This window comes from Panthera leo, chromosome B3 (genome assembly GCF_018350215.1).
Source record: "Panthera leo isolate Ple1 chromosome B3, P.leo_Ple1_pat1.1, whole genome shotgun sequence".
Classification (NCBI taxonomy): Eukaryota; Metazoa; Chordata; class Mammalia; order Carnivora; family Felidae; genus Panthera; species Panthera leo.
This window is the reverse complement of record NC_056684.1, coordinates 46,002,305-46,259,622: the sequence shown is the minus strand read 5'-3', so window position 1 is coordinate 46,259,622 and position 257,318 is coordinate 46,002,305. Positions and strand designations below refer to the sequence as shown.

Sequence of the window (257,318 nt, the reverse complement as noted above, 5' to 3'; positions counted from 1 at the left end):
TGCCCACCGTTATTTACATGTCCATCATGTGCAGAAGAAATGAAAACAAAACACTAAAATTGATTGCCTCTGAGAAGGAGAACAGTGGGTAAGGAAGAGTGGGGACAAAGGTTTTTTCATTCTAGGCCCTTCCATACTCTTCTTTTTAAACACATGCACGCTCTACAAAAACAAATGTTTCTGATGTTCTATAAGGTGCATATAAATCCCTTGCTTTAAAAAGAAAAACTGGAAGGATAGTTTCTCCTATCCTCATCAAATAAATGATGAACAATATTTACTGAATAGGTATTCTAAGAACTGCAAGATTCTTAAACTACTCAGATTCAACCTTGTTCAGTTTTATTCTGCCTCCTAAGAATTCAATTAAAAAATGTGATTGTGTGTATGAAAAATGCTTCCTAAGTTATAAATGTTTTATAACTCACTATACATTATCCACTGCAACTGTCCTACGTTGTGCCCAGCACTGTATTAAGCTGTGCAGAGGCCACAAAAGGACCAGAAAATAAGTTTTCTGCCAGCAAGAAATTAACAGTCTAGGTGAAGAGACCAGATGATACCCACAAACCAATTATAGTACATTACGCTAGACTGTACGGGTCTGTGCAGACAGTACTCTTTGCTCATTGCAGCCTCATCAGGACCCCACATACAATAAGACCTTGATAAATATGCATTGATGGAGGGATGGATCAATTACCTGGCAGCCTATAACTCAGAGCCTGGTCACAGTACCAATTGTGAGTGCTAGAGGCATCTGAGAAGCAGCGATCAGGGGAGTTGGTTGTACTCAGCCAGGCACCCAGGCTGGGCTTTATTTCCAACCAGGATATGACAAAAAGAAAAGACTCAGAGATGGGAAGGAGGTCAAACCAGGGAAGTGGTAAGAGGGCTATAAGATCTCCCAGAGCACCCACCTTCTGCCCTTGCAGCAGGCATCTGGCCAGACAGGAAGCAGGGCTGGGGAGGAGTGGACAGGATGGGCTGGCAAGGGACAGGAAGCACTTGGAGCACCAGGGAGGAAGGGAGGGGACAAATCCCACCACATAGCAGACCACAGGAAAGCCCCAATCATGGGCACTTCTGGCCTTCCCCACAGAAGAATCCTGCCTTTTCCTCCATACTGAAATTGGCAGCAGAAACAAAGGTGAATTGGACATTCTCCCACTCACCAGGATATTAGTGCCTCTTACAGGGGGACAAACACCAGTGACATAAATAATCAAGGGCCTTGAAGCATCCCGAATGACAGCAAGCCAGGACTCTGAGATGGAAGTAGGCACACCGGAGTTCCTATCCTGATTCCAGGCCCAAGATCCTAAGGTAAGTTAACCTTTGTACACCTCAGTTTTGTTACCTGAGACTAGTCCCTGCCTCACAGGTTGTGAGGATGAAATAAGGTCCCCCCCGTAAAGCTCTCAGAGGACTCCTTGAGCCTTAGTATTGTTGGAGAGAGCCACAGCTGTGGGACCTGGGAGGTGCGGAGGAGGTGCTGGGGACTTGAAAATGAGCAGAATTTAGACCAGCAGAGATGGGGGAGCCAGGGCATCCCAGGTGAGGGCAAGAATCAAGCCCCAGCACAGGAAACTAGGGTGTGGGGTAGCCGTGAAGTTTTCCCTTTGACTGGCTGTGGGGAGGGGAGCAAGGGAACTACCTCTGGAAGGGCAGACGGGGTATTCTGGGGATACTGGCATGTCCAGAGCAAGAAACCAGACCTTGTTCTGGAGTCAATTGGGAGCTGTGAAGTGTTTGAACAGGGTGACCAGTTGAGCAGTGGGAGGTGGGATAGGAGGCGGATGAGGTGGACTAGTGCAGGGAGGTCATGGGGCCCAGGCACAGCTCTTGGAGAGGGGTGGGAATGTGGCTGCCTTTCAAATAGATCAACTCTGACACATTCTGGGAAGGACCTAGGGTGGAGATAGAATTCTAATTCTTAGGACTCTATCTCTTTCACAACTGCCTTCAAAGGGAGAAGGCTGGGTGACAAGGGAGGAGATAAAGGGCCACGTTAATGATTGGAGAGGCCATATGGTGTAGGAAAACATCGATACACCTCGTCTAATCATTCACAAAGAAAGTGGCTGCAAGAGAGGAGTGAGAAATGAACAGCTCTGCAGCCTGACCAGCGAGCTGTAGTCCAGATGTGGTCTGGCCTTGGGCGACATGAAAAATGGATTGCTTCCTCAATCTCCCTGAAATGTCTTTATGGTCCCATTGCCCTATTAGGACTACCCTTTCCCTCAATTGCCCAGACCTCATGGCCACACCCAAATACACTATGTTTCCATGTGAGGGTGTGGTGTAGACATCTGAAAGCCCACAGTGCTACTCCCCACCTATGGCACTTCGGACAGATGACTTATATTGGTCCCTTGAGACCTCTGTAGTAAATTGAGATGCAGATGAATCCTTCAGCAGTGGACTTAACTACTTGGAACCTCAGTCTCAGAAATCTGTTGAAACTCTGACCTCAACTGACTGCTGAGTGTACCTTGAGAGAGTTCATGTGTTTCCCTTTCAAGTTGACCCTAAGTCCACAGATGTTGTTTGCTCTTAATACGAAGATATGTCCCAATCTGTGAGAACATCTGAATTTGCGATAAACTTAGAGTCAGGTGCCAGGGTACATGTTACAGAGACTTGTAGGTGTTCTAAGCCCAAATTTTTTTTTCTGAAGAAATTATGTGAAGTATTGACACTGGTGAAACATTTCCAAAATGCAACCCGATTCAGTACATCTTCCTGAAGAGAAATGGCAGGAAAACCGAAGGCTACACAAGAAGGCAGTAATCCAAATGCAGAAAAAATTAAAATGTCATATGATTTTAAGCAACTGATATATTGAAAGAAAAGAAAGACCATTTGACCTTGACTTTATGGTGACTCTTTCCCCTTTGAGTAGCTCACAGGTCCTGACATTGGATCCGTAGAGAGGACCATGTGATCCCAGCATATTGTCCCTCCCTGTGGTGGGAAATAATGAACTGATGGTAATAACACAAGTGCATTTTTTATGGGTTATAACTTTTTAAATCAACCATAGAGAAAGCCTTTATTACAAGTGAAGAACTGAACGGAGAGCTTGTGAATGTTAACAACATTAAAAATGAAAGTGTCACTGTCAAAGGGGCTCCAGATTAATTCAGTGGGTTGGCTTGCATCCTCTAGAAAAGTCAAATTACTGAGGAGGAATCCAAAGCAATCACATCAACATGAAATGCCCAAATCCTACATTTGGTAAATTTGGCAGATTTGTTATTCATCAAACTGCATTTTAGAGAATTGGGCTGCTTCTTACAGAAGGTAGGAGATGAAAGACGAAGAGTGACCTTACCTTTCAGAGAGGGAAGTAAATTACTGACTGAAGATGAATAGAACAAAAAAATAGAGGTTCAAGAATAATATTTAAAGTTAAAAATATCAGCAATTGAGGAATTTTTAGGAAATAATTATCAAACCTCAGGAAAAGAAGAGGTAGGGGAATTACAGAATCATGTGACCTAAATCCTCATCGTATTTTCATAACAAGGAGTCAAAAGACTGTTGTAAAGCTGAGGAAATTAAGAAACAGTGGTATAAGCTTGTTGTTCTGGGGGGCCTTGATTTCAGCTCAGGTCAAGACCTCACAGTTCATGGGATGGAGCCCTGTGTCGGGCTCTGCACTGAGACTGCAGAGCCTGCTTGGGATTCTCTCTGTTCCTCTTTCTCTGCCCCTCCCATGCTTGTGGTGTCTCTCAAAATAAATAAATAAACTTAAAAAAAATAAGCTTATTGTTTTGAATTATGGAATAAACCACAGAAGAATGAAAAAGAGAAACAGGAGAACAGGACTATGTTTGGGGCACATAAACCAGGAGAGAATTGCTTTGCATTGCAAGCTTTCTTTTGCTATTTTGTTTTTTACCAGGTACATCAATGTGTCAATAATATGTTTAGGGTGTGTGCGTGTGTGTGTGTGTGTGTGTGTGTGTGTCTGTGTGTGTCCCTTATAGGCAAGGACCATGACATAGCCATCTTTTTTTTTTCCTAGGTCTACCCTTGTAATTGGCACAATAGCAATAAATTAATAACAATAATAGGAAAACCATCTGTTAGTTAAGTGCCTACCATGCCCAGAGGCTGAGCCAAGTGCTTCACAAATATATTGTTATTCCTTACACAGCCCTGCAAGATAAACATTCTGTCCATCCAATGAGGAAGTGGATGTAAAGGAGTTCAAGAAGAAGAAGAAGAAGAAGAAGAAGAAGAAGAAGAAGAAAAAGAAAGAAAGAAAGAAAGAAAGAAAGAAAGAAAGAAAGAAAGAAAGAAATATAAGAAAAAAGAAAACAGAAACAGAATTGTCCAAGGAAACACAACTGATTAATGACAGGATTTGAGCCCAGGTCCTGAAATCTAGCAGGATTTAAAACTAAGTCTGACTATCTCTAAGACCTGGGGATTTTGTTTGTTTGTTCTTTTTAAAACTAAACCACCATTTGAATGAATAATTGTGAATAAATGATGGTGAATAAGTCAATGCATATGAAACTTAAAATGATGTCATTTATGTAGTTCCATGCCTCAAGAATATTCTATCAAGTATCACTATCTAGGTCCAAAAAGCTTTAGACTCATAAACTTACTATGCCTGAAATAACTGGAAGAGAGTATTGTAAAGTCATAAATAAGGCCTGGTAGAAGCCAGAGGGAAAATTTAGATTCTTAAAGTAAGTGGCGAGATTTTGTCCAGTAATGGAACAAATTGAAGTAATCCAGGCTGAAAGAACACTGGGTAGTAAATATACATTGAATCAACCTCAACACTTACAGCTTTCTGGACTAAAATATTATTTTCATGCAGATTTAAATGGCTTAGGCATTAGGGCTTACTGCAAAATTAGTTTAAGTGGCTATGTCTTTGAGCCCAAACAAGGTCATACAGATGCAAGAGTGTGTTCAGCCTTAGAAGAAAGAAACAGAATGTCCTCATATGGGTATCTACAAATTATATTCTGATATACTGGATTAAGATACACATTATAGCACATGCATAAAAATAGGAAACATAAAAGGATGAACTGAATACTGCATATAAACACAAGTTCTACTTTTTCTTCTTACTCCCCAATTGGTAGTCTTATACAACCCCAGCTACAGTCCACTCAAAAGAATACTGGTATATGGGGTGGATTATCATATACTGAGCAAGAAATGATGGAGAATAAATGGTCTACAGGAGGAAATAAAAGTATTATAATTAGAGTCAACATTTATCAAGAACTTACCCTGTACTAGGCACTGTTCTAAGCAGTTTGTATTAACTCATGGAATCCTTATAACAACCCTACGGGCAGGTTGTATGGTTAATCTCCATTTCACAAGAGACGAGACTGAGGCACTGAAAGATTAAATAATTTACCTGAGGTCACACAGCTAGTGAGTGTTGGAACTAAAAGGCCTTTTTAAAATAAAACACTTGATTTTGGAATAATGTTTGATTTACAGAAAAATTGCAAAGATAGCACAAAGAACTCCCGTATACCTGTCAAACAGCCTCCCCATGGTTAACATCTCATCTCACCATGGTGTACTGGCACACTAAGAAACCAACATTAGTACATTACTATTAACTAAACTCCAGGTTTATTTGGATTTCAACAGTGTTCTCACTAATGTTCTCTTTCTGTTCCAGGATCAAATTTGGATATCTCGTTGAATCTAACTGTCCTGTCTCCTAAGCCTCCTCTGGTCTTTGACAGTTTCTTAGTCTTTCTTTGTTGTTGTTGTTGTTGTTGTTGTTGTTGTTTTTAATGGCATTAACATCTATGGGAATATCAGACAGGTATTTTGTAGGATGTCTCTCAATTTGGGTTTGTTTGATGTTTTTCTTATGATTGGCCTGGAGTTATGAGCTTTTGGAAAGAAGACCACAAAAATGAAGTGTACTTCTCATTATATTATGTCAGGGGACACAGGATATCAACATGACATCACCACTGATGCTACCTTTCATCACGTGATTAAGTTGGTGTTTGCCAGTTTTTTCTCCGGGTAAAGTTACCATTTTTCCCATTCTATACTCTGTACTTTGGAAACAAGTCAATAAGCCTAACCTACCTTGGGGAGGGGGAGGAGATTAAGCTCCACATTCTAGAGTGAGGAGTATCTACATCTACATATATTATTTGGAATTCTGTAAGGAAATTCTGTCCCTTCTCCCTTATTTATGTATTCATTCATTCATTCATTCATTCATTCATTCATTTACAATAATATGGATGCATATGCCTCTATTTTATAGTTGGGGTTATACTGCAGTACTATGTTAATTGTTTTGTTGTTTAAATTATTTCAGTGTTAGCCATTGGGTACTCTTTCAGGCTGGCTCCTGTGTCTCTTTGACATAGCCCCCATCAGTGTAGTTGGGTTTATTATTTGTTTTGCTCTAGCTCTTTCTTATTCTCTGGTGCTACAAGATACTCAAAACTCATCTTGTATATTTCTTGCCCTAATCCTAGAATTAGTCATTTCTCCAAAGAGCCCTGGTTCCTTTCATTGGAAAATAATATTAGAAATCAAGATCTGGGTGCTAGGTGCTCATTGCTACCAGGGCATCATTGCTTCTAGGTCCTGTCAGGGAACAGAGCAAGGAAATACACATATGTATATACACATCTCAACAATTGTTCCTGTGTCTGTCCGTCTATCATCTATCTACCTACCTACCTACCTACTTACCTACCTACCTATCTAAACATGAGTTCATATTGATGGCTTTAAACTCTAATTCAGTACCACAGAGTTTGTTTTAGCTTCTTTTTTGATTACCTGTAACTTCCTTCCCTGACAATGAGAAACCAGGCTCCCACCATCTGCCACCCATTACTTATTTGTTAAACCCTGGTCTACAATAAAGCAGTTTCAGAACTGTTAGCCTGTACCCTGTGAGAAACAACTTTACTAAGTGGAATACAGTGTTTTTGTGCACTTTCTTTGCCTTTAGCTCGACAGTTTCTGGTTAAAATAACTTTTTCCAGAATTACTTAGTTCAGCTTCTTTGGTCCCCACCCACTTCAGTGCTATTATATCATCATTTTGCATCAGTCAGGGTTCTGTCAGAGATATTGAGTCACAGTAGGATATGGAGATGGCTACACATATGGTGCTCCTTTGCTTGTAGGTGACTATCTCCTCTCTGAATCTGCACATCATCATCCTTCTATACGTGTCCGTGTGTCTAAATTTCCCCCTTTAAAAAGACACAGTCATATTGGATTAGGGCCCACCCTAGAACCTCATCTTAACTTAATCATCAGCAAAGATCCGATTTCCAAGGAAGATCACAATAACAGGTACAGGGGTGACAACTCCAACATCTTTGGGGAAGGGGGGGCACAATTCAACCCATAACTCTAGGCACGTCTGAAATCCACAGGGCAGACCATCAGAAGGGCAGGCTGGAAACTCTCAGGCAGAGACTGAGCTGCTAACCACAGGCAGAATCTTCACCTCTGCTCTGAGATCCTTCAGCTGATTGAATGAGGCTCATCCAGATTATCTAGGATAATCATCTTCCTCATTTAAAGTAAACTTATTATGGACTTTAATCACATCTACAGAACACCTCTGCAACCAAATCTAGCTTAGGTGTTTGATTGAATAAGTAGGAACTGTAGCAAAGCCAAACTGACCATCCCACATTGTGACGTGTTTATATTCATTTGCCATAGTCTGCATTCCACAGGATGCCTCCTGAGGTCAGAGAATATCCAAACCAAACCCAGAAACTGCTGTAACTATGAACCCAAGTGGGATTACATTTTATACCTCTCACTACTTTATACATGTTTAAACAGAAAGGGACTAGTTTTTTTTTTTTTTAATTATTTTTTAATTATCTTAGAGTGAGAGAGAGAGAGAGAGAGAGCAAGTGGGGGAGAGGGGCAGAGGGAGAGAGAATCCCAAGCAAGCTCCATACTCAGCGCAGAGCCGGGCATGGGGCTCAGTTCCATGACTCTGAGATCATGACCTGAGTAGAAATCAAGAGTCAGACGCTCAACCAACTGAGCCATCCAGGCATCCTGGGGCTTTTTTTTTTTTTAAAGGGTTACAAGATCGTTTCCCTAAAATAGTAGCAAAGCCAGGAGCAGATTCTTGGGGCAGCAGAAGGAGCTTCCAAATGCACAGTTGCCCACCTGCAGCCCTCACCAGCTCACTTGGAGCTCTGACGTGCAGGTTGGAGGCCGACATCAAGACACAGGTAACATTTTCAGGAAAGAATGAGCAATTTCACAACCCTGGAAATCAGTTCAGTCTACTCCAAGTTGCCCACACAACCTACTCCACCCCCCAACAGATGAGACCCAACGCTTTACCCCCGACAAGTTCCACGGCTACTTCTCAAAGGCCACTGTGAACAATAGTGACCCAAATGGACCCCTGACACCCTTGGGCATCTTTGGGAAATCCTCTCTTTCTTTCTAGCCAGAATCTCAGATCCGTGTGAGAAGGGCAGAATCAAACTTTACCCTCCCCTGCTGAAGGAGGTAGCCTGGAGTCAAGGGTGTTACAATGTGAGGCTAATTACTGTAGCCTTTTAATATTCTCTTCTCTGAGGCCCTCCCGGGAAGGATAAAATAAAACTCTGCATAATAATAGGTGAAATGAATGATGGACTGGGAACCTTCAGTAGCTGTGTGACCTTGGACAAAGCAGTTGACCCAGACTGGCTATCTCATTAACACAAAGGGAAAGAGAGTGAGAGAAAAGGCCCCTTCTCCTTGCCAGGGCAAGGAGGATCAGGCTGGAGCCAGGGCATGTCAGAGAGAACACTCCTCTGTAAAATAGACCCAGGGAGGCAGTGCTGCCTTGTGGGAGACACGGTGCCTAGTTCCTCGCCTGGGGTCTTCTGTTATATCGCCCCACAATTTTTGTCCAATTGACAGTCTCAGTTGTATTTGCCCAACAGCTTTTGTTTTGTTTTGTTTTCATCACGCACTGTATCATATACACGGAAGGATATAAAAAAGCTTCTGTACAGTTTGGAAAGTAATAATAACATAACACCAGTGTATTCACCATTCAGGAAAAGAAATAGAATCTTACCAAACCTGAAAATCCTCATGTGCCACCTCCAGGTCACTTTTTCCTCCTTTCTCCCACCCAGCCAGCTAAACTTCCTAGCCTGATTTTTGTGCTAACAGCCTCTCCTGCCTTTTCTTATCACCTAGAAATGTGACCTCTAAAAATTAATTTTGTTTTTGACATTTATATCAAGAGTCCAGACTGTTACGAGTTAAACTGTGATTTGCTCCTTGTGTTTGGTTTTATGTTTTTAAGACTCCTTCATGTTGCGGCCCCTGGGTGCCTCAGTTAAGTGTCCGACTCATGATTTCAGCTCAGGTCATGATCTCACGTGAGATCGAGCCCCTGCATCCAGCTCCACACTGACAGGGTGGAGCCTGCTTGGGATTCTTTCTCTGCCCCTTCTGCACATGCTCTCTCTCTCTCTCTCTCTCTCTCTCTCTCAGAATAAATAAATAAACTTAAGACAAAAACAAAAAAACTCAGAGGAGCCAAGGTGGCAGAACAGCATGTGTCTCCCGTGCATAAAATACAGCCAGACCAACACTAAACCATCCTGCCCACCTAGAAAACTGATCTGAGGATTAACACAACAATCTGCACAAACTGAACCACAGAATTCAGCAGGTGTGCGGCGCGGAGAGGTGAAGTGGGGGAGACAGAAGCTGCAGGGGGAAGGGGAGCCACGTTTGCATGTGGAGAGAGGACAGAGACGGGGTGGGGGTGGGGAGAATACGGGAAAAGCACCCCCTTCCCCAAAAAGCAGCTGGAGAGAAAGTGGAGAAGTGGAAACAGCCGCAGGGACTGAACTAAAAAGGGAGAAAGGAGAGGGTTTAAATTCCATTAAGACTATCAACAGGGGAAGCGCGGAGTCTGAAACTCCGCAGCTCAATACCTGGTGGTGCTCTGGTGGGAAGGGCGAATCCCCGGGAGCAGAGTGAGGTCCGGAGGTCTTCAGGCCACATGGAGAGAGGCGGTTCCCCTCCTGGGAGAACACCTGGTAGAAGCTGTGTGGGTCCCCCAAAGGCAAGGCCCCAATGGACCTGGGAGAACCACCACATTCGCTGGTACTGGAACAAGGTCGTTAAGGGTGAAGCCTGGTGCCAGATGTGTGTTGTGATTTTCCATAGTCCCTGAGGCGCTGCTGCTACACTATCTCGCGAACTTTTTCTGGGGCGGGCTGGCACCTGGCCTCACTCTCTGGGCATCGGCAGCAGCAGGGTCCAGCAAGCGTTGCTGGCACCCCGCCATTGCTCGCCGAGACCCTCCTGCAGACGGGCGGAACAGGTCAAAGCCACAGTCCCTCACAAGCAAGGGGTCAGGAAAAACAGCCGCATCTGAGACCAAACTCAGGAGGGAGGTGCTGCCTGGGGCTTGGTCACGGACTGTGTAAAAGCGGGGAATGGATGGAAGCCGAAGACGAAGGACGGGTGCGCGATTGCTGATCGGGGAGAACAGCTCTGACACTAGAGGTTGGGTAGTCGGGTGACGCCATTTTTGCCGCTCCCGCGCATGCGCATACGCACCTACAAGCGCCAGAACAATCCATCCCAGTAAGCTAAGCAGCGCCATCTAGTGGAGAATGGAGCCATTACACTAAGCCCCGCCCAGCTGGGCCAACCTCGCTCTTCGGGAACACAAGTCTCTCCGCCTGCTTAGTTTATGGACTATAAAGCGCTTCCTAATTTGACTTCTAGGGGAAAACGAAGTCATTTCACTCGTATTTCAGTCTGTTCGCTGGTCCATCTATTCAATTTTCTTTCTTTTTTCTTTTTTCTCTTCTTTGTTTCTTTTCTCTTTCTTGAATACAGAAAGAGAAAAAATTCATTTTTACGTTCAATTTTTATGCAAAACATTTTTCTTTAATTTTTTTCTACCATATTTTCTACTGTTGTGTAAATTTTTTCAAATTCTATTTTACTTCCATCATTTCATTTTAGTCTGCTTCAGGGTATTCATTTTTTCAAATTTTCAAACGATTTCCTTTCTTTTTCTTTCCCCTCTTTTCTCTAATCTATCAAGCCCCTTTCAACACCCAGACCAAAACACACCCAGGATCTAGCATCATTTGTTCCAATTTTTGTGTGTGTGTGTGTGTGTTTGTTTTTAATTTTTTAATTTTAGTATTTTTAATTTTAAATTTTTTATTTTAACTTTTTTAATTTTAATTTTTTTAACCTCATTAATTCCTCTTCTCCCTTCAAAATGACAAAACGAAGGAATTCACCCCAAAATAAACAGTACGAAGAAACGACAGCCAGGGACTTAACCAACACAGATACAAGCAAAGTGTCTGAACCAGACTTTAGAATCACGATAATAAGAGTACTAGCTGGAGTCAAAAATAGATTTTAATCCCTTTCTGTGGAGATAAGGGCGGCAAGGATGGATGAGGCAGAACAGAGAATCAGCGATATAGAGGACAAACTTATAGAGAATAATGAAGCAGAAAAAAAGAGGGAGATTAAGGCAAAAGAGCACAATTTAAGAATTAGAGAAATCAGTGACTCTTTAAAAAGGAACAACATCAGGGGGCACCTGGGGGCTCAGTTAGTTAAGCGGCCGACTTCAGCTCAGTTCATGATCTCACAGTTTGTGAGTTCGAGCCTCGCAGCGGGCTCTGTGCTAACAGCTTGGAGCCTGGAGCTTGCTTCGGATTCTGCATCTCCCTCCCTCTCTGTTCCTTCCCTGCTCTCACTCTGTCTCTCTCTCAAAAATAAAGATTTAAAAAAAAATTTTTTTTAAAAAGGAACAACATCAGAATTATAGGGGTCCCAGAAGAGGAGGAGGGAGAAATAGGGATAGAAGGGTTATGTGAGTAAATCATAGCAGAAAACTTTCCTAACCTGGGGAAATACACAGACATCAAAATCCAGGAAGCACAGAGGACTCCCATTAGATCCAACCAAAACCGACCATCAACAAGGCATATCATAGTCAAATTCACAAAATACTCAAGCAAGGAAGGAATCATAAAAGCAGCAAGGGAAAAAAAGTCCTTAACCTATAAGGGATGATAGATCAGGTTTGCAGCAGACCTATCCAGAGAAACTTGGCAGGCCAGAAAGGAGTGGCAGGATACATTCAATTTGCTGAATCAGAAAAATATGCAGCCAAGAATTCTTTATCCAGAAAGGCTGTCATCCAAAATAGAAGAAGAGATAAAAAGTTTCCCAGACAAACAAAAATTAAAGGAGTTTGTGACCACTAAACCAGCCCTGGAAGAAATTTTAAAGGGGACTCTCTGAGGGGAGAAAAGATGAAAAAAAAAAAAACCCAAATAAATAAAGACCAAAAGCAACAAAGACTAGAAAGGACCAGAGAGCCCTACCAGAAACTCCAGCTCTACAAGCAACATGATGGCAATAAATTCATATCTTTCACTACTCACTCTAAACGTCATTGGACTAAATGCTCCAATCAAAAGACATAGGGTAGCATAATGGATAAGAAAACAAGATCCATCTATATGCTATTTACAAGAGACTGATTTTAGACATAAAGACAGCTTCAGGTTGAAAGTAAGGGGATGGAGAACCATCTACCAAACTAATGGTCAACAAATGAAAGCCGGAGTAGCCATACTTATATCAGACAATCTAGACTTTAAAATAAAGACTGTAACAAGAGATTAAGAAGGGCATTATATCATAATTAAGGGGTCTATCCATCAAGAAGACCTAACAATTGTAAACATTTATGTGCCAAATGTGGATGCACCCAAATATATAAATCAATTAATCACAAACATAAAGAAACTCATTGATAGTAATACCATAATAGTAGGGGACTTAAACACCCCACTCACAGCAATGGACAGATTATCTAATCAAAAAATCAACTAGGAAACAATGGCTTTGAATGACACACTGGACCAGATGGACTTAACAGATACATTCAGAACATTTCATCCTAAAGCAGCGGAATATACATTCTTCTCCAGTGCACATGGAACATTCTCCAGAATAGACCACATACTCAAACACAAATCAGCTCTCAACAGGTACAAAAAGATCAAGATCATACCATGCATATTTTCAGACCACAACACTATGAAACTCGAAATCAACCGCAAGAAAAAATTTGGAAAGGTAACAAATACTTGGAGACTAAAGAACATCCTACTAAAGAATGAATGGGCTAACCAAGAAGTTAAAGAGGAAGTTAAAAAGTTCATGGAAGCCAATAAAAATGATAACACCACAATCCAAAATCTCTGGGACACAGGAAAGGCGGTCATAAGAGGAAAGTATATAGTAATCCAGGCCTTCCTAAAGAAGGAAGAAAGATCTCAGGTACACAACCTAACCTTATGCCTTAAAGAGCTGGAAAAAGAACAGAAATAAAACCCCAAAACAGCAGACAGGAAATAATAAAGATTAGAGCTGAAATTAATGCTATCAAAACCAAAAAAAAACAGTAGAACAGATCAATGAAACCAGAAGCTGGTTCTTTGAAAGAATTAACAAAATTGATAAACCACTAGCCAGTTTGATCAAAAAGAAAAAGGAAAGGACCCAAATAAATAAAATCAGAATGAGAGAGGAGAGATCACAACCAACACAGCAGAAATAAAAACAATAATAAGAGAATATTATGAGCAATTATATGCCACTAAAATGGGCAATCTGGAAGAAATGGACAAATTCCTAGAAACATATACACTACCAAAACTGAAACAGGAAGAAATAGAAAATTTGAACAGACCCATAACCAGTAAAGAAATCAAATTAGTAATCAAAAATCTGCCAAAAAAAACCACAAGAGTCCAGGGCCAGATGGCTTTCCAGAGGAATTCTACCAAACATTTAAGGAAGAGTTAACACCTATTCTCTTGAAGCTGTTCCAAAAAGAAGAAATGTAAGGAAAAGTTCCAAACTCTTTCTATGAAGCCAGCATTACCTTGATTCCAAAACCAGACAGAGACCCCACTAAAAAGGAGAACTATAGACCAATTTCCCTGATGAATATGGATGCAAAAATCCTCAACAAGATACTAGCCAACCAGATCCATGAATAATTCTTCTTCCACGAAGAATTATTCACCACAACCAAGTGGGATTTATAACTGGGATACAGGGCTGGTTCAATATCCACAGAACAATCAATGTGATGCATTACATCAATAAAGAAAGAGAAAAGAACCACATGATCCTCTCAATAGATGTAGAGAAAGCATTTGACAAAATACAGGACCCTTTCTCCATAAAAACTCTCAAGAAAGTAGGGATAGAAGGATCATACCTCAAGATCATAAAAGCCATGTATGAAAGACCCAACGCTAATATCATCCTCAATGGGGAAAAACTGAAAGCTTTTATCCTAAGGTCAGGAACAAGAAAGGGATGTCCACTCTATGTTATCCAACATAGTATTGGAAGTCTTAGCCTCTGCAATCAGACAACACAAAGAAATAAAAGTCATCCAAATCGGCCAGGAGGAGGTCAAACTTTCACTCTTCGCAGACGACATGGTACTCTATATGGAAAGCCCAAAAGATTCCACCAAAAAACTGTTAGAACTGATCCATGAATTCAGCAAAGTGGCAGGATATAAAATCAATGCACAAAAATCAGTTGCATTCCTATACACCAACAACGAAGCAACAGAAAGAGAAATTAAGGAATCGATCCCATTAATAATTGCACCAAAACCCATAAAATATCTAGGAATAAATCTAACCAAAGAGGTGAAAAGTCTACACACTGAAAACTACAGAAAGCTTATTAAAGAAATGGAAGAAGACACAAAAATGGGAAAAGATTTCATGCTCCTGGATAGGAAGAACAAATATTGTTAAAATGTCGATATTACCCAAAGCAATCTACATACTCAATGCAATCCCTATCAAACTAACACCAGCATTCTTCACAGAGCTAGAACAAATAATCCTATAATTTGTGTGGAACCATAAAAGACCCCGAACAGCCAAAGCAATCTTGAAAAAGAAAACCAAAGCAGGAGACATCACAATCCCAGACTTCAAGATGTATTACAAAGTTGTAATCATCAAGAAAAAGTGGTTTTGGCACAAAAACACTCAGATCAATGGAACAGAATAGAGAACCCAGAAATGGGCCCACAAACGTATGGCCAAGTAATCTTTGACTAAGCAGGAAAGAACATACAATGGAATAAAGACAGTCTCTTCAGCAAGTGGTGCTGGAAAACTGGACAGCGACATGCAGAAGAATGAACCTAGATCACTTTCTTACACCATACACAAAAATAAAATGGACGAAAGACCTCATGTAAGATGGGAAGCCATCAAAATCCTCAAGGAGAAAGCAGGCTAAAACCTCTTTGACCTTGGCCACAGCAACTTCTTACTCAACACGTCTCTGAAGGCAAGGGAAACAAAAGGAAAAATGAACTATGGGGACCTCATCAAAATAAAAATCTTCTGCACAGCGAAGGAAACAATCAGCAAAACTAAAAGGCAACTGATGGAATGGGAGAAGATACTTGTAAATAACATATCACATAAAGGGTTAGTATCCAAAATCTATAGAGAACTTATCAAACTCAACACCTAAAAAACAAATAATCCAGTGAAGAAATGGGCAAAAGACATGAATGGACACTTCTCCAAAGAAGACATTCAGATGGCCAACCAACACATGAAAAAAAAGGTACACATCACTCATCGTCAGGGAAATACAAATCAAAACCACCATGAGATACCACCTTACACCTGTCAGAATTAACATTAACAACTAACATTAACAACTCAGGCAACAACAGATGTTGGCGACGATGCAGAGAAAGAGGATCTCTTTTGCATTGCTGGTAGGAATGCAAGCTGGTGCAGCCACTCTGGAAAACAGTATGGAGGTTCCTCAAAAAATTAAAAATAGAACTATCCTACAACCCAGTAATTGCACTACTAGGTATTTATCCAAGGGATACAGGTATGCTGTTTCGAAGGGACACATGCACCCCCATGTTTATAGCAGCACTATCAACAATAGCCAAAGTATGGAAAGAGCCCAAATGTCCATGGATGGATGGATGAATGGATAAAGATGTGGTATATATATATATACACACACACACACACATATACATATATATACATATACATATATACATATACATATACATATATATGTGTGTATATACACACACACACACACACACACACACACACACACACACACAATGGAGTATTACTTGACAATCAAAAAGAATGAAATCTTGCCATGTGCAACTACGTGGATGGAACTGGAGGGTATTATGCTAAGCGAAATTAGTCAGAGAAAGACAAATATCATATGGCTTCACTCATATGAGGACTTTAAGACACAGAACAGTTGAACATAAGGGAAGGGAAGCAAAAATAATATAAAAACAAAGAGGGGGACAAAACATAAGAGACTCTTGAATATGGAGAACAAACAGAGGGTTACTGGGAGGGTTGTGGGAGGGGGGATGGGCTAAATGGGTAAGGGGCATTAAGGAATCTACTCCTGAAATGGCTGTTGCACTATATACTAACTAATTTGGATGTAAATTAAAAAAATAAAATTAAAAAAAATAAAACTCCTTCATGTTACTGAAGGCAGCTGTGTGGGGTTTGATGAAGTTTTGGGGTGATGGTGGGTGGTCCAGAGCCAACAACCAAGAAAGAATTCTTGAAGACATCTTTGCTGCAAAAAGGTGATTTTATTAAAACATAGGGACAGGACCCATTGGGCAGGAATAGCTGCACTGGGGTTGTGACAGGTAACTCATTACATACCCTCAGGGTGGGAGGGGGTCAGGGATAAAGCAAGTCTCTAAGGTATTTTGAAAGCAAGGTTTCCAGGACTTTGAGAGGCTAGCTGTTAGTAGGGAAATGCCACTTATTACCATTTAATAAAACCTCAGTCATGAGACCCTTCAGATGTATATTGGGGGGCCATAAGCTTGGAGTATGGTTGCCAGCATATATCTTGGGGCAGTTAAGATAAAGGAAGTAGACTTACAGGATCCTCCAGATGGGGATAAGGTTAAGCTAAGGTTCTCTTTTTCCCCTAGAAAAGTGTCATCATTGAGGCAGCTGAGCTCCTAGAGGGAGGTCACTCTGCCTGTGACTTGTCAATGGGTTTTGGGCAGTGAGGGAATTTAATTTTTCATTTGCCTTAGTTTCCCACATTACCATGGCAAGCACTTAAACCCCTTTCCTTTGTTCTTGGGTAGCCAGGAATGTCCGAGGAATATCACACATAATCCACCTGGGCCAGGGGGAGGGGTACCAGTCTGTAATTTGCCCTCAGTTTGTCCCATGCTCCCTCATCAGGGTTCATTCATTTTCATGGCTGTGTGGTATTTCTTCATGCACTGAATCACATCTGCCACAGTTCATTCATTCTACTGTGGATGAGCATTCACGTTGTTTCGAGTTTGGAGCCATTAAGAACAATGCAGCTGTGAAGGTTCTTGCACGTGGCTCCTGCACATGCATGTGATAGTTTCTTCAGACGGGAGTCAGCCTTACTGGGTCATATTCCTTAACACCACACTGTTTTTCAAAGTGGTTGTACCAACTTAGACTCCCACTAGCAGCTCGTGTGATTTCCTCAGCTCCCCTCTACAACACTGTAAATTATCAACCTTGCTGTTTTTGCTAATTTGGTGGTATAAAATGGTTTTACACTGTAGTTTTAATGCATAATTCCCTCATTAATAATGAGATTGGGCATCTTTTCATGCGAGTATGAGTCAGATGTGTATTCCCCTTCTATCAAATGCCTGTTCGTGTCTTGCCCACTGTTCTACTGATTTATTTGTTTTCTTCTTATTGCTTCATGAAAGTTGGTGTATATTCTGGAAGGCTTTTATAGTTATAGATTGCAAATCTCTCTCCCCATTTGTGCTATTTGTATCATCTGTTTACTGTCTTAAAGTTGTCTTCTGGAAAGAAAAAAGTTCTTAGGTTGAACATAGCTGAATTTGCAATGATTTATCAGAAGCTTTGATCTGTAGTACGCATAGTCCCACCACCTGCTGTTGCTTCTTCAACATTGTCTTGACCACCCTGGGACTTTTGATCTTCTATACAAATTTAAGAATCTGCCAGTTATGTTCTATCAAACAATTTAAAAACACAAACTCCTACTGGAATTTCACTAAATCTATAGATCACAAAAGGAGAAATTTACATCTTTATAATATTGCTTTCCTATTCAAAATGTAAGCTTGGTGTATGCCATGGTTTTAGGACTAATTTAAAGTTTTTCAGTAAAATTTTAGAGTTTTATCTATAAAGACTTACATCTCTTTTATAAATGTCCTACTAAGTGCTTCCTATTTTTTGTTGCTAATGTAAATAGTTTCTTTTAAAATTATATATTTCTAACTAATTGCCTCTGCTATATAGAAATGCAACTGATTTCTATATTAATTTTATGTGCAGTCATCTGTCTAAACTCTTAACCCTAATAATAAAGATACAGATTGTCTTGGACTTTCTAGATCTGAAAACAGTTTTTTTCTTCCTTTCCAATTCTTATACTTTTCGTTTATTTTCCTTGTTTTACTGTCCTAGCTATGACCTCAAATACATTGTTGAATAGGAATATAGGAAGTGGGCATTTCGATCTTATCCTTTGAATTTAAACTTTTGACTATTAATGATATTTGTTGTAGGTTTTTAAGAGGTCCTTTTTCAGATGAACAAATATCTGTTCTATTCCTCGTTTGCTTTAATTGCATTCCAGAAGTTTCAAAACAATATTTTCATCATATTCACTTTATGTATTTTTAAATTTCCATTATGATATTTCCTTTGATCTGTGAGTTGTTAAAGCATGTTTTCCATTTCCAAATGTAAGGGTTTTTTTTGCATTATAATTTTTGTTACTGATTTCCAGCTTAATTACATTTGAAATTTATTCATAGAAAATTCCATTTATGCTTAAAAAGAAGTAATAATCTCCAACTGCGGAGTGCAATGTTCTCTATATTCCCCCTTTATCAAGCTTATTAATGTAGTCTTTAAATCTTCTATATCCTTAATGATATTTATCTGCTGAATCTATGAGCCACTGACAGAGATGTGTAAATTCTCCTACTAGCACAATGGATTGGTCTAGCTTCCCTTGTAGTGCTGTCATTTGCTTTATGTATTTTGAGCATAAATAGATAGAAAATGATAGACAGATAGATAGATAGATAGACAGATAGTCTTACAAGTTTGAAATTGTTTCACGTGTTTGGGATATTAAGCATTTTACCACAATGCAGTGACCTCTTTATCACTCATAAAACTATTTACCTTAAAATCTGTTTGTTTTTTTTTTCTGGGGGCGCCTAGGTGGCTCAGCCAGTTAAGCATCTGACTTCAGCTCAGTTCATGATCTCATGGCCTGTGAGTTCGAGCCCTGTGCCAGACTCTGTGCTGACAGCTGGGAGCCTGGAGCCTGCTTCAGATACTGTGTCTCTCTCTCTGCCCCCACCCCCTACTTGCATTCTGTCTCTCCCTCTCTCTCTCAAAAAATAAAAATAAATATGTTTTTTTCTGATACTATATTTTCCAGCTTTCTTTTAATTAGTATTTGCCTATTGTATCTTTCTCACTCTTTTAACTTCCAATATTTCTACATACTTATGTTTGAAATGTGTCTCATGTAAGTAGCATATGCTAGATTATATTTTTTTATCCAGGCTATCAATTTTTGTCTGTTTCCACCCCCCCCCCCAAGTTTTTATTTAAATTCAAGCTAATATATAATGTAGTATTGGTTTCAGGAGTAGAATTCAGTGATTCATAGCTCACATATTACAACCAGGGCTCATCACATATGCCCTCCTTAATACCCATCACCCATCTAACACATCCTACACCCACCTCCCTCTGTCAACCCTCAGTTTGTTTTCTATCGTTAAGAGTCTTTTATGGTTTGTTTCCCTCTCTTTCTCTTTTTTTTCTTTCCCCTATGTTTATCTGTTTTGCATCTTAAATTCCACATATGAGTGAAATCATATGGTATTTGTCTTTCTCTGACTGACTTATTTTGCTTAGCATAGTACTCCCTAACTCCATCCACATTGTTGAAAATGGCAAGATGTCTTTCCTTTTGATGGCTGAGTAATATTCCATTGTATATGTGTACCACATCTGCTTTATCCATCCATTAGTTGATGGATGCTTGAACTCTTCCATAATTTGGCTATTGTTGATTCAATTTTTGTCTTTTAACTGAGGAGTTTAGTCCTGTTATATTTATCATAATTACTAATATATTTGAATTTATTTCTACAACCCTACTATGTGTTTTACATTTGTCTAACTTTTTCTGTTTTCCCACCTCCCTTCCTTGCAAATTAATTGAGGTTTTTTTTATTTATTCACTTGTATTTCATTGTTTTTCCCCTTCTTTGGCTTCTGTTTGTTTGGAAGTGACATTGTCCACATCTTTTCTTCTTGTGATTGCCCTAAAATTTTTAAGATGCTTTTTTAATAATTCTAAAATTAATATCTTTAACCTCCTCCTGAAAAATTCATGGTCTTTAAGTTTTTTTTTTAAATTCCAGTTATTCCCCCACTCAGTCCAAAATTTATTTGTCTGATATCTTACTTCCCTATGTTTTTCTCCTGGAAATTTGATATTATTATCATTTTATATAGTTAAGGTTTATTTAGATTTAAGGTTTATTCATGCTTGTCCACATACTATTCCTTCTCGTATCACACTTTCTCCCTCTTGGATCATTTTCTCCCACCTATATTGTGTAGAATTTCATTTAGTGGAGATGTTCTGGTGGTAAATATTTGTTTTATTTTTTTTATGCTAAACATCTTTACTTTGCCCTCATTTTTAAAAAATCATTTGGCCAGACATAGAATTTTTGTTACCAGCTATTTTTTGTCAGCACATTATGCCTTTTGGCTTCCATTATAGTGAAAAGAATCAGAAATAACACTAATTGCCATGATTTTGTAGAAGACCCATCTTTCCTCTCTGGCTGCTTTCAACATCACCTCTTTTTCTTTATTCTGTAGTTAATATGTCTAGGAGTGTGTTTCCTTTTATTCATCCTCATTTGGATTTGTTGAAAATTAATGTCTTCCAAGAGTTCTCGAAAATTCTCAGCCATCATCTGTTGGAATGAAATCCTCTCCCCATATCTGACAGAGACATCTCATTTGGTTCTCTCTCTCTTTTTATCACTTTTGCCTTTTCTTAATATTGCTTCACTTCTCAAATTTATATCCATGATAATGTCATTGCATCCATCTTCATTATTTCTCTCCAACTGTATCTAATCTTCTGGTTATTCCATCGTTTGAGGTTTTAATTTCAATTATTAATTTTTCATATTCGGGAGTTCTATTTGGTTGGTTCTTTTTCAAATCTACTTGCTCCCTGCTCGATTTTTCAAGATTCATTTACCTCCCAGAGTTCTTGGTTTCAGTCTGTGTGGGAACTGAGAGAATTTCTTATTTCCATGTCAGCTCAGAGATACATTTGTAAAGATTAAAAAAAAACAACAACTCTATCCAGCATTTCAGTTGTTTTGGATGGGAAAAGTGTTCTGGCTACCTAATCCACTCTATTGCTGGAAACAGAAATGATCAAGCTATTTTATTTTTAGCCAAAGCTAATTTCCAGATCACTCTGCACCTGTAAACCTAAAACAATCTGTATGAATCCTCCTTCCTTTTTTAGCTAAAAAGAATTTCCAAAGATGATAACCAATAAACTTCAGTTAGAGGAAAACATACCAGTCTATCTGTCCCAGAGGCTCCCAGAATGACATTTCTAACTCGCATTTGAAACCATCATGTCAAATGTACTAATAAATTATTATTAGCTAGTTCATCAGAGTAAGGCTTATTATTGTTTGCCAAACATACGCGAATTATATGTATTATAATTTTGCCACCACCTTCTGAGGTAGTTATTATTACTAGCTCCATTTTACAGATGAGAAACTGAGGAGAGAAATGGTTACATATTTTGCCCAAAGAACATGGTGGAAGTGGGAAGCAGTTGGGCTCCAGAGTGCATACTTACTCTCAGCTTCCATGCTCTGCTATCTCTGTTAGAAGATGAGCAATCAGTGGATAACTAGCTGCCTGAGAAATATGGCCCATATTGGCTTGTTCAGGAGAAATTATCCCTCTAACACCACGGTTCTTAACCTGCACAGCCCATCAGAAGCACCCAGAGAGTGTGTTCAAAATACACTTGGCACCTCCCAAGCAGAGACTCTAACTGAGTTGGTTGGGGTGGGGCCGCATGCCAGGTCTCCCCCGCAGTTCCGTGGACCCCCTTCTTGATCAGAACCACTCCTCTGTGGGTTTTCCAGGGCTTCACCCCTTGTTCCCATGTTAGAATGCTTTACCAGGTTTCAGCTTCCCGGAAACATGGACGTTGGGCAAGAAAGAGAGCTGTCATCTCCCCAGTCACCATCTGTCCTTGAGCAATTCCCTCCCCCAGATCTGAGCCTCAGCTTCTTCCGGGGTAAATGAGAGACTGTTTTCGGGCTAACATTTAAGGTTCTCAGTCACTGAATAAGCCCTGTCTCTTTTGGATGAGCACTGTGTAGCAGGAGGTCAGGGCTCGGAGAAGGGCAGTTCTGGCTTAAATTAGGCCTGGGGATTATTGATGGATTTCATATATCCATTGCTCCGTATGCATGGATGTTTGGGAGTGAGAGTCCCCACTGGATGCTGCCACCTAGGTGATCCTGAATGATTTCTAGCACAGAAGACCCTTGGTGAAAGCCCGTGCTCTCTCCTCGCTAGTTAAGTGCTAGAAAAGCACCAAGTACAATTTAACTGGGGAAGAGTCACTAAGGGACAAAGTCCTAAAAAAAGATGGGGAGGCCCAGACTGAGAATGCCGCCCACCGCCACAGACACACACACACACACACACACACACACACACCCTTCTGTCAAGGCTGCTGAACCATCTGGTCAGAAAGAAGCTGCTTTTAAGGAATTTGGCTTTGTTGGGCCTGCATATAAAATTCCAACACAGATGTTCCTTGGCAACCAAGCACCTGACTTCTCTGGACCGACATGGCCACAACTCTCCCTCTCTGGCTGCTTCTGGCCCCAAGTTAGTCCTTCCATTCTGTGCCTCTGGCCTGAGCCCTCCTAACTGTGCTATATCTCTCCCCAAAGGCAACCAAATATTTCCCCACAGGGTTGAGCCGACATGTCCTCCTCCCCAATGCTCCCCACCCTGTGCTCTATAGGATTTAATGTCTCTGCTTTGTCCACTCACAGTACTCCCAACCCCAGAAGTCCAGGAGAAGTCCCTCCATGTGTAGTTAGACATGTGAAGGTTATATGCTGAGATTTCTGAGGACCCCAAGCAGCCATGGGTGTTGATTCATAACTCAGCCTCACTCATTTGGGTGGAACTGCCCTGAGAGATGACCTGGCTTCCTTGCCAGCCCCCAGCCTGTCTCTGGATCACCACCTAAGCCTGGTCCTATCTCCTAGACACCCTTGGCCTCCTGTAGTTGCCTCTGAAAATCCCAGGTGAGATGTCAGACAGGTCATCAGTTCCTAAGGAGAGGGGTTAGGCCTCCATTCTGCTTCCCTCACAGAGGTTGCTTAGAAAGGCCACTTGGCAGGGGGTTGACAGAGAGCGTGGTGGCAGGAATGGAGGCCCTGGGGCCCCGGTTCTGTATCAAATAAGGTAATGTGTTTAGTGAGTTACCTGGAGTACAGGAGGGGCTCACTATACACCAACTATTATTAGAGCGCCAAGCAGGTGGCAGATCTTCCAGATACCATTTGAAGAACTCTGCGTATATTCCTTCAGGGAATAAACCCTAATAAATAACCACAAACCCTAATAGATTTCCTTCAGGGTATTACTATTTTCATGATGTTATAGCTGAAAACACAGAAGTTCAGAGAAGTTAATTAATTTGTCCAATGTCAAACAGCTAGCAGCAGTCTGGATTCAGATGCAAAAGAGTCCAACTCCAAAATCTGGACACACTATTCTAGGCTGTCTTAACTCCCCTACAAAATGGCAAGCTTCTCAATGCATTTGTTTCTCTTTTTTTCTAAGTTTATTTATTTATTTTGAGAGAGAGAGTGCACACAGAAGGGGCAGAGAGAGAGGGAAAGAGAGAGAATCCCAAGCAGGCTCCGTGCTGTCAGCGCAGAATGCAACACGGGCCTCAATCCCACAGACCATGAGATCATGACCGAGCCGAGATCAAGAGTCAGACGCGTAACCAGCTGAGCCACCCAGGCGCCCCTGTCCTAGGTTATTTTGATTTTAAGGAAGATAGCCGGGAGGAAAGTCTCTCTGGGAGCAATGCCATGGAGTGATGAAGGAGGCAGACTCTCATGACGTATCCGTCAGGGTTCTCCAAAGAAACAGAGCCAGTAGAGGCAGGAGTTGATGCTGCAGTCTTGAGGCAGAATTTCTTCTGCAGGAAATTTCAGCTTTTGCTTTTAAGGTCTTCAACTGATTGGATGAGGCCTACCCACGTTATTGAGAGGAATCCTCTTAACTTAAAATCAACTGATTGTAGATGTTAACTACATCTACAAAATGTCTTCACGGCAAAACTTTGATTAGTATTTGATTAAATAATGGGTAGTATAGCCTCGCCAAGTTGCCGTAAAACTAATCATCACACATGCATATCCAGGAACAGGAACTTCCTATCATGGCCTCATGAAGCCAGAACAAAGAACTGTTCTGGATCTAACTAGTACCCAGAAATTAATGCGATTCAGCCACTTCTTCCCAATCTCTTCTACTCCCAAATGGCACATTCTTTTTGTATGTTCAGTTCAGATTTCTAAGAGAGTAAACATATTGATTCAGGACATTTTTTTCCCCAGGCCATGTTAAGGCCAGTGTGAGGATTGGTTGTCCTGGAGTCAGGTGATCTCCCCATGGCCCAGTGACTCTTTGACCCTGTGCACATGCCAGCAAGGGGTCTGTCTCAGAGGAGGGAGGAGGGCTGTGAGCCAAGGAGCTTCAGCTCAGTGAGAATGTGGAGCACAGCAGGACCCCTGAATACACACCTACACCACGCCCTTCTACCTTCACAGCACCAACCCCTTGTATCCTAATCACACACATCCCTGCACACCACTCACCTCTCCCAGCAAAGAGACAACCAAAGGTGCTTGTCCAGGAGGCAGTGTGTGCAGTGGCCGTGTTGGGTGAGTCTCAACATTATTTCTCAGCATCAAGTCCACAACCCCCTGATGAGACTCACTCCTTCCATGTTCCCTCTGCAACCTTTTCTGGGGGTTATTCCTTACCCTTTTGCAAATGAAAGGCACGTGGTGAACGTGACCACTGCCAGCATACTTAATAACTATGATGGAAGGAAAACAGAACATTCTTAAGTTGCAATAACTGAAGTAATGACATCCACCTTAAAAACAAAAAAGCAGAGGGGCTCCTGGGTGGCTCAGTCAGTTGAACGTTTGACTCTTCATTTCTGCTCAGGTCATGATCTCAGATTTGTCAGACTGAGACCCATCTCGGACTCTGTGCTGACTGCACAGAGGCTGCTTAAGATTTTTTTGTCTCCCTCTCTCTCTGCCCCTCCCCTGCTTTCTCTCTCTCTCTCTCTCTCTCTCTCTCTCTTTCAAAATAAATAAACAGAGGAGAATATGGTATAATTACCCAATTTTCAGATACTTTGGCAGGGAGGGGAAAATAACCCTGAAAAAATGGAAGGTACCATGCCCTTAATTCTAGACTTTGTCCCAAGGCTGTAACTAACGTTCCCTTCCTTGCTTCATCCATGTGGCCTTTGCTTTTTGTTCAATGGAGCTGTCTAACTTTTGCTATCAGAAAGTCTTTTGGCTGCAAATAATAGAAAATCCAACTAATAGTGGCTTAAATAAATAGGGATTTGTTTCTTTCATATAACAAGATGCAGAAAGCAACTTCTAGTGTTGGCTTAGCAATAATGTCAGGAATCTAGGGGCCACATCTCCGTTCCGCTGTCACTCTGCCTCCTGATCTCAAGATGCCACTGTGGGGTCCTGGCCACGTTCAAGGCGGGACGACTAGAAAGGGATTGACACCGGCTGCATCTTGACTTTTTGTCAGCAAAGCCAAAGCTTTTCTAGGAGCATCCAGCAGGGCGCTCCTTCTGTCTTCTTGGCCAGAACTCCATCACAAGACCACTCATAGCAACACTCGAGGCTATGAAACCAAATATCTAGCAAAGATATGAGAGAAAGAAATGTCATAACAGACTTAAAGCAAATATGATTTTTTGACTGGGTCATGGCAGATTACCTTCCTCCAAACAAAATGAGCAAGAAAGAGGTAGGAAAATGGCTGTGTAGTTGGTGCATTTGCTTACATGACATAGTCACAGTGTTCTGCTACCTTTTATAGTCCCCTCTACCCTATTTGACAGTAACAGCTTCCCTGGATAATCAACATCAAGCTCCTTTGCCAGTGTCCTGTAGCCCCAGCATTTATGAAACCCCCAGTGGCAGACCTAGTTCCATAGGGTTTTTATCATGATCCTCAGTGGAAGTATCTCTCCCATGGGTAGTGAAACTTCCAAGACCAGTAGAGTCCAGCTGCAGTGGTAAAAATGCATCCTCAGGTTTAAGCATGAGTGGATCCCCACCTCCACCTAGAGACTCCTGGCTCTTTGTTCCTGGCTGTGGGTGGAAATGGAGCCATATGAAGGAACTTAAAATTGTTAATGAATTCAGAGTTGCTTTTTCTCATTGTATCTTTTCTCAACCACTCATTACCAGACAAGAATGATAGGAATGTCTGTGAAATGGTTTTGACTTTCAAAAGGGTTCCTTATGCTTGAAGGAAGACAGAGGCCCACTGGTCCAGTGGGAAGATGTCCAGGAGTTAGGAGCATTTTGTGCTAAGTCTGGGTCTGCAGCTACCTGCCCAGCTGTGCTTCCTTGGAGAGACCATCTCCCCTGCCAGGACCTCAGTGGCATGCCCTGTAAGATCAGCAGGATGGACTAGATAATGACAAAAGTCCCTTCCAGCTTGCAACATCTTCTACTAATTTATTAGGATTAGGATTAATATATTACGATTTTCAATTTATTAGGAAATTTACTAGGATTATAAATTAGGATCTATTAATATATCTTGCAATTCTAAAGTCTTATGAGCCTATTACTTCTAGGGTTGAACTTCCTTGCTGTTCTCAGTTTGCCTTCATTTCAGAAGATAGACATCTTCTCATTTCCCCTGAAGGAAATGGGCTTTCTCTCTAGATTCACCATCTAGAGTTACTGCCACAGCATGTAGGAGGACTCCCAGTGGTCATTGGCTATACTGTATTATTCACAACTTCTATTTTCAACAATAAGAAAAAAGAAAAGAAGGAAGGAGTTCAGTTCAAAAACTATTACATCCCCTGAAAGAAAAATAAAACAAATTGAAACTGTCTGGATATTATTGGGGCCTTTCACCTTCTAGGCTAATTGGCAATGCATCAAAAGTAACACAAGGTTCCAACAGAATTCATTAATGCCAAAGTTCATTTATTCACACTTGGTACAGAAATGACGGTGTACCAGGGTGAAATAAATCTTCATTTAAAAAATAAATGTCAAGGAAGTTTGAAGAGTTTTTGAAAATTGTTTGAGTTTTGGGGTGCCTGGGTGGCTCAGTCCAGGAAGCATCTGATTCTTTATTTTGGCTTAGGTCACGATCTCATGGTATGTGAGTTCGAGCCCTGAATCGGGCTCTGCCCTGACAGCATGGAGCTTGCTTGGGATTCTCTTTCTCTCTCTCTCTCTCTCTCTCTCTCTCTCCCCCCGCTCCCCTCCCCTACTCACTCACTCTCTCACTCTCACTCTCAAAAAAAAAAAAAAATTAAAAAACACATTAAAAAGCTTAATTAAAATTAAAATTGTTTAAGTTTTTATGCCTTTTTTTCTTACCCATAAATAATTATGTTGTGTGTTATGGGGCACACGGAGCCAGGAATCAGTTATCAAAAACCATTGGCTACAGTAACTGTGTGATCTTAACCAAGTCCTTTTAAATTCTTTAGCTTCAAAAGAGAAATGATAATAATTAACACTAAAGGCTTTGGTGAGCATCAAATCATACCAGAAGCAATACAGTAATATATACCAAAGTCTTTGTAAGCTATAAAATGACATAATTAAAAATAAAGATACCTGTGAGCTAATGTGGAGATGATTTTAAAATAATGGAAAATATATAATTTGTGATTAATAATTTTGTTTGATGTTGAAAAGATCTTCTACATCTGAGATTTTTTTTAGGTATATTTGCCCAAATTCAAAGCAGCTGAACTCCTATAGATACACATACACACATGCACACTCTCTTCTTTAGTAGGATTTTAGAAATTTATTTTCATTTATTCAGAAAAAAAGAAAAACAAAACATTTCCAATACCCTAAATGTGGTTATTGTTTTATAGATGTATACATGTCAAACCGTATCAAATTGCACACTTCAAATGCATACAATTTATTACATATCAATTATATCTTAATAAGATATTAAGATATATTTATATTAAAATAATATTATTTTATAAATAATATTTCATATTTTAATGTTTTATTTTAGAAATATATAAATATATTATTATAAAATTATGTTTTATGTTTTATAAATATATAAATGTTTGTATTTATACATACAAAAATATTTATATTTTATAAATAATAAAAATATTAATTCTAAAAGGTCATTTAACATGGAAGATTATATTCTGGGTGACTCACTCTTCTGGCTTCCTTGTCCTGCATTTTCCTTCATTCCTGGAAATGTCCCGGGAGAAAACAGCACACATTCCTAGCATTAAGCTACTTCCAGTTGGAGTTAACACTTCAAGACTTCCTACCACCTCTGGCAGTCAGGAGGCAGAAACTGAAGACCAGGACTCTGGAAGAAATCTCTGTCCCTGGCAGGAGCCAAGCTTTAAGGTAGCAGGTGGGGGTAAAACCAGCCACTGCCCCTTCCCGGCATTCCACACCCAACTGCCTGGCTTATCTTTCTCTGGAATTCAGCACTGAAGGGCAAGCTCATCAGCTCATTCCCCAGGGAAATAAATGGAAGAGGAGGGAGAGAGAGACAAAGAGACAGACAGACAGACAGACAGACAGAGGAAGAGGAAGAATGACCAGGCCTGAGGTTTGAGTCCAATGCAAAAGCAAGGAAAGTATGGTTGCCTTGAGACAACTAGCCCCCCAGCATCCTTCCCCTTCCCCTAATGTGTGCCTGCAGAACACATTTAGGGGAGGCCACACATGAGAACAGATTCTACTGAAGTCATTTCACCCAACACAGAGACTTCTTTTCTTTTCTTTTCCCTTTTCTTTTCTTTTCTTTTCTTTTCTTTTCTTTTCTTTTCTTTTCTCTTCTCTTCTCTTTTCCTTTGAGAGAGAGGGAGCAAGTGAGCGAGGGCAAGACAGAGAGGGAGAGAGAGGGAGAGAGAGAAGCTCACCCAAAGTGGGGCTCAAACTCATGAACCATGAGATCATGACCTGAGACGAAGTCAGATGCTTAACCGACTGAGCCACCCAGGTGCTCCAACCCAACACAGATTTCTAAACAGAGAGACCATTTTAGGTTTAATACAGGGACAGAAGAGAGATAGGACATTTGCAAAATGACAGAAGTTTCGACAGAGATGCTAAAGAGAAAGCTACTCTGCCCAAATTGAGTCCTTTCCTACCAGCAGCAGTTAGTGATTTATTCCTTTGCTTTAAGGTTTTGACTTTTATACAAAGTAAATTCTCTCAGAAGTGCACTGCTCAGATAATATTTTTATTCTCAGAGGGGTTTGATGAGGGTCAGAAAGCCCTAGCAGAGGTTCTCAGGATTGCTTGCTGGTTGAAATTACCTTATTAGGTTATTAAACTACTGATATCCATCTCTCACCTCCACAGATTCTGATTTCATTGGCTTGCGCTTGAGTAGAGGGATTTTTTTAAGTCCCCCAAATGATTTTAATGTGCAACCAAGGTTGAACACCACCTCTCTTGGGCAGTGTACCCACACACCTGGCTGATAATCAGATCCCCTAGGAGCCTGGTGAACATACAGTTGTGTGGACCCTCCGCAGAGCTTCTGCCTCGGAATCTCAGGTAGTTTATGCCACAGCCATCCACTGGTGCTAGTGCTAAGACCTCCAAGGAAGTACCCACATCCACTGCCACCCACTCTCCCTCCACCTACAGGGTAAGGCCAAAGCAGTGCTTCTCAACTGTCCATACTGATTACCTGATGATCTTATCAAAATGCAGATTCTGGGGCACCTGGGTGGTTCAGTCGGTTAAACCTCCGACTTTGACTCAGGTCATGATATAGCTCAAGAGTTCAAGCCCTGCATCAGGCTCTGTGTTGACAGCTCAGAGCCTGGAGGCTGCTTCGGATTCTGTCTCCCTCTCTCTCTGCCCCTCTCCTGCTCTCTCCCTCTCTCTTTCTCTGTCCCTCAAAAATAAATAAACATCAGGGTGCCTGGGTGGCTCAGTCTGTTAAGTGTCTGACTTTGCCTCAGGTCATGATCTCACGGTTCGGTTCGTGGGTTTGAGCCCCAGGTGGGGCTCTGTGGTGACAGCTCAGAGCCTGGAGTCTGCTTCTGATTCTGTGTCTCCCTCTCTCTCTGCCCCTCTCCTGCTCTCTCCCTCTCTCTTTCTCTGTCCCTCAAAAATAAATAAACATCAGGGTGCCTGGGTGGCTCAGTCTGTTAAGTGTCTGACTTTGCCTCAGGTCGTGATCTCACGGTTCGGTTCGTGGGTTTGAGCCCCAGGTGGGGCTCTGTGGTGACAGCTCAGAGCCTGGAGTCTGCTTCTGATTCTGTGTCTCCCACTCTCTCTGCCCCTCTCCTGCGTTCTCTCTCTCTCTCTCTCTTTCTCTCTCTCTCAAAAACAAATAAACATTAAAAAAATTGTAATAAAAATGCAGATTCTGATTCATAAGGAAGGAGTCTGGGACTCTGCATTTCTTCTTAATTTTCTTTTAATGTTTGTTTATTTTTGAGAGAGAGACAGAGACAGAGTGTGAGCTGGAGAGGGGCAGAGAGACACAGAATCCAAAGCAGGCTCCAGGCTCTGAGCTGTCAGCACACAGTCCGATGCAGGGCTTGAACTCACAGACCACAAGATCATGATGTGAGCCAAAGTCGGCTACTTAACTCACTACCCACCCAGGCACCCCATGAGACTCTGCATTTCTAACTAGCTCCCCCCTGATGCCCAAGCTGCTGGTCTGCGGACCCTATTTTAAGGAGCAAGGGCCTACAGCAATGTTTTTCAACCCTGGCTACGAGCTGAAAATACTGATGTCTGATGCAATTGGCCTGGGGTTCAGCCATACTGGGATTGCTTTTAAGGTGCTCCAGGCGATTCTTAGGTGCAACCAAGGTTGAGAACCACAAATAAGCAAAACCAGAAAACTATGTTAAAAGTACACCTGCTGTAGGATTTTGTGATGCTTTATTTTATGAGAGGACAAAAATGTTAAAATAATAGTATGTGTGATTTCTCTGTAGACAACGGATGTTGAGAAAGAGCTTTTTGTTTGCTGAAGAGAGGGCACAAATGCAGAAGCTGATAGTGGAAAGCGAACTCTTTCTACCTAAGAAAGCGCACAGATCTCTGAGGGAAAATGACACACTGAGAGAGATAAAAAGCAGCAGCTGGAGGATGGAACTTGGGTAAGAGGAAGAAATGTCTATAGAGAAATTTAAGACCCTTTCACTGTGCATAGGGCCGTGTAACCTCCTCCCTCAGTGTCCAGGAACCTTCAACAAAGATCTAGTCCAAATCATATTCAGACTCCCCATCTGTGGTGGATTTTGTTTGTCTTTTTTTACCTGAGTCACTGTACCTAGCAGGGTTCTCCTAACAATCCTATTATTGCCTTTAGAGAAGGTGAACGATATGCCCCACGTCTCGTGACAGCCAGGCAGAGCCAGAGCTAAAACCTGAGTGTGGCAGAGGGAATCAACCAGACAGCCCAGGATCTGACCTGCCAGGGAGAGACTGAGGCCTGGTCTTGACTTGCATGGGAAGGGACAAGGCCTCCAGGAAGAGAAAATAAGGAGCTGGATGGAGAGATGAGGCTTTTGCTGAAGGCGGGAAGGCGGCCGGCTCAGCACCAACCTGCCACTCAGACCCCACTCCAGGCCTGAACCCCAGAGAAAGACAGGGGCGGGGGAGAGGACTCAGGAAGTGAGAAGCGTAAGGGCTTCTACAGGCATCTCTCTGAAGAGCTGGGGGCCCAAGATAGCCTCAAGAACCAAATAACAGGGAAACACAGAGGTAGGCCAGGGGTTCTTCTGCTTTAGCAGGAAACATGGCTTCAGGAACTCTATGGAAGACAGCATTCAGTCAACAAAACATTTATTTGGCTCCTACTGTGTGCCCAGTGTTGAGGCTTCCATAATGAGCAATTCTAGTGCTAGCATGAAGATGTTCCTCCAAAGATGTAAAGCTCACCAGATGCTTGTGCCCAGTTCACTGAGGGCAGAGGTGCCCTTTCCGTATGTTTTTCTGCCTACCCCACACATCTTGAACATTGCTCATTTCTCCAGTGAAAAATTATTTCTTTTTTGGGGGGGAAGGGCAGAGAGAGACAGAGGCAGAGACAGAGACAGAGACAGAGAGAGAGAGAATCTTAAGCAGGCTCTACACTCAGTGCAAAGCCCAATACGGGCCTCTATCTCACGACCCTGAGATCATGACCTGAGCCGAAATCAAGAGTTGGACGCTTAACCGACAGAGCCACCCAGGCTCCCCTAAAGGAATAATTCTCACATTGGGGGTGGGGGGTGGAGTGTTGAGATTCCCCTCCAGAATCTGAAGAAGGCTGTGGAATGTATCTCTGGGAGAAAAGAGACGTTTTGCGCAAGCACACAAAACACTGCCTAAGATTCCAGTTCCCGGCCCCCCTGAATCCCCATCACAGACCTGCTAGGATTCGTGAGACCTGAATTGAGCATGCCCAACCTGGAGGAAAGGGTGGACAGCACACTCTTCGGGGTACCCTTTGTACCCATTCTTGCAACTGGGCTCTAGAGAAAAATGAGGCAGCCATGAATTTAAGGTCATGTTTTCAACTCATCATGACTTCTCTGGCCCATCTAACTCCTGCAGTTGAAACCCCCACCTCCTCAGTTTACCTCACTTCAGGTGGTTTTGAAGAGGCATCATCTTAAATAACCCACCTGAGACCGAAATGACTAATAGCCCCAAACCCATCCGGGGATATTTCCACTTCAAAAAGTGGCTGTGTTTACCCATATGGTGACATGTCAGAATAAGTGACAAAGGAAAATAATTCCAGAAGGACAAAAGAAGGAAAATTAAAAAATGAGCGCCTAATACACGTCAGGCACCTCACATATTCATCTGATTTTCCCAGTGTTGTTGTCCACTCTTTGCCAAGAAGGAAGCTGATGCCCAAAAGACAAAATAACTTGATTCCATAGAGCAGGGTTCTCAACGTGTGTGCACGTTGGAATCACCTGGGGAGCTTCAAAGACACTGGGTCCCACCCCAGAGATTGTAGCCTTGGCTTTGGTATTTTTAAAAGATGCTCTGAGGATTCAACTATGCAGACAGTTTGGGAGCCACTGTCAGAGACTAGATGGTGGAGATGTTAATTGTCCCAGTTTTTTCTTACTTCAGGGCATATATTCTGCTAGATACATCCACACAGTCACCCAAGTTGTATAAATTTTGAACTAGTTTTGTATCAGTTGTTACCTAGCTGTCGACTCAAGCCCCTCTCGTCCACCATTACCCCCATCCTTGCTCTGCCTTCCTGGTACTCTCTGCGCTTGTTTGGAGTTGGAAAGCTCTGCGAGGAATGTTGTCAAATATCTTGGAGATCATCCCTGGCAGTTTCCGTGCTATATATGTGAGTAAGGTCAGAAATAAAATTTGGGGTAGTTTTCTGGGCATTAGTTGCACAAAGCTGAAAATCCCTACCCCACCTGTTTACCATATTGACACTAACTGGAAATACCAACAGCAAATCCGGACCTTTGCTCAGTTTTTGCAAGAAACAGCTCAGGGCTCTGAAGTCAAAACATGTTTTGTTCTCAAATGTACCAGATCCATTGTCAGGTGGTCTCCTCGAGTTGTCCAGAAAATAAGAGATACTAAGAAAGAAAAAAGGCTCAGGAAATGATCTCAGACTTCCCAGCTGACTACACTTTCCTGTAATACAAACAGCAGGCCAGGCAAATATGAGGTTTGAGCAAGAAATTCCTGTCTTTTGGGGCAAAGAGCAGGCGAGTACAGCTTTCCATCATTAACCAGGGTAAACCACATTAAGTGGGACAGTCAGGCAGCAGGCAAAAACAAGCTGGAAGCATCCGGCCTCTATTTATCTGGTCAGAGACAGTAAATACAGAAAATGAAAACAATACATGTCACAATTAGTTCAATTCCTTTCATAATTAACTGAAGAAGAACATAAGTAGTGATAAAGATCTTTATCTTACATCTCTCTGTGCACCCCCACTTTAGTGCCTGTAATAAGTGTGCCCTTCTTTTTTCATTTAACAAACATCAGTAGAGTGGCCACTATCTGCCAGGACCTCTGCTAGGAGATAGTGTGGAGTGTAAGCCTGAGTAAGACATGATATTGGCTCTCAGGAACCCACAATCCAGCAGAAAGACACACAAATTATTATAATGTGCTCTGAGAAAAACTAGTAACCAATGTTCATGCAAGGTGCATGGGAGCTGAGAGCAAGGAGTGATTATTTTGGCTGCTGGGTTAGGAAAGAACTCATGGGGATGCCATATCTGACATGATACTACAGACGAATGGGTCCAGTTGATTCCTACTGTTTATTCCAACCCTCTCTTCAGATTTTATAAAAGAAGAGAGACAGACACACTGGGAGCAGTCCCGGATCAAGCATGAATAAAGCCCAGAACAAAGGTTGAAAACATCTTATGCATCGCTGAGGCCCCTAAGAGTGGCCTGTTAATATCTGCTGGATCTTGAAAAATGTCAGACTAAGGTACAACTTGGAGATTATGTCATGACATTTAATTGCCTTTAAGTAAGAAAATGACATATCCTTTCACTATGAATCATGGCTTTCCCAGAAGCCTCTGATTCCCTGAAATTTCCTTTGGGGCTCCTCACATGAAGTAACGAGCACCATTTTTGATCATGTTTGTCTTGTCGTTCCAGTAAGGAAAACTGGGCTTAATCTTTCACATTGAAGATTTGGTTGGGCTTCATTTCTTCACTTCCTCGCCTGCTGCTTCTTTTTATGGGCTGGCTTGGAGTGGTGACTTAAAATAAAATTTAAGAAGAAACTCCTGAAATTCCTAAACAGAGGCTTTCGGGAAAACTCGACAACGCCTTGGAAGTATAAATGGAGTCACTGAACGCTAAAGAAAAGCCTTCTTTCAACGCCCACTGTCTGGAAGCTGAAGGCATGTCAGGGCAGGGGAGGAGAGAAATTTATTCCAAAAGTAAATCTGAAAGCAAAAGATTTGAGCAAAATGAGCCAAAATGACCCCTCTCATTCCCATCCAACAATCACTGCAGGTAGGGGCTTTTCCCATAAACATGGTTGGTATGTTCATCATTGTATTTACTGAGCATCTATACAACTCAGGAACTGGAGGTGAGGAATTGGAATTATAGGGTGAACGACAATGCTCTCAAAGGATTATATACTTTAATTACACAAACGTACAGTGATTTTATTTTTTAAAAATCTTGAACAAATAGAGCATGGTGCTGAGTGTGGAAGTGGCCAGTCTCAGCCTCTAGCCTAGAATCAACACTTTTTTCATTATCTTATGGCATTTTTTCTTGCAAAATCTATATAGTTACAATCATTTTGAATACATAATTTGAAGGGGTTTTTAAAGTTTATTTTATTTATTTTAAGAGCGAGAGAGAGAGAGCGCAAAAGGATGTGCATGAGCAGGGGAGAGGCAGAGAGAGAACCCTAAGCAGGCTCTGCACTAAGCATTGAGCCCAATGTGGGGCTCGATCTCATGAACCATAAGATCATGATCTGAACCAAGATCAAGAGTGGGACACTTAACCAACTGAGCCATTCAGGCATCCCTAGAGTGTTTTCTTAGGTTTATATGAAAAAAAACATGTCCCCTATCATGAAAACATCCAAGACAATATCATTTTTAAGTAATTTCCTGGTATTACATTGCATGGGTGTACTATAATTCATACAACTTCCACGGTTGGGCATTTAGGTTGCTTTGGCAAAAATAAATAACACAGTGATTAACATCTGTGCCCATACATCTTTGTCTGCATTTCTGATTATTTCTCTAAAAGATTCCCAGAAAAGGAATTACTAAGTAAAGATTATGAATATTTAAGGCTTCTTCAAGCCCATTGCCAAATTGCTTTCCTGTACATAGGGAGCCATGCTTTTCTCCCCACACACTCACCAGCCTTGAGTTGTGCCATAGTCCTAACCTTGCATGATGCAGCAAGGGGCAAATAGTATTTTATTGTTGTGACTTGCATTTCTGTGATTACCAGTAAAGCTGAATGTTTTCCCATATATTTGTAAGCTGCTTTTATTTCCTTATCTGTGAACTGTCTGTTCACACTATCTACCTACTTTCTTATATTAATGTTTTGGTGTTTTTCTTATCAAAGTAAAAACTGTTTAAAGACTGAGGCTATTAACTCCTTTTCTACCACATTTGTAATAAATACTTATTTTTAGTTGGCTTTTAATTATTTTGTGTTTTTTTTTAAACTTGCACTTACCATATATCCTAGTCCAATTCATTTCCTTCGCATTCTCATCAATTTTCCTATGCCTAGTAACTCAGGGTGGTGTATTCTAGAGAGGCCACCATGTGAGCGATAGCCTGGACTCTGGAGAAAGATGATAAGGCCAGGAAAGAGGGGCTGGAAGAACAGGGCTCTGCTGGGGAGAAGGTAGGATATACAGCTAAATGTATGAGGAGGAAATAAACAGGTAAGATGAAGCAAAGGGAAAATGAAGGTGGGAACATAAACAGAGCCAAGAATGAAGCCTATTCAGAAATGCATGCCAAGTTCCACACTCTTGTTATGGGTTGGCTCTCTCAACCTTTTAGCATCGAAGAGTGAAAAGGTGTGAAAAGGCTGTGGTCAGTCAGAGAAACACCGTGGGAAAGAGTTGAGGTACGTATGGAAGGAACCAGAAAACAGAGAGGGAAAAAAGGCAGAGTGCCCATGATAGATGTTTACTAAAGCTCAGTCACCTTCAGACGAGGGTGCTGTGATATTATAGACTCAGTGTGTGAAACACAACAACTTCACCATCTCTCGATGGTGACGTATTAGGTTGGCCACAGAGAAGTGCTAAGATTGATAACATCTGACATTTATACAAAGTCTGGGAGACTTACTGCAGAGTGAAACATATACCTCTGCAAATGGCACTGAGCTCTCCAGAAACCAAGGTGCCAAGACTACCAGGGTGGGAAGCATGAAGATCACCACAGCCTACAAGCGTGGGCGCAACATGGACTGAGAGCTGTTGGATCAAACACAGATGGCACCGTAGCATGGAGCTTCCTCTCTACACTGGGAAAAGCATTGCTTGGATTTTTCAGGTTCAAGTAATGGCGTACTAGGTAATTTAGACCAACCTCCCATCAAAGATAATTTAATGGAGGACAGCGAAATGATCTATGCAAAAACCCGACAGAATACAAATGGTTGTAGGACACAAAATAAATATGCAAAAGTCAATTTTGTCTCTATATACACTAGTCACAATCAGAAATTGCAATTATTAGACAAAACAGACTTTAAGTGGAAAAACTCCCACAGAAGACGAAGAAGGACATTATGTAATGATCAAAGACTCAATCCACCAGTAAGCTCTAACAACTATAAGTATATATGCACCCCAGATCAGATTATCTAAATATACAAAACAAACGTTAACAGGACTGAAGGGTGAACTAGAAAATGATAACAGTAAGACTTTTCAATACTCCATTTTCAATAATGACAAATCAACCAGACAGAGTATCAACAAAGAACGGACTTAAAGAATATCATAGGCAAAATGGACTAAACAGAAATATACAGAATGTTCAACCCATCAGTAGCAGAATATATATTCTTTTCAAGCACATAAGGAATATTCTCCAGAAGAAATCACAGGTCACAAAACAAGTCTTAACAAATTTAAGAAGTTGAAATCTTATAAAGTATCTCCTCTGACCACAAAAGAAATTGCAATTAAAAACCAGTACCATTTACAACAGCATCAAAAAATGAAATAGGAGTAAATCTGAAAAAATGATGTGAAAGATCCAAACACTGAAAGCTATAAAATAGTACTGAAATAAATGGAAGAAGACCTAAACAAATAGAGAAATAGATCTAGTTCATGGATTGGAAAGTTCAATATTGTTAAGAAGTCAGTTTTCCTCAAACTGTTGTACAGATTCAAAACTATCCCAATAAAAATCCTAGATGGCAATTTTAAAGAAATTAATAAGCTGGTTCAAAAAAAACCTTGAATAACTAAAACAAATCTGAAAGAGAACAAAGTTGAATGGCTAATGCTACCTAGTTTCAAAAATTATTACAAAGCTATAGCAATCCAAACAATTTGGTATTTACATAAAGACAGACAGACAGATCACTGGAACAGAAGAGGATTCAGAGATAAACCTGCATATATGCAGACAACTAATTTTTAACAAAGTCTCAAAGGCAACATAGTCCAGAAACAATAGCTTTTTCAACAAATCACAGTGAGATACCACTTCACACCCAACAAGACGGCTTCTAACAAAAACATTTTAAAAATTAAAAAAATAATAATAATAAGCATTGGTGAGGATGTGGAGAAATTGGAACTTTGTGCATTGTTGGTGGAAATACAAAATGGTGTAGTTGCTATGTAAAACAATATGACTTTCCCTCAAAAAATGAACAATAGAACTACCATTTGATTCAGCAAGTCCAGTTATGGGTCTAGACCCAAAAGAATTGCAATCAGGATCTCAAGGAGTTATTTGTACACCCATGTTCACAGCAGCATTACTCACAATACCCAAGAGGCAGAAGTCACTCAACTGTCCATCAACAGATGAATGGATAAACAAAATGTGGCCTATACATAGAATATTATTCAGCTTTAAAAAGGAAAGCAGGGGCGCCTGGGTGGCTCAGTCGGTTAAGCGTCCGACTTCAGCTCAGGTCACGATCTCGCGGTCCGTGAGTTTGAGCCCCGCGTCGGGCTCTGGGCTGACAGCTCAGAGACTGGAGCCTGTTTCAGATTCTGTGTCTCCTTCTCTCTCTGCCCCTCCCCCGTTCATGCTCTGTCTCTCTCTGTCTCAAAAATAAATAAAACGTTAAAAAAAAAATTTGTTTTTTAAATAAAAAGGAAAGAAATTCTGGGAACGCCTGGATGGTTTAGTCGGTTAACCATCTGACTCTTGATTCTAGCTCAGGTCTTGACCTCAGGGTCATGAGTTCAAGCCCTAAGTTGGGTTCCATACTGGGCGTGAAACCTACTGAAAAAAAAAAAAAAAAAAGGAAGGAGATTCTGACGTATGCCACCCAAGATTCACATGGGTGAATCTTGAGGACATTACAGTAAGTGAAAGAAGCTAGTCACCAAGAAAAAATATTATATAGTTCCACTTATGGAGGTAACTAGAAGAGTCAATAGTGGGTTGGGGAAGAGGATGAGATTCCACTTTGGATATCTGAGTTTGAGATGCCTGCAAAGTTCAAGTGTCAAATTTGCTTTGGCAGTTGAAAATATAGATCTGAAGCTAACAAGAGTCTTTCAAAGCTAGAGATACATCAAAGTATCTTTTTAAATAATAGGCGTGACTGAAAAACTGGAGTGGGTGGGGGGGAGGCAATTGTTTTGAGAAAAGAAATGAGCCCTGAGGGGTTGTTGGTAAGTTGAAGTCCGGAAGAGAGAAGGGAGTACCACCCCATTTTATAAATGAGGAAGAGGAGAAGGTTTGGAGAAGAGTAGGCAGCTTGCCCCAAATCACACAAGTCAGGAAGGGGCACGGCCTGGATTTGGACTTGTTATCCACCCTTGGCCACTATCCTCCTCCCACCATAAAACAAAACAAAACAAAACACACCCAAGCAGGAGAGCGCGCCTTGCCAACAGCTGCCTCCTGGGGTGAGGCCCCCTTGCCAGCTGAGACCTGGTGTCCTCGCCTGCAAAATGGAGAAAATATGACCTCTCTTTCCTAGTGCACAGGGCTGTGGCGAGAGCCAGGTGAATCACAGATACAGACAACTGTCAACAGTGAAATGTTCGGTGGGGCTACAGCCTCTGTGCACTGGTCTCTGAACAAGGGAAGACCCTCCTCACAGCTGTCCTGCAGTAACCTTAAAGGCAGAGGTCAGAATCTTCCCACGAATCTAGACGAATAGCCGCCCAGTTAATGAGTTCGACCTCAGACCCACTGCCTCATGTTTACCTTTCTCTGGGAACCGTCAGACCCAGCCCGGTTCCCAGGCTCTGCCAGACCTGTTCTATGCCAAGCTGGGGCCACCCGATCCCCAGCTACGGGCCCAGCCCCCTCTCTGCAGACTGGCCCTGACCAAATGCCCAGTGCAGGAAATTGAACGCTTATCCTGTTCTAACACTTTGAGACTAGAAACTGCCTTGTTTTTGGCAGGGCCCCACCTCAGTGCCAGGACTGGAACCTGGGTAAAGGCAGGAGTCTGCAGGCGGATGGTGCTGTCTAGCTAGGACTCCTGAGAAACCTGAGGCTAAGAACTGCTGGCCACTGGCCCCTGCCCACTGCCCACTTTGTGGCCTCAGGCTCATGGCCTGCTTGGACCATACCCTCGTCTTAGAGTCACAAACATACTGGCTGCTGTGTGTGTGTGCCGCTCACCAGGCTACCCATTCTTTCAGCAGCCTCCATGGGGCCCCCACCCTTTACCCAGCATCCCCATCCACCAGTGCCTATCCCCTTCGTGGCCTCCATGGCCTTTTTTTTCCTGTACCCCTCACCCCCAAATGTGCATGTTTCCCAAGATTTTGTCCCGATGTAAATTTTCTTCTCTGGATTTATTGTCCTTTGACAATCTTACCTACTCCTGGGGTTTTAACTAGCACCCCCAAGTGGAAGAGGCCCAAGGATATAAAAGTCATTTTCAAATTAGAATGACCAGAGCCCAAGCCTGATTGATGGGGGAGGAAGAAAAAGGGTGAGAGTCAAGGGGGAGGCTGGGTCCCAAGAAGGATGGCGCTTCACCGTAGCAGTGGAGGGAAAAAGCCAGGTCCCTGTGTTCTCTGAATCCTCCAGGCCTGGCACAGTTCCAGGCATAGATGGGTACAGAGTGTCTGCTAGATGGATGAATGAATGAATGAACAAGTTGGTGCTTCCCTCTCTGGGTCCTAGTGCATTTTCTGGGGCCAACCTTGCTCTGGATAGGAGGCATACACAAAGCCAGGAGAGGAAGTAAGGAGGCAGCCAAGTAGAGAGAGGAAACATTAGTCCCTATGATATCTGCCCAGGAAAAGGAGACCAAGAGAGAAATAGAATGGGCACCCAGCACCCCAGCGCTTACTGTCTCCCTACAAAACTTGGGTCCCGCAGGCTTTTGTTTTCTCTGAACCACACCATTGCTGGGGTTACTGGCAGGCCCTGTGTTGATTAAGCCCCGACTGCTTTTATCTTGTTGAATTCTCCCAAAGACCTTCTGAGGTAGGTACTATTATTTTCTCCACTTTACAGATGAGAATATAGAGGCAGGAGGTCCAGTAACCTGACTGAGATCCCACAGCTTACAAAAGTAACAGACCTGGGATTTTTTTTTTTTTTCTTTTTACTGCAATGGTGCTATTTCATCTTTAAAATACCAGCAATTTGTCCACATGCTCGGCTTTGCTAGGATGTGTTATTTTCAGACCCAGCAATGAACTACAGCATGGTAGAAGTGGAAAAGCCTTTGAGATGAATTAGTCCAGGCCAGAGCTGGGGAGAAAGGGGGAGGAGGGCTGAGCATACAGGCTGCGCATCCTCCCCTCCCTCTTCCTTCAGCTCCTAAAATAAAACAGAACAAAAGCCTGGAAAGTTACCGGATTCGAGAATTCAGCATCTCCCTCCTAACTCCCTGTGATTTTATTATTCAGGATAGCAAGTAGGACCTACTTCCCAGAGCAAGATAGAAGCTACGATGTCTCTGCTGGTGGATGTGACTTTGAAAGTGCAAAAGGGCAGGAGCGGCTGGGTCCCTGCTTCCAGGGGAGGGCCTCCTGCTAGAGCCCTCTCCGGGATGCTGGGAAGCTGCAGACAGCAAATCCAGGGCCTGAGGCCTTCCCAGGATCGGCTCCCCAGGAAGTCAGCCCTGTCCTTCCACAAGCCCTCCCCTCCCCTCTGCATCCCTAATTGGCGTCTTCTGGTGACTTCATTTTTCACTCTTGGCTAAAATGGGCCTCTGATGATTTATTCTATCCTAGGTGTTGACAAGCTCAAGAAGTTGTGCGGGGCCTGCTGCCAGGCACTGGTGGTGACAAAGCGTGACTCACCACTCCCAGGTCAGCGGTGGGGGGGGGGGGGGGGGGGTAGGAGGCAGGGGAGCCAGCTGACAGCGCTCCCTGCATCCATGGATCGCTGGGCCTCTGCCCTCTTGCGAGGCAGCTCCACTCCTGGATGGGAAACAGACACCCCAGAACCCTGTGACGGAGACGGGACTGGCAGCCCACAGGTCTGTCACATCCCAAGGCTGCTTCTCTGTGTTGTTTCCCACCCCCAGTGCCAAATGCTAAACTGCCTTTCAGAGAGAGCTCTAACAGAGAAGTATCAGCCAGCCCCTTCCTTGAGTCCCCTCAATCACATGTTCACAGAACATGAGCAGTGGGGAGGGGGGAGCCAAAGACTTAAAGGTCATTTAACTCAATCTTTTTATTTTGTGAGAAAGAATTTGTGGCCCAAAGGGGCACCTGGGTGGCTCAGTCTGATAGGCATCTGATTCTTGATTTCACTCATGTCATGATCTCAGTTTCATGAGTTCGAGCCCCACGTTGGGCTCTGTGCTGACTCTGCAGAGCCTGCTTGGGATTCTCTCTCTCTGCCCCTCCCCAGATGGCACTCTCTCTGTCTCTCTCAAAATAAATAAATGAATTTAAAAAAATTATTAAAAAAAAAAAGAATTTGAGGCCTTGACTTTGAGAGGTCAAGCAATTTGACCAAGGTCACAAAGTGAGTTCAAGGTGGAGCTAGGACTAGAACCCGGGTGTTTGTTCCAGCCTTGTGCTCTCTTGTCAACCAAGATGTTAGGAGAATGTCACCAGCGCTCCTTGGGGGAAAGGAGGCTGGCTCTCCTCCAGGAAAAGGGGCAAGAAGCACTTGCCCAAGGCGAGATGAGCTGGCTGGACTTCGGCTTTTCCCTCTGATCCTCTCTGATGGGCTCTGTGCTTTCCTGGCTTATGGGGAACCCAGAGTCCTTGGTGCTCTGGGCTGAGCATCCCCTCTCCCAGGGATGACGCTTCGCTCACAGGAACGTGCCAACGGCGGGTGATCCACAGACTGTTCCTTGGCTTAGCCAAGAGCAAGTTGCCCTCGTAAGACTCTGTTGCATCAGGCTGCTAAATGACCTCACTTCTCTTTTTCTGTCTACTGACCTTTTCTGGGCAAACAGTTTGTGAGTTCAGGGGAGACTTAAATTCATGGAGCCAGTAAATGAAAAGGGGCCACACAATTCCTCTGGTCTGTGCCAGCTACACTCAATCCAGGGACCGCCTCCACAACACCCCAGGCCGACACTACCCTCAGCTTGAACACTTCTCAGGACGAACCATTCTGCCGTCCTCACTCCCGGCTCCTCTGTGGCTGGGCAGACCCAAGTGATAGAGATGACTCTCTAGTCCTGCCTGGACTCAGCCACACTGTGATGTCCCTTAGGTTGATACGAACAGAGTGAGTGTTTACCCTTCTTGGACTACAGCTTGTGTCTGTGCTCATGACTTATAGGGATGAGCCCAAACAGATAGAACCGTTCTTGGTCCTCTAAGCCTCAGTGTCTGTTTGGTGGGCTAGATAGGGTTCTCACTGCCCATCTGATCTCCAGGAATAAAAAAAGAAAGAAAGAAAGAAAGAGAAAAATAAAAAGAAAGCTTGCCCCCCTCCCCTAGAGAAACTGAATGTAAGAAGAAAAGATAAATGCCAAACTTGTCCATTTGCATCTTGCTAGCAATTCTGCTGGAAAGTCTGACTCAGGAGGAGGTTGGCCCCACCCAGGGTAAGATGCCAGTCATCTGTTCTCTGAAATTAACCTCCTTCTTCCTCTTTCCCTCACAGTTGAAGAAGACCATGAAAAGTATTATTATTGTTCTAACTTCCTTATTCCATTCCTTTTAGAAACCACATTAGAGTTTCATCCAGTGAAAAAACTCAATTATTATATACCAGGCAGGATTCCAGGGGATATACTAGTGAATGAAGCAAAGTTCCTGACCCCCATGAAACTTACTACTCCAGCAGACAAGGCAAGATAGTGATAGTTAAACACTGTAACATTATAAACATTGTAACAGGGGTTAACATGCACTACAAAGGAAGACAAAGCAACATAAAGGCAAGAGGTGATGTTATTTTGGGTAAGAGGGTGGGGGCAGGCCTGGGAGGTGATGTTGGAGCAGAGGCTGGAGTGGAGGAAGGGATCCCTCCTTGGGAATATCTGGGGGAACTGTTCTAAGATGAAAAAACTGTAAGAACCAAAATAAACCCCAGATCAGTGTACAACTGGGATCAACTAGAATGGGTTCCAACTAAGGTTTCATAGGTGGAAATCATTTATTTGCAAGCCACATTTTGCCAATAGCTGAAAAATTAAACATGACATGACTTGCACTTAGAAGCCTCTAGTATTCATGACCCGATTTCCGGCAGGTGGGACCGTCAGTATCTGAGTGAAGTGATCAAACAGTCTTACCTCTGTGGAAAGCTCTATCACATACCATCTTTTTAAATAACACAACAACCCCACAAAGTAGATATTATAATTGGCAACAGTGTCACAGATGGGGAAACTGAGGCTCTGCGCAGTAAAGTATCACACGCATGGCAGAACCAAGACTAACAATCTGGTGTCTTGACTCCAGTCCCGACCCAGGCCATCAGTATGTAGAAGGGCCCCATTTCTAAAGGAACCTAACCTGTTTCACTGAAACACGAAGTATGGAGAAAAGTTTAAGAACATCTGGGCTTGTAAATTTAACTTCAAATCAGCACAAGAACTGATATCGGAGATCAATATCTCTGTGGCGGTGTGGCTGTGCACCACCACTCGGCTCTCCTTCAAGATGACCTGCCAAGGAGAGCAGAGTTCCTGATGGCCCCCGTGAATGTCCTGTGGACCTGGAAGTGTCAAGGCCACCCTCCTCCCAGCTGCTCCCAGCCATTGGCTGAGCATGGCGTGGGATTCAGGGCAGGCCCATCCTGCTTGCCTCACGTCGCCTCCAAAGGCAGCTTTTGAGCTCTGGGACTACTGCTGGACTGCCTGAGCCCCTGTCAGAAATGGACTGCATACTGGGGGCACCTGGGCGGCTCAGTCGGTTGAGCGACAGACTTCGGCTCAGGTCATGATCTCACAGTTCGTGAGTTCGAGCCCCGCGTCGGGCTCTGTGCTGACAGCTCAGAGCCTGGGGCCTGCTTCGGATTCTGTGTATCCCTCACTCTCTATTCCTCCCCCACTCATGTTCTCTCTCTCTCTCTCTCTCTCTCTCTCTCTCTTTCAAAAACAAAAATTTAAAAAAACATTTAAAAATTAAAAAAAAAAAGATGGCAGACTGAAAATCTACCTAATTCTTCCTTCCCTCTTTCCTCTCACAGTGCCAGACCTGCATTACAGTATGCAGGCTCCCTCATCATCTCCTGAGAACACCCTCTCCTCCCTCATAGACATTTCTCCCGGTAAACCCACTGCCTGCCCAAGCTCATCACCCGCTATCTGCTACCCAGAGGATCCACACTGACATCATTTCTAATCTCAATAGCTTTATTTTACCTCTTTATAAAAGGACTGTATTATTAGTTCATTTTATCTTTGTCTTTCTGAACCTAAAAACACATAAGAGAAAAAAAGTATTTTGTCAACTACCAGTGTCAGACTTTTGGCCTCATTAATGGTCCATTTTCACCAAAATGTAAGGGGGAATTCTGGAATTTTACTGGTGTTAACTGAGGTGAGGTTTTGGCCTGAGTTCCACCAACAGCCTTTTACCTTAGCAGCCTCCAATCTGCTTGCACAGGTCCTGCCGAAGAACATTTCACTGCTTTGTTTCCAGGCTGTGAACTCCAGCTCAGAGCTAATATGGGCTGTCAGTGCATATTCCAAAGTATCTAAGTGGTTACAGGCGGTCACAGGAATCGCTGTAGGCAGACACAGGGGTCTGAACCAGCACTGTCCAAAGGAAATACAATGTGAGCCACATATGTAATTTCCATTTTCTAGTAGTCACATTTGAAAGGAGAAAGAAACAAGTAAAATTAATTATAATAATATGTTTTGTTTAACCCGGGTGCATCTAAATTATTACCATATCAACCTGGAATCGTACTTAAACATTATTGATGAGATAATTTATATTTTTGCCACACTAGGTCTTTAGATGAGGCACATTTCAAGTGCTCAATAGACACCATATACAGCTGGTGGCTCCCATACCGTATGGTGCAGGTCTAAGAACTTTTGATTCTGAGAAAGAATATTTGAATTTGGAGAAGCTGACAGCTCTTTTCTTAGTGTTCCTCTAAACCACTTATAGATCCCCAGCCCACTGAGGAATTTTCAAATCATCACCCAAGGGGATTTTTATTCAGAACTTTTTTTGTTGTTGGCTAGGAAATAGAAAATATTCATTCTGATGTAAAATATAAAATGAGACGGATTGAGTTCTTAGGCATATATAAGATATCAGCTCCCACAATTATTTTAAATAAATCTTTGTAGCTGGAGAATCCAGAGTGCAAACGTTAAGAAGCTATTTCCTTTTCCCAAAAGTGTCTGAGTCTAGCAGCTTTCAAAGGTCCCATTCTGTGACTGATTTCTTTGGCCTCATCCCCAAAGTAGCCACCTCTTGCCCACCCCCCACAATGTACACCCCCAGCACAGACCACCAATCATACTGTTACTATTACAAGAAACACCGATACCTCAATTTTTTAAGCCAGAATCATACATTTAAAAGCCACTCCAGGGGCGTCTGGGTAGCTCAGTCGGTTGAGCACTCGACTCTTGATTTCGGCTGAGGTCATGATCCCAGGGTCATTCGATCAAGCCCCACATCAGGCTCTGGGCTGAGCATAGAGCCTGCTTCAGATTCTCTCTCTCCCTCTCTCTCTGCCCCTTCCCCACCTGCGTGTGCTCTCTCTCTCTCTCTCTCTCTCTCAAATTAAAAAAAATTAAAAGCTACTTTACATGAGGCAAGTATTTGTGTCGTCATTTGCTGACTTATTTTTCAACTGTATATTTTTCTCTCCATTTTACTGTTTGAAGAAATCAAGTTTCAGAAAGTTAAGTAACTTGCCTGATGCCACATTGCTAATCATTCTACAACCCTTTAAAAGTTGGCACTGGGAGACTGACATCCTGAACCAATTTACAATGTTGACGGTGTTGTAAATTGGTTCAATCTTTTCTGAGATTAACTTGGCAATGTTTAACAAGTTGTAAAATGGTCCATGCCTTTTTATACAATGAAGTTGGAATTTACTCTAAGGTAATACATAAAATATATATGGACACCCACATCAGCTTGTGCAGAGAGATTTATGACAGAAAACCTATGTAATTAAAAAAAAATTTTTAGATATCCCCATTTGATATTCATTTAGCAAACATTTCTTGTCTACCATGGGCCAAGCACATGCCAAGGATTCCAGCAGTGGGGAAAAAAAAAAAAGGACAACCATGATCCCTGTTTTGATGGAGAAGCTTATACATAAAGATCATAGGGGTATAAAAGAATGGATAATGAGAGCCACATACATGATTTTAAGTTGTCTAGTAGCCATATTAAAAAGGTAAAAAGAAACAGGAGAAATTATTCTTAAAATTTTTTTTTTTAACGTTTATTTATTTTTGAGACAGAGAGAGACAGAGCATGAACGGGGGAGGGGCAGAGAGAGAGGGAGACACAGAATCGGAAGCTGGCTCCAGGCTCTGAGCCATCAGCCCAGAGCCTGACGTGGGGCTCGAACTCACGGACCACGAGATCGTGACCTGAGCTGAAGTCGGACGCTTAACCGACTGAGCCACCCAGGCGCCCCAGGAGAAATTATTCTTAATAATATATTTTATTTACCTCAATGTATCCAAAATATTATTCCAACATGCAATCAACACAAGAAACTAATAAGATATTTTGCATTCTTTTTTCATACTGTCTCCAAAATCCAGTGCGTATTTTATACCTCTAGCACATCTCTGAACAACAAATTTTCTTCAGAATTACTAGATTTGTATTTAGATGTCATAAAACTCACCATTAAAAAATTAGATTCACACAACCAAGGTGTTCCAAACGTACTTAAAGATTCCCAATAATTCAGTTGAATATCAAAAATAATTTTCTGTTAATATTTGTATCCATATCGACCAAGAGAGTTCAATTTTTAGAAGGAATGATTTGACTTCTGAGCAAAAGCATGACCACTTTCAAAACAATTTTTGCCCAAGTTAGGTAAATTCAGTACTTCTTGGGTTGGCTCAGTCTTACTGACACAAATTCAAAAGGATATTATATAAACTGAAAAGCAACTCTAAGTTTATCAAAAGCAACAAAGTGTTCTTCAAGTTTTTCTTGCAATATTTTCAGCCAAACTGTATAACACTGTTGATTATGACTGAAATCTTCTGCAATTGATTCACATTAGAAAAAAAATTAATAAAATTGTTCTCATTGATTTGTATTATAAAAAGTTTCAGTTTCAATACAGGTTCTTGTGCCTATCTTGCCAGGTCACAAATAAACTTTTTCTTTACTTGGAACTTCAAATTTACCTTGTCCTTTTGCAGTGTAATATCAGCGAGAAAACAAATCACACTGCCATTTTGTCTTTGTTTATTGACCACTTGGCAACTATTTCTTTTGTTTCAAGGGGGAAAAAATGAACTTACTAGTGCAGTAAATCTTTGTAAAATTTTCCCACAATTCAAACAATCAGTAATGGCAAAGAGCATTGAATTCATTACATCCATTGTCTTCTTTTTTTTTTTTTCAACAGCTCTGTAAACTGGGGGTGATTCATAGCATTTCTATGTGTATACTGAACAGTCTTAACAATTTCATCCACAACACCTTTCTTAGAGTCTCCTTCAGAAAACGGAGTTCAAATATTGCCAGAAAATATCACATAGAGTGGGATGAAGCAATCAGAAAAAGTCTCTCATTTCAAAATTCCAATAAATCTGGATATTTAAAGCGATATACCTAGATCACAGTACATCGTGATAGAAACGACTTTCAGTAAGTTCTTAAAAGATAGAATATAACATCCTACTATAACAACAATGTTAACAGAATAATATTTTATACCGCTGAAACTTTTGAGTTAAATTAGATTCATTTAAATTAGATTAATAATTCCATCCCTCAGTCACTTTGTCCACATTTCAAGGGTCAGGTAGCAACAGGTGACTGGTATTGGACAGGGAAGAAGCTAGTGGAAGACAGGAAGAGACTCCAGATCACCGGACTTCTTCAGAGCTGCCTGGGGTTGCCTTGAGGCTCCATGAGTTTGGAGGAGAGAGACAAAGCCCTGGGTGGGCTCCCAGGCAATCCCTTCACTTCAACCAAGATGGCTACCCTTCCACTTATTTTATTTACTGAATCTTCACATTAAGATTTGGTTGGGAAAAGGGTCTCAGTGTTTTTCATCAAGACTTTGGACACTTTGGTCCTCTACTTCCTTGCTTCTCAAAGTGGTGGATCTAGCGTTGGCATCCCCGGAGAGCTGGGGGGATATGCATGTTCTCAGGCCCCACTCCAGATGATACACGTGCACATTACAGTTTAAGAAGCAGTGGGCTACATGGTTTTTTCAGCCCCATGATCTCCTTTCCCTGTGAATCACACACACACACACACACACACACACACACACACACACACACACACAGGCATGCATGCACGCGCAGTGTGTTTTAATGAGGAATTTGCCCATCATGAAACCATAGCCAAACTGTAGCATTTTAGACACAATCACAGGTCAGGGAATATAGCCCTTAGCACCTCCTTTCCCCAGCTGTGACCTGTGTGGAGCTCCTGGATTCTGAGTGACTGTCCCAGCACTTCTATCCCACCCCAGATGTTGCTGTCCCTGATGGAGCCCCCAGGAGCACTGTTACTGTAGAAGACACTTCACTGATATGGTGGAGAAGATATGCTTAGTAGTGAACGAACTCTGGAGCCGAACTGAGTGGATTTAAATCCCAAATTCTATCACTCTCTAGCTCTGCAACCTTGGGAAAGTGTCCTTGGATGATGATGATGATGTGTCAACGTAGGTTCATCAGTTGCAACAAAAGTATCACTCTGGTGGGGGATGGTGACGGTGGGGGAGGCTATACATGTGGGTGGGGGGGTGGGGAGGACATGAGAAATCTCTGTAACTTCCTCTTAATTTTACTGTGAACCTAAATTTGCTTGAAAAAAAAACCCGTCTTTTTCTAAAAAGCCATTCAAGTACTCATTTGGTGGTGGACACTGTGATAAGCCCCCAGATGAGAATAGAAGCTGGAATTGACATCTGCTCCCAGTTCCGTGGTTGAAGTTATAAAGATGATGGCGAGAAGGCCCTTGTGTTGGACTGTCACTATTTGGAGGATGAGGTTGGACAAGACGAAGAGAACAAGAGTGACATTTTCTCCATCGGGGAAGTGAGGTTTCAGTCCATTGGAGAATTGGAATGGAAGAACATGTATTAAATACTCAACACAGATTCTCTGGACTGGGCCTTGTATGATCGCCTAACGGATTTCCTTGTGGACCAAGGGGTGGAGGACACTTTTTCAGATGAGCTCAGCATGGCCCTGGGTCACCAGGAGAACAAAGCTTTTCTCAGAGACCTCAAAGGTTTTGTCAAGAGCTAGTAGAACAGACAAGATGCTGACTAAGTTGATTTTAAGGCATGCTTTGGCCAATGAACAAAACCTACTCTGAAGCCAGACACGTGTGCTTTGAAATGGTTTTCATCCTAATATCATAGAAAATAATTCAAATTCGTTTCGGTTGCCTTCCTATTTACTATTCCTTTGTTTCTTCTCTGCAAATCCATTATTTTCAGAAATTTGTGTAACATAGTGATAGACAATAAAATTGGTTTACCCACCCCCTCCAAAAAAAGAGAAAGGAACGAAGGACTTCCCTCGGCTGTGGAGGACAACACTCCATGGTCAGCAGCTCGGGAACTGCCTCAGCTGAATGAAGAGTCACTTCCCCAAGGTCATCTGGCATTTATGATTGATACAGAGATAGAAATACCCAGCTCTCCTGTCTCAACTCAGGACTGTTCTGAAGGATCATCCATCTTTAGAACTGCCCGCAGGGCCACTGTCGCAGCTTCTCTTGAGACTCCATCACAGCCAGACTACGTACTCTGCCGAATCAACTCCCTTACCAAGGACATCCCTGGTAAACATCCCACATGCTGAGCTCTCAGAGTCTGCTTTCTGGGGAACCCAGAAATGAGCTGTCCATTTTCAAAGAAAGGAAGTCACACACACAGTATTCATTCAGAGTTTCAAACTTACAGACATGTAAGTTAACTTCATGACATAAAGTTCCTTTGATTTTGGCTAGTTTCCCTATTTGATACCTCCCACAGATGAGAACCTACTCATTTATACTTCTATATTTATAGAGAGGTGTATATGTTTATTAGATGATAATTATACCTTCCCCGGGATAGTGTTGCTCATCATTACTATAAAAGAAAGTTGAAAGAAGTAGATAATTCACCAGAACTCTTTTTAGTTTTTGTCAATTATTAAGTGAAAAACGGGTGATCACCTTGTTCTTTTAATTGGCATTGCCCCAACCAGTGAGGTTGAGAACATCTGCAGGTGTTTATTAGGCAGGTAAATTCCTCTCCTGTGAATTGTCTATTCATACACTTTTGCCCATTTTTCTTTTTGTTTCGCTTGTGTTTTCCATAATAATTGGTAATACACTGTTGGATATATGTTGCTTTCTTGGCTTTCTTGAATGGTGGCTTTCATCACTTATTAATGTGTTGGTTTGGGGAGGGTTATTTTTGTTTTGGTTTTAAAAGCCCATATATACAGAAGTAGTATATAATAAACGAAATAACTATCTTAGTCCATTCCTGCTGCTATAACAAAAATAGCTTATAAACAACAGAAATGTATTTCTCACAGTTCTAGAGACTAAGAAGTCCAAGATCAGGGCACCCACAGACTCAGTGTCTGCTGAGGGCCTGCTTCCTTGTTCCTAGATGACTATCTTTTTGCTGTGTCCTCACATGGTCAAAGTAGCAAAGGATCTTTCTGGGGTCCCTTATATAAGGCACAAATTCCATTCATAAGAGCTTTGCCCTCATGACTTGAGTACCTCCCAAATGCCTCATATCCAAGTACCATCACACTGAGGATTAGGTTCCAATATATGAAATTGGTGGGATAGGGTGCACAAACATTCTGTCTATAGCAGCAATAATCACTTAAAATTTCTCCACTTAAAGAAATTACTTTGAAATTTTTCATTTTTTCTTGAAATTTTTCCATGCCCAGTTTTCAAAGTGAAATAATATATTAAACTTCATATGTAGTTTTGAATTTTTTTCATCTAATATAACCCAACCATTTCCCCAGGTCATTAAAGCCTTAATAAACATCATTTAAACTGCTGTCTAATAGTTTATCAAATGGATAAATCGTCATTTGGTGTAATCCCTTCAGAAATGTTAGACGTGTGGATCATTTCCAATTCCTCACTACAAATAATACTGTGATGAGCCTATGCAGAAGTATCTGTTTGTATTTCATATTACCTCTTTAAATACATTCTCTAGATTGGAAGTGAGTTAAAAATAAAAGCATGTAAGGGCTCTTGTTATATATCTCAGTTCGTTTTTGAGGGGTCATTTGCAAACCAATATTTTACTGCAGAGAAATACTGCAATGAAAACATTACATTCAAACTTAGCCCAAGAATTGGAGGCCCCAGCCTTCAATCGCATTTGATCAAGCAAATGTATCTTACACCTTCTACTTACGAGCAACTGTTTTAGGCACTAGAGGGATGCCAATAATGTTGAGCAGGATCCTGACTGCTGTCAAAGAGCAAAGAGTCTGAGAGAAAAATGAGCAATACTTGATTAACCATAACACAAGAAAGCATGAAACAAATCTTCAACAAAATGGTAAGTCAGTGCAGGTGGGGGATATGGTGAAACAGTGAGGACAGGAAGATAAGTTGTTATATTATGGTCTCATAAACACCCTTGAGGACACTGGGACCTTCATAGATTCAATACTGGAAGTACATGAATGCCCAGTCTAGGATTTGGAATGTGGACTCAGGATTTTGCATAATGACATAGCTAATGATTTTTACAGCTTTGCTTTTATGATCTGCTATTGGTCAACACTATGACTTTCTTGAAACCAGGTTACTGGCATTCAGCCTCCATGTTTTTCCTAGAGAGTTACATCCTCCAGAAGCCCACTCTGCACTGTGGGCTTAAAGACTGCAGGGTGTCTTCAAAGCAAAGACCACTTGTATTCCTGGATGGTTCGGTATATGTGCTGCTCAGCCCTGGGAGGCCCCGATAGGTGGAGATAGACCTGATGGCTCCCAGCAGAGTGTGCCTTCTCTACTGCTCTGAAGCTGACAGGACCCCACACACCATATCTCAACCTGAATGACCTAAAGGCAACATGGTGGATGGCCATGGAGGTAGAGTTCTGAATTTGACCTTTGCTTTTCTCACTTAGCAACCCTCTGACCTGGACAACCAATTTAAACCCCTCATCTTTCTTTCCTCAACCATAAAACAGAGCCAAGAGTGGTCATGAAAAGACAGAAAGATAATGGATGTGAGAGCACTTAAAAAGAGGAAACTGTCTTTGAAATATCAGCATTTATTATGTTTTGCGAAATCTAAACAAAAGATTTTCTAGTCCCTCTTCTCTGAACAAATGTTGATGTCCACGGAGATGGAGAGCCAGGAGCTGTAGTTCACTGATTTATTCTTTGTTAATTGTTAAAAGGCATGCCTTAAAGCAATGTGACAGAAGAACTCTTTTACTGGCTTTGCTATATCACTAGAGACTCAGACTTTGGCTAGCTGAGAACACATTTTTGTGTGCACGTAGGGTTTTGAAAGTTAAGAGGGGAGTCTCATAGAGGGTTAAGTGAGAAAGTTTCTTTAGGGCCTACAGGCTGATTTCAGGATCTACCCCATAACCATGCAGACTCTGCACCATCGGGACTTACCTTCCACTCCATCATGTATGAAGGGGCCCCTTGGGAAGCAGATTGTAACATGATGGGGGAGATTTAGCCAATCTCCTGGACAAGAGAAGCTCAAAGGATTTTCTAGCAGGGATTTTCAGAGAAGCACCTCCACTCTGTGAGCTTATGAGGAAACCTGCAGAATCGTTGTGTATCCCACTTTTGTTGGGTGGAGAAAATATACAACTTCTTTAAGAGCCTACCCACAAAGCGAAGGAAACATTACCCTGAGTGGTGTAGTTAGACACACAGAGAGGCCAACTCAAAGGGGCTATACCTTCATTCAGAGATGCTCAGGAGACAGACAGAAGTGACCAGACCATGCTCCCCAATATATCTACCCATCCCCTCGACAGCCAGCCATGTAACAGCCCCTGGAGAGCAGGACTAAGGCATCCCTCCGCACTCAGCCCCCAATTTCCATCTTCACTGACACGCGGACATGGACAGAGTCCAGGCAGAAAAGGAACTGGCCTTCTGCTGGCCACCCTTCTGCTTTCCCAGACTGCCTTCAAGGACCCTCTTCTGTCCCTGAAACGTCCCAAAGCGCCTCCCTCTCCAGGTGAAACCCAGGCCCTCACGACTGATGTCTCCCATGGCCTCTCCCCAGCCACTGGGCAAGGTCACCCCATTTTCCTCTGCTTCAGGCTTCCATCTCATCACTGTTCCCTAAGGATCCCCTTTCTACTCTCTGCTCTGAGATCCCCATGCAGGCCTGTGCTTGAAAGAGGGTCCAGAAAATCCCCAGGACACTCTAAATATAACTCAGCTCCTGTCCTATGAATTCTCAGCTCCAGGCAGAAACATGTGGAGCCTTGCCTCAGCTCCCCAACCTGGAGAAGTGGTATTTTTAGAGGCATTGCTGATGGGAGAGAGTCAGCCCAAGTGAAAGGGCAGGTCTGCTGAATAGAAACATCTCTTAGAAGAGAATAGTAATCCTAAGAGTAAGAGCTATCATCTTCTGAGACACTTTCCTGTTTCCGTGTGTGCTCATAGCCACCTTCTGGACTCCTCAGCATCACTCAGTGAAGAAGACGAGCAGGTGTACTGGCTCTGATTTACAGGCGAGGAATTGTAAAGGTGAGAGCAGGTACCTTAGCGACTACAGCAGAACCTCAGACTTGGGGGTTGTTGATATTGGAGCCCCTCCAGCTTTGGTAATGGAGATAGAGCACAGGGGAGCAGGGAGGCCAGTGGTGTACCCCTGGTCTCTGGCAACCAACCGCCCTGCCCGGCAGCACCTACTCCCCCGGTCAGCAGCAAGGAGCCTGGGCCCAGCCAGCCAAGACCTACCAGCAGTGGAGCATGCTGCCCTGGGGAGAGGGAGTTGGGCCTGGTGTCCCGACGACAGCCTCCTGTCAAAGCCTGGTTGCGACTGTCAAGCAGCAGCCACAGATGCTAAGCTGCCAGAGCTATAAACCTCCATCATCACGTGAAACAGGAAAACCACACTCCAGACTGGGCTTAACAGTCCATGGCTGATTCTATCACAAGACAAACTCCACAGCACATCCTCCCATCGCACTCCCCACGGCTCCCCTGTGGCACCCTCAGGGGTGGGTTTGGCTGCGTGCGGGTTGTTCTTTCTTCCAACAAGTGGGCATAACCTGGTCTGGAAGGCATCTTCTGCCAAGAGCAGACACGGTTCAAGGGCCTGAGGCTGAAAGGGGTCCCAGAAGTTGTGTCCCCTACCAGGGGCAGGCTCCTGGTCCCAGTGCTGGGCAGTCTTTCTCCTGAGATGGGGGACCCAGGGAGGGTCCCCCCTCCAGCTCCCCACCTCGTGCAACCCTCCACCCCCTCCAGGCAGTTGGAGGTGGCTCTGAGGCTGCCCCAGCCTGTGTGGACACGGAGGTGATTTCTTCTCCACCACACATGAGCCAGAATATGAGGATCCACTTTTCAGGGTCATGTTGCTGTTTCTCCTGCTCTTTCTACCTCCAAAGCTCTGTTCCTTCCCTTAAGAACTCACTTCTCCTACCAGGAAGAAAAAGGTAGGTATTCATCAAAGAAGAAGTCCCCTGAGATGTTAAGGACTCACAAATATTAGGTGCTTTTGCAAACATTGGCTCATCTAAGCATTGGAGAGCCCTGAGGAATAAATGGAAAGGCTGGTATTTGTTGTATTGGTATTAGTAATAGTGTTAGTATCATTCTTCTTATGCCTGCTGCTATTGTCGTTCATATTAGCATTTGTATTTATATTAGAAGTTGTATTCATATTGTTATTCATATTCCTATTGGTACCCATATTGGTATAAGTATCAGTATTAGTATTTTCCAAGGAAGAATGGTGGGTGCACAAACAGCTAGAAAGCCCAGTGCTGTCACACACATCTTGCCTTCTATTCTCCATAAACACCAGAGATTGCCTTTGGCAATAATGACAAGTATAAAGGCTCTTGAGTTCTGGGACAGGAATGGGGTGGCTGTGGTCCTTCCAGGGCTCTGAGCAAAGAGAAATTACACAAGTAAAGTCTTAAGCATGCCCCCACCCCAATACTACAAATGAGGGCAGTGCTATAGCAAGGCAGTGGGAAATTATGCTGGAAACGAGGACAAGAGGGCAAATTCTGATATTATGATGACATTATAGGTAATGATAAGGGATTTGTCCTACTACAAAAATATGGCACCAGTGAGGTGCCAAAGGCTCTCCTAAGTTCCAAGACCCAGAGTTAGAACTCCTTCCCTATCCAACACACCAAATACAACTCACACACACACACACACACACACACACACATCCCATATCACATGCACCCCCAACATGCATACACCCCAATACTCACCCTCCAACACACCACACACATACCCCCAACACACCACACACACACACACCCCACACATACACACATCACATGCACCCCACATACTCACCCTCACATACACACCACACACATACATACCACACACACCACACCCATCACACACACATATCACACATACATACTATATACTCACCACACCACACCACATACACACACACACACACATACACACACACACCATACACTCTGCACAGAGCCTCTGACTGTCCCCATGTCCATACGTGGCTCTGTTGCTTTGAAAACCCTCACAGAGCACAGTCAAGCTTGTTACTCTAGCTAGAGTAAGTTTGAGGCTTGTTCCACAGATGTCAGCCCCAGGGTGACTGGTGATAGCTGTTATTCACAGACAGTCTACACCATCTCAGCACTTCTTTGTGACAGGTAACCAAAGCACCAGTAGGCCTGCTCTTTCTGGTAGCATCCAGCCTGTGGTCACACCCTGAGATACAGAGGCTTTTGTGGGGAACAGGGCTCAAGGTGCCTCAGTTACCTTCTGTCTCAAATGTCCTTCCAGAAAAGGCCAGCACCTCACATCCTATACTTCCTTCATCTCACGTCCTGCTGTGGGAGGACACAGTACGATACAGCACATCTCTGGGACTTTCCACCACAGGAAGCCAATACAAAGCCATGGGTTTCCTCTTATCATGTTATTTCATGACATAAAAGAAAGCACCCACCTGGAGAGCTAGAGTCTGAAAAATATGCACATTCCCTTACATTAGCATCCCTTTGATGTATAGGGACAGCAGAGGGAGGCACACTAAACTAGACTATCGGCACTGTATCCTTCCCTGTTCATCTATTACCTTCCCTCCCACTTTAGGGGCAGCGAGCCTCATATGTGCCTGGAAACCAGGTAAATGTCTGGGCCAGTGAAATGCACAACTTCCTGAAGCACACTGACAGTCAGTCAGACATCAGAGTTAAACCTTTAACTTCCCAAATGCAAGCTTCTTATACTTTCATTTCTCACCACTGGAAAGAATTCTAAACCATTCCAACTGAAAAATACCAGAGAGCTCATCTAACTTCATCGTTCCACAGATGAGGAAATTTAGGGAGGATCCATTTCTCCAGGTGTGATCCTCTGACCAGCTGCACCAGAATCACCTGGGGGCATATCCCTTAGGTCCTTCCCCAGATTTGCTGAATTAAGATTTGCAGTAGAAAAGTCTAGGAACCTGCCTTTTAAGCAGACTCTTTAGGAAATCACATACCTGAGAATGTTCTAGATGTGCAGCTGGTTGATACAGCTCAGGCCATAACAGCAACAACAATAATAGTAACTACAATATTGAGGAGTGGTAAATCAGGGGGAGCCTCAGAGATTCATCTCATCTCCACTTTGGAGCTTAGCAAGCGCTGGCTCAGCAGTCTGAGCAAACCAAGAGAGAACTCTGTCCCCAGTCACAGAACTCCCAACGTTCCCCATTTCCAACAAGCCTATTTCCTCAACCAGGAAGCCCACTGATCCATAAGTGTCCCTTACTCTTCTGTCCTGTAATGAGGCAAGGTCATCCTCCTGGAGCTCTTTCCATGGTATTAACAGTCCTGCCAGGTCCAGCCCAAATATGCCTCTCATATTATTGATTCCATAAACATCTATTGAAGGAGCTCTGTGCCACACACATTTGCTAGGTACCAACAATATGATGATGAAAAAAAATGAGTATGGCAACCAAACGTGGGTCTCTACAGAGAATAGGCTAAGAACTACTCCTCTATCCTTCATTTAGAGATTAGGTGGGAAAAGCCTTCAGATTTGGGTTGAGGAATTCCTTCTTTCCAGACAGAAGGCAGAAAAGAAGAGCTTCCTTCCAGGGTGGCTCTGAAGGGGACACCAAAGAACATGCCCTTAAAATGGCCCCAAAATGTACCTCTTGACCTTCTGTGCCACATCAGTCTCACACAGGAAATTGCATAGAAAACAGCTGCCAGTTTGGAAGTTCAACTGTGCCCACTTATCTGCACCTGCCAGCCATGAAGCAGCCATCTTGTGACATAATCTCTTTCCACACGTTTTCCCCAGAGTTCAGGGCAGGTCCACTGGGACTATGCACTTGCATCAAGCCGTCAGCCTTAGGCAACTTCATAATAACGCGCGCACACACACACACACACACACACCTTGATGACCCAGAGCTCGTTGCTGCTGTGCTGATGCAGCAAGGGCTCCTGCATAGTCCTCCAGTGTTCCTTCTCCCCCAGCCCAGTTGGGTAAGTTAGGTTTCTTTCCAGAGTGACTCCTCTGGGAGTGTGCCCTGATGAGTGGGCTCTGTCAACGCCCTTCTCTAGGGTCTAGATTCCTAACCCCAAGCTGCTGATTGGGGCCTGCTCCCCAGGTGACTCTGGCCCCAGCTGACTGCTCTGGCTAGTAAAATGATATCAAGGGTTGACTCCAAAGTCAGATAGGCCTGAACTACAATCCCAAATCCACCATTTCCTAGCTGTGTTACCCTTAGTATTTCCTTAATCTCCCTAAGCCTCAATTTCCACATCTGTAACAGAAAAATAAGACCTCCCTCTCAGGTTGTATTGTGGGCTAGAAACGACCTTCATGAACACCCAGCACATTTCTGTAGCAGGTGCCCAGCACATGATAGCTATTGCTACCATTGTCTGTGTGCCCTTGGACAAATAACCTATGTCCCCCAAAGGACCCATTCATTCAGCCAAATACTTGTTGAGCACCTACTCTGTGCCAGACACTGGAAATACACTGTGAACAGGACAAAATCCCTGTCCTCATGGAACTTAAATTCATAATAATATAGAGGGTCTGTATTCATTTGCTAGGGCTGCTGTGACAAAGGTCCACAAACTGGACAGCTTTTAAAAATTTTTTTTTTCAACGTTTTTTATTTATTTTTGGGACAGAGAGAGACAGAGCATGAACGGGGGAGGGGCAGAGAGAGAGGGAGACACAGAATCGGAAACAGGCTCCAGGCTCCGAGCCATCAGCCCAGAGCCTGACGTGGGGCTCGAACTCACGGACCGCGAGATCGTGACCTGGCTGAAGTCGGACGCTTAACCGACTGCGCCACCCAGGCGCCCCTGGACAGCTTTAACAATAGCAATTTCTTATCTCACTTTTCTGAAGGCCAGAAGTCCAAAATCAAGTTTGTCGGCAGAATTGGTTCCTCAAGGACTGTTCCACCCTCTCTGCCCCCTTCTGGTGGTGTTCTGGTCTGATTTCTATCTCCATCTTCACACAGTGCTTTCCGTGTGTGTGTGTGTGTGTGTGTGTGTGTGTGTGTGTGTTCTGTCTTCTCCAGTCATTTTGGATTAGGCCTGCCCTAATGACCTCTATTTCAACCTGATTACCTCTATAAAGACTCTGTTTCCAAATAAGGTCACATTCTGAGGTCCTGTGGGTGAGGACTTGAGTGTATCTTTCTGGGGGGTGGGATGCATTTCAACCCATAACAGTGTGCCTTTCTATCCACTCACTCAGCCTCATTTTATTTCTTTTTAAAAAATGTTTTTAAACACTTATTCATTTTTCAGAGACAGAGAGAGAGAGAGCATGAGCGGGTAAGGGGCAGAGAGAGGGAGGGAGACACAGAATCTGAATCAGGCTCCAGGCTCTGAGCTGTAAACACAGGGGCCTGACGTGTGGCTCAAACTCACAAACCATGAGATCATGGCCTGAGCTAAAGTCGGACACTTAACCGACTGAGCCACCCAGGCACCCCTGATTTCTGAATTAAGATGATTCTGCACAGGCCTCCTTCCAATCCAGTTTAGTCTGGAATCAGGTGTATCCAGAATGTTCAGTGCTCTTAAAGGCTATCTCCCAGAACCATCTCTGACTCCTTTCTGCTCTCAAGGAGGTAAAAGACCTAGACATTGACCTTCCCCTGACTCGAAAGAGGGACTGCATGGTGCCCCAGCCAGAGTCCAGGTCATAGGGTAGTAACCCTGGATCCCTCCCTCAGGCCTCTGACTCCAGCCACCTGTCCAACAAACACACATGTGATGTGAGCACCCTTGCCACAGGCCTTAGGTTTGCAGGCTGCACATAGCACATAGAGTTCCTGCTTTGCACATAGTCATCTCATATAAATGGAGGAAGCATCTCTTTGTGAAATTGCCTATCTCCTGCAGCTTAAGCTGGAAGAATGTTTACTTATTTGGCCCCAGGGAATCATAAACATCTTGCAGCATATGTTAACAGTTACTCCATAACACCATTCATTCTTAGTATCTGAAATTACGAAGTGATCCCCCTCCCCCCCAGGATTTACCTCCAGTTGTTAACAGACTGACGGGATCAGTTCTCCTTGTTTCAGACCTCAGAGGGACAATGTTATTGGTTCTGGTTTGTCCCCTTCAAAAAAACATCCTCTCTTGATGTGAAAAAACAGAGGCACCAGCCACCAGTAACAAGCCTCATCACAAAACTTCTATAAATGCCCATATAGAAGAACTGTCACCGATTATAAGAGATTTAGTGAAGCTATGGTTCCTGAATTCCAGTGAATGAGCCTGGGTGAACCTGAGATTTGAATATGGGACATCTGGAGCACCCCTCCACACCCCTACTGCCTACTAGAAATCAGAATTTAGTAGTAAAAGGAAAGAATCTGCATTTTTAAAGAACTCAAAGGAGGTGGTGAAAAACAGCCAGGTTTGAAAAGAGCCTGTTACAGGACAAGACAACACTCCTGTACCCATGCCCCTTCCCCCACCGCTGCTCTCTGGGCCCCTTCCAAATGCTCTCCGCCCCAGCCCTCCTGGGAACCTACCCAGGGACCCTTCTACCCCAGGTCTGCCTACCCCTGGCATAACCACTGCACTGCCCCTTGATCTGCCTCCCGCTCCGCCACCACCATCAGGTCAGTCACCTCTCTCTAGGACCCCCCAGCACTCCGTGCTCCCCTCCACAGTACCACTCACCACACTCACTTCGTTCGTCTGTCTCCCCAGCTTGGCCATGAACGCATGGAGAACATGCCTTTCTTCCTGACCCCAGCCCAGCCCCTGTCTCATCACATCCTTGCTACCTGCCTGAATGACAAACTGAACTCTCCTAGGGCCCTCTATGACCACAGCACAGTGGGCAAGCTCCTTCTGTCCTGCCCTCTCTTTCTGTGTGTCTGTCTCTGTCGTTGGTGTGTGCCGTGTCTCCCCCTGTGCACCTGAACTCTCAGCACTGGCCCAGGGCTGTCACTCAGAATGCCCTCATACTGCTGTGAACTGGTCTTTTTTGCTCTATCCATCTATTTGTAGCCCCCAAGCATCTAGCACCGTGTTTGGCATCTAGCAGATCCCTGTAGCGATTTGTGGATAGTTAGCTGGTGGAGACACAGGATGGTACAGAGGAAAGAAGTCAGTTATGCAGAAGACCTAGATTCCGGTATCATCTTCACACCCGCAGAGTGAATTTACTGCACAATTCAGAGCTCATTCATCGACACCTGTAGCTCTTGGCTTCCTTATTTGTAACCCCTTCTGTGATGAGGGAAAATTAGACAGGGTGAGGGAACAGTCTCAGAGCCGTGATGAGATACGGTTCCCTAAGTCCGTGGGTGGAGATGTGTGGTGAGTTAGAATACAACCTAGCTGCAGTGGCATGGTCCCGGGGGGACAGGGGGAAGCACCCCCAGGCCCTGGAGAAGGAAGAGGCAGGACTCCTCACCTCAGGCAACAATCTGGCCATAGGGGCTGAAACCAAAAGCCAGTCACCCTCAGGGAGTCTCAGTCATGCCAAGGAATTGCCATCATCAAATCCATGACCATTGGCCCTTCTGTCCAGCAGCAGAATGTTGGCTGAGGCACCCAAGTCAGCCTCCAGGAGCCAGAAATGAGTCCACCACACCTCTGCCCAGGACACTAAACTGCCAGATACGAAGTGTACAATGCAGGCCTGCCTCCAGGCCTCATGGCTCCAGGGGTGTTGAGGTCTTTCACCACATCCTACGTGGTAGCAAGGCATCACCTGTTTCCAGGAGAAGAGGCTGCTAGCTGACAGCTCAGAGGAAACCACGGCCTGGCAGACGCTGGGGATAGACACTTTGAGATGAACCAGCCCTGCACAAACTGCACAGGGCACGGTGACACTCCTCTCCTAGGAAGCAAGGCTGTCTGAGGGAAGCTCCCCAAGGTGCCCCTACCAGACCTAGCTGGGATCCTTGGAAGGACACCCCTGCTTTTCCGCCCCAGGATCAAACAGGTGAGCACACTGGGGGCTTCATGAAGCATCCATATCCTACAGCCCCTCTCTGGACATGTGCAGTGTTAACTTCTGCCACTAGTGCCGTCCCCCCCTTATTCTTTGTCTACCCTTCCTTGGGACTGTGGGAGAAAAGCTGGCTCCAGGTTTGGCTAAGTAAGTGGCTACCTCTTTGCTGGGATTTCATTCAATTGTCCAGCATACACGGAGCATCATAGGCTGTGCCCGCCTCCATGCCTAGAGTGCCCACTGACCCCTGCCCTGACCTGAGGACTTGGGAATTTCACAGTTAGAAGAGACCCCTTGTTAGGAGGCCAATGTGATATCTCTGGGGGCACCTGAGTGGTTCAGTTGGTTAGGTGTCTGACTTCAGCTCAGGTCATGATTTCACGGTTCGTGGGCTTAAGCCCCACATGGAGCTCTTTGCTGCCAATACAGAGCCCACTTCGGATCCTCTGTCTCCCACCCCCAGCCCCCCGCTCCTCCCCTCCTTGTTCTTGTTCTCTCTCTCTCTCAAAAATAAAGGAACATTTTTAAAAAACCTTTTTTTTAAGTAGTCATTTGTCAAAATACTTTCAAAAAATTGTATCTGTGGATGAGAAGGCACTGGATGGTCTTTATTTGACACTTACACCTCACTTAAATTATCTGCACTTTTCCAGAGTCAGTTTTCATTTGCAAAAGGAAAGAAAGCAAAAAACTCCTCCTTCCCCTTCAAGACCTGGGTCAAGTGTGTCCTCCATAGAGGTTAGTTTTGTCCCAGAAAGAAAACAGCATCTTCACTTCTCATAGCTTGTTTACATTGTGCAAGTTCTGTTTCCTGTGCTGTCTCCACAACAGTCTTGACAGTTAAGCATGGAAAGCAAGCCTCATTTCCCCCCTCAACAACTGAAAAAACAAAACAAAACAAAACAAAAAAAACCTTAAAGCGTGTATCATGTTTAAAAGAATCTGACACTTTTCATTTTTATTTTTAGCTGAAAGGTTTAAGGGAATTTTAAGTTTATAAATAGTTGTGGCATGTTTAAGAGAACTTGACTTACTATAATTATATGTTTACTGGATACAAGAGTAATTTAAAATTCTTAAGAGAATTTTGCTAATTAATATTGTACGTATACCCTCCCAGACATTTGAAGTGTCTGAAAAGTAAACATATTAAATCTATACATGTTGGTTGAAGATGTTTAAGGGAATATCATTCATTAAGTTTATAAACGGGACTAATTTTCATCTTTGCCCATGAGTTACTAGAAAATCAGTGAGTAAATGAAAGTTATTCACAATTTTTTTTACAAGAATCATTAGATGTAGAAATAAAGATATTTAAGAGTTGGCTTTAAAAGCATAAGGAAAATGAGCCTTTCACATCGGAACTGGGATGTCTAAACAGGCATTTCACATACTCCCCAAGTCTAGCTGCTTAGCTCCCCATTGTCCCCATCTCAATCAACGCCAGCTCTATTCTTCCAGTCACACTGGCCAAAAAAATCCTAAGTCTTCCTTGATTCTTCTGTTTCACTCACACCAATCCAAGAGAAAATCCTAATGCTTTTACCTTCAAAAGGCAGATCCAACAATGTCTTAGGGCCTCCCTGCTACATCCTGGCTCAAGTAGTTGTCTTTGCCTTCCTGGGTTACTGCAATCACCTCTCCCCCACCACCTGGTCCCCTCTAACCTATTCTCAACTAGCAGCTAGGGAGATCCTGTTAAAACAAAGTCAGGTCATGTTTCTCCTCCACTCAAAACCTCTGAGTGAAAGCCAGAGTCTCCACCATGGTCCACGGGGCCAGTACAAATGGGCTCCCTTTCCCCCATGACCACACCTCACCATGGGTTCCTGTTGCTCATCCAACTCCACCCTCATCCACCTCTGTGCCTTGACTCTAGCTATTCTTATGCCCTGAAGACTCTTCCTTAGATGTCAACATGGCTTCCTCTGGGCTAGGCAGAATAATGGCCCCCCAAAATGTCCATGTCCTAATTCTTGGAAACTATGAACATGTTGGGTACATGGCAAAGGGGAATTCAAGAAACATATGGAATTTGTGTTAGGGATTGAACTGTGTCTCCCCCAAATTCCCATATTTTAGCCCTGACCCCCAGTACCTCAGACTATGACTGTGTTTGGAGATGCTGCCTTTAAAGAAGTCATATGAGGTAATTGAAGGGTAGACTCTAACCCAATATGACGGGTATAGAGAAGACCATGTGAAAACATAGGGAGAAGACAGTCTCAGTGATAGGTATTACTGCCCTCAAGCTGCTTAATCTAATGGAAGGGAGAGATGCCAAGACACAATGATCAAATGTAAGAAGAGGTCTCACAGAGATTCACAGGCACAGAATGGTGTGGTGATTAAGAACACAGGCTCCAGTGTGAACTACTCACGTTCAAATCCTGCTTCCACGTCTCTCTAGCCACATAACCTTGCACACATTGATGTGCCTCATTTCCTCCACTAAACTGGAGAAAAGGAGAGCACAGACTTTATAAGGCTCTTGTGAGGATAAAAATGAGGCAATGCCTGAAAGGGGCTTGAATAGCACTAAGCACATGGAAAGCTCACTAGTTATTCAGTTCTTTGAGTTATTAGACAATGGAAGCACAAAGAAGGAAATGACTAAAATAGACCAACTCCACCCAAAGGGACCTGCAATGGCTTCTCAGAAGAGGAATATAAGGTGAATCCCTTTCCAGGAAAGGAAGGGGTTGAGCATTCCAAGTACAGGGAGTGAATATCCAAGTGCCCTGAGGGTGATAGGGAACCAGGGAAATTTTCTAAGCAAGAGAAGGACATACACAGATGCATGCTTCAGACGAGAATGGAATGGAAGGGTGAGAGTCTGAAAGCCAGGAGGAGAGTTATGATGCTATCAGTCACTCTGAGCGGAAATGAGAGGGGGCCTGGAAGAAGGAAGAAGGAAAGAGAGGAAGAAATGGTTTCAGAGGTAGGATTTCTGACATATGTGGTGAAGGGAAGGGGAGGACCAGAAAAGAAAGAACATGTTTATCTTTAGAAGCCTCAGAGCTCCTTTCAGCCCTCCTTCTCCAGGGCTAACCAGGATCTCACTGAGCAGCCTCTGGCCCTTTGGCTGGTAAAGACATAAAGTTAACTCTCCCCTAGGAGAAGGGACTTCCAGAGAGAATGAGCAGATTTCGGGAGGTCTCTGGAAGTGAGCCCTGGAGCCAAGAGAGAAAACAAAATCTACCCCAAACACAGAGAGAAGGTGATAGGAAGTTCTGGAAAGCCAAGACATCACCTCAATGCCATGATGTGAGATCCAGAGTCTTTCTCTGGACACTTGCTCAGGGTTGGTTAGCACGTGTCAGATATGAATGAAATTCGGTGCTGGAGCAGAGGAAGAAAATAACTAATGACTTTTTTACTTCTTTTAACATTTTTTTAATGTTTATTTATTTTTCAGAGAGAGACAGAGCTTGAGTGGAGGAGGGGCAGAAAGAGAGGGAGACACAGAATCTGAAGCAGGCTCCAGGCTCTGAGCTGTCAGCACAGAGCCTGACGTGGGCCTCGAACTCATGAACTGTGAGATCATGACCTGAGTCGAAGTCAGGTGCTCAACCGACTGAGCCACTCAGGCGCCCCAATAACTAATAACTTTTAAGAAAAAAAGATGGATATCCCCCAGCCCTATCCCTTGACATTTGCTCTTAGCTCCTCAACAAACAGGGCTGCAGGGCACAAATAATCAGGGTACCTGGAGTCGGGAGCTTTATTCACCCATGTTTCTTCCTAGCGGAAGTCATTCCACTGACTCTAACACTCGAAGGGAATTTCTCCGGTGGCTCCAAAGACCCATCACTCAGTCACATTATGCATGGTAGGGTGTTGTTGTTGTTTGTTTTGTAAATCTGGGTAGCAACAAAGCCCCAAATATTAAACATGAAACCTTCAGATCTATATTTCCCTGTTGTTGTCACTGCTACTGCTGTTTATCGTCACCAAATACACAAATCCCACACATCTGAACATTGTTCCTGCAAGTATAACTTCAGAATTCAAATGAGGTTTCCATCTAGAATTTTCTTTTGTTCTTGAGATGCAAGGTCTGAGAGTCCTGAGACCAAGAGAAATAAAGATGTTGAGTTTTATGCAAAGATTGTGACTGCCCGGCCACTGTAAAGAATCAGGATGTGGCTGGCAGTGGCTGCTCCTCTCTGGGTGGCAGCGGAGACAGGGGACCCTGGCCACCCCGAGGAACCAACTGTTCCTTTCCTGCTACAAATCTCAGCAACTGTTTTTTCCTCAAATTTTCCATGCTCCCTGCCTTCTGGGTCTTCTCCTTCCTGCGGATAGCTTTAAAGCAAACCAAAGCAAAACAAAACTAAAAAACAAAACGCAAAAGCACTAGAGGTTTATACAGTCTGAAGAAGGGATGGAGATCTATAATCTCCCAGTCCCAAGCTGAGCTCTGGTGAAGGATCAGTCCACTTCACTGTTGTTTCTCTCTGCCATTTGGTGATGCTTTTGAACAAACATGGTCCCAGAACTTAGAGGGCAAGCCTCCAGTGCCCAGAGCTGAGCTCAGCCAGGGAGGCTGTGGCTCAGGTTCCTAGGTCACACCCTGAATGCTCAGTAATTTCTGCCCTATGCACACGCATGTTCCAAGGAGCCTATTTCCCAGCCCCCTATGCCAGAGATTCTCACTACTCTTCTCACCTTCACTGTCTGCTTTCTGTGCCGAAGGAATCATACTTCTTTTCTTTCAAAGGGCTTCATCACTCTCTTTCCCCAAAGAGGTTATCCCCAAATAGAGCCACCACACTGAATCTTAAAAATGGGTTATCACATTAGTTTCAAGGAGTTTATCTTAGTCTTCTTGGGCTGACTTAATAAAAAACCATAGACTGGGGGGGGGGGGGGGGGGGCGGGGCGGGCTTTAAATAATATGCTTTCATTTCTCACAGTTCTAGAGGCTGGGAAGTCCAAGATCAAGGTGTTGGCAGAGTCACTTCTTGGTGAGGACCCACTTCCTGGTTTGCAGACAGCCACCTTCTTGCTGTGTGTTCACATAGAGGGAGAGAGCTCTGTTCTCTCTTCCTCTTCTTGTAAAGACACTAATCCTATCATGGGGACCCCACCCCCATGGCCTCACCTAAACGTAATTACCTCCCAAAGGCTCCTTCTCCAAATACCACCACATGTGGGGTTAGGGCTTCAACATATGGGTTTCAGTAGAGACACAAATATTCAATCCACAACAAGATCTGAAGTCTAAAAAGTCTGGTTGTCTATTTCCCCTTAGGGAGGGAGCTCCTTTAAAGCTAAAAGGTTTGTTTTCCTCTAAAGTTGACATGACTGATTTGCAGAGACATCCCTCTATGGAACAAATTCATGGGAAACACACATAACACAAGTTGAATTTTCAACAGGATGAACTGCTGCACATCTTGATAAGCTATATAGTGATATGGCACATGGGCCTCACTTTTCCCATTATCTACGCAGATGACTGTCTCCATTCATGGTAGAGTATATGTAGTGGAGGATCCTGTGAAGAGGAAAATACATGTAAACTCTACTAATGTTTTCAGAGAGGTTGAATCCCAATGTTGAAAGGGATTTTGATATCACTCTATTCACCCCCCACTGAATACTTTAATTCCCTCTATGTCTCTGACTGGTTATTCAGTTTATAATAAATACCCCCAGTGCTAGAAAACTCACTGCTTTCTAGGTACATTCTTGCTTCCTTGCTTGTTTATTTGCTTGCTTGCTTCTGAAAATACACACACATTTTTGGCAAGTTGTAAGTATAGTGCAGCAGACAAAAGCCTGGGCTTTGGTGTTAAACAGACCTAAAATTCCCAGCTCTGCTATTTCTGTCTAGTTTTAGAGAACTGTTTGAACATTTTTGAGCTTTAATGCCGTCATCTACTAAGAAGAGAAGAAATGCAATAATGCCTACTTCCTGGATTCTTACGTGAATGTATTACACAACAAAGTGCTCGGGATAGAGTAGGTTAATTAATGTTAGTTTCTCCCTTACTTGCTAATCACCTTCCCTTTTAGCCCTCCATTTATATCCTGCAATACAGATATCTTGACTGATGGTTTAGATTATACAGAAACACTATAGCCAAAATACCATTGATAAAAGCATCACAAAAACACCATAAAGGAGTCATTATGTTGAAAAGGGGGACCCTTGCCTGGCAAGCAGACTCATAAATCCATGATGATAAGTAATGTCCTCACTTGATTATGAATTGTTCAAGGGCACGGATTTGTCTTATATGCCCTATAGAATCTACCACAGGTCCTTATGTGTGGTAGACACTCAATCAATGTTTCTAAATTGAATTTTGTTGTATTTTTATAAATTTTATTTCAGAGATTTGTATAGATTAATGCAAAATATAAATAATATTTGGATGTCTGTTATTTTGGGGGACATCTGTTTTGGGAAGCTATTGCATTAATAACGAGGCATTAATTATAATCAAACTTCCATAAAATTTAGCTATTTTTATTATATACATGACTGACTTAAGTTTCTTTTTTAGGCGACTAGAACATTTGAAAAGTTTCTTGCCAATTACCCCTACATTCCCAGTGTCTAGGTGCCTGACAGTATTTCATGGGTAGATAGATAGATGGATCTGTGGATTCCTGAGTTTCTACTCTATTTTGAGTATATTTGTTGAAAAACATAATAAAAGTAGAATTTAGGATTATACTTAAAAGTCTGGTATACGCATTATTTACTTAACTTTAAATATTCACATAGTAATTTAAATTTTAATATTGTATTCTGTCTGGCTTATTGAATTATTATGTAAGATATGGTCAGAATATAAGCTACTCCAAAATCACAGAGATAAGTCACTCTCTGTGAATGAATTTGGTATAAATCAACAAATAATGAGCTTAATCACTACAGAAATAACCCTTCCCAAAAGATAATTTGTAAATGTGTTGCCGTTACCAACTTAACAATAATCAACATACAATCAAGCTGATTAAAATGTGACTTTATAGACTTCATTAGAGAGAAAGATAATGTCAGATGAAGAGATGTGGTCAGTAATCAGTCTTCTTGAGTAGCTCTCAACACTGTATTTTTTTTTTTAATTTTACTTTTGAGAGAAAGAGCGAGAGAGAGAGAGAGAGAGAGAGAGAGAGAGAGAGAGACAAAGCCCAAGCGGGGGTGGGGCAGAGAGAGCGGGAGACATAAGATCTGAAGCAGGCTCTAGGCTCTGAGCTGTCGGCACAGAGCCCAACACGGAGCTCAAACTCACGAACCGAGAGATCATGACCTGAGCTGAAGTCGGATGCTTAACTGAGTCACCCAGGCACCCCTCAACACTCTGTATTATATTCTTATATCTGTGCATGCACCCCATGAAACCATAAAATCCAAGAAAGCAAGCAGGCCCTTTGTTTTTCACTATAAAAACTCCCAGCTCCTACCATAGGGCCTGGCACACGGGGCACAGTGGGGTTTCTAAGAGAGCCTAGATGGTCCCCTCTTGTCTTCTCTAGACTCTAAACCACTTGGAAATATCCCACTCAGTAATCAGTACACCAGCTTTCTTAATGATAGAACTGGAAACCCCAAACAGTTCTTACTATTTCCTCCTGCAGTGAGATCCTGGAGTACAGAGACTTTGGTCCCCAGGACAGACCCTCATTGTACAGAAGAGGCAGTGAGGCTGGGCGTGTGAAACATATCATTGTTGCCTTCAGGGAATCAAGGCCACTTACTGTTAAAATTGTGGAGGCTAATAAGCTAGCCTGTAACTGTTTCACGGATGCTGGCAAGAAGATATGAAACTCCTGGATCAGAGACAAAGAACTTTATTACAGCAAATGTAACAACCAGAGTATCAGCATGATAGTCATATCAGTTTCACATGCCCTCCTCCCAGGTCCCATGGAGACAGTGTAGGTGGCCCTAGATGGACCCTGGACATGCAGAATTGTGTTACAGGAGAGGAAGTTGCAGGTTGGGTGATCACCACTTTTATAACAAGGGAAGACAGGCCTGTTCTTTGTCTTTTTTGTCCAGGGAAAGAAATTACCTCCTTTCTCAAGGTTGCTCATGGCAAAGGCAACCCTGAGCAATGGCCTGGGTGAAGAGTAGTCAGACTATTGCATTCATGGCGCACCCTGGAAGAACATGTAGAGATTGTCAGGATTCCCAGGAGATTGCCTCTACCAGCACCAGTTAAACGAGGTCCCCATTCCCATGGAAGAAGAAGAGGGTGAGGAGAATAGACAAGTGCTATTCCAATACTTCTTTCTTCTGAGAAATAGAGATACAGCCCCCTCATGGGGCACTTCCCAGCTTTTGCTCACTTAACTCATTGGGTTTAACAAGCAGGTCAACAGGCTTGTGAATGCCTCTCTTTGGGGAGGAGAACAGTAGTTTATCAGGTAATAATGCTCCCACATTTACTAAGATATATCCAAATCTACTATTGTCTTTTCATACTAACCTTTTGGGGCAAGTTACAGGCAGTTCAAATGTTGCCCACTATGATGGTTAGTTTTATGTCAGTTGGGCTAAGCTATAGTACCCACTTATTTACTCAAACACTAATCTAGGTGTTGCTGTGAAGGTATTGACAAATGTGGCTGACATCCACTATCAGTTGAGTTTAAGCAAAGACAATTGCCCCCGAGAATGTGGGTGGGCCTCATCCAATCAGTCGAAAGGCCTTAAAAATGAAACTGAAAATTCTCTGAGGAAGAAGAAGTTTTCTTGCAAGACTGCAACATTACCTTCGCCAAGAGTTTCCAGCCTGTCAGGCTGCCCTAGAAGTTTCAGAGCTGGAGCCCCCAGTTACGTGAGAAAATTCCTTGAAATATATCCTCCCGGTTCTGTTTCTCTGGAGAACCTTGACTGATAAACCCATATATCAGAAATATATATCAGAAAAAGATAGGAATTATGTGAACCTACAGTTCTGCTGCATCCTTGCTCACCACACAGCCTTGCCATTGCTTTCTCAGGGCCACAAGTCTCTTGATACCAGACAGGGCCTAGACCTCAATAGTCCTGCTAGTGTGACATAATAAAATAGCATCTTGGCTATACTGTCCATATTTTCTAAACCAAAATATCAGATCACATGGCCTGACAGAGATAAGTGTACTTATAGGGAAAACTGGAGAGAATATTTGAAACCGGGTCTGTTCCAAAAAATCTGGGACATACATTTGATGTATTTATATATCATACAGGTTTGCTTTACCTCCGCCAGTCCCCCTGGTCCAGATAAATGCTAAATAAACCCCACAGAACCCAGCTTCTGGACATTGCAAGACTGAGGATCCCCAATTATTCAACAAATATCCACTGAGTACATAACAGATCAGGCACCATCTTGGCATTTCAGATAAAAGACAGAAGTTACCTATCCTCACTAATAGCTCCCTGCTGGGACAAATGGGCAAGTGAGGAGGCTAGTACGAAACAAAAGCACTGACAAAGCCAAATCCATGGTACCCCCCTCAAGGCTGAACCACTTCACCCCAGAGGCCCCCACAAGAGGGCCCCCTTCTGTGCCATTTCATCCCTTTTTAAGTTCAACAAAGACTGTCTGTAATGTCCAAACTAACTAAACTCATCTCTCTGTAGCCCAAGGTCATCTCAGGGGTCCATGTTTGTGACTCTCAGTCATCTGAGAAGAAATCACAGGGACAAGGCCTAGCCTGGTGATAGCCATCCACCATGAGCTTAGCCCTTTGCTCTGCTCAGGTGGCCCTCGTGGTCAGCGATGACTGTCCTGAGCCTCTGGGTCCAAGGCCTCCTTCCTCACATGCAGCATTTGAGAAAGACTAGACTAAGAAATGTTAATTCCTATATCCTCCCCTCCTAGACAGTCCCCACCCCGCTGGCTCATAGCTTTGGAATGTAGGAAACTGCTTTCCCAGAGCCTGGGGCCATGCCTGGTCCAGTCTCAGGGCTCAGTGCCCCATGTTGAAGGGAGGGAGGGAAGAAGGGGACAAAGGACTGAAAGAGACATTATAAATGAGAAAATCCAGTGGCAAAGTAAAAAAAGCACTAGCCTGCTGAGGGAGATTTCCACACTGCCAGCTCTTAACTTTTAGTGTGCCTTTGGGGAAATGACTAAACCTGTCTGACTCTCAGCTTCCTCATCTGTAACAGCCAGATACTAAAAGAGCCTACCTCACAGAGGTAGAGTGAGAGGTCTATAGGCCCTCAGCAGTGTCTGTCAGACAATTAACACTCTGTATATGTTAATATTACTATTATAATTATTCTATCACCGCTCCTGACCTGCAATTCCTCACCTATAAAATGAAGGCTTAAACCACATGACCCCCAACTCCCTTCAAGTACAACAGTCCTGTGACTTGGTAAGGCAGAAACCAACTCTTTTAATTTTTTAAAATATTTTATTTATTTTTGAGAGAGTGCAAAGGGGGGAGGGACAAAGAGAGAGGGGGATAGAGGATCTGAAGCAATCTCTGCGCTTACAGCAGTGAGCCCGACGTGGGGCTTAAGCTCACGAACCATGAGATCATGACCTGAGCGGAAATCGGATGCTCAACCCACTGAGCCACCCAGGTGCCCCAGAAATCAGCTCTTTTTACATAACCTCCACATATGAAAACAGACGAGGAGAGCAGAGGTGTCAGAGCCCAACTTTGAATTCTCCCCGCAAGCGCGCAGGCCAGCCTCCAGCATCCACTTCAGGACCACACTATTGCTAAACCCAGCTGAGAGCTTGCCCTCCCTGGGTCCCCCCTCCCCAGTTTGACTTGTGTCTTGCCTCTTGTTGCAAAGCTAAGCTAATATTAAATCTTACTGTTCAGCACACACCGCATTGCTATTGATTATCACATTGTGTCTTGCACTAGCTTTAATGCATTATATATTCAGCCATGCACAGCTTGCTAAAACCGGCAAACAGCCACATCTCAACTCCCCACAGGCCTTAGAATGTCTTCAGGACTGTAAATTTCTTAGAGAACTGAACAAAATTTTCATTGAACAACTGACAGCTTTCACTGGGCAACTGACATTGAACAACTAAGGAAAGGAACCTCAAAAGCTCTGTCTGCAAAGAATATAAATTACTAATGATCAATTTCAATGACTCCCGGTGCATGAATCATTTCAGTAATAAAACTGTTTGGGGAAAGACTGAAGGGTTGTGTCTCTTAATCTTACACTCCCAGAATTCTGTTATTAAATGTGTCCAGGGCAACAATGGGTTGTGGATTCATTTGAAGAATCACCTAATTCCTCAAAACGATCAGGACTCAAGTGGAATTTACAAGTGGACTTGGAAGATTTGTTGCTCAGTAGAGCTAGGCAGTAGAGCAGAGACATATAGGCAATTTTTCACTCATTAAGGAATCTTCCAATATTTGAAATGTGATAACTCCTTAAGAATTACCCTTGTCTGGGACAATCAGGGTAGAGCATTGTGTTTTTCTTACTTCATGTTCCACATGACTTGCCTTCTCCAGTGAAAGACATCTTCCACTTTTTCTCATAAAGGTTTCTTCGATTTCTCTCTCCTCCTCCCCAAAAAGAAAATCACAAATTTAAGTAAAAATTAAATCGCAGTGTGTTTCACAAGCTAGTAGTTAATTGTCCCCATATGGACTCCTGACTGTCGGCGCTGAGTCCTAAATAGACACTGAGGTCCTTGGCAGCAGAAACCCTGGCAGAGGCACTTCCGGAGTTCTCCCGCATTCCTAGAACAGTGGCTCTCAACCAGGACAGTTTTGCTGCCCCAGAAGACATTTGGCTGTGTCTGGACACATTTTGATTGTCACAACTGGGCTGTGGTAGATGCTACTGGTATTAAGTGGGTAGAGGTCAGGACGCTGCTAAACATCCAATGCACAGGGTAGCCCCTGCAACAAAGAGTTATCCTGCCTGAATTAGTCAGTGTTCTCCAGAGAAAAAGAACCAATAAATATATAACTTATACTTATTTATACGATATATAATTTATTTTTATTTATACTTTATTATCACATATTTGTAATAATATAATTATATTTATTATATATACGCATATATATGAGGAGAGACTTATTATAAAGAATTGGCTTATTATAAAAACTGGCTCATGATCTTACAGAGGATGGCAAGTCCAAAATCTGCAGAGCTCATGTCCTAGTTCAAGTCTAAAAGCCAGCAGACTGCTATACAACTTGGAAAATCTGATTGATGTTCCAGTTCTAAGACCATCATGCAAGATAATTCTCTTACTCAGGGAAGGGTAAGCCTTTTGTGCTCTTCAGTCCTTCAACTGATTGGATGAGGCCCACCCATATTAGGGAGAGCAATCTGCTTTACTCACAGTTCTCCAATTTAAATATTAATCACATCCAGAAACACCCTCACAGAGACACCCAGAATAATGTTTGACCAAGTATCTGGGCACCCCATGGCCCAGTCAGGTTGACACATAAAAGTAACCATCACAACACCCAAGATGTCATAGTGCTGTGGTTGGGAAATCCTGATCCAGAATCATTCTAGCCACATAATAAATGTTTAAAAATGTTAATTGGTGGAATACAACTGGCTTGTGTTCACTTAAGACAAAGGAGAAGTCAAAGTGGGGGGAAAAGGGTCAAAGTAGTCAGGGGAGATCATGGAGGAGATGGGCTAAATAGAAACTCATAAGTATGAGTAGAACTTGGGTGGACAGGAAGAGAACAGGAGACATCCCATAATGAGAGAAGTGGCATAAGTGTGGCACATACAAGGGGTCTCAGAGGAAAAGACCCCATTGGTTAAAACTCTAAAGGAACACTTGAGACCATGAAGATCTTAGTAGAACAGAACCCAATATCAAATTTGAATAAATGATGTGGCTTTGTTTGTAAAACAACTGAAATTATGTGTTTTGAAGAGGAGAGGAGGAAACAATTTACCTTTAGTGCTATTTATATAAATAGAACCGCTAATTTATATTAGCACATTTTATAGATGAAGGAACTGAGACACAGAGACAGTAACCTTAAAGTTTGGGAGTTTTTGCTCTTCAATACCGTAAATTTACTTCCTTGTGTCTTTTGACTTGAGTTGGTTATTATGAGATATAGTGCCATTAATGCACAGTATCAGTGGGGTTTACAGCATAGGCTCTGGAGCCAGAGCATGTGGGCTCAGACTGGCTCCACCACTTAGCTTGTGACCTTGGGCAAGGGGCCAAACTTGTGAATATTAAATTAGTTCATAAATGTAAAGCAGGCAGCACCGGGGCAAACACATACAAAATGCTCAATCATGTTGGCTGTTTTTATTATCATCATTCTTTTTACTGATGATTCCTTAACTCCAGCCTGCAAGAGTCCACTGGATTCCCACACTAAGAAGCAGCATCAAATCGCCTGGTGGTGGCAAAACTGAGGGGCATGAGCAAGTCCCTTTCAGGACTTTCCCAACCTTTTCCCGCAGGATACTCTCATAAATTGCTCAAAACTAAGTGAATTCAGAGGCAGTCTTTGAGCTGAAAACATTTCCCCTGTAGCCTCCTTACTAAGCCTGCAGTTTGGACAAGCAAGCAGTAAAACCAGCATATGCAGGCCACTGCTTTGAGTAGCCAGCTGAGGAATGATGCCCCCTAGAAGAGTGTGTGTGTGTGTGTGTGTGTGTGTGTGTGTGTGTGTGTGTGTGTGTTTCGTGGGGAGCGGAGAGGAGGGGAAGAAAAAGGAGATCGCATTAGGACAAGCTAGAATTTCTAAGAATACAGCATCAGGCTACAACAGACAGCCCTTACACATCCCCAGTAATCAGCCCCTTTACATGCAACTTTTGTGTCAAATAAAAAAATTTTTAAAAAACTTGTGGGAGGAGGGGACATTTCCCATCAAAGTTACCATCCTAGTTTTTAATGGCTCGTCAAATAGAGAAGGACCCAGAGGAGAGCCAGCAAGCTGGTGTGGGGGCCAGAGCCTGTGCCAGTGAAAAGGACTGAGCAGATTGAGCCTAGAGAGGAGACACTAATGGCACTATGCTGGCTGTCTTCAAGTAGCTGAAGGGCCAATGGTGCAGGTGGGAATGAAATATGTGTAGGAGCCAAGGTGCAAGGGGCAGGTCTCAGTACAATATACTGAATGCCTTTCTACTCATTAGAATAGTCTAAAAATGCAATAGCAGTGAGCTCACTGTCATTGAGTTATACAAGCAGAGGTTGGATGATCATTTTGGGGGGCAACGGTAATGATTTCATACCCTAAAGTGACTTCCAGTTACGTAGTTCTGAAATCTAAAAATTACATTGCCTTTTTGGATGAGATCTAGATACTGCGTAGTTTCCTTGACTTCTTCCTTGAGCTTAACTCTTTAGTGATCAAAAATTGTCCATGCCTCCAAGGCCACCTCTTGATGACTGTCCCTGATTACCTGCAACACTGCTAAGAAGGCTTCCAAGGCTGTGTAATGTGATAGGTAATGTCTGCTAAAGGCCAAGAAAAGGAGCAAAAAAAAAAAAAAAAAATCCCATTTTTCACTACTATTGTATATGCAGCAGCTATAATATATAATACAGATAATATTTTTAAAATATTTAAAAATCTGATTTTCCTTCTCAGTAAGGAAAAGCTTTCCCTTTCCACATTTCCTTTTCATCACGGTGGTTAGGATATGAAGTTTATTGCCTCAGGGAAGGAGCAGTAGTATGGATCCACCTAGAACCGAGTCCACGGGTAGGAAAGGAGATGTGACATAGAGCAATTTCCAACAGACAGAATGGAAAGTAGAGCTTTACCTGGGAGGACGTAGAGAATTCTGGAGAGATGAGCCTGGGAAGAAGTAGCTACCTGACACCCCATTCCCACCCCATCTCTGAGCCTTAGCGCATGGCAGGGGGTGGGGTAGGTAAAAACTGAAGGGAAAGAAGGAAAAGCTGAACTGAGAGCAAGATTCACTGCATTTCCATTTGGAATTCTAGCAGAGACCACCTCATGTTGCACCTGAGCCACCATAGGGTGGCCATGGCTGGTCCGAATGACAACGTGGGATGCTCAAGAAGAGAGAGGACTCAGTGCCCCTGAATGTCTCCACTTCCATGTGGTGTGGAGGTGCCCAGAAGTTCTCACCTGTGCATAGTAAGGGACAGAGTTGAGAGCAAGGGACCCACGTTGGGTGGCCATTGTGAGAGAGGCCAAGTGACCAGATGCAGAATGTGGCTGGTGCTCAGGGCATCTCTGTAGCCAGTGAGGTCTGATGTGGGTCGAATCAATGAGAGGGGATGACCAAGCACTGAAGGTGCCAAGATGGCAAACCCCAAGTTATACTGCCATGATGTGTCAGTAGCAGATGCACAAGGACAGACACCAGGGCTAGAAAGAGTCCAGGTGGAGGTCAGTGGAAGCTGACAGAGAAGTACAGAGCTCAGACCAGAAGCCTCTCTCTCTAGGATGTGAAGATGGAGAAACTTCTCTTGTTCAAAGGCAGTGTGGAATGGGGAAGGAAGGGGACATCCTCTGAAAGCTGACAGTGGCCCTGAACTTCAAATTGACTAATTGCTCCAAAGGCCCTTTAAACCCAGGAAAGTCATGGTGTAAGGCATGGCTGACAGGGAACGGCTTTTTCCAACTCTGAACGGGACCATTTCAACATTTGCATGATCTCCCTCACATGCTGCACACCATGGGTGCATGCGCAGTCAACTGCAAGAATCTGGTGTTGCAGGAGGGTGAGGGAGACACGGGTCCTTGTCTTACAGAATCAACGAATGAATCTCGCAGACAGCAGAGAGCGAGCAAAGTGATAGAGTTTATTGAGGGAAAGTACAAAGCTCTCAAGAGTGAGAGGGGTCCCTACTGGGTTGCCGCTGAAGAATTTTGTCCCCGACTTTTTACTAGGACTTATCAGAAAGTCTGTGAGACTCCATGCATGGCACCTAGCCTGGGGGGTCAGGAATACCTTCATCCTTTTTTCCCCCCAAACCCTGACGCTTCTTCAGCCTCCCACTTGCAGCTACAGCCTGCCTTCCCGAGGCTCTCTTGTCTCTCCCTGCCTAATTTAACCTTTTCCCTATTCACTGGCAGGAGCTGCCAGTGCACAAGATCTGGAACAGAAAGAAATGAAAGTATGAGGTGTGCAGAGGCCACAGTAATGTGGCAAGGAGAAAGAGAAGGAGAAATCCATCTGAAAGATAACACTGGCAGGACTGAATGTTGCTCACCGAACAGGCATTCTGCATCCCCCCCTGCTCCAAGCATGGCCTGGAGACCACCCAGAGCTTGCCAGAAATCCAGAACAGCAGGCCACACCCTAGACCTATTGCACCTATTCTTTTTCTTTTTCTTTTTCCAGCTTTATTGAGATATAATTGACATATAGTTTTGTGTAAAGTTTAATGTGTACAGTGCGATGACTTAATGAATGTATATATTATTTACCATAACGTATACATACATATATATATATATCTATGGGTGTACCACAGTAGGGTTAGTTAACATCATTCACCTCCCATAATTATCATTTCATTGTTGTTATGATGAAAACATTTAAGGTTTGTTCTCCTAGCAACTTTCAAGAAGACAATACAGTGTTGTTAACTACAGTCATCAAGTTGTACATTAGCTCCCCAAACTTATCCCTCTTATAACTGGAAGTTTTTGCCATTTGCCTAACATCTCCCCATCTTCCCCACACCCCCCCCCCATCCCCTGGCAGCCACCATCTACTCTCTGTGTCTATAAGCTCGGCTTTTTTTACATTCCTCATTTAAGTTAGAGCCTGCAATATTTGTCTTTCTCCGTTTCTACTGATCTTCCTATGAACTCAGGTGATTGGTGAGCACATTCCAGTTTGAGAGGTATTGTGTTACATGATTTAACACGATCAATTCAATACAACAATTCCATGAGTTAAAGAGTATTCTCCCCATTTTGCAAATGAGCAAACTGAGACCCAGCCAAGTTCACATATCCAGTAAGTGCTAGAACCAAGATACCCACACAAGCAATCTGACTCCAGGACCCGCCCTCTTCTCTATTACCAAAAGCATAGGCTCATCCAACGATTGGTTCCTGGTCGAATGTGCATGTACCATGTGTTGATACCTGCCTGGAACATTTGGAATGATCTGTGGACCTACAGCAGTGATGAGATTTCCTTGTCCAATGTGTTTTCCAAAGTAAAACACCAAATATTCATGATTCAAACCATGTCCAAGATTCTGCGTGATCAAGAGCACCCAGTATTTTAAGCTTTAGGGCAATTCATAGCTATCATGTCTAAATTGTTCTGCTTGTTCTAAATTTGCCCTGCATGTGTACCTTTCAAGAATAGTTCTTTTAGCTGATAACCCCCATTTTCAAATGCAAATGTGTTTTGAAATGTATCCGTTCAATCACTTCTCCCTCAAAATCATACTACCGCTGAATTACTCCAAAGGAATCCATAGTGAAGCACGGAACATTTTCAAGCTTAATCCTGTGGTGCTTTTCATCTAAAAAGGTGACTAACAGCTTGCATAAGCTTATAACCAGACTTAAAGCTTAAAATCCCTGTGGAGTTTGCAAAGGGCATCGAGACAGCAAGCCAAACCTGGGAACCACAAAATGTCTTTGCATGCTGACTTACCTACCCGTCAGTCACGAAACCGGTCTGAATTAAAATTGCTGTTACTCATTTCAGTACCGCAACCTGTATTTTCCTGACAGTGAATTGAAAAAGGATTCCCTCTGTTAAGAAAAATAAGAAACAGCTCCTATCTAACAAATGTTAATTAGGTCATGCAATGTGGTGAAAAGCGATTTGAAGCGTGAGGAAACCCATGCACCACTACCTGACATCAAGTGGGTAATTATAAACATATGTTTGAAGAAATGAATCAAATCCAGTCTCAGGTCTGGAGCTCACTAGCTCTTTGAACTTAGGGAACTCACTCTGCTCTCCAGGTTCATTTTCCTTGGCCTCAACGATTTCCTAAGATTCCTTCTAGCTCCACAGTCTCAAATTTTAAATCAGACCTTAATTATGTGCTAAGTAAAGTATAATATATTTCATTTGAAGGATGGCATACTGACAAAGATAGTTAAGAAGATGACAAGGCAGCATGGAAAGTACTCATTACATAACATGGAATACAAAATGTTGTTTATACTTTCTAAAGCTATAAGGAAGATTCTGTGCACATTTGGGCAGAAGCTGGAAGGAGAGGGAACAAAGAAAACAGAGTGAGATCATGGGTGGGTGAAGTTTCCTTGTAGTTGGATTTCCACTAATTTGCTGTTTAAAAGTCATACGTTTAGGGAAGCATATCTTGATGTTCTTTGGAAGAACTATTTGCCTGGTAGTTTGCTGTCATTTATTTTCCCAGCTTCTGAGTCGATGGTAGCCAGGCTGATCTCTCTGCTATTCATGGACTGCATCAGGGGAGCTCAATATTGTTTCCAAAGTGGTCACATGCCTGTGTGCGTAGCCAGGCCTCCATCCTCTGAACCCAAACCAATAATCACAAACTCTGCACTTGTGTTTCCCTCCACTGCTGGCTGGGAGGCAACAGGTATGGAACATAATGGTCCAGTAGGAGAACCTCAGGTGGGAAGAGAGCTCAAGGTTTGCTCTGTCCTTCCTCTGAGGTAGCCCATGTGGAGTGTCTGCCTGATTCACAAAGAAGCCTTTCACTGCCTACCCTTGATCCACAACCAAGGGCTGCAGCAGCCATGTTGGACAATACGTCTCTGCTCCCTCCCATGGCAACATCAATAGGTCCATCTGAGTGCCTGACCTGAGATGGCCAAGCAGACCCTCTTAGCCAGAAATCTGAAGTTGGGATGAAAAAGGGTCAGTCTCTCAACATGGATAAATCCAAAACGTGTAAGCATGGGTGCTGTGGGATAGACATTTCTGATCACCCATGTAGACGGTAAAAGCAAAGTTCATATCAGGAGCAGGATGGCTCTGTGCTCTCTGGTCCAGCCCCGCCCCCAGGGATGCCACAGCCTGCCCCTGGGTTCTGGGAAACAGCCTAAATTCTTAAATAAAGTCCCCTTTCAGGTTAGGCTAAGGCAAGTTGGTTTCTGTTACTTGCAATCCATCATGTATTAATACAGTTTATCTATGGGAACCTCCCAGGATCCCATACAAGTGCTTGTGTGACCTGACCCTGCCTGGAGCCCCACCCGGTCACCCACTGGTGTCCCAGCCAAACCGGGCCTCAGCTGGTAGTGCCACACAATGGGTCTTGCTGGGCTTTGCTGCTGCTCTGCCTGAAATGTTCACCAGCCTGCTGAGCTCTGTCCCCAGCCTGAAGGCATCAGCAGGTAAAAAAGCCTGGCTGCAGGGGTCTGCTTACCTCCTCCCTTTACTTCAGCCTTGCATATGATTAAAGCACTCAGAAAGAGTGCTGCCTGGGATGCCAGGAACTTCTCTTTCTAATCCCTGCTAGCCAGAACAGACTTTGAGTGTTCAGAGAGCAGATCATCCCGGGGAAGCTAAGGGAGGCTCACTGCTGCAGCCTGAGACACTGCTGCTCTCATTCGGGTTTGCTGCATTCTTTATTTATAAGGATCCTGGGCATCCAGGTTAAAAGTTGGCAGTACCCAGCATCCCCACACTTAATGAGGAATCAACAGCCTGGTGAAAAACTTGGTGCATGGAGCTTCTCCGAACTTGCCTGAGGAGAGGGACACCTTGCCTCCCAAAAGACGTTCCGAAGAGCAGCAGATGTACACAGTTTAATCCTACCTATTTGAAAGGCACAACAATGACTTAACATTATGTAGTACATAACACAGTGCCTCACAAAAGTCGTCTAACCCAGGTGGTATTATCAGCCCTAGTTAGCAGATAAGGAAACTGGTTAGGCAACTTGCTGAGGTTACACAGGGACAAAGGGGGCCCCCAGGTGCAAAGCTAGTGGCTTGGCCCCAGCCACTGTCCCCTAGCCAGGGGTTCTCAGGGCATGCTCCCTGGACCAGCAATAGCAGCATCTCTTAGGGGGTCCTGGTTAGAAACACAAGTTCTTGGGCCCCCACCCAGACCGACTAAATCACAGACTTTGGTGTCAGGGCCTGGCTGGCAATCTGGGTGTTAACAAGCCCTCCCCAGGGGATTATGATGCATGTGCTGGACCCTCACTGTTCAATGTGGGTCTCAGTCCAGCTGCATCAGCATCTCTGGAGAGTTAAATAAAAATGCAGACCCTCAGGCCCTGCCCCAGACCCAGCGAGTCACAATCTGCATTTTTGACATTTTCCGGTGACTTGTTTACACATTAGAGTTTAAAAATTAAAAAGCAATGCTAGGGGCACGTGGGTGGCTCAGTCAGTTAAGCACCCAATTCTTGATTTCGAACCAGGTCATGATCTCAACGGTTTGTGGGATCGAGCCCCAAGGTGAGCTCTGTGCTGACAGCATGGAGCCTGCTTGGGATTCTCTCCCCCTCTCTCTCTGTACCTCCCCTGTTTTGCTCATGCTTGCTCGCTCTCTGTCTCTGTCTCTCAAAACAAATAAATAAACTTAAAATAAAATAAGCAAATAAATAAAGAAATAGCACTGCTCTCCACTGTGAGAATCAAGCAGTTGACCCTTAATACAGTATCAGAGCTCTTAGTCCCAGGGCACATGCTGTTTTCTAAGTAAATGAATCATAGCTCCATTTTTCTTACCAGGGATTGGTTTCAAAAGAGGCATGTGAGCATAATTCTAACCAACAAGACAGGAGAAATTAACATAAATGTTTCCTTGGTATAAAAAAAGAAATACATGGGGCCACCTCAACTCATTAGGATGGCTACTATCAACAAGAAGGGAAGGAAAGGGAAGGGAAGGGAAAGGAAGGGAAGGGAAGGGAAGGGAAGGGAAGGGAAGGGAAGGGAAGGGAAGGAGAAGGAAGGAGGGAAGGAAGGAAGGAAGGAGGGAAGGAAGGAAGGAAAGAAGGAAGGAAGGAAGGGAGGGAAGGAAGGAAGGAGGGAGGGAGAGAGGGAGGGTGGGAGGGAAGAAAACAAGTATTGGCAAGGATGTGGAGAAATTGGAACACATTGCACTGTTGATCGGAATGCAAAATGGCACTAGGGAGAAAAGTTTGGCAGTTCCTCAGAAAATTAAAAGTAGAGTTTTCAGGTGACCCAGTAATTCCACTTGTGGATTAGAGCCAAAAGAATTGAAAGCAAGGTCTCCAAGAGAGATTTGTACACCCATGTTCATAGTAGCATTATTCACAATGGCTAAAAGGTGGAAGCAGCCCAAGTATCCAACAACAGTGAATAGATAAACGAAATGTGGTATATACATAGAATGGAACATTATTTAGCCTTATAAAAGAAGGAGATTCTACCACATGCTAAAGCATGGATAAAACTTTAGGACATTATGGTACGTGAAATAAGCCAGTCTCAAAAAAACAAATAATGTATGATTTCACTTATGTGAGGTACCTACAGGAGTCCAATTCATAGAGACAGAAAGTAGAAGGGTGGATGCCAGAACCTGGGGCGAAGGGGGAGTGCGGAGTTGTTGGTTCATGGACATAGAGTTTCAGTTTTGCAACATGAAAAGAGGTAAGGAGGCCTGTTGCACAACAGTGTGCATAAACTTCACATTACCAAACTGGACACTTAAAAAAAGCTAAGATGACAAGTTTTATGAGATATATATTTTACCAAAGTTAAAAATAATTTTTGGGGGCACCTGGGTGGCTCAGTCGGTTGAGTGTCCGACTTCAGCTCAGGTCATGATCTCACAGACGGTGAGTTCGAGCCCCGCATCGGGCTGTCTGCTGTCAGTACAGAACCCGCTTCAGATCCTCTGTTCCCCTCTCCCTTTGCCCCTTCCCCTGCTCACATTCTCAAAAATCAACAAACGTAAAAAAGTGTTTTTTTAATAATAATTTTTTTAAAAAGAGACACAAAGAAGAGAATATCATTTTTTTCTGCCTCGGGATTTTATCGTGTCCTCATATAGTAACTGGAATAGCTGCCAAAATTTGGGGACCCTTTGTGGAGAGGAAAAAAGATGAGAAAAATACAAATCTTTGCTGATGCCTTTGAGTCACTGCATTAACAAGCCCTGGATCAGCCATATCTCCAGGATTCGTATAATGTAAAATATTTTTAATTACTTATGCTACTTTGAGGTTTCTGTTAGTTACAGCCAAAAGCATCTTTACAGATACCAGGCTCTAAGTACCCAACAAGAGGCAAGAAGCCAGTATGGCTCACGAAGATGAAAAGGCCTGGCTTTGAAGCTTTCAATTTTGCTGCCACAGCAGTGAAATTGTCTGGCAGTGATTATATAGAGAAAGTCTCCATGTCCTACTTGCTCATAATTTTTTTTTTTTTTTAGTTCTCAGATATTGCTGTGCAATATATGCTTTTACAAGGAATCACTAAATTACGCTAACTGCTTGGATGGCTATCATTTCATGCAATACAATGCAGCTGATAAAACGATGCTGAAGGCGAATGCTTATTAACATGAAAAGCACCTTATCAGTGTACTAAGTGGGGGTAAATGCAAGTCACAAAGTGGTATGATTCAGTTTCTTATGTATCAGCTCCAACTACTTATAGATAAGTAGGCAGGCAGATAGATGAATGGATATGAATACACAAATCTATGTGAAGACAGAATAAGAAAGCAAACCAGATACTTACACCGATTATACCTTGGAGTCAGGCACTATATGCTTTGTTTTATTCTTTTCCATATATATTTTTCTAAATTTTCTTCGGTAAACCTCCCTCTTTTCTGATAATGAAAACATAAGTCTTTTTAAAATCTTATGGAATAATTTGATTCACTTTGCTTCCACAGACATGATTTTTCTCAAAGACCTGAGTATTTAATTTCCTACACATCTAACTTTTTGTTTTAACCCTTTAGAGAGGACATCACCATAACATATGACATAGATCCTGAAATGGTGCCTACTGATCACAACTAACGATGCTGATGACACGGGCTTATTATATTATACCCATCATTACACAGTGGTGACCTCAGGCCATATTCAAGGGTGTGGCACACCTTGTCCCTCTCTGAACCACCCCAGTTTGCTGTGGCTTTAGTTCTTGGATCTGCTTTGAATAGTTTCAGTGTCTTCAGGCATTCCACATTATTTGTCCATGTGTCTGTCTGTTTCACACCCTCTTTTCCCCACTACTCCGCAGTCTCCCATATACCGAATCTTTGGAAACCTGATGAACTCTATGGTTATCACTGAGTGTCAAGGAGAAGTAAATATTTTCTGTGTGAAACTTCAAAAAAAAAAAAAAAAGAAGCTTTTTTTTTAGAAGAGAGGCCCAAGAACTTTGGTGTGAGGAAGGCTATGCCATTTGGCTGCACACAGCCTTTGCTGGCTCGCCTCCTGGCTCCTGCATGATTCAAAATTGGCAAAGATGCTGGAGACCAGAGTTCTGCATAAATGAAGTGGGAGTGTTTCTGATAACTAAAAGCTACTCGATTAAGAAATAGCATGACTCTGGATCTCTGGACACGTCTCTCCTAAAGAAGGCGGCTGCAGATGGCAGGAACAGAGCCAACTGGGGTCCCTTCTACCCCCATCAAAGTGAGGTTATTTAGGTTCACCACCTGGTTATTAGATTCGCCAGATGGCAAGCCTGAGTAACTGCTCGGAAAGAGAGTAACCAGCCAATCCATTACCCGAGCACACCCGATACTGTTGATTTAACATGTGATGCACATACTAGTACATAATACGGGTAATGAGGCATCACAGAGCCATCATAGAGGCAGCCATCTGGGCTTGTGTGGGACAGCCCTGTGCACAGCGGCCATGGGAAAAACCCGACTGGGTTTGCTGAGGCAGGGACCAGGGGGAGGTGGAGCTGGGGGAGGCAGGAAGTGGGGCGTGTGCCCACACGTCTGCTGTCCACAGTATTCGAATATTTTGCTCCCATCGCTGACACATTGCTGACTCCTGCCCAGTTCTGAGAATTGTCTGGTTCTCAGGTTTTCCATGTTGTTATTTTCCACTGCAATGAAAAAGCATATTTACACCAATGAGGGGGAAATGGAACCGTGACTAGAGGTGGATTTGAACCCTTTGACAGTCCTAGTCCAACTCTGATGGTTACTGAGAGTAGGGGTGGGGACAGTGTCTTTGGCTCTCCTCTAGAACAGGCTCGTGGAGGAAATCTTCCTCTGTCCCCCCCATAGTCCCACTGGGGCTGCCACACAGAGGGCCTAAGAACCACAGAGAAGAAGGCCCAGAAAGAAACCCAGGTGAATCGGGCCATGCCCACATTTGTCCCTGGAAGCTGCATGGAGACAGTGGGATTCCTTGTCACAGTTCCTATCCCCCCATGTCTTCCCCTCATCCCCCCACAGTGCCCACCACGGCACCGCCCAGATCAAGCAGTCAGCTCAGTTATTTATTCAGCAAACACTTACTAGTTGCTGGGCACTTGGAGACACCGTGTAAAAGGCTCCCAGAATCTCTGTATTGTTTCTTACCATTACATACAAATCTACAATTACCTCCAAGTAAAAAGGTGTCATTAAAAATTAAATTAGAAAAGCTTGAATATGCCTGATAGAGAGCGACCAAGCAGAAACAAGTGAAGACGACCCAGAAATGTTGTGAGAGAGACGGAGCCAGGGCCAAGCATCTGACCGACTGCTACATGGAAGAGGGCACAAATGTGTGCTGAGGGTCTCAGAGGGCAGTGGGACAGGGAGGGCAAGTCAAGGCGGAGGATGAGACCTCATGTTGGAGGACACCAGGACACGGGAGAAAGCAGAGGGACCCGGCAGGGGTGCGGCACCCTGAGGCAGGGAGCCCCTTTCCTGGCAGGGCTCTGGCAGACCGTGGGCAGCTATTCGTTAGGCACCTTCTAGGTTTCTTCCCAGCTCTAGGAATGTATGAGATGCTGACCTATTTTCAAAACCAATTTTCCTCACTGGCTCATTTTTTGTTCCAACTGACCTGTGACTGTAAATAAGGCAGCCGGTGTCTGTAATCCAGCTCTTCAGAAGCTGAGCACTTTCCACGACTGAACTTCTGAGCCATCAGGTGGGGTGGAAAATGCTCTTGTGACCCACTCTAAGGGACTGTCACCCTCCCTGCTGTCATCTAAGGAATGTCCTCCTCGAGGCCATCCCCATAGCCTCCATCATTCCCGCAGGGGAGGAGAGTGGCTGTGAGAGCCTAGAAAAGTCCTCACCCATGCTTTGTATCAAACATACAGGAATAAACCCAAATGCCAAGGGGAATTCAACATCCATCACATTTTTATCGTATTGTCTATGCTATTGTCATGCTCATTTCAGATCCTCGAAAATGCACAATAACCCCATGAGGCCACAAGTGCGGGGGTCTCACAGAAAGAGTAAAAGTAAGAGATAGAGCAGGCCTCACACCCCCAGCTTCTGACTCTGGTGTGCATGCTTTATACTCAACCCCACCGTTCCCAGCCTATGGTTTTGCCTTCTTAGTATCAAGATGTTCTTTGCCTCTTCTGATCTCGGCTTTGCTCTCTCATCATTGACCCCCATGCGCCCTCATCCTATTTCATCAGTGTTATACCATCTATGTCTCAGCACTTCAAAGTTATGTTCAGCTTCTCTGTGACTCTCCAAGTTGCCCAGACTGTAGTGTCTCCAGTCTCGCTAGCCTGATGCATTTTAGCCCCTGAGCACCGGATCTTCTCCTCTGTCTCACTCCAATATGGGGAGAAACCTGAAACAAATCTTTCTTAGATGCCAATCTGTTGGTTCTTGGTGGTGTTTCCGCATGTTTCACAGCCACTGTGGCAAGACCAAAACCCAGGATGGCTTAGCCTCAGAGAGTCAGCAGCAAGCAACAGTCCCAGGACTACAGCAAGGAGAGGCCAGCTGAGTGGTTGGTGAGACCCAGCAGTGAATATATGAACTAAGAACCATGGATGAGGAGTTAGGAAGGTGGACAACCTTATAGGGGGCCAACCTGAGAAAGCAAATAGTATCTCGGTTTGTCTGAAATAAGGAAGCTTTTAAAGGGCCAGGTATGGCTGTCTCTTTTTGCTCCACAATGTCTTAAAGGCACCACCTGTCACCTGCTGGCTGACTGATTCAGCAGCCTGGGAGTTCACAGGGGGCCGGCCTGCCTTGGACACAACCCTGTTGATTGGAGCCAAAGCACCTCACACAACAGTCTTAGGTCAAAGCCAACAGATATCTTCACACCCTAACTCATAGAGAAAGTCAGGATGGGAGAATAATAATTGACTGTATCCCTCATCAAAACAAATGCCTCATCATGGCATATTTAGTGTTTCCACTAATACATGGAAAACAAAAGTTGAATTCTTTCTCAGCTGCAAAGCCTAGTACATCACTGCCAAGAAGGAAGCATTTAATAAAATCCTTCTTTTTTAGGTGTTCTATGGAGCCCAACCTCCAAGCTCACAGTGCAATGAAAATAACCCATGCACAGCACATCGACCCAACAAATATTTATTGAGCATACCTACTATATGCCAGGCACCAAGCTAGGCTCTGACAGTTTTTCAGAGCTGCCCTTTAATGTGCACATATACAATCAAGTCTGACCTGCATAAAACTAAGTGACATGGGTGTTATCCCCATTTAGCAGATGAGTAAACTGAGGTTCACCAAGTTTAAATTTTTTTTAAGTTTATTAATTTTTGAGAGAGAGAGAGTGAGCAGGGGAGGCGAAGAGAGAAAGAGGGAGACACAGAATACAAAGTAGGCTCCAGGCTCTGAGCCTTCAGCACAGAGTCTGACAACGGGGGGGGGGGGGGGGGGGGGGGGGGCTTGAGCCCACGAACAGTGAGATCATGACCCGAACAAAAGTTGGACGCTTAACCGACTTAGCCACCCAGGCACCCCTGAGGCTCATCAAGTTTAGATGAATGGTCCAAGGTCATAGGACTAGTGCTTAATATATAGCATAGATACATGGCCATATAAACTTTTACTCACTGGGAAAGAATCTCAGGGAATACTCATCCTTCATGCCCCTGGATGCCTATGGACCCTTTCCTACCTGTGCCTCCTTTCCACCCTACCATTTTTAGGCTTGTCACCTCGTGTCTATAAGATGGCTGCTTCAACTCTAGTTTCATGTCCTTGCAGGAGTTTATCCAAAGGAAGATCCAGGTCATATGACCACCCAGCAGCAAGGGTAGCTGGGAAGGCAAGAATCTGGTATTTGTAACCTTAAGGGTGGGGGGGGGGGGCAGGTGCACAAGGAGGAAAGTTGGAAATGGCTATTGGATAGCCATCTCTGCTGCAGGTAACTTTCTGATTCCTAATTAGGGCCAGCACTGAAAACTAATTCTTCCTGAGTCGAAATATGGATTTCTTGACACTACCTATAGGTTGCTTTATTAGTTTTCTATGGCTGTGTTATAGCTTAATGCAGCTTAACTCCTGGCAGCTTAAGACAATACCCATTTATTTTCTCAGAGTTCTATAAGCCAGAAATCAGGGAAGGCTTGAGTGGGTTCTCTGCTTAGACACTTGCAAGGCTAAAATCAAGGTGTTAGCGGCCCGAGCTCTCATCCGGGACTCTGGGGAAAAATTCACTTCCAAGATCATTCAGATTTTTGGTAGATTTCAGGTTTTTGCAGCTGTAAGACTGAGGTCTCTGTGGCCTTGCTGACCGTCCGCCAGGATCACTTTCAAGTCCAAAGGCCATTCTCCACCCTAGAGCGAGGCCCCCTCCATCTTCAATGCCAGCAATGGTGCACTGACTCCTTCTCATACTTTTATCTCTCTGACTTTCCCTTCTGCCACCAACTGAAGAAAACTCCCTGCTTTTAAAAGAATTAAATTAGAGGGATGCTGGGTGGATCAGTCGGTTAAGCATCCTACTCTTGGTTTCAGCCCAGGTCATGATGTCACGGTTTTGTGACTTCAAGTCCTGCATAGGGCTCTGCACTGACAGCACAGAGTCTGCTTACTTGGGATTCTCTCTCTCCTTCCCTCTCTGCCCCTCCCCTGCTAGTGCACTCTGTCTCTAATAAATAAACTTATAAATAAATAAATAAATAAATAAATAAATAAATAAATAAATAAATGACTTAAATTAGAGTATGCCCACACAGATAATCTGCATTTTGCCATAATCACAGGAATTAACACCAGAGGATGAAGATCGTGGGAGCCATCTTAAAATTCTGTCCACCTCAGTTGCCATTAAAAAAAAAAAAAAATCATGGGGCGCCTGGGTGGCGCAGTCGGTTAAGCATCCGACTTCAGCCAGGTCACGATCTCGCGGTCCGTGAGTTCGAGCCCCGCGTCAGGCTCTGGGCTGATGGCTCAGAGCCTGGAGCCTGTTTCCGATTCTGTGTCTCCCTCTCTCTCTGCCCCTCCCCCGTTCATGCTCTGTCTCTCTCTGTCCCAAAAATAAAAATAAAAAATGTTGAAAAAAAATTAAAAAAAAAAAAAATCAGGATTTATTCTTATAGTTCAAGGTAGGGTCACCCTTCCCTGATTCACAACAAGAGAAGGAGGACTTCCAATCAAAACAGGGACTCTGCAAGCAAAAAATTAAAGGAAAGAATGGCTGTTGGGTAGACAACCAAGGGTGTCTGTGATCAACTTTTTTTCTGTGAAACTGTGATATTAACCCTAACTTAGTTACGCAGTGGAATCCCACCTAGCTGGTAGACATTTTTTTGAATGAGAACATGGTATATAAATGAGAACATGTCCACTGACCAGGACATGTATTCCTGCTTCCCTTAACTTTCCTCCCTCCCTCACTCCCCTCCTCATCCTGTACCTTGTCCTTAGCCTGAAATGTGCCCCCCCACACAGACTCATGAAGAATGCTGGCCAACAGGGAATTTTAAAGGGTTTTCTTATAAAAGCATTTAATGTGGCTAGATTTCTCATGTTGATTTTTTACTGGTTTGCATATATCAGGCAAAAGGGAAGGAAAAGGGTTTACAGGAAGAGGAGGCCCATCTCTCAGAGCTTACACAGAGCAGACCTAGCAGTGCCCACGGTGTTTCTAATGAGCCCTGCTGGCTTTTCCAAGTCTTTCCAAAGAGAAATCACCCAACCTCTCCTCTTCAGAGATGCCTCATTACCAGCTCTTTCAATGCATTGTTTTCTGTTTCACTGCCTTAAACTTGACTCAGACCACCCATGTTTTTTATTTCAATTAGTTTTCCCTGCTTTATGACATCTGTTTGGATTTCATCTTTTTTTTTTCTTTCTCCTTCACAAAAAAGTCTAAAATCCCAAGTCAGATGTCTCCAAAGAGCTTATGCGTGTTTGCACAAAACACGTGAAGATCCTTAAGAACTACAAATTATCAACAGGAACAGCTCAATTCCTTTCAGAATTCTTTACTTTCATGGAGGCTGTGTTTACCTTTTATTTTAAGTGCTTTCAAGCCCATTCTCTTGAAGTACCTTGCCTTACCATGAGCCCCATTTGTTTGTTCTTGTTGCCTCCTTCATTCAGGAGAACCATCAATCAGTTTCTGAAACAAGGCAGCCTCTGTGCAGAATCAAAAGCCACCACATCACAGCTGATGGCAAGAGAATGCAGTGGGCATTGTTATTTGTACACAGGCCTTCATCCCTTTGAGAAGTACCTCTGTTTGAAATGAATGAGGCAGACAAGAGTGCTGGCTTCAAAAGCAACTATCCTCCTCTGGGCTTTTCTTGTTGAAAGTCCTGAGCAGCACAGTTACTAGAAAGTAAAGAGAATAAAAGGCAAATCTGAGGCAGGCTACAGGTTTCCTACACAAGAGACGCACACCTGGTCTCAGCCAGGCTGTGCGGCCAGACATCTGCCTTTACTTCGTACAGTTGGGTTTGCAAGGTTAATGTCAAAGAGGCTGTTTATTTTCTCCCAGTGATTATGAATAAAAAATACATAAATTTCCTTCACCAAAAGCCTCACCCAGAAGTATGACAGGCTTCTCTCTTTCCTGGTGCCCCTTAAGGGTATCAGTGCTGGTAGGAGCAGAGCTGCAGGAACTACTGTTGCCATGGTGATGACTTCTGGACCAAGGGATTGGCTGATCCTTGGCCCAGCTCTTCCACCCAGCTATCACCTCCTCTGCATCAAGAGGCCTCCTTACTCCTTGATCCATTCTTCATTTGGCTGGAATGTTGGAGAGCACAGTTTTCCAAGGCACTTCATGACCCTTCTGTAGATTCTTGATGACCCTGATGTTGATTTGGACCTAAAGTCTTGGGATAGTGGAAAAGTTAAAACAATATTCAGGGCTCATATAGATGATCATCCTAATAATCGGCTTGAGAATCATCACGGTGATCTCTCAATTGCATAGAGTTTGCAATGACTGCTTGAAAGTTCAGAGCAAATATCTGGCCCATGACCAGGACGTGAAATGAACAGCACAATGTGTATTTGACATGACACCTCATTCATGAATTCACCTTATTTTTCCCATCCTTATCTGCCATGTCTGAATTTTCTTTTTAAGAAGTCTTATATTGTTTGCATCCTTAAAAAGTGTCTTAAATTCATTTGAAGCAAGGCTAACTATAAAGAAAGTATAAGTATATCCCTCAGAAATCCAATGAATTCTTGCTATTAGGATGGAAGGAAAAAGTGCAAAGGCTTTTCTGGCCAGGAAGGGGACGTTGCATAGTGCAAAACATCTAGACCATATTCTGTGTAAAATCAAATGGGATCATTTAATTTTTTATTCATTTTTGAGAAACGGAGAGAGACAGAGCACAAGTGGGGGAGGAGCAGAGAGAAAGGGAGACACAGAATCCGAAGCAGGCTCCAGGCTCCGAGCTGTCAGCACAAAGTCTGACGCACAGCTCAAACTCACAAACCAGGAGACCATGACCCGAGCCAAAGTCAGAGGCACCCAAATGCCCCTCAAATGGGATTACTTAAATGAATGTTTTCTGTTGAAGAAAAGAAAATGTACACTTGGTGTTTGCTTTGGCAGCGCATATGTTAAAACTAGAACAATACAGAGAAGATCGGCATGGTCTCTGCTCAAGGATGACACACAAATTCATAAAGTGCTCCGTATTTCTAGATACTGGTCAAAGGGTACAAATTCCCAGCTATAAGAGAAATGAGATCTGGGGGTCTAATGCACAGGCTGGTGACTATAATTAACAATACTCTGTTATATATTTGGAAGTTATTAGCAGAGTAGTTCTTAACACACACACACACACACACACACACAAATCATAATATGCAAAGGAATGAAGATGTTAACTAACTTTATGGTGGTAATCATTCTGCAATATATACATGTGTCTAATCATCACATTGTATGCCTTAAACTTACATATGTTATATGTCACTAATATCTCAGTAAAGCTAAGAAGAAAAAATTGCCTCAATGCAGAGAAAATATACGCACACACACCGGTATATGGATGATTGGACTCAAGAAAACTAGAATCTCTATTTTTTAATTTTTTTAAATGTTTTATTTATTTTTGGGAGCGAGACAGAGTGTGAATGGGGGAGGAGCAGAGAGAGGGGACACAGGATCAGAAGCAGGCTCCAGGCTCTGAGCTGTCAGCACAGAGCCCAACGCAGGGCTTGAACCCATGAACCACGAGATCATGACCCGAGCTGAAGCTGGCCGCTTAATTGACCTAACCACCCAGGCGCCCCACTGGAATTTCTGGCACAAAGGAGGGATAAGGACATGACACTTCTAATCTCAGGGAGCCCCCTAAACAACTAGGGACCTGCTACATCAAGTCACTTACACAAGATTTTGGTCAGTCCCTTTAAAAGCCTGGGGTGGGTCGTGTGGACACATCACACCATCAGGGAGGTGCTTAGGGGGTTCGAGAAATCCAAGTTTTTGCACACATTAAAAGCTTTACAAATACCTGCTGAGTAAATGGAAAAGATAAGTAAAGCAAAACAAAACACCCACAACAGCAGAAGCAAACAAAGAACTGAAAACCATTTTGCCTACATGCTAAGTAAGTTCGCAGATAACATTCAAATGAACTCAGGTAGAAATGATTGAGCAGCACCCACAAAAGGAGGTGTGATCCACAGCTCTGGTTCTCTTAATCCTCTCAACACACTTTGAGGGAGATGTTTTTATTTCCACTCTTTTTCAGAAGAGGTTAAGTAAGGTTAACTAATTTGTGCAAGACCACATAACTAGTAGGTGAAAGAACCAGGATTTCAGCCCAGAGCTGTCTGATTCTAAAAGCAGACTATTCCTTCAGTTCACGCCTATATTTTCTTTTCAAGCTTTTCTTGTGTCAAGAGCACAAATCTGAGGCCACATCCCAGTGGCACTGAATCAGAATCTCTGGAGGACTTGGAAACATACATTTAACAAAGAGACAAGATGATTATTATTATGGGGCACCTGGGTGGCTCAGTTGGTTAAGCATCCGACTTCAGCCCAGGTCATGATCTCATGGTTCATGAGCTCGAGCCCCTCATCGGGCTCTGTGCTGACAGCTCAGAGCCTGGAGCCTTCTTTGGATTCTGTCTCCCTCTCTCTCTCTCTCTCTCTGCCCCCCCCCCCCATACTTTGCCCCCCCCCTCTCAAAAATAAATAAAACTTTAAAAAAAAAAAAACATGATTATTATTATCACAGAAGTTTAAGAAAACAGCTCTATGCATCAGGTGGGAAATGAACTCATGTCTGTTTCCCTTTTACTGATCAAACAGAAGCCATCGGAGATTTGAAGCTCATACGACAAAAATAAATCACGTCATTCTATAGCTTATCAGATTATAATATTACAGGATATTTGTTTCTCAGTTTGGTAATTATGCATTGTCTGACTGAAGGTTATCTGGGTCCCAAAACACAGAGACCATCCTCTTAAGTTAAAAATAGACATTAGTGGAAACCTCAGACTTTTTTTTAGCTTTCCTCTTTGGTCTTTCAGAGCAGAAGAGAGAATTCGTTTTCAGTTCCTAGCAGCTTTAACCTATGCAGAGGTTCCAGCTGTACAGGAGCTGAAGGACGGCTGGAAGGAGAACCCCAGGCTGAGAGTCAGTCCTCTTGTCTGGTTGCCCACCAGATGTCTTTCATTGGATGAAAAGTTCCATGATCCAGGAAGTAGAAAACCATCATGGCTTGGTTTGCTTTTCTTAGTTTCAGTTTTTCCATGCTTGATGAGAAGAGCAGAGGCCAACTACGTCTGCAGCTCCAATCCCTATCATGGAAGCAAACGACGTCTTTGTACAACCTAAATACTTAATGAATTAAATGGAAAGCAAGACAATGATTCCTGACAGGGCTAAATGTAAGTCTAGCTGTGAAACTCCACAGCGCAGCCAGAAGTAGAGACGGACAAGTTGAACTGAAACCTGACCACTGCTTCTCAGCAATTTTACTGTAAGTTATTCCTGTTATCTCAGAGAGAAATTTGAGACAGAGCTAGAGAAAAGTATGAAACTGATTTCCCTCATGTTGAGCACAGATTGTTGTTTTAGAAATTTGTTTTATACACTATTGCCAAGGAACTTGCTTTGAATGAAATTTCCGGGCATGGTATCTATAATAGCAAATAACGACAGTTACATTTTACAAATACTAGTTTAATATGTTTCTATTCTGATCTCATTTAATCTTTGCAACAACTTGATAAGGTTTATACTCTTAATTAACACGATTTTACAGATAAGGAAAGAAAACTGGTAGCTTCCTCACAGAGTTTTTAAGTAACTTGCAGAAAGTCCTCAGCTTGTAACCAAGAGCCCATCTCGTATCACTATACTAACTGCATCCCCAAGGAGGCCATATACATAGGCCGTTAATGTCTCAAAAGACAAATTCCCATACTGGATGAAAATATAAGACCCAACAATATGTTTGTTGCTTAATGACAGGTTTCTGTAATGAACCAATGCAGAAAACCAAAAAATAAAAAAGTTTTATTGAGGAACCTCATGCAACAAAAGGGAAACAGCTGGTCAAGGTGGTATCATATAAAAGAGATTTTGAAACCAAAAAAGGTGGAGGGAGGGTGCAAAGAGGCTCCAGATTATAAGGAAAAATATAAAAACAACAGTGAAGACATGGCTTACCAAAGTTAGAAATGCAAAAACAAATGGAATAAATCAAAAGCAAACTACTGTCATGGGAGGTATGAATTCATGATCAGGCTAAGACAAAAATTAGACAGTCTCAAAAATTAAATAGAAAAATTTCAATAGACAAAAATTTAGAAGTCATTGGAGCTGTGACAAAAATAGATATAAATTTGAAGACTATATATAAATATATATAAATTTGAAGACTATCTGTATAAATATAGAGGCTAAGAATGCTATACACTTGGTATGTTGGAACCAATAAACATATATTGAACTTAGTAACAACATAAACTCTACATTTTTCTCAAGGTATAGGGCATTGGTATATATATGCTAACTCTTAGATAAGATCCCAAAAATGAATCCAGAGGAAAGTTACATACTTTCTCACCACAGTGTAATAAAGCTAAATGCTAATAAGTAAAAAAAAAAAAAAAAAAAAAGAAAGGAGACTTGGACAAAATAATGATCTAATCTATAGCCTCGGAAGTAGAGCATCCAAGGGTTTAGACCTTAACTCCATACCTTACTGCTGTGTGACTTAGGCAATTTATTGAACCTCTCTGAACCTAAAAATGTGGCTCTACTTTGCAAAGATGCTGTGAATTTTATCTATAAAGTACATACAATAATATAATACTAAGGCTTAAAGGAAGGTAAAACCATATGTCATACAAGTATGATGCCATATTTTTAATGTACTCATATTTTATTTAACTAGAAAAAAAGCTGAAAATTTTTGCTCATTAAAAGCCAAAGTCTAGAAAACATACATCTAATTACCAATAGTGCTCATCTCTATGACCTGCGATTTCTGATTTTTGTTATTTTGCTTTATTTTTTTACCGTAAATATATAGTTAGTGCACAATAAAAAAATAATAAATATGAAAATAAATATATACTTCTTTAAAACATAGTATAATAAGAAAATAAATATTAATATATTGAGTGCCCTATAGGTGGGGGTTTCTGTAAACATGTGGCCATTTCAGTTGTTGTTAGTCATCATAATTACTGTAAATTCTGAAATGCTCTCTTTCTCTCTGTGTAGATAGATACACACACATATGTACACAGTGTATTTACAATGTATAATAAAATACACACCAATTTAAATTAATTTTAAATTTAAATATAAATTATAAATTTAAATTTAAATTACATAAATGTATTTATCTAAATATAAATATGTATTCTATATATATATACATACTATACCATTACATATAGTACTAAAGTATATAGTATTATCTATACTAAAGTACTATGTATTATACTATAGTATATATATAGTATACACATTTATATTTAGATAAATAAATTATATATAAATATATACATATATATTTATGCATATAAATATATGCTATGTATAATACTCTATACCTCTATAGCATATAGAGTGTTATATATAGTATATAATATATAGGATTGTATATAGTATTACTTATATAGTATATATAGTATCACATACATAAAAACAATATTGGGAAAACTAATAATTTGAATATGGGCTATAGAATCAGATAACTATATTGTTATCAATATGAAACTTCACAATTTTCTTAACTGTTAAATTTCCTAATTTTTATAAGAGAAAATGTCTGTCTTGGGAAATATATACTGAAATATTTCAGTCTGTATGTATGTACATCTTCAACTTATTCTCAAATGGTTCTGGGGGAAAATTCATATAGAGAAAGAAAATGAGTAATAAAGCAATCTGGGAAAATGTAAACAAACAAAATATAAACAAATGGTGAATCTGGGTAAAAGATGAACCGGGATTCTTCATACTAGTCTTTTAACATTTCTGTAAATTTAAAATAATATAAAAATAAAAATTTACAACAACAAAAAACAAATTAATAACAACTTCTAACAACAGCAGCAAAAATTCTCCTCAGCAACAGGGTGAAGTAGGAAATTAAGAGCATGATATTAACTTCAGGAATATTATAAAATCGAAAATACCACCTGTCAAAAGTCAGGGGAGTACAAACAATCAGGGCCCAGAGGGAAAGACAGAGATGCATTTTAGAAATATGAAATAAGTGGACAAAGCATGTGATTTCAAATCTTATAAAAAGAAGAGAGTCAACATAAGGAAAAATAGGAAGAAATTAATAAAGATGTAGAACAAAAATAAATAAGCTGAAAAAAAAATCAGTGGAAATAATAAATAAATTTAACTGTTCACTCTCTTGAAAAGATTATAAGATAAATCAAAATGCTTGGAAATATAATAAATAAAAGAAAGGTATGAATCAACAAAATTAAATATAAGCAATTGATATAAGGGATTTTAAACTATAAATGATTGCAATGCACAGTTTATGATAATTCAAAATGTGCAGCCAAATGGACAATACAAAATATAAAATCAGCAAAAGAAGATGTAGAAAACCTGAAAATAATGGTGAAGGAGGAAGAACTCAAGAAACTCATTAGAAATGTAACCTAAACAACTTCAGTGAACAGTATTTCTGTGTATTCAAGAAACAGATTTTGCCACATTATGTAATCAGTTCCAAATCATGGAGAAACAAAGCCCAGTACTCAATGCATCCTAAGAGATAAGTATCATCCTCACCCACAAATCCGTGAAAAATACCACACGTGTGCACACACACACAAATGCAGTCTTAGGATGGCAAACGTACACAAGTGCCAATCTTAGTAAAACTGGTCTGAACAGACTACAACCAAGTTCAGGCATACAGTAGATTTTCCAAAAATAGTTGTTGGCTAAGTGAACAAATAAATATACAGGTATATGAATGAAGAACTTAATGCAGTCAATTAGCAAAGTCCACTGAGGCAAGAATGCCTTGTGCAAAGCATACATTTGCTAACTTATGAATCACCTCATCCACATCAGACTCAACAAGCATTGGCAGAAAAATCACTTTTCACTGAGCTTAGAGAGTGCAGCTGTGACAAGAAGAGTGTGATAATCAATAAAGGTAAATTCTAGGAATGCCAAGAGATCACAACAAATCACAGATACCTTTGGTAAAGGGATCGCTTTTTTGTTGTTGCTGAAACTTAAAAGGAAAAAAATGAAGAAATGGAGATGCTACGGATGGGAGGGTCCTCAAATATTCCACTTTGTCATAAGGATTATTTTGAGCTAAAGACACTCGAAAAACGGCTGATTCATAAAGGGCATTCTAATCTCCCCTTTTTCCTAAACCAGGAGATAAGGATTCCCATGTGAAAGATGCCCTCCCTGTACCAGGGGGCAAGAACCGTTCTTCAGTAGAGAATAAAAGCTAAAAGAAATCTGTACCAACAAACCTTGTTAAAAGGCTTCTTATCTTCTGTTAGCTTCCCTACATAATTCAGTTACTCGTCCACATTGCCTGCTTTTGTTTAACCCCATATAAAAGCACGTGGGTTTTGCCATGTCTTTGGGTCTTCATTTCCTTTTGAGGGTTTCTGTGTCCTGTAAAATCATACAAATCTGTATACTATTCTTCTGTTAGTCTGTCTTCAGTGGGTTTAATCCTCAGGCCCAACCAAAAAACCCTCAGAGAGTAAAGATAAATTTCCCTCCTCTACAGAATATTCCTGAAGGAGAAGACTGATGGATCTGACTACATGAAAATTTAAAACTGTTCAACAAAATAACACCCCAGGCAATGTGAAAAGACATAATGCAGATTGGGAGGAGATGTTTGCAACACATATAACCACAAAGAATTAACATCAGTAAGAAAAACACTAATGAACTAATAGAAAGATGGGCAAAAGGTCTGAAAAAGCAATCTATAGCACAAGAAATCTAAAAGACAAATGATACAAGTAAAAAGATTCTCAAGCTTGTTTTACCGGTAATCAGAAAGATGAAAAATGAAGGGTGTCTGGGTGGCTCGGTCAGTTAAGCGTCTGACTCTTGACTTTGGCTCAGGTCATGATCCCATGGTTTGTGGGTCTGAGACCTGCATTGGGCTCTGTGCTGACAGCTCAAGGCCTGGAGCTTGCTTGCTTCATATTCTGTGTCTCCCTCTCTCTCTGCCCTTCCCCCTCTTGTGCTCTGTCTCTCTCTCTTTCTGTCAAAAATAATCATTTAAAAAAATTTTCTTTAAAAGAAAGATGAAAAATGAGATACCATCTTACATCCACCAAACTGGTGAAAATTAAAGAGTCTGGCACTATCAAGTGCTGATGATGACAAGGAAAAATTAGATAAACATTCACATTTTGATGATTATGTGCTTATTGGTATAACCATTTTGGGGAATAAATGGTCAACATCTAACAACACTGAAGAGAGCCATATCTTACAAACCCAGAGATTTCACTTCTAGGAGTAAACTGTAGAAACATTGCACTTGTGGACAATGCAAGTCCATTGCAGCATTGTTTGTAACAGCAAAAAACACACAAACAAAAAAGTAAACCAGACAAATATCCATCAACAGAACCAACAAATTGTGATATACAATGAGACCACTTATAGCAGTTTTATCAATAGAGGTCAATCTCAAAAATATAATGCTGGATTAAAAGCCAAGTGCAGATAAATAAGTAGAGTGTAAAAATTTGTAAACACACAAAATAATGCTATATATTTGAACAGCTACATACATATGTTGCAAACATATACATAAAGGAGAACCATCAGCACCAGAGTTCAGATGTGGTTGCCTCTGAGCAGGGGAAAATGAGATTGGGTTTGGGAGGAGGTACACAGGTATTCAATTTCATAACAAAAATAAGAAGCATATATGTTTGGTTTTGATGGATCTGGGTAGCAGGGTGGAATTCACAAATATTCATTATACTGTGTTTGAAATCATTGTTAAATGAGCTGCCCAGTTTTAAAAACACATAAAAAATACAAAAGTATATAAGCTAGTATATAAAATATATAAACATCATTAATAGGTAATTCACAAAGAAAATATCCAATAAAAATGGGAGTGGTGGGAAATCCAACTTTAACTCACTAATTAACAAAATTTAAATATACACATACCATTTTGGCTTATCAATGGAACATGAAATTGCAAAAATGTGAATAGCTAATGTTAACAAGGGGGAAAGGTGGGTAGGAGGAGAGACCACATCCATTCACTCTGCTGATGGAAACTTAAATTTGGCAGTATATGTGAAAAAAGCAAAAAATTAAAAACTTAAATACACACACACACACACACACACACACATTTATAACCTTTGCCTCAGAAATTCTACTTTAAGAAACTTAAGAGCATAGGAAGTGATCAGAAATGTGGGCCAAGATTTATGCTTAGGTATCTTTATTGCAGCATTGTTCATCATAGTGATGTCTTAAAAAAAAAAAATAGAAAATTGAGGTCATTATGATACACATGTAACTGTTTCAAATAATATTTTATTTTATTATTTTTCAATGTTTACTTATTTATTTTGAAAGAGACTGAGATAGCACAAGCAAGGAAGGGACAGAGACAGAGGGAGAGAGAGAACTGCAAGCAGGCTCCACACTGTCAGCACAGAGCCCGATGTGGGGCTTGACCCCATTAATCATGAAATCATGACCTGAGCCAAAACCAAGAGTTGATGCTTAACCCACTGAGCCACCCAGGCGCCTCCAAATAATATTTTAAAAGAATATCTAATGCTGCTGAAATATGTCATTAATATGTTACGACAGGTTATAAAAGCATTTGTACAGTATGTTTGTTTGCAATTGTATTTTTAAAAACAGATAAATTTGGAGGTATCCAAATCACAATGTCAACAGTGGTTATCTCTGGATGGTGAAATTTCATTATGTTTTTCTTTTTGCTCTTCATTTTCTTTTCAATAACAAATATTTAATGATTTTACAATAGAAAAAGTTATTTAAAATAAAACATTCACCAAAATAAGCTTTGGTAGGCTAAAGATTCCAATATAAAATCTAACTATGGAAGAATTTGCAAAAAGTTTTGAAAAAAACGTGTTTATCACCTCTCTGGGGGAATTTTAACTTTCTCAGCTTTGAAACAATTTTAATGATTGCACTATAAAAATTAGCATTACTAAAGATTTTTGAAGAGGGAAAATATTTCTATCAAACATTACAAAGAATTAAGATCTATCACAATTAGCTAATTCAAATTGTAAAATCAATGTCAATTTGCAAAAGACAAATAGGTAAAAGACAGGACCATTCCCATAAGGGAAATACAATTAGTAGAGAAACAGAGGGGGAAAATGTTAATTCTCTCTAGAAATCAAAGAAATGTAAATGAAAGCAGTCTAAAGATGACAGTTTACATATTCTAAAAGAACCAAAAAAAAAAAAAAAGTTGAATGCTAATATCCACTGCTGGTGAAGCTGCCCAGAAATTGACTCATAGATTCATTTACAACTATATCATTCCTACACTTTAGGCAGAAATGTTACCACTCAGAATTTATTCTTAAGAAATACTTTGGCAAAAGCAGGAAGGTCCCTCTTCATCTACTTGACTACTAAATGTTGGAACTTCCAGGACTCAGCCCTTTGGCACCTTCTCTCTTCCATCCATGTGCATGCACAGTTTGGAGGAGCTCATCCATACATGCACCAAGACCTCTGTCTTCAAAGTTCTCCAGGGGGACAACAGACCAGTGCAGAGATTTTCCTGGGGATGGGTGAAGAGAAATGGATGGATCTTGAGGGCAGTTCAAGGACTCTGAATTCAGTCAAAGAGGCAATAAAGACAAGAGGGGCCAGCAAAGAGAGTCAGAGAGATGCCTAAAGCAATTTTCATCATAGTATTAATCACTTAGGTTAATAACCTAACATTCCAGGCTTTATCCACTAGGGAGTACCAGTGAGGTCATCAGTAATTTCCTAATTGCACTAGCCCTCAGCTCACCTGTAGGCCACAAGATTTCAGCTGCCCTTGAACCCCACCTCCATAAACCCCTTGAACACTCCCTCTAGAGCCCTACCATGCTAGCAGCCAGAATTTTCCCTCTGCTCGTGGCCCCCCAGGACTATGTGGCAACAAGGTGCATCCTACCTGGAGGTCAGGAAGCAGACCCGCTTGAACCCCACGTCTCACATCATATCTTGGTTCCACAAACATACTTATTTACTTGGTGTCCCAGTCTGGGGTCTCCACTTCATGTGAGTCCTTTTACAGCTTAAGGATGTTTGGACGTTTACCATCTTTCATAATCATGACCTCATGAGGTCACCAGTTTCATTATCTCCACTGTTCAGAGGTCATGACTGACCCAAGGCAGAGCTGGGCTCAAGTCCTGATATTTTGCCATTGGTCCATGTCTCTCTCCATGGCACCAAGTTTGGCCAAGACTGAGTCCTGCTACTCAATTAACAGCCTACCATTTCCTTTTTTGTTTATACACTGTCTGTGAAAAAATGGACAAGGTGAGTTACTTTTCTATCAAGAGCTAAGACAAGCAGGTTTGCTGCAGAGATGATATGACAGCAAAAAGAAAGAGTCCCCAGAGGCAAGGAGCCTTGTGTAAATCTGACTGTGTTGTCGGCCCAGCTCCAAGATCCCAATTACACACCAGCTGACCTCTGAGATCTAATCTCCGCTGTTTCCTAAGGCATCAGGACAATTCGCTATCCCAGGAGTTCTCGGAACCATCAGATTAGGAGTAAAATTGTGGAGTAAAAAATGGCTCTCTCCAGGGTAGCACTCCAGGCCCGTAAATTTAAAGGAAGCCTAGACACAGCAATATTTTCCTCCTCCTATCCCTGAACTTTGCCTAGAGCTAAAACTCCTTCCCCAACCTGGCTCACTCGGAATAAATACTTGCTACTCTCCTGCAGAATGCAGGCTGCTAAGGGGAGGGAGGGCAGGTGTCACACCTGTGGGGTTCACCTGAATGAACTGACGGTTTCTCAAGGTATAAGAAATGGGGCTGATGGAACCCTGAGACATTCAGAAATTCCTCTTTGGAGTTGAAGAGATGCCCCCTCCGCCAGACTCAAAGGGAAAAAACAAACTTCTCAAAGGCAGATTTGCACCAACTGGCCTGGGCAGGACCATATAGACAATCTTCTCTGGTGCTTACTATGCGCTGCCCCCAGGGGTGCCTAGATTCTCCAGCCCATGGACATGTCTCCTAGGGTCTGAGGAGTCCAACCAGGGATAGATTCACCACCAAGCTCCTAGACCTGACTCAAGAAAACCACCTCTCCAGGCCTTGGGGTACTATCCCCTGTAAGGAGGGCCCTTCCCAGTCTAGAGACTGTTTTCTCTGGCCACTAACTTGAGAAAAGAAACCACGTTTTCAAATTTAAATTCAGGGTAGCTGGTTCAAGACGGGCAATGGGAATTACTCAAAAAACAACAACAAAAAAGCAAATATTGGACAGAGGAGGCTTTATTTTTTAAATAGAAGGGAATACATCACATCACAATTTACACAGTTAATTTCAAAATCAAGAACAGGAAACAGATGCATCTATACTTTTTTTCAAAAACACTGTAACTAGTTCTCCTATTCTTTATTATAGATGGAGGGGGGTGGAGAGAAAGGGAAGGAACATGTAAGTGTAGGAAAAATAAAAAGCACAGTGAAAAATTGTAATCAATAAAAATAATAATAGCAGACACGTGTTGTGCTGGGCACTGTGCTAAGCACAGTTTATGGTTCTCATTTATTCCTCCCCCAAACCCTTGAGGTAAATAATAGTACTACCCCTGAGTTAGAGTAGGGAACTGAGATTTTAAATAATTTTCCCACTAATCGAGCCATGAAGGGAGAGGGCAGCATAGAGATCCAGCTGTCTGTTTTCACAAAGCCTCCTCTCAAGAGACAAAGATACAGAGACAGCCTTTCCTCTGGAAGGAAACTTATCCTGCTATCTTTAGAATTCTGTAGCTAAATACTTCCCTTTATCATTTCTCAACAATAGGAGTTACAGGGTAAATTTTGTGCTTCAATGGAAAACGATGCATTGTCTAACCACTGCACAGCCTTCCTGAGTTATCTGATTCGAGTCTTCATTGCCCTTGAGGCATTTTACAATGCTGTACATCACAGATAACTAATAGCAATGCAAAATGCAAATCCTGCCCTGTCCTGTGTGGATGTCCGATTGACTTTCCTCCTGCAATGGGAGAAGCTAAATGTGCGTCCATTAGCACATTTCAACATTCTTGTATCCATATATATTTGGGGGAGGGGGGGTTGGCTTCTTCTTTGAACTAGTTATAGAAACACCCTTACCAGCTTCCTCATTAACAAGTTAAATAAAATATTTACCATATGTTCATTTTTAATATCTGAATGAGAGCCATGATTTTATCTTTTAAAAAAAAAAATCCGTCTTAACAGAATTATCAAAGCTTGTCAAAGCATCCCATGCCTTTCTGGAGGACCCTAGGCATGATCTAACCCAAATGGTTTCAAGAGCACCTGGGTAACCGGCAATGCTGTATAAATAAGGTCATTCGTAGCATAGACTTGCCCTAACAATTTCCATCAAACACTGTTCTGTCCATGGCAAAGCTTCATGGGGAAGAACCCCAGTCCCCTTGTTTTCCCTGGACTTTTTTTTTTTACTGTTGATTGGGGAACATTCTTCTGTATATAAATTATATAATTCCATCACACCATCCATTGCTTTTATCCTGAGCTAGTCTTATGGGCTATTTCAGGGCTCTCTCCATGAAATAGCTGAGAAAGCGTTTGAGAACACTTGTTTTGAAAATAATAATCTAATAAACACACAATCTATGTCTTTATCGGCCGTTCAAGAGCACACAGCACAATCCCAATTTTTTTTGACCTTAGATACACTAGGATGTCACCCTTGGCAAACCTGCCTTTGGTTGGGTTTTGGAGTTAGACAATTGTAATTGAAATCCCATTCCACCACTTACTAGAATGTGGATTTGGGCAACTCAGTAACTTCCTTAACCCTCAGTTTTCTTCGCTGGACAAAGAGGAATAATCACACCTGTGTCATAGGATTATTTCTGAGGTTTCAATGAGTTACATGGCCAGCCTGGCACCTTTGGGAATTGGTCCCTGAGCTGTTAACCCCTGACTTCGAGGCCTGTCTACCAGTCAATGACTAACTGCATCATCAAGACACCATATGTGGTGGAAAAATGGTGAGTCATTGGTAGCCCTTGAAGCAGATCACTGGGAACTGCTCGTCATTTTTTGCAGCCAAAGACTTCATTTGCTAATGAAGCTTTTGTGAGATGAGTGTGTGACATAGTATATAGACCCGCTGCTGCAGAGAGGTTTGGGCTTCTCAATCTGAGATACTTCAGCCCTGCCTGATGCCCAGGATGGTGTCAGTGCCACTGGGTATCCCATATTCAGAAGCACGGGGACCCAGCATGCTGACACCCCACCTTCCCAACCTGTGTCTTTGGTCTGCTTTAATCAGTTACTCAGTTTGTGACTTCGTTGGTCTCCCTGAGGAACCGAACATCATCACTCATCACCAAGCCCAACCAACAAGCCAAGCAGCTAGAGGAGGCAGGCAGAGTCTAGTCTATACCCTCCCTCTTTCCCACAGAGGAGAAAACCCTTGGCCAATTTTAAGGAGCCAGCAAAGTTCCATGCCTATCTGGTTGTTCTAAACCAACTTAAATCTTTATTTCCTTTTGCTTCCAAGCAATCAGAGAAATAAAAAGATTTTCCATTCTACTGAAACTACTAAAGTCGTAAGAGGCATTACTGATTCCAGAGTATCTGGTGACCAAAAACAAAACAAAACAAAAAGACTATTCTGGTTTTGGGGTTTTGGTTTGTTTGTTTGTTTGTTTGTTTGTTTAACTGTTCCACAAACCACAACTGTAGTTCGGACAGGGAGAGTAAATGGACCAGCACAGAGCAGGAAACAAAAATAAGTGCAGAAAGAGCTCAATTCTTTGCTGACCAGCTACCTTGATCTTCACTTTAGACTGGAACTGAGAGAGCAATAGAGGTTACAGGGACCTAAAAGTCCTCACATCCGATGTGCATCAATTAGACACGTGACCTTGGACAAGGAATCTGAAAACCTCCGTTTTCTCACCTGTAAAATGGGGGAAATAACTCCTACCTCATTTGTTACAAAAGTCAAATGAGCTTTGACTCTGCCAACACCTGTCAGAGGTGCCTTCCACGTGATAATGTTTGATCTCATGATTCCATTTGACAGAGGAGAAAACTGAGCCTGAGAGAAATTACATAATTTGCCCAGGGTTACAAACCTAGTCTGAGGCAGAGCCAATGCAAAGTTTATCTGCAAAATTTCATCAATAAAGGGATGATGATCTTGATGAATAAATATCTGCTTGAACTTCTTAAAACACTTTGTTCTTTTGAATAGTCTAAAAGCTTACCTGCAAACTTGTTTTCACCTTTCATTTGTCTCCTGATCTTAGAAAAACTTTTAAAAAAGATATGGAAAGGTTAAACTCCAGGCCAACCCCATTCCAAAGGAGGATGTGTTCCAAGCCTTCTTGTTTTCATCATAGTCCCACATGGTACAAAAATGTCTACAGACTGATCGGTGGCCCAATAAAAGCTGGGTCACTTTCCCGATGGCAGCCTGTCCCCAAGAAGGAGTGAGAGGTGTCCTTTTCCAATGACATGACCCTAAAAGTGTCATAAATTGCATCTTGGGAGCAGAGTACGGTTCAGACATAGGGAAGAAAGCCCCATGCAGTTGTGAGGAAAGCCAGACACACAGGGCTTAAGGACTAGTGGCTGTTAAGAAAACTGATCCTGGACTCAGATGGCCCTCATTTCCCCTCTCTCTGCCTTTTACTGGTAAGATATGGTTTTGTCCCAGTTCTTAATCTCTTAAATCTCAACCATAAACCAAGGAAAATAATAGTACCATTCCAAAAGTTATTGTTTCAATTACTCTTTTCTGAGAATTCCAACCTGAGGCTGCCCTTCCTCCCTATCCCCAGTTTCTGAAGATGAAAGCAAGAAAACCTGATTCTGAATATAAAACTCTGTTTCTTTCATAAGTGAACTTCACCACAATCCCCTGGCTTCTCCCCACCAGGGACTTGCTCTCTTTATCTCTGTAAATTATTTATTTCTTTTCTTCTGATTAACTTTCTTATCACCATTACACTAAAAGAAAAGGTTACAGTCAGGTCATCAAATGCCAGTCTCTTGAAATGTCTATTTCTTCAAGAAGCTTTTCAAATTAAAAGAGAGCAAGAATTGGGCAATTTTTAAGAATCTAATTATAAAGCCATTATTATTTTAGACGGAGGATTATAGACAGTGCTGATAACTCTGCTGGAGACTCCAGCCTCCATGGGATCAGGCCTACCCCCTTCTCAGTTCATGGGAAATGAAAAGTCCCCCTAAAACCACTGGACTTTCTTGAACGTGCAAATGACTAAAGACCCCACTAATGGATCTAGTGACTCTGCCACTGTATTAATGGAGTCAACCACGTTACAGTCAGGTCATTAAGGCCTGGGAGCCTGTCTATCCCTCTACCTCAGAGTCTTCACCCCTTTTCAATGGAGCACCTTTATCAGTTTTAAAAAAACCTTGAGCACTCCCCCCCCTCAAAATATATGGGTATGTATATGCTTACAAATTATATAGCACCAATATATCACATAGTGCCATATACTAATTACATAGTATGAAGGTATATCAAATATTATATATAGCTCTTGGAGCCAAGATGGCGGAACAGCATGGAAGTTTTTTGTGTGTCTCCCGTCCATGAAATACAGCCGGACCAACACTAAACCATCTTGCCCACCTAGAAAACTGATCTGAGGATTAACACAACAATCTGCACAACCTGAACCACAGAATTCAGCAGGTGTGCGGCGCGGAGAGGTGAAGTGGGGGAGACAGAAGCTGCAGGGGGAAGGGGAGCCACGTTTGCATGTGGAGAGAGGACAGAGACGGGGTGGGGAGTGGGGAGAATACGGGAAAAGCACCCCCTTCCCCAAAAAGCAGCTGAAGAGAAAGTGGAAAAGTGGAAACAGCCGCAGGGACTGAACTAAAAAGGGAGAAAGGAGAGGGTTTAAATTCCATTAAGACTATCAACAGGGGAAGCGCGGAGTCTGAAACTCCGCAGCTCAATACCTGGTGGTGCTCTGGTGGGAAGGGCGAATCCCCGGGAGCAGAGTGAGGTCCGGAGGTCTTCAGGCCACATGGAGAGAGGCGGTTCCCCTCCTGGGAGAACACCTGGTAGAAGCTGTGTGGGTCCCCCAAAGGCAAGGCCCCAATGGACCTGGGAGAACCACCACATTCGCTGGTACTGGAACAAGGTCGTTAAGGGTGAAGCCTGGTGCCAGATGTGTGTTGTGATTTTCCATAGTCCCTGAGGCGCTGCTGCTACACTATCTCGCGAACTTTTTCTGGGGCGGGCTGGCACCTGGCCTCACTCTCTGGGCATCGGCAGCAGCAGGGTCCAGCAAGCGTTGCTGGCACCCCGCCATTGCTCGCCGAGACCCTCCTGCAGACGGGCGGAACAGGTCAAAGCCACAGTCCCTCACAAGCAAGGGGTCAGGAAAAACAGCCTCATCTGAGACCAAACTCAGGTGGGAGGTGCTGCCTGGGGCTTGGTCACGGACTGTGTAAAAGCAGGGAGTGGATGGAAGCCGAAGACAAGGACGGGTGCGCGATTGCTGATCGGGGAGAACAGCTCTGACACTAGAGGTTGGGTAGTCGGGTGACGCCATTTTTGCCGCTCCCGCGCATGCGCATACGCACCTACAAGCGCCATAACAATCCATCCCAGTAAGCTAAGCAGCGCCATCTAGTGGAGAATGGAGCCATTACACTAAGCCCCGCCCAGCTGGGCCAACCTCGCTCTTCGGGAACACAAGTCTCTCCGCCTGCTTAGTTTATGGACTATAAAGCGCTTCCTAATTTGACTTCTAGGGGAAAACGAAGTCATTTCACTCGTATTTCAGTCTGTTCGCTGGTCCATCTATTCAATTTTCTTTCTTTTTTCTTTTTTCTCTTCTTTGTTTCTTTTCTCTTTCTTAAATACAGAAAGAGAAAAAATTCATTTTTACTTTCAATTTTTATGCAAAATATTTTTCTTTAATTTTTTTCTACTATATTTTCTACCTTTGTGTAAATTGTTTCAAATTCTATTTTACTTCCATCATTTCATTTTAGTCTACTTCAGGGTATTCATTTTTTCAAATTTTCAAGTGATTTCCTTTTTTTTCTTTCCCCTTTTTTCTCTAATCTATCAAGCCCCTTTCAACACCCAGACTAAAACACACCTAGGATCTAGCATTATTTATTCTAACTTTTGTGTGTGTGTTTGTTTTTAATTTTTTAATTTAAATTTTTTTAATTTTAATTTTTTAACCTCATTAATTCCTCTTCTCCCTTCAAAATGACAAAATGAAAGAATTCACCCCAAAAGAAAGAGCAGAAACAAACGACAGCCAGGGACTTAACCAACACAGATACAAGCAAGATGTCTGAACCAGAATTTAGAATCACGATAATAAGAATACTAGCTGGAGTCGAAAATAGATTAGAATCCCTTCCTCCAGAGATAAAAGAAGTAAAAGCTAGTCAGGATGAAATAAAAAATGCTATAACTGAGCTGCAACCTCGAGTGGAGGCTAGGGCGGCAAGGATGGATGAGGCAGAACAGAGAATCAGCGATATACAGGACAAACTTATGGAGAATAATGAAGCAGAAAAAAAGAGGGAGATTAAGGCAAAAGAGCACAATTTAAGAATAAGAGAAATCAGTGACTCATTAAAAAGGAACATCAGAATCATAGAGGTCCCAGAAGAGGAAGGGAGAGAAAAAGAAGTAGAAGGGTTATGTGAGCAAATCATAGCAGAAAAGTTTCCTAACCTGGGGAAAGACACAGACATCAAAATCCAGGAAACACAGAGGACTCCCATTAGATTCAACAAAAACCGACCGTCAACAAGGCATATCATAGTCAAATTCACAAAATACTCAGGCAAGGAGAGAATCATGAAAGCAGCAAGGGAAAAAAAATCCTTAACCTACAAGGGAAGATAGGTTTGCAGCAGACCTATCCACAGAAACTTGGCAGGCCAGAAAGGAGTGGCAGGATATATTCAATGTGCTGAATCAGAAAAATATGCAGCCAAGAATTCTTTATCCAGCAAGGCTGTCGTTCAAAATAGAAAGAGAGATAAAACGTTTCCCAGACATAAAAAAATACACACACACACACACACACACACACACACACACACACACACACACACAATTTTCCAAGGTAGTATTTTACTCCATCCATGCTGCTGTAATAGGTTATCATAGACCGGGTGAACAACAGAAATTTATAAACAAAAGAAATTTATTTCTCACTGTTCTGGAGGCTAGAAAGTCCAAGATCAAGGGACCAGCAGATGTGGGGTCTGGTGAGATCCTCACAGATGGCCATGTTCTCACTATAACCTCACAGGAGCAAAGGAGCAAAGAATTGGGGTGCCTGGTGGCTCAGTTGGTTAAGCGTCTGACTTCGGCTCAGGTCACAATCTCATGGTTTGTGAGTCCAAGCCCCGCATCCAGCTCTGTGCTAACAGCTTGGAGCCTGGAGCCTGCTTTAGATTCTATGTCTCCCTCTCTTTCTGCCCCTCCCTGGCTCACACTCTGTCTCTCTCTCCCCAAAATAAATAAACATTAAAAATTTTTTTTTTAAAGAAGCAAGGAATCTGTGTGCAGTCTTTTTTACAAGGACACTCCCCCCACTCATGAGGGCTCTGCCCTCAGGACCTTATCACCTCCCAAAGACCACATCTCTAATACCATCACTTTGGGGGCTATGCTTTAACATATGAATTTTAGAGAGGCATCCAGCCTCTAGCAGAAAATATAAAAACATCTTTAGAGCCTATTCTGTTCTTCCTGTGCCCTGATAGACCTCACAGAAGCCAGTTAGAGGCAATGGTTCAAACTTCGTGGAGAACTTGTTTTTCGAATGAAAGCTCTCCAGGCCTCAGTCCTAGAAGCTTTAATTGGATTGTTCTTGGGCTGTCCCCAAACCTGTCCACTCCCTGAGATCTCAGGCTGACTCTGATTCCAGTGCTCAGATTTTGAAATTACTGGCCCAGACCCTCTCTTTGGCCACCCTTTTCATTTTATCACTATGGTCCTACTGTTATCTACCTCCTGGAGACCCTCTTGTTTCCCTATGTAAATTAAAACAATCAAACAATAATAATAACTGCCATTTATTATTTCCTGCTTGCCAGGATTGCTTTATCTCTTTCCATTATGCCCTTTAACCTGATCAGGTAGATATCAGTAGTCCTTGTACAGATGGAAGAAAAAAACTAAAGCTCAGAATACTCAGGTCTTGCCCCAGGTTACCCAGTTAGGAAGTGGTAGGCCAAGGATTTGAACCTAGACCTGTCTGATTCCAAAGCCCGGGCTCTTGACCACTGAGTATGCTGTCTCCAGAATAAGTGACTGCATTTACTGAACCTCTACTATGAACCAGGCACTGGGCTCTGCACTTCACATGCACATCTCTAATACTCATGACGTATCTGCTTTTGTACAGAGATGATTCTCAGGCCGCAAATTCTAATATACACGAAATGTCTTTACTTTCTGTAAGCCATCTGAATTACTGACTCCAAACTCCTGTTTTTCAAGCCCTCCCGGATTTCTTCTTTCCACCCCACCCCCACCCCCGGTGTGCCATAGTTCTGGATCAGACACAGCAATACCTAGACCTGGGGGTGGGGGTGCCGCCTGGTTCTCTGTCACCCCCCCCCCCAGGTGGCCATGGAGGGGCCTGTCCTCCCCATCTTCCATGACCTGTTAGTGCTGGAGGCTCACTGCTCTCCTACTTCCCGCCAGGCACAGGGGCATCCTTTTGCCCATCTGCCAGCACCACATAGCCATATCCCCCTTGGGTTCTTACCAACTTCCAGCAGGGTTTCTGGGAAGCCAGGGACGGTCTCCTGTGCCCTCAGACCTACAATCTTTTCATCTCCACTGACCTGAGAAGCCCAAGAGACTTTCTTTCTGATGATGGGAAGGTGGGGTGCTCCTGCTTCCTTTAAAATATGTTTAGCCTTGGGGTGCCTGGGTGGCTCAGTCAGTTAAGCGACCGACTCTTGATTTTGGCTCAGGTCATGATCTCACCATAGTGAGATTGAGCCCCATGTTGGGCTCCACACTGGGTGTGGGGCCTGTTTGGGATTTTCTCTCTCTCCCTCCCTCTCTCTCTGTCCCTCCTCCGCTCATGTGCATGCTCTCTTTCTCAAAATAAATAAATAAACGTGAAAACAAAACAAAACATGTTTAGCCCTTTGCTTGTCTTTCTTGGTTACAATTCATTTGTCCTAGGTCCTAAGTTTGGGGATGACAGAGGATTTGTAGAATTCTCTCTGGTTTGCCCTTCTTAAGTGGAAGCGAGAACAAGGGGGAGATGTTGGGAGAAAAATCATATTAAGTTAGTATTTCAAAGTATTTTCTCTGGCTTATGCTATCCCATTTTACAGGTGAGGAGATGGAACTCATTAAGGTTAAGTAACATTTTGCTCGGCTAATAGATAGTAGACCCAGCATCCTCAGGCTCTGGAAATCTGATTCTCTGTGAAGTCCTCCTCTCTTCCCTGCCAGGAGTCTCCCCGGCAAGCTTCAAGGAAACACAGAAGAGCTTGTGCATTAAAACCACCACACAAGGGTGATGGGTTAGGAAGGCAGAGCTTGGGCAGACAGGTGCTGTCTGTATAGCACCCCTGAAAGGGAACAGGCATCTTTCCTCCTATCCCAACCGAAGAGAGCCTCGCAAAATGAGTTGGCATGTGATGATCGTAGGGAGATTTTGGTGAAGCAGGGACTTACAAGGGCCAGAACTTTGAAAGCCTCTTCCCATGTAGAAAGTGGTAAGAGAGTTTACTCTGCAGACATTTGGGAGGGAAGCGTCTTGGATATTTCGAAGCCACTTGGATACACTGGTATCTTGATGAGTTAATTTGCAGAGCTGACGCCCAACTTACCTAACTGCCTACTCAACATTTCCAGTTGAATGTCTGAGAGGCATCTCAGACTCCACAGGGTCAAAGCTGATTGCCTAATCTTCCCCCACCAAGCCTGTTCCATTCACAGCCTTCCCCACCTCAGCTGATATCAACCCCATTGTCCACTTGCTCAAGCCAAAGTCCTTGAAGTCATCCTCAGCACCTCTCTTTGCCTTACAGCCCACATTCCAGTAGTCAGGAAACTCTGTTGCACCCACCTTCCAAATATACCCAACACCATCCAACCACTCCTCAATTCCGCTCTTACCATGCTGAACCAAGCCACCATCACTTCTCACTGGATCACTGCAATAGCCTCCTCACACATCTTCCCAACGTGCACCCTTGCTCATTTATAATCTGTCCCTGGCCTTGCAAACCAGAATGATCTTTTAAAGATATAATGCAAATCATGTGACTCTTCTCCTCAGGATGGTTTCCTATGTCTCAGATCATGAAAGTCAAAGTCTTTATAAGGGTATCTCCTTGATCATTGGCTTCTTTGTTGTTCCTGGAACAGACCAGGCATGCTCCTACCTCAGGGCCTTTGCATTGGGTGCTCTGGCTGTCTGAAGCTCTCTTTCCCAATATGTCCACAGAGGCAACTCACTGAAACCCTCGTTTAAAGTTCAACTTCCCAACAAGGCTCATCCTGACCATTTAAAATCACTACCTCCCCCCACCTCCTGAATTCTGCTATACTTTCCCTTTTTCCATAGCTTATTACACTCTACAATCTACATAAATCTCTTGTTTACTATGTTTATTTTCTATCATCTGATTCCTCCTCCCCCCAGTGGTATATAAGCTTCACAAAGACTGGAATCTTGGTCTGTTTTGTTTACTTGTATGTCCCAAGAGCCTAAAACAGTGCCTGGAACATAGTAGGTATGCAGGGGGAGAAAAGTTGGAATAAATAAAGTTGAAATAAAACTAGAGACCCAAGGAATATCATAAGAGTCATACACAGTAACATTTCCCCTGCCTGACTTCTCAGTCCTCTACACAAGGGAACATTAGTTAGCACAGAGGAGAGTTTCTTCTGGGGTCACCTCCCAATGGGGCCCCCTCAAAGGCATTCAGTCCCACATCTTTGCTTCTGTGTCATCCTCTTCTTACACTGAGGTTAGAGCTTTCCTGTCCCCTTCAGCTATAGAAACGTTTACCCCACCAACTCTTTGACTTGAGGCACCAGCCATTTTGCTAAATTCAACAGAAAATGGGCCCTCCAGCTGCTCTCCACCTGGCAGAGCCCTTCTCTTTTTCTTTGTGCTTAGTCTGCAATTTGAAATACCATTGCCATGAACCAGCATCCCCTCTATCAGAGGGAGAGCTAGGCAACCGTGTGGGAGCCACCGACCCCTGACCTTTGACAGAATTTCCAAACACAACACATTAACCTAAATTGATTAATTTGGAACTATGACCTTGGCCCAAGAAGGTAAGAATACAAGACAAGATATTTGATTCTCCAAATGTATCGGAATTTTTAAAAAGCTTTTGTAAATCAACTTTTTTTCTATTAGATATAGTTAGATCTGGGCTTGCAAGGGGGTAGCAAGCGAGGTGGACACTGGGTAACACGGTTAAATGTTAATTATTAATCAGCAGGCTTCCCTGACAAAGTATCAATAGGCGATCTCGTCTTTTTAACTTCAGGAATTAGCAAGAAGACCTTGGACCCCGGATGAAACAGGAGAAATGGAAAGTCCCCTGTGTGTCTCTATTTTCTTGGTTTTGTGCGTCTTTATCCAATCAAGTGCCCATGGACAAAGCCTGGGACTAGGTAAGAGCCTGCCTTTTCTGTGGAAATGGGCATGGATTTTTCTTTCTTAAATGTCTGTCACAAAGAACATTTGTGAGACAAATTCACTGAGTGTTCTTGACGGTGTGGGACAGAACTTGATTCTATTAGTGGCATCACGGGTCACAGGGACATGTTGCCGTTCGTGCAGGACTGAAATTTTAGGAGATCTCTCTGGGAATAGAAGTCTAAAAGCACTTGCGGCTTGCACTGAATTCTCTCCCTCATGTCTGATTCAGAACCCGTCATGCCAAGACTTGGGTCTTGGGAGAATGATCTGAAAGAGTTTGGGATGTTCCCGAGAGTTAATTTGGCATCTAATTTGTGGTTGGGGAGTGCAGCTTGCAATGAAATGCTCCGTTTTGCTGAGGTTGCCTGATTGCTGGCTGTCTGAGAAGAGAGGAATTTGTAGAGTCCTGTTTCCGGTCAGGTCTAAAGAAGAGATAGCGTTGCATATTTTCTAGACTTCATGTTTTTCTGCCACAGTTTTACTCTGAGACAGAGAAATCCAACAGCAGTCACACTTGTTTCATTTATAAATTCATAAACTTGATTGATGGCCAAAGGTAGATCCAATTGCTTGACCAGGTAGGTGGATTCCAGGTTCCTGGCTAAACAGTATATTGGATCAATAAATGATGGATATGAAGGACACTGAACAGTTTGGCCAAATTAGGTATTTGGGATTTTTGTGTGTGTGCTGATTACTGGTCAGGAGCTACTCACTCTGAGGAAGAGACTTAGATTTTTCTTTCCTCAAAGACTATCTTTGGAAGGAGCTCCAAAAACCTTGAGAATCAGGAATTTAGTAACCAGGAATATACCTGAAATTTCCAGAATCTTTTGTTTCCCCTATAAGAAAAAAGGCCGTTGATTATTTTATTATTATTTTGTATCCTACATCAATACTAATTGGTAGTATTATTACCATTTCCTGAGCATTTTCTGTGCCAAGCACTATGCTGATTATTTTGTATTCATCATCTCATGTGTAAAGCCATGTCCAAACATGACAATAATGATTTAGAGCCAGCCAGGCAAAATTGCTGATGATTTTCATTCCCTGGGTTGACAGGGATTTTGCTAAAGGGCCTGTCCTGACCTTTGGCCCAGAATGTTGTTTTTGTTTGTTTATTTTCCGTAGATCTAGAAAAGTGACTGTATCATAACTGCTCAATGAATTTTCATAGTCGGAACCTGCATCCCAGAAGCCTCCCTTGTGTACCCCTTGAGCTTTAACATAGAGTATTTTGCCTCTGGGGGAACTTTTCATTAATGGAACCATAGAGCATGTGCACTTTTGCCTCTGGCTTTTTCACTCAACACTATCCTGGTGAGATTCATCCGGGGCACGTGTATGTGGCGGTGACTCGTTCATTCTGGTAGCAGCAGCATTCCTTTGGGTAAACATACCTCCCTTTGTTCTTCCATTGCGTTGTTATTGGCCCAGACTATATTCTAGTGGAGACTTGGAGGTTGGAAGGCATGACTGCCAAGGAGGAGGCTGAAGGGCAGGACGGCCTCCCCCAGGCTGCTGGGCATCCAGATTGCCTTCACCAGCTCTTGCGTCGCTCAGCTGCTGCTTTCCCGGGGCCTGGTTTGTCCAAAAGCTGAGGGAAACAGCCATGATTAGCAGCAGGGTTCTTCCGGGAAAGGGAGCAGAGTCAGGAGGCCTCCTGTTCCTTTGGGAGTAGAATCTCTGGGAAGAATTCTTCCTGAAAGGAGTGAGACAGACAGATCTTGTGTGGATGAAGCTGGTGGGTCACCTCCAAGGCATTGGCTGGAAGCAAGCACCCACAGTGGAGGCCTTGTCAGACAAGTACCTAGACTGGTGGCTCTCAACCAGAGGCAAAATTATCCTCCACAATGTCCAAAGACATCTTTGGTTGTCAGAGTTGAAGAGAGAGGGCTATTGGCATGTAGTGGGCAAAGGCCAGGGATGCTGCTAAATAAACATTCTACCATGCACATGACAGGTCCCACAACAGGTTATCCAGGGCAAAGTGTCCAGAGTGGTTGAGAGTTGAGAAACCCTGGTCTATACCAAACTCCCACTGTCACTAGTCATGGGCCAGGAAGTACTCCCCCGAGGACCCTTCCTCCTTAGCCCCACCCCTCCCAGCCTGCCTCTTTTTGTTTTTATTAATGACATTACTAATGGACCCACCAAGGTACTGTGTATCCAGTATGTGCCAGATGCTACCCCATCCTCACCATGTGGTAGAGTGAGCCAGCACATAGGCGGCTTGCAGGGGTCCCATGGCTGTTCAGAGCAGAGCAGGGAGAAGCACCTAGAGCTCAATCTGACTGAGCCTACAGGCCTTTCTTTCTGTTGTCCTCATTCTCAATGATTTGACAGCCAGAGGCCCTTCAAAACCAAAACTGCTCAGTTCCCACCCAGAAAGACAGATTGGGACAGCTGTTCCAATCTGTCAGCACCAAGGGGAACCAGGTATGGGTAGCCTCCTGACGCCCCCGGGACACGGACCTACCATCACTGTCATCCCCAGTCCTCACTGCCTGACCCCCAGACCCACCACACTGATGTTGCCATGAGAGCTAATAGTGCTCTCAAATGGAGGATCCTGCCTCTAGACCCCAGCAGCCCCCACCTTCCAGGTGTCCACCACCACTGCCTCCAGGGGCCTGCTCCTCCCTCCAGTCTCAGCCACAACTTCCAAATACCAGAAGCAGCTGAAGCCCATCTGTTCAGTGGCTCGTTCGCTTAACCCTGTGGCACAAGCATCTGCCATATACAAGGCAGTGCATGAATGCCGCAGTTCTCAAACTTCCTGGTCTCAGGGCATCATGACATCCTGAAAAATGCCTTAGGGGTCCAGAGAGCTTTTTTTTTATATGGAATACAGCTATCAGTATTTGCCATATTGGAGACCAAAACAGAGACATTTCTTAAAATGTTAATGTCGTTAAAAATAACGGCGAGCCAATCCCGTATCAATACATATCATATTATGACAAATACCTTGTAGTTTGCAAACAAGGACGATAAAAAGGGAGTGACATTGATTTACAAGAAATGTTGCATATTTCTTTAATGTCTGGCTTCAGAGGAGAGGACTGGATTCTATCACCGGTTTTTGTATTCAGTGCATTGTGGTGTATTGTTTTGTTTGGAGTACGTGAAGACAATTAGCCTCACCTATCAGCCATCCCCCTGGCCTCAGCCCACACACAGAACCACTGCGTTCCTGCCATGGACACTGCGTCCCACCGTGCCCCGCCAGCCACTGTCCCGAACTCCCACCTCGAGCTGTCAAATCAGGGGTAGGCTGGGGGTGGGAGGTGGGAGCCATGTGCCCTGGAAGTCCACACTCAGAAGGTCATCCTTCATAGGGACGGTCATGACAATAGCAGAACCTGCTGAAAGTTGGTCCGTCTTTCATTATCACAATTCTAAATAATGTCAGTGGTAAAAAATAAACCTCCTACCCCCCAAAATAGTTTTTTGGTCAAAGTTGCAAATAACTTCTATGGTTACTGTTGAGTTTTATATATATGTTACCTTCAAAGGATCACACTTTTGTATTACTTATCCTTTAGTTAATATTAAGTTCTCCATCGACGTTCATTTTGAGCGCTCCCAGTTACACGGTTGGCGCCTGACCTTCACGCATTCAGTGACGCGCTCACTGCAGGAGGAAGTGTATCACGGTTTCAAATCCCCCCAACTTGCTTTGATCATCTCATGCCTCCAGCCCCTCTGGGACTTATTGCATATTCCTACATCTACACAGCAAATTCAGAATAAAATATGATAGCAGAGTGATTGTAAAAGCCAAGAAACAAAACCTCAAAACTTCAATTCTCTTACCCTAGGTGACCATTTAGTGTTTCTGTGTTTACAATTTAAAACAGTAAAACAGGGGCACCTGCGTAGCTCTGGGTTAAGCATCTGACTTCAGCTCTGGTCATGATCTTGTAGTTCGCGGGTTCACGCTCAGCCTCGGGCTCTACACTGACAGCACAAAGTCTGCTTCAGATTCTCCATCCCCCTCTCTCTCTGCCCCTAAGCTCCTCTATCTCCCAATCTCTCTCTCTCTCTCTCAAAAAAAAAAAAAATAAACATTTAAAAAATCAAAATAAAACAGTAAGACACATATTACAGTGAACTGTGAGGTGTAATACAGTTGGCCCTTGAACACCATATGAGTTAGGGGCACCAACACCCTGTGCAGTCGAAAACCCACATACAATGGGGTACCTGGGTGGCTCAGTCAGTCAAGCATACAACTTTGGCTCAGGTCATGATCTCTAGGTTTGTGGGCTCAAGCCCCACATCAGGCTCTGTGCTGACAGCTCAGAGCCTGGAGCCTGCTTTGGATTCTGTGTCTCCCTCTCTCTCTCTGCCCCTCCCCTGCTAGAGCACTCTCTCTCTCTCTCAGAAATAAACATTTAAAAAAAATTTTTTTAAAGAAAATCCACATACGATTTTTGACTGCCCCAAAACTTAACTACTAACAGCCTACTGTTGACCAGAAGCCTTACCAATAACATAAACAGTCAATTAACACATATTTTGCATGTCATATATATATTACATACCATATTCTTACAATAAAGTAAGCTAGTGAAAAGAAAAAAACGTTACTAAGAAAATAAGGAAGAGAAAATAAATTTACAATACTGTCATGTATTTATGGGGGAAAAAAATCTATGTACATTTGCACCCACATAGTTCAAACCTCTGTTGTTCAAAAGTCAACCATATTTTGTTTGGTAAGTAAAAATTTTAGTTCTTACAGGGAATACTTTTAATGCATTTGATTATCTTTAAAGTGGCAATATACTCTTCCTCCTAAATTGTTCATTGCTCTAAAACAAAGAACAAATCAAGAAAATAGCAATTCCTGATTTTTGAAATATTCCTGAAAATAATTTTGTCTTACAAAGCAGAGGTATATTAAAATGATCTGTTCTGGGTATCAGATACATGAAGTATCTGAGTCTAATAAAGGAGATAAGATGTGTATATAACATTTTCTCACAAGAACATGGAATGTGCTGAGTACCAGCAGAGAGGAGTACAATAGATTGAATGCTTGTATTCCCCCCATATTTGTGTTGAAATCCTAACCCCAATGTGATGGTATTATGTGTGGCCTCTGTTCATAAGGGTGGAGGCCTCTGAATGGGATTAGCACCCTTATAAAAGGGATTCCAGAGAGCTTGCTCTTTTTCCAACATATGAGGAAACGAGGAAGCAGACTCTCGCCAGAACCTGACCGTGCTGGCACCCAGATCTCATACTTGCAGCCTCCAGAACTGTGGGATACAAGTTTCTGTTGGTTACAAGCCACCCAGTCTATGGCAGTTTGTTAGAGAAGCCCAAACTGATGACGACAAGGGGCAGGTAGAGATACAGAAGACACACACTTCCATGTGTAGGGCAAGGGAAAGCTCTGGGGAGACCCGCAGCACTTGAGCAGGGTCTTGCAGGGGGGAATCTAGACCAAAGAAAAGGAGGTTTTCCTTGTGCATAAGCAAAGGTACAGAGCCAATAAAGTCCATGTGTTTTTCAAGCCCAAACACCTCCCCAAAACAGGCCTTGTGGGATGAAGAAAAAAAAAAGCAAACTGTAGGTAGGAGTTGACCGCAGCATCGGGTCACAACTGCCGACAACTGGAAACAACCAGAATGCCTAACAATATACCATCCAGCTAGCACCAAATCCATCTTTAAACAAGCATTGCCTCAAATACCTACTACAGTACTAAAAGTTCCAGGAACTTTGGGGGATAATAAAGATGGAATGCACAAATATAAGGCTTAATGCTGGCCCTTGGGTGCTCATAGTACAACATGAGGGATCTTAACCTGGCATGATGTTTCTGAGAGTCTGGAGGTCTCCTCAGATGGCACCCAAGGCCATGTCTATGTGCCCTTTGAGTTGGGGAGAGAGGTCATAACTGACAGATTATCAAAGGGAACTGTGACCTCCAAAAAGTTAAACAACAACTGGTCTTGAGGCTTTTAAAAACAAGTACAAGGAGGGGGCGCCTGGGTGGCTCAGTCTGTTAAACGTTCGATTGTTGGTTTCAGCTCAGGCCATGATCTCACAGTTTCGTGAGTTCGAGCCCTGCATTGGTCTCAGTGCTAACAGTGCAGAGTCTGCTTGGGATTCTCTCTGTCTCCCTCTCTCTCTGCCTCTCCCCGACTCATGCTCTCTCTGCCTCTCTCAAAATAAATAAACAAACTTAAAAAAGTAAAAAAAAAAAAATAAGTACGAGGAAATTCTGTAGGCAATAAAGTGGAGGAAAAAACAGGATTGAATAATGTACATATTAATCACAACTGAAAAAACTATATACATGCATATTGCCAGTGATTTGAAGTGTATTTAAAGATATATATATATATAAAGAATTTAAGGCTATTAAGTGTTTTTAAATTATTTATAAGTAAAAGAAAAAAATTTAAAAAATCCTGGGGGTGCCTGGGTGGCTCATTCGGTTGAGCACCCAACTCTTGATTTTGGCTGAAGTCATGACCTCATGGTTTATGAAATCAAACCCTACATCGGACTCTGCGGCTGGTGGTTCGGGGCCTGCTTGGGATTCTCAATCTCTCTCTCTCTCTGACCTCTGCAGGCTCTCTCTCTCAGAATAAATAAATAAATAAACATTGTTTTTTAATCCTGATTATCTGCAGTTAGATTGGTCTTGGATTTGTTGTCCCAAGAGGGCCACTGGGAAAAGCCACACCTTGTATGATGCCTTCAGACATGCCACCTCCACTATCATAGGCTCAGGCCCAGAATTATTCCCCCTCAGTGGGATGTACAAATCCCTGACAGGCCTCAACAATTGCAGGGAAGGTCATTGTGAGTAATGTTGCAGGTGATATCCAGAGATGGAGCTCGTTCATTGGGAGTGTCCAGGGAACAGGAATCCACAGGCCAGCCACTAGCATGCCAGTGAGACTCTATCTTCTCTCTGCTAAAGGGCAGATCCTATCCACTGCCAGATGTCCTGGCCCAGCCCCTCGAGCCCTCCTGAGGGTAACACATCCAGAGAGGACAAGCATGAGGTAAAAGGACAGCAGCCTGTCTTCCATGCTGCTTGCCTTTCACAGGGGACCCAGGACCTGAGTCCTTATTCTTTAATTCTGGGTCAGGTGAATGGTACATTTTCAAAAAGAAACTGATTATTGAAGGAAGTGGGCCTGGGAACAGACTCTAGCACTTGAATAACCAAATGAGTAATCCAGCCAAAGCCAACTGGCCAGTACAGAGATCCCTGCGGCAACCTCCTCCCGCTTTGTTTCCCCCCACCAGCTGCCACAGTGCTGAGTCCTCACAGGCAGGTCATCAGGGAGGGGACAGGAGGGCGGGGGCTGGTCTACACACAAGACTGAGCAGTCCCGGTTACACTGCCCATGGGAACGGGGCCACGCTGACCTCAGCCTGGGGTGTCCCTCACCTCCACAGGATCCATGCTGGGCAGAGGGCACAGCCATTTGCACAGCCAGGAAGGAGGGTAGTTATGCTAGGTTTCCCAGGATGGTGTCCATTTTAGAGAGGGACCCTTTCAGCTGGGGATTGAGGTCCAGCCCCCTAGGGAAAGGGGCTGGCCAGGGCCAGGCAGGACACCTGGATCCCTGACAAGCAGGCTAGGGGTCGTGGCTGGACTTCAGCCTCAGTGTGGAAACCAGAATAATGGGAGGGAGCCCAACCAGTGCTACAGGGAGGGGAGCTCACACTCAGGCACCAACCTAGGGCAAGGAGACAAACTCCAGTGGCTCCTCCACACTGAAAGATCGGGGGTGCCAGCCACGCTTGTGAAGAGCAGGTGCAATTCATAGACGCAGCCACAAAGTAGCACAGTGAAGACCTAACTGTTTCAGGGTTTCAGGAGGGGATTTCAGGTTTGGGAGAATCCGAGTTTCTGGATGACTCTGGAAAACTCAGGGCTGTTGGCTAACCTCCCTTTCCTCTCTGTTTAGGACTCTATTTCCAGAAACATTGGTAGTTTTGATCTTCCCACAATGGTGCTTTAGGGGGAGGGGTGGGGAGGAGTGAGGAGAAAATCAAGTGCCTCAAAGGGGAGGCCTCCTCGTCTGTCCAGAGCATTTTCACCTCCACATCCACAAGTTCACCAGGGCTCTGGTGAACTACCTGTGGCACTATTTCATGAAGAGTTGTGTGGCCATTAAGAATATTTCTGATGAGGGGCGCCTGGGTGGCTCGGTCGGTTGAATGTCCAACACTTGATTTCAACTCAGGTCATGATCTCAGGGTCATGGGATAGAGCCCGTGTCAGGCTCCATGTTGGAGCCTGCTTGGGATTCTCTCTTTCTCTTTCTTTCTCTCCGTCTTTCTCTCTCTCCCCTTCTGCCTCTTTCCAATGTTCACACTCTCTCTTGCTCTCTAAAAAAAATAAAAATGGTTCCGATGAAGATACAGAAGTGGCAACACTGAATAGTATTTACAGTATTCGTATTAAGCAGGGAAAAGTCAGTATACCTAGTTGTGTGTGTCCTGTGATTACAACACTAAAAATATGTGTGTGTGAGGAAAAGAATGCTACTAGAAAATGTACAAGAATGTTTATACTTCAGTTGAATTTATACCTAAATTTTTGTTTCTTCCAAATTTTTTACAATGTTATAGTGTGTGTATATATATGTAGTACATTTACTGTAATGACTGGAATAATTTTAAAAATAAATTTATAGCAAAATGATAAAATGGATTTGACCAGATTGGTTTAGTGGTTTAGAATCTTATTAAATTTATTTATTTATTTATTTATTTATTTATTTATTTATTTAAATCTCTTTATTTAAATAAATTTAAATTTATTAAACAAGTAAATCTTATTAAAATAAGATTTCTGGACCCCCATCTGCAGTTTCTAATTCGGTGGGGACTGGGGCAGACCCAAGAATTTGCATTTCTAACATATTTCCAAGTGCTTTTGCTGGTCTGAGACAATGTCTGGGGAACCACTAGTAAAACAAAAAAAGCTAGTCAATGGGAAAACAAGACTTGAACCCAAGTGTCCTGACTTTCAGACTCAGGGCTCTTCCTACAGAAATAACGCAGGCCTCTGGGGCAAACCTGGCTTCTTTTCCAAGTTTTCTGGTAGGGAAGGGGGTGGGATCAACATTGATTGATCCTGGATTTTGACCTCCCTCAGGGGTAGCGATAGCCCAAATAATACCCCTCAGGGGTAGCGATAGCGAAGCCTCATGATATTCATCCAATTTATTCCTCTGAAATAAAATATGGGCATGTCAAAAAGAAAGTGATTCTTGAAGAAAAATCCCCAGCTGATACTTACTTGTAATTAGTGGGAAAATACTAGTTGCAATAGCTAATTAACCATACACAGTGAACCCCTCCTTGGCAGGCCTGAAAATAGGATCAAGAACATTCTTTTCAGATGAGCCGGGCATTTCCCAAAGCTGGGCAGAGCTGTGGATTCTCAGTTGACTAGGGCTGGCCTTTCTGATTGCGAAAAACTTTCCGGTGACAAATGTTCCAGCTTCCTTGTCCTCAGAGAATCCAAAATAGTGAAAACAACATAATTGCTTTATACTGAAACAATAACAAGATCAACAGCAGCACGTTATAACACTTATTAACCACCTACTGTGTGCCAGGCCCCACTGTCAGTACAAAACTGCATCCCTGAAGTTACAAAAATGAAAAAGCATGTTTCATTTCATCAAGGAGGTTTCCAACTGACGGGGTCTCTGGCTCCCTGTGTGTGTGTGTGTGTGTGTGTGTGTGTGTGTGTAAAGATTGGGAGAAACATAATTTCAGTACAATGTGATAAGTACACAAATAACATTATGTATAAAACACCACAAGGCCATGAGGCAGGAGAGGTTGGCTGGGAACATAGAGGAAGGGGTATTTGGGTTGAGTTTTGAAGGAAAAGATGTGGAAGGATGTTGTAAGCAGAAGAAAAAGCATAAAGCAATCTTGGAGACTTGAAAAATGATAATGAAATTGGGAATCCTTGAGGTCCTTGGCTGTGGCTGGGGTAGGAGGGGGGCAGGAAGGGGGCACGTAAAAGAAATGGCCAGAGGTGAGGACATCCAAGACCATGCTAAGGAGTTTGGTCCTTACCCTGGAGCACTAGGGCCACCAATGAAGCTGGTGTTTGAAAAAAGAGAAATAAGGCTGCAGGCTGCTTTTTTTTTTTTTTTTTTTTTGGTGAGTGGATGGTTTTATCCCTCAGCCTGAGACCGTGGCCTCTCTGTGGTGGAAGCAATGGTATCCTGAGGAAAAGACAGGGGTGGGCTCAGAAGCCACTAGCTCTGCTACATCACCTGACAGGCACCCACAAACACTCAGATCTTCCTCCCAGGCAGGCCCCAGCCTCAGGCAAGTGTCTTTGAAGTTTTTGTGTTAAGTGCCATTCCTAAGTGGGAGGAATTTACACCAATGAAATGAGACGGAACACATAATAGAAGCTTGGATAGGAATCTTCCGTGTAAAAAGTACTGTATTCTAAGTCCGGAAAGAGAGTCATTCGGAAATTCCACGTTGTACTAGCTTATAGACCCATAGCAGTTTCAACTTGAAAAACTCATTCCCCACCCACATGATACTGCTTGCTTCTTACAACATCTCTATAAAGAATGTTTCCTGGGCAGGTATCAGTATGCCCAATTTAGAGATGTAAAAGTTCACCAACCAGAGACCATCAGGAGCACACTTGAAGTCAAATGAAAGGCTTATTTACCTTACTGCAGCAAGAAAGAACACACCCAGAGAAACCCTGGGGTATCCCAATGTGAGATGTCGAGGGGGGCTTCTTAGAAGGTTGGGATTTGCTGGCTGAAACCAAGAAGTGGGGGATGCAGGGGGAATTCTGGATTGAAGTCTGTCAAAGGGATAGTGGGCAACTCAATGACCACGCATCTTCATAATTTAATAATCAATTAGTTATTGTGAACTCACTATTGCACAATTCAGTCAAGAATGATCTAGGCAGGAAGGTGAAGGTGGGGCTAGTGATCGAAATGCTACAAGAGCAACATTCAGTGCTGTTAGTCCAAAGAGGGGAACGTGTAGTCACGTTTTCAGTTTCAACGTGGCCTCCTCTCTGTCTTGCTGCAAACACAGACATAGAAAGTCCTGGCGGCACTTTGTATCTATTCTGTGGGCCTTTGGGCAGCACTTTGTATCTATTCTATGTTCAGTTCGGAACTTCAGGATCTGGCTGCCCACAGGGCTGGTTTTTGGTGCTGTTGTGTTTTGTTCTCGCGTTCTCATGCCCCAAGAAACCGAGGAATGTTCCACTGCACCAGCTGCACAGACCCTTTGGGTGGCTGCGTCCACCCTCTGTGCCTCTGACTTCCCGTGAGTGTCATGCAGGGTCCCTTCCAGCACTGACACCCTGGGTGTCACCAGGACTCATCGAGAGGTAGCTGCAGTGCCCTGAGACCTTCGATGTCTGCCTCATCTGATGTCAGCCATTTAAAGGTTAATGGGAGAGAAAACTATGAAAGCCAAGTTCTGTCCACTTTAAACATGAGACATTGCCCCCTGCCTTAACCCTAGTGTGACTCAATTGCCTGGAGCGAATCAAAGATTCCCAAACACCGGGAGGACAAAGGCACAATTCTGTAAGAACAATCCAAACAGTAAATGACCGTCAGACCATTTCTTTCCCAATGTGTTTCCTACAGGGTCAGACATGCATGTGGGCTTGCCTGAAGGGCAAGGGGCAGGAGAAGCCTCCCAAGGCCCCTGGGAGTCTCACTGATGCACATTTCTGGTAGTCCCAGCGTCCCCCACAGAGCCCAAATGGGTATCTTGGCCTTCAGAAGTACCCTACTATAGATGTGAGTGCCATGAGAGCCTGGGACACATGCCAAGCCTCTCTGGGCCTGACCACTTCTGACCAAAAGCTTACCCTCCCCACACTATGAGTGACAGCCCCCTCCTCAGAGGCCCAGGAGGAAACTGTGTCTGGACAAAGTCCTGGTCCCTCTTATCTCAGCTTTTCTTTCACAGCTCCTGGTTCCCCAAAGTCAAGCTCACAAACCAGGTGCAACCACAAACCCAGGCAGCCCGAAGAAAGGAGAGGCCCCATGATTCCAAGACTGAAAATTCTGGGCCAATTTAAGGTAACCAAGGGTACTTTTAAAAAGCTAACATGTTTTTACTCACCCAAGAATCCTCTATGTACAGAACTGCTTTCACAAACTGAGCTGGACTCTCCAAGACCTCTCTGAGGCTTGGTGATACCACAAGAACATCTGAGAAATCTCTGTTCACAAGATGCTCCCTGCTGCCTATAACATGGGCCTTGCCATTATTCCATGACCAGGTCCTCTTGGCGTGTAACTGTTCATGCCCTGGCCTCCCCCCTCATGCCACACAGAGAGGCTCCTGTCCCTGAGATTCACGATAAGGATGGGTGATGTTGAATAGGAAAGATCTGGAGGAAAGACTCATGAGGGGGGGTGGGGGGTCAGCCTGTCCGCTTGCCCCAGAAAATACCCCGAATGACCCATTCAAGCAGAGAAGTCCATACTCAAAGGATGATGTCTGGGGCATGGATTTATTCCCAGATTTAGCCACATGCCGGCTCTGTGCCTGGCCTGTGCTAGGACTCCCACAAAGTCAACATTTGTCCAGTCCACTAGTGCTGTAGCTGCCACGACAAAGGGCTCAAACCACAGAAATTTCTTTTCTCACAGTTCTGGAGGTTAGAAGTCTGAGATCAAGGTGTTAGCAGAGTTGGCTCCTTCTGAGGCTTCTCTCCTTGGTTGGTACTTGCCTGTCCCTTCTTTATCTTCACGTAGTCTCCCTCTGTGCATGTCTGTCCTAATCTTCTTTTTTATAAATCATGTGGAATTAGGGCCCATGCTGGTGACCTCAATGAACCTTAATTACCTCTTTAAAGACCTTGTCTCCAAAGACGGTCACATTGGGACACACGCAGAGGGTTAGGACTTTGACATATGAATTTGGGGAAGGGTGGGGGACACAATTGAGCCCAGAACATCCAGCCAGCACTTTCAAGACCCTGCTCTGACCTGGGCCCCGAGCCAGGCACTGGGGACACTGTAGACATGTCACTGTTCTATTTGAGCTTCAGCAACCCCCGGGGGCTTCAGGGTTATAAAAAGAGGTTTATAAATATACATGAGATTGAAAAGTGAGTAGTAAGTCTGCATGCTCTGAATCAGGCCCAAACAGGGGAGCCTTTGCTGTGGGGGTGCAGGAAGCCGTGGCCCAGCTGAGAGGCCCAGGAGCCAGCTGGCAGCTGGCGGGGGGAGGGGGCGCAGCCTCTTTCAACAGCATGATTAAGACTTTCTGGCAGCACGAGCAATAACTGGCAGGAAACCAAGAAGGAGCCATTTATCTGGCTCATATTGCGGGTAAGTGATAAAACTTACCCTCTGGCGTGGTGCCTGAAAGACCCATCATCTTTGCTGGAGTGTGCTCAATGTGAGCCCGTACAATGGCTCTCTCTGGCTTTGAGAGGCCGTTTTCCCACACAAGCTGTCTTCAGCCAGGCTGTTTCCTAGACTGGTCCTGGCCTCAGCCAAGGAGAAAGGACCTAAGGTCAGCTGCCATTTTGTCCTGGGTGCCTGCCTCCCTTGGTCTTCACCCCCTGCAGACCCAAAGGAAAAGTGGATGGTCGACCACCCAGGGACGAGCCTCGTCTTCCTATCTGGGCACTGGCCCCTGGTAGAGGCAGAAAACAAACCATCCACTCCTGAGGGAGACTCTGGGTAACAAAAGAGAACTGGATTTGGAGTCTAAGAGCCTGGGTCTCGGTCCCAACTACGTCACTTACCAGCAGGTGGCCTTGGGCAAATCACCGTGGTCTCTAGGCCTCTGCTAGTGAGCAGGGGTGATTGTTACAGACCCCATAGGGTTGTTGGGAGGATGGAATGGGGTCACATGGGGAAAGCACTTCACAACTATGTATTGTGAGCCATAAACAAATATTTGTAAGCATCTACCATTTACTAAGTCATCTGACCATTATAATACTCACCTGATTCATGCACTACCCCCAACATTTTTCCCACTTTTTAAAAAAAGTTTTTTTTAACGTTTATTTTTGAGAGACAGAGAGAGACAGAGCACGAGCAGGAGAGAACAGAGAGAGAGGGGGACACAAAATCTAAAGATGGCTCCAGGCTCCAAGCTATCAGCACAGAGCCCGATGTGGGGCTCAAACTTATGAACCATGAGATCATGACCTGAGCCAAAGTCAGACGCTTAACCTACTGAGCTACCCAGGCGCCCCTCTCTCCCACTTTTTATTAAAAAAGCATTCAAGTACAGAAAAAGTTGAAAAGATAGTACAATGAGTTACTGTATTCCCTCCAGATAGGTTCAATAATTGTTAACATTTTAGTATATTTGCTTTATCTCTCTCTATATGTATATTTATATGTGTGTATGGATTGCAGAACCATTTAATTCTCTCTCTCTCTCTATATATATATATGTGTGTGTGTGTGTATGAATATATGTATCTTATCCCTCTCTCTCTCTCATATATATATATATATATATATATATATATATATACACTCTCTATCTATATATATATACATATATGTGCATGTGTGTGTGAATACATGTATCTTATCCCTCTCTCTCTCATATATATATATATATATATATATATATATATATATATATATATGTATATATATATATATATATATATGCCAACTCTTCCATGGCACTTGGCTCACCGCTCTTTCATTATCTGCCAACATATCTCTCTTTCCACCACACTATGAGCCCCTCAAGGCAGAGTCAAGTCTTAGTCACCACTGTATCCCCAGGACCCACACAGGCTTGGCATGGAGTAGGCTCATGGCAAATGACCATTGAGTATATGCCTCCCCATCAAGGGGCTAAGTAACATACATTTAAAAAAGATTTTTTTTTTTTTGGGGCGCCTGGGTGGCGCAGTCGGTTAAGCGTCCGACTTCAGCCAGGTCACGATCTCACGGTCCGTGAGTTCGAGCCCCGCGTCGGGCTCTGGGCTGATGGCTCAGAGCCTGGAGCCTGTTTCCGATTCTGTGTCTCCCTCTCTCTCTGTCCCTCCCCCATTCATGCTCTGTCTCTCTCTGTCCCAAAAATAAAAAAAAAAAAATAAACGTTGATAAAAAAGATTTTTTTTTAATGTTTATTCACTTTGAGAGAGAGAGAGAGACAGAGTGTGAGTGGGCGAGGGGCAGAGGGAGAAGGAGACATAGAATCTGAAGTAGGCTCCAGGCTCTGAACTGTCAGGGCAGAGCCCAAAGTGGGATGCGAACCCATGAACCATGAGATCATGACCTGAGCTGAAATCGGATGCTCAATCGACTGAGCCGCCCAGGCACCCCCATCTTTTTTAAATCAATGAGTTTTAAGTCATTTCATTCAGCAAGTTCCACATCCCTGCTGGAGATAATGGAAAACATCCCAGAGGTACAGGAAAACCACCTCAGATCCTGCCCTACTTCCCCAGCTAAAAACACAGGGACTCTGAAGTCATTCGGGGCTCTTGATTAGAAGCTGCAGTCAACATCTATGACAGAGCTATCGATTGGCAGGGAAGGAATGATCCCCAGACCATAGCCTACTCTGAAAAGTACACACATAGGGACACATGGAAGCTGGCTCTGCTCCCATTATGGATCTTATAGAAGTGATTATTCTAAGTCCTTTGGGTTTCCACAGAACCAGGAAACTGCTTTCAGGCTAGTGAGAATGGGGAGAGGGCATGCACATCACGCGTGTGTCGTCTTCTTGCCTGTAAATTTCCCACAATGTTGGCTACCTTAATGGGAGTTTAAGCTTCCCCCAGCTTCAGATGTTGCTCTCTAAAGCAAAGCTTCTCAAACTTTAATGTGCATACGAATCATCTGGGGAGCTTACTAAAATGAATGTTGTGTTTCAGTACACCTGGGATAGGCTCCAAGATCTTGCATTTCTAATAAGCGTCCAGGTCATGCCAGTGCAGCTGGTCCCCAAACCACACTTTGAGAAGGAAAGTTTTAAAGAACATAAAATAGCTCCTCATTTACTCAGTGATTTAGTATTTAGCACCTACAACTCAATATAAGGCAGCGTGCTTGCACTGGAGGCACAGGGAAATGAGAAGAAATATAAAGACAAATAAGACATAATTCTTCACCTCAGATCAGCTGGATATGCCTAATTACTCTGTCTAGCATTTTGCTTCAGTTGGCTTAATTCTTACAACAATCTATAACCTATAAATTGTGTGTTGTTATTCTCCTTTCACACGTGAAGAACCCGGAGGACATACAGCCTAATTGCTTTGTCCAAACGAGGAAAAGGATGCAAGGAGATTTGAACTGAGCTCTACTTGACTCCAAGGCCTGTGTCTTTCCCCCACTCAACCTTCTGACAGCTGGTCTTGAACTTCTCATCGAGTCCTCAGACTTGATGGTAGGCGGGCAGGGAGAGCCCTGCTACAGCAGACTGGCAGTAGCCCTGAGAGAGAGAATGGGGGCAGTATGGGACAGGGGGTCCTGAATAACGACCAGCGGGGGGCAGGGATTAGAACCCAGCAGTTTGCTCTCGAGTCTTCTACCTCTTCTAGGTAATACATTGTCCTAACGTGGTGGATCGGACACCCCCACTGGCAAAATTTTAGCCATGAATTATGGCATGAGCTTTGTCACCAAATGGCTGTGTGACTTTGGATAAATCACTGCCCTCACCTGGACTCAGAATTGGGTGCTCTGTAGGTTCTTTCCTCTCTGACAAAAGTCATCTGGCTTCACTTTTTGTTATGTTCCCACTTGAGGTTCCCTCAGCCCCAACCTGTTAGCTCAGGACCAGGAGTTTCTGGAGCTAACCCTGCAGTCTTCTTCCTCTTCTCCTTCCTAATCTCACACATGTTACCAAGTGCATACCTTGCCCCGGACCCTGTGCCCAGGGCTGGGGAGGCAAAGGCAATAGGATACACTCCCTCCCTCAAAGAGGAGACCCAAATTAGACCTCAGACATGGAGCAGAATGGCCTCCCTCAGGCCCCCGGCATGCAGTGCAGAGCATCTAACTCAGCAAGGGTGGGCAACTGCCCCGAACACCAAGGCTTCCCCAGGATAGTCCACTTTATCCCCCAGCAACCCCCTGAGGTGAGTGCTATTATCATCCCCATTTTAAAGAGAAGGAAAAGGAGACTTACAGAAGTCACGTGACTGGCCCAGAGTCACACACTTAGTAGGGATTAAGTAAACTGATGTGCACAAAAACTCTTTCCAGAGCATCCGGCAAGTAGTAAATGAATGGGAACTAAAATGCCTCTTGTAAATGGCAGAGCAGGGAGTAGAAGCCAGTTATCCTTCTCAGACACGCCACAAACGGGCAAGTTAGAGCAACAACTTCCCTTGAGAACAAAAACCAGGGTCCTCACTGGCCACGTGTGGTGATAAAATTGCTGGAAAGGCAAAAGAACCCTTGAGAAAGAGCCTGAGAGGCTCCGGAGCACACGGGAGGGGGCGCTGCATGCACCATGGAGGTGGCAGCGGTCAGGCACGCTGGGGAGGCTGTGGCGGGCAGAGGCAGCCCCAGGGCCCTTTGTCCTTCCTAGATGGCTGCTCAGCCCAGCCCAGCTGCTCCACGTTTCGGCTGTCACGCTCCCCATCTGGGTAATGGAGTGTTATGAAGCATGTTGGAGGCCATCAATTTGTGCTTAACTGCGTGTTCATTGGGTTGAATTTCCAGGGATGCTCCATTCAGATCCACGGCGGAGGTAAATCTTGCTCCTTCTCATTCGACGGCATAGAATTAAGATGCCGCCCAACATCTTCTCCCAAAGAGATTGAGATTTATGGGTCACTGTCAATACCAACACATGTTGGCCATTATTTGTATGTCTCCTCGCTCCTCGGGACTGATTGCTATTTACTCTGAAAGATAAATGTGGCTTTATAATCCATGAGGGTTGCTGGGAAGGATAGGTTTTAAAGTACATTTGTTTCTTCCCTTGGAGACTTTTTCATCCCACTTCCTTCTGTTTTGTCTGGTGGTGTAAGCCCCACCCTGCCCCCACCCCTTGGATACTCTGATGTATCGGAGGCTCCAGAACAGACACCAGAGGAGCTGGTGTTTGGTGCCAGTGTGACAATACAAGACACTTAGCACCTTCATAGCAAAACGACTACTGTCTTGTGGGTTGACACCACAAATACATGATCAGGTGCCAGAGACCAACAAGCCTGCTTGAGGAGCAGTAGGTAAGCCCCTCTTGAACACTTGTGGCCTTCTGTGTTGCTGGATGGGCTGTGGAACTGAGGCAGGAACGGACTCATGAACTCACATAAGTCATGGTTTTGACAGTAATTCTCAAACTGGAGCCTGCATCCGAGTTGCCAGGAGAGTTTGTTCAAACAGATGTCTGGGCCTCGTTCCAGACCTCCTGATTCAGTAGGCCTAGGGCAGAGCCCGGGAATTTGCATTTCTAATGAGGTCCCAGGTGATGCTAACACTGAGACTGGTCCTGGATCCCCGCTGCAGAACTGCCTTAGAACAAGAGGGAGAAGTATTTCAGGCCGTGAGTGGGAGAGAGGAGGCTGTTGGCAGTGTTTGGCACTCTGGGTAAAGAATAGCAACATCTAAAGAGGAATTTTTATCGTTTTGCTGGGCAATGTGTGATTTAAATCCTTTTCTATGAAGTTTTCAGTTAAAGGTCAATTTCCATTAATAAGCTGTCAATTTGAATCTATTCTGGAAAGGCATTGAAGTGCTAATGAGTCTGGGACCACCCAGGCTACCCATTGGTGGTGTGCTGTACCTAGATTACTAGGAAGGTCATGGTCTGCCTACTGGGAAGTTTTCATAACTTTATTGCGTGACATTTATGAGGAGATCCCTGGTGTTAATAACAGAGCCCTTGGTGCTGGATCCCACAAAATGGTCCCTAAGAGATTTTTCCTGCAATAGTCAGGATTTACAGGTGAAAGTAGACCCCAGGCAATAAAGGCACATAGTCTAAACACTCAGAGAATTCCATGTTGAATATTAGAAGGCTGTTGGAGGCAGATGATAGCCTTTTCTGTGCACCAGAGATCGCACATTGTAAGTCGTAGGGCTGCAGTTGCCCCAGGAAATGTACCAGGATGAATCAATGTGCACTGAAGCTAGACAGACCCAAGCCATCCCCATCAGAGTCCAGTGGGCTGGGAGGGTCATCACTTGGGACTCATTACCTGGAGGCAGGCATTCCCAGAGCAATCAAAGGTCCTGACTCTCACAGGATTGGGAGGCTGGTAGTAAGGCAGGTGGTATGGTGGGGGTGGAAGAAGATCAACCTATTTGAAGATGTGAAAAAAGTACGCAAGAATATCCCATGATTGTATTAGTTGGGACTTTGGATCACAAGGACAGAAATCTAACTCAAATTAACTCAAGGAAAAAGGAGGATTTACTTACTCACATAACAGGGATGTCCAAAACACAGGCTTCAGGTACAGCTGGATTTGTGCCTCTAATAAAGTCACCATGTCTCTCAATTCTCTCTCTCTTCCTCCTCCTCTTCTTCCCCCACTCTCTGTCTTTCTCTTTCTTCCTTTATCTCCCTCCCTCTATGTTGACATTTGGGAGTCCCACATCTCTTTGCTCCTTAGAGCTTACAATTCCAGAGAGATTATATCTTACCATAGACCTCTGGCAAACATTCCAGAAAGAACTCTGCTTGGCTGGGTGCTCACCCCTAAATAGATAAATATGGCCAGAAGGATGGGATCTCCAGCTGGCCTGCTTTGGGAACCGTACATACTCCTTGGGTAGAATCAGCTCTGCCCAAATTTGACCGAGCACAATCCACAGAGAAAGGGCACTTTCTCTGAAGGGGAGACTGCAACCAGACCAGAGAGGATTGGAGGTGATGTATGAGGGTGAGGGGGGCGGGAAGAATTTCCCTGTCCCTGCTTACAAACTTTGACTATGCACATTGGGCCCCTGCTGAAAGGTTTGTCGCAGAAGTGAATTCATGGGGGCAGAGCTGGCCTCAAGAGTGTGGGAAAAATCCTGATGACCTGGCAGGCTCAGTTGGTTTGTAGGGCAATGCATTGTCAATTGTTTTCTTAACACATAGGATTGTTCCCTCCAAGGACAGTAGATGCGTAAAATACACAAAAGCAATCAATAAATATTTTTCTCAAGTTTGAGAACCACTGCTCCATACATACATTTGATTCGATTTAAGTTCAAAGGGACCGCCTCCTATAAAAACTGAGATTTACATTACAGGTCTGAATTTCGAGGGGTATAAACATGAAATTGTTTTAAATCTCTCCTAGCCCTGACTTCAACTGTGTACTATCAAGTCAAACTTTTCCATCCCTTAATAACATCTTGGGCAGATTTAGAACTTAATAATAATGATATGAACTTAACTTCTGGTCAGTTCTATTATGAAAATTAGTCCAATTTATTATTACTTAATTCCAAGGCCTCAGTCTCACATCCATTTGACATTCTTCCTTTTCTCCTCATGAGCTAGATTCGGGGAGAAGGTGTGACTTGAAGTGGGGAGGAGAGGTTTCTGTCCTTTGACTCCTCTTCCCACTGCATCACTGTGGGATAGGAGAGGAGAGGAGGACTGGTTCTGGAATTGCTCTCTGGGGGAGCTAGGAGCAGGGCACAGGTGGGGGACACAGATTCTGTTTGTTGGTTATCTAGTCTCACTTTGGCTTACTCTGGGCCCATCTGCTGCTGGTGGCCTTAGCTCCAGGATGGTCCTGTGAGGACAGGTGCGTGGCTTTCTGAGGGTCCTGTCAGTGTGAACCCAGCCCATCTGTCACAGAGAAGGACAGTTGTGGCCCCCTTTGGCTTCTCCTGTGGTCCATGCCCTCCCAATCTGTACCCCTTTACAGAGCCTCAGAAACCACTGAGGTCTTCCTCTTCCCACCCTCTGTCTTGGGGCTGAGGGAAACTGAAGTGAGGGAATCCCTTCACCCACCTTGTCTGAGCCTCCCGTCTACCAACGGCAGACACAGGCACAGCCTCCACATTCACACAGAGCCCCACAAACTCCTATAGACACAGGTCAAACTCTCCGCCAGACTCTGTCAGCATATCCCCACCACAGATGGGGCCAAGAGTCTGAACATCTGAGCAAGCATCCAGCCTGGAGAAGTAAGATGAGTGCTGCCTCCTGCAGAAAGCCTCACCCTGCAGCCTCCATAAACAATTCTGACAGATGCCCCCAACTTGACCTCAAGATGAAGAGTCGCAACGGGAGAGCACAATGGGAAGTTGTCTTCCCACTTTCTCCTGCCTCCCTTCTCCCACTTATCTCCCTCCTTGTAGCCAGAGGAGGGTGGGTAACGGTAACCGGGCCTGCTTCCTCAGGAATCTGGCCCCGTGTACTGACAAGTCTCTTTAGAGACTATGGGTTACTAAACACCTGGGAGGTTCTGCCGCCAGTCCTGTTCTCTGTCCTCTTACACTTGCTATTTGCAACGTCTTTTCACATACATTATCTCAGCTGGCCTCACAATAATCCTGTGAGACATTTAGCCTACAAGGAAACAGGCTCAGAGGGGTTAAGTGACAGGCCCAAGGTCACATAGCCTAAGTGTCAATGGTGGGATAGGAGCCCAGCACTGTAGCTCCTGGGCCCCTGTCCTCTCCCTGCTATTTCATGCAGGTGCCTCAGCATCACTTCCCTTCCAACTCTAGCAAACTTAAAGCAAGGAGCCTGAAAAATAGCTTGTTTCTAAGGCCACCAAGCACCTGAGAGTAGAGGGTTTTGAGGCATGGGATTTCCTTAGAGAAAACACCAAGTGGTTCAGATCATGGGTCCTGATTGTTGTTTTCCCCGACCAAAGCCACAAGACTCCAGGGAACCTTGAGTTGGCTTCAGTCAGCCTGCTGCTTCTTCTCTCTCTTCCTGGGGTAGGGGTGGGGAGGGGGAGGCTTATAACTTGGTACTTCCAAAGCAGAAACCTGGGCATAAGCTGACAGGGTTGACTGGCCAGACCCTGTGCTCTATTGCCATAGAATGCCCACCCAGGTCATACAGGGTCATGGCACCATCTGTGCCTTCTGGATGGCCCTGTCTGGAATGACTCATTTCCACACATGGTGGCTAGAGGTTCATGGTTTATACTCCTTATAGTGGCCAGAGTACAGGGCAATTTTCTAATCAACAGATGGGGTTGGAGCCCCTCCTATACGCCAAGAGGCTCCTTTCTTCAACTTTAAGTAAAGACTAATGGTGAGCATGAGACTCCCGCAAGCTCTTGTCCTGGGCAGAAGTTTCCCCAGGGCTATGGTGCGGTGAGGTGCCACCCAGATGGGCTGGAATCATATTACCCCCCCCCGAAGATCAAAGCCCTCACCCTTGTCAGAGCCAGTTTTTACATTTTCAAGAATTTTGTGCGCTGACTGTTAAGCATAGCCATTATTTCAAAATCAAACTATAAAAACTTACAATTAAATAAATCATGTTTAAAAACAACAGTAGTAAATACTCAAGACTCCTCTGTTCCTATTTATCTTGCTACATATTGCTATTATCTCTGTTCTTAAGGGTATTGACTTTTATTACCATTTATGATGGAAATACTACATAATGATGTGCCGAAGCACATGCCTTTCCAACTCCCCGTTAGCAACATCACACTGGTAGTACGTATTTTTCCCTTTGTTGGTCATGCGGTCTTTGTTGAAACTACACAACTTTGTCAGTATAGCACAAAAGCAGCCACAAGCAATAGAAAGATGAATGGATATGGCCGTGTTCCAATAAAACTTTATTTACAAAAATAGGTAGTGGGCCAGATGTGGCAGGCCATCAATTGCTAGCCCCTGGTCTAGACTTAAGAAAGCCATTGAGGAAATGTTAATAATGAGGATTAAACCTAAAAGTGTGTTGTGTCTCTAGTTGCTCCGATTGTAAATAAGACAAAAAAAGGGGAAATATTCTTTCAGAATTCAAAAACAGTTGTCTGACACAGCACAGAAGGAGCTCATGTCACTGTTGAATGACTGAAATTCCAGTACATGTCTTTATTGTTTGATTTTTGTCTTACTCATTAATGTCAATGAAAATATCAGCCATGGGTCAGCTCATGATAAAAAGTTCAGCAAAAATCACTGAGAGCATTCTGTGAGAATCATTTGGCTACGCAGAGTTTGTGAGAAAGAGTATTGACTATTTTATAATTATTTGTAAAGTATATAATACACCTCCTTGATATAAATAAAATATATTTTAAAAGTATGTATGTGGGGATGCCTGGGTGGCTCAGTCGTTTAAGCGTCTGACTCTTGATTTCAGCTCAGGTCATGATCTCATGGTTCATGGGATCAAGCCCTGCATTGGGCTCTGAACTGACAGAGCAGAGCCTGCTTGGAATTCTCTCTCTCTCCCTCTCTCTCTCTCCCTCTCTCTCTCTCCCTCTCTCTCTCTCTCCCTCTCTCTCTCTGCCCCTCTCCCGCTTGTGTGCATGCTCTCTCTCTCTCTCTCTCAAGATAAATAAATAAACATTAAAAGAAGAAGGAGGAGGAGGAGGAGGAGGAGGAGGAGGAGGAGGAGGAGGAGGGGAGGAAGAAGAAACTTGCTATGAAACTTTCTATGAAGAAACTTACAAAAAGTCCAGTTACAAATGTGTACATTCATGTTAAGGAGGGAAAAAAAAAAAAATACATTAGAAGAAAATGTACTTAAATGCGAATAGCTCTGGGTGATAGGATTCTAACTGATTTTGTTTTTGTGCTTCTTAATACTTTCCTGTCCCTTCCTGTTATGCTGAAGTGGTGTGTATTACTTGATAATCACGAAAAAAGAAGTTTTTCCTGTATGAAGGGCAAAAAGGAGGCAGCTCTGGAGTGTCAGACCATGCCTGAAACTGTAGCCAGGGACAGGGCACATCTGGCCTGATACAGCCCAGAGGCCCCCAAAGGGAGGTGCTGAGGAAGGAGGTAGTGGAGACTAGGGGGTGACCCCCTCTCCTGGGAGAATTGCAGAAGCATGTGAGTAATCACCATCAACGCCCCATGGGCCTGAAGGAGCCCTCCCCATGCCAGGGATCTGCCCCACCCCTTAGCCTCAGGTAGGTGTCTCTGTCTCTCTTTCCTCCCCTAAGTACCAGTTTTCAAAGGTTTCCCTCTCCACAATCACAAAGGCAAAACAAATTGGGAAAAACAAGAGATTCTCTACCTTTCCAGGGCTTCAACATTGCTGTTTTCCCAACTGAAGAAGTATGTTTTTTTAAAGTGCACCTGATTCATAGAATTGGAAAATTGGAAGGGCTTCTAGAGAAGAACATCTAGTCCAACTCATTTCTTCTGACAATAAAGAAATAGAAACTAAGAAGGTAAAGGGGCATACCCAAGGGTGCAGGGCAAGGTGGAAAGTGGTCTCTGGCAGGGATGACACCTAGGGCCTGGCCCCTTTGCCCTCAGCATCCAGGTATTGTCACTGAGCCTCGAGGCTCACGGCCAGGTAATGTGGGCTGAGCAGCTCTGCACTTCAGAGCATGAAAGATTCTAATTCTCCCTCGAGCTTACCCATGGAAAGCACGATTACCTACACAGCACCCAGCTTTTTAGATGCCACTTGCCTCTCCAGGGCAGGGCCACAGCAGCTGTGCTTTTCTTTCCCCTTTGTAGACCACACACCCAGAATAGCTTCCTCAGTCCATCAGACCCTCTTCCTCCCCACTCATGCTGAGATGAGACCCTCAAAGCTGTCTTCTCCATAAAGTCTTTCAACGAGGAAGACCATGTTATTTTGTGATTAATCACCTTTATGGTTAATATCTTTACTTCTCAAACCAATCGGGTAATCCCATTTGGTGAGCAAAAGGGCTAAAAATACTGGCCTGGTCATTTGCTCCATATAAATTTGACCTAAGTGGATATAAGGTAAGGATTTTCACCTTGCACCTATGTGCCCAGCAGCCTCTGCCACTTACACAGCTACTTGGCCTCTTCCTCCTGGACGAAATCCCTGTCCTGATCCCTGCCACCAACGCTGGCTCCTTGGGTATTTTCTGCACGTCCCTCTGTGTTGTGTATGCCATGTTGTTAGTCTTAAATTATATGCTCCTGGAGTACAGGGGACATATCAGTTTATGCTTTTACTGATCAGGAGCATCTGTAGCTAGAGGATTAAGAAATACATTTTCATGAGCTGGATAATAACAAAAATTAAATGGCAAAAGTCCTTGCTGTCCCCAGTAGCTGGAGAGCTTTAAAAAAAAAAAAAAGTAGCTATTTTAGTTTTTTACTCCTACAGAGACAGGGAAAATTCCAGAGAAAAATTTGTGTCCATATATCTTGTGTCATGCTTCTTCAAAGAAGAATAAAATTTTAAATGGGGTCATCAGGAAAAGATTACTAAATGTTAGGCTCACAAGCTGATTTTTGAAGCCAGAACATGGATCTCCCCAAGCAAGGTTGGCAAGAATAGCTGGTAAGAAGACTAGCTGAGCCTCCCCACCACATCCCTCTACCTCATGCAATGAAAGCATAACCCAGACCAATGAAACCAAACAACACAAACAACTGGGTTTGTTCTTTGTGTTGTTGTGCATGTTGTTGTTGCCTTTTAGAGTGGAAAGATTATCCTCATCCCTGGCTCTTTCCTCTACATCCTAGGGTAACACCTTTTGAGGAGCAGTCTCTTTTGAGGCTTTCCCATCTTCCAACCCTGTGTCTTGGATACTTTCAGCTTTTAGACCAGCTTTCCACCAGACCCAAATGATACTCTTGGTTCTTTCCCCATGAGGAAAGCTCAGAAACCAAAGGACTCTCTGTTCCCAAGCTCTTTCCAGCAGAATCCGGGTCATCCTTATGCCCCAGGAATTAGACACCGAGTACCACCCATCTCAGTTCCACAATAGAATGGGGACATTGGGGATTACAGCGCCTTCTGCAAAGGGGCCCTTGCCAACTACCTCTCTGGTCTTTAGGAGATGGTTTAATTGTGCATTAGGTCAACCCTAATAACACCACTGAGGTCCTTACATCCATGGCCTTTTTATTTTTCTAAGCAATATTTACGAGGAAAAGTTACCAGATCGTAGAATGCTAAGAAGGCTATAAATCTCCCTTTGGCTATGGATGCAATACATTCTAGGAAGCAGAGGGAGAGGACTCACTTCATATTTTTAGGTGAGATCACGTATCTTCTAGTTCTGCTGGGACAACACCAGCTTTTGGTCATTGAAAGCCTGTGGCCTAGTGGACATGATGCAGGGCTGGCCTCTCTCAGCACAAGAAGACCACTTCAAACTCTAGTCAAATATCTAGTAGGCAACTTTTGACCTTTCCCAGCAAGCAGAAAGCACTCCAGAAAGCATCTTCTCAGAGCTCCTGCTTTGGATAGTGCTCACTGAGGGGCAAATAATCGCTAGTGAGGTTCTATTTTAGCCCTTTTGCTAAGCTTGAGTGGAACCATCTCTTCATAACCTTTGAGGGAACTAGCTTTATTGGTTTTTTTTCCTTCTGGGATCCTTTTAGCAAGTTAACAATAAATGCATGCATACATCAATCAAATAAAAGCCAAAACGACATAACAAGTCCCAGGCTTGGTCCAGGCTTTCAGGAAAGCAGAAGTTTCTGAAGGAAGTTGCACCCATTCTTAAAAATGGAAAAAATAACTAAGATGAGAGTCCACCAGCAAACAAGTGTTTTCTATTTCCTCTAGTCCCATAAGTCTATTATACATTTATGGGAAAACAAATAAACATTCCCCCAAATTGGGCTTGGCCCGTGATGAGGTCGAAACCAGCCCCATGTTCTGGGTGAGTTTGCAACTGTCACAGGAAGGAACTGGAAAGCACACACCCCCTTCCCAAGGGCTCCTGAACTAGAATAGATACTGGTTCTCTTTACTCTTCAGGGAGGGACAAAGTTATCTTACAGCCTCACAGGCCCTGTGCACGCAGCATGGCTTCCTCCTTGGCACGAATGCCCTGGATCGCCCTGGGCAAGGACCCTGGGTTCCTCAGATATCAGAGCAACAGTGACATGTGGGTACAGCTGGCTGCACTTGACAAGATCTGGCCCCTTCCACTTTCCTAAGAAGGGAGAGCCACTCTCAGGATTCATCTTAAAGGCAGGGCAGCAAAGGTCTGGGCCTCCCTGCCTTCAAGCCTGCCAGTGGATGTCTGAGTATGGCCCTGTAGGGGTATGCTCTGGATGTCCTTTCTACTCCTCATGAGCACCGTGCCAGAATACCTGAAGACCCTCAGCTCCTGGAGCCTTGGCCTCTGACCAGTCTGGCTTCCGTCTATAAGGACATTTCAAGCATAGCTTTGAAATGTGATTCAGCCCTTTTCCTGGAGTTCTAACTCTGTACGTGAAGTGGTGAGGTAGGGGCCTTGGGGATGTCGGGAGTGGAGAACAGCTTATGGGGCAGGGGCTGGTGCTGAGCTATCAGAGTGACAGGGGCATGTAAAATGGAAAGGGAAGGAAGGCCCAGATAGGGGGCAGCATGTGCTAAGAGTCATGGCAGGCACTTGGGGCCAGAGACCACCCACCCAACTGGACAAAAAGAGCTTCAACATTACAAAGCCTCATACTGTGTGCCAGACACCCTACCAATCCTTCACTGAGGTTAGAATCCTAAATGTCACCCTGGTTCCCACCTTGTAGGGAGGTCTTCTAACATCTCTTTCAATGCCTAGGGAACATGGGCTCTGGATGGTTACCTTACTTGTTCAAGGGCACTCAACTAGTGGGGGGCTGGGCCGGCTGCACGCTCAGTGTGACTGCTGCCATGATTTGTGCAGGTCCATTTCCCATCATGCCATGGGGAGGATGTGGAGAAGCTCTGGGACATTCCCACATCCCAGAAGGGGTGTGGAGAAGCTCCAGAACTGGGAAGTCATAGGACACCAGAGTAGGGAACTGGGGACAACAAGGCAGCCTGTTAGAGGGGGAGGACCCAGAGGCAAGAATTGGAAGATCCAAGATCCTGCACCAGTCAACTTTGGAGTGTGGCCTACTCATTTAGCCTCTTTGGCCCATGGCTCTCATCTATAAGGGGGCAATGGCCTCACTGGTACTTCCCCCAAACAGGGCACATCAAGGCCTTTGAGCAAAAAAGTGACTAGACCGTGACACTAAAGGGGCTCGGTTTGGGGCTGATCCACAGGCTAGTTGCAGGGGCAGAAAGCAAGCTAGCAAGGCCAGCTTCATAGCTGTGCAGAAATGCAGATGTGAGGTGAGTAGGGCAATGGTCAGGTGCAGTGGTCTGAGTGGTCACTGCTGCAAGAGAGTCAAGGCAAGATGCAAGAAACACTTCAAAGGAAAGATTAAGAATATTTGGAGATGAACTGGAATAATAACAGTAATAACAAGAGCTAACATTTACTGAGGGTTATGCCTGTTGTCCCATAAACACTCAACTGCTAATCCTCATAGCAGCAGGGCTGGGATCTGAACTCAGGCAGTCTCCGCACAGAGACTGTGTCTTGCGTCCCCATGTGATACTTGCCTTCTGGCTGTATGCTGAAGGAGAGAACAACACCATTCTGCTTGGGGCCTCTGCCTTCCATCCACATTGACTTTCTTGGTATGCCTCCTCCCCTCCTTGGTTAAAATTCCCTTCAAATTCCAGATTTCAGCTCCTCCTTGAAATTTCCACCCATCTACACCTACCTCCCACTGTTTTTCCTGCAGCGCAGGACTGCAGTGGGTTCTGCTCCCTTGTCCCCTCGCCTACCCATCCAGGTTCCACACCTCACCATCCAAGCCGCACGTTGAGGGTCATCCCTCTGTCCTCAGAGTTAAGCGCCCCCTCTCTTCTATGCTTCTATCATCTCTTCCTGCTTCTGGCATATATCACACTGTATTCGTTCTATTTTTTTGTCTGGGCTTTAGTCCAACCTGTGCATAGTGCATGGCATATCGTGGGTGCTAGATAAATGTTGATGAGCGAATTTACATGATTGACTGATTGGCTGCTTGACTGGCTTAAGTAATTAATTAGTTGACATCTGGGTCCAGGAGAGGGGTCCTTCTGGCTCTGACCCCAGCCTACCCCACTAAACAGGATCACATTTAGTATTTATCATAAAGGCTTTCTACATGCTCCTTGAAAAGTTGGTGTCAGTGGTCCCCTTTCTGCCTTGTCTGTAATCATCGGTTTAGACACACACACTCTCATACACATGAATGTGTGGGCACACGTGCACACATGCACACACACACACACACACACACACACACACACACTTCTTCCCTGAATGGACCACCCACCAAAGCCAAAGAAACAAACACCCCTTCCCTGCTCTGTTCCCATGCAGACAAATTAGTTCTAAGCACGAGAAGAGACCCTCCCTGGGCAGGGCAGGAGATGGGCTAGCTGAACTGAAGCCAGCACCTCAGAAGTAAGGCTCGGTAGGGTGGGGTAATTGCCACTTTGGTTTTCTCATCTGCTGGCAGCCCTTGGCTTCCTTCTGCATTGTGGGAGGGGCACAGCCCTGGTTCAGAGGTGACTCCAGATCATTCTCCCCTCCCAGGAAGTACTGAAGGGAATCTGTGAGCTGAACCCTGGCCTCTGCCGGCTCAGGCAGAGGGAGCAAGCCGCAGAACCCCTTCGAGGCCACCCCAGCTCTGCTCCCCTGCTGGGCTCTGCCTGCCAAGACAGGTCAGTGGAATTATTCTTGGTCCTCATTAGCACTTGCACAACTTCTGGAATTATTCCTGTATCGCTACGTGGTCCCCAGAACGCTGCAGACTCATCCTTGCTTTTGAAGTCATAGGACAATCCAAGAAGTAGATCCCAACTCTCTCCACCCCCCAGCCCGGACCCACTGGAGCAGCACTGCTGTAGAGAGTGGAAGCCAGGGGCCAGGCTCCCAGTGATAGATGACACACTGTTTCAGGGGCCTCCATGCCTGACTGCCTTATTTGTGTCTTTTGTGGACCACTGGGGTGGGAAGGAAGTCATGTGTCACATGCTCCAGTGTCCTGATAACCACTCAGAGCAGAGTGCTGCTGAAATCTGCATTCTGGGTTCCGATTTCAGTTTCAGTGCACTGTGTGAACTCAGGAAGGGCTCAGCGCTGTAACACTTATCTCTAGTAACTGTCCTCCCTCCTTAAAGGAGAGAACTGTGATCACATATCTGAGTGGACTCTGAAGAATAAAGAAGCATGTCAGGGGTGCCTGGGTGGCTCAGTCAGTTAAGCGTTGAACTCTTGATTTGGGCTCACGTCATGATCTCACAATTGTGAGTTCAAGACCCCCATCAGGCTCTGCAATGACAGCACAGAGCCTGTTTGAGATTCTCTCTCCCCTTTTCCCTCTCTCTCTCTCTCAAAATAAAAAAATAAACATTTAAAAATAAATATAAATAAATAGTCATGTCAGTCTGACTCTGTGGGCCACAGAAAACTCTCTGTGCTCTCACTACACTTCAGCAGATAGTTTGGAGAGAAGAACATAAGACCCTGACCCCCCACAGCTGATTGTCACGACAGCTCCAAAGAGCTGGTCCCAGAAAGTTGCTTTAACCATGGAAGACAGAGAGCAAAGGACAGATTCCCAAGCTGCGATTTCCCCTGGGCCCTGGGGCCTGAGCAAGTGCCACCACTGGGTCATTCAAGACAGAGGTTTGGGGGACCAAGGTTAGGAAAGAAGAGGAACCAAGTGTCTTGGGGTAGCACCTCCTCACAAGCAAAACAAACAGAGCCGGATGTTGGGTGGGGCGGGGGTGGGGGGAGCTGTAGATCATTGAAGCTCAGCCCACTGAGACTCCTTGTCTTTTTAATGTCTGGTCAGGCCCTGTGCCAGTCTGTCTTGTGTGTCTGAGACAAGAGAAGAGTAAGGAAAACTGGTTATCAGCTTCTAGCCCAGTGAAAGCATGGTAGGAACTAGCCCAGAAACATCAGCCCCTAGCCACACCACACCCCTGTACATCTTTGCTATTACAATCACACACACACACACACACACACACACACACACACACACGCACACACGCACACACGCACACAGAGGCAACATCCAGGCGGCCTGACCTCTGTTCCAAAGTTCTTTACCTTTTCTCTCAGGTTGCCTAGAGGCCATTTTGCCTCAGTGACTGCAATGGCCTGGCCTGGTGTCTTTGGAGGGGAGGGACAGTCAGATTCCCCACCCCCACCCCCAGCCTCATTACACTATTTGACCTGAGGATGAGTTCAACCAACCAACCAACCGACACCAACCTTTGTCTGCCTTATTATTCATCTTTCCATCCCTCCTTCTCTTACTCCTTCACAACACTTGCTTCAAATGATGGACACCCCCTCTTCACTCCTGTGAGCTTCCTTCTATCAGGCTCCATCCGTTTCCTAAGATCTGACCCAGGCCTCACCTCCCCAAGGAGGCTTCTGATCTCCCCTCTTCTCTGGACACTGTGCTACGTGCGGCTAACCTGTAATGAGCACTTATGGTGCCAAGCTGCATGCTAACCCCATGCGAGATCCATTGTCTTTCCTCTCCTCAATGACCCCAGGACCCTTGTTCATCAGATAAGGAAACTAAGGTTCAAAGAGTTTGCACAACCTACTCAGTGTCACACACACCCAAGGGCCTGACTCACAGCCAGAATGATGATGTGCAAAGACTGGCTTTCCATTCCACAGATGTGAGTTTGAATTGGCTCTGTGGCACTGACCACCTTGGGGAAGTCCTAGCTCTGAGCTTCCAGCTCTGTTTCTAACCCTTCGTCTGTGGAAGGGGTCAAGGAGACATCCCTGTAGAGCCCATTCCACTTTCTTGGTCGGCCCTCAGTTACTCTAATACTGGTCTAGCACCTTGTCCTGTCTTAAAGGCAGCTGTCTGTGCAAACTAGGAGGTCAACACCTTTGAGGGGAGGCTGAGGTTTGTCTCCTGCCTTCCTACAACCTGGAGAGCCACTCCAGGGGAAGTGCCGTAAATATTATAACCGGCTGATTGAAGTCTTCAAATGGGAGTGTCACTAAAAATGCTTTTACCACTACAGGAGTCTATGCCCCAGACCAAATCAAGCTTTTGGAATACATTCTGCTCTTTCCCTCCCCCCTCTCTTGCTGCAGGGTGTCCACAAGGCAACAACCCACACAGACTCCAACTTTCTACCCACAGCTCACCTTCAAACTACAGCACCCACCACCTTAACCCCATCAGAGCCCCTGCAACCAGCCAGCTCAGCCACTCTCCTCCTCTCCCCAGGAAAGAGCCTCCTCTCCACCTTGAGATGGACTCTCATTCATCTTCTTCACCCCTGCCCTGCCCTTTCCCTCAGGGACCCAGCACTGGGTACCGACCGGCTTCTCCAGCTTGCCATCACTCCCTCAGGGACCTTCAGCTGCTCTGCTCATCTGGGAACAAACATCACATCAAGGCACTCATTATCTGTGAACATTTGATATCCCAGTATATCTTGCATGACTCTCAAATATGAGGTCAATACAAATAAAATCATTTAAATTGCCTGATATTAAACGCGTCTGACCCAAAGAGTAAAAAGCTTTTTGAGTGATCGTTCCATTGATACAAGAGTCACAATGACAGGTTTCAGAGATGAAAGTAATGGGTCAGAAAATAGAACAGTAGAGAAAGCACAGATGAAAGGCAAATAACCCCATTTGATATCCAAAGCTTTCACTTTTGGGGGAAAAATTGCCAAAAGCACTAGTTTGCGTTAAAGAGATCATAATGCAAGAAGCACACACTCGCCATCCACTTCAGTTTTCATCCCCCCCATAAACATGCCACCTTCCATCATTAAGGACCATGGCCTTTGTTGTGACTGTTTCGTAGGCTGGTGATGCCAGTAATGTCAATGTCACGGACACTGCAGGTGCGTGCTGCCGCCTCCAGGGAGACAGCCCAGCTCCCCAGCCACAGAGTTAGCCCAGCCAGCTACCAGCCTGTTTCCCACATAACTGGAGTTCAACAGGGATTTTCACTAAAAGAGCACACAACAACCAAGGACTAGTACATGTGCCGCCAAAGCGAGCATAACCAACAACTAGTACAAACAGAGTTTTATTTCGAGCAAGATTTAAAGACCTACAAATATTAGATCAGTCCTTCCCAGGTTTCTTGTTTTTTCTAGAACTTTCTAGAACTTTTCTAGAACTTTCAGTGACTTCATCAAAACAGGTACTGTCCTTCTTCTACTTTATCTTTAAAGTCCAAAGAAAAGAATATGACTACTGGGGCACCTGGGTGGCTCAGTCGGTTAAGTGTTCAACTTCAGCTCAGGTCATAATCTCTGGGTCCATAAGTTCAAGCCCCGTGTCCGGCTCTGTGCTAACAGCCCAGAGCCTGGACCCTGCTTCAGATTCTGTGTCTCCCTCTCTCTGCTCCTGCCCTGCTTGCTCTCTCTCTCAAAAAAAAAAAAAATAAACATTAAAAAAAAAAAGAATATGACTACTACTGGTTTGCAGTGGCATAAAGAAAAGCCCATTATTGCAGCCCTATCACTTCTCTGGACATTTGGAGTTTCTGTATCTTACCCCTCCAGGGATCAGAGAAAGAAAAAGATTCTCTGTCAAATATGCCCTACATTTGCTGGTGTCACTCCCATCCTTCCAATCAGAAGAGGTTGTTTACTGTCTCTCTACCCTCAGCTCTTTGCCTTTTGGGGCAGGATGTGTATACTGATTGATTGATATTTACTTAAAATTGGTACTTACAAATTCCAGCAGTTTTTACACTTGGCTCTGACATAGACTGTGCCCTTACATAGTTTAATGAAGACTTAAGACTTAAAAAATCACATTTAGAGAGAATGCGATGAAACTCCATGTGAACAATGGAAACAGTTTTAAATGGGAAATTAAAGTGACCAATTAAATAAGGATTACAGGAAATGACCGACGTGCAGGACTGGACAGAGGAGACAAAGACCAAGTGTCCAACTAGAAGCGAGGTGATATGTGACGGGGGGTGTTACAAAATAATACAATAAGCCAGAGGGAGGGAGTGAAGAACTTGGATGAGGCATTCTCACTCCTAGGAAATCAGCTGTCACAGGAAGGCTCAGACAAGTCCTGGGGGTCCAGGGACAGGGAGATTAGAGTATGAGAGTACAGTCATCACAAATAAGACATCTGAAGAGGAGTCCCTGTCCTCTGTCATCTTCTCTCCCTCTGAAATGTGTGGTCAATCTTAGTATAGGTCCACTGAAAGTAGAGAGAGCATCATAGCTCCTGATGTCTGTCACTTCTTAATTAACATGGGGGCAGAGGAGTTACAACTTCTGGTGGATATCTAAAAATCCTCTGAAGTCCTATCAAGCCTCATTTCTGATGATTAAATGCCAGTTCTAAAATCGGAAGACTTAGTACCAAAACCAACAGATGTTTGGGCTGTCATCATTTTGCTTGTTCTAAACTCATTTGTGATTTCACTGTGAAGCTCTGTCTGTGTGATTAATAGGAATCACTTATATAAGATTATTTGGAAAATCTTACTAGTCATGAAGGATCTATCTATCCATCTCAGTGGCTTTGTCTTTTACAGCAGTGCAGTGGGGCATTTTAAAGGAGTATTTGGTCAATCTTCCACCTCATCAATCTAAAAAGGTTTTAGAAATTCCCCATACACTTCAAGATGGCCTTATCAGATACCTTGGTTTCATGAAAGGTAGATTAATGTTTTCCATCTTGTATACAATGCATTCCCTAATCAGTTAGAGGGCCTTGGACAAGCTACTTAGCTCTACGGGCCTGTTTTCTCACCTACAAAATTAATCAACAGACTACATTATTTCCACAGCTTCTTTAAGTTCTAAGGATCTCGGGTTCTTTTAAATACTTTGTTGGTTATCTTGACCAAACTAGCATTACAGGTGAGAAACAAGCTCCAAAAGTGGAAATTCTTCTTTATACCCATTAGGTCAGAGCCAACCACTTTATATGCTGTTGTGTTACTTGTAGCTGAACGTATCATGACCTTGTCTACGATCATCTACTTTTTTGCCCATTCATGCGGCCCCCTATGTCATCATTACCATCAGCTGAGCGCTTTACCTCCTGGGATGCATCTGGATTCTTTCTTTTCTTTCCATATCATATAAAACTCTTACATGTTATTGCAATTATTAAGTAACATCACTTTTCACATCTCTTCATTCAGAAAATTATCCCAATTTTTATGATGCCTTTATTCTAATGAATAACAATTTCACTTTTCAAAGCATTTTTCAGACATCCACTGACTTACCTGACCCCTCACAACAATTCCATTTTTTAAAGTTTCTTTATTTATTTTTGAGAGAGAGAGCGCACTAGCAGGGGAGGGGCAGAGAAAGAGAGTGACAGAGGATCAGAAGCAGACTCTGAGCTGTCAGCACCAAGTTCAATGTGGGGTTTGAACTCACAAACCCTGAGATCATGACCTGAGCTGAAGTTGGATGCTTAACTGACTGAGCCACCCAGGCGCCCCTCCCATTTTTTAAATAAGAGTTATTTGTTATACAACATCCCTACGTATGAGCAATAGTTATAACAACTTCTTTCCCTGATAAACTTTGGCATGACATTTCATCATTTTTTTTTCTGATTGTTAAAATGGTTTTCAATCATTGTACTATTCCCCAAAGACTTGCTTACCTAGGGAAAGAAATCTGGAAGACCGATGAAGCAGGAACCCAACTCACAGAGGATCATAGGAACTGAGAGCCGAGGTGGCTTTCAGTGACCATCTATCCCACCCACCCCTGAATATGGGCTCTCGTTTCCAGTGACCGAAAGGTACTCACCTCTGGGGCTCCCTATTTTGAGGTACAGAACCTTTGATTATGGGCTCCTTATCTCTGTGAGCTCCGCTGAGTTGCTCCTGAGCTCACAATTTCTAATTTGTACCTATTGGGTCCCACTTGGTGGCTTTTCCTGGTCCCCTGTTGTGAGGATTTTTTGTTGTTGTTGCTTTTCAGAGCTGCCCTTTTCCCAAGATGGCCGCTTTGACTTAATGAATCAGCTGCAACGCTTGTGATCTGCTGCCAGGTTTTCTGGGAGGCAGCTTTCCTGGGCTTCCATCAGGCTTTTTAAAGAGCCCTCTGGTCTTCCTGCTGGCTGTTTGCTCTGCTCCTTTCTCCTCCTAATTAATGCCTTCGTCTTATCTGAGTGGCCTGTTCTCAAACATAGCAACCAAGTGATTGATGTGTTTTGTTGTGTTTTCTTTTGGAACCCTCCCTATCTGCCCAGACTTGATTTAATTGGGGTTTGCTCACTGTGATTTAGACTGATTCTCCCACTAGGTATCCCTTACATCAAATCCTGCTCCCCACTTAGAAAAACCACAGCTAAAGATTGTTTGGCAAATCTCAGTGTTCACAGGGCTTCCTACCAAGGGTCAGGGTTGACTCAGCGATCGAGAGCTTGGGCTCTTGGGTCAGCTGGAATTGCTTCTGACACAGTGCCCTTGACAAGATAATGAAGCTTCCTAAACTTCAGTTTCTGAACCTATAAAATAAGAATTATAGGACCTACTTCATAGAAATGTTGAGAATAAATTAAAATAATGCATGGAGAATGATCAGTACCTGATAAGGGCTCAGTGAGAGTTATTACTGATTATCCCACTCAGCCTTTGGAAATAGGCAAAGCAGCTCATCTTACCCCCAGGTTATGAATGAACACAGAAGGCTCATAGGCTCACCCTACGCCACACAGCAGATGCATGAGCTATGGTGTGCACTGGACCCCCAGACTCACATTCTATCCACATCCCCAGCAATGCCTCTCAAAGCCAAAACCTGCATCCTCTACAACAGTAGTTCCCAAAGTGTGGTCCCCAGACTCATAGCATCAGCATTACCTGGGAACTTGTCAGACATGTCTCCTTTTGAGTCCCAGGCCTAATGAATCAGAGGCCCAAGACTGTGATGTAAGCTCAAGTTTGAGAGCTATGCCTCTAGGGAATAATAATTTATCTCTTGATCTAACACCTGAAATGGAGTGATCCCCACAAATCCTGGTGTGATCCCCAACATGAGTTAACCCTTCCAGCCCTGTGACCTTATCCTCTTTGCGAAGGATACCTAATGATACCATTTGCAGAGTGGTCCTTACCCCTGGATGCACATTAGAATCATCTAGGGAACTTTTCTTTTTTTTTTTTTTTTAATTTTTTTTTAATGTTTTTATTTATTTTTGAGACAGAGAGAGACAGATCATGAGCAGGGGAGAGGCAGAGAGAAAGGGAGACACAGAAGTAGGCTCCAGGCTCTGAGCTGTCAACACAGAGCCTGACACGGGGCTCGAACTCATGGACTGTGAGATCATGACCTGAGCCGAAGTCAGACGCTTAACCAACTGAGCCACCCAGGCGCCCCGGGAACTTTTCAAATATGCAAAGGCCCACCCCAGACCACTTAGCATTCAGTCATAAAGACAGCCTGGAATGAGAAGCCAAGAACTTCAAACTACCCTGTGCACACCCTTCAGAACCCTTCTAATCTGGGAATACGTTTATCTCATTAACGTTTGTGTGCTTTACAATCTACTTTCAGTGTATTGTTTCTTTCCTTCCTGTACACATTGGGTCCCCTGCCAGGTCAAGCCTTCCACCTCATGCCCACTTATTTGCACAGCTGCCAGCATTTGTACAGAGATATTTGCCTCAGCTTCACTGCCCTGTCCACACCCAGAGTTACCTGCTTGATCTAAAGGTAGTGACAGGATACGATAAGCATTCAACATTGACTTACTATAATTCTTATTTTTCTTCTAACTTAGAAGGAATAGGGACAAATAGTTTTATGAGCACATTGGAGTATTAAGGATCCTAACATCACTCCCTGGCCCTCCAGGGTCAGAATCACACACAGACTACTGAGCACCTAAGAAAGAAGACAGTGTCAGCCTTTCTCACCCTCACAAAGGACAGGAGGATCTGGCTTGGGCTCCACAGAGGTCATAGTGAGGACTTGTTCTGCAGACCCTCTGAACTGAAGATCAGCAGCCTCCAAAAAAAATCCACCTCAACTTGTCCAGTGGCTCAGATAAGGAAGCTGAGAATCTTGGGGCTGCCTTACCCCAGGAAGGCCTGGCCACTGTTTACAGTGTAGAGCAGAGGAAGACCTTAGCTTTTGCTGGACTCCATCCATAGAGGTGACCGTGCCCTCTAGTAAATGTGGCCTGTGGATTCCAGTTATTAACAGATAAGGCTCCTGGGGAAGAACCAAGAAAAGAATACAGATTAAGGCAGGTGCTCCCTCCCACTTGCCCAACAGAGTAGGGTTGATAGATATTGAATCATGTGCAGACCAAAAAGGACTTCCCCCTGTACATGGGCATAGCCTGGTCTTATGGGGTTTAAAGCCCCATATAGGTTTGAATAGGAAGGGGAGGCTCACTTTAAGAAAAAGAATACAGGGGCACCTGGGTGGCTCAGTTGGTTAAGCATTCGACTCTTGGTTGTAGCTTAGGTCCTGATCTGACAGTTCGTGAGTTCGAGCCCCACTTTGGGCTTTGCACTGACAACATGAAGTCTGCTTTGGATTCTCTGTTTCCCTCTCTCTTTGCCCCTCCCCATACCCCATTCATTCTTCTCTCCCTCTCTCTCTCTCTCTCTCTCTCTCTCTCTCAAAAATAAACATTAAAAGAAAAGAAAAGAAAAAGAATATAAAATGACAAATACAAAATTAGGCATGAAATTTCAAAAGGGGCCTTGCACACCAAGGCTTAAGTTCAAATTCCACTTGCTGCAGAGTACTTTCCCCTCTACCTAAATTCTCTTAAAAAGTGTTCTGGATTTTTTTTTTAAATGATCACCTCCAGGTGTGCATCCTTCACAGTGCCAGATGACTTTCCACTATGTCATTATCTTCACAAAATATATTCTTTGAATTTCAAAAGACTTCGTAAATGGGAAATTTGCTCATAAAAGAAGGTAGTCACATGTACAAAGACCACCATTTAATTTATTGACTTTATTTTTTTTACAAGGTAGCATATTCACATGGCCCATTGTTCAAAAGGTACAAAAGGATATAAAGTGGTTTAAGTTCTGAATAGGTTTTATAAACTTTTAAACTAAAATGCATTATTATAAAATTCTTTTTTTTTTTCTATTAAGAAAGTAGTATTTGCTTAACACAAAATTTTTTAAAACAAAAACACAGAAAGAATCACACTTAACCCATTATCCGAAGTCAAAACTTAGGATATTTCCAAACACCTGCCAAAAAGGAGTAGACAAAGGTGGAGACCTGTCCTTTTGTCTGTCTGCCTTTCATCCTCCTAACAACACCTAACGCTTTTCTACTCTGTCCAGTAATGAGTAAGAAATGGGCTTCCTTAAAGAAAGGTGGGAAGAATTGAAGCCTAGTAGCATTTTGTGGGGAAAATTGCAAGCTTTTGAAATGTATAGAGACATCAGGCCATACCCAGTTTAGGCCAAAGATGGTAAGTAGCTTTCAGCTCAGGGAGCAATTCCTTCCCTTCAGGGATGACTGCCATGGGGAGGACTGTGAGATGACCCCAGGCTCGGTGTGGAAAAATGCTGTGGTCCATTAGCTATCTCTGTCACAATCATAGGGAGGTGACAATCTGAGTGCCACACACATGTCACAGTGATCTAGGGGTGGGCCAAGCAGCAAGTGGAGGTTTGACTAAAAGAACCATCTAGAGTCAAGGCTCCAAAAATGAGAATCAACTGAGTAAATTAATTAAAGCAAACAGAAATGCATGGCTATCCAATCCTTGTTGTGTAGAGAGGCTTACAGAAGGCAGGTGCCTGAAGGTCCTCCGCCCATCTTTTCCCCTCACCCAGTGATAGCTGTCCTTGTTGGCAACACTTCCCAAGCCAGGCCAGGCACATGCCCTCTCCCTCCCCTAATGCCCTTTGGGCTCCTTTCCCCATGTTGTTTGCTTTCCCTACTGGAGTGCCTGCAGGGTAGGGCCCGGTCCCCTACTTCCTCCCATTACCAGAAGCCCCTCAGACATTTACTAGTTATTTGCTCTGCCTTTTGTATTCAGAGATGAAGGAGATATAGCCCCTTCCCTCAAGGGGCTCACAGTCTGTGAAGGGAGTAAAGCACACACCTAAATCATTATATTTAAATAATATAGCACCATAAATGTTATCAACTTAAAATACAATTATAATTAAATTATAGTTATTTAAATTAGAAAGAAGAGAAATTACCTGCCAGGTATGGATGCTCAGCATTTTACTTAATATACCACATTTAATATAATATTTACAATGGCCCTGTGAGGTTTACTGATATTATCCCCATTCCCAAATAAAGAAACTGAGGCTTAGAGCATGTAAATCACTCATCAAGCTACTCAGTGGAGAAGCCATAATTCAAACCCAGGTATGTCTGTCTTGTTAATAAAAGGTGAAGGGGGTCATTTCAATTTGGGTTTGACTGAGAAGGATAAGTGGTATGGGTATGGGCCACTTTGAAACCACCATCATGACCCCCACGCTCCATTGTTGGCAGAGGGGAGTTGGACACCTGGGGAGGGGCCGGAGAGCCGCCAGAAGTATCCACTGCAGTCCCAACTACTGAGATCCAACATTTCAACCAAGGCCCACCCTGGCCCCGGCCCCCGGCCCCAGCCCCGGAGCCCTGGGTAACAGCTCAGAGCCTAGAAGGCTACTGTGAGCATGTGGTTACTGCATTTACTGCGCACATGCTGCTGGGGTGGGTTTTATGAGACCAGAGAGAGGCGGGGAAAACTGATGAGAAATCAGAGATCTGCCAGAGAGTGGGGAGATGAGCCACAGGAAATGCTTTCGTCTAAAAATATGCCATTTCTGAAAGGAAAACAGTCATTAGAGGGTGTGAGAAGCCCCCGTGGTGAGGAAAGCAAAACAGTAAGACTCACTGGGAGGCCAGTGGAACAACAGAGAAGCCCATTACCCACCCACTTCCTGTGCGATTAGCGAGACTTTAGGAGGATGAAAGCCACGCAGACAAAATGACAACCCACAGTCAGAACTCCAGGGGAAACGTCTGGGGACAGCCTCCCAAGATGCAGCCTGGAGGTAGGAGGAGAGGAAACCGCTCCAGTTAATACTGTTCTCCCATCATTCGGATCAGCTATACATTCGGCTAAAATTGCCTGTGTCCTTACTGTATGCCAGGCACAGTGAGGGGTGCCTGCAGTCCTCGAAACCACACTAAGAAGGAGGAACACGAGGTCAGGTAAATCGTCCTAGGTCATAGAGCTAGCAGGGGACAAAACAGGGCTTCCTGCCGGGGTTTCCTGACCCCAAATCTCTCACTCATTCCCAGTCTACCAAGATGCCTCTGATGAGATCAGGGTCCTGACCATCTCCAACCTACACAAGTCGGGGCCAAGTCACTCCAGTTTTCCTGGTGGACTACAGCTGTTTCACCTTCTTTATCTTGTCTTAGGTCATAGCAGATCTTGTTAAAAGGAAATTCGCCATCGTTTTATTAATGACTCATTGTCAGTTAAAACACATTACAGCCACACCGGCTCCATCTACTCACCCAGGAGCAGTGTAATCTTGGGATGGGAAGGTAACACCTCAGCCACTTGATCCAAGGTCCTTCTACCTCCATCGTGAAGCAACTGTCCCTCCCCTGCTGAGAGTTCCAGGGATTGGGACAGGGAAGCATGAGGACCTTTGGTGGAGGAGGAGGGGACAGTTCCTTCAGGGGCATCCGGACCTTCAGGAGAGCTCTCCTTCAGGGGAGCACAACCTCTGTTCTGGGAGCAGGGAAGTTCCACGCTGACACAGGTAATTTGTCACCAAATTGACATCTTGTATTCCTTCACATTGAGCCCAGATCAAGCTCCTTCTGCTTCTCACTTACGTGTCAGAATTTGGCATTCGGGAACACAAAGAGTTAGATCTCCTTCATGAACACGGGAAGGGTCGCTGTGAGGGTGACAGCTTCCTCGGCCCCTCTCATTCCCGTCCACCCGGGCTAAACATCCTCAGGCCCCTCAACTACCCTCTTGGACACAAAGTCACTCCTGCCCTGGGGCAGCCAGAGCTGGCTGGTGAGTCTCCCGGCCATCCCCACAAGTGTAGGGGACAGCTTCCAGGTCCCTGATGACTCAGACCTCAGTCCAGCAGCCAAAGCAGAAGGGCACCCACCTCTGTCTACCCAACTGGCCCTCCTCAGCCCTTCCCTGTTAGACCTTCCTGAGTCAGAGCCCTGGGAGTCACTGTGGACCTCTTGTTCTCCCTCATACCACATAGCCAGTTACTAAATCCAGTGATTCAGTGGACGTGGAGGCCACTCAATGTCTCACTTCATGTCTCCCATACACCCCCTCCCCTACCCCCCTTTGCTGCCATCCTCTTCACGTCCTTACCCCCTCCTCCCTGTACTGCTGCTCTAGGCCCTTCACAGGCTGCCCCCTACCATCCTTCCCTGGCCTGGAATCCTAGTGATCTTTCAAAGAGGCAGATTTAATCAAACGTTCTCCCTATCTAAAATCCTTCCAACAGCTCCTCATGGCCTCCAGAGAAACACAACTTAGCCTGGCCCCCAAGGCCTTCCATCATCTGCCCCCTACCTGTTTCCTGGCCATCTCAAACGACCTATGACTTCCTGCCTCTGCCCTCCTTCCCCTCCTCTGCCCACAAACGTCTGTTCTTCCTTCAAGACCCAACCCAAGTACCTTCGGTCCCCCACACCTTTCCTGACCTTCCTGCCCTCACATCAGAGGTGATGTGCCCCTCCTGTTTTCCACGAGCACACCTCACACTCACCTTGCCGAGGCACTCCTGGACTACATTGCAACCGCTGACTCACACGTCTGTCTCCGCCAGTAAATCACTGAACTGGGAGGAGCCGTCTTCTGGACCAGGCCTTGAGCAATGCACGGATTTACAAGAAAGAGAGATGCTGAAGGACCACATGAGCTAACTCATGGCATTTGGTCCCCAGGAAAGCAGCAGCCCAGGACACGGCCCAGACCTGGACAGGTTTAACTGTGCAAGACACCATATTAACGACAGGAACCACTCTGAGCACTTTCCATGTGCCAGGAACTATGTGAAGCGTTTAGCCTACATTATGTCATTTAAAAGGATTGAGTGAGTTAATTTATGTAATGTGGTTAACACAGTGCCTGACACAGGGTGAGCAGTGACAAATGTTAGCAATAAAAGTGACAGATCATTTAGGGAACACTTAAATGATCTGCCTGAGCCAGGCAGTGTGCCACACTCAGTCCATGCACTGTCTCACTTCTAACAACTCTGGGAGGACAGTAGTTTCATGTGTCCCCATTTTACAGATGAAGACACTGAGTCTGGCTGGGCTAAGGGATCAGCACAGAAGCACCCAGGTTCTCCCTGTCTCTGGTACAGCTGAGCGCGAGCAGGTCCCCGGAACTCATTTGGAAGAAAGCAGGCCAGGTTCTTTCAGAGCAGAACCTAATGAGATATCCAGAAGAGACATGTGCCACTGAGAGGCTTCTTGTCAAATTCATACCATCCTCCAAGGAACCCGATTCACAGGAAGCAGTGTAGATTCGTTCCTCTTGATTACTTCTGTGTGCCAAGTAGTTGTGCCTTCCTTCTGGGCTGGCATCATAGTGTAAGCTGGAGTTAGTCCCCTCCTTCGTGCAGCTAGGGAAACTAAGGTCCAAACAGTTAGAGGGATACACAGAGAGCTAAGACATGGGGGCCAGTCCGTCAGCCAGGCTGGGCCCCACTCTGATAGCTGTATACCAAATGACAGTGGCATGGTGCCACGGGTGGAGCACAGGGTTTAAATCTGAAGCCCCAGTTCTGCCAGGTGCTGGCAGCTCTGTGATAATTTGGTCAAGCCATTTGCCTTCGCTGAGCCTCAGTGTCCTCACATATGAAAAAAGCTGAGGCCTCCTTCCTAAAGGGCTGTGGTCACAATCAAATGGATGGTGTGTGTCCCCATACTCAGGTGGCAGGGGATGGGAGGCTGTAAAATGCTCTACGACCTGGTAGCATTTAGCTCAGAGGAAAGTGCATTTGGCCTTGAGCTCCATGGCCTCTTTCTCCCTGTTTCTGCTGGACTGCACTGTGCCTGGGTTCTTATGCACCCCAACAACAAATCAGGTTCGTTCTGCTCCATCTGCACCTCTAGTGGCTTGTCAGGACAGTCAGAATAGCCGGCTGGTCCTGCACCACAGCAACATCATGCTGAGCTGCCAGTCAGGCAATGTTTGTTGAGCTCTGAGTGGGGTCTTTCCCTGCAAGCTTCTTCATGTTTCCCTTTTCAAACAATTTTCCCTTCAACTGTAGCCTGCGGGGATTGGATGATGAAGTCAGCCAGAGGTCTGTAGAGTCTCTTCCAGGGAGGAAGAGGGCTTCGCTATCTCCTGCCTTTTAAACAAAACCTGCCTTGATTTTCTCTGCCAAGATACCTCTTTGGACAGAGATAAGGTGCTTCTGAGGCTCCACAAGTTGGAAAAAAAGGAGTGAAAGAAGGAAGTAGGAGTGAAGTGGCCATGTTCAGGGGCTGGGCCCCTGCTTTCCAGAGAACCTGCCTGGTGGCTCATCCACCATGGACTCGACTCCTGGGGACAGACTGGAAACAGCCCAAAATCAGGAGACATTTTAGGGGCCAAACCACCTTTGAAATTTAATAATTTGGGGGACAATATTCACCATGTGATCATAAAGGGCATGAACCCCACACAGAGGAAAATAAAAGGGTTCAAAAATTATTGGCAATGCTTCTCCCTTCAAGCTTGTAAAAGACATGTCTCCATTCACCCTGACTAGCCCTACTAGAAGTACCCAAAGTGACTCAGAGCCAGATGATGTAAAAGTTAGGAAATGCCTGTATTTTCTGCTTGCTTTAATTTGGGGAATTGCCTGACTGAGCAGTAACTGAATTTCATTTTTAGGATAAAATACTTGATCTCCAGGGGAGCCAACTGATTTTTACCAGGTCACTTCTCCTTGACATCTGAGGGCTGGCCTGATTCCTGGAGAAAAGTTTAACCACTTAACATTCTGCAGGGGTCTACAAGTTCCTCCATGGTCTGTTCCACCTACCTCTCCAACTGTATCTCATCTCCCTCCGCTCCCATCAGAGGGACCTATAACCACCCACACCCACCTTCCCAGGCTCTAGCTTTCAGCTCCTGCCCACAAAAGGCCCGCCCCCTCCTTGGGTTCAGCATACCCAAACTTGACCCAAATCAAAGCCACGACCACCTGTCTTGCCTCCAAGCTAGAAGAAATGATTCAACTCCAAGAATAGCAATTATTATTATTATTATTATTATTATTATTATTATTATTATAGCTTGCGTTTCTTGAGCTGAGTGCCAGGCATTTTATAAGCTTTCTTTCATTTACTCCTCTCAGAACCCTACCATATAGGTATTACTGTGATTTATCCCATCTCACAGATGAGACATCTAGGACTTAGGGAGGTAATGCAAATTGCCCAAGGTCGTATAGTTGGTAAGTGTAGGAGGCAGTAATAGTAGAACCAGCCAGAGTCTGGTTCTAAGCCTATGGCACACCACCTCTCCCAGGGGCATTGTTTCATGCCACAGACCACCTCCCACCTTGCACTATTAGAAGTCCTGTGCACCTGTTTTGAAACCGTTTATAGAGTTATAGTTCAGTGGGCAAATACCACGCAGAATTCTTCATATCTCCAAGAATACTGAGCTCTCAGGAATGAATGAATGAATGAATGGATGAGAAAATGTACATCAGACTAGTGAGTTAAGCCAACTTTTATAAGCATTAAGGAGTTGTCATGTCAATAAAGATTCATTAAGTACCAGCCATGTGGCCCACATTCTGATGGACTCTGGGCCCCAGACTTGAAGTCCGTCGGACTCTCAGATGTTTGGTGAACATTTTCCAACCTACAAGACCCAGTTCTCTATGGAGCCCTGATTTTAAGTCTCCTAGCAGCTTCTCTGCTCATTACTGCTTGGCAAACAATGTGATTTATGCATGAGACACACATATTAAGATGCAATGTAGTTATTTCAACTGTCATAACCACTAAATTGAATTGAATGGCACTCCACTGACAGTTCAACCTCTACAGGTATAAAAAAAGAAAAATCAGGCTGAAAATAATCAATCCAATAGTACTTTAGAGATATTGCTGGAAACAAGTGTATAAACAGTAGGAAAGGTGATGCCATGCTTGTCTTTTAGTAACACATGGAGTTTTGGTGCTCTGCACTGAGATGAAGTCCACTGAAATGTGAAGCTAATTTGTCCAACAGAATTTCTAATAAATACTTTTGATTATTCCTTTGTCTCTATCCTTTACCAAAGACAGGCAATTAGCCGCGTTTGCAATATTACAAGCAGATGAAATTGGGTCTCTTCCCAGCCCGCCTACAAAGGACTTCTATAGCAATAAAAATAATCAATTGGGTTCTTCATTTTCTGCCGGGTCCATGTGATTTCCTTAATAATGTCAATGCAGATTGCAATTTGCAGGGGAAAAATAAATACCACTTGCATAAGGCATGAAATTTCAGACCACAGTAATGTCATCTTTTCTTACAGAGTGGTTTTGTTACAGGGTATGCAGCTTGGACGACTTGAATAGGCCTCAGGTCTGGTGCCCAATTTGTCTTTCATAGACTGACCTACATTTTGTCTCCCAAATGCATCTTGTGTGTTTCTCCTTCTGTACTTTTGCTCTTCAGTAGTTAGCAAGGGAAAGTACCACAGTTAGGATCAGAACCAACATCAAACCCCCAGCTTGGCCACACAGTAGTCCAATGACTTAAGGCAAGCCATTTAACACCCCCAGAGCCTCAGTTTGCTTCCCTGTAAAATGAAACATACAAATGTGGAAGTGCCAAGAATCTAAGTTCTCTAGGCTCCTAGGACATTGCATGGCCCACAATAGGCATGAGCAATATCACTTGAGCAAATGAATGAATGAGTGTCTTGCAGGGTATCTGGCAGGTGATCAGCATAAACTAATTATTGCTTAGAAATTAAAAATTAAGGGCACCTGATGGCTCAGTCAGTTAAGCATCCGACTTCAACTCACATCATGATCTCAATGGTTTGCATGTTTGAGCCCTACATCAGGCTCTGTGCTGACAGCTCAGAGACTGGAACCTGCTTTGGATTCTGTGTCTTCCTCTCTTTCTGCCCCTCCCTTGCGCTCTCTCTCTCTCTCTCTCTCTCTCTCTCTCAAAAATAAATAAACATTAAAAGAAATTTATAAAAAAAGAAATTAAAAATCCACCCCCCACCTCTAGCACTCACCTTCTTCCTCTTAGCCCAGAAAAAGCTTACTCATTCATCAAATTCTGCTCCCTCTGAGAAGCCTTCCCAAGAGGCGACCAGCTAAAAGTGATATGACTCCCCCAAATTCCTAAGATATTTGTTGTCCACAAGCCTCACTTAGAACTTTAGCTCCTGCCTGGCCTTGTATTGTTGCTTCTCTTCTCATGAGATATTTGTTATCTGCCCAGATTACAAGCTTCTTGAGGGCAGGTGCAGAGTCTTTGATTCCTGATGATTCCTACAGCTTCTGGTAAAGTGCATGGCATATAAGGGATGCTCCATAAATATCCATAGATTGGCTGGTTGAGAGGGGAAAGCCCAGTCCCCATGGAGAGGGGCAAACACCCATGAGTTCCTAGGTTCCTGCCCCTGCCCCGAAGAGGCCACAGCACCAATCTTTACAACTCTCGGTCGAATGCATTGTGACTTGTCTTTCTATAGAAGAAAAGTTTGCTCCGCTTTACAAAAATGCTTCTTGCTTGTAAGGAACTTACATCCTCACGCCTTGTGTTGGAGTGGCAGCTGTGTGACCTCTTCAGAGGGCAGCATGGCAGTATCTGGCAAACTTTAAATCTCACCAACAATTTTTAAAAATTAAAGACATGCAGATATCCTTTGAGCCAGCAATTAGATGTCTAAATGTTTATCTGACTTGCACATGTATAGAAATATATTAAGAATATTCACTTTGGGTCAGCACAAGAGTGGAAACAAGGTAAATGTCTATTAATAGAGAACTGGATAAATAAGTCTTGGTACATGCACATAGAAAAGATGCAGCCTTTAAAAAAAAATGACATAGACCTGATGTACTGATGTGGAATATCTTCCAAGATTTAAGTGAAAAAACAAGACGCCACCCACCCTGTGTGGCCTAATCCAACTTATGTAAAAGAGGACACGTGCACATGTGTTCTTGTATGAACATCAAGTGTCTCTAAACAATAGCAATGGCTGAATGGGGGAAGCAGGTGGCAGAAGGGCCTGGGAGTCAGAAGCAGGAGGAGACTTGTCACTGGGTTCTATATTCCTATTCATGCAGACTAAATTTCGTTAGCAAGTGTCTGCATTATCTTTCTCTTCTTTTCCTTTTTTAAATTTAAATGTTATGTATTTTTATAAGGTAACGCATTTGCACGCAGAAAATTATAACAGGTACAAAACAGTGTATGGTAACAAGTCTTCCTCCTAACCTAGCCCACAGCCTCCTGGCTTCCACCCCAGAGGCCACTAGCAGAGGCTCTTTCTTCTCCCCCCTTTGAAAGGTAGCCCATGCACTACAAGTACTCTCTTTAAAACTCATCTTAATAAAGTGAACTGGGGTGAAGCTTCCATCCGCTTCATCCGCACCCTCCAGCTCTCCGACCCTCCCTTCTCCACATAGTCAAGCCAACTTTTGGACAGCATTGTCTGTTGGCATGGAGTCATGAGAAGAGCTTTCCCAGGATTGGGAGTCAGGCAGACCCAAGTCTTCTCTGGGCCTCATTGCTCATCTGTAAAATGGGCGTGTAATACATACTCCTAGGTTGTAATACAACCTTTTGTGTTGTAAAGGTGGAAACAGTTCATGAAAAGAAGGAGGGTCACTAAGCAGGTGTATGGAGCCGCTGTGGCTGCTGGAGCTCTGGGCACCCTCCTCGCTTGCACGCATCCACCCTGAGCAGTGTTCCTGGGGACAACAGGAGACCACAAGACCCCTGGAAGTGCCCTCCAACCCTCTGATAGGTACATCCCATGTTTTCAAGGCAACATTCTATGGCAAACATCTACAGTAAGCTGAAAAACTTTGTGGCGTGGTTTAGCCAAATGATAAACACCATCCCCTTACCCTGTGTTTGGGGAGTTTTGAAAGGGCTCAGGGTTAGAAAGTCAGGAAACCTATTTTTGAGACCTGACTCTACTGCTAACTGGGCAATGAACTCTACTGCTAACTTGAGCAATGAACTCTCATCCGGAGACTTGCACAGATCAGGTGGGTGATTTCTCAGACCTGGCCAGCATTATAACCTCCTGTTGGGGATGTGTTAGGGGAGCACTTTATTCAGTGAGAGGGTAGCTGGATGTGTTTCTGGGCCAGTGTGATTTCCAGCCGAAACTATGATCGGCCCCTGATGATACAGGTATAGAACAAAATGATGTGGCTATGGAACAAGTAGTTTTGAAATTCTTCAAAGCTAACCAACCACATAATTCTTCAGAAAGGGAATAAATATTTTAAATTATCTTTAATTCATTTTTATCATTCCTGAGATGAAATGTAAATCATATGAACTATGTAGAGAATCCCTCTGTCAAATGCCAGGTTACTAAATATTAAGACATGACCATTGGTTACAAAAGTTTTGCAGACCAATAAAGTAGCCATTGTGGGGAGATTTTCTATGACTCTGTCCAACTCCAGGAGGCTCTGATCTGATGTTTGGCAAATAAGCAATTGACACCCGGCATTGTGACTTAGTCACACTTATGATCCTGAAGAGAGAAGGGGATTTTGCACCTGACAGACGATTCCCAGGAGCACACGCACACGCACCCCCCCCCCCACACACACACACCACTAGAGGCATAAGTGGGGGGACGGGAGGGCCCGATGTCAGGATAGAAGGAGGTCACCCGTGTCCCTTCACCGTGTCTCTCTCATTGGCATATCACCATTCAGCATACATACTCCATCCCCCAAAATAAACCGCAGATATAAAGTAGAAATATTGTTCTCCATCTATTTTTTAAGTAAATTTTGGGGAGTTAAAGAGCCTGCTGCCTTCGATGATATCACACTCATTGAGTAAAAATATCTCTTAGCAAGTTGTCCTAAATCTTTTTTTTTTTAATGAGTACTCTTTTTTCCTACTTAGTGTTAGTAATTTAATAGCTCTGTGAAAAGTGCTATGGAAGCAAGAAAACTAAGTATTTTCTAATTTATTCTATGGGAGATATATCTGTTAATCAAATATCTTAATTCTGTCCATACTTAAAAAGGGCATTTTAAAGTGACTTTCCCAGACATCCCAGATCACTCCTCAAATTTTTATTGTCTGTTTTTTAAATTTATGTCCAACGTGGGTTCTCTTCTTGAGGACTGAGCTGGTTGAGAAAATTGCTATGGAAATTTTGGGTGAACCTACCAGTGGTGCTGAGTCTACCGAGAGGGTGGGCCACTAAAACCTGGCAGGATCATCCCCTCTGACCCTGTCTTTTGGCCTGTCATTCTCATGGGTCTAGGCAGAGCTAAGCATGCAGGTCTGCCTCTAGTACCCTGTTCTATCTTTGACATTTCAACCCTCTTCATCACATTATTCCCTTCCAACCCTGTTTGTCAATAATTCCCTGTGCACTGGGTGCTTTTCCAGGCACCAGCATGGAGAGAGGTGCCTAAGCCACATTCCCCGCCTTCAGAAAGGCTTTAAGACTGGGTGGAAGGGGGAACGGTCACACTGTGTAACTAATGTTAATAGAGCACTTACTATGGGCTGGACATGGTGCTCTTCAGGGCATTACCAATATTAACTCACTTAATCCTCACAACCACTCACTAGGATGGATACTATTATTATCCCCTTGTACTGATGGGGAAACTGAGGCACGGTGTAGGTTAATAGCTTGCTGAGGTCACACAGCCAGTGTCAGCACCGAGTTCTGAGCCCAGACACCCTGGCTCCCAAGTTCATGCTTCTACCTTTGGGCGCACTGCCTCTCAAAACACCTTCTTGGGGCACCTGGGGGGCTCAGTCGGTTGAATGTTTGACTCTTGATTTCAGCTCAGGTTTATCTCCCAGTTCATAGAATCAAGCCCCATGTCAGGTTCTGCACTGGCAGAGCAGAGCCTGCTTGGAATTCTCTCTCCCTCTCTCTCTACCTCTCCCCAACTTGCTGTCTCTCAAAATAAACATTTAAAAAACTACAAAAACATAACAAACAAAGAAAATCACTTCCTTCCCCAAATTCAAAGATGCTTGACTAAAACCAGCCGCAAATAGAACACGCTGAGAATGCTACAGAACACAGTGAGGAAGTGACCCTTACATAAAACCTAAATGATGAAATAGGAGTTAGCTAGGCTAATGGGAAGGAAGTGGGTTGCAAGTCAAGGCTGTCGGTGAAGCAAAAGTGAGATGTGTTCTAGGAATTGAGCAAAGCTACCATCGTAGGAGGGTAGAGATGAAGGAGGAAAGTAGCTCAAGGGGCAGCTGAAAAGTGGGCCTGAACCATAAGATTCAGCAGCCTCCCCATAGGCCATGGGTGGTCCTGTGGCTGGGTTCCCCAAGAATAATAGGTAACTAGCAAAGGGTGTGTGTAGGGGGACAACAGCATCAGCTTTGAATTAACCAGGGATCCCTCCGGCTGCTGGTGTACAGAGGGTGCTAAAAGGGGCAAGAGAGGAAGAAGAGACCCACAAGGGGGCAGCAGCCAGGAGAGAGCTGGTGGTCCCTTGGATGGGGTGGGGATGGGTAAAAGTGGATTCAAGAGAGACTTAGGAGGTAGCATTAACATGAAATGGCGATCGATTATGAGGGTGAGGGAGAGAGGTGTCAATGATGGCTCTAAAGATTCCGGGTATCTGTGGTGTCAGGGAGTGCTGGAGGTGGGACAGGGTTATAGCATGAGCCGCACACACCATTCACCATTCCCCTTGTTCACAGGCCCCTTTGGGGCGCCAGGCCTTCGGTCCTCTGAGAGTCCTTTCCCTCCTGCACCTCAGAGCTTGAACGTCAGTCTTCCATGCACACATTCCGTGCTGGGCACAGTATCAGGCACTTGGGCAGACATCCTCTTATTTGGGCCTCACAGCATCCCTACAAGGAAGCTATTGCCGTCCCTGTTTGACAGATCACTGAGAATCAGGGAAGGTCCAGAGTCAGCCAGGCATTCAGGGGGCATGTGGGAGAGCCAACAGACACCCAAGGCCACCTTCCCGGTGACACTGAGGGAAAGGTGAGCTTGGCCTGGGGCCCCTTCTCCTCAGAGGCATTGAGGTTACTCACCCAGCAGAACAGAGACACAACTTAAGGAGCAATGAGAAGCTAGGACGCCTGTGTGGCTCGGTTGGTTAAGCGTCTGACTCTTGATTTCGGCTCAGGTTATGACCTCTCGGTTCCTGAGATCAAGCTCCGTGTCCAGTCGGGCTCTGTGCTGACAACTGGAGCCTATTTGGGATTCTCTCTCTCTCTCTCTCTCTCTCAAAATAAATAAACATTAAAAAAAATATTTTTAAAAAGGAGCAGTAAGAGGTTCTGCAACATGACTGTGGGTGTGTGAGGGCCTCCACAAGACGTGTGGATGAGGACTGCCAGCCCCAAAGCCCATGTGCACCACACAGCACACTTCTCTCCATGTCTCCCCCAAGTGAAGCAGCCAGCAGCCAGGGCTTCCCTGTTCTTCCTAGGAGTAGGTTCCAGCAGACAGCCCACACCGTGACTGAGCAGGGACTCTGTTCTTCCTCTCCGACCACTCTTTGATATGGACCCTGCACTCTGACCATGCCACTGCCTCGTGCCACTGTCCCTTCACCTGTGTCTGTCCCTCTGCCGTCTTCCCCGCCCCCTCTCTCTTTAATGTGCCCAGAGAGGTCCTACACTCTGGATCTGTCTCACCTGGAACATCCCTTCCACATCCCCTCAGGCTGGGTGAGGGTGACCACTGTCCCAGTTTGCCTGGAATTTCCTGGTTTGTGGGACTTCTGGTGCTATATTGGGCAGACCCGTGTAAACCAGGACAGCTGGTTGCCCTAGTTAGATGCGTGGACTGCCTCAGCTTGCTGCAAGCCCAGCAAGTGTCCGCCTGTCTCGTCCTCGTTGGTTCTCTCCTCTGTCCCCTCCTCTACAGCAGATATGCCTCCTGGAGACCCCATATCCTTGCAGTCTGGGTGCTGCGTGCAGTCAGTGCTCGTGGGAGGAATGTCTGATATGGCCACAGACCCAGAGCGCGCATGGTCGAGGATGACTCCTACCACCCAGCAGTCAGAGGGCGAAGCAAAGCACCAGAGGGCACCTCAATAAAGAAGGATGCTAGTAAAATTCGCAGCTCGAAAAAGACTGAACACTGGCCCATGAGAGGCAAAGAACTCGTTTTGCTTTTTGTTTATTTGTCCCATTTGCCAGCCAGGAGCTTGGGAGATAATGTAGTGGAATCCCTTCCTAGATGCATTTAACTTGAAAGAGTTCAACTACAGGTGCTTGGCCAGCAAACCACCAAACAGTGAGATAACATGTGAGAGAAATAACGACAATAATCACAAGCACGGGGATGGTCCCTCTCGCCAGGCCACTTGGTGAGCACGAATCCACAGTGGGTGTGAAGTAGGAGGTAGGGTGCCCTTTCCTCCTGCATGCCCCACGTGGCGTGAGCATCTTGCTGCCCCGAGTATGATTCTAGCATACAAAGAAAGACACTTGTTTTTCATTCAACCTGGCCTTCATCTGATGATCCACTGGAAAAAAGTACAGATATACCTTGTTCTATCATCCTGGGCCTTACTGCACTTTGCAGATACTGTGTTTTTTACAAACTAAAGGTTTGTGGCAACCCTGCATTGAACGAATCTATCGGTGTCTCCGACGCCGTTTGCTCACTTTGTGTCTCTGGATCGCATTTTGGTAATTCTAGCAATATTTCAAATTTTTCATTATTATTATATTTGTTACAGTGATCAATGATCGGCGATTATGACCTGCTGAAGGTTTAGATGATGGTTAGCCTTTTTCAGCAATAAAGTATTTTTTAATTAGAGAATTCCTTTTTAAGACATAATTCTATGGCACACTTAACAGACTACGATATAGTATAAACCTAACTTTTCTATGCACTGAGAAACCAAAAATTTTATTTGACCCACTTTGTTATGATATTGGCTTTATTGTGGTTGTCTGGAACCAAACCCACGATGTCTCCCGCATGAGGTATGCCTGTATTGGCTGAACTCCGTATTGCATGAGTGATTACCAGATTTTCAAGGGCAGTTCTGAATACACATGCATGCTGACTTTAGAACCCTCATGAGCGAGACTCTGGCCCTTCCAGTCAAATACCCCCAGGTTTCAGTCCCAGCTGGACTGCTTAGCAACTTAGTTCTTAAGCAGGTCAATGATCTAACCTTGCAGAACCTCAATTCGCTCTTATGTAAATGGGGCTGAGGGTATTACCTCTACTTCCTGGGCTTGTTGTGAGGATTAAAGACAATGCATGTACCACACATAACAGAGTGCCTGGGACATAACAAGCACTTGGTAAACACTAGGTGTTGTTTTCTAGCGGTGGTAACAGTATTGCTTTTATTGGGCACTTAAAACTTCTAAAAGGAGCATGCCTGCATGACTCATTCAGTTGAGTTATGGCCCAGGTCATGATCCTGGGGGTCACGGGATCAAGCCCCATGTCAGGCTCCGTGCTGAGCATGGAGTCTGCTTGAGATATTCCCTCTCTCTCTCTCTACCTCCCTCCCCCCCTCTGCCCTTCCCCTGCTTGTGCTCCCTCCCTCTCTCTAAAATTACATTAAATTAAATTACATTAAATTAAATTAATAAACTTCTAAAAATGAAAAAACTGTAGAAACAATCTGGACCTTTCCGGATAGTTCCTTAATAAATAGCTTCCAGAAGATTTGTCCCTTGAAACTGACTGCATTTCTGTTTCTGGGTTATCAGGCATGTTGTTTCCTACCTGCTGGTTTTGCTCCAGAACATTGTGGTGCAAACAGGCTGACTGATCTGTATGCATTTCCAGAGCTTGTACCGTCATTCAGAAGTAGCTTTCTCAGCAATTAGTAGGTTTAACAGGCTTTTCTTTTCCCTACCCCATGTCTGGGACCTCTAACACGTTAAGTTGATCACAACAGTTATTTTAAGGAAATTTGGCTGAGGTATGCATGGGTTTTGAGGTAAGCTTGGTTCCACCATGGATGCATCATAAAATCCTGCTGTCAGGAATATTGTCAGGGTGTGGGCCGGAGGCTGGAGGTCAGGAAAGCCGGGGTCTGCCCCCCAAGCAGCTGGGTGGCCTGGGGCAGATTGCTTCACAACTCTGGGCTTCAGTTTCGTCCTCAGTAAGGAAGTGGACTTATTCAGTCCCAAAGCCCCCTTCCAACTCAGGAACTGGGTGGGTCTTGGAGATCAGTGTCCATGCTCAGGTTGGCCACTGAAGTACACGGAGCCACCGAGTGCCTCAGCTTCCTCATCTCTGCCACGCATCCAACAGCTATTTATTAAGTCCCTGTTAGGTGCCAGGTACAGTGCTGGTGTTTGGAAGAGTCACTCCGTAGCCATCCTATCTGGACAACCTATAGGGATGACTTTTGCTCTCAGAGTAGGCTCCTTGGAAAGGAAAAGACTTTCCTTCCCGTCCCTGCCTGAAATCTTCAGGAACTGTCTCTCTGACCTGCCTCATCCTCTGAAATACGTCAGAGGAGTAAAGCCCAGGCTTGGAGTCTTCAGTGCAAAGGGCCCAGGTCTGGGGAGAAGGAGGAGTTCCAGGACAGAAGAAATCCTGGGATTTTTTTGGCCTCTCATTATCCAGTCTTAGTAAAATCATTCTACAGATAAGCAAACCTCTTTCCCCTAATACTTCCTTTTGGCAATACTTGGGACCCCGTCTATGGGGGCCATACCCCAGCATCTTCTGACAACCTAGGGATGAATTCCCTGGTACATCTTACTGGAGGGAGCAAACCAGGATTTAGGAGTCCAGACCTACAACTTGAAAAGGGGACTTAATCTTGACCTCTGGTTTTGTCATCTGCAAAATGTGGCATTCATATAGCTAACTTGATGATGCTGAGTGTGCATTTGAAAGAAGGGGGCCTGGCGTCCAACTTGATTTCAGGTCAGGTCATGATCTCACAGTCCCTGAGTTCAAACCCTGCATTGGGCTCTGTGCTGACAGCACAGAGCCTGCTTAGGATTCTCTCTCTCCTCTCTCTCTCTCTCTGCCTCTACCCAGCTTGCACTCTCTCTCTCTCTCAAAATAAATAAATAAACTTTAAAAAATGTTTTTTAATTAAAGAGCATTATAAACTGTAAAAACAATGCCTGTGTCCCTCTTGGCCTTTATCCACTTCATGATAATACAGGGCTGACCCTACAAAAAAGCTGAAGGGATGGGCATCTCCATAGAATTTGAACGGCAGCAAATAGCTTTACCTGTCCAAAAAAATCTTCCCCATCACCTGAAATTTAACTATTTGTGATTCATTCAAGCACCCTATTAAACACCTTTGTCGCCATGCCCTACCTGCTTATATTATGAAGAACAATTACATGCATTGGGAACTTGCCATGTTCCAGGCCCTTTGTAATAGTTAATTGTTTTTTTTTACCCCAAATGAATATGCGAGACAGGGATTATTATTCAATACATTTTAAAAACTGGGAAACTGAGCCAAAGAGAGTTTAGGAAATTTGTTAAAGGCCCACATGAGTGATAGGGTCAGGACTTAAGTAGGGGTGGGTTGGGAAGGTGGTAGGCCCAGGGTGACATACAGGACCCCTGCTGAGGAGAAGGGTCTGAAGGAGATGGGCACAGGTGCTGGCTTAGGCCACTTAGGCCACTTCCTAACTTTGAGCCCAGTGTCCTCAATGCATGGGGCATCTCCACCAAGACAGCTGGACTTTCTGCCAGAAAAGAAATAGAGAATGTTGATGCTGTTCACTTTATGAAACAGCATATCTTGTCCTGCTAATCTGGAAATATTATTTACAGGGCTCTAGAATGCCCCTTTGTCGCTAAGTGGGTAGATAGGTACCGCGAATATTTGTCACTGCTGCTCCTCTGTGAGCCAGCACTGCTCATTGGATAATTACCCTGTTGTCTTCTCACCTTGGAAGGGGGAAAATGCAAGACGCCCTCTTTCCAAATCTGGCCCATCGCACTAGCAACACTTGTATTTTTAGAAGCTGTTTTTCCCTGATAGTTTCACAACCTCTAATCTGCCACTCTCTGGATGCATATAAATTAAAACACCAGAGTGAAATATGGAGGAATATTTTCTCCCATCATAATCTCTGGTTTTCTGAACCCAGGGCTGGGAGTGGGTGGAGCCCTGATTTGTCTCCAAAGCAACCAGGGAGCAAGAGACAGCGATGAGGGGTGTTACCTGCTTGCTTCCGGCTCTGATGAATGACTGCCAACTGGTTATTAGGGAGGGGAGAAGCCCTTGCAAAACCTTCAGGTCTCAGGTCTTTCAGGTCTCTGGAAGTGTAGAGGATTATAATTACACCCAGGTGGAAGCCTGACTGAAGCCCACCTGCTAAGGAAAAAGTGCTCCCATTAAATAGCCAGGATGGAATGGAGTTCACGGCTGGGCGCAGAGGAGGGTGAATTTTTAGACTGCAGCGTCAAAGTGGTTCTCAAATTTATCCCCTAAAATCTGGAAGTAAAGAAACAAAAGCATCCTTTAAGAACAGGTAAAAAGAGCCTTGTCCATAGGGAAGGTGACCCAGTCCTTGGCTTCTGACGGCCATCGCCTCAGGAGGACACACATCCTGTCTACACAATCCTGCCCCAATAGCCCAAGAAAGCCCCAAAGGTGGAAGCTCCGAAGCTGGCGTTTCAAGAAATGACAGTGCCCCCCACTCCACAAACACAAGGGAGAAATCGCAGCACGGCCTTGCCACAGAGTGGTTGAGCGTGGGGTTTGAGCCAGTCACAGGTTCTAATCCTAACTCTATTTCTTACTAGCTGGGTAGTCTGCGGCCAACCACTTTACTCCTCCGTTTCCTGGCCTGTGAAGTGGGAGGAATTATGCTATTACCTCTGTTGTGAGGTTTAAGAGACAACATGAATTGAAGTGCCCGGCACACTACTTAGAACCTAAGAGGTGCCAAGGCTAGTTTCATCAGTCCCTTTCCCCGCCCCCATACAGCAGAAGGCAAATTCCTGATGGATTCCTAAGTACTATCTCTGCTAAATACTAGTTAGTGTTGTAGCCGGTGGTCAGGCAGCAGAAGCTCCACAGCCCTGCCCCCTCTGATACATCGTTCAGTGAGTGTGGAAAGTTCAGGCACAATGATCAGAGATTCAGGCTTTGGTGGGCACCTGCCATTGCCTGACCATGTAGCACTGTCCCTCTCCCCCATCCTTGTACTAAGCACAGGCTGTCATCGCCAGAGGGCTGAGCCACCACAGGGCTGTCCATCCCAGTGACAACTCAGTGGTGCTGAAAACGCTGCCTGGCGCATGATTCCAGGTCGACCCTTTCTGGCTGTGCCACCAGACCTGGAAACCGGACAGCCTCTCTGCCCGCACCGTCACACACAACCTGGAGCGGGTGGGGGGCGGGGCTTCTACTTGGCTGCATTTCTGACCAAGTTAGATACCTTGACACAGTCCCAGCAAGCAACAGAGCACCCATTGTTCAGCCTCCCCGGCCCCCGAAAGGGACCGTGCCTGGCAAGTTCAGAGGTACCATCCAGATTCTGGCACCAGAGAGAAAGCTTCCCCAGCCCTCCCACCCAGAAGCCCAACTGCTCTCACCCACATGGCCTGAGGCCACTTAGCCCACAGCTCCTGCAAGAACCTCAAATCTGTCTGCTCTGCTGTTGGTGAAGGGGTGGTCAGAGAGGCCAGGCAAGCAGAAGAAATCTAAACCACGCTCTCCACCTGTGGCCATGGAGATCTGAGAGTATATCGCTGTACTAGAGTAATAATCCTATAACTAACTAATATTATTGGAATTAATATTACTATAATATATATGTAGCTATAATATAAACATATAATGCAGCTGTAATAACTAACCATTATTCTTACTATATGGCAGGTCTATGCTAAGTGTTACCTCATTCTGAACATCAAACCTTTGTGGGTGTTAGGAACCCCAATGGCTAGAGGAACTATCACTCTATCCATTTATGGATGAGGACAGTGCAGAGAGGCTAAATTACTTGCCCAAGACCAAACGTAGGAGCCCAACTTCCCACTCGGGTAGTCTGACCTAAGTCCTGTGCCATTTGGCTCTGTAAATGTGAGCACCCCAGCCCTCGAGCTGGTCATGCTGGTGGCAGAGTTCTGAAGACCAGATCCAAGGGCCTAGAAAATGTACTGTGTTCAGCAAATGCCACTCCACTCCATCATCACTTGGTGCCTAAAAATTGCTTAATTTGTGTTGCTTTGTTTTCATGCTTCAACCTCTTCTTAAATGCAAATATCCCTTTCAACAGTCTCAAAATCCACAATTAGATGCCTTGGTGGGACTTATTTATGAGGTCTTTCCCTCCAGACAGCTAGCTGAGAGCAGGAGAAAGAGGCCCTGAGCAAATCTTCAATATCACATCAAAGCTTCTTTTCCCCCTCGTGTGCCTCTCATTTCTCATGCTTTCTCATTCTGCCCATGATCCAGAACTTTCATGCTGTTGTAAGGAAAACTGACTTAATAAATAAACTCACACTGAGAATGTTTCCTCAGTGATAGCCCATATCCTCATCAGACCCATATATGTATATACATATATATATATATGTATATATATATATATATATATGTACAGATTATTTCCAAGCAAGATCCAGTGAGAACTTCAGACTCCCTGTTTGCATTCAGGTGAAAGGCTAATATACATATATACATACATATATATATATACATATATATATATATGTATATATATATATATATGGAAAATATATATTCACGTGATTAGGAAGCCTGTGTAAATAGCAAGTCAAGGAGGTCCTCTCTGCCAGCGACTCCGTCCCCGACACTCCACCCACCACAGCCACACAGTGGGTACTGTGTGCTCACTCAGACCAGCATCTAGTGTTGTAGGACCCAGAGTATCATTTTGAAATGCTCGAATTTAATTCCACTAAAATTATGTCACAAAATTGGGGCATTATGCAGAACTAAGAAAAACAGAATCAATAAAACCTCCATATATGCTTGACTGGTATTTGAGTCTTGCCCAATTTGCATACATTAGGCCCTATGGGTCTCATTTTTTTTTTTTTTTAAATATAGGGCCACATGTAAATGGCTCTTATCTATAAAAATAAAAACATACGTATCTTTACAAAGGATACTCCTTAAGTAGTGACTTCATCTCCCAGGGGCATTTTCCTAGTAAGAGTCCTATGGTCATGGTTAACCCAAAGGGATGAATAAGCTGTGATAGGATATTCTTCCCTGGAATACCCAGGGCAGCAAAGGTTTTGAGAATGAGGGAAGGGGCTTAAGCAGAGGTCTTCCTACCTCCTAGTCAGAGGGTATATAGTTATCAATTGCCACATTACAAATTACCTCCAAATCTAGCAGCTTAAAACAACAGACATTAAAATGTCACAGTTACAAAGAACCAGACATCTGGGAGCAGCTCACTTGGGTGGCTCGGACTCCATGGGGTAGTCTTTTATGAGACGGCACTTGAGCTCAGGGCCTCTTACGAGGCTGCAGTCAGCAGGGGCTGCAGTCACTTCAAGACTCGACTGGGGCTCGAGAATCACTAACAAGCTCATTCAGTGGGTTATGGGCAGGACTCAATTCCTCACTGGGTGCTGGGCAGAAGTTTCAGTTCCTTGCCATGGGGGCCTCTCCATAGAGCTGCTCATGACTCGGCAGCTGGCCTCCGCCAAAATGAGACATCAGGAGGAAGGAGAGAGAAAGAGAGAGAGAGAGAGAGAGAGAATCCGACACAGAAGGTCTGGTCTTTTATGATCTAATCCCAGCAATGACATCCCTGTGCTGTATGCTATTGGTCACACAGATGAACCCTGGTACATTGTGGGAGGCGCCCACACAAAGGGGTGAAGACCAGCAGGCAGGGGTGTTTGGGGCCTTCTAGGAGTCTGGCTACCCCAGGAGGGTAAAGAGCACAGGGAGGTCCACAGTGAGAGGTATCCAGAGGGCATCCACATGCCCTTGAGCAGGTGCGTTAACCTCACCCGGCCTCAGTTGGCACTTACATAAAATAAGGGTAGTAGAGTTGTCAGGGCTCAGTGATGTTCATGAAAGCATTGACCAGAGTCCTGCAAACATAAGGCAACACTATTTTGGTTGTTCAGCAGTAGTGGTGGCACACAGTTCTGGGGACTCCTACTCGGTTGAGCTCTCGGGCCCAACCCACCTGTGTAAATCAGTGCCAGTGCGTAGCTCAGATTGCCAATACCCAACGTCAGATAACGAAGTGTTGCAAAATACAGCTTGGGTGGAACCTCTTTAACATCTGTTAGAGCTAATTTATAATTAGCCTTTCACCTGAATGCAAACAGGGAGTCTGAAGTTCTCACTGGATCTTGCTTGGAAATAATCTGTACTCTTCATTTCTATGCCCTCCCTTCATTCTATTTCCTTAGCGATCCTGGTGCTTCTACTTCACAGACAATACGAAACGAAGCGTTCTGTCCAGCCCTCTCAGACGTATCACAGGTTCACAACCACTCAGCTCTAGGGTGATTGATCCCATCTGAGACCTGCCCAACCATCCGCCCCTGCCCCTGCCCTAGGGGCTTTCAAGACAGACCTGCTTTAACTCCAGTCACTTAGGGCACTGAGAACTTTCTCACTAAGAAATGCCTTTTTCTCTTAGAACCCCAACAGTGCTGGTCAGACAAGTGCCGGTCCAGTAAGAGCACTGGACAGGAGCCAAGAATCTAAGGCACTAATGCTGGCTCTGATCTTTGTCTTTGGTGTGGCCTTAGGCAGGTCACTTCATTGCTCTGAGCAATTTAGATCTGTATCAAAGCCTCCATGATTCTACTTGTTATTCACTGAGCCCCTCTGAGCCTTCTCCAATGCCCCCCCTCCCTGCCCTACAGCACCCCACCAAAACAAAGTATATGCATCCTTCAGAGGTACTCCTTGTACTTCTGTTTCTCTCCTGGTGAGGTTTTCTTTCCTTCTGAACACTGGCAGGACTCACCTGTGTGCATCATGCACTGAGCACGGAGCCGTATGGACTGGTGCTGATAATTCAGCCTCATCTTCACCACAATCACAGCCAACCCTTACTGAGCACCATGCACGGGGTTCTGTTCTATCTCATTAAACTAAAAATTCACAACAGTGCTGAGGTCGTAACTATCACCATCTCCATTTTAACAGATGAGGAAACTGAGGCTCAGAGCGAAGCAACTTATTCAAAGCCATAGGGCCTGTGTGAGGCCGGGCCAGGATTCAAACAGGCAGACTGGGCCCAGGGTGGTCTCTCTTGGGACTGACGTCTTTTTCCACAAAGAATGTAAATTTCTCGATCACAGGCCCTATTTCTGTTGCACATAGTTTCTGTAAGCCTTTGCTAATTAATATTTTTTTATGTTTATTTTTTTTGAAGAAGAGAGAGAGCACGAGCTGGGGATGGGTAGAAAGACAGGGAGACACAGAATCGGAAGCAGGCTCCAGGCTCTGGGCTGTCAGCACAGAGCCCAAAGCGGGGCTCAAACCCACAAGTTGTGAGATCATGACCTGAGCCGAAGTCTGACGCTTAACTGACTGAGCCACCCAGGAGCTCCGCTCATTAGAATTAATGGAAGTATCAGGCTTCTGTCCTAGGCACTCTAAGTATATGGTAAAGCATAAACTTCATCCCTACCTTTCCAGAGCCAGTGATATAATATGTTATAATCGATAAATCCAAACTTCCATAGACTCATAGGACTGGGAAGGAGTGTTTTCCCAACTCTCATTTTGCAAGTAAGAAAAAGGAAGCCCAAAGAGAGTAAGCGAGTGGCTTGTGATCACATAGCTCACTCCCTGCAGCAGAGCCAGGAAAGGAGCTCTGTCCTGTGGGGAACTCAGTCTCGGGCGTGGTTCTCAGTGTTGCTTAACTGGGGCAATTTTGCCCCCTTGCAACCCCCCACCCCTGGGACACTTCACATTGTCTGGAAACATTTTTTTTGGTCACAACTGGGGAAGAGGGTGCTATTGGCACCTGGTGAGTAGAGGCCTGAGGTGCCACTCAACATCCTACAGTGCACAACATAGCCCCTTAGCAAATAATTATGCAGCCCCCAGCGTCAGTAGTCTGGGATTGAGAAATCCATTCTATGGGGCTTGCCAATTCCCTCTGAGGCTCTTCTCTCCCATTTGTTTACATGCAGTCATCCACAGTCGACACCTTGTCATATTCATCCTCTATTCTGGTGCCCAACAAAGCACTTGGCATGGAGCAAAAACCCCATGAAAGAGAAGGAGGAAAGGACAGAGGAGGGAGAAAGGGAGAGGGGAAGAAAGGGAGAAAAGAAGGAAGAGAGAGAAAGACAGGAAAAGATAGCAGGCTTTTCATGCGGACAAAGAGAGTCAAGCCTTTTAAATCAAGACCTCAGTTCACAAAGCAGAAGACTAATGACTTCTTACATATTTTTCCAGAGAGAAGACTAACTCTGAATACCTTAATTACACCTCAGCGTAATTTAGGCCATTTCTAACAAAGTGAATTAAGGAGACAACCAAGCCTTGCTGCAGAAATCTTCTCCCTATTAGAGTATGTCCTGATTGATGGGTGTGATGGAGCTGGTGAGGTACAAATGCACTGCCTTTTTAAAAGTAACTGGTTCCTTAGAGGTGTCCATTGGGAAAATTGCAGTAGTTACAGCTGCCACTGAGGAAGACATAATAGACAGCTCTCATTCCCAGGCAGCCAAGCTGTGGAGGAGGGCTGGCCGGTGGGCTGTAAATCCAAATATCCAAGTATGGTTCACGCTTCTGCCCCCGACCAAATGACAAATGGCTCCCCTGCCGGAGCTGGCAGGTGATGCACCACTCCTCACACCCTGCCCACCGCGGTGGGACAATCTGTCAGCCACTAATTCTCGGGAACAGATAAGGAAGGGGAAGAAGTCAGCCTGTGGCTCTTGGGCAAGGAGAAGGGGTCTCTGAGCCCAGGACCTTCTTGGGAAATGCAGCTCCTGCCCTTTGCGGCAAACAAGGCTCCACTGCCAACCAGAGGAGAACATCATCTCTCTGTGTTTTCAACAAGGTATGGTGGCCACCTAGAAAATGCCTTGGAACCATCGGATAGAAATGTGCTTACACATATGTCCCTCCCTCCCTCCCTCCTTCCCTCCATAATTCTCTCCAGCGTCCTCATTGTAGGAGCCTTCCCCTTCTTCATAGGTGTGCCTCTTCCAGAAATCAAACAACACTTCCCGCAGGGTTTTCCCCAGACTCCACACCAAGGCGATGCTCTCCCCACTCCATGCCCCGACTGCATATGTGCCTCCCTGGCAGGTGCTTGGCACACTCCACCCCCTGCCCACCGCTGGCCGGCAGTAGACTATCCTGCCCGGCTGCCCATCTGTGTGACCTATAGGACTGCCACCACCCACTGGATCTTCCACGGGGCTGACTTGCATGGAACCCATGGAGCTTAGGTTTCAAGACCTCCTCACCTGCACAAGCCCCTCCCTAAGCCCCCTGCCCAACTGTGTATTCATGATTTCTTATTCCTTTTCCTAAACGAGATACCTAAACTGTATCTACAACTCAAGCCCCAGAGAACCTGGCTCTTTCCTGCCCACAGTGCCTGCATAACTTGTACAAAAAAAGGTGCTTAAAAAGGACTGGAGGATTAAAAAAATGGATCCTGACTGCGATGGCAATTAATTAGGAATCAGTGTTTAACAAGACAGTGAATATTTGCATTTCCCTCAGGCAGGCTCTAATAATTCTTCATCCATTGCTGAACCGAAAAAAAAAAACCCCAGTGGTGGTCTGTATCAGCTAGTCCAGTGGTTCTCAAACTCCAGCATGCAACAGAACCCCCTGGAGGGCTTACTAAGGCACCTCCAGCTGGGCCCACCCCCAGAGTGTCTGGTTCAGTCAAGTTCAAGGCAGGACCAAAAATTTGCATTTCCAACAAGATCCCTGGTGCTGCTGCTGGTCAGAGGACCACACTTTGAGAACCACCGTGAGTCTATGCATTCTCAACAAGGATGATACTGCTCAACGGGGATGAAAAGTTGTTCTTGGTGGGGGGAGGACACAGGAATCTTACCTTTTTTTATTATAAAATAGATAGACAGGCAGTGCCTAAACAGATCTGGTGGTATTAAAATTTCATGGATGGGCAATTAGGAAAAAATGTCTACAAAGCCTCCTTAGGGAGTGGGGCGCCTGGATGGCTCAGTTGGTTAAGCATCCTACTTCGGCTTGTGGTTCACATGGTTCACGGCTTCACGGTTTGTGGGTTCAAGCCCTGCATGAGGCTTTCTGCTGTCAGCACAGAGGCTGGAGCCGGCTTCAGGTCCTCTGTCTCCCTCTCTGCCCCGCCCCACTTTCTCACATGCTCTCTTTCTCTCTCTCTCTCTCTCTCAAAAATAAATAAATATTAAAAAGACTCCTTTAGGGAGTAATAATGAAAAAAAGTTAAGAACATTGATCTGGCCCAACTTTCTGCTTGGTGCTGAATCCCTGGCAACCTGAACCGGGACCCCTCCCCCTCCACCCCATATCTGATACCGTGGAAGGAGCCCGGGACGTGAAGTCAAGAACCCAGGTTTAAATGCCAGCTCTGCCCAGCAGCTGTGAGTTCCTTCCACCCAAACCCACGTTCGCTTCCGAGCCAAAATAAAGAAAGTAAGATTGACCAACTCTACCCTCAAAGGGAGTGGTATGTGTGGTTGGGAGACATACTTTAGGAGGTTGTTATAAGGATGGAGGTGAGTGAGGCCCAAAGAGCATCAGGAGTAACGAGAGCAGCCCATTAAAGCACCTTCCAGCAAGAGTGGGGCTGTTGACAACTTGCTTTGCTGAGCAACAGAAGCGAGAGAATGCTCATCTCAGGGCAGAACCAGATTGCTCCTCACAAGAGAGGCACAAGAGAAGAGGTCTGGGGCAGGATGCAGCCAGATGGTGCTGGTGGCAGCCTAGAAAGGAGAAAAATGTCTAAAACACACATCCAATCCTGCTTTGGGCAGTTTTCTGATTGGCAGCCTTATAAACTCTTTCTTCATCACCCCTACGAATTCTGCACTAAGTTACTTCTAGCACTGAAGAATGCTAGAGGAACCAGCAGATTATCTGGGGGTACAGCCAAGAGGTGTCAGGTCTACATGAATGTGTTGCTCAAAACCAGAGGCTCCCACAAGGTGATTGTCACGCCCCTGGGTTACATTCTTATCTCTGCTACTATTTGCCCAGTCTTCCAGGCCTCAAACCTGACTCCCACCCTCCTTCAGTCCTCAATTCCAGCCAGACACCAAACCTTGGGGATTAGCCAGAGCAGGCCTCTTTTTGTTTGTAGGTCTCTGATTTCCTGGGACCTGCTCCCCTGTGTCTCTTTAGGGAGCTTCTGCCTCTCATCAAGCTCTCTGGCTCCTGTCGACTCCACCTAAGACGCCTCCTGTAGCCCTTCTCCTCTGTATCTCCAGAGCCCCACACCTCATCAGGGCCTTTACTATCTCCCCCAGTGCACTCAGCAGCTTCCTGATTGGTCTTCTCCCTTTATACCTACACTCTTTCTGGAAAAGATTCCAGGCAGCTCAGCAGGTGCATATTCAAACGCATCCACCCCATCCCACTATAACTACCTGAAGGGCACTCTTACTATTTTTTATGCTTTAACTTTTTTCTTGTTGGGTTTCTTTTTTTCCAGTTCTACACTCCAAGATTTCTTTGGTGATGACAGATCTTCCCCCAAAATGACAAAGAATTTAGAAACATTTTCAACTTATTTTTAACGTCTGCGTCAATGAACAAAGAAATCATAGCTGGTGACAGGGTGGGGAGGAAGGAGGAAGGGAACTTAATTAGCTTTAGCTTTTATAGGGTACTTTCATCAGTGCAGGTTGAGCTGGGATGTGACATCTGATGGGGTCTAATCACAAGAAGGGAAGGTACACTAGATTGCCACAAATATATTTACCAGTTTTTACAATACCATTTTTAAAACTCTCTGCAGAAGTCAATTTCCTCATGAGGAAATTTCTGTACTGAGATTTTTTAGAATAGGCAAACCTGAAATTTCTTTCTTAGCTGACGTCCGTTCATCCGGCTCCAACACTATGATTCTGAGAACAAACATCAGTGCAATCTTAGAGCCTCTGGCTCTCCACCCTTCAGGAATTTTCTGCAGCCTGAATTTAGGTAGGGAAACCTGAGGATGAAAAGATTAACTAGATAGCTGTTATGTATCTTGGCGTTAGAGGGTGGGAGTAAAATCCCAGCTCAGCCTCACACCTGGGTAGGCTAGAATTTAATGAAATCCTACAGATACGTGGGCCAAGAGAGAGGCAGTAGCTGAAGGCCCGGCTGGAGAGGCTGGACCTAAGGCCTGGCTAAGTAACTAAGCAGCCTAAGGCCTGGCTGAGGCCAGCGAGTTGGAGTCTTGCACGGGCCTTGGTGACAATACAGATGGTGGACTGTGACAAAGAAGGAGCTGACTTACCATGATATCTTTTTTGTTCCCTTTCTCTGACGTTTCACCCCCATAGGTCCCTTCCCTCCTCTGAAGCCCCACAGCCCTGTCCACCCCACTCCCACACAGGGCTGCACCTCTTTATGCATAGGACCTGCCTTCCCACCACACTGTATGCACCTGGACTGCAGGCAGTGACTTACTCACCTATGTATCCTGAACACTACCCAGCATACAGTAGATGCCAAGTGTATATTCATTAAAAGAAAGAAGCATTTGTGGCATTATTTCTCAAGTCCTACATTTGGGCTTGTAAATCTTGTGCTCAACTCCATGTATATTTCTCTCTCTTTTGCAAAAACATTATCATTTAGCTTGCCATCACTCTCTTTTTTTAAGTTTTATTATTATTATTATTATTATTATTATTATTATTATTCATCTTGAGATAGAGAGCAGAGAAGGGCAGAGAGAGAGGGAAACAGATCCCAAGCAGGCTGTGCACTGTCAGTGCAGAGCCCAATGTGGGACTCGAACCCACGAACCGTGAGATCATGACCTGACCCAGAGTCGAATGCTTAACCAACTGAGCCCCCCAGGAGCCCCAGCTTGCCATCACTCTTTTTTTTCTTTTTAATTTTTTTTAATGTTTATTTATTTTTCGAGAGACAGATTGACAGAGTGTGAGCGGGGGAGGACCAGAGAGAGAGGAAGACACAGAATCCGAAGCAGGCTCCAGGCTCTGAGCTATCAGCACAGAGCCCGACATGGGGCTTGAACCCACAAACTGTGAGATCATGGCCTGAGCCGAAGTTGGACGCTCAACCGACTGAGCCACCCCAGGCACCCCAGCTTGCCATCACTCTTGCTTTGAGGTCACAAACGTCAAAGTAGCCCCAAGTCACTAATGTGTAGTGGTTAGGGTATAATGTTCCAAAATCAGAAGTAAATTTTCTAAAACTAGATTTTCAATGCTGAAGAGAAGTATAAAACTAGTAGGGTATATCTATTCATCCACTTATGTATTCACTAAGCAACTTTTGGGGTATTCCCATGTGCCAGACTATGTACTGGATCTTGGGTGCATGAAGATGAATAAGATACGATTACTACCAGCCCGAGAATCTCTCAGCCTATAGACCTTTCCTTGTCATTCAGCAAGCATTTAATGAGCCCATGAGGTAATGAAACGCTTTACTTGGCCGTTCTTTTTTTTTTTTAAGAACAAACACCTCCATCATATGTGCCAGGCAGCACTAAAGATTATATATGAACAGAAATAATTTATATATTTTATGAACATCAGCTATTACCTTTATCACAACTCTATGAGGTACAATTAATTAGCTATTATTACAGACATAAAATCTCTTTTAATACTCACAGTTGAATGAGGATGCCAGTACCATGACAAGAATGAAGGAACTGGGGCTCAGAGAAGTCACCTAATTTGCCCAGAGTCACACAGCTGATGAAGTGGTAGAACCAGGATTTTATTTTCCTTCTGAGATAAGAGAACTCGATGTGTTCCTTAAACCCGGGTCAGAATCGGTCACCAGCTTTGCCTGCCATTGATTCAGAGGCTGGAGGAAGACGGCAGAGGCTAAGGCCAGAGTCTAAAAGGAGTCATGAGGGGTACCTGGGTGGCTCAGTCAGTTTACTGTCAGTCAGTTAGGTGACTCCTGACTTTGGTTCAGGTCATGATCCCAGGGTCATGGGATCGAGCCTCACATCAGACCTTGGACACTGGAGCTGTTGCTATCTTTGTGAGACCCCACACGTGCTAGGGACCAAGCACAGAACAAGCATCTGAGAGCAAAGAGAGCAGTGGGAGAAACCATGGAGAGGTGGCATATCAGGGCCAGCCCGTGACCCACCAGGCACAGGGGACCCACACCACTCAGAACCCAGGGTAGACTTTACACACACACACACACACACACACACACACACACACACACTCTTTAGGTCTGTGTCCTCAGGTGGGCATTTTCAGAAGAAAACCAGAATGCCATGCTACCAAGCCCATGAGCTGTTTCAAGATCTGACAAGGCATAATTTTCTAAAAAGAAAAGATTTCTGAGAAAACCCTGTTTACTCCAGAACTCCATAGCCCAGTTTGAAATCCCAGTCTGACAGATTAGGCCAGAGTATGGCCCGCATGGCATCCTGGCTGGAGTAAATGAGCACCGTCTCAGCTTCACAGAAACCCCAGGCCCCTTGGCTTAAATGTCTCCTACATAGTGAGGTTATATTCCAGCCCCATCTAGGCCAATGACCTCTCAGGGCAGAGGAAAATAAATACGCCATTGTTGGAAACCACAGGGCTGGAGTGATGACAGCTGTCCCTTCTAAATTTTTCTTTTTTATACCTGTAACCAGACTTGGACCTTTCAGAAAAGAGATGGTGTCAGAGTCTCAGGCAGGCGATTCTTCAAGCCAAAGCCACAAAGAAATTCCCATTATCTCCAGTTCTATCTCTGGAGGTCAACCCCCCATGCCTCCTCCCAATGTTCAAGGGGACTTTGAGGCGGTCAGGCTAGGCAGAGTGGAGCACAGTCTGGGGACTGCACTGCTGCGTCCGTCAGCCTTGAGGCTGCTATCTCCTTTCTGCTCTCCCCACAACTCACTTCCTAATGTTTTGGTGGTTAAGAACAAATTTGGATATTTTTTCCCCTTTTTGTCCTTCTCCTGGCAATTTCAAATGTGTCTAAAGAAAGGAAATTTCTGCCATTGTCAGAAATGAGACCAAAATAACATGGCACCATGAAACCCCGGGCTTTTTGTCACTGGAAAGCAGCACAACTCGAGTAACAGAGCTCTGAGCACTGCCCAGTGCACGTGAATCAGTTGGCCCCGTTAGCTCAACACCGGGAGAGCCGGGCAAGCTGCACCCTGTTTTATAAGGCCCATCATGTTCTGGTGGCAAAGAAATGATGTCCTGGTTCCTTTTTTTTTTTTTTTTTTTACATCCAAGTTAGTTAACATATAGTGTAATAATGATCTCAGGAATAGAATCTGGTGATTCATCACTTACATATGACACCCAGAGCTCATCCCAGTCAATGTCCTTCTTAATGACCCCTTTGCCCAATTAGCCCATCCCCCCACCCAAGACCTCTCCAGCAGCCTTCATTTTGTTCTATGTATTCAAGAGTCTCTCATGGTTTGTCTCCTCCCCCATTTTATCTTATTTTTGCTTCCCTTCCCTTTATGTTCATCTGTTTTCTGTGATCTCCCAGATCTTAATGTGGTACGAGGAACACCAAGCATAGTTAGAGGAAGAATAGAGCTCACGTGGCCAGATATCTTGAGTCACATGAGGCTTCAAAACCTGAGACACACAGAAGCTGGAGGAGCCACTAAGGCAAAGAGAACGAAAATTCCTCAGACACTGGACATCAGAGGGTCTCCCAACTTCCTGCAGCACGTAAAGCCTGATGTGACAATGTTGGAAGAGATGACCAGTCCATGCACTGAAAGGGACCGATGGGCAGAGAAGCCACTAGAAAGCTATCCGGGTGTTAGGCCAGGGTGGGGCTGGTGGGAGCAGACATAGACCCATGTGCTGACCGGAGCCTCTGCTACAGGTGTTCCCAGCTCCACTTCTACCTAGCCAAGTGGCCTCAGGCAGGTTGTGCAGTCCCCGAGCCTCAGAGTCTTTGTATTCAAAGGTGGAACACTAAAAGACTGATATACCTCAGTGGTCGTGAGGATTAAATTATGTAATACACAAAAAAACGTTTAGAACAGGCCTCGGCACACCGTAAGCGCTCAATAGTTGTTGTTGGGCAGGAGCCTGGTGGGCAGGGGTTTCTACGAGGTGGGACAGGCATGCCATGAGTATAAAGGCAGACTGTTCACTGCTGTTAGAATGCTCCTCCCTTTATTACACCAAGACGTGTTTCCTTCATACTCCACCCAGCCTCATACCAGCCTTTCCCTTCTTTGGCTAAATATCCCTCCAAAAGTTCTTCGGGTGACATGGCTGCCAGTCCCCTCACCCTTAGGTCGGTCTTCTTGGAACGAGCTCAAGTTGCTGGATGTCCAGCCTGCAAGACAGTTCCCGCCCAAACCAACAGTCCCAGGTCAAAACCACCACGTCCATTGCTGAGCATCCATTTCCATTCGTGGGACTTCAGATTGCATTCTCGGGGCTGCAGGCCACCGACCAGCTCTGGGGGATCCAGCGCCATGCAGGCCCTCGAGCCCCCACCCCAGCTCACAGCAGATGGCTGTTGCCTCCTTCAGCCAGCCCTCCCAGGCCTCAGAGAGAGGAATCCAACTGCTTGGAGTCTCTTCCTTACGCAGCCAACCTGGAAGGAATGCCTTAGAGGGGGTGGCAACCACACAGCCACCATCCACCTCCCTTGACCGCACCTTCCTGGAGTGCACCCTGTCTAGGCTGCACCTGGACCCCTCAATAACACCTGTCTGCCCTGCTCTGGTCTCCCACAAACACCAGGACCTGTGCCTTACAACTGGGCTCTCCTTAGCCAAGGAACCTCCTTAGCCTGGGAAAAAGATGGCCACACTGCCCATGGCATTGTTGGGGACAAGGGTGTTGTTTTGTCACCTTCATAGATCGTTAAAACCACAGCTACGCCAGAACCCAGAAATAGAAGCCACACCCGGCCTGCTGGGGAGTGGCACATTGGCTCAGTTCTGCCACAACTGAAAGGGCACGTTTCCACAGAAGACCCTCGACCAGCTGTTCTGGGACAGCCACTGGGGAGATGGGCCCTGTATAGGGTAGGGGCTGAAGAGAAGGCACAGCAAAGGGCACCCAGGCACCTTGCTCACTCCCCCTTCATTCCCAGCCAACTGCCCACAATTCCAAATCTAGACCCCTAACTTCTATTTTTTTATTTGTATTTTTATTTGGGGGGGGTGGGGAGAGAGAAGGAGCAGTAGGGGGAGAGAGAGAGAGAATCCTAAGAAAGCTCGAAGCCCACAAAAAGCCCGATGCAGGGCTCAAACCCATTAACCATGAGATCATGACGTGAGCCAAAATCAAGAGTCAGATACTCAACTGACTGACCCATCCAGGTGCCCCCAGACCACTAGCTTCTGAGAAACCCATGCAGGCAGCAATGTTCTTTTTCTCCAGATGATACCAACTGCTGAGAGGCCCCTCCAAAAAAGCAGTCGTGTTCTCCCTGAAGACACAGGCTCAAACTGTGCTCTGCTCCAAGCTGGCTCTCTTTCTCAACTTCCAAGCCCTGCTGGCTTCCCCACCACCCCTCCCACACACACACACACCTGTCAAGGGCAGACACTCCTGAGGTGTTGGGCCAACCAGGCAAACACCATCATGTTTACCTGTACTGACGGACTCAGAAACAAAATTGGTTCTCACAATGGCTAAACTGTTTGAATTCCTTCTTGTTTTCTCTTATCTTCTCAGGTGTCTTTTCAACCAAAAGAGAAAAACATGTCTGTTTTCTTTTTGGTCTCTTAAAAAAAAATGAAACCAATATAAGCCAGACTAACTTGACCTGACTTAGCTCACTATTAAACATACAAATGGGATCACCCCTGTTCTTGGAGTGTGATCTGTCACCTGCCATATCTGAAATCAAGACTAGAATCCAAGACAAGCCATCCACCAGCTACGGAAAGCTAGCTCTTTCTGAGTGTCAGTCTCTCCGTCTGCAAGTGGCAGCAACACCGTCCAATCCAAGGGTTTGTGTGAAGATTAAATGAGCACGTGCTAGCTTAGCAGGTGTTCAGTAAATATATATATTCTCCTTCAAAATGCATTTCTTGGCATCACGGGCACTGCCCTAGTTCTTTTGTACCTTTCTTTTTTACGTTTTTTTTCATGTTTATTTATTTTTGAGAGAAAGAGAGACAGAGTGTGAGCAGGGGAGGGGCAGAGAGAAAGGGAGACACAGAATCCAAAGCAGGCTGCAGACTCTGAGCTGTTAGCACAGAGCCCCATGCGGCGTTCGAACTCACGAACTGCAAGATCATGACCTGAGCTGAAGCCAGACTCAACCGACTGAGCCACCCAGGCTCCCCACTTCTGTGCCTTTCTAAAGCATAACAACTATCCTACGGCTTGCCAGTTCTTCAGCAAGACAGGGACCCCTGTGGACTTGGAGCGCTTTGCCATATCATTCACAGGGATGCAGCTCTGTCTCCTATAGTCCCAACCTTACACTGCCCGGTGACCAAGAATCACTCCTGTCACTACCTGATAGCATGTCTGTGTCTAGAAACAGAAAAGTGTTACACACAAGTAGTTCACACGATGATATTCAGAATTCTATCAATGGGAGTCAACCATTATATTTTCCAGTCAAAATTTAGTCCTTGTAATTGGTATCACCAATTATATGGATTCAGAACAAAAGAGCTTTCAAAAACAGCAGAAGCTATTTATATACTATTTTATTTCCATGAGACTTCAATCGATTCCACCGCTAACAAAAATGTACCAGTGCAGGATTATATTAATTCCTTCATTCATGTGACACATATTTATTGAGTTCTTTCTGTATCCCAACCTTGTACTACAGTGTTGGGCACACAGTGGCAGACACAGCTGACGACAACTCAGCTCCCTGGTAGAGCAAAAAGATACTTTATTTGATCAATTCTGAACCATTTTCTTCATATGTAAAATACGTTTGAAATTGGAATATATCTTACAAATGCTGGGGTTGTGAGGTTGATAAGAAGTGCTCATGTTATCATCACTTCACTGGAGTTTTGTGCATTGTTGGTACTACATGGGTCAAGGTTCATTGCCAGTTAGAATGTTTTTGAAAAGACTAACCTATGATTTGCATGCAAAAAGGCATGGAGACAGCGTTAAGACATAAATTTGATACGTATTATTGGAGAAATGTCAACTATCCCATAATTTTTTACAAAGTAACAAACAAGTGTTTTATGGGAAGATAATCACAGTGTATGAAATGGTGCTTTGCTGATGCCTGTGCAAAAGGATTGTCCGTTACACTCTAAGCAAACCAACTGGCGTAGGAGAAACTGCCAACCCCTCAAAATAGATGAAAGAAGTCTCAAAGTAATGAGAGGCTATTGTGACCAATTCATGCATGACACAGGACTATCATTAAAGCATCATGTCACAGCTTAATTTGTAGGTTTCTTTTTTTCCTTTTTAGTGGTATATAAAACAATGGTGTATCATACTTTCCATGGCATCATGTTAGATTCAGTGAAATACTGTAATAAACAAGTAAGCAAAACAAAATCATTCCAGGTCTCAAGAAATGTTATGAACACTCAGAAAAATGCTGTGATAGGGAAAAAGAGAACAAGCTAATTTTTACAGAGGTCAAGAAGGCCTCCCTGAGAAGGTAAATTTGAGGCAAAGCCAGCCCTGCAAAAGGCCAGCAGAGCATCCCAGGCAAAGGGCACCGCTGGTGTAAAGGCCCTGAGGCGGGCAAGGGTTCCGGTGTTCCGGAAGGATTTTATCACTGGTTATGAGGTCTTGGTCTGCTTAGAAGCTCATAACAACATCATGAGGCCATAAGCCAGTCCTACACATAGCTAACTTGGTGTATAACAAACATTATAATAAAAATAATTTGGAGGTTACAGAAATATTTATTGCACTTCATCCTGATAAAGGCAATGTCATTGGCAAAGAAACTCAATAGTAAATAATTATGGGGGGAAAGGAATTAATACCCAATTCAGATAAGGCAAATCTCACTTCTCTGCTGTCTTTAGTTTATGTGTGTTATTCTCCAAAAGTGCCCTATATCTATCTAATGTTAGCATTATTCACAACCATGTATTTTGCAGAAATGCCGTAAATCCCTTCAAGCCAATGGATAATTTGGGTCAAAAGATTTTCAGGAGTTTAGAAGCCAGTTAACCTCAAATTCATCAGTATACTGATAACTAGTTAAATTCCCAGAGCCTATTACTTACATTCAGACACCTAGATTGCCCCTCTAGGACTAACTTTCAACAGCTGATCCTTTTACCAGATTTGTGATGTTTATTTTTTTACAAGATCTACGATGCATGTACGAAGCTCCATAGAAAGAAGCTCAGGCAGGACAAGTGACTCACTTGAGACCACACAGCTGGTCAGAGCAAAGACTGAAGCCCAACTCGAGGCTCTTTCATTTCTTTTTTTTTTTTAAGTTTATTTATTTTTGAGACAGCATGCATGTGTGCACCTGAGTGGGGGAAGGGCAGAGAGAGAGGGAGAAAGAGAGAATCCCAAGTAGGTTCGCCCTGTCAGTGCAGAGCCCAACATGGGGCTCTATCCCATGAACTGTGAGATCATGACCTGAGCTGATATCAAGAGTTAGACGTTTAACTGACTGCTCCACCCAGCGCACCGAACCTCTTTCATTTTCTTAAATAGGTCATGTGATCTCAACAGTATAGAAGCCAGAAGAGGCGTTAGATTGAGGTTGTCAGATAAAATACAACACACCCGATTAAATTTGAATTCCACATAAATAATGAATAAATTCTGATATAAGTATGTCTCATACTTAAAGTGTCCATTATTTATCTGACTTTCATATCTAACTGAGTGCCCTATATTTTGATTTGCTAAACCCTACCACTTAAATGGCTATGGGCTGTTCTTTCCCACCATCCTCCACCTTTGTACCTGGCTGTGTAGTTACCATTTCTCTCTTTCTCTTCGGGTCCATCGTATCTCATCGTAAAAGATTCTGGTTACTCCATACCTCTTGTCAGTCTACACACTAGTTTTCCCTCCCAAGTGTTAGCGTAGAGTTGTCTATGTACTGTTTTTATCCACACGGGGCTTGCACTCTAAGCTGGACCGTTCACTTCACGTACTATTCTTACAAGCACATTTTATATAAGGAGACTCAGCCTCTGGGGTTGGAAAAAAAGAAGTAGCGAAAGGGTCAGAAGAGCATCAGAAGAGAAATAAGGAGCCAGGCAGCTCCTTGCTAATTCACCAATTTGGTGTTCATCTCCAAACAGATTGGCTCTGCTGTACTTCAAGGAATAGCACCTGCTCAGACCAAAGGGTACAACACCTTAAAGGCTCGCTGTTGGGATTCTACTGGAACCAGACAGGCCTCATTTCAAACCTTGTTTCCCCCAATGACTGGCTGTGGGGCACTGAGCAAGTCTCCAAGCCTCTGTTCCTCCATCTGTTAGAGTGAGGTGTTAATGCCCCCCATGCAGGGCTGTTGGGGGGTTGAATGAAATTACTTTGAAAAATGCCTAGTTCTCAGTGTTCCTCACTGAAGGGGCACTATATGATATCTCTGTCTTCCATTCTGGATCCGCCTTGGTAAGACAGCATAGACATGTCATACGGAGGACAGGCGCATTCTCTCTGGCTCACAACATTCTGCAGCTTCCTAACCAGAGACCTTGCTGGCACCTTTAATTTTCTTCCCAGCTAAATAACCAGCCAGCTGAGCAGCACAAAGATGTGCCCACAGCATGTGAGTACTGACCCAAGTTGAGAGAGACGTTTCGGATGCAGAACAGGAACCTCCCTTTGAACCACGGTTGTGTGACCTTCCCCAGCCCCCACCCCATCCCACCCCCACCTCATCTGCAGCTTGAGCAGGCTCTTCCATAGCAGAGATAACAGTTTTCATAGGAAAGACTGTCTCTTTCCCAGCATCATTCTCATAGACAAAGATGATCCCCCACGTGTTTCCCTGAGTCTGCTCACTGTCCCAACCGCAGAAGAATTTACATTTGCCTGTTTAATCTACAGGTGTGCAAAATGATAGAAAACTGAACCCTCCGTGTGCCAGGCATTGTGCTAAAGATTTCACAAAAAATTTATTTCAAATTAAGCTTTGTTATAAGGTCGTGAGCATTAATCTTGTCTATATTAGTTCCTGTTTTATTCCTAGTATCTAGCCTAGTGCATAACCTCTTAATATATGTATATTATTTTCTTTCTACGTATAGTATATATATGAATATATGAACAAATCAATGAGATAATATCAATAAAACACATGGTTGGCACTCAATAAATTGTAGCTTTTCCCATTGTATTTCTGTTTGCCAACTTGACCCTGCCTCAGTAGGTCATCTGGACACACCCTACAGAATTCAAGGACCTTGTTCACTCAGTTCAGAGATGAGGAAGTTGAGGCTCCGAGGAAGTTACATGATTCGACAAAGGTCACAAAGCCACTGGGTGACCAGGTCTGGGACCATGTCTTCCAACTAGAAACCTCAAAGTCTACAGAAATGACTATACTAAGAGCATCTGTAGACAAATCAGTGTCCTGATGTATGCCATTTCGTCCAGTCTCTGATGACCTACACCAGGCAGGTCTAAACTCAGCAGCCCAAAGGTCCACAGACGGCTGTGCCCAAACTCAGTGAGAATGACACATTGCCGACAGCGTTTCATGTGGACAACAGCACCTCCCTCCAGGTATACTTCGGCATGCAGAGTGCTAACACACAAGATCTCCCTTCAGCATCCCAACAACCACACCAGGAAGGCATTATTATTATGCCTATTTTACAGAGGAGGGGGCTTGAATTGGTTAAGAGACCCCCTCACTCAGCTAATGCCTATGGAATCAAAACTAGAACCCAGGACTCCTGCCTCCCTATGCTGGGTTTTCCTTCTGTACTACATGAAATGGTGCAAAATATGAATTAAACGATCATCCACATTCATATGTAATTCTGGCATAGGTCCAGCTGAGACTTCCCAGCTGTTGATCTACCTCCAAAGTATCCTCAGTTCTCCTAATTCCTTTGCAGTCCCTGGGGAGGGAGTGTGGTGAAAGGAAAGTAACTGAATCCTCATTAAATGCGAGGCACAGACTCAAGGAAATGTAGGCAATAACTCATCTCATTGCACCTACCCTGGGGCTCTCCAGTGATGATGGCAGATGCATTCAGGAACATGAATGATAAATACCATACCCCCAAGAGTTAGGATCTCGTGGGGAAAGTATAGGTATGGCTGACTTGGGAGAGGCAGGACCCACTACGTCCACAAGCTATGTTGGTAGTTTGCACGAGTAAGAGCAGTAAGAATAGAGTGGGGCTAACAGACAGCGACAATGTGAATTAAGAGTCTTAAAAGATCAGATCACTTAACCTAGTGTCCACTTCCAGGAATTCATTCGAAATGGTATTCATCTGGGAGGTAGAAAAAGGTCCACGAATAGAACTGCATCACGGTGTTGTTTACGTTTGAAAAAAAAAAGTGAATGTAACTTAAATCATAACAGTAGTAGATCAAAGAATCCCGGTAGAACCACACACTGGGATTATCTGTGGCCATCAAAGCCAATTATTGACGTCGTGGGGAAATGTCCAAGACAAAATATGAAGTTATAAAATCAGGACTGTAAATAAGAAATACATACCTCTTTATGTACACGTACATATAGATGCACATGCAGACACATACCACATTTTAAAGACTAGAAAGAAACCAAGGGTGCCAGGAGACCAGCAGATACATGTGTCCCAGGGTTAGTTACCAAACGTAGGCTGAGGGTGAGTGGCGCAGGGTACCAGACTGGGGGTGGGGGATGAAAGATGAAATCACGGCCCCTATCCTTAAAGTGCCTGCCGTCAATGTGAGGAAGTGAGACGGCCCTAAGCGAGGACCTATCACAATGAGGCTCATTCCACAAGCATCCTCCAGACCCCACTGCAAAAGTTCTGCCTTTTGACCGCCATCCAACTAAACAAAACAAAAAACACCCACAAAAACAAAAGTCAAAAAAAAAAAAAAGTACATAGAAAAGGAGACACAGAGGAACACAGAAAAGCAAAACACACACACACACACGCACACGCACACGCACACACACACACACACACACCCAGAAACTCCTTCAAACTGGTGACTGTCTCATCCCAAAGGACATCCGACCTTTCTGAGGCATTGTGCCACTGAAGAAGTCAATTTTCCATGGCCCACAGCCCCCAGATCCCACCTGGCACAGTCTGGAACCAAGGAGTTCATTTAATGGAAGCTTAGCAGATTCAGATTTCTCTAAAATTCCACATCCCTTTCTGCCAAGAAGCTGTTTTGAAAGCTGACACTCCCTTGGTGTGAATTTGCAGCCTGCCCCATTAACAGGGCTTCACTCAGAAAACATTTTTAGATCGACCCCGTTCCAGACACTTGCTCCCAAGGACAAACGAGGAGAAATTCTGTACCAGCTCAAACCTTTCTGAGCTCTTTGATGATCAGAAATGAGGGAAAATATTAGAATGAATGTGATTAATCCAAATATTCTCAACAACCTTCAAAGCAAACCACACAGCTCCTGCAGAGTCGGCCCCTGTGGCCCTGATTCCTATCAGCCAAGCCAACCCCTTAAAAACAGACCTCAGAACAATGGGGGGAAGCGTTAAAAATCAAAGGTGAGGAAAAGAAAAAGGAAGGGGAAGCAGGTAAATGAATAAGGGGAAAGAGGACTGAAAAACTGGCTGTGATTAGTATGGTTTATGAAAAGAAAAAGATAAGGTGCTCAAATGGCACAGCCCCTTCCAAGAAGCCCCCTTCATTCACTCTTGTGCAGCTGAGAAGTCTGGAGAGACCCTGAGGCAGCAGGCATCTGTGCCCTGTCTCCACTCACAAATGGCTCAGCACTGTCCCCACCATATGCAGCTGTGTCTCTCTTGGGCAGGGCGGGAAGGGCGTTTCCATTCCAAACCTCAGAGCCAATTGCTCTCAGATAAACAAACACCTCCCCAGCCTTTGCCAACCTCGCCCAGCCGGAATGTCGTAATGCTGAATTAGTAGCATTTCAATCACTTCTGTGACAAGCCGGTGACAAGCTAGAATATGACGAGTGGAGCAATCAGATGTTGTTACAGGGAAAAGGAATGAGGAGAGAATAATAACAGAGCAGTACAGAAATAATAATCACCATAATGGCCCCCATTTACGTAAAATTTATAATTGCCAGAATAGCCATAGGAATGAGAGCACCTGTTTGCCGTCAGACAGACCTGAGACATAATGCCGGGTCCTCCACTTTTAGTAGCGTGACCCTGAGCAAGTTTCTTGACCTTTCTAAGCCTCAGTTTTCCATCTACTGATGGTGAATCATGATCTCTGCTTCCTAAGATCATTTCGGAGTTTGAATGAAATAATGTTGGTAAGGCATTTGCACAACATGAGAAGTAATATTGCCACTCGTAATGTTGATATGAGAAGTAGTATTTCTATCACCTCAACTAGGATCACGTACTCTTTCGTTTCATGTTTGCCTCATGTGGGGGCGATAGTTTTAGCCCTCCTTGGCTGAATGCAAAACAGAGACCCAGAAAGGTTAAATGTCTTTCCAGAAAATATAAGGAGTTAATACGGAAACAAGGACCGTGTATTACCTTCTGTATGGTACTTCTGTAACAAGTTATTACAGTTTTGTGGCTTAAAATAATACAAGTTATTACCTTACAGTTCTAGAAGTCAAAATTCCTAAAATCAAGTTGCGAACAGGGCTGTGTTTCTTCTGGAAGCTCAGAAGAGAGAATCCGTTTGTCTTCCTCAGTTTCTAGAGGCTCCCTGCATTCCTTGGTTCGTGGCCCCTTCTGACATCTTCAAAGTCTGCAGCCTCTGTCTTATAAGGACCCAAGCAACGATATTGAGCCGGTCCTGATAATCCAGGACAACTCCCCATCTCCAGATCCTTAACTTAATCACATCTGCAAAATCCTTTTGGCCATATAAGATAAAATTCGCAGGCTCTAGGTGTGGTGAGGGAGTGGACTTCTTTGGGGGAGAGTCATTATCCAGCCTGCCACAAACCAACGCCTATTCTGCAGAGTATAATTATTTGGGCTTGGTTGGGTTTTTGTTTTGTTTTTGTTTTTGTTTTGCCTTGAATTCTCATTTATTCATTCAGCAAATGCTTTGTGCAGGATGCATTTATAATTTATAATGTGCTCTTCCAGATAAAACCAAATCAGAATCAAGCTTCCTTAAGTGTGAAATAAAAAGAGGTCTGTCTGTATATATACATGTCCTAAAACATCACTGAAACCCAGACTTTAATTTTTTTAACATTATCATTCATTTTTGAGAGATGGAGAGAGACAGAGAATGAGTGGGGGAGAGGCAGAGAGAGAGGGAGACACAGAATCCAAAGCAGACTCCAGGCTCTGAGCTGTCGGCACAGAGCCGAATGCGGGACTCAAACTCACGGTCTGCAAGATCATGACCTGAGCTGAAGTCGGACGCTGAACCCACTGACCCACCCAAGCACCCCAGAAACCCAGACTTTAAAAATGAAAAGGACCTTGAGAGGCTCTTAGCCACTCTTATTTTGTAGAAGGGCATACCAGACCCAGAGGGGTAACATGACATCTCAATGTCAAATAGCAAGTTTGTGAGAGGTTTTGAGGGAGGGCCTGGATTAGAACTGGAGGAAGAGAAGGAAACTAAGAGGCATTTGGGAGACAAAATCATTGGGGTTTAGGAATCAGCTGGATGTGGGGTTAAAGAGATGTAAGAATCAAGGGTGCCTGAAGTTCATAGCTTAGGGGTGTCATTCACTGAGCGGGGGATATATAACAGAGGGAACACGTTTTCCAAGGAAAATCATGTATTTAACATGTTCTGGAACTTGGGCCTCTCTTTGCAGGACCAGGACTAGCTTAGCATTACTGTGAAACTTCTAGTACTCTTTCTCTTCTCCATATTCTCTCGAAAGTGTGGGCACGGAGCTATAATCCTCATCTGACCATCACCTGTCAGTCCTTTTTTTTTTTTTTAATTAATAAACTTTATTTTTTAGAACACTTTTAGGTGACAGCAGAATTGAAAGGGATGAGAGTTCTCATATGCCCCCGCCCCCACATACGTACCACCTCTGCGACTAGCAACATCCCCCATCAGAGCGGTTCCCATGTTACAATCGATGAACCTATGTGCCACACCACTGTCACCAAAGCCCATCATTTACAGCAGGGTTCACTCTTGGTGGTGTAGATTCTGTGGGTTCTGACAAATGTGTAATGACATGTGTCCACCATTATGGTGTCCAGCGTAGTTTCAGTCCCCTAAAAACCCTCTGTTCGCCACCTATTCATCTTTCCCTCCCCCCAGCTCCCGATGCCACTGATCTTTTTACTGCCTCTACAGTTTTGCCTCAGTGCTTTTACTTCCCTACTCCTACTGGGCTGGGCCTTGAGGATGAGATTCTGTCCCAACACCTAGCAATTTACATTTGCCCCAAGGCCTTGGAGATGGCTACACACATCTGTTTGATCTCTGAAGATGTTGTGTCACAGTCTTCTGCCTTGCTTCCGGGGAGATGTCTGTTAAATTCTTATCTGTGTTCCTTTGTATACAATGTGGCTTTTTACTCTGGCTACTTGTAAGACTTCCTCTTCACCACTGGTTTTAAGCAATTTGACAGCGCCTTGGTTTTTTTTGTTTGTTTGTTTTTGTTTTTCCTATTTCTTTTGCTTTGAGGTTCATCAAGCCTCTTGGATCTATGCATTTCCAGTTTTCCTCAAGTTTATGCATTTTTCTGCCATTATTTTTTCGACCACTTTTTTCTGCCCTCCCTCTTCCTCTTCCTTTGGAATCTCCAATTACGCAAATATGAAGCTGCTTAAAATTACCCCTCAGCTCCCTAATGCACTCTTCTTTTATTTTCGGTCTTTCTTCTCCCTGTGTTTCATTTTGGACAGTTTCTATGCCTTCATGGACACTGATCTTTTCTTCTGCAATGCCTGATCTGTTGTTAATCCCACCCAATGTATTGTTCGTCTCAGACATCGTTTTTTCAATCTGCAGGTTCAATTTCGATTTTTTAAAATATCTTCCGTATTTCTTCCCACCATGCTTACATTTTCTTCTACCTTCTTGAACATATGCAGTATAGTTATAACAACTGTTTTAATGTTCTCATCTACTGGTTTTCTCATCTGTAGCATATCTAGGTTGGTTTCAGTTGATTGATTTTTCTCCTCATTATGGGTTGGTATTTTCCTGCTTCTTTGCATACCTGGTAACTTTCTATTACATACAAGACAGCATGAATTTTACCTTGTTGATGCTGGGTATCCTTGCATTATCTTAAATATTCTATAGCTTTGTTCTGGGATGCAGTTAAATTGTTTGAGAATCGTTTGATCCCTTTGAGGCTTGCTTCAAAGCGTTTGTTAGGTGGAGCCAGAACAACCTTAAGTCTTGAGCTAATTTGCCACGCTCCTGAGGTGATAACTTTTTGAGTATTCTAGCCAATGTCCTATGTTTACAAGGGTTTTTTCCCACTCTGCTGGTGGGAACACAAACCCTTCCCAGACCCAGGAGTTCCTGGGGACTGTTCCCCTGGTCCTTTCTGGTCATTCTTTCCCCAGTTTCACATGGATTCCTCACATGCCTGTGCCCATCTCTATCAGCTGAAAACTGCAGGGGACCCTCTACAGACCTCAAACCTCTGGGGCTTTCTCCTCTCCAGCACTCTTCTCCAAAAGCCCAGCTCTGTCTCCCATTTCCCACAGGAGGGGTCCATCCCCTGGAAATGCTCCCCAGGTTGCAAACTGAGGCAATGATGGAGCTCTGCTCTTTTGTTCCCCCTTTCTCAAGTCCGCTGTCCTATATGCTGCTTGTTGCCAAATGTTTGAAAACTGCTGTTTCGTATATTTTGTCCAGTTGTTTAAGGTGAGAAGATAAATCTGAATAGTCTTATTCCATCTTGGCTAGAAGCCGAAAACTTTGCCAGACACTTCTGAATACTAGAATTGGAGGCGGCTCACTTAAAAAGAGTCAACCCACCACAGCCCTGTATTAAGATTCCAAACGACATTGCTTATATTGTTAATAATTACAATATGGGGTGCCTGGGTGGCTCAGTCAGTTAAGCGTCCAACTTCAGCTCAGGTCATGATCTTGTAGTCTGTGAGTTGAAGCCTCGCGTCACACTCTTTACTGGCAGCTCAGAGCCTGGAGCCTGCTTCGGATTCTGTGTCTCTTCTCTCTGCCCCTCCCCTGCGCGCGCTCTCTCTCTCTCTCTCTCTCTCAAAAATAAACATTTTTTAAAAAATAAATAATTGCAAAATGATGCCCAGCCGTTCTGTTCCACACTATTTCTTACCACACTAAGTCTCCCCTCAACATTGTATTTGAATAGAACCATTTACTGCCTCACTTCATTCTCTTATTGACTCCCAAAGCAAAATTCTCCAATGTTTTTAATAAATGCCAAACAGCTTTTTACACCAGCTTTGCACAGGACAGGACCTCTACCTCTTTCTCACAGTGTTGTACCCTGTCTACTCTACATGGTGGGACCCTAAGCCAAACAACATGCTGTCAGACGGACGTCATCCTAACATCCCATATCCTCATCTAGGGTGGCCTATGGCACTCAGCCTCGCACACGACAAAATCAAACCCAAGATTCAGCACTAAAAATATCTAGTTTTTCTGAAGTGAACCTCTTTGGGGGTCTCACAAGAATTCAAAAGAGAATTTTGAGACTGCAAGTTTGTGTGCTGAGAACTACAACCTCAGAGAATTGTAGAGACCTTAGAAGCCCTGCCCATGGTTCCAGGAAACACCCTTTGTAGATGAGCTCCTTCCCCACACAAATGTGAGAATGAGGCTATGGCCCTGGAAACTGAACACTGGGAAACAGAAATCCTGCTGAACATATTCTTGCACTGACATAGACACAAAAACACCCATATAAGCATGCTTTGCTGTCACAGTCAAATAAAATAATCATATGTAAGCATTTCAAAGCAATTTCCTTGACATTCTCAATTGATCCTGACAAGTCTGTAAGTATGAAGCAGGCAGCAAGTCCCCAGCAAAAGATGAGGGGAGTGAGCCTCACAGAGGTTAAGTGATTTGAACAAAGTCAAATAGCTAGTTGGTTGGCAGAGGAGGACCTTGAACTTCTAGGGGTCTTCTATCTCTCAGTCAAGAGCTCTTTCCGTGATGCGCTGTTTCTTCTTTTCCTGAATTGGAAAAGGAAACAACTTCTAGAGTCAGTGTTGACCAAGGCTTCTTGGTCCATTTACATTTTGAGCTGGATAATTTGGGGAGTTGAGGGTGCTGTCCTGAGCATTGTGGGATATTTAGCAGTATCCCTGGCCTTCAGCTACTAGATGCCAGTAGCAACCTCTCCCCCAGTCCTGACAAGCAAAAATATCTCAAATTGGCTACCATATTGTCAAATGGCCCCAGTGGGGGAAGAGGGACAAAATGGCCCCTCAGTTGAAAACCACATCCCTAAATGCCTGAAAATTGTTGCTGGCATGTTTGAGGAGGCGGCAGTGACAGATTTTGTCCTGTAAAAAGAGAAATACAAAAGCAAAAGGAAAGCTTATGTTTATGCCAGTGAGCCTAGGACCATGGAAGTCAGCAGTGAGGAACTGAATTGCACAGTCCCTGGGAGTTCATCCAAAAAATACTCTTTTTGGCACCTGGGTGGCTCAGTCAGTTGAATGTCCCACTCTTGATTTCAGCGCAGGTCATGGGTCATGGGATTGAGCCCCACATTGCGCTCCGCACTGAGATTGGAACGTGCTCTCTCTCTATCCCTCTGTCCCTCTTCCCTTCCCGTGCTCTCTCTCTCTAAAAAAAAAAAACAAATATTAAATAAATAAATAAATAAATAAATAAATAAAATTTTAAAAAGTTCTCTTTTTGGCCCCACCCTGAACTTAACCTTTTGGGATCTCACTCCACCCCTTCAGGCTCAGCCAATTCTGCATAACCCAAACCACTTTCTGGGAGACATTTCCAGAAGGCAGCATGGCGTTAGTTAACTTGACAAAAGGCAGTATGGCACAGAAGTGAAAATATAGGCTCTGTACATGCAACAACACGAATGAACCTCCCACACTGTTGAGTGAGGGGAGCATGCACAAAAGAGCAAGTGTGGTACGAACCCACTTACCTGATGTTCAAAAATAGCCAGTACTAATACCAGGTGATGGAAGTCAGAATAACAGTTACATCTTTGGTGGTATTCCCTGGAGACAGGTTTGGGGGAACCAGCTGGGAATGGAAATGTGCTCTGAGTTGTTCTGGGTGGTGGTTACAGTGGTTATAAACATATGTAGAAATTCACAAAGCTATACACTTAGGATTCGTGCACCTTGCGGTGCATACATTACACTTCGTATAAATCAATAAGCTCAGGGGCACCCGTGTGGCTCAGTCAGTAAGCATTCGACTTTGGCTCAGTTCATGATCTCACGGTTCATGGGTTTGAGCCCCGGATCAGAGTCTGAGTTGACAGCTCAGAGCCTGGAGCCTGCTTCGGATCCTGTCTCTCTATTTCTGCCTCTCTCTCTCCCTTTGCCCCTCCCCTGCTCATGCTCTGTCTCTCTCTGTCTCTCAAAAATAAACATTTGTAAAAGTTTAAATAAATAAATAAATAAGCTTCATCGCCTTAAAAATAATGTCCACTCTGGAAGCCAACCACCTGTGTTTGAGGATGAGTCTGGCTGCCTCAGAGTGTTTTTGACAGGTTAGTGAACTGAGTGGGGCACAGTAAATACTCGGCGAGTATTAACATCACTATCATTAAAAGGACTACCATTCCAACCAGCCAGGCAAAGGGAAGGATTGAGAAACGTGCTCCTGAAGCCCTCTTTGTCCCCTATGCCCCACCCCACCACTGCAATGAATGCAGAGTGTTGCATACGGTAGGTAGGTAGGTATACGATAACTCAATCTAGCCCCTCCTCTGTAGGCATCCCCATCCCAGTGATCAAGACACGCATGTCTGCCATTATTCTCTGTCTTCTTTAGTTCCTCCCGAATTCTCTCAGGAGGCTTGCTTAGGAGCTGCCCCTATTTGCAGAGCTCTTCATCAATAGACTGAATATTTACAGAACACAGCAGTTTTGATTAAACAGTTCATTTCACTGGAGACTGGGGTATTGTACTGTGTCTGCTTATGAGTTATTCTTGGCAGAAGCTGCGGTCGCTCTGAGCATACATTTCTTTACATTTCAAGGCCCAGCCTAAGGAGGACGGCAGGGAAGCAGATGAAATGAGGAGCAGATGGCATTGCTCTGTACCTTTTACCCAACTGTTTCTCCGTGGGGTTAGTGCAGTATCTTTGCTGCTATTAGCTCCTTGCTGCCTTTTATTCTTCTCTTTGGAAACTGAGTCAGGAGGAAATAAGCAAATGCAAGGGTGTGGAGAAAGGGCATTCAGTGGCGTATTGGGAAGCGTGAGCTCTAGATCCAGTATCCAGAGGTGTGATTGATTAATTAACATGAGGTTTAACTTTTTGGGACCACAGTTTTTGTTTCATTTTAATATGTTAAGTTGATTGGTCTAGATTTGTGGGTTTTAAATGTATGTCATCCACAGAAACCCTCCGACAAACAGAATCTCCAGCAGAAAATGTTGACTCCTGAAGGCAGCATTGTTTGGACTAAAACAGAGGTGGGCAGTCAGGAAGCTGCCCTCTCAACCTGTGCCTTCCCTCCTCACCCCCCGCAACAGCCTGCTCCACAGGGCCCTCGGGCTTGGGATCCTAGGAGCACAAATCAAAAACAATTCAACTTGTCTGTTTTTTTAAAAAAGATCATTTCCCAGCCAGTTAAAATACTATTTGAAAGTGGCCCCACTTCTACATATTCCACAACTTTTGATCAACAGACTCTCCGCACTTCAAGAAAACCCGTAAGTAAAATCCTGCATGCCGTATATCTGTGTGGGAACAATCTGTAAGGAAATACACAAAGATTTCAAGACAGGGGTCATCTCTGGACAACAAGAATATTATGACAATGGTTGCTGCGGGTTTCACATGGTTCTCACGTTCCTGTATCACCACCTACAGCAAACACCTTGTATGCCTCAAAGTGCCCAGGCCTGTGTCCCACACCTAAGGTCTTGCTCTCATTAGAGAAGCTAGTGTCAGCCTTGGACACACACACACACACACACACACACACACACACACACACGCAGACGCAGAGTTGAGCATGAGTGCAACTCTATCAGGATACAAGCATGATGGAAAACTGTCTATCCTCCAACAAGATGTACTCAGGTGTGTCCCAGAGATGAGATATCAGTCCCAGAGTTGCGGGTACACACAAAGGCATGTGGGGGGCAGAGGCGTTCTGCTCCAAAGTAATTGTGTTTGAGAACCACTGCATAACATTTGCCCCTACTAGAGATTACATACACAGTAAGGAATGGCTTAACATCTCTGTCTGGCCAACAGGAATGTTGATTAATGTTGCTTAATATAGTTCTCAAATTTATTTGACCACAAAATTCCTTTTCCCCATAACCCTTATTAATATCTCAACAAACAGTTTCAGATCAGAAAAGCCTTCACAAAGGCAGTTTTTAAAAACCGAACTTTAAGGCTTGAAAGAAAATGAGGAATTACAGATGAAGGGAGGTGAGGGAAGGAGGCAGGCTCAGGGTCTCTAGGACTTGGTGGTGAGGACAAAACAAAGAACCACTCATCATTTCAAAGAATGTCTGGAACTTTCTTCATATCTGTTAGTGCCTTTTTTCCAGCTCATTCCTAGAGAGTGAACAGAGGCAGGGATAACTGCATTAGTAGCTCACAGCACTGAAGGGGACTGTGGGTATTAAAAGTGACACAAGTGCGAGGCGGCTGGGAGGTTCAGTCAGTTAAGCATCTGACCTCAGCTCAGGTCATGATCTCATTGTTGGTGAGTTCGAGCCCTGGGTGGGGCTCTGTGCTGACAGCTCAGAGCCTGGAGCCTGCCTCTGATTCTGTGTCTCCCTCTCTCTCTGCCCCTCCCCCACTCATACTCTGTCTCTCTTTCTCTCAAAAATAATTAAGCATTAAAAATAATTTTTAAAAAAGTGACACAGTGCAGGGTCCCTGCCTCTACCCTTGCCTTCCTCTCAATATTGGCTCACTGTGACAAATGTCTCCCTAGGAAGAGCAGAAAAATAAATGATCCTGCTAATTCAATCCAGGAAACCACCCACCTCTGTGCCAGACTCGTGCTAGGTGCTGGGGCCACGTGAATGCATAAGACACGCCTTAGAGCTGAGTTGTGAAGCCAGCAGAGAGACAAAGAATCCCTTCCTCAGGATCTGCATGGGAGCCTGGGGCGCACGCAGAAGGGTCCCTTCACCTGACCGGTTGTCAGAAGGTTCCTGAAACATACATTCTCGTTCCTTCAAGCTGAGGGCTGAGGTGTAGGAAGGGGAGCAAGAACTCCTGGCGGAGGGAACCGCAAGAGCAAAGTCGTGGAGGCAAGAGGGGACAGGCGTTGGGGGATCTCCAAGTGGCTCTGGCTGGAGCAGCATGTCAGGGTGTCTGGCAGGATGGGGAGGATGTGGACAGAGAAGGCTGGAAAGGCCCGTGCAGGCCTCGACAGGTTAAGCAGGTAGAGATGATGCCAGCTTCTCCATCCATCCCCAACACCCTGCCCCCTTTTGTCCTTCTTCCGGAGACAGGCTGGGCTGGCCCAGCTGGGTCCTGCACCACCACCACCGCCAGAACGCCTGTGCTCACATCCAGACTCCTCACAGCTCTCCTCTTCCGTGACCAGCCTACAGCTGACCTACTCGCCCAACCCCAGCCCTTCATGGGATGATCCTATCCTCCTTCTTCTGGCCAGCCACAGGCCAGAGTGGCCACCACCTCAGCTTCCTCTGCCCCCGGCTCCTGAGTACCTGGGGGTGCACCCCCTTCCTGCAGAGGCAGAGAACAGCGACACCAGGTGCAGAATGAGGCCATACTGGAAACAGAATACTGGGACGCCCTCCTCTTAGAATGCATGATCTTCAGGGTAGATGTTGAATTCTAGTAACACATTCCCTGGGGTGTTTTCAAATCCAGACACACTGGAGCCTTGTTCCAGCCTCTCTCTGGGCCAAGACCTGGGCTCTCATCCAGGCTCCGACTGGCTCTGGCTGTTGCCCTCCGCTCAGTCCTGGCCGGCAGTGCTTACCAGGCCGGCCTTGCAGTCCCAGGACTTCCCAAGTCCACTCCCTCCGGACTCAGCTCCCGAGTGCCCACTCTTTGATATGCTCTTGCTCCTGAATGCCACTTCTTTCTGCCAAGACCTCAGGCTCCGCCACACCCGGCCGAGTCTCCACTGACCTCGTGGCGCTCTGACCACTTGGAGAGCCCACCTCACCCGCCACCTACATCTGGGATGGTGAGCAGGAGCAGCCAAGTTTTAAAGACTTGCCAATTTCCTCTGGAGTTCAATTTCTTCCAAAGAGCCTGGCACATCTCAGCTGCCAGTATGAACTGTGAGTTCCCAGAGATGCCGATGGCACTTTCCAACATTCATCACTTTTGACACATCTAAAATATCCTCGCTCCCAGCACTCTGTGAGCACCAGCCCAGATGGACCGGCTGCCGAGGAAGTGTCAGTCTCTGAGAGGTCTCTGAGAGGCCCTGGGCAGAGGCTTCCTGACTGAGAAGCGTGTGCTCTCCATTCCCTCCCTCTGCCCCTTCTGATGCTGAGCTGGTGAGTGGGCACCACTGGGCCCCATCACAGCCCTCGCTGCCCAGCTTCCAAGCTCTAAACCAGTCTCCTCCCATAGAACTCCTCACACCTTGGTTCCCCATAGCTCCAAGCACTTTGCCATCTTCCAGGCTCAGTTCTGCCAGAAGGGAAGCTGGCTACTTGGGAATTCCCTGTGGGGTCACCTCTACTCTTTAAGGTCACATGGAAAGAGTCTGACCTCCTGACCCATCCAACAGCTGAAGTCGAGAGCCCATGAGGCCAAGGTCAGTGAAGGCCTAGAGGCATGACAGGCAGATGCCTAGTGAGCCAGAGAGGTAGGCCTGGGAAGACAGATGGGGCTAGTGGAAACTTTGGGCCCCAGTCAGGCAGTGAAAGGTCAGCTCCCAGAGCCCTCTGGGGCTTGGGAGGGGTCCAGCAGCAGGTGCACTTTGTCTTATTTAAGATTATTTTCTGAAGAAGGAAAACACTCACACGGCTCAAACGAAAAGAATATAAAATGGATAGATTTGCAAAGTTCTGCCCATCCTCTCATGTCCTCTCATCCATCTTATCCCCCTCTCTTCCACCATGGGTAATCACTTTTTTTTTTAATTCATGGGGAATCACTTTTTTATTGATTTCTCCTGTATCTTTCCAATGTGTCTTTATGCAGATAAAAACAAATGTGAATTTACTTGTTTATTTCCCACTTTCCCACAGAAGATGTCACACTCTAGATACCATTCTTTACTTGACTTTTGTCACTTAGTAATACATTCTACATCTTCTCAATCAGTACAGATTGTTTCTTCAGTAGAGCCACATAGCATTCCACTGAGGGACATGTCCCCAGCTTGGTTATCTGGTCTGCAGATGGACACTTGAAATGTGTCCAGTATTTTACAATTACAGACAATACTACAATGACCTTGTATTAATTTCATCTCATGTGTGCAGATACATCCACAGGGTAAATTCCCATGAAGGGAATGCTGAGTAAAGAGCAAGTACATTTGTAACCTTCATGGCTGTCTCCAAATCCCGCTCTATCATTACACTGTTTTGCATTCCTGCTAGACTCACCGCTGAGGAGTGCGATCAATTCTTTAATGTTTACCAACCCAATAAGAAAGACTTGTGCCTCGGTATAATTTTAATTTATATTTTTCTTCTTCTTAGTGGGGTTGAGGACAGGTTGTATTCCTTTTTCTATGAAATGCACCTTTATGGTCTCAGCCCATTTTTCTTTGAGTTGTTGTTCTTTTCTTCTTGATTTCTAGGCACTCTTTATATATCAGGGAGAAAACCCTTTTGTGTTATGAGTTGCAGTTATTTTCTTTTTGTTATTGATATTTTGACTTTGCTTATAACATTATTTTATTTTATTTTATTTTATTTACTGAGTTGGCCATGCAGAAGGTTTTTTTTGTTTGTTTGTTTTAATATCATCTAAGTTAATAATCTTTTCCAGATTCTGAATTTTCAGTCTCAGAGGATCCTTGCTTAAAAGGTGATAAAGGACTTCGCCCAAATTTTCTCCTAGTCATTTTATGGTTTCCATTGTTTCATTCAAAACTTTGATCCATTTGGAATTTTTCTGGTATATGGTGTGAGGTGTGTTTCCAAATTTTATATCTTTCTATCTTTTGCCAGGTGTCCCAAAACTAATTATTTAATTTTTTTTTTAGTGTTTATTTATTTCTGAAGGAGAGAGAGACTGAGCATGAGCAGGGGAGGGGCAGAGAGAGAGACACAGAATCCAAAATAGGCTCCAGGCTCTGAGATGACAGCACAGAGCCCTACACAGGGCTACAGAGCCCTACACAAAGCCCTAACAGCACAGAGCTCTACACAGAGCCCTACCTCACAAACCACGAGATCATGACCAGAGCCAAAGTCGGACACTTAACCGACTGAGCTACCCAAGCACCTCGCAAAACTATTTATTTAGAAGTCCATCCTGGGGCACGGGTGGCTCAGTCAGTTAAGCGCCTGAGTCTTGATTTTGGCTCAGGCCATGATCTCATGGTCGTGGGATTGAGCCATGTATAGGGCTCTGTGCTGACACCATGGAGCCTGCTTGGGATTCTCTCTTCCTCTCTCTCTGCACCTCCCCCACTTGCTCTCTCTCTCTCTCTCCCAAAATAAATAAGCAAACATTTAAAAAATAAAAACAAAAAATAAAAGAAAAGTCCATCTTTACCCCACTGATTTGAGAGGCCACTGCTATCAAATCCTGAATTTCTACATGTACTTAGGTGTTCTGGATTTCTGTTCTGCTTCTTTGGTCTATCTGTCCATGCACCAGTACACACAGTTGCATTATTGAATTTTTATTGTAGGTTTTATCATCTAGTAAGGAGAGACTTCCTTCATAGTTCTTTATTTTTTCTTTCAGAGTTTTCTTGGCCGTTACTGACAAGCTGAGCTCTGTCACTCAGGTTCTCCCCTTGCTCAGTCATATTCTCTCATACAAGAAGTCCAGCCTATATCTGCAGGTTTCCAACCAGAGAAAGGGCCAAGCACAGCTCACTCCTCAAACAAGTCAGAGATACTCTCCTCCTGGGAGAGTCTCAGTAGGGCATGTCTATGCACATATTTGAGATAACTGTGTTGGAAAAAAGCCAAGGATGAGACCTATGTCTTCCTAGGTTCTTCCTAGGGGCTTTACCCTGCAGATTCCCAACACTGATATTCTGGTCCATTCCAACTTTTGACATGAAGGTGATCCCATATCACTTTGACATGAAAAGTTATCCTATCTGACATTCTATCTATTCATGATAAGTTACTGACAGGGCGTAGAAGGACCCTTCAAAGAGCAAGATGTTGTAATAGCAACACCAATCACTACTTCTGTTACTGCCAATAGGATGATAGCCATCTCTATTCATTGAGAACTTGCCACATTCCAGGCATGTGGGAGGCACTTTACACGTTTATCTCACTCCAAAGAGGGGCCTCCTTTTGGCACAAAGGCAGAGCATCCTTGCCAAGACATGTGATGTTCTGCCTAAAAGAGGTAAACAGAATTCACAGAAAGGTGCTAAGTAGGCTGGCAAAAATCTTTGCAAATACTTATCCAGAAGGAACTCTGCTGGGTCAAGTCATGAGACAAAAGAGATCTTAGGTAAGCTTTGAAAGGAAAGAGAAGCTGTATATTGAATGTCTATAGTAGACATTTCACCAAGTCTCAGATTCATGGTGGCAATTTAAGAGAAGGAAATGGAAGCTCCCACAGGTTAAGCGAACTTTTCAAGATCACACAACCAATAACTGATAGAGAATCAAATACAGGGCCAGCTGCCTCCAAAGCCAACGCCCTTCCCTCTGCACCTCTCTGCCTCCACCATCGCTTCCCGTGGTGCCCCAGAAATTGTTGGAGTCCATGTCCGTGATCTAATGGGGACAAGCAGCAGTGAGCTATGCCTCCAGACACAGGCAGGGAAGGGAAGACAGGGGTGTAGAAAACTATCTTAGGGAAAGTGAAACAAGGGTAAAAGCACATGGCCAAAGGTCGTACAGTCTCAGAACTTAGATACATGGAGAGAGAGGTCGAAAAATGAGATTCTGGGCCGGTTTTGATTTTTTCAGCCAGCTGTTGGCCTTGGGCCAACCACTGAACCACTCCTTATTTCTTCATCAGGAAATGAATATGCACATAATGGGGACAGCTGTGCTGCAGACCCCACAGTCTGAGGAGCCTCAATGGAGATGAGGGCTCAGGAAAGCTGAAGGGCCCAGGGTGCAGTCTACAGCCATGACCTCCAGCTCTAGAAGTAGAGAGGTGACCACATTGGCCACATGTGGGCTCATCCTCCTTCCCCATTCCATAGTCTTTCTCTCCCCTCAGGACCAGCCCTTAATTGGAATCCCCAAGAGTATCTGGGTAACTGGTGACACTACCTACCAATGGGATTCCTCTGGCTGCCTTCACCCCAGGCACACTATGGCTGGGTAGGTGCCTCTCCTATTCTTCCACCATCAAAACACTTACCAAGCCGCATAACAATTGTCTACTCACTTACTTCCACCATAAGACATGAGCTTCTTGAAAGCATGGTTTGTCTTGTTCACTGTTGTATCTTCATCGTTAAGAACCAGCCCTGCCACATAGTGAGGGCCTATGTGTGATAAAATGTGTGATAAAATGAACGCATGAATGCATGAATAAATGGGCCATGGTGGTTCATCAGCCTCTAAGATCATACCCAGTGACTGGCCCTCTCAGCTCTAGGCCACAACACAGGAAAGCCCCAAGGAGGCTCAGGGATCAGGTCAAGCTCATTCCTTCATCAGGTTGCCCTCAAGCCCCTGCCCTAGAGAACATAACCCATGTGCTTCAGCTCACGTTCCCCACCTATGATTTACCTTTGCCTGAAAGAATAACCTTGGGGCTGTTTGCCCAAGTTAATGCTTAGTGCTTTCCTCATGCTGCAAGTGTTTACCTTTGCAAAGCATCAGGTTCAGATTCCAGCCAGGGAGAGGGGCACATTCCTGGGGGAAACACAGCTAGGAACATGACCCAGGTCATGCTGCTTTGCTCTCACTTTTCTTCTTACCTGGTTTCACACATTCTTCTCTCTGGCATCTTTTACTCATTGCAACTGAGAGATGGGACAGTCTTAGGGCTTCTCCCAACCTCTCAGTGTTCCAGAGGTGGAAACTGAGGCCCAGCTGGTCTGGGAGGAAAGCCAGGTCTAGAACCCTGGCCTAGCTGACTAAAGGAGATGAGGACGTCTCACTGAACCACCATGGAGACCTTAGGGCTGGCTGCTCCAAACCCTTCATTTTCCAGATGAGGAAAATGAGGCCCAGAAAGTTAAATAACTTGCTCAAGGTCAACAAGGACAAGTTAACAGGAAACTAGGACCTCACAGAGATCTTCCAATGCACACTTACACCAATAGCCAAATATGAGTTGAACAATTCTGTGTCTAAAGTCATGTTACCTATAAAAGCAGATGCAGTGGACCCAAAAAAGAACATGTTCAGTTGCTTGTCTCATGTGACATGCCCTCAATTCAGGTTCTGGGCCTTCTTCAAAGCTGCCACATAAATGCAGTTCAACACAGCCACACACATGACCACGGAGTATAACTCTAAGACTGATTCCACAGCCTCATGGTCAGCATGTGTCCTGTGGGGTTCTGAAGGCCTCACTAAGGAGGTTTGTGGGTCTCAGCAGGTGGCTGACTTCCAGGACCTCAAGGGAGCCACCCTCGGCATGAGACCCAGCCCAACAACCACCTGTGTGACCTTGGCCAAGACCCTTATCCTCTCTGAGACCTTGTTTCCGTTTGGGATAGCACTTACTCGTAGGGGTGTTATGAGGATTCGATAAAATAAGGTGTTCTGAGTTACTAGCAAAAAGTAAATGATAGCCACATAAACAGGCTTTTACCCTGCCTCACCAATTACACCCACTCCCCAGCCCCCCATCATCACCTTTAATGAGAACATTCAAGGTCTTATGCAGTTCTCTGGCTTGGTAATAATTGTAGCTGACACCCTGTGGGGAACTTACTTGTAAAATTGCTTCAGCTCCCATGTCAGCAAAATGATCTCACCATTTAACCAAGTGATCCCACGCCAGGTAGTTCCTTGTAGTAGAAATAATTCTCTGAAAGGAAAAGCTTTCTGCATCAAGTTCATTGCAACCCTGCTTATAAAGGTAAAAAATTGGAAACATACTGCTTGTCCCAGATAGGGTAATGGATACATAAATTATGAAACATCCCCTCAGTGGAATATTACTCAGCCTTTAAAAATGATGAGTATGAGCACTGTTGGAATATGGAGAGATGTTTATTATATAATGGGAAATGAAAAGAGCAAAAAGCAATTATATTTGTGCAGTTACATGAAAAATATATTTGCTTCTGGATACAGAATAGAAACACAGGAAAATAAAAAGTCAATCCATTAAGATGATAAGAATGTGAGTATATATTTTTTGAATTTTGTTTTCTGCTATTACTCTGCTTTTGTGCAACAAATATATTTTTTAAAAGAATAGGGAAGAAAACCTGATACTTGCTCCAGAAAAAATTTAGCTGAAAGCTACTTTCATTTGTGGGAAAATGCCTGGCACAGAACAGGCACTCGGGAAGTGACAGAAAGAGGAATGAATGAATGAATGAGTGAGTGAACAGAGTACCCCCACCTCAATATCAGCACCAAAGCTGTGCCACTAGGAAGCTAAATTAGATGAGAAGGATTTGTGTTGTCTTTTCCCATTCAAGCCACTGTCCCAAGGTCTGTTTGGAAAAGCCATCCTGGGTCTGCCCTTTCTCTGGAGCTAAGAATAAGAGAGTAGATGAGGCATTGGAGATCTCAGCAGGTATAAAGTAAAATAAAGGCTTAGCAGAGTGTCTGCCATAGAGTAAAAACAAAAGTTGACCACTTGTATGCCCATCAGTAGTGCACAGAAGCAGAACCAGACTTGAAGAGACCACCTGAGTCTCCAATGGAGATACAGGATTCCCACCCACCATTGCTCCCAGGGTGCTTATCTCAGTGAGGTGGGTGGCTCTGAGCTGGGAAAAGACTCAAGTGCTCCTAGAGCCCTTGACTGTGATACCATCTGATCATGCCCTAAACCCCATAATTAGAGTTAAGTTCGTCTGCCTTGACCTGTCCTTCTGTTCCTTGTAAGCCTCCTTGGCAATTGTGTAGGTCATGTCAAGACAGACAGGGATAAGAGGACATGAAGCTCAAAGTCAAGAGTTAATCGTAATCACGGGAATCTACCCCCAAAACCAAGAGCGCACTGTATACACTGTATGTTAGCTAGCTTGACAATAAATATTATATATATATAAAGGGTTAGATAGTCATTATACAGCCAAATCAAATTTTGAAATTAGAACGTCATTCAGTTCATCTGTCTATTAAAACAGCACTCAGAAAACTGATTTTAAACCAAGTTCCACCATTCCAAGAGCTGTTGAAGGACTTGCTCTTTGACTTGTTCAGCTCCTAGCCAGCTTACCCCAGCCAGACGCTGGTCACACACCTACATCACAGTCTCTTGGCTGTGTAAGAATTCTAGTGTTATCCACTGTGATGGGAGGAAAAGACATGGAGTCTGAGGCTGAGGCTGGCAGACAACAGTTCTGGCGGGTGTTCGAGGAGGTCGTGGGTCACCTCAATCATTTGGGGGCATTTCCCACAGGAAAGACAAGGCCCTAGCAACTCTCTTCTTAACTTAAGACATACTTTCTCATTGACATCTAGGGGCCTCCCTTAGCGAGATGAGCCTTTGTGAGGCATGGTATGTGAGCCCTCTGAGCTTTACAGTAGTGACAGGAACAGAGTCCCAAAAGCCTGGCCAGTTTGTGGGTTGGGACTTCTCAACCCCAGCCCAGTAGAAAGATGCTGGGAATGCTGAGAGCTGAGTTCTTTTGATTCTGCTGTTAACCAGATTCACAGTTTGGGGCATGTCAGTTGGCCTCTCTGGTTCCTAGTTTCAACTACAAAATTAGGAAGTTGGACTAGGCCATTCTGGTCACTGGTCCCTAGGGAGCAATGGTTGGGGGTCAGCAAAGGGCATCACTGAGCTATTTCAAACAAGTTGTAAAGAGATTGTATAACACAAGTCAACTAAATGTTGAGTTTCTTTGCTTTTTGCTGGAATTCTAGCTACTGATTCTCTCTAGAGGACTAGAAGAGTAAATTGATGGTGTTGTCTATACCCTTATTAAAAATAACAGGAAAATGAATTACTCTTCAATAAATGTAGGCTATTTGACATGCACAGAAAGAGAATTAAAAGAGAATTAAAAGTCAGAAACCAGGCTGGGTGCCATGACACTGCATGGTCTCCAAGTAACCTTCTCTGGCCAGATGATTTGGTTTCCCAAGAATGGTCTCCCCAGGCACTCCTGGTCATCCCTAGCCCAAAGGAACTTGGAAGGGCCTTCTAGATAAGCCAAATCTTCCTCAAGTCTTGGAGGGCTAGACATGTCCCAGCCTGATCCTATCATTTGGTTCAAAGTCAGGGCTGGAGCACTCTCTGCAGATTGACACCAACTCCCAGAGGACTCAGAAATATCCTGCCTTCTCAGGCCAGCCCAGTCCTGCACAAGTAACTGACACAGAAAACCTGCTGTTCAGCCTATAGTGCCCCGGCCTGAGCCCTAAGTAATGTGGAGAAACCACAGTATTGCAGGCTATAGTTTATTTTTCCAACATTTTTTTTTAAACGTATATTTAAGGGACCATTATCATCATAAAATACAGAACGTTTCAATCCCTCCAAAAGATTCCCTTTTGCCTTTTCTGTCCCTGGCCCCTGGAAACCGCTGGTCAGCTCTCTAGGGCTAGCTTTGCCTTCTCCAGAATGTGATATAAATGGAATCACACAGTATGCAACCTTTCAAGTTCGGCCTCTTTCACTTAGTGTAATGCATTTTAGGTTCATCCATGCTACGTGCTTGCATGGATCAGAAATCTGTTCCCTTTTATTGCTGAGTGGTATTCCATTGTGGTAGATTCCTATATATATTTACTCATTTACCAGTTGATGGGGATTTGGGTTGCTAATAGTTGGGGGCTACTGTGAATAAAGCTGCTGTAAACTCTTGCATCTTTGTGTGGACATATGTTTGAATTTCTCTTGGGTAAGCTCCAAGGCTTGGACTTGATGAGCTTATGGTACATTTACCTTTATAAGAAATTGTCAAACAATTTTCCAAAGTGGCTGCAGTGTTTTGCAATCCCACCAGCAATGCGTGAAAAATTCTAGCTGTTCCACATCCTCACCTACAATTGATGCTGTCCATCTTTTTTCATCTTAGCCATCTTAGAGGAGGAGAAGTGGTATCTCGTTGAGGTTTAAATTTGCGTTTCTCTCATGAATAATGATGTTGAGCATCTTTTCGTGTGCTTCTATGCTATGTGTGTATCTTTTTATAAGATGTAGCCGCTTAAACCTCTTGCCCATTTTATAAATGGTTGTTTGTCTTTTTATGCTTGAACTGTAAGTGTTTTTTACATATTCTGGATAAAAGTCCATTGTCAGATATATGTATCTTGAATATTTTCTCCCAGTCTGGCTTGGCTTTTCATTTGCTCAGTGGAATATTTCTAAGATCAGATGTATTTAATTTATCAAATTTTTCTTTCATGATTTGTGTTTTGGTGTCCAAAAAACAAAACAAAAAAAACTTTGCTTTCCTCAATGTCATCAAGATTTTCTCCTGTTTTCTTCTAGAATTTTTATGGGTTTTGCATCTAAATTTAGGTCGGTGATCCATTTCAAGATGATTTTCATTCCTCCAACATTTTTTTATGGCAAACTCATAATAGTGAACATTTACATAGCACATGCTACATGTCTGGCACTATTACAGAATGTATTAATACTAATTCAACAAATAATTCTCTAATATAGGTACTATTATTACCTCCATCTTAAAGATGATACAATGAAAAAATTCAGGCACGGCGAGGTTAAGAAATTTGCCCAAGGTCACACAAGTAGTAAATGTCAGAAGTGGACCTTGAACCCAAGCCACGTGGCTCCTAGTCTGGATGCCTGGCCACGACACTCCACAGCCCCTTGGTCTACTGGATAAAGTTTTAATGTGAGCAAAACCAGACCTAGGTTCTTCTTTCATGGAGCTTATCATCAAATATAGGAGATAGATATTTATGTAATGACTGCTCAATTAGAAAATTATAACTGTGAAATCACCTAAAAGGACAAATAATAGGAAGATGTGACCAAGTCAGGAAACTCAGAGAGATTTTCCCTGAGGAAATGAAGATTGCATTTTGACTTTGAGAAAGAATGATATTAACTAGTCAAATAGGACACAACAGCTGAGCATGTGAGGCCAGGGGACCACAGGAGGAAAGACCAGGCAGGAAGGTACATCACACACTGGATGTTGAATTAAAAACTCAGAATAATCATCAACAAGGATGGCAATTTTTATTATCATTTCTTTTTCCACTAATTCACTCGGTTGCCCTTGAACTGGAGTGACCAACTCATTCTAGTTTGAAAGGACAAGTGGTCACCCTTCCTTGAACTGTTCAGGGCAGAATGTGACCATGACCTTGGAACCACTTTAAGGAATTAAGCACCATTACCTCCAGAGGATTCCAGTACAAATGGGAAACTTTTCTGAATGGCATACTCTTTCATAATCAGATTTTTTGAAAGACAAAAACTCTTTCTGATTCTCGCAGAGGAGTACAACTTAAGAAGAAAGTCTGGAAGAAAAAAAAAATATCTCCAGCAAGAAAACTCAGCCTAGAGTTACTTTCTTCCCTGGAATCTCCAAGTAGAAATGAATTGTAGTCTCAGGCTATAGGATGGCTAGCAAAATCAGGCCAAAGTAGACAAAGAAAACAGAATAAATCAGACTTGTGAAAATAGCTTTCCTTCCATCCCTTATGTCATCATCTTATTTCACAGCAAAATGACGACGGGAAAAATTCAAGATGGTGGGAGTCAGAGAAGCATTCCTAATCACAGCCATGGGCCCAATCTGCTTATCACCAAAGATCAGCAACAGCTAAGAACTGAATCTCTAAAGACCCAGCTATGACTAAATTCTCATTCAAGTTTTTCCATCCTACCATCATGCTAGAAATTCTGAAGTCAGTGTTGTGTATGTACACATCACAGGCATGACCACAGCAGTCAGGAAGAGCTATGACTACAATTTTCTAGTAGGTTCCATCCATCCTGAACAGAAGACACGGTCGGACAAGTTTCCAGAGGGATCTTCCGGAGGACCCCTCTCATTAGTCCCAGGTCTAAGAATATTTTCAGCAATGTGTAATAACAAAGTCACAAAGTTTATTAAATGACACACACACACAGTTTAGCAATTTAAAAAATGAACATTAAGACATTTCACAAACAACTCTGTGAAAGGCATATTAATACCTGTGGCCTCTGTATTATGCACTTGTGTCCTCAGCACTAGTCACACGAAGTCCTCAACAAACCTGGAACTGAGCAGAGGCACCCAGCCCAGGCATCACGGGCAGAAAACAGAATGATTACTACCAAGGCCTTCTACTGCAGAATCCGTGGCTCTCTCCTCTGCCAGCTCATTTGCCTGAAGTCACCACCTAATGATGTCCTTACCCAAAAGAAAATGAAATAATTTGTTCTTATACGAAACATTAGGAACCTCAAACCTGGGGACTGACTTAGGAATGGAGAAATCATTTGCTGCAAGGAATCTAATATTAGAAAATGCAATGGCCTGCACCCAGCTTCTGCTTCTGATTGATTTTGAGGAAGTTCTGCTGCCCCAGGAACTTGCTGTCATGCAGAGGGCAACCCCAAGGCTCCTTAGTCCGTCAATCCACTTTCCAGGTGACAGGGGCTGACTCCTTCAAAGGGTTCCACCGTTTACGTTTAATAGTCTCTCAAAACCATAGCCTCATCCCCAGGTTCTTATCACTGGTGTGTCTTTATCTCTTCTAAAGACAGGAGAAAATAACAATTATAGAAGACGCACCCGGGGAAGGAGATACTCCTATCAAATACAATTGGAACGTATTTCCTCACTCATAACAGAATCATGGTGTGTTCTCACAACTTGCTCACAGAGTTGCTGTGAGGTTTACATGAGTTAATGCAAAGAAGACTGTTAGAAAAGTGCCTGGCACAGAGGAAACACTCAATAAATAGTGGCTTAAAAAGTGCAGAAAGTCAGTCTGAATATATATGCATATATAAAGATATATGAACAAGATCACACCTAAGGAGCTAATGATTCTACTTTCAAAAGTCTAGACTAAGAAAATAGTCATAGATTTTCTAGACAAAGATTTATGTATAAAGATGGTCATCAGAGCATTGTTTGTAATAAAAAAAAAAATACCTAAATGTCCAACAGTAATGGAATAAGTACACAAACTATGCCACTTTTCAAAAGTATGTTTTTTTCTTCTTTTAATGTTTATTTATTTTTGAGAGACAGAGCATGAGCAGGGGAGGGGCAGAGAGAGAGAGGGAGACACAGAATCCGAAGCTGGTTCTAGGCTCTGAGCTGTCAGCGCAGAACCCAATGAGGAGCTTGAACTCACAAACTGTGAGATCATGACCTGAGCCAAAGTCGGATGCTTAACTGACTGAATCACCCAGGCACTCCTCAAAAGCATGTTTTTGAAGAATTTGTAATGCTATAGGAAAATTATTAAGACCGGTGAAGAAGGATATGAAACCATTTGCGTCGTATGATTTCGATTTTAGATAGTCCAAATAAATATCTATGGAACGAATATCTCCACAAGATTAGAAGGAAATACTCCAAACATTACTTGTGTTTTTCTCTCAGTAGTGAGATTCTTTACTCATTTCAGCATTTTTCAAATTATTTATGCATATACAATGAGTTTGTATTAATTCTACAAATAAAAGTTAAGACTCTATTACAATTTCACAATTAAAAAAAAAATTGCATGAAGTTCTAGACTAGGCCAGTGGCAAGGGACAGAGAAGATAATCCTGAGGATGGGTCCTCAGTATTGGGTGACCCGAGAGCATTCTAGAACAGCTCTCCGTTTTCTAGATTGAGCAATAGCATGGACAAATAATGGTGTTTTGAATCATAGTAGGAAATGTAGAGAGAAAGGAAGAAAAATGGATTGGGAGGAAAGAAAATAAATTCAGTTTGGCTACACTGGGTTCGCAGTACCGAAAGGATCCACTGGGAGAGGTGCCCAGTCAAGAGCTGGCTACAACGAGTGGCTAGAGCCTGGGAAACATTTTTGTATACATGTGGGTATGGGTGACAGCAGTGCATCCTTGATGCCATGGCTCGGCCCAGAATGCACCAGCATTCTCTGTGTTCTGTGAAGGGGACAATCAGACTCTGCCCCCATGGAAACGCAGACACTCAAGCTCTGGAGCTCTACCTCTTCCTGTTACCCAAAATGTGACCTGAAGTGGCCCCTGCCTCCCTCGGTCCCAGAGACGACTGCTGCAATATAGCGAAGAGCCTCACAGAGATTCGCTGTGACTCAAATGCTGTTTGGCACTATGACTCTCAGAGTCAACCACGTAAAACTTACTACTGCATATTTTGCAGGAATGGTGTTCAAGACAGTGGCCACTGCCTCACCCGGTAGACTCCTTTCACAATAACATAGAAGAAAACCATCTCAGGCTCAAGGACCAGAAATGTGTGAGCCACTGGACGCCATGAATCCTATAATTGCTCTTGTTTCCCTCTCCAATTTGGCCAATAAGAAGCTCATAATAAAATCTGTGGCCTATCTTCAGCAACATTACATGATCACACAGTGTGCCTTTTAGAGTACTAATCTATCAGCATTTCTGTCTTTGTTGTTTTACTGCCCTTATTTTCTCGTTGTCCCAATTTCTTCAACTATAAATTTTTGTAAACTACTTAAAGTCTAAAATTTTCTGCCATGTCACACCCACTCACTGATGCCATTTCTATCTCCTAGAGTTGCATAAAAGAATTCTAGGCTCTCTTCTCCATAACAGCCCTTCAACACTCATGTCCTCCACGAAATCTTTTTTTTTTTTTTTTTTTTAGATACCAGAGTCTCACTTTCTTCAGCAGTTTGTCCTAGATGTGAGCTCCTAAAGCATCTTTCATCCTTCTAGACTCAAATGATGCCTCATCTTCTCTGGACATCTTCTCTAGCCCCTATTCAGGGCACCCCTCCCCTGCAGCACCTACAGCAACCACATGCAATGAGTGGTTCTCACACTTGCCTCTCCCACCAGACTGGGGACTCCTGAAAAACAGAGGCGGTGCCCTGTGTGCCTTCAAAGAGTACCTAGCCAGGGCCCAAGGCATAATATAATAAAATATGCTAATAAGTTTTTGTTGAGGAAATAAATGATTGAATATACACATACATACAACATAACTTCCTCACTCCTATGCGTGCCAAAAGAAAGCCAAGCCAGGAAGAAAAGGGAGAAGCCAGTTCAGTTCAGTTGTTTGAGGGCTTCTCCTTCTGACAGCTGTTTCTCCATAGGACTCTCCCAAAGAGCCTTGAGGCCCTAGACACCCGGCCAAGCTTATTCTCCAGCCAAATCCAGAGTAAATGCACGTAAGACAGAATTGGTCCTGAGAGGGCAACTGGGCTAAGTTTTCACAGAAAGAAAGGATCTCACAGATCAAAAATGCAGGATGCTGGATGCTCCAGTTGGTATTTATTTTAACAACACAGCCTCACATAGGTGCTAATTATGTGCCAGGCATTGTTCTGAGCTCTTTACAAATATCTTATTTAATCTTTGTAACAACTTCATGAGATAGGTACTATTTCTATCCCCGTTTTATTTTCATTTATAGTTTTCTTAGCATTTGAGTCAGCTATCCTGAAACAAAGGAAGATATAACTATTCCATCACTAAGTACAAGAAAATTGGTTACATTTAGTACCAGTGCATACATGGCGGACAAATCAAACCTTAGCCTTTGACCTGAGACCTGGATGCATGGAATACCGCATCATTCAGTAAGCATTTATTGAGCACCTACCAGCACTGCCCTCTGGGAGCTCACAGCCTGGTGGAGGAAACAGCACACACCTAAACAAATAAATTACCAGGTCCCATGACAAGCACATTAGAATCAAAGATGCAATACAGTGCTGGCGGCAAGAGGAAGTAATGATCTCTGACTAGATGAGAAGGCTTCCTGGAGGGTATGATGGCTGAGTTCCATTTTAATGGATGGTCCGGGGCTTACCATGGAGCAGCAGAGATGGGGGAGGGGGGAGTTTGTGAGAGTACAGAGGTGCAGGGAACCACTGGCAGTGGGGAGCAGGAGGGGAGGAGCTGGGGAGCGAGGGATTATCACTGGGTGGTGGCCTTGGCTACAATACTATGAAGCTCAAAGTCACTAATGGATATGATAGTCATTCCTGTTCTAGGAAGATTCTTTGAGAAGCAGTGTGAGAGATGATGTCATGATCAAACAGAGAGAGAGAGAGAGAGGTGTTGGGAGGCTGTTGCAATCAACCAAGCAAGAAACAGTGTGCTCCTTAGCTAGAGAACTGGATTCTAGGCATATTTGGGAACCCAAAGCTTCAGATTGACTGGAAGCCTGGTGTAGGGGATCAAGGTGACACTTCAGCTTCTACTTAGAAGACCGGAAGGGCGGTGCAGCCAGTGAAATGGGGAGCATGAGCTGGGAACCCCCCTGGCAAGGATGAGGACAAGTTCAAGCAGCCTCCAAGCTTGGGAAAGCCAAACGGGTGGCAGACATTTTCTTAATTATCACCGAGCAGTACTGCAGTCTCACTCACATCTCCCTTTAATAAAATATGATGCATTTCACTCTGTCATCATAGTGAAAAATCATTGCCCTTTGCAGGAAATTAATAACCTTTCAAATTAATAACCTTTGGGTAGGAAAATTGGTTTCATTAATACCTCCCCTTGCACTTTGTTAGGTTCATCATCTCTCTATCCTGCTGTCCCCTGAAACCAAAAGCCCAAGACTTAATGTCTGAGAAGCCTGAATGACTTTATGCTCAGAATGAATGGTCGGGATCCTTAGTAATTGGACTCAATTGAATTCACTGACCAAAAATGCTGGTGTGGTCTTATGGCTGCCCCTCAGTCCTGGAGAGCCCACCCTGAGCTGGAAGGGAGGATGAGGGCAACCTTCCCCAGCTCCCAGCCTGATCCTTAATCATGGCAGAAAAGATGTCACCCATCTTGTTGTCACAACCTGAGAAACTAACACCTCCCCGGGCTTCTCCCAGCCCCTGAGCAGAGGCGTCAGTCTTTGGCCAACACCACGGCCTTGACAGCTGTTGGGCTGCCTGACAGAGTTGTGTGACTGCTCACTACAACTCCAAAATGGCTCAAGATCAAGGTTAGGCTCCCCTAAAAGAGAGACTAGAAGGCATTTTGAAAAAACAACAGAAGGTAAAATCTTGAAAACAATCTTTCGCTGCCTATCTCATTCTTCCACAGTCTTTGAAAGATTCCAAATGGATACACATTTATCCTTTTCTACTGAAAAACTCCTTAGCAGCAGCCTTATCATCTAGGGCATCAAGTCCAGACTCCCCAGCATCCCAGGGCCCAGGACATTCCAACTGCCCAGCCTTGTCTTCCTCTTCCTCATGCCCACAAGGTACCACCCTCTGAGCCCTAACTCTTCTGTTCCCCCAGCTCAGAAAGCCCTGCTCTCTCCCGCCACCGATGCACCCACCCCCCCAAAAGCCCTTGTCCATCCTTCCAGTCAGGATCAGCATCACTTTCCCTGAAAAGTCTTCTCTGAATGTTACTCCTTCCATCAAGCAGAATCAGCCACTCCTTTGAGATCCTCTCTGCCCCAACCCTACCTGGTCTGTGCAAGTCTGCATAGTATAATTTGACTACAAATGACAACAGGCTGAGCTACACGAGCAAATACATAGTGTCATCTAACAAAGGTGCTCTATTCATGGTTTCTGCAGCATAGGGATGTAGGCAATTGGAATCAGAGGGTGTGGGTTCAAATCCTGACTCCACCACTTACCGGCAGTGTGATTTGGGGTGAAATACTCATCTTCCACAACTGCCTCTTCCATATCCCTAGCGTCTCTGAGTTACTCCACTGTCTGGCTGGCTGATCCCATAGTCCCCAGGATGGCAGGACGGAGGATCTGGTCCCTCCACCTCTGTGTTCGATTCTCCTCGGTCAGCCTTCATCATCTCCCAGGAGAGAAATGGCCATTCTGCTGGACACGCTCTTTTGGGTTCCCTGAAGCTGCAGTTCGTGCCTACCTCTAGCACCTCACAGCAACCCCGCTGGCTGGTGCTTTTAGAAACTTCTGGGCTGTCCCAGAGCTGGCAGAAGCAGAACAGATGCCAGGGTAAATACTGTCTCCAATCTTATATTCCAGGGCCATTTGGAAGAAGACCGAGAGCTGCTGAAACAAAGAAAGCATCGCAGGAGACAGAGATCAGATTCCTGCTTTTTCAAGAAGAAACGGATAAGGGCTGTCAGATTCGGCTCAATCACCCAGACACGTTACAGCAGTGTGGCTTCAACTCCTCTCTGCCTCTGGTGATGATAATCCACGGGTGGTCGGTAGGAAATGCTGACATGCCTTTTTTCTCTCTGCTTTTACATTTTCTGTTTTTTTCTCCCTCATGTGTCCAATTTTAATAAAAAGATAGGAAACCAGTGATAAAAACTTCATGCATAATATTAAAATGTAAAGCACATTCTAATTTTCCAAGTGCTTCCCCACACAGCATCTCATTGATTATCTCAATGCCATGAATGAGCAGGATAGGGAAAATAGAATTATCTCCACATTTCAGATAATAAAATACAGCTCAAAGAATCACACAGCACATGAAGGCCCATAAGTGATTGCAGTCCATGCAAGTGAATCTGCATGTTTCACAAGAGGAGGTAGGAAGCCACAGAAGACATAGTCTCCCAGTGAAATGTTGCAACTGTAAGGTTTAAATACAAGTGCAAGTAACGGAAACTCAATTGGCAATAGTTCAAATAAACCAGAAGTTTGTTCCTATTTCACACAACAGTCTGGAGGTATGCAGTCCAAGTCCTCAGGGACCTAGCTCCTTTCCAGCTTAGTAGTCTGCCACCCTTAGACTGTAGCATTTGTCCTTATAATCCAAGATGGCAGCCAGAGCACCAGTCGTCACATCTTTATTCCAGGAAGCACAATTAGTAAAGGGTGTACACAAAGGAGTCAAGGAGTAGGGTTTTTTTTAAACAGCTTTATTGAGATCTAATTCACATACCATGTAACTCATCCATTTAAAGTATACAATCCAATGGCTTTTGCTATAAAAGAGTGGTACTTTTTTGGTTAGCTACCCAGAAGCATCTGTGAAATGCTTCCAGTTACAGTCATTGGCCATAGCTAAGTAGAAATGTGACTGAGACATGCAGCCTCTTAAGGAAAATGTAGCCCTTCTCGGATGCTGAAAATCCTGGACAAGGGGGAGAAAGAATATTGTAGGCAATGACTGAACTCAAACTAAGCAAGGACTTGTCTCCCAGACAAAATTGTACCTCCCTGGCTCCCCAACAACCCACGATTCGAAGCTCAGTTGACAGCTTGAAACCTCCAGAGATTTGGGGGGTCTATTTCATGACTTGGAAATCTTTCCCTGACTTCTAGTTGAAAAATACTCTTGGGACTCCTGGGTGGCTCAGTCAGTTAAGTGTCTAACCCTGGCTCAGGTCATGATCTCACAGTCGTGAGCCCTGCATTGGGCTCCTCACTCAGCATGAAATAGAAAAAAGAAAGAAAGGAAAGAAAGAAACAAAGAAAGAAAGAAAGAAAGAAAGAAAGAAAGAAGAAGGAAGGAAGGAAGAGAAAGGAAGAAAGAAAGAGGAAGGAAGGAAGGAAGAGAAAGGAAAGAAGGAAGGAAGGAAGGAAGAGAGGAAAGAAAGAAAGAAAGAAAGAAAGAAAGAAAGAGGAAGGAAGAAAGAAAGAAAGAAAGAAAGAAAGAAAGAAAGAAAGAAAGAAAAAGGAAGGAAAGAAGAGAGAAAGAAAGAAAGAGAAAGGAAGGAAAGAAGAGAGAAAGAAAGAAAGAAAGAAAAGAAAGAAAAATACTCTTGAAACCCTCATCTCTCCTACCATAGAGAACAAAAGGAGCCCGTCAACCCACCAGCCACTCTTTCCACATGTATTCAAGGAGAGCCTGCTATGTGCAGGCTCACAGCCCCCATGAACAAAACAGACCCTGTTCCTGGTCTCACGTGGTAGACCACGTGGTGATGCCACATGGGTATAGCCACGAGGTGGGGTGCTGCCATTGCTACAGGGGAAAGCAGTGGTGACTATAGCCTGCTAGCAGCTTCCCCGTAGGATTCAAAGAGCTCCCACCCTAAGGAAGTGGAGGTTCCTAACACCCCAGGGTCCACAGTGAGGGTGGTGATGGGTTTTCCTGCTGCTAAAGAAGAGACCTAACATAGATTGAGGCCTTACCATAAGTTAGACCCTTTACATTATACATCAACCCATTTAATCCCCACACCTCCCTACGAGGTGGGTTAGTATCTCTCACATCAGGAAAATGCACTCGGAGAGGTCAAGCAGCTACCATAGTCACAGCCAACAGTGGACACAAATTCACCCAGAACACTCACACTCCAAGTTCACACTCTCAAAGACTCCTAGTTCACTGGGCCTTTGTCAGAGGGGTTTGAATGGGCCCCCCGATTCTGCAGCAGGCTTCACACTGCAAACTCCTAGCTGTGGCTTTCTCCAGCTGGAGTAGGAGCTCAATCCATGCTTCTTTAAGAAAAACAGAGGGCAGAATGCTAAGATGAAACATGTTTTTAAAGGGAAGCAAAGAGCAGACTCTCTCCAATGGGAACCCTGCGGGAAGATATGGATTAGAAGGAGGCAAGTCACTGTAGAGAAGAGTATCCTATTTCTTCAGCTGCTTTAGCCAAACAGACTTTCCTTACAAGAAAACAGAGAGAAAGGGGGAAGGAAGGAATGCATCCAGAGGAGAGATGTGCGAAGGGGTGGAGGAGAAGCTGGAGCTGAGAGCCACCAAGTCACAAAGGCTGCACACAGCACAGCTGGGGCTTCTTCCAGGTGCTCTCCCTCTGACCCTGCCCACTACACACTCCCTGACCCCTCACCCTCCCTGCCCCCCTCACCTTCCCTGCCCCCCTCACCCTCCCTGCCCCCTTCACTTTCCCTGCCCCCATCACTCTTCCTGCCCCCCTCACCTTCCCTTCCCCCCTCACTCTTCCTGCCCTCCTCACCCTCCCTGCCCCCATCACCCTCCCGGCCCCCCTCACCTTCCCTGCCCCCCTCACCCTCTCTGCTCCCCTCACTCTTCCTGCCCTCCTCATTCCTCCTGCCCCCATCACCCTTCCTGTCCCCCTCACCTTCCCTGCCCCCCTCACCCTCCCTGCCCCCTTCACTTTCCCTGCCCCCATCACTCTTCCTGCCCCCCTCACCTTCCCTTCCCCCCTCACTCTTCCTGCCCTCCTCACCCTCCCTGCCCCCATCACCCTCCCTGCCCCCCTCACCTTCCCTGCCCCCCTCACCCTCTCTGCTCCCCTCACTCTTCCTGCTCTCCTCACTCCTCCTGCCCCCATCACCCTTCCTGCCCCCCTCACCTTCCCTGCCCCCCTCACCCTCCCTGCCCCCTTCACTTTCCCTGCCCCCATCACTCTTCCTGCCCCCCTCACCTTCCCTTCCCCCCTCACTCTTCCTGCCCTCCTCACTCCTCCTGCCCCCCTCACCTTCCCTGCCTCCATCACCCTCCCTGCCCCCCTCACCTTCCCTGCCCCCCTCACCCTCTCTGCTCCCCTCACTCTTCCTGCCCTCCTCACTCCTCCTGCCCCCATCACCCTTCCTGCCCCCCTCACCTTCCCTGCCCCCCTCACCCTCACCCTCCCTGCCTCCCTCACCCTCCCTGCCCCCCTCACCTTCCCTTCCCCCCTCACTCTTCCTGCCCTCCTCACTCCTCCTGCCCCCATCACCCTCCCTGCCCCCCTCACCTTCCTTGCCCCCCTCACCCTCCCTGTCCCCCTCACCTTCCCAGCCCCCCTCACCCTCTCTGCTCCCCTCACTCTTCCTGCCCTCCTCACTCTTCCTGCCCTCCTCACTCCTCCTGCCCCCATCACCCTCCCTGCCTCCCCTCACCTTCCCTGCGCCCCACTTAGACTCCAGCAACACTCAACTGCTTAGAGCTCGTTCCACTCTCCTGTGATTTCTCTCCTCTTGGCCTTGGCTCAGGCTATGCTTTCTGCCTACAGTATTCTCCCTCTTCTCCTTCGGAACAGTATCCATTATATGTAAGGTGCTCCAAAAATATTTGTTAACTGAATTAATGACTAAATAAGTATCTTGTTTACAAAATGCTACATGAAGATAGCAGGGTTTTCTTGCCAGGGTCTTTTACCAGAATGCACTCTTCATTCTTAAAATCTAGATGGGAATATATCTATTACTACTAGTAATAACAACAACAACAGCTGCATCGCTATGTAAATAACTATTAACATAACTGCATAACTAAATAACTCTGCGTAACTAACATCTCCTGAGTGCTTACTACATTCCAGGCGGCGTTCTAAGTGCTTTCCATCTATTAACTGATTTCATCTTCACGACAATCCTGGAAAAAGCACTATTATTTTCCCCATTTCCAGATGGGGAAACTGAGGCATGGAAAAGTTAACTAACTTGCCTAAGGCCACGCAGCTAGTAACTGACAGAGTCTGGATTTGAACCCAAGGTGCCCTACGCACATGAAAAGCACTGGGTGAACATGAGTAAGTGGACCCACCTGACCTAGGAATGACCTGCCGCGTCATCAGTATTGTTCTGCAGCCTCGCCTCCCACTGTCTAGTCTTGAGCCACACCAGACTCTTTCCCTAAACACACCACGGGGCCCTTTCCTAACTCTGTGTGCTCTTCCTTCTTCCTGGACCACCCTAGACAGCCGTGCCCCACACTCACCAGCCCACCCTTATTCTTGTAAGTGAACTCCTATTTGTCCTTGCAGGCGCAACACAAATGTCTTTGTTCTGTGAGCCTGTCAGGAGTACCCTGCAGGCTGGTTCTCAAACAAGGCGCATACACAGAAAGTTTCTCCATAAACGGGTATTGAGCTCCTGCCATGCTCCAGCCCATGGTGCTTTATTCCCTCGAAAGCGAGCAGATGAGTGGGCCAGAGGAGAGCAAAGGAGCTGGGATTCAGAGCCGTGGCTGTGGCCATGGCCCAGCAGGCCTCCCTCCCGGAGCTGAAGGTACCAGAGCTGATGCTCAAAGGATAGGTCAGCTTTAGCACCTGGTTACACAGACTTTTCCATGATTTTAAGGCTCAGAAACTCTTAAAATAGGGACACATTAAGAGAACAGCTCTCAGTTGGAGGCCAGGGGTCGCCCCCAGGGGACATTTGGCAAAGCCTGGAGACATTGTTGGTTTTCACAGCTTGGAGGGAAGGGTACTGCTGGCACCTATGTGGCAGAGACCAGAGATGCTGCTGGATATGCTACAACGCACAGGACAGCCCCCACAAGAAGAAGGATCTGGCCCAAAATGTCAGTAGTGCCAAGGTCGAGAGACCCCTCCCGAAGCCTTTTTTTCTGGAAAGAAGGATCCAGCATTAGTTAGCCAAGACTTGGAGAATTTAAAAAGTGAAGCGAGAGAAAGAAGAGGCCCCTCTGGCCCCTCCCGGTTACACTGACTACTCTGTGGGCCCACGTGCAGGTGGATGGCTTTCTGGAAGACTGGATCTGGCAGATGGTTGCCGCACTGAAGTCTGGGCTGGCCCAGCCAGTGAACGTGGGGCTGGCGGACTGGCTCACCCTGGCCTACCACCACTACACCATGGCTGTCCACAACACCCGCCTCGTGGGCCGTGAGGTGGCCGCTCTCATCCGGTGGCTGGAGGTGAGCCCTGCCCCGACCTCCCCTTCCCTCCCTTCCTCTCCCTTCCCGTAAGTGTCAGTGAATTAAGCTGGTCTCCAAGCAGCCCAGGCGGGAGGACAGCTCTGCTAACCCTGTAGAAATGGGAGGGCAGGGGTGGAGATGGGACATCAGGTTTCCCTCAGATGCCTTGCTTAAACCCCTGTTTTGCAGAACTATCTTCCCCTCTCCCATCCACTGTTTCTTTTATGCTCACTCCCTAGGGTGTGCTGAGGGATCCAAACATACCTGTAACACCATCAAACCCCACGCAAATGAACAGGATCACCGTGCAAGGCATTAAGGTGCTAATAAAGGCAGGCAGAGGGGCAGCATCACCAGGCAGGGTCCCAGGTAGCTGAGACTGAAAGGTGGGAGCCAGCAAAAGTGAGAAACCAGGGGCGCCGAGGTGGCTCAGTCGGTTAAGCATCTGATGTCAGCTCAGGTCATGATCTCACAGTTCGTGAGTTCAGGCCCCATGTGGGGCTCTGAGCTCATGGCACAGAGCTTGTTTTGGATTCTGTGTCTCCTTCTCTCTCCCCGTCACCTGCTTGTGCACTCTCTCTCTCTCTCAAAATGAATAAACTTAAAAAAAAAAAAAAAAGGTGAGAAACCAGTTTGGGTCTGAAGGATGAATTAAGCACCTCATTTGCCACCCAGCGCAAAGAACAGGGTGGGAGCCAAGAACAAGCTGGACCCACACGAGGTTACCATCCAGCAGCTCTCCCCTGTAACCATCTTGCCTCTGTCTTCCAGGAATCTGTTCAATTTTCTCGAAGCAATGTACACCTAATTGGGTACAGCCTGGGTGCACATGTCGCAGGATTCGCTGGCAGTTACATCGGCGGAAAGCACAAGATCGGGAGAATTACAGGTAACCGTGCCTGATAACTAACAACCACGGGGGGCGGGGAGAGGGGGGCGGGGGGAGAGGCGGGGGTGGTCGTGTGCAGGACCCGCTTCTACAGCAATCCCGTAATTACCAGGTCCCCAGCTTCCTTCACGCGGCACCGGTGTTCACAGGAAGACTGGTTACAGGGCGTCAAACATGACCACTGTCACAAACTGCTGTTCCTCGAGAATTCAGAATAAATTACAGCCTCAACATCTGGTGCCTCTCCTCCAACAGGTGCCTCTCGTAGTCATGCCAAATAGGACCTAAAAAGTAGGCTTTCTATACACTGTTCTACCAGCAAAGAGTTTTTCAACCTGTAGTTTAAAAAGCCCAATATGAGCAAGTTAAAAAATCACAGGCTGAAATGTGCAGTAACATCAGCCACGTTTGTGAAACATACGGGTCTTACTCTGGGACCTATTTGGACTGAGGCAGGGAGCTCTACACTCACTTGGGAACAGCCCCAGATACCCAGAAAGAACTGGGGTTGTGTGAGAAGGTCTTTCCCCCCAGGCATCATAGACACCGACCTCATCCCCCATGCTGCCCCACAGTTCTGTTTTTGAAGAACACGTCTCACCAGATATTTCCCTAACCAAGTCCCCAAGGCCCCCAGATACCCACAGGACGAAACTCAGAAAGCCCAAACAAGGCCCCAGAGTTCTCGGACCTCCCCTCCAGCCGTTCCCTCCCTGTAGTCCCAGGCATCCATGACACTAGGTCTTTCTCCACTTCACAAACATGCCATTGCCTTCTATGCTTCTGGGCCTTTGCCTGTCCTTTTCTTTTTGCCTGGAACTTTTTACTACCACTTACCCACCCAGCCCTGGTCTAGCCACCAAACTCCTACTCATCCTTCAAGACCTAGCAGGTCAAAGCAATAATACTTCACAGGCTAAAACAATTCAAAGGAAATTTGAGATGACTAGCGTTGTTGTGGCCTTTAACTTTATCAAGTCAGAACATTTTTGGCAGCTGACATCTATGATTCCCATCACTTCACCAAAGAAGAAGTTAAAAGATAATGGCAGACATTTAAAAGAAAGAAATTTGTCATTATGAGAACTCACTTCCTCACCCTTATTTTATTTATTTATTTTTTATCTTGCTGGTGACTGGGGAGCCCTGCTTCACAGGCCACTGTTCATGGCCCCACCTCTGTGATTTAACCCTCCATAGGCTGGGGGTGACCAGACCTTCCACAGAAGGCCAATGAGACCCATTGCCAAGCAACCAGGCCTCGAAGGCTAAGTCAGAACCGCAGGGAGGTGACCCCAGGCCCCAGCACCCTCTCCACTCTGGCTGGCGTCATGGGCCACATCAGGCATTATTAGCCAGGCTCACTCATGTCAGAGGCGGCAGGACAGCTAATCACTGCTGTCATCTCATACTCATACCCATGAAGAACAGAATAAAATCACACCAAGACATCTTTCATTTGTAACCATGGGTGAGAGCTGGAGACAGGCGCTCTCACCGCCCCCTATCAATTCCTTCACCCCCAACAGGGATGGAAGCTAGGGCTGATGTGGGACATCAAAGGGCCTTGCAGTGAAGGTGAAGGAAAAAAGACAGAGGAAAAACTCTGAGTGCATAAATACTCCCCAACTACAGTCAGCCAGGAGCTGCGCTTAGTCTCATGCACACACATCTGTCACTTGACCAGAGCTTTGAGCCGTCCTATTTGCTCATGACATTTTCACCGGGGAACAGTGATGTCCCAAGGCTGTTCTGGACAGTCCAAGGAAATGACACTGGTGTAGGAGAAAAGCCAGCTCATTTAGGGAAATTGTTGACAACATACAGGCAAATAAACTCCTTCTTTGTTGGATAGGTTAGAACTACTTACAATAAGCACAGCGGGCTTTTTTTTGTATGCAAACAGATGCTCTTGAAAGTAGCTTGAGAGGTACTTAAAATTGATTCGCTTAAATAAATCAAGCATTCCCTCATAACCTTATTTCTACCACTGGATAGTTCCAGCAGACCTCTCTCCCCATTAGATAACGCACAGCCTGTGTCTAATTTTCGGCACCATGAATTACTGTGGTTTTACTGCGAAAGGTTATAGCAAGATTTTCTAGAGAAAGCTTATCCCCTAGGATTTTCTTCTTCCTGCTAGCTCGTGAATGTATAATAACATCAAAAAACTAAAAAGGGCATTCTCCTTGTTTCCCCTTGCTTCCACCTAACCCTTACCGTTGCTTTCCTGTTAGGGCTGGATGCCGCGGGCCCTCTGTTTGAGGGATCTTCGCCCAGTGACCGTCTTTCACCAGATGATGCCAATTTTGTGGACGCCATTCACACCTTTACCCGGGAGCACATGGGCCTGAGCGTGGGCATCAAACAGCCCATAGCACACTATGACTTCTACCCCAATGGGGGCTACTTCCAACCTGGCTGCCACTTCCTACAGCTCTACAAACACATTAGCAAGCACGGCTTAAATGGTGAGAAGGAGGGCCAGGCCGAGAGCACTAGCCTGCACTGGCTTCTACCTCCCACACCTGTATGCCGCCCCCAGACCCAGTGAATCTCCGGCTCTGTGGGACTCTGGGAACCGTTGAGCAAGGGTCGGCGCCCAGGGTATATGGTCACCAAACCCACTAGGAGAGAGGGCTTGTGGGAGTGGGTAAGGGCTGGTGTCCCCCCAGGAGGCCCTACTTTTAACTGGCAGTGGTTACTGGAGGCTAAGTACCGACGGTGAGCTGGGGAGCCCCAGGAAGGGATCCCTGCCTCTTAGCCCCACCCAGTGTATGCAACAAAGTCTTTCCAGGGGTACTACCACTTCTGAAAGTGGAGTCCTGATGCCTGTGGTTATTTCTCCTTCTCTAGAAGCTTCCTCACCCCGGGGGACTTTGTCTATTCTGGGGCACTTTCTCTATTCTGGACGCACTTAATCGAGCATAGCTTCTTGATCCTTGGTCTGACTGGCGTGGCAGTACCCCTCTTCCACTCTTCCACTCTCATGAGGTTTCATCTAGCTGGCCCCACAGGACCTTCCTGGGATTCTTCGGATTCAAAGTTCAGCTCTAATTTGTCACTTCCTTTACACTGGGGCAGGAACTGGATTGTGGCATGATCTGGGCTGTGATCCCACTTCTCTCTCAGATCTGAGACTGAACCAAGAACATGCACATTGACAACATGCACAGGATTAACGAACAAAACTGTCAGCAAAACTCATACATTCCATAGGCATTCCAAATTTCTCATTATTATAAAATATCATCCTGCTGAAAACATGCCAACTCACACTAAGCCAGCTGGAGACCTCCACCCCCGCTCACCTTCTTCCCACCTCCATCATCCCAAACCAAGCTGAGAACATGCTCTCTTGTGATTATATCACCACCTTCACCTCTCCAGCATCAGAATGACCTTCACACTCAACATTATCTCATTTTGGCCGGCGTCCCAGCCTTCCACCCACCCACGCCTGACAGAACCTTCTGGGAACTCCCCCTCGCCATTCCTTACATACCCCTCCCATTAGTGTCCCTCCAGTCATTCACGGGTCCTGTTCCATCACCAGCTGACCAACCAGCCCTCTTCCAAGATCTACTCTCTCCCAACGCTCAACACAGGCCTCTAGGATTAGTAACTAGTTGCCTAGTTAAGTACTAGTTTTAAGTACCTCTCTGACCACTTAGTGCCATTTGCTCTCTTGTACTAACCTTCAGAGTGATGGAACCAAGTATGTTTATTTTGCTTGCCCAGTTTTGAGGTGGTTTTTCTCAGTTTTCTTCACCTTTAAGTTTAAAAGTGATCCCATTCTCTGGACACCTGGGTGGCTCAGTTGGTTAAGCGACCGACTTCGGCTCGGGTCATGATCTCGTGGTTTGTGGGTTCAAGCCCCGTGTCAGGCTCTATGCTGACAGCTCGGAGCCTGGAGCCTACTTGAGATCCTGTGTCTGCCCCTCTCTCTGCCACTCCCCTGCTCACGCTCTGTGTCTCTCTGTCTCTCAATGATAAATAAATGTTAAAAAAAAATTTTTTTAAAGCGATCCTGTTCTGGGGTGGTTCTCCCGACACACCTGAACAGAAGGTAGTTTGGTAACTGCTTTAGCACCTCAACACCTCCTGGCTAGGTGAGCTTGAATGAGTTAGTGAATGCCTTTGAAGCTCCATTTTCTCATCTATAACAGCTGCCTCAAGGAGCGGTGGAGAAGATTCAGAAAGTGGATGAGTGAAAGCCCTCAGCATGGTACCTGCCTCATAGTAGGTGCACAACAAATGCAGCACTAGTCCAAGAATTAAGGTGTCCAATCTTGGCATTTAGCCTTCAGTACCTTTAGGCAGAGTGACCTGTGCTGTACCTCCACATCAGGTACTTTACATACCTTATGGTGGTTCTTCAACATTCCTTAGGAATAATTTATTAAAGACTAGGTTAAGATTTGGAGAGTTAAAAAAAAAAAAAAAAGGTCAAAAATCCATGCTAGATAAACTTCCTAAACTAGCTGTTTTGGTTTAGGCCCATGCAAACCTGGTTGCTAGGATGTATCCTTCTAGAGGCCAATCCCCTTGCTGGTTTTATAGGCCAGTTACCCAATGGAGGCAATGGCTGCTTTAGGGCAGAGAGTAGACATTGTGGGAGAGACCTCAGTTTTCACCAGACCATTAGCTGAGCCCCAAGAGTAACCTGGCAGTCATTTTCCTAGCTTTGTTAAGAGACATTCCACACAAGCCTGTTCCAGCTAATTCAACCCAAGGCATCAGCCCGTGCACATTTTTAACCATTTAAGACATAAACATATATTTTTTAAGGTTATTTATTTTGCAAGAAAGCGAGTGTGAGCAGGGGGAGCGGGGAGCAGGCAGGCAGAGAGAGAGAGGGAGAGAGAGAATCCCAAGTAGGTTCCACACTGTTAGCAAGGAGCCTGACGCTGGGCTCAATCTCATGAACCGTGAGATCATGACCTGAGCCGAAACCAAGAGTAGAATTCTTAACCGACTGAGCCACCCAGGCGCCCCAAGACATAAATATTTTTTTAATAAATTACACTACCCTGTTTTCCTAAATAATTCAGTGTTTTCTTAGTGACTTAGGCTTCCTATTTAAACACCAGGGTGCCCTCAGGAGCCCCCCACCCCTGAGGTGCCTGGGGTGACAACTCTCCACCACGTGACTGGGAGGGGTCCACTCCTGTAGTTTTCAGTCGATGAGTGGGTCAGCCTCAGCAACCGCCCCCCTCCTTCCCAACATGCCACTGATCTGCGCTGAAAACAATCATCCTTTGGGTTGGGGGTACTTTGGATCAAGGGGTTATAACATCGTTCCTGCCCTGTGTTGCAGCCATCACTCAGACCATAAAATGCTCCCATGAGCGCTCAGTACACCTCTTCATCGACTCCCTGCTGCACGCCAGCATGCAGAGCACGGCATACCAGTGCAGCGACATGGGCACCTTCAGCCAGGGCCTGTGCCTGAGCTGCAAGAAGGGACACTGCAACACGCTGGGCTACCACGTCCGCCAGGAGTGGCAGGGCAAGAAGAGCAAGAAGCTCTTCCTCGCGACGCGGGCCCAGTCCCCCTTCAAAGGTGAGTGTGGGTGGCCCATGAGGCAGCCACTCTTCGGAAGGGTCAGAAGTTCCCCTGAGTCTTTTCCTGAGGCTACTTCAGACTCTGCTCTTTCAGTGCTTCTAAAACCAAAGATTCCAGACGGTGATGTGGACACGGCCTCTCTCTCGTGTCCACCTTGCTGCCAAGTGCTAGGAGGAGAAAACTTGATACTTTCTGGAACAATCCTTGGGTCAGCCTCTCTTCATCCATCCATGTTCATGGTGCCCTAGAATGTTAGATCCGGAAGGCCCTGAGCAGTTACTCTGACCACCCAGGTCTCACTGTGCAAGGACCTGGAGGTGTCTTCAAACCCCAACTAGAAGCAAGTGCTCTCAGCTCTGCTCACAGCCTCCGTGGAAAAAAAAAAAAAAAAAAAGCAAGGCTCCAGGCTATGTTTATAGCTTCTCATTTCCTCTAAAGTTTGGATCAGCCGATCTTACGGACATTACTGCTCTACTGAGACCCTCCCAAGATGAAGTTTGGCTTCTTCCAACTTTCACAATCAGATCCTTAACCTCAGGGCAGAAACCAAGCCCCGACCACTCTGGGTTGAACCAGAGGTCAGAGCCGTGGCCTCGTTTGGGGCTGGAGCCAGCAGAGAAATGCTCCAGTGAAGCCAGAGTCGTGTCCTCCTTGAGTGAACAAGCTGACATCTGTTGCTATTAACATTTCTGTCTAATCCTTTAAACAGCTCGTGAGTGATTTAGCGTCTTACTGTTTCACTGCACATGCTCACCGGTGCCGGGAGGAGCTCGGCCCTGCACTTTTTGATTATTACCTTGCAGAATATTTGTAGCTGCAGAAGGTGAACACGCCATCACCACCACTTTGCATTTATGTGTACTGCATTTTATACAAAACATCAGATGCAGCCGTCAACTCTTTGTGGTCCCCACAGCAGCCAAGCAAGGTCAGCAGGGCCGGTTATGATCTCATTTTAAAGAGGAGGGAAGCACAGCTTGGGTGGAGTGACCCACCCACGACCATACAGCCTGGAAGGAGGCCAAGAGCCAGGTGCATCCGACCCCCAGCCTCTATTCCTTTTATTATCACACTAGCAAGTTCAAGTTCCCAGGCGATTTATTTTTTAGGCACAGGATTCCTGTTTATCTGAACTTCTGCTCTCTAGCCAAATTTCCCTTCCGTGAAGCCCAGGAATGACAGAAATCCGCTGTGGGCAGCTGATAGCTTCTGAGAGCATTATAGTGAAGGTGGACCTTTCCTGCCTGAGGGGACAGAGGGTCCCCTCTGCTGTCTGACCCTTTGGGGGTGGAGGAGGGAAAGGTACCACCCCAGATCAGGCGAGTGAACTTGGAAGGCCTCCTGCTTAAGGGAGCTTTCCCACCGCAGGCTGCCAATTAGACACTCATTTGGGTTAACCATCTCCTCTTTTAAATGGCAAAGCTGCCTGGAGTGATTAAGCCCCTCTGATAATCACATTTCTCTGGATCTACTTTAAATCGTGGAATGTTAGCATTTCTAGAGACTGTTCTACCCTGCCATTTCATGGACGCAGATACCCAGGCCCAGATGGGGGAAATATTTGCCCAGGGACACAAAGTAAATTTCTGATAGTCAGCATTTAGATCTGGACCTCCAAACAACTGGCTGAGTGATTTTTAAACTCAGTAATCTGCCCCTGGTCTGTTCGTGTGGGTGAAGGAAGGAGGAGAGAAGAAGGGGAAGGCTTTGTTTTCTCCTTGACATCAGCTGAGAAGAAAGGAGGCCATTTTTCACCTTCCAGAGCTGAGGTGTGTGTCTGAAGTGAAGAGTTTGGTCTAGTCAGAGGACATCTATGGGGGGGCTTAGAACTGGGGGCGCCATGGGGGGCGGGGCCAGGCAAGCACACAGAGAAGGAAGAGGGGAAAGGAAGACCAGTAGACACAGCCAGGCTGAGTTCCTTCCTTTTACCAAGGACCCACGTGCCCGACCACCACACACCACTGGTGTGAGCTCACAGGGCTCTCTTTCCTATGAAGGAGGACCAGAGAGTTGCATTAGGGCAGCACCACCCCACCCCAGCAGCTCCCAAAAGCCCATGTGTTCATCCATTCATTCATTTTTCAAGCATAAGTTGAGCCAGAGTAGGCAGAGTCCCTACTTCACAGGGCTCAGTGGAGACCAGCCACCTCCCACATGTCGATGCTCAGCGCTATCCCAGGAAGATGGGCCATGAGTCACTTGGAGACAAAAATCAGGTGTCTTTATTGCCAACTACTGATCTTGCTCCAGACACTTCTGATGTTCACGGGACCCACGAGGCCAGTGATACGGAGGCTATGAGGCAGGACTGTCTGAAACTGGTCAGAACTCACGTTGGCCTCTAACCGAGACTCCTGTGACAAGCTGTAACCTGCACTACACCCTCCCTTCTTTGGGGCCTCCAAATCCTCCCTGGTTCTGCTTCAGTCCTTCCAGTGAGCAAAATCCTATTCTGTTCGTTGGTGGGGAGCAGCATCCCTGGAGTCACATCAAGCTGTCCTAGGTATGGCCAGAAATTATCCCCAGTTGAGACTGCCTGGTCAGGAGCAGCTGCTCATGGGACACTGCGGTCCATATAATGCTGCATCATCCAGTATGGTAGCTGCTCACCATACGTGGTGATTTAAATTACTTAGAATTAAATACGATAAAAAATTCGATTCCCCAATCACACCGCCTTCCAAGTGCTCAAATAAGTGGCCGCTAGATCAGAGACCACAAAAATGGATCACTTCCATCATCCCAGAAAGTTCTATCGATGGTACTGGCACGAGGCCTTTAATCTAGGTCCCCATAACTACACCTCTCTCCACCCATCATGGTCATGATCATCTCTGACTTGGGCCCCCCAAACCTATTTCTCTGGTATTTGATGAATACTTATAGATTCTTAAAAGAAGAGACTTGCCCAACCCTGGTTACAGAGAACCCGTAATTCATATTTTTCAAGAACATCTAATTGCACGATATATTTTAGTGCAGGATCTGGCTGGGCAAGATAAACATCACCTCCTGATTGTAGCTTCACAAAGGGTGACTAACTTAACCTTCCCACCTCTGCCTCCCAAGATATTTCAACAAAACCATCAAAGGATCTGTTTCCTACAACTGCTGGCTCGCCAGAACCCAGGGCCACTGGGAGAACACACAGCAGCGGAAGAGAATGGGGAGAGTGACGCAAGGCAGTTTATTGTCCACTTCCATTTTCAGTCTCGCAGGAAGAACCCTCACCAGTCCGGGAGCTTGTGTTTTGCTTTGTTTGTTTGTTTGTTCATTTTTATTTGAAAGAGAGAGAAAAAAAAGCACAGGAGCACACTCCAGCAGGGGAGAGACACGGTCGGGGGGAGGTGAACAGAGAGAGAGAGAGAGAGAAAGAGAGAGAGAGAGAAGAGAGAATCCCAAGCACAGAGCCCAATGTGGGGCTCAATTCCACAACCCTGGGATCATGACCTGAGTCAAAATCAAGAGTCAGATGTTCAACCAACTGAGCCACCCAGAGGCCCCTAGAAGCCTGGGTTCTAAGAGAGAAGAGAGGGGAACATATCCATCCTGAGGAAGTCCTGTTTAGCAAAGGCCACATCTAATTAATCTCCTGGGGTAGGACGAGGCCAGTAGGAGGTGAGGAAGGTTGTGTTTAAGGGGGCCTATTCTGTCCAGGCTCCATGAAGGGTATGTCGTACTCCTTTATCATTTAATCCTTGTGACAACCCAAACAGGGAGACAGGGAGACAGAGATTGAAACGGGTGGGGCTGGGAACGAATTATGGTGAATTTCCCAATAAATAAATTGAGATCCAGAGAGATTAAGGCTTCCCATAGTCACACAGTTTGTGAGTAGCAAATGCAGCGTGTGACCCCAGGTCTCACTGATTCCATGGCCCTTGCTCTTCCCCTTCACATGGCCTCCTGAGCATAGCACCAAGGCAGGTTCTTCCCCTTCTCTCCCTCTCTCTCTCTCTCTCTCTCTCTCTCTCCCTCTCCCTCCCTCCCCCTCCCCCTTCTGCTCTCCCTCTCCCTGTTCCTCCCCCTCTCTCCCTACACTCTGAGCCTCATGCCACCTATGCAAACTTCCTTGAGTACTCTTTCCTCCTGGCTGACCAGACAAACTCTGACTTTGGGTGGTGGGGTTGGGGGGGGAGGGCGGTGGTCTGTTTGTCTTTGGCTTCTCTCGATGACTTCTTTGGAAGGTTTTTGCTGATTTCCACGGAGAGGTCTAGAAAAACTCATGGGTGTAGTAGACACAGCACAGGCTTGAGATTGGGAATAAGGAATGTCCAGAATTTGGCTTTGTTGCCAACCTTATATGTGACCTTGACCTAGTGACAAAACCTATGTGGGCCTGTTTCTTCAGCCACAAAGTGATTGTATGTGGCTGAGCACGGGGGTGAACCATTAAAAGTGGCACCTATGGGTGCAGCTCAGAACCGTGCCTGGTAAGGTCTGTGTAGAGGAAGGGAGTAGGTGTCACTGGGTTAACACGTTCTACAAGTCGGGCGCTTTTATACCTGCCGTCTCATCACATCCTCACAACAACTCTGTGACAGTGCTCTACATGCCCATTTTACACATGAGGAAACTGAGCTTCAGAGAGGGTACGAGGGCTTGTGGCCATGTGGCAGTAGGTGCGAGAGAGAGGATTCCAGCCCCTCAGTTGAGGGCTCTTATTGCCCTCTCACATGAAGCACTTAGGGCACAAACAGCAGGAAGCAGGATGCCACTCCTTACCACACACACACTCCCTCATCTCCAACCCCAGCAGAAGAGGCAACTGCCCACAGAAAGGGGAAGTGTCCGGGCTCATGACAACAGGGTGTCAGGGAGGAAAATTTTTCCTTGACCCTTTTGAGGTTCATTTGAAAAAAATTTTTTAATGTTTATTTATTTTTGAGAGAAAGAGCACGTGCTAAAGTGCGCTTAAGCAGGGGAGGGGTAGCGAGAGAGGGAGACAGAGTCTGAAGCAGACTCTAGGCTCTGAGCTGTCGATGCAGAGCCTTATGCAGGGCTCGAACACACAAAATGTGAGATCGTGACCTGAGCCAAAGTCAGACGCTTACCGACTGAGCCACCCAGGTGCCTCAACACTTTTTACGTTCTTTTGGCTGGTCTCTTAATTAAGTTCACATCAAACAGATTTGCAGGAGAAGACCGTAATTTTATAGGGACTAGAACCTCACATAGACACAAGAGATTTAAAGAAGTCAAACATCTGAGGCCTCTTATAAGGAGAAGGGAGCAGGCTGAGGGGCTTCAAAGAAAAGGAAATTAATTTACAGGAAGATGGGAAGATGTTTGGGAAACAAATGCTTGTCACACCAAGCAGAGGCAATGGGACACAGGAATCAACCAACAGGCCCGTCTGAGCTCTGGCTTACCACGCCTCACCCGGACTCTGCACCTCTCTGCTGTGGGAGCTCTCTTCCTGCACCAGCTCCCCTCTCCAAATTCTTTGGGGCAAATAAGGGGGAAGCAAGAAGCTCTTCCCGAGTCTTTTGGGCCTTGATTGTCTTCGGCTCAAAATCACCCACATGCCAAAGTAGCACATTTGGGAGAGGCTCGTTCGGGAGTGCTTCGGGGGTATCACATGTGTGGTGCGGTACTAAGCCCAAATGTGGGCACCAACATAAGCACATAGCTGCAAAAGACACATGGTCACAAAACCACGTGTGCCTGCCTGTCCTCCAGCCTGCTCTGAGCACGGCTGCCCCCGCCCTCGCCCCTGCCCAGCACCCTCCTCAGGCGTCTTGGTCCCACCGTCTGAAGCTGCCCCTCTCGCCTCAGAGGCCGTTCGTGTCTAAGGACAAGCCCTTGGTGCTGCGAGACAACACAAGAGATCCCATCCCTCCGATCTTCATGAAAGAAAATCGATACACTGAAAGAAAAGACCTCTTTGATGTTTGCAAAGAGAGTTGTAATATGTCCCAGAGCCAATATCTAATGATCCGCAATCATTTTTTTTTCCGTGAGACAAAAAAGAAAAAAAAGACGAAGAAACAAACTATTCTCTTTCTGTAAATTCCACAATCCAATGCCGACAGCAGCTGGCTTATGCAAAGAAACTTAAGGGTTTTATTTTTTTGTTTTTTTTTTTTAACGTTTATTTATTTTTGAGACAGAGAGAGACAGAGCATGAACGGGGGAGGGTCAGAGAGAGAGGGAGACACAGAATCTGAAACAGGCTCCAGGCTGTGAGCGGTCCACACAGAGCCCGACGTGGGGCTCAAGCTCACGGACCGCGAGATCATGACCTGAGCCGAAGTCAGCCGCTTAACCGACTGAGCCACCCAGGCGCCCCTTAAGTTGTTTTTTAAGTGGCACCAGTGGGGCTCACGTGAGATCAGAATCCAGGGTGCTTGGGGTATTTGAATCTCAGAATGACTCTCTATAGGCGGAGAATCTCCAGAGGCCTCACACGTCTGCTCTAGATGGCATTTGCCCGATCTCATTTAGGGTTAATGGACTGTTTCATCCTCTTTATCTTTAAGACCTAAAATAATTTCTTCTGCCTGAACTGAGGAATGCATTGGGCTGGCCCCTTTGCAGTCACAAGATCAAAAGCATTCTCCTAAATCATTTTTTAAAATCTTTATTAAACATGTCAGAAGGGAAAGTGAGCAAAATTACTCACACTTTTTTCCTTAATCTTTGTAACAGCATCATTGTCCCGGTGTTGCAGGGAGAGGGGATGATAGGCAAATTGTCTTTTTTTTTTTTTTCTTGTAAAGGAAAACACAAAAATCCAAAATAAGAACATCTAATTAGTTCTCAGTATGAAAGTCTCTTTCATATTTACAAAAATTATGTCATTTCAAGATTTCACCAAAAAAGTGACTTTTCTAGTGCAGGTAATTCAGGACTCTGTGCTGTCAACCTGCTGAGTTCTGCAGCTGGGCTCTTGCAGACACAAGGGTGCCCTCGTCCGCTCACCCCTGTGCCCCTCCACAGCCCATACATCTTTCAGGAGCTCTTGGGAAGCCGGTGGACTCAGGCCACTTCTGCACCTTTGGGGTTCTGACTTCCTGCACAGGCCCCACCCCAGGGAGACAATGAGGGAGGACAGGAGATTCTCATTCAAAGGATGCTAAAGGGGTCCTGGCAGGCCGACCCCTGGATTTTACACCTTTCCCCAGAACCGTGGAACCACAGCATTTCAGATGTAGGATTCAATCTCCTCCTACTCACAGTTTAAGAACAAAGGAAGACAAAAACCCATCTCCAGTGCAGGGACATGAAACATTTATCCCCACTCAGGGGCTAGTCATTCAGGGGACAGGCAGGAGGAATCTGCAGCAGTGATAGCCCAGGACTGATGTCGGTGGGTGAGGCCCAGCAGGCACTTCGTCTTGATGGCTTCATTCCAGGCAGGTTTTGACAGCAGCTTTGCTTCAGGGGCTGAGTGTTTGCCATTTGCTGTCAAAGGGCAGATGCAGCTTCCAGAACCAGAACCCCAGGAGACAGTGGGAAGGGGATTTTAGAATGAGACAGACACCTGAGTTCAAATTCTGCTCCACTTGTAACACTCTGGGTGGCCTTGGACATGTGTCCAAATCTCTGCTTCCTTGTCTGTAATCCACCAGAATAACTGACACCCTACCTCTCTAGGTTTCAGGAGAAAACAGGACTCTGCCGGCCGAGGTCAGCTCCAGGGAGTGGGCAGGACTCCTTACAGAGGGTGGGTGGTATTACAGAAACCACACAGCAGCTACTTGTGGGGCACAGTTACTTTGTGGTCCGGCTCCAAAGCAGGCAGAAGCAGAGGGAAAAACACCCTGACCTTTCTCTGCTCTGCCCTCATCACCTGCTCATGCCTCCCAACAAGAAACCATCTGGCAAGGGAGCCCGGGAGATGTAGGCCATGGGGCGGGCAGAGAGTGGATGGGGATAGCAGGGGTAGGTGGAGAAAATGGAACCTGACCAGCATGTTACCCTTATTTAGTCTTGTTATGAGGACCAAAAATGATGTATGTAAACGCTTAGTATGTAGCCTGATGTATAGCAGGGTCTCAGCAAATGAACGTTGTATCTCATGCCAATTCACAGTTAGGGTCTTTCAGGCAGCAGATGTCCTGCCTTATTTTCACACAAAGAGACCCCAATACCCCTTAGACACCTGGTGCATGCTGAGACTCGTGGAGATAGAAGCCTTACTATGACACCAAGCCTGCCCTCGGGGAGAGAAGACATGGACATTGACGCCCATGAAACAGGAAAACAGGAGGTGACCAGGGTCACAAATGTGACTCGGCTTCCCAGCTGCAAGGTCCTCTAAGTCCGGGCCATGGCTTCTGGTTCTCTTGTTTTCCATTCTACTCTGTTTAAAAGCTTTTTCTTCTTCCAATAAAATTCTAATTAGAATCCCTGCGTATTGTAGAAAACACAAAACTTGCAGAAAAGTGTAAAGAAGAATAAAAATTACCCCTCTTTCCTCTCCAAAGACAAGCACTGTTATATTTTTATGAATCTCCCTCCTGTGTGTTTTGTTTTATAAAGTTGGTCTCATGTTAGATATGCAGTTTTGTATCCTGGTTGTTGTTTGGGGTTGTTTTTGTTTTCGTTTTCCACTTCTTTTATAAGGATTGAAATTGCTCCAAAAATGTCTTTTAATGACTTCATAAGAGTAAATCACATGGTTGGGAACATGAACCCAGAATCAGCAGACTCACCCCTAATTGCAGCTTTACCAGCCCTTAGCTGCGTGACAATGGACAAGTTACTTAACTTCCCCCACTGCGGAGGGAGGATAGAGTGGGCATCCCACAAAGTCGTCGTTAATGAGAAGTGAGTTAATTACGTGAACCGATTAGCTCTGTGTCTGAGACATGGTAAACAGCTGAATGGTAGTTATCATAATGGTCATTATTAGTCCATAGTCTTTCCTCTGTTGGTGACTATCCAAGGTGCTTCTGATTTATTTTTAGTTAAGTAATCCTGCTATGACACTCTCGAACTTAAGTCTCTTTCCATACTTCAACTTTTTCCTTAGGGTATATAAAGTTATGGTCCCAGGTACAAACACTTAAAAGTTCAAGTCCTGGAGCCGGGTGGTCAGGGCTTACAGCTGGCTGTGTGATACTGGAAAGGTCACGTAACCTCTCTGTGCTTCAGTTGCCTCTTCTCTAAAAGGAGGTGATGATAGTGTCAGCTGTTGTGAGGGTTACATGAGATAAGAGATGCAAAGTGCCTGGCACAGGTAAACAAAATACATATTAGCCAGTGTTGTTACCGTGCATACTCCCAATTGTACTCCTTTATCCTTTATCCCCAGCGGCTTTTAGCACTGGGCCGAGAACCAGTAGACTTCAATTAATACACATTAAATTGGATTAAAATTGGTTGGTAGGAGTATTCCTTGAGTACTCTGGAAGATGCCCCGCCTCCTCGTTAGGAGGTTAACCCTCAGGCCAGCCCTCCTGCCCCGTCCTGTCCTCATCCAGCCCCACCCACACCTACAGCCTGTGTCTTTGGAAGGACCTTTCCTTTTGCCTCTGTTCAACTTACAACACTGTCTGCCCGTTACAGGCTTCTCTTGACAGACCCCAAATAGCATAAGGCCTCGGAGGCTTCTGAGATGATAGGCCAGAATCCCTGTCTCCATCACTGCCACCTAGGGTTGAAGAATCCCTTCTGGAACCTGGGCCCATAGCCTTTCTCCTATTTCTCACCCACAGCCTCCTAGTCCTGAGAGCATCAAACTACTTTATCCCATGCTTAAGGATCTGAGCTTAAGGACCTGAGCACCTATTATGCACGGGGCACTGTCCAAGAGGCCAGATGATGCCCAAGCTGGCTCCTACCTAAAGCAGAAAACTTCATGGCCTATAAATCAACTGTTAGTGTTTGGTTCTTGCTGGGAACATAAAAATACATGAATAAACTTTGGTGCTTCAGAGCAAACCCTAGAGATAACCCCAGGAACATAAGCTAATCCACCGCAAGACCAAAGGAGAAGGTTGATTTATGTCAAAGGGGTGGGTTGGGTAAATAACCCAGAATCCCAGCAATACAGGCAAACCAGGACACCGCAGCTAGGGTGTTGGCAAACACACCATGAGCTGCTGCCAGGTTTGCACATAGCTACCAACTTCCGGTAGAAATGCATCATTTGGCAGGTAGTAGGTTGATTCACAAAGAGGGTGAATTTCCACACGCTGGATACATGGGATGGATGAACAAGTGGCTAGTGCCATGATCTATGCTTTCCGGTGGGAATTCTCCTACAACACAGCTTGAAACTCGGGTGTTGGATTCTCACAGGTGACTTCCATCCTGCTTAATGTGAATACCCTTCTTTTTACTCCAGAGCAAACTGTCAGTGTGTTCATCCCACAAAATTTATTAGACACCTACTATGTGGAAGGCACTGTATCAGGATTACTGGATTAATTATTACCTAGAACAGGAAGGGCAAATACACAGCAAGCATGCCATAAATCCCTCTCCTTTGCCCAAGGCAGACACCAGTCTTCCCAAGAACCTGGGTGTAGCCTCAGAACCCATCTCAACACAGGGCTCTGGGCAGTCCTATCAATCAAGTGGACTTGGCATACCCTATGAAACCTGTTTGCCATGTTGGAGCTAAAACCCTACAGGTATTTAGAGAATATGTGGACAGCAAAAGAGAGAAGTCCAAGCAGCAACCAGCCATTTTGGAATGAGGTGGGCTAATTTCAGAAACAGCCCAATAGACGGCTGTGACAACGCAGGGGAAGTCAAGGCCATCTTAGGAGCCTTAGCAGTAGGTCCAAGTGAAGAGTCAGACTCTCCTATGTGATCTTGAACATGTCCCTTCACCTCTTGGGCCCCAGGTTTCTTATTTATAAAAGGGGGTCGATGATGACAATACCTACTTCATAGGGTTGTTATGACGAATAAATGAGAGGATGCCCTGTGAAGTGTTTAACGAACCCATCTAATAGCAAGGAGTGTACTTGTAGTAATTATATATAGACTGTATTTAGGTAAAGAAGAGTAAAATAAGTTCCCCTCTCTAAACAGCCCAGTAGAAGGACTTTCTGAGCATTTGACAAGATGGAAAAATTTTAGGCCCAAGTGCCAGAACTAGAGTTATCTTATTTCCATCAGAAAATGTTCTCCTTGACACCCACAGAGCTAGTGCCCAGGAACTGTTCCAGAATACAGAGATGTGGTCATTAGGGCATATGCTTCTTAATTAGAGCTCTGTCCACCCCAAAAGTGACCCCATCAAACAAGAGGCAAAGCTAAAAAATGACAGTGTATTCTCTCGCTTTTGTCAGATGCCTGAAAGGTGATAATATCCTTCAATTTATGAAAGGGGACTCTTAACAAATACTAACTACCAATTTCTGAAAGGGGACTAGTCCAACAGGATTGTATCTAGAAATGGGTGAGAATGCTAGGTATACCAGATTCCTATTCTGCCTTCTGTTGGATAGTGATTATTGTATTACAAATACACCAGACGTCCCCTGTAGACATTTAGCAAATACAGAGAAAGAAAAAGAAAAATATATAAAGCATTCATAATCCCACCACCCAGGGGCAAAAAATGTTGGTATCAACCCATCTAGACTTTACCCTCTGCATTTTTAAATTTTAAAAGTATAAGATTTTTAATTTAAAACATCCACTTAAATTCTCTCTGTCTCTCCTTTTCCCCCTCCACCTTTTCACTTCAGTGTATCATTACCAGTTCAAGATCCAGTTCATCAACCAACTTGAGAAACCAGTAGAACCAACGTTTACTATGACACTCCTGGGAACAAAAGAGGAAAACCAGAAAATTACCATCACTCTGTGAGTACAAGGTGCAGCCCCGTCTCTGGTGACGACGTGCTGCTTTTTCTCGCAGGGTCTAGATGGACCCTGTGCTTTTCAAGGGTCAGGCCGGACACAGCTTATTCTTCTCAGCCCATATGACTGTTCCAAACATCTTTCAGATGGGACGTACCCCCGAGCCCAGCCCCGCAGATTGCTTTATGATGGAACTACCCGGGTTTGCGACGGTTCATTGCCCTGTGAGCTGAGTGGAGAGGGAAGCCGGAGGTGGTGAGAGCCATCCACAGTGCAGGAAGAAGAGCTGGGCAGGGAGGAGCAGGGAGGGCTGGAGCAGGTGTCCACAGGACGGCCCAGAGTCCCTTTCCAGTGAGTTCTGAGAACCGTAACACAGAAATAAAACTAGTTTCAACTTCGCACACATTTCCCATCTCGGTCAGCCTGCACTGCCAGCCTGCCCATCTGTCCTTTGCCCTGTTACACACCTGCTCACAAGGCAAACAGTGGCCTCATGCCTCCCTCAGAGGCTCACCAGCTTCACTGGCCAGAAAAAGGCTGCTTTTTCTCAGCATCTCCACCCTCAGCATGGGGTCTTCCTGGGAAGTGACACTCCACCTTCTCCAGGGACAGTCCTCAGGTCTGGAAAATGGCCCCCAGCTTTGGATCTCTGATCATCAATCACATTGATTCCATCGTTCAGCAAGTGTTTGTGCTATGCCCCAGAGGTAGAGGACCCTAGCCCTAGTATGCTCACAGCCGAGCAGGGTAGATGGATTCCTGAACAATTCTTGACAACATTCTGCAGGAAGAGCGATGGCGAGCCGTGCAGGGGAACCCTCCATCTATCGGTCTCGCCCTAAACCCAGGGTTACCTCTGCACTGTCCTAGATCTCTCCCGGGAAATAGCTCCATAGTGGGAAGTCACTGTGGCTTTCCATGCTGCTCAGTCAATGTTGGGACATGTTAATGTCTTGGAGATTAGTGAGTAAAGCTGCTAATGATATCTAAGGACCTGCATTTAAATCTTGCTCCAAATTGGTCCATCACCTAAACATGTGGTTTTCTGTTACTGTTATACTTTGTTGTTTCTATTTATATAGGGAGAAAAAAAAGCACTAGTGGGAAAATAAAGAGTGTGGTGTGGCTTTACTTAAACCCACAGAGAGCTGAACTGCCCCGAGGTCATTGCCAAAGCCCCATTGTCTTCTCTTTCCTGATGTGTTAGTGTTGAAGCTAGGAAACCTGAGCTAAAGAAGGTTACCAGATTCACTATGTCAGAACTCTCAGAGCCTTTTAAATATGCTAACACAGTGGCCCCTGGGTGACTCAGTCAGTTAAGTATCTGACTCTTGATTTGGGCTCAGGTCATGATCTCACAGTTTGTGAGTTCAAGCCCCACATAAGGTTTTTTGCTGACAGAGTGGAGACTGCTTGGGATATTCTAAATAAATAAATAAATAAATAAATAAATAAAAATATCCTAACATAGGATGTAGCATGGTTTTCCCAATATTAATAGTCTCGCATACCATTGCTTTTTCTAAAAATAGTCTGTCCAACACCAGTTTGGGAAAAGCAACAGAAAAGACCTCCCTAAGTCACTCAGGCAAGCCTAACATATCCTGCATGTGCTCAAACATGACTTTGCTGTTACAGATAAACTGGGTCTGATTTCCTTTGTATCTTCAAGGGATCAAGAAATTACTAGTAATAAAACCTATTCCTTCCTTATCACGTTGGATTTGGATATCGGTGAGCTGGTCATGATCAAGTTCAAGTGGGAAAATGGCGCAGTATGGACCAATGTCTGGAACACGGTCCAAACCATCATCCCATGGAGCAGAAGGCCCCTCTACTCGGGTCTTGTTGCAAAGACCATCAGAGTCAAGGCGGGAGAAACCCAGCAACGGTGAGTGCAAACACAGCCTTCCCTGACACCTGTCATGCACCTGCATGTACCAGCACTTCCGTAATTAATACTTACATTTATATCATAAAGTGTGCATTATCATGTCCTCCTGATGGCTTATAGATGCTCAGAAATGTGAAATGACCATCCTGAGTTCACACAGCCATAGGTGGAAGGACCAAGGTCTTCTGACTCCCAGTCCAGCCTCTTCCCACTGCCTGTGGTTAACAGCTACCTGCCTCTGGAGTTTGAGAAACCACCTCAGTGGCGCAGTGCTTTTCAAACTTCAGCATGCAGGTGAATCACCAGGAGATGTCCAAGGACCGTACTTTGGCAAGGACCAAGTTGTGACATTTCCTTTTTATTGTTCACCCAGAGAAATGCTTGTAACAGATCACAATCTCAAAATCTCATTCTGCGATGGTGCCTTTCAAATCTTAGAGTGCCAAAGAGTCAGTGGGAAGCTTATTAAATATGCAGAATTCCTGGAGCCCCCTCCAGAGCTCCTGATTTATGGCGGTTTGTGAAGGGACCCAGGACACACATTTGCTAATAAAAGCCCTAAGAAATTCTGATGTGGACCAATGGAGTAAGCCTTAAGAAATGCTACTCTGTGTGATTTAACATCTCCCTTGGCCCCAAGGTCCCCAGGGACAATAAGGGGTTGGGGACAGAGTAGGACATAAAAGAAAGAAAGGGTGGTCCAGCTGTGCCTTCAGTCCTATCAGCAGAGCAGAGGGATGCCCAACATATTTTGCCATGGCAACCATGCTTTTCTATAGTTCTGCAGTTCTCCACGAAAGGAGAATTCTGTCCTTCCCCAGACCATTCCTCCTCCTCCCCACTGTATTCAGGAAACTTGTCTCTCCTCTCCCACCTTCCTTTGTTGGAAAGCCCATTTCTCTCTTTGGCTTGTCCTCAGTAGGGATGGAAAACAGCAGGCCTCTCACCTCTGAACTACATTCCTCCCTCCCCCCACAGGCTTCATGGCCAGGAGCGGTCCCATGGCAGATTTATGCCCCGGAGTCCTTTACACAACAGCGCTCTGAGATTTTATCTCCCTGGGATACAAAATCCTGGCAATTACTAAGAGCATACTCTGCAGCCTGCCAACAGATTTCTCCACATGATCAATTTGAGAAAATTAAACTGTTTCTCTCCTCGTATACACTTAGCTATTCTTGCATGACTTTCTGGCCCTTTAGAAGAGCTCTACTTCTGAAAACCACCCTTCCCCGCATTCTCTCAGCTAGATGGTAATTCCTCAGTTCTAGTGGCTGTTCACCATGACGATTCTCTGTGACTTGACCTGAAAAGCTGTATAAAACACAACACAACCTTCTCACTGGTGCTTACCCACACGGTTCTAAAGAAGGAAAGGGCTAGAGGGAAGGGAATGGCGTTTACAGAGCTCCCACCGCATGGTGGGCACAGAATTAAGTCTAGAGTGTTAGTCTCATGTAACCTTCCCAATGACCCTCTGAAATGGGTAGGACTGGCTGTGCAGATTAGGAAGCTGAGGCTCATAGATAGACATTACACAGCTTGGGCTAATTGTCTGGGCCCAGGTCTGATTCAGGGTTTGTCTGATTCATTGCCTATTTACTGCCCATGCACTGTTTCCAACAGTCCCTTCCTCTATTAATCTTGGCCCCATGAATTTGACTTTCCTTAGTCTAAGCCAGCAGAGTTGCAGGGCTGGACATTAATATACATGCGTATCAAACCCTTCCTTGGAGCTGTAAGAGGTACATGCTGGACAAAGAGAAGGGGTTGTGGGACCCATTGTTTTTTAAGTTGCAAGTACTCAGTGCCTCCCTGTGTATCTTCACACTATGAGGTGCCATTAGGGGAAAGCAAAAAAATCTGAGCTGTAACTCTGTATAAAGAAATTCCAGGGCCTAATTAGGAAAACAAGACGCATTAATTTTACTAATAACACGCTCCATCCCAGTGCTTCTCAAGCCTTAATGTGCACAGGAATCATCCGGGAATCGTGTTGAAATGCAATTAAAATGCAGGTTGGGCGGGGCCTGAAATTCTGCATCTGTAACAAGCTCCCAGGTGCTGCTGATGTTGCTGGCACACGGACCACACTTTGTGTAAGTGAAGGTCTAGTATTGCATGGTCTAGGAAGCCTAGAAGAAAGACATCGGGTCAGGGGTGCTGTGCTACAACAGGCTTTGGGGAGGCCAGGAGGCATTCCCGGAGAGACAGGCAGCGAGCAAAGCAGTAATGTAGGCAGAATCCACTGACCCACTTCTGCCAGGCCTAAGCTCAAATTCCACTTGCTTGTCACCACCTGTGTAGCCTCAGACACCGACTGCACCGCTCTGACTCAGTTCTTCCGTGATAAATGGAATTCACAATATATGTCTCGTGAGACTAATAACAACTACCAATTTTTGAGCACCTCCACAATCCGTAATCCCAGAGCCAGGGTGTAAATATTCAACCTCATAACTCTTAATCTGTCTGCTAACTACAAGGGGGAAAAAATGGTTAAGTAACTCGCTCTGTGCCTCCATGGGAGGAATTCGGTGAGAGGTGATTTTCTCTTCCAAAGACACAGAGTCAGGGATGAAAGGGCCCGTTGTGGTTGAAGAGACAGGACGGATAACATTGATTCTACAGCAGGACATAAAAAGTGATCGGCTGAACATAATGAGAAAATGTTCAATTTCCACAGTAATCATGTAAATGCAAAACAAAGATCAATGAAATTAGCACTGGTCACCCATTAGTTTGGCAGGAATTAAAAAACAGACAATATCCAGAGTTGGTAAAGGAGTGGAGAAACGGGCATTCTCATACACTATTCGTGGGAATGTAAATTATGGAGCTTCTGCAGGAGTATTTCATTCAATGACTAACATTTAGTGAGCACCTACTTTATGCTAGGTATACAGCAGTGAACAGAATAGACAAAGCCTTCGGTCTCATGGAGCTTACATTATCAAAATTTTAAATACACCTAAGACCCAGAATTTTAACTCTAGGTATCTCTCCTGGATAAATACTCCAAACATCCACAAAACATATATAGATACAAAAATGTCTATTGCAGTACTATCTGTAAATGGTAAACCATTGGGAAAATCTCAATGTCCATCAACAGGAAAGTGGCTATAATGTGCGGTGGTATATCCATACAATGGGATATCGTGCAGGAAGTGAAAAAGAATGAAATAGATTCATATGGATTGTTATGAACAGGTCTCCAAGTACATTCCTTGATGACAATGAAAAATTTCAGAAAAATCCATACATCATACATACATTACAGACAAAAATACATACATTATAATCCCACTTCTATTAAGAATTCTTCTGTTTGGGACACCTGGGTGGCTCAGTCGGTTGAGCATCCGACTTTGGCTCAGGTCATGATCTCACAGTCCGTGAGTTTGAGCCCTGTGTCGGGCTCTGTGCTGAGAGCTCGGAGCCTGGAGCCTGCTTCAGATTCTGTGTCTCCCTCTCTCTCTGCCCCTCCCCCGCTCATGCTTGCGCGCTCTCTCTCTCTCTCTCTCTCTGTCAAAAATAAATAAACATTAAAAAAAAGAATTATTTATGTTTGCATATGAACATTGATATATGTATAAATGCATAGAAACAGGTCTGGAAATACATAAGCCAAACCAGGAAAGTGGAGGAGAGTGATATTGATGAAGGGTGATGGCAAAGAGGACCTTTTAATATTTGACTTATATCTTTACCATTTGAATTTTTCAAAATTGCATTCACAAATTACTCATAATACTCTTTATTTTAGCTTTCTTGAGATATAATTGACAAAATTAAGATATTTAAAGTGTACATCAGTGTGATTTGATATATGTATACATGTGAAAGGATCCTCCCCATCCAGTTAACTAACACATTCATCACCTAACACATACATAGTACAGAGTTACCAACTATAGTCACTGTGTTTTACATTAGATCCTCAGACCTTATTCATCTTACAGTTGAAAGTTTGTACCCTTTCACCAACCTCTCCCTATCTCCCCTCCCTCCAAGCCCTGGGAATCACTTTTCTACTGTTTCTATGACTTTTACTTTTTTTTTGGGGGGGGGGGGGGATTCCACATATAAGTGATACCATGCAGTATTTGTCCTTCTCCGTCTGCCTTATACACTATTTTAATTATAAAAGTCTGATTTAATGAAGACTTGACCTTAGATGTAATTCAAAAAAAGAGAGGAAGGAAGGCAGGCAGGCAGGGAAAGAGAAAGAAAGAAAGAAAGAAAGAAAGAAAGAAAGAAAGACCATAAACTAGAATTCTTTGTGACTATTGACACTTTCGTCCTAATGGATACAAGTTAGCAAACAGCATCTCAGGCCAAGCTAATGAACAGTCAGAGCAGTCTAACAGTTGGTCTCCAAGAGAGACCCCAAACACAGAGCGATGTCTTCTCGAGCTGCACAGTGTCTGCACCAATAAGAGAAAGGGGCTGGGCTTACAGGGCTGAGCCCGGCAGAGGCTGGTGACAGTGGCCTCATGCCCAGGGACCTTTAAGAACAGCACTGGCAACCTGGAGCCTGCCCAAAGAAAGAAGGCTGGGGAGAGAAGCCTGCCTTGTGAGGAACAGTTGAAGGAACTGCAAATGTTTGCCCTGGAGTAAGGGCAATGCAGTGAAAGGAACAATAGTTACCCTCAAATCTTTGACGTGCTGTGGTTGGGGAGAAAAAAGGAGAACAGCCCCGAGGACTTTCTGTTCTCACAGAGCTGAAATCACCCCAGTGCAGAGCTCTAGGAAGCAGCCTTACACTGATTGCTTTTACAGACTTGGGTTTGGTTTTTCTCTGAAGTTATGAAAATATTTGTGAACATAAGAATCTAATTTTTTAAAAACAGCATGCATTACATAAATTGAGTATTTATTTACAAAGGATGAAACACTTCAATAAGCTCCATCTAAAAGCTGATGCTCTGTTTGCTTTATGTTTTCTGTTCAGAATGACATTTTGCTCCGAAAACACGGATGGCCTACAACTCCAACCAACCCAGGAGAAAACCTTTGTGAGATGTAACAGAAACTCTAAAAAACTGAAGGGAAACATCAGATGAGCTTTAATGAAGACCCAATGTGAAAAACAAATGATCTTATTCCTCCTCTGGAATGGTTACTTTATCTGGAAACCCAAGTTATATAAACAATGTTGCATAAAGTTGAAATAAAGTTTAGATTTAAAGGAGGTGTACAGTTTCACTATTCTAAACTGAGCTTTTAAAAACTTTATTATGGGGGAACCTGAGTGACCCAGATGGTTAATCATCTGATTCTTTCGGCTCCGGTCATGATCTCACGGGTCGTGAGTTCAAGCCCCACACTGGGCTCTGAACTGATGGCACGGAGCCTGCTTGGGATTTTGTCTCCCTCTCTCTCTGCCCCTCCCCCATACTCTCTCATTTTCTTTCTCTCTCTCTTTCTCAAAAACAAACATTTTAAAAAATTAAGATAAGTAAATGAATAAAATTATATTATGTAACTGTATTCAAATATTTGTAACTAAAAATTTCCTGATTAGATCTCTGATTAAATAGTAATATATGCAAATATAAGTACAAATAAGAGCCATTTTAGATTCTTTGTCCTAATTTACAATGTCTTTTACAGTTAAGTCAAATTTTCCATATTTCCTTCCTAGTTTATTCTGATCCGTTTTTTGAACCATGCTGGAAAGGTACTTTTTCATTACAAAACTAATGCTTCAATAAAGTGAAATTCCAATTAATCGCTAGTCGTATGTCCCAAAGTACACATCCTTTAAGACAATTCATCTCACTAAAAGAAAAATTCTAATTAAACTAATAGCTGCCATCATACAAATTATACAATTATTTCACTGACTCAAACCAGTAAAAGTAGAATTCTCCTAAAACTATAATGATAGCATGAAAGCTGGACAGTTGGTCACTCTAACAATTAAATTACTATGGCAATAAGTCCAATTTTTCTCTTTCAATAATGCTTACAACAAAAGCTAAGGGAAAACTTACCTCAAAGAGTTAGATACCAAGTTTCAAACTGTCCAGTAAATGAAAGAATGATGCTTTAACCAGCAAATTCCATCACAAAGCATGGGAAGGAAATACGAGACATGTCAGGACTTGGATATGTATGTGCTTCAAGCAACTCAGAGAACACACTGTGCACACTAAACAACCTTCCCTGACATTCACACAGGCTCAGCTCTGCACGGCTCATAACTCGCCTGCTCTTCTCAGAGCAGGATACAGCAGAGCTGGTGAAACACAAATCCCTAAAAGACATCTGCCTCTGATGCAATCAATTTTAAGATTGTCTTGTATGATTCACTTTAATTTCCTTTGGAAAGACCCACAAGACTAAAGGATAGGAGTGTGGTGATGGGGAGGGGGGCGGGAAGAACAGCTTGGTCAATGTCACCTTCTGTCCTGAATGCTAATCTTGCCTGCAAAAGCACCTGACCACACTTTTCAGTGAAGTGTGTTGTGTGTGTGTCTAGAAATGATAGATAGTAAAGTGAACAGTATGTCCCATCATGTCTAAAATACCAAGATTTGGGGCGCCTGGGTGGCTCAGTCAGTTAAACGTCTGACTTCGGCTCAGGTCATGATCTCACGGCTCGTGAGTTTGAGCCCCACATCAGGCTCTGTGCGGACAGCTCGGAGCCTGGAGCCTGCTTCCGATTCGGTGTCTCCCTCTCTTTCTGCCCTTCCCCCCCGCTCACACTCTGTCTCTCAAAAATAAGTAAACGTTAAAAAAAATTTTTAAATACCAAGATTTACAATAAAATACCAAGATTTACATTTGCATTGAATTGGCATGTATTATCATTTAGTGAACCAGAAGGAATTTAAAATATCACTTTTTAAAAACAACACGAAAACACTCTCGGCTCTAAACCCTACCGAGCC

At 44.5% G+C, this 257,318-nt stretch overlaps 1 protein-coding gene and 1 non-coding gene across 2 annotated transcripts; both read left to right on the top strand.

Annotated features, from left to right (window-relative positions):
- The first annotated feature begins 94,305 nt into the window (after positions 1–94,305).
- Positions 94,306–94,412, top strand: LOC122223292. The gene has a single exon (XR_006204177.1). It is a non-coding gene; the product is annotated as a U6 spliceosomal RNA (small nuclear RNA).
- A 2,017-nt stretch (positions 94,413–96,429) lies between these two features.
- Positions 96,430–255,752, top strand: LIPC (lipase C, hepatic type). Its single transcript, XM_042941899.1, has 10 exons — positions 96,430–96,716; positions 117,004–117,130; positions 224,789–224,976; positions 230,113–230,295; positions 231,067–231,184; positions 233,422–233,655; positions 236,505–236,750; positions 248,408–248,525; positions 250,195–250,413; positions 255,374–255,752. Exons 2-10 carry the CDS (start codon positions 117,046–117,048, stop codon positions 255,483–255,485), a joined length of 1,503 nt encoding a protein of 500 aa, XP_042797833.1. The 5' UTR covers positions 96,430–96,716; positions 117,004–117,045; the 3' UTR covers positions 255,486–255,752.
- The last annotated feature ends 1,566 nt before the right edge of the window (positions 255,753–257,318 follow it).

Bases quoted from the DNA above. Each gene is read 5' to 3' on its own strand.
- LIPC (XM_042941899.1), top strand. From the start codon at position 117,046: ATGGAAAGTCCCCTGTGTGTCTCTATTTTCTTGGTTTTGTGCGTCTTT. The intron at 231,185-233,421 runs GTAACCGTGCCT...CTTTCCTGTTAG, and splicing joins CAAGATCGGGAGAATTACAG to GGCTGGATGCCGCGGGCCCT. The intron at 233,656-236,504 runs GTGAGAAGGAGG...CCTGTGTTGCAG, and splicing joins TAGCAAGCACGGCTTAAATG to CCATCACTCAGACCATAAAA.